The sequence below is a fragment of the Mustela nivalis genome (genome assembly GCF_964662115.1).
Source record: "Mustela nivalis genome assembly, chromosome: 2".
In the NCBI taxonomy this organism is placed as follows: domain Eukaryota; kingdom Metazoa; phylum Chordata; class Mammalia; order Carnivora; family Mustelidae; genus Mustela; species Mustela nivalis.
In genome coordinates this window covers 156830642-157109383 of record NC_139021.1, presented here as the reverse complement: position 1 = coordinate 157109383, position 278742 = coordinate 156830642, and the positions used below count along the sequence as shown (strand labels likewise).

Here is a 278742-nt window from a genome sequence, read left to right as displayed (position 1 = left end):
CTCCCTGACACGGGGACAGGACCTGGGGCTGGCAGAGGGCTGGGCTGTCCCATGAGCGTCACCCAGAAGCCTTCCCTGGCACTTTGGGCCCCCAGCTCTCCCCAAGTCCACATTCAAGGCAACCTGAGTACAGACTTCAAAGAGAATGGAGACATGCCGAGAAAGGATACCCCACATTCTTGCCTGCCAAGACTGGGACCAGCCCCCTCGTTCGTTGGACCCAATTTCCTTCTCATCACAGAGGTGGTCTAGATGAGGGCGATGTGCAGATCTACTTGGCTGGGGGAAGCAACCAGCTTCCTCTAAAACTGCTTGGACTCTCTCATAGCCCAGGTGGGAAGCTTTACCAACAGGTCTGTATAGAGAGGTCTTCGGAGAGCTAAACACACCTGGGTCCCCTCTGGCCTCCGGAAGCCCTGCTGCTCCTGTAATCTGGGCGCAGGCACTGTCGCCACCACGGTCCCCAAGGCCAGATTCCAGGTCGGCCAAATGAGATTGTCAGGGCTAAGAGCTATGTCTTTATCCACAGGGCATGCATAGCCAACTCCCAGAAACTCTTCCTGATAGCTGGAGGGAACCCCACCAGAAACTGGCTCCTGGGGGCTGGGAGGCAAAGGGACCGACTTAGCCCCGCTGACAAAAGGACTGCACATCTCTGCTCTGCCTCCTGGGCAGCGGGAGCTGGGCAAGCAGAGGGCACAGAGCTATAGTCCTCGCTCCCTTTCTTTGGTTGTTTTTCAAACCGTCAAGATAGTTTCTTTCCAAGGCTGATTGACCAATCGCAGGGTGCCAGAATCTTGAAGTGTCCAGTAGTGCAGAACTGTCCCTTAGCCACAGATGGCACCCTCTTTGCTGCCTCCGGAGGCCATTCTTTGCTTTGGTGTGGAAAGGGCTTAGACACCTGGCAAGGGGGCCAGCTGAGGGAAGAGACATGGAAGGATGAAGATGCACACTGAGCTTGTCAGGCGCTGGGGGACAGTCTGAAGGCCCTTCTCCTCTGGGCCCTGCCCCTCCCAAGAAGCCAAGGAAACACTGGCCAGTAACAAGAAGTCGGGAGCAAAGGGAAGCTGCCCACTAGGAAGAGAATGAGTCCCGTTACTCCCACCAGGCAGCAGTGGTAACATAAAAAGAAATCCAGGGACCTAATATCCTATTCTCTTATGAGCTGAGATGCAACTCACTGAGACCCAGAACTGAACCCCTAAGTCAAAGTGTTGAGAAAAAAAATACCCAACAACAGAACAAATTAGAGGACCTGGGGGAGTTTATCACCCCGACTCAGAAAGCAAGGCTGGGATGAGTTTACCTATAGGCCAATTATAGCTCCCAGCATGCACTTAGGCCAAGTGGATTGCTTCTGCATGCTGGGAGGGCCACTTCCTCCCTCTTGCCTTTGCCTGAATGACGGGTAAAATGCAAGCCTGGACTAGGGAGGGCAGAGAGCAGAGCCGATCTCTATGATTATATGCAGAACCACTGAGAGCTCTGGAGCAAAAGTGTCCTGGCCAGGAGAACTGGATTGGGAGGCTTTTAGTCAGCCTATTGCACTGGTGGGAGAAGGGGAAGAAAACCTGGCAAAAAAAACAAAGGAAAGGTGTGGCTTCTGTCTGTCCCAACTGGTGAGTCACCCAGTGGCTCTCTGAATCACCCAGCCGATATGGTCCATGGGAGTAAGGAACTGTGAGGCACCTGAGTGTCTGGGCCCATGCAAATTTAGGTCTGGATCACAGGTTTCTGACCTGAGAGGATCTGGGATTCTGCCTGGGTTTTGCTACTAATATTTAAATTCGTATTTGTGTGTTCGTTTTCTGATGCAGAATATAATGAGAATTGCCACAGAGCAGGGTGTCAGGGAGGGAAGGGGATTTCCCAGCTTGCCCCCAAGGGATGCTGGGAGATGCTCCTTCCGGGGCTTCTGGATTACTCACTCGAATGGAGGCTCCAGCCCTCCCTAGCAATCAGAAGGGCCCAACAGCACACACTGTCCCTCCGACTGTGCTTCTCCCTGTGCTTGGGAAAGCCCTGAGGGGCTGGCGAGCAGAGAAGAAGGGTTCTTAAGGGCACTGCTCTCCACCAGCATCTCTGGTTTTCCTGCAACCCAATCCCCAGGCTTCCTCCTAGCCCAAGTCTCAAACATGTCTTTGTCTGCCTCTCGGGCTACCACCACGAGAAGAAGGGCTTCCGACTCTGAAAGCTCTGTGTGTAGGACTCGCTAGAAGATCGCTGGTGGGAACGGGCCGTCTCGACAATCACAGGTGGCATCTGGACAAGGTGCAGGGGACTCTTGTTGTCTTTCAGGGCCTGGGTCAGATTTAGGATCTGCAGCAGGAAAAATAAGATCAGTGAGAGAAAGACCAAGGCATCCTGGTCTACCTCTGAAGGATGACCTGCTGATAGAGTGCTCCCATAAATCAATACAAAACTAAACACATTAATGGAAAATTATACAAATAGGGTGTTTCCAAAAGTAGAATATAAGGGGCAAAATATAGAAAATGGAAATCTCTCTGGTCATTTAAAAAATGCAAATTTTTTTTTTTTAAATCAAAACCTCCCACTTTTTGCCCTTCTTATTAGTAAGGATACAGAAGAAGAAGAAGATGAGGCCTCAGATTTGAGGAGAGTTCAGAGCCAGGCTATGGGGCTGGACCCTGGGCCAGTTCTTCAGCAAGGTAAGTGGATGATAAAGGCTTAAAAGTGAACAGGCCCTCTGAGTGTGCAATTCCATTTATAGGAACTAAAGCAGTAATCTTATATATGCATAGTTTCCACGAATAGAGTGCAGTACTGTTTATAACAGTGAAAATGGTATAAACGCCCAAGAGTATGGGATCAGTTAACGATCTAAGGGATAAGAAACAGCAATTAAAAGATCTATTTTATTGGCATGGAAAGCTGATCCTGATGTCAACAGACAGAAAAGGAAGGAGACAGGAGCCAGTATTATAATGTGACTCTACTTTCATTTTCTGAAATTCTATCTTCCAATCTACCTATCTGCAGAGAAGAAAAATTCTGCAAGTTGGCAGTGATTATCTCTGGGTCAAGAAATTATAGGTGATTTTTATTTGCTCACTGTTGTTTATCCTATATTCTCTGATTTTCCTGCAAAGACTATGTATTTTGAAAAAAGCCAGCATTTCACTTGGCTTGTCTCTCAAATGCTGTCTCTTTATCAGTTTTTTAAACTTAAGGAAAAGTTAAAAGATAGTATAGAGAGTTCCTGTACACAATTTACTCAGTTTCCCCTAATTTTAAATTTTCACGTAACTACAGTCCATTTACCAAAATTAAGAAATTAACACTGAAACATTACTATTAACCAAACTTCAGACTTAATTTAGATTTCATTAGATTTTCCAAGACTGTTCTTCTTCTATTTCAGGAGCCCATTCGGGAAGCCACATTGCATTTAGCTCTTTACCAACTTTTGTCCATATTTTACAGATATTTAAGAAATGTGTTCATGGGAGGGGTGCTTGGCTGGTTCAGTGGGTTAAGGGTTAAGTGTCTACCTGGGCTCAGGTCATGACCCCAGGATCCTGGGATTGAGTCCTGCATTGGGCTGCCTGCTCCAGCAGGATATCTGCTTCTCCCTCTCCCCAGCTGTGCTCTCTCACTCTCTCTCTCTCAAATAAATAAATAAATAAATAAAATATTTTAAAAATATATGTATATATTTTTACAGGAATGTTTGTCAAAATTAGAATCACCACCATTTATCTTCTCTGATAGGACAGTACAAAAATGGAAGTTGTCCTATGATAGCCTATACGCTTGCTTGCTTTTTAAAAGTTCCCTCCTTTCTTTCTTCCTTCCTTCCTTCCTTCCTTCCTTTCTTTCTTTTTAAGATTTTATTTTTAAATAATCTCTACACCCAACATGAGGCTCAAACTCACAACCCCAAGATCAAGAGTCACATGCTCTACCAACTGAGCCAGCCAGGTGCCCTGATGAGCGCCTTCTTTAAACTACTGAAGATTTTCCCAGCCAGGCCACTGACACAGGGGAGGGTAAGCAAGGCTGCACCCCCAAATCACACAGACACATAGCCCTCAAGCCACAAATATCCTTGTTCTGCAAATGCTGCCCATAAAGAGGCAGAGATACACCTGAAACAGAAGGGGGAGGTCTGAAGTGGAAGCTACCAGTAATTATTTTTTTACTTAATTGTTTTGGTATCTAATAGAATCCTCCACTGCTTCAAAACCTTTGAACACAAAACTCAGGGTAGAGAATGAAAAGGAGGTTCAAATGGAATTGGAGTGAATTGTGCAGGAGACTACCCAACTTAAGAGGATGTTAAACCTGTCCTGGCTGGTTCTTCCTGTGCTTCCTTTTGTTCTTTGGGTTACAAGCTGCCTCTCATGCATGCTCTAGCGGTAGGGGTAAAATGTCAAATTATCTACAACTTACTTTCTAAAGATTTGGTCAAAAAAAATATATCGATCAGGGGCGCCTGGGTGGCTCAATGGGTTAAAGCCTCTGCCTTCAGCTCAGGTCATGATCACAGGGTCCTGAGATCGAATCCCGCATTGGGCGCTCTGCTCAGCAGGAAGCCTGCTTCCCTTCCTTTCTCTCTGCCTGCCTCTGCCTACTTCTGATCCCTGTCAAATAAAATAAATAAAGTCTTTAAAAATATATTTATATATATATATATATATATATATATATATATATATATATATATATATATATAAATCTACCTAGGAGGAGACAAGTTACACAGGTATATTAAAGAGAGAAATTACAGGGATATATAGAGATAGATATTATTCCGATAGATAATTGGCAGATAAACAAGCAAATAGAGGTAAAGCAGGCATGGCTGACTAAGTATAACAACTGGTGAATCCAGGGAAAGAGTCTACTCTTTACTGAAGCTTTGAAATCTTTCAAATTAAAAAGCTGACGAAAGATTGATAGCAGGCATATAATGCTAAAGGATAAACATTGTCTTCAAATATGCCATTTAAAGAGGCTTTACCTCAGTCTTGGCACTCTTTCTAACACCTGGTGTGACATCTTTACAGTTAGTAACAAATTCTGTCATCCAACTCCATCTCTCTGGGAGTTCGGACTCTTCCCCTCTGGCTCAGGGCCCTCATACAGGCACTCCGTGGTTAGGCTTGGATAGGTAAAGGGTTGTGACCTCCTTTCCCTGTGGCAGGTCAGGCGTCTGGAAGGCAAAGGCTTGTTCTGCCTAGGCGTGTGACTGGTAAGCTAAAAAGGAGCTGGATGCTCATGAAGCTTCCGGTGTTTCAGAGGTAGGCACTCCAGGTTAAGAGACCAAAAGGCCCTCAAAGGACATTAAGGACATAAAACAGAGAGAAAGAAAATTACACTCTCCCACCCCTCTTTTGCCACTCTAGATAACATCCTTAACTGGATATAAGAGAGGAGGGGTGCTATGGTTTTGACAAGGGAATAAGATGGAAAGGGATTAGGGAAGATAGTACAACAGGGACAGAGGCACAGCCTGCATAAACTTGAGAAGAAGTTCATTCCTTTATGCTGAGTTCCATAATATCACAGTACATTATGTGGTTTTTAAGGTTTCCAAATATCCTGCCAGCTTAACTGCGCCCTTACATGACTTGAGAAATGTAGGAAGGCCACGTTACTGATATGCAGTCAGCTGTAACAATTGCAGCTCTTAAAACCTTTGTATGTCCCATTTCCAAGGAAACATGGACTCAGTAAGTCCAAGAGTTGCTCTCACCAGAACCCTTTACCAAAACGGTAGGCAGAGGTAAATGCCTAATTACAACTAGAAGGACCTTCCTATCCTTTAAGGAGGTGAAAGCTGCTTTATCTATACACCAAATCATAAAACAGCTAATGCACACTGAGAACTTCATCATGCACTACTCCAAATCATTTATTTCATAATAACCCTATGATGTAGGTGCTATTATTAACCCTAGGTCACAAATGGAGAAGTTAAAGGAAGGAGAGATAAAGCAACTTCTCCAAGACCTCACAGCCAATAAATGACAGAACCAGAATCCAAACACAGGCACCAAGATCAGTGTGTGCCCCTTAACCACTAGGCCATCCCAGATCTCTTTAAAGTGATAAGAATGTCAGTGCCCTACTGAGTTTTAAAACAATTTTTCAGGCATAGTCTTTACTATATTTTGGAAGATCAACAGTGCCCTAGGAGTTTCTCTAGCTCTTTTTGAAGGTGAAGTGGTGAGAGAAGAAATAATATGACTTGTAGGGGTGCCTGGGTGGCTCAGTCATTAAGCATCTGCCTTCAGCTCAGATCATGATCCCAGGGTCCTGGGACTGAGCCCTGCAATAGGCTCCCTGTTCGGTAGGAAGCTGGCTTCTACCTGTCCCACTACCCCTGCTTATGTTCCCTCTCTTGCTGTGTCTCTCTCTGTCAAATAAATAAAATCTCCAAAAAAAGAAATAATATAACTTGTAACCATGATAACAAAAATTATAACCACAGCCAATATATGAGTACTAACCATGTGCTAGGTAATTGTCTTTACTAAACACTTAATATGCATTATCTTATGTAATCTGCTGCCCAGCTCTGCAAGGTGTTATTATTGTCACATTTTATAAACAAGGCAGCAGAGGCTCTTGCTCAAGGACACAGAGCTTGTAAGTAGTGAACAAGTCTGACTCCAGAGGCTAGCTCTTAACTACCAAAGCATATGGCCTTCCTTGAGCAACTTGAGGACAGGGGCCACTGGGTAAATTTACCAATGAACCACCCAGCAACTGGCACAGAGCTGAGCACATAGTGCCTCACCAAGCACTGGATACCATGGAAAAGGTGGGAGATTTGCAAGAGCTCCCTTTCCTCTCCCACATGCTACGACAGAGTCATAAGTAAGTAAGGCATAGACTCCAAGGGTGTAAAACACAAGCTTTACACATTTACTCAACATGAGCACATGACCCTCCCAGAGAGATCCCAGGGATGACGCCAGGAGGAAGTCCCAGGCTTACCTGTCCCCGCATGACAGCAATCTGCTTATGGAACTGGCCCCTGTCGAAACCAGGATCTTTCTGCAAAAGGGCAGAGATAGAGCCTTCATGAATCCCTCAGAAGAACCCATTTTCTTCCCCTAAACAGAAACTTTCTAATAAAGAAAAGTTACATGGAGCTTATGAGGCTTAGTGAAATTAACTACCACCCCAAGAACTTTGTTTCACAGATGGGGAAAGGGAACAAGTAAATATCTTGTCCTGAGTCTCATTATTATCTGATTCTACAGAACTCCAGGCTCTAGTGCTCATTTGCCAAGGAGAGCTCTGTAGACAGGGTGCAGCCCATGACACACAGGATAAACCCACGGTGATTCACCACAGCTGTCAATTTTTTTTTTTTTTTTTTGTCCAAATTGTCCCAAACCAGGTCTTGCTGTCCACATGCGGGAATCTTGCTTACTCTTCATTGGCTACCACAGGTCAGAGGAGTGTTAGCCATTTTCTCTTCCTTGTATCAGGAGCCATTAGAAAAGCCATTAGAAATTCCTTCTTCCATATAGTTATAAGGCTGAGGCTCCCAGGGCTAACCTTGAAGAGTTCATACAGGTCCTCCTCCAAGTCCTTGACGAAGTTAGGGTCCGATATCTTTGGAAGAATCAGATCTTTGATCTCCTGAGAGAATGGGACTTTTGCCTGGGGCAACCATGCCCAGTAAAAGGGATCTGAAAAAAAGAAAAGCACAAAGCAAAGCTGCCCATCTATGTCCTCCACCTATCACAGCACTGCAGAAGGCAGAATGCCCCTCTCACATGATATACAACAGGAAAGAAAATTACAAGGGATGTAAATCCTAAAGGCTATAGAGTAGAGGAATTAGGATTCAAGGCCAGGACCGCAGAATCCCAGAGGTGGTGCTCTTTCTCAGACATTACGTGACCTTCCAGTGACTTGCCAATGAAGACATTCAGATGCTCCTTCTGAGAAGACAGACTGTACTGCAAAGGGGCTAATGACTTCCTACTTGTATCTCTCTCTCTTTCCAAGAGTTTCTCCATTATTAACAGTACAGGGGCTGACTTCCAGGATATCAACAAGGAAGACAGAACACTGACAATAGCTTATATTTAGAAACACAAATGGGATAAATAAGATAGTCCTCAGAAAGAATGAGAAAAACAAAAACGAAGATGAGAAAACTCAGCTGTGTGCTTTTTTTTTTTTTAGATTTTATGTATTTATTTATTTGACAGGCAGAGATCACAAGGAGGCAGAGAGGCAGGCAGAGAGAGAGAGGGAAGCAGGCTCCCTGCCGAGCAGAGAACCTGACGTGGGACTCGATTCCAGGACCCCGAGATCATGACCCGAGCCGAAGGCAGTGGCTTAACCCACTGAGCCACCCAGGCGCCCCAGCTGTGTGCTTTTAATAGGAATAATGTAAGGTAAAAATGACAATAATACTTTGCATTTTGCAGTACTTGCCATATGTCAGCTACTGTGCTAAATGCATGAGCTGCATTATTCCATCAATTCTTAAAGCAATCCTGTCATAGAAGTATTATTATCTTCACTGCATAGATGAGAAACTAAGACTGAGCAGGAAAAGAGCCAGACCACAGTGGTCTTAGACTTACATGCCCTCCAGGAATCAGGATGCTTCAGGGGGAAAGCCAGCCCATTGTCTATGGCAGCCACCTTGATAACAGGCTCCTTCACCACCACCCAGTCTGTGTCCTAAAGAGCAAGGAAAGAGTAAATACTTGGGGTCCCACCTACCTCAAGCCCTTTATAGTAGTAGCAGAGAACCCTACCTCAACCCCCACAGGCACCAATCCTTGGTCGACCTCTGACTAGTTTCCACAGCTCCTAGTCTTAGGACATTTATGGCACCTCTGATTTGGCCTATTCAAGGGTCTCAGAGTCCCTTATCTTAGGAAAGGTGCACTTCCCCAGGAGCTGCCACAGCCCTTGGTAAGAAGGAAACTGACAATAACAAAGATAACTCTGCACCTTTCCTCCTAGTGAAAGGCAGTGAGAGTCCTGAGACTATGAAAAGAAAAAGGAAAAAGCAAATCATCAGCCAGCCAAGGTCCTTTTGTGTAGACTTTGACCAGATGCCACTTCACTGGTGACCACATTTTCCTGTGACACAACAGAACCATGGAAGATAACAGCTGGCCGCTCTTGCACAAGAGTCTCTTGCCATTTCAGTGATAAGGGAAAAGGACAAGGCTGATTGCAGAGTAGGGCAGTCTACCTATGAGAGCCCATCAGACACTCTCGTGACTGTTTGGCTCCCTACTTCAGGTTCACAAGTGCCATCACAGAAACAGGATATGTGGGTTGAGGATACCTGCATCAGAATCCCCTAGGATATCTTATTAAAAGAATGAAATCTTGAGTTTTACCCAAGGCCTAGTGGGGAAAGGCCCAAAGAGTTTGTACTATTTTTAGTCAACTCTTCAGATGATTCTCATGTACCAAATATGAGAACCACCATTAGAGAAGGAAGTAAAAACACTATGAGAATGTGTTAACCCATCTATTGTGGTAAACATTTTGCAAAATATACATGCATTAAATCACCACGTTGCACATTTAAAATCTGCACAATGTTATATGTCAGTTCTATTTAAATAAAGCTGGACAAAAAAAAACACTTATTATAAAGGATGAAAGTCAACCTTACTCTCCTATTCTAGGTAGCATTCCTACTAATTCTTTAAAATGTGCAGACTGAGCAGGAATAGAAAAGCATGATAGAGGATGAAAGCAATGAGAAAGTAAGGAAAGTTGCAGGAAGCAGCTTTTTCTAAACTGATGTTCTATGGAATTGTCTATTATGAGAAAAGTATTCTAAAAAAGATTAGAAATTACTGGCCAAACAAAATTAAATAGATTCATTTAATGGACTACTTCTCAGACCAAATATATTTGGTCTCAGACCAAATATATCCAAATATATTTGAACCCTTCTTCATTCGGTATCTATGAACATCATTCAATAAGATACCACTTAAAAAACAGATGGAGGGAAAACTCTATCAAATATTAACCCATCAATTTTAAATACATGTGCTATCTAGATTCTTCTGAATCTATGTGACTTAATCTCTGATTGTTATGTGTTTCTGTATTATGCATACACACTACCATAGATCAACCTCTTACCCGAGAGCTAGAACTATCCATTGGACAGTCATATTTAATCAGCCAGTTGTCATTGCCTCGATCTGTGAACAGAAACATGGAGTTAGAAAAAACTGGGGTGACTTTCACGTTCAGTCATGATGGACTACATATTTTGGGCACTTGGTCCAATCACTCTACTGAGAAAACTATAAAAAACTGATAAATTTTTTTTAAAGATTTTATTTATTTATTTGACAGAGAGAGACACAGTAAGAGAAGGAACACAAGCAGAGGAAGTGGAAGAGGGAGAAGCAGGCTTCCCTCTGAAAAGGGAGCCCAATGCGTGGCTCAGATTCCAGAACCCCGGGATCATGACCTGAGCCAAAGGCAGCTTAACGACTGAGCCATCCAGGTGCCCTAAAATATTTTTAAATCTCTTGAAGGTATTGGAGCCTTTAACAAGACCATTAAGAGTTAAAGTGTTGAGACTTGGGGGAGAAAGGCAATTCAGACAGGAAGTCCATTATTTGTGGCTTCTTTTCTCCTAGAGCACCTGCTGATAAAGAGGATGAGAGGTGCAACAGTGTTCTAACAGCCTTGTGGAGCTGGGAAGACAAAATCCTAGTTCAGTGACTGATAAGGGAAGGAGACCATGGTAAATAACCCATGCTTTGGGTTGAAACCTGACCCACTACACCTTGGAACTAAGCAGAGTTTCCCTTCAATACCTGGAACTAAAGTGACTCTGGATTGCTGGTACCCCTCGCTGCTTGCCACATGCAAACAACTTCTACACAGGACTCTTATCAGCATCCTAGGCTTCCAAATAATTCTACGATTTTTGATATATAACATCTGACAATCAAAAATAACCAGGTATATAAAGAGATATAGTGACACGACTAAAAATAAGAAGACAGAAAATTTTTAAAAACCTACAGGGATTCCAAACAATGAAGATTTAGACGCTAAAATATTCAAGATAAAATCCTTGATATGTCTAAGAAGATAAAAAGCAAGATTAAGAATAGTACCAGAGGGCACCTGGGTGGCTCAGTGGGTTGGGCCTCTGCCTTCGGCTCGGGTCATGGTCTCGGGGTCCTGGGATCAGGCCCCAAGTCAGGCTCTCTGCTCAGCAGGGAGCCTGCCTCCCCCCCCCTCCCCGCTTGCCTCTCTGCCTATTTGTGATGTCTCTCTCTCTGTCAAAAAAAAAAAAAAAAAAAAAAGAATAGTAGCAGAGAACAAAAGAATCAATAAAAAAGAATCATACAGAAATTCAACAACTGAAAAATTTAGTTACAAAGTTGAGAAATCTGACAGATGAGCTTAACAGTAGATTTTGCCAAAGACAGAAATAATAATCTGAAAGGTCACACAAAAAAAGAGAAGAACAAAGCACCCAGGAAAAAAAGTGTTTCTAACAACATGTGATTGGATTCTCTTCTGAGAATGGAGAAAAATTTGGGCAGAAGTAATCATTTAAAGAGAGAACAGGGGCTCCTGGATGGCTCAGTCAGAAGGGCAGGTGACTCTTGATCTTGGGGTCATGAGCTCAAGCCCCATGCTGGGTATAGAGGTGCATGTTAAGTGTTTTTAAACTTAAATAAATAAATAAATAAATAAATAAAAGAGAATAGCTGAGAATCTTCCAAAAGTGACAAAGGGTATCGAACTACTGATTCAAGGGAAATTGTGAATCCTTAACAGGATAAATACAAAGCAAACTACACCAAGCATATTGCAGTAAAAATTCTGAAAATCAACTACAGGGAAAATCTCAAAGGAGCTGGAGAAAAAGAGATTACCTTCAAAGAAACCACAATAATACAGGGACAACTGACTTCACAGAAATCATGGGAACAAGAAGACAACGGAATGGATTTATTTAACTAAACTGCCAGTTCCAAATTCTATACCCAGCATACATAGCCTTCAAAAATGAAGGTGAAATAAAGACGTTTTCAGACAAACAAAACTAAAATTCGTCATCAGCAGACTAGTATTAAACTTTAAGTCAGGGTTGGGTGCCTGGGTGGCTCAGTGGGTTAAAGCCTCTGCCTTTGGCTCAGGTCATGGTCCCAGGGTCCTGGGATCGAGCCCCGCATCAGGCTTTCTGCTCAGCGGGGAGTCTGCTTCCCTCTCTCTCTGTCTGCCTCTCTGCCTACTTGTGCTCTCTGACAAATAAGTAAATAAAATCTTTAAAAAAAAACAAAAAAAAAACTTTAAATCAGGGCACTTGGGTGGCTCAGTTGATTAAACACCTGACTTTGACTTGGGTCATGATCCCAGGATTCTTGGATCTGGCCCTGCCTCAGGCTCGCCACTCAGTAAAAAGTCTGCTTTTCCCTCTCCCTCTGCCTCTTCCCCTGCTTGTGCTCTCTTTCTCTCTCTCAAGTAAATAAATAACATCTTAATAAAATATGTATATATGTTCTCTAAGTCAAAGGAAAATTATCCCCAACAGAAGCTTGGACATATAGGAAAAATTTAAAGAGCAATAAAATGGGTAAATATGTTAGTAAATCTAGATAAATATTAACTTTGTTGTGGTATGATAATTTTTTTAAGTTATCTTGTAGGGACACACACTAAATAATTATGAATAAAATTAGATCTGGGGGCGCCTGGGTGGCTCAGTGGGTTAAAAGCCTCTGCCTTCGGCTCGGATCATGATCCCAGGGTCCTGGGATCAAGCCCCACATCGGGCTTTCTGTTCAGCGGGGAGCCTGCTTCCTCCTCTCTCTCTGCCTGCTTCTCTGCCTGCTTGTGATCTCTGTCTGTCAAATAAATAAATAAAATCTTTAAAATTAGATCTGTAATTTACTTTAAAATAATAAAAGAAGAGGGTGCCTGGGTGGCACACGTTGTTAAGCGTCTGCTTTCGGCTCAGGTCATGACCCCAGGATCCTGGGACCAAGTCCCACCTTGGGCCTACTCAGGGAGAGGCCTGCTTCTCCCTCTCTTATTCCCCTGCTTCTGTTCCCTCTCTTGATGTCTCTCTGTCAAATAAATAAAAATATTTAAAAAGATAAATAATAATAAGATAAGTAAACAGAAATGTGAATGGGATAGGATTAGTCATGGACTGATAGTTGTTATGGCTGGAATGACCAGTGCCTACAGGTTTCATATATGCTCAAACGTCTCCATAATTATTATTAATAACAGTAATACTAATGACAATATCACCTTATGGTTTTACAAAAAAGTGGTTAAACATATGTACAAACATACAGACACATATATATACATACATGCATATATAACTAAAATGTATGATGCTAACAGTACAAAAGCCTGGAGAAGCTAAGGGTTTCTACCAATTAGGTTTTGGGAAATCAAAAAGTCACATGATAATCTTTAGACTAACCATCAAGAGAAAAGACAAAGCATTTAAACTCCTGAGCTAGAAAAGGGGAGAAATGAAATATTTACAAAATAATTCAAGATTTTTATTTATTTATTTATTTATTTAGAGAGCATGTTTGAGCAGGGGGAGGGGCAGAGGGAGAGGAAGAAAGAATCTCAAGCAGACTCTGTGCTGAGGACGGAGTCTGACATGGGGCTCATTCTCAAGACCTTGAGATTATGACCTGAGACGAAATCAAGAGGTAGACACTTAATCAGATGAGCCACCCAGGTGCTCCTAATTAGAAAACAAGGAAGAAAAGAGATCATAGGAAGGAGGGGCGGGGGAAAAAAGACAAGAACACAAAATAGAAAGGAAATAATAAGATCGTGGATGAAAATCCAAATATATCTGTATGTACATTATAGATAAATAAACTAAATGCTCTAAAACTAAACTACAAGAGTTGTCTCACTGGATGAATAGAACCGATAACCATTTAGCTATTTAGTTTAATTGAAAAAAAAAGACTGAAATTGCTAAAATCAGAAATGAAAGTAGATCATTATTATCAATTATATCAAAATTTTTTAAAAAGGATTATAAGCGGGGTGCCTGGGTGGCTCAGTGGGTTAAGCCTCTGCCTTTGGCTCAGGTCATGATCTCAAGGTCCTGGGATCGAGCCCCGCATCGGGCTCTCTGCTCAGCAGGGAGCCTGCTTTCCTTCCTCTCTCTTTGCCTGCCTCTCTGCCTACTTGTGATCTCTGTCAAATAAATAAATAAAATCTTAAAAAAAAAAAAAGGATTATAAGGAAGTACTATAGGCAACTGTATGGCAAAAAACTGGATAACCTAGATGAAATGGCCAAATTCCTAGAAACACAAAATCTAAAGACTACACCATGCAGGGGCGCCTAGGTGGCTCAGTCTGCTGATGTCCAACTCTTGGTTTCAGCTCAGGTTGTAATCTTGGGGTTATAAGATGGAGCCTGTTTTGGGCTTCGTGCTGGGCATGGAGCCTGCTTAGGATTCTCTCTCCCTCTTCCTCTCTTCCCCAACTTGTGTACACATGAGCACGCCCCCTCTCTCTCTTAAAAAAAAACAAAAAAACAAGGGGTGCCTGGGTGGCTCAGTGGGTTAAAGCCTCTGCCTTCAGGTCAGGTCATGATCCCAGGGTCCTGGGTGAAGCCTCACATAGGGCTCTCCTCTCAGCGGGGAGCCTGCTTCCCTTCCTCTCTCTTCCTGCCTCTCTGCCTACTTGTGATCTCGCTCAGTCAAATAAATAAATAAAATCTTTAAAACAAACAAACAAAACTAAACTCTCACAATAAAACCTAATACAAAACTATAGAAATCAAAATAATGTGGTACTGGTATAAAGACAGACAGAAACAAATGAAATACCATACAGACATAAACCTTTGCATATATGATCAAATGGTTTTTGACAAGGGTGAAAAGAACCTTCAACGATGAAAAGATAATCTTTTCAACAGATGATGCTGGGAAAACTGAATATCCACATACAGAAAATGAAGCTGGGCCCTTACCTCACACCATATACAAAAACTGACTCAAAATGGATCCATGACCTAACTCTAAGACCAAAAATTATAAGACAAAAACACAGGGCAAAAGCTTCATGGCATTAGATTTGGCAATAATTTCTTACATATGACACCAAAGGCACAGATGATAAATTAAAAAAATAGACAAACTGGACTTCATGAAAATTTAAAATTGCATCAAAAGATACTATAAACAAAATAAAAAGGTACCCAACAATATGGGAGGAAATATTTGCAAATCACGTATTTGATAAGGAATTAATATCCAGAGTATATAAAAAACTCCTATAACTCAACAATAAAACAACCTGATTCAAAGATAGGAAAGAAGTTGAACGGACTACAATGAGAGACCACAGTACACCTATCAGGTTGGCTATGAGTGAAAAACAAAACAAAACCCAGAAAACAACAAGGGTGATGAAAAGGTAGAGAAACTGGAACCCCTGTGCGCCACCAGTGGGAATGTAAAACAGTGCAGCCATTGTGGAAAGCAGGATGGCAGTTCCTCTAAAAATTAAACATAGGTTAACCATATTTCACTTTAAAAAAATTAAACAGAACTACCAGCAATTCCACTTCTGGGTATATACTTAAAAGACATGAAAGTAGTGTCTCAAATATATTTGTACACCCGTGTTAAGCAGCATTAGTCACAAAAGCTAAAACATGGAAGCAATCCAACTGTCCACTGACGGATGGATAAGCAAAATACAGTATATACATACAATGTACATCCAGCCTTAAAAAGGAAAGAATTCTGGATGCCTGGGTGGCTCAGTTGGTTGGACGACTGCCTTCGGCTCAGGTCATGATCCTGGAGTCCCGGGATCGAGACCCGCATCAGGCTCCCAGCTCCATGGGGAATCTGCTTCTCTCTCTGACCTTCTCCTCATTAATGCTCTCTCTCACTGTCTCTCTCTCAAGTAAATAAATAAAAAATCTTTAAAAAAAAAAAAAAAAAAAAAGGAAAGAATTCTGATATATGCTGCAATATGAATGAAGCTTAGGGTCATATGCTAAGTAAAATAAGCCAGTCACAAAGTGACAAATACCAAATGAGTGCATGGATATGAGGTACTTAAAGATAAAGCTGTCCTGGGATAGTCTTGCTACTATGAGTGACTAGGGATCAAGAACAAAAGTACTCTTGATGTCGCTTGGGGAGAGCCAATGTGTCTTCCGTCTGAGATGGGGAAAGAGGCTAAGATAAAACGTTAGTAACTGCTGGCTCCAGGACTCACCACCTCTGGTAACTACACAGAGTGTGCCTGAACAAAGTTTGTCTTGGAAAAGTATTTTCAAGGCCCTTCTGACTTAGGAAAGCTTCATCCCAAGAAGGCACTCCGGTGTGGAGCTTGGCAAGCCCCCAGGCCTCTGCGCACCTCCCGGTGGTCCAGCACGGGCCCGGGGCTGCCCAGCGCTGCTCACCAGTGTTGCGGATGATATAGTCCAGCACCACCAGCCGCTCGAACTGCAGCAGTAGCTGCCGGTTAGTGTTCTCCGGGAGAGGTTCTGCTTCGAAACGCCGGAGCCAATAGTCTGCATCTTTGTAGCCTTCAACAAAGAGCTGGAATGAACCAACCTGCAGCCAAAGAGGAGGAAAAAGGTATCTCCCCACTGTTCAAGTCCAGAGAGCCCACAAGTAAGCCAGGTGGCCCATAATGCCCTGTGGCGTTTATATCAGAAAAAGGTCATGGGATTCCCCATACAAATTCAAGAAGCCCATCGAAATGGGCCGGAGGAGTAAAGTGAGAAAGTGAGGGGCTCTGTTCTCTGGAGAATTATTCCCCAAACCTTAGGGCCTCAGAAATGAGGGAGACAGGAGCCTCAGACATATTCATACCTATAGACAAGTCTCTAGGTGCCTTGTTTCACCACTGGGATAGTCACACCACACACATCATCACCTTGCCCAAGCCACACAGGTGCTGGGTATACCTTTGGTGGTAGCCCGATGCGATTAAACCGCTGCCCAACTTTTGGCACTTTCTCTAGCGCAAGCCGCTTGCCCCTGGACTTCACTCGGTCAATGGCACTATAGTTGAAGGTATCGCTGGCCAGGTACACTACCTAGAGTGGAAAGAGAACAGATACCTAGGTTACAGTTGAGTATGAGGAACCATACCACTACTGCACAGACTAGCTGGATACTCACCAACACTGTTCCTCTTCCAGTGGATGCATAAGGAATGCACTCCTCGGCCTTCCTAATATGAATAGTTTAGGCCAATGCAATGTTGACAAAGCGATGTATGTCTATCAGTTCCAGGGCTGGCCCCTAAAATCTCCCATTATCCTTAGTTCACACTCCCCAATCTGTGTAGCTGGAAATGAAGGGCTCTGAGATGGCAAAACCACATCACAGAAAGATCTTACATTTCTTGTCACTACACAGAGGGAGTGACACGGGATCAGGGAGAGCTGCCTGACTGGCACGAATCTAGGATGTGAGCAAAATCCATTAAACCACCGAGATTCAGGAGTTGTTACAGCAGCTAGCATGAGTTCTCCTGACTAATAAAGCCATCTCCTAGGTTGGGAGAAGAGGACCCAATGCCTATTTTCTCTCCAGATAAAAACAAATTGCAATTTACTCTATATCCTTTTATTTCTTTTGAATTCTGCACTATGTGCAATTTGTTCACATTTTTAAAAATATTTATTTATTTGACAGAGAGAGACAGCGATAGCAGGAACACAAGCAGGGGGAGTGGAAGATCGTGAAGCAGGCTTCCCACTGAGCAGGCTGCCTGATGCGGGTCTTGATCCCAAGATCATGACCCGAGCCAAAGACAGACACTTAATGAATAAGTCACCCAGGTACCCCAATTTATTCACATTTTAAAAATAAACATTAAACATTAAAAGATAAACATTAAAATGGGCTTTAATCTTTACTGAATTGCTATATATATATATATATATTTACTGAATATGCTATATATATACTGAATTGCTATATATATAAAATATATATTGTCTGCAAAGATTATATATGTATATAGCAATATATAATATATATATTTAGATATAATATTTTATATATTATATACATTATATACAATATATAGTCTGCATAGATTATATATATGTATATAGCAATATACATATAGATTATATATATATATAAAATATCTGTGCAGACTATATCTGTAATATTACACAAGAAACTAGTACTGGAAGCTGCCTCTGAGGAAGGAAATGGAGTGGCTGGAAGGCAGAGGTGGGAGAGACGCTGAATTGCTCTTCTCCGTTTACCCTATTGTGCCTTCTGATCTCCACACCAGATGCATGCATTGCCTACTCAAAAAAACATTTTTTTAAAAGATTTTTTTTTTTTTAAAGATTTTATTTATTTATTTGACAGACAGAGATCACAAGTAGGCAGAGAGGCAGGCAGAGAGAGAGGAGGAAGCAGACTTCCTACTGAGCAGAGAGCCCGATGCGGGACTCGATCCCAGGACCCTGAGATCATGACCTGAGCCGAAGGCAGAGGCTTAACCCTCTGAGCCACCCAGGCGCCCTAAAAGATTTATTTTTTTGAGAGAAAGAGTGAGCATGAGCAGGTTAGAGAGGCAGAGGGAGAAGCAGAAGAAGTGGAAACAGGCTCCCAGCTCCCTGCCCAGGACCCCAGGATCACAACCTGAGCCAAAGGCAGATGGCTTTTGGGTGGCTCAGTTGTTAAGCATCTGCCTTCAGCAGTCCCGGTTTGGGCTCCCTGCTTGGAGAGAAGCCTGCTTCTCCCTCTCCCACTCCCCCTGCTTATGTTCTCTCTTGCGCTGTGTCTCTCTCTGTCAAATAAATAAATCTTAAAAAAAAAAAATCATTACACTTGATTGTCAAATTGTAGTGATATCACTGTAATCCGTAGATATATCCATTATCATCCATAGATATATCCATTATCACCCTTATCACACCGTCTTGTGATTATCCACTTGTACATCTAACCCCTCTCTCTCTCTCTCTTTTTCTTAAGATTTTATCTATTTATTTGACATATAGAGATCACAAGTAGGCAGAAAGAGAGAAGGAAGGAAGCAGGCTCCCCGCTGAGCAAAGAGCCTGATGCGGGGCTTGATCCCAGGACCCTGGGAACACAACCCAAGCAGAAGGCAGAGGCTTTAACCCACTGAGCCACCCAGGCACCCCTCTAACCTCTCTCTTAAGACTAAAGAGATCTGGGGAAAAAGAGAACATCTTACTTTATGCATATTAGCAGCCTCAGTATCTACCATAGTGCCTGGCACATGCTCATTAAATATTTATTAAGTGAATGCATGAATGAGTTATAAGCTTCTTTCAGAGAGAGCAACATGAGTCTCAGCATATAAAAACTAAAATCAGATTTAAAAGAAAATTCTTTTTTAAGCCTTGCAAAGTTCATTACAAATAACTAATTATTGTGCCTATGACTCAGAAAGAGGGATAGAATCATTCCCTCCCTCCTCTCCGTTCATCTGTCCATCCAAAGTTAATGCAAGTGTCTACAATGGATGTGCTAGGTATAGTAGGTTGGCACTCTGTGCCCAGGAAACACATGCACAGGAATTAAGGAGAAAAAAGCCTTTCCTAAGAATATCTTGCCAGTTTCCACAGTGAAAACCCTCACTCTCTCAAGCAATAAACCACCCATTCCCCCCCACCCAGATTTATTTTCGATCACTCTCTGTAACAACTCGCTTTTTTCTCTATGACTAATGAAACTATCATACCCCGAAATCTCACAGGAACAGAGAGCAGAAAACAAGCTATCGAGTGAGACCTGAAGCCTTACTATTTGAAGCTCCATCATAACATGAGCCCGGTTCCCACAGTGACAGCTGCTCTCATCAACTGGATAGACTCCTGTCACAAAGGTGGGGAGGCTGGGAGGGGAGATACGTCCTTTCACTATTCTCCAGCAGCTATAGGTTAAACTTGCAAGATTCTGTCTCATCTCAGTCTCATGGAAGATGAATATTTTGTTGCTTTGATGCAAAAGATCATCAAGCCACATTAAGATTCTCTAACAGGGAAAAAGGAAGAGCAGAGATGGGGAAGAACAGGATCCTGGCAGGTGACATTCTGTTATGGTAAGAATGGTCATAAAAGTACCACAAGCTAAGACATATGGAGCATTTACATTGTGCAAAGGCACCAGGCAACGTGTTTTACATGGATTATCCTGTGTAATCTTAATAGCCACCCCATAAAGTAGGAACTATTTATAACCCTATTTTTATAGTGAGGAACCGAGCAGGCAAAGCGTGTGAGACTGTCTTAAGTGATTTGCCAAGGGTCACTCAATAAAGAGCTGCAGAGCCAGAATTTGGACTCCAGCCCTCATTCCTAGGTACTACACTCCAAAAGCACAGGCAGGACAGGCACAAGGCCCTGTGCAGACTGCTACTTACCGTAAAGAAAGGCAATTACAGCAATGAGCACAAGTATTTAAAAGAATGTTTAGAGTCTAGGAAGGGCCTAGTAGGAGGAATTCAGGTTAGGCAGGAGATCTTTGGAGCGTTAATTATCATGCAAGACATTCAAGTGTGCTATTTAACTCTGTGTACAGACAGAACAAAAGCGTAAAGGTAAGAATGAACTGTATAAGGCCAGATGCCAGTGGGAGCTATAAGTCAACACTCTCCCAATAGATTTGAGTTGGGGGATCTCTAGGATTGTCCCTCATGGTTTGACATTCACTCAGTCATTCGGCTGGCACTTCCGGAATAGTTACTATAAAAACAGTACTCTGCTTGGGGCACCTGGGTGGCTCAGTCAGTTTAGTGTCCGACTCTTGATTTTGGCTCAGGTCATGATCTCAGGATTGTGGGATTGCACTGAGCATGGAACCTGCCTGTGATTTGCTTCGCAAATCAACCCCACCCTCTGTCTCACATGCATACTCTTTCTCTCAAAACAAAGAAACAAACAAACAAAAAACCACAGTACTTTGCTAGGGGCTGAGAATAAAAGGAAATTTCAAGAAGTGGTCCCTGACTTCTACAAACTTACAAACCAGCTGGCTTATTGTTTGGAGTTTGGCGGTAAAAGAGCAGTTAAACAACCAAAACAATCATAATTTCTCTAAAATACCCTGGGAAAACAGAAAAAAGAGGTTTGAAGGGAAGCTCCTGTCTGCTGACCCATCTCTTTGGCCAGAGTCTACTACCTAAACCTGCAAAGAAAACCTCAAGCGGGGGTCTTTAGTCTATTGGCATGGTCTCTACAAGGCCAAGGAATGGACTCCAAGCAATCCATGAACCATCTCCGTGAAATTATATGCAAAACAACAATTGCAAATATATGAATTTTTTCTGGGAGTGAGATCTCCAGCCTTCATCAAATTCTCAGAGGATTAAAGCCCATAGCTACAAAGATGCCCCTGCAGCCTTAGGGCAGCAGATCAGAGCTTCACCTTAAGTTGTTACTAAATCTCAGGTAGCCACACATACTAAATGGGTGATGATGTGTCCTTGAATGTTCATATGCTGACCAGCAGGCATTCCTTCCCCTCAAAACCTTTGGAAAGTTCCACTGACACCCTGTAGTATAGGGGCTCTTCACCTGGCATCAGTAAACTTCCTAAAATGTATGCAATCAATTCTGTTATTTCAGCATACTGGGGGGGTGGTAGGGATTAGAACCTAAGCTAAGTCTATCATACATATAAGGTGTGTGCAAATTCATTCTAAGTGTGGATTTACCTAGATCTGGGACCCCAATTTTGTTATGTTCAGTTAAGTACCAGTCTCCCATAGCATAAAGATTGATGAGAATTCCAGGTCAGTTCTCTGTACATGTCCAAGCCTTTACTTTACTTTACTTTAACCCTCAGCCCACCCTAGACTCCTTCCTGCCAGACTTTACTTTAGTGACTAGCTAACATCAGTTAGTCCGTTTTAGAACATATCTAAATCAAGGAATAGCTTGGAAATTTAAGACAACAAGCTACAAAAGTAGCCAGATTTCTAACCAGCTTGCAGTTTACCTGGGACCAAAAGACCTGGAAAACCCATAAATATGCACCAGAGGGTCAGTGAATTTCCGGAAATTGTATGCAAAACTTTTACGTGTATCCTTCTCAGGATAGCTTCCATCAAATCATGAGCCTAAACCTACCACCTTCCCTCCAAAAAGGCTGAGAGCCCTAGATTCAGGGCATACATAGTCCTCCTTAGACCTAATAGCTCGGTTAACATGTAGCAGGACTTAGGCCCAGGAAAACTCTGGATAGGGATCAAGGCTCCCTGGTGACAGGTCACTGACCTTTGTACGGGGTACAATGTTGAGTTCCAGTTTTTGGTCCACCAGACTGGCCCCTGCCTCTGAGAGATAGCCCTGGTTGAGGACAAGGCAGTCACGGCCAAAGCAGCAGGGACAGCATAGCTTCTGCAGCCATTTGGTCCACTTAGGATTAAGGTGCCCATATGGCTCTTCATTCTTGGGTTTGAAGACAGCAATGATCTTCTACAGAGAGAAAAGAAAAATAGGATGTTAAAGGCAAATTAATTAAAGTGGGTCACAGACCAGGTCAGCAGGACTCTAGAAAGAAACGAGAAGGCATAGGAAGACAATCCTTAAAGACAGACACTGGCTTCTCCCCAGCTTGTAAGGGAAAGACACGGCTCATGTGTGCAGCTAACTGTCCCACTGCCAGAAAGGGCTGTGGCCAAAGAAGATGCCATGCCTAGTATACATGGTAAAACAGACTTTAACACCATCAAACCCCAACTTCCAAGGTGAATTCATACAAACTTGTTCTGCAACAATTAGGTAAAGGCTCAAAAAAGTATCAACTGAAAGGAAATTAGTAAGGTATTATGGAATGAGGTTAACTCCATCAGTGTTTGACTTCCTCTATCAGCCTTACTATCCCACTCCCCGGGTGTTAACAAAATCTTAAAAATAAAAAGTTTAGGAATGACAAACTAAGAAAGCAATGGAAGGGAAAACTCACAGCAGGAAAAAGAATCTGCCACCTGATTAGAATTGGGTTCTTTTAAGTAACTCTGATAGACAAGAAATCAGGACATGAGAGGCCTCAAAGACTAAAACCCATCTTCTCTTGCAGGTGAAAACTTAACCCTCAGAGGTTCTTAGAAATCCGGGATGCTGCTGTAACCCTGAAACAATGGGCCTCCCTTCTGGAGTCTTCTTCCCCAGGCCAGGCAGGCCTCGATGGTTATTTCACATTTGTCTCATTCCCTCTAGTCCCCAAACTGGTACTTTCAAAGGAAGAAAAGCAAATATGCTATCCAAGTGATTCATCTTTGTATCATATGACTCTCCCTCTCTCTCACTCCACAGCCAACTCAAGCTAGTCTGGGTCATAAGACATTTTCCTGTGGGTGTCACTTCCTGACAGGCAGGTCACAGCAGAAAACATACGCCCATCTGCCTGCATTAAGTATATGCTCATATTAGGAATTGGCTAGATGCATGTCTCCAAAAATAATTGGTCCTTCTTGAGGCTAGTTCAAGTCTTACAAGAATCTGAGCGGACTAGAAAAATACAGAACTCTCCTCCCTCCAAAGGAATAATTTTATTTTAAACACAAACAACCTTACTGATTCACTGGGAAAAGTCAAGTGCTTAAATTCATAACCTAAGTCTTCAGAATTACCTTTTTATCCAAAATGTCTAGCAATCTTTCTGTCTCTGCCCCAGGAACCCTGAGCTCCAAATCACACAGCAGCAGTAACAAGGAGTTCCTGTCACTCAGAGAATGACCAATGAGTCCATGATAATGCTCTAGAACTAGACAATAAAACCACGGACAGCTTGAGTCCCATGCCACAACCTGAGTCAGTTCAACTGAGGTACAAAGTGGAGTTCGGCAGGCCGGTTCCCAGTGGGAGGAAGACCAAGACAACCCTATTATGGAGGCTGAAAGACACTAGGACTGAGGCTTAAATACCTCCATTAAAGAAAGCAGAACCTGAAGGCCAAGATCACAGCCAAAGTCTCATTTACAGACTCACCTCTCAAACTTCGCCATTTCCCTCTGACAGGAGAATTGAAAAGCATCCTGAGGACTGTGAAAGCATTAGTGATCATCACTACCTCAGTATCACACAGGGTTCATTAAATAATAACGTCTGGACTGGACAAATGGAGCTACTGTAGTGTGAGAAGGATGGAGGAACAGAAAGGTATTAGGCAGAAAGGGAGACAAGTGCCCTTTGGGACTAAGCATGGCCTTCAGTTCAATTCAGTTCTGCTAACGTGCTCAGTATGTCATTTGTATAAGACAGTATGTGAGCACTGCAGGTTTGCTAGCTGATACAAGACACAGCCTCAGGCCTAATTTCCAAAGCTAATATGAACTTCACATTTTCAGCTGTATACTTAAGACTATTCTAGAACCAGTTGAATCAGAAAGGCACCCCACCATTATTTGGTTGAGAAAGAAAATGTCTACTGCCTGATTTTTCTCTCTCCTCTCTCTTTACTCTACTTTCAATTCCTTTCTTACATTTAGTTTGCAGTAAGCTTCTATTTGATGCCGATGTTTTTCAAACACCTTTCCTTACCACCCACTGACTAACCTTCCTTTAATGAAGGGGCTGAGGTACAGGGAGCTTAAGCAGCAGCAGCAATGGTGCTTGGGATCCAAAGAGAACTGCACAGGAATCAAGAGGCCACTTACTCACTGGCAGGGGTCAAAACCCACAACCAAATTCTGGGACCGGAAAGAAAAAGGGTTTCTCTATCTAGCAGCCCCAAGGAGGAGGGCATTATGCAAGGCTAAAATTTAAGATAGTTCAAGCACATCACTCATATTGTACAGTGAAATACCCAGAAATAACTTCTAATAAAAGTTTTTTCTTTTTAATTTGGTAAACGTGAAGCTGATGATTCTCTAACATTTTGGTCTGAAGATTCCTTTAAACTCTTAATTATTAAAGATCTACAAAACTTTTGTTTATGTGGGTAAAACCTACATCTGCTGTATTACAAATTAAAACTGAAATGTTAAGACTGTTAATTCACTTAATAAAAATAAACCTAATATATGTTAATATAGATGTTATGTCTTTATGAAAAATAACCATTTTCGGCACGGGTGTGTGCTATGATGAGTGCTGTGAAGTGTGTAAACCTGGTGATTCACAGACCTGTACCCGTGGGGCTAATAATACATTATATGTTTATAAAAAATTATAAAAAAAAGAAATATAACCATTTTCAAAAACAATTTTTAATGAAAAGGGAGGCACTCTATTCTAATTTTGCAAATCTCTCTAGTGTCTGGCTTAATAAAAGGCAACTGCATTTTCACATCTTCCTTAATATTCAATCTGTTTCAATATCACATATCAAGTAGCCTCTGGAAATCTCTACTACGCACTCATAAGGAAGTGAGAATGAAAATGGCACAGTCTTAAAACGGCTAGAAAAATAATTTTCACTGTGCACCCCTAAAAAGATGCCTACAGGTCTTACGGCCTCACTCTGAGAACCCCTATATTCTGTATTAACAGCTAGATAGAAATAGCACTCCTATTTAGGCAAAGAAGCCTTACTTACATATTAACTCTTAGAAAAGAGAGGGATGGGTTACTCCAAATCTATTAGGCCCTGAAAGAAGATGGGATCCAAATAAAATGCAACAGAAGAGATTTAGCCTGTATTTATTTTCCTATCCACTGTCAATAACCCAACCTGTCTCAACCATTACAACTGGTGGCCTAGGAAAGGTCCCTAAAATAGGCGGTAATGATGTTTAAAAACCTCAAGAAGTACATCTAAATATGACATACAAACTTGACTACCTCTTAACATTCTAGTTAAAAAAAAAAAAAGTTATTCTTGGGGTGCCTGGGTGACTCAGTCAGTGAAGCATCTGCCTTCAGCTAAGGTCGTGATCTCAGGGTCCCAGTAATTGAGCCCCAAGTTCGGCTCTCTGCTCCATGGGGAGTATGCATATCCCTTTCCCTCTGTGCTTGCACGCGTTCTCTCACTCTCTCTCTCAAATAAATTAATAAGAATTAAGAGAATTATTCTCTTTGCGATCTTTATTCTTTATTGGGCTATCAGTGTTGCTCTCAAGCATGTGTAAGGACATCAGAATTTCTTTGGAGGGCACAGGTAGTTGAAAGAAGTACACTCAGTATTACATACTAACACAATTTTATATTTGAAAAATGAAAAAAAAAACCTGTACAATATTCATGACAAGGTCTTGATGGATAAGTATTTTTAAAAGACTGCAAATTACTGATATAAGTCCTAGTTCCTAAAACATATAAGCAGTATCTGTAAAATTATGAAGCAGACACCAATTAGCATTATCTATTAAATTACTATTCTCAGCGTTCATAAAATCATCATCTCAAAATTATACTACTTTTGCTTTATTCAGTGCCATGTATCCAAGAAAGGCTAATCCAGAGGTCGGTGGACATTAACCTAACAAAAACCAAAATACTCTGAGCTCCTGCTAAGCACCAGGAACTATGCCAAGGGGCTCTCATGTGTGCTACTGCATTTAATCTTCTTAACCAATTAATGAATCACATGCTATTCTATGATTCTTGGCAATATGAACATATAGTATTACTAGCCTCACAAAACAGAAAATGCTCAAAAAATATTTTCATAGGTGACTGAGCATAAGACCAGAAAGCACAAGAATGCAAGTGAGGAGGGTAATATGAGCACTCTCTACCATGCTTTCTGATCTAGCATTTTCCATCTTACTTGTCTCTAGGTCCCCACTTGCTTGCCCTGAGGGAGAAACCATCCTAAATTGGAAAATGAAATCAGGGCTATTATCTTCAAGAACCTTCCATCCTCTTTAGCTCCAAAAGCAGCTCTGGCAGAATCTGCTGGTTCCTCCAATCTCTGTTCCCTCTTCTTCCTTGGACGTGGGACTTCGCATTTTTAGTGAGGCAAAATAAAGACTACAGTTCCCAACCACTACTGCCATTAGATTCTGGACAACAGAATATAAAAACAGTCTGGTGAGACTTCCAGGAAATATCTTCAAGGAAGAGGGCATACTCTTCCTCTCTTTTCCTTCATCCAACTGGCTGAAAAACAGACAAGATGTCTGCAGTCTGAGCAGCCATCTTGGATCATGAAGTGGAACCCACATGCTAGGGATGGCTCACCAGCTGGATGGAAGGATGCACACTGTTCATATTGTCATGCCAGCCCTAGGCAGCCTAGAGAGCTCATCTATGAGAGTTCATCTACGAAGAGTTCAATGTACCTTTATTCGAGTCATTATTATTTTAAACTTTCTGCCAAATAGCCAAATATAATCTTAACCAATATGGAAGATGAAAAGGGGAAGCAGAAATTCAGATGACTAACTTTAAGGCAGCACTGCATAGTGCTTAGGAGCATGAATTCTGGAGCCAGTTGGTCTGGGTCTGAATCCTGCCTCCCACTTACTAGCTGTTAAGACCCTAAGCATATTAGTTACACTATGTGCCCTGGTATCATCATTGTCATCATCTGTGGGGATAATAACAGTACCTACCTCCAAGGGTATTGCTCTAAGTGCTAAGTGAATTATTATTCGTAAAGCACTTAAAACATTACATAGCATATAGTAAGTGCTATCTATGCATTTATTAAATAAAATAAACAAACACATTTGGAGCAGGGTCAAAGATGACACGACCAACCACAGGGGGTCTGTGGTTCATTGAAACTCACCACAGCATTTAGGAAGTGGTCCTCTGCTCTGAACCACATTTTCTTCAATGTGAGCAAGATGGTTATATCAGTAAGTTTTGTCAGGGCATATGTGTTTCGACTTCCTCTCTAAGAAAGGGCAGTGGCCAGGAAATTTTAGACCCTGGGGTCCTACAAATCACCAAGAAACATACCCGTAATCTGTCATTCTCTGTAGCCTATGCACAGAGGTGGTAGTGCTTTACCTGCCAGGTAGAAGTGAGAGATCTTATTACTCCCACCTGCCAGAGCACCAGATCACTTCTCAGCTGACCTGACACACTTCCAACAAAGCTGTAATAGTGTCATGAAAGAAAAATAAAAACCTTCCTCCTGTTCCTATACCTATTAAAGATAATTAGCCCCTTCTTAACATCAGCCAACAAGATAAAAAAAAAAGGAAAATAAAATAAAAAATAAAAAACACTTACATAAAAAACAAAAGTATATTGCTAACATTTAGGCTTCAGGATACCCACTCTCCTTTTCTTCTAGAAGTAATGGTTCCCCTTTGAGCTTTCAATTTAACTCACTGCTCCCTTACTTGACAGACTTGGAAAGACCTCTTATTCTCAAAGTTTTCCCCAACTTCCCCAATTCAGTTTATGTTAACTGCATTGATGGCAGAATTGCCTTCTGGTTCTTGATAATTCAGGAACAACATCTGGGAGAATGACCAGATCATTCAATGAACCCAACCAAGGGCTACAAGTCAGAGTCCATCCTGGCCACTCAGCACTCCTACAAGAACAGCACACCAGGGGCACCTGGGTGGCTTAGTGGGTTAAAACCTCTGCCTTCGGTTCAGGTCAGACCTGATCCCAGGGTCCTGGGATCGAGTCCCGCCTCAGGCTCTCTGCTCAGCGAGGAGCCTGGGGAGCCTGGGGAGCCTGCTTCAATCTCTCTCTCTCTCTGCCTCCCTCTCTGCCTACTTGCGATCTCTGTCTGTCAAATAAATAAAATCTTTAAAAAAAAAAAAAAGAAGAAGAAGAACAGCACACCACCCAGCTAAAGAGTTCACACGGGAGAAATGCAATGAAAATTCGCAGGATTTGACAACCATTATTTTAATAAGTATAACAATAGTGTATTTTTCCAATAAACCATTCTGGCCCATCTGAGAACTCTGACAGGAAAAACATGGTTTGACCCACTGATATTCCAATGATACCTCTGGTTTGATATAAATGCCTTAAATTCTTCTGCAGCTATCAAAAGAATAAAGTCACCTCTCAGCTGCCCTGGTCACCCCATGTCCATTCCCAACCCAATCATCCCCATCCCCCTTTAAACACATACAAGGGACAAAATAAAGGTCAGCTTTGCCTTAGCTAAAAAGCAAACTGCTGATAGTCCTGGGAGAGAAATAAAAGTAAAATGTAGCAGGCAGTCCTGTGTTTCTAAAACTCCGCATTCTTTACTGAAGAACGATAAAAAAGAATTTGAACAATTTCCCAGAAGTGAGCAATAACCAGGACAGATGAAACTGGTTTAAGTCCACCCACTCCATCACTGACGTCTGCCAGTAAGAGCCCTGGGACGGTGGTAGATCCCCACAACACAGAAGGCTGGAACTGAACCCTCAGATCCCTTGATCGATCACCCGTCCTCCAGTGAACAGCGACAACGCTGGTTCGGTCCAAAAAGAGAAAATGGGCCCAAAGCTCAAATCTGTAGGACAATGGCCGAATAGCAGTCTCCGTAGTTTAAAGCTAAGGAACCTACTAGAAGGCAGCATCTCCCCGCGCGTCTCTGTCGACAGGCCGATTGCCCCACCACACCGCCGGGCCCCTCGCCTGTATCTGGTCAATTTCCTCTTTTCATTCTCCGCTCACTCCTCCCCCACCAAATAGGTTCTGATTTATTTCTTCAGTCCGCAGAGCTTCTCCATCTCCAGTCCTCAGGGGCATTCCAAAATCTTGCCAAGGGGCTCTGCACTGTGAAGTTTCTCCCTTTCGCAGCCTTTCAACCCCCCTTCTCCCTCTCGCTGTGCGAAGCGGCTAACTCCCCGGGACAGGCCCACCCTCCCCGAAGGCGGGGGCGGCGGCGGCCCCCACCCCGCTCTCACCCCCTGAGGGTCCTTGACGAAGTAGCTTCCGCTGGAGCCTTGGTAGATGCGCTCGGGGAAGATGCAGCGTTCGATGGCCAGCTCGGCCTGCCGCACTACCGCCTCGAACTCGGGGTCCTCCGGGAACTCGTTCCGCTCGCGGTGGGCCTGCGCGGCGTGGGCCGCCGCCGCCGCCTGGGCGGCCAGGGCTTGGGCCTGCGCCGCCACGGTTTGGGTCTGGCCTTGGGCCGCCGCGCCCCGAGCCCGGTCCAGCAGCGGCTGCCGCTCGCGGTCGTGGCCTGGCGAGCCCGGCGGAGAGGGGGCCGGGCCGGCAGCCGCCGCCACTCGGACCGCGCCCCCCGGCACCTGCGGAAAGTGAGCGCCCGAGCCGGACGGGAAGGTGTAGTCCGGGGGTTGGGCCCGCTCGGGGGACACCAGTGGGCTCGTTTCGTCCATCCCTCAGGCCGCCGGCTCCGAGTCCCGGTGCGCTCCACACAGCTGAGCTCCCGGCCGGGACCAATCCGCGAAACCCCCAACCCACGCCTGGCCAACCAGGTCGCGGCGCCTCGTTGGCCCCGCCCTCACCTAGCCTGTTTACTTGGCGACGAGTAGGCACGACCCCTCGCGCGCGAACGGTAGCCAATCAGAACTAGCGTCTACGTAATCGCGCCCTCCGCATTTTTCGCCCGTCACCGTCTGTGGAGATTGCGCATGCTCCAGGAGCCAAACCCGGGTCAGACACGCCCCCTGCTCTTACCAGCCCAGCCCCTCCCCTAGCTTCAATTGCTGACCTGTCTTTAGGAGCTTTTGAGTTTGTACTATGAACCAACCTGCTATGAAAGTAGAGAAAACTAATCTTTGTATCTGCATTCATTCAATCATGCATTCATTAAACACTTATCAAGCACTTACTATGTCCTAAATTCTAGAGAGACAAAACTGAAGCAAAGAAACAAAAATCCCTAATCTGGGGGCTTGGGTGGCTCAGTGGGTTAAAGCCTCGGCCTTCTGCTCAGGTCATGAGGAATCCAGCAGGCATAGGGCTCTCTGCTCGGCAGGGAGCCTGCTTCCTCCTCTCTCTCTCTGCCTGCCTTTCTGCCTACTAGTGATCTCTGTCAAATAAATAAACAAAATCTTTTAAAAAATCCCTAATCTACCTAAATAAAAAGGTTTTTAAAGAGGTCATTGTATGAGATAGGTTTTAAAGAAAGAATGTAATTAGATAAGGGGAGAGGGAGAAAAGAGGGAATCAAAGTCATTTGAGTTTGAAGGCCACCTGTGCTAAGTGTTTTACTATCCCTTCCTCAAATAAGAATGACGATAATGTATATAAAACACTGAGCATAGTGCTTAGTACCTAAAAAGTGCACTAAAAATGATCATCCCTCCCTCAAATAAGAATCAAGATAGTAAAACACTTAGCACAGTGATTAGTATACTCAACAAATGGTACCACATTTTTATCATTGATGTTGTTTTTGTTTTTGTGCTTAGAATCACCAGCAGACTAGAAACATGGGTTTTCACAGGAGATAATCAGCCATATTGTAACCAATATTTCATAGTCATTCTTTCTTGAATCAAATTATTGTCACAGTACTAGAAATACTAGAAGTACTGAACTGCATTGAATTGCACTGAAAAAACTATTGTTTAATTGTAAGTGTGAGAATGCCTTAAACTTTTTTTGGCATGTAAACCATTTTAGGCAAAGGTTCATACAGTTTTCCATACAGTTTCCTCTTTTAGTTAGAAGACATGTATTTTCCTTTCCATCCAGACACCAAATAATTCAGTAATACTTGCCTCTTGCACCCCAGGGGTCACATCCACAAAGATGATCTCTTGGTATTATTCATCTCATTTAGCCCATAAGCTTCAAATTATTGTCAAGGAAAGCTGCAAGATTTAGAGTTCTCCCTTGAGAACTCTAAGGGAAATTCTCAAAATCTATTTTTGATTCTACCACTTAGAACTTGTTCTACTGGACCAAAAAAAAAAAAAAAAAAGGTCAATATATTAATATATTCTCTATTACCTATGAAGAGCTAGCACTCACCAAATGCCAGATATTGTTTCTTGTAAATTACATGAATATAACTGAATTACACATAAACGGCATTACAGATCTTATGATTTTGGAAAATGAGTAAAGTGACTTGCATGTGGTCATGCAGCTAGGCAGACTAGCTCAATGCTTTTAACACTATATTGTCTCTTGTTAAATATCTCTATGAGATGTGTTTCATATGTGTTGTGGGAAGCAAAGGCAAAAGAAGAATTAAATTTCCCTGCTACTTAAAGCCCACTCACAAGAACTTAAAACAAGCAGAGTGACATTTCTCTAGGAACTCAGCTGTCCTGACATTAATACTTTGCTAAGGGAAAATGCTTAGCTTAACATTATCCCAACGATCCCCACACCCCATCCTGTAAGTCTACTTCAACATATAAAAATTTCTTTGGAAATTTCCTTTATCTCTACCCCCAAGATATCTGTTGGCCATCAGCCCAATCCTATGACCCACCAATACACATTGAAGGGTCTCATGACTAAGGTTTTATTAGAAAGTAATAAATGACCTTTTCCTAACAAGAGCTAGTCCCCTCAAGGTCTTGGAAACCTTATTTCCAAAATTCCTTAGAGATTTACACTATGTCTAACCCCCTCACAACTTGAAAGTATATAACCAGTCACTCTTCATTACCCTAGTATAGCTCTTTCTGCCCACAGGTCCTCTCCCTGTGCTCTGCCCCTATGCTTTAATAAAACCACCTTTTTACACTGAAGATGTCTCAAAAATTCTTTCTAGGCCATTGGCTCTGAACCCCAACATCTTTCCTACATCATTACGTACTCCCTTTCTTTCCATATTCTCTGATGCCACATTACTTTTGAGACTCTCAAGACGTCTTTTCTACATTATTTTTTTTAAAGATTTTATTTGTTTATTTGACAGACAAAGACCACAAGTAGGCAGAGAGGCAGGCAGAGAGAGAGGAGGAAGCAGGCTCCCCACGGAGCAGAGAGCCAGATGTGGGGCTTGATCCCAGGACCCTGGTATCATGACCGGAGGCAAAGGCAGAGGCTTTAACCCACTGAGCCACCCAGGCACCCCTCTTTTCTACATTATTAAAATAGCTTGAGTTTGCTTTTCTACTTCCAATCTCTCTGGTTATCTCTGAACATCACTACCAGATTAATTTTCTTTTCCTTTTTTTTTTTTTTTAAAGATTTTACATATTTGACAGACAGAGATCACAAGTAGGCAGAGAGATAGGCAGAGAGAGGAGGAAGCAGGCTCCTCGCTGAGCAGAGAGCCTGATGCGGGGCTTGATCCCAGGACCCTGAGATCATGACCTGAGCAGAACCCACTGAGCCACCCAGGCACCCCCCAGATTAATTATCTTAGAACACTGATTTCCTTGTGTCACTGCTCTGATTAAGAAACTACATTTTTATTGCAGTAAAATAATGTATTTTTTATCATTTTAACCATTCACAAGTATACAGTTCAGTAACATTAAATACATTCACAATGTTGCATAACCATCACCACTGCCTATACCCAAAACTTTTTCATCAACCCAACAAAACTCTGTATCCATTAAACAATAACTCCCTCTTTCTCTAGCTCCTGCTTTCTGTGTTTATGAATTTGCCCATTCAAAACACTGTATTTTGCAAACCATATTTTCCCCAAATTTTTCAGGTTTCTCCATAACTTAACCACACAATCTACCTAACCTTATTTCATCAAATTCCCTAATATACATTCTCTAATCTAATAAGGTCTTCTTATTAGGTTAGATTAGATTTCCTTTTTAATCTAATAGGATTTTCTTGACATGCCATTCTCTCAAAGACTGTGTTTTTATTTATAGTAGCTACCACACAGTTTAGCATGCTTAACCATTGAGTGTTAGAGCTGGTCTTATAGGTCTGCTAGTCCAACTCATTTTACAGACTGGAGAGCTTAATAACTGGCTTGAGTCACACACACACTTGGTGGCAGACATGGAATTTGAACAAAGAATCCTACCTTGTCAAACAATGTGAAACTGGTGTTTATGGAGCATAATGTCACAGATACAGTATTGAGAATTTTACACTATATTCTCATGTAAGTGCTAGGGAGTCTTTATTATTATTATTATTATTATTATTATTATTTTCATTTTCTATCTCACAGATGAAGAAACACCCAAATTGGAGCAGTTTGTTTACTGTCTTCATGCACTTGCCTTCTTTTAATAATTAAATATAGTCTTGATGTTTTTCCCTGTGCATGAATCTTTTCTTCTCCACATCTAGGCTGTAAGACCCATGAGGGCAGCGATCCTCTTTTCTAGCTGCATTCACATTGATAAGTAAATAAATGGATAAAAGGATCGGCATACGTAATATTTGGAGAATTCGCTCCAATCTCGATAATACATTTTAAACACAAAGATCTGAGTAATGACAACACAACTCCTTACAACGAGTGAATGCATAAGTGTCCTGGTATCACGGTGCTGGCACAGGGCTGACACTCATTAAACCTCAGCTGCCTGGTCCAGCATGTTACAATTCACAAAGGTGAAACTCAAAATCCAGGTTTGGGTTCTGCGCTTAAACTCCAGCGGAGTCATTTACAGCTCTGAAGGTCCGCGTAGGACCCGAAGCGCTCGAGTTGGTGGTCCGTTTTTTTTTTTTGTTTGTTTGGTTTTTTTTTTTACCCAGGTTTGGTTTTGTTTTGCTTTTGTCCACATTTCGGTTAGAATGTCTCTGAGCAGACGAGACCTGAGGTCTCCCTCAAGTGGCCGAGGTAGGACCACGGGTTCAGCCCCACCCTCTTTCGGCTGTTTAACCCGAGCTCTTGAGACCCTCCGCCCCGCACAAAGATGGCGCAGAGTCCGCGCTGAGCCAATGAGAGTGGCGTTGCTCCTGGTTGCCTAGGTAACAGCCAATGGACAGCCGGAATTGCGCCCAGTGCGGCCGCCCGGGATGGCGGCGTCAAGTGGGGCAGGCGCTGGTGGAGGTGGTGGAGAGGCTGGTGGCAGGGGCGAGCCCGGCGGAGCCGCCGTCCCGGCCGCTGGAGCCCAGCGTCTGGGCGTGATTGTCATCCCGAAAGGCGGAGCTCAGGTTGGCCCGTAGCGCAGGAGGGAGGGGGCCACGAGCTTGTGGTCGGTGAGAAAGGAGGAGTCCATCCCGAGATGACCGGCTGGGGATCGGGATTCCATCCAGAAGGCGCTGACTAGAGGGCGGGGCCGGTGGGATACCGAACCCGTGAGACCAGAGAGAACCTCTGGTCTCTACCCGTGGGGCCGAGTCCAGGGAGAGCCCACGGTACCTGGCTTGGAGAGTGGGTTGGGGCGGGGGGATGCTGCGTCCGGAGGGGATGGTGGACCAGTGTGAGCAGAGACCTGGCGCCAGCGGTAGAGCAGAGCTCGGGTGGAGGGAAGGATCAGTGGTGGGATCCAAGAACGGGGTGGGAGATCGACTAGGAAATGTTCTTAGTTGGGTCTAGGGCTTTGTTTGGCCTGGGCCAGCCTGTCACACTCTGCTGGAGAGACGTCCCACACAACAAGGCTTGTGGATGGTGGCACGCCGGCTAGGTAGCATCTGCAAACTGCTTAGGTATCCGCAGGAGTAACTCGGATTTATTAGAATCCGCTCCACGCATTTCCTTTTTCATGAAATAGGATAGTATCATGGCAGTCCTCATCGTCCCCAAGCCTTTTTTTTTTTTTTTTAATCTTCTTTCTGGTATCAGGATTTTCTTCCCACTTTCTTCAATCTAACTGTCCCACAGTCTTCCTAAATAAGACCTTTGTCTAGTAGCAAAACATTTTTTTTCTTTTTGAGTTCAAGGAAGACTTGTAGTAAAAAGACTTGTAAATTTATAAGAAAAACAGTTATTTCAAACTCATTTAAAACACTTTAAAAGGAATGTGTGACTTTTTGTTCTAGGTTTCTTACAAGCCAGAATTTTTGTTCACCAGAGTCTTCCTTTCTTCTCTTTAGTATTCTAAAAGCCAAAGACTGCTTTCTTTATAATTAAGAGAACTTTGGCAAGGTATTCATACTCTGGGGAGGCTTTGGAGGAACAATGTAAAGGTATATGTGTGGAAAGCAGGCTGCCTCAAAGCAATACTTTTTAAGTGAAAAATCTGTTCCTCTTTTTTATTTTTTTTTTAAGATTTTATTTATGTATTTGACAGACAGAGATCACAAGTAGGCAGAGAGGCAGACAGAGAGATTGGAGGAAGCAGGCTCCCTGCCAAGCAGAGAGCCCCATGCGGGGCTCAATTCCAGGACCCAGGATCATGACCCCGGCCGAAGGCAGAGGCTTTAACCCACTGAGCCACCCAGGTGCCCCAAATCTGTTCCTCCTCGTGGTAGCTTTGTGTGTGTGTGTGTGTGTGTGTGTGTGTGTGTGTGTGTGATTTTTAATCCTCCGAAATTGAATGCAAGATAGTGTGAATGCATAATATTTTTTTTAGCAAGTTTGATTCCTAAACTCTAAAAAAAGACAAATGGAATGGAAACAAAAGTTAACATTCCTGTCTCCAAGTTCTATCTGGAAATATCTGGATCAGGAGAAAATAAAGATAGCAGGGGTATCATCTTTTGTGCAGAGCAACAGTGTATTTGTTTCACGGACAAAAGTCAATTTCTTTTAAGTAAATGTTTGGATTGATCCTTTGCAACCCATTTATCAAAAGAGCAGAAAGGGTGGGTATCTGTTTAGAAGCCTGAATCTTCTTGGTTTGAGACTACATTTCATATGTATAGCTGAAGCCTAAACTCCGAGCCCACCTGTTGTTGTTGTTTTAAGATTTTATTTATTTATTTATTTGACAGAGATCACAGAGAGGCAGGCAGAAAAAGAGCTCTGGGGAAGCAGGCTCCCTGCTGAGCAGAGACCCCAATGTGGGGCCCGACCCCAGGACCCTGGGATCAAAACCTGAGCCAGAGGTTTTAACCCAGGCACCCCAACCTGTTCTCTAAGAAGATTTTTTTGGGTCACTGATATAAACACTGATTTGGATCCTTATTAAAGTGTTGGGTTTTCAGTCATTTTCATCAGTACTGGCTATTCTGTATTAAACTAGATTTGTTTCAATGACCACGATTTCTTTCTGGGTCAGTGACTGTACAGCTGATGATAACTTAGCCTGGCTAATTTTAGAAGTCATAAATGAACATCACTGTCCCTGGCGGTGACAGTATCAATTATTTGGACATAGGTAGAAGTTTCTAGTCAAATGGGTTCAACCATGGCCTGAGACCCATAGTGTCCATGTGTGTCCTTTAGTTAGCACTTCCAGTTGTGCTCTTGGGAATGGACATCATGTTGACCAGCAACTATTGAAGGGAATTTGCTCTGTCTCCCTAGATAAAGAAAGGAATGGAAATTTACTTTTGGAAAAACAAGTGAGAGAGGAGGTCGCAGGGTTAGGTGGAGAGATGATGATCCAGTTACTACAGCTGTGTAACATTATACCCCAACCATAGCTGCTTAAAACCACCGTATGATGCTCACAGATTCTATAAGTAAGGAGTTCGTAGATGGCATCGTGGGGATGACCTCGCTTTGCTCCATGATACCTCAGATGGGATGCCAACTCAGTGGCTGGGAGCTAGAATCATCTGAAGGCTCCTTGGCTTACAGCTGGTCCCTGGGCTAGGCTGATTCAAAGATGAGCATTGCCAACCGGAGCACCAACACATGTGGCTTTTTGTGGCTCATCTTCCTCGCAGCACAGTGGCCCCAGGGTAGTCAGACCTCCGTGGGCAAGCAGACCAGTGAGCAAGAGGGAAGATGCGTCACCTTTTCTGATCTGACCTCGGAACACACCATCTCTTCCATCGTGTCCTATTGGTTGAAGCAATCGCAAGCCTACCCTGATTCGAAGAAGAGTTAGACTCTACCTTTTGATGGGGCAGTGGCAAGGTCAAATTATAGAACGCGTAATACAGGAGATACGACCACAAATGTCTTTGGAAGTTACAATCTGCCATGTTTGGTAATTAGAGGATGATCTTTTCCATTTCATTGGCCTCTTTAAAAACTTTAGAATATTCTCCTTTAGAGCCATAGCATACCAGAAGAGGGGCTAGGTTTACAATTTGAGGGGCTGACTAGTACCGTGTCCAAAGCTAGTCTTCAAACTGGAGAAACACTGTTCCCTTCCTTTCAGCGACCTTCTCCTGGTCCCTGTGAAACAAGCAGGATGCCATTATGTGGAAGTTTCATGTGGCCTTGAGAAAAAGTAAACAAATGTTGGAGTCTGCTCCCCCAAGCCCCTGGACAGTCAGACCAACTCCTCACACGCCACCACAGTAACTCCTTCCAGACCTCTGAGTGAGGACAAGTTTACAGCTGCCAGACATCAAAAGGAATAGCCCTTGTCTTACCATCTCCCTGCATAAATCATGATTTTGTGTTTATGTTTCGGAATGGTTGTTTAGTGATAAGATTTATTATAAGATACGGCCTTTTAAGATTCTGACTTGTTTTGAAGGAATGAAATATTTCAGATTTGTTCCATAAGCTGACTCTTAGTACGCTGACTTCATTAGTTTTGGGAAGCGCTGAAGACGGCCTGTAGTTCTCAAAGCCTGCCTGGACTGGAAAGAGTTTTCCTCTGCAGTTTCGATGGAAAACTGCTTCTCTTCCTCTCATTAATGTTGTATTTGCAGTGGAGTCGTGCTGACCTCTACCCCAGGCACACTGATGCTGGGCTGACAACAAGAGGGTTGAGCCTGAAATTGGATGCCGACCTTGTGGAACATTGGTGGAACAGAGATGGCACACCAGGTATAAGCGTCACCAGTCAAAGAAATAGCCCCAGAGCGTTCAAGGAGCTTTAAGACAAGAAGAAAATGATCCCTACCTCGGGGCATCTTCTGCTGTGTCAGAGAGCCTGGGCATGGAGCTCCCGAGTAGCAATAGAGAGAAAATCCCTGGTGGAGCTGTGGGAGGGGCTCACAGACACCACTGGAAGAGCTTCCCAAGCTGGCCTCATTATGGGGGTAGAAACAAATGTTGCTTCCCGTTTGGGCGAGAGCCAGAGATTCTCAGAAGTCATCTGTTCTCATAGCTAGAAGGAAATGAGAGCTGTGAGACAGGGCCGGGGCCCAGAAGATGTGACTGAGCCCTTCTCTGTTGAGGCCCAACTGTTTGCACGTCAGAATGTTTCTGGGCTTACGGCATCTGTATCCAAAAACATCATGGCGTAGGTCAAAATTAAAATATCCCATAGTGTGGCAATAAAAAAAAACAGGCAAGTGGCAATTGTAGTTTACTTTCTCTCAGCTTAGAATTTACCTCAGGCAAAATTGCTGGTTTTTCTTTTCCAAATGTTATTTGAATTATATTGGTAGCATTTTTATACGGAGACTTTGGGGAAATTTTTATTATAGTAAGTGAATGTGTGAGTTGAGACATCTGTTTTTGAAGGAGGAAAAGAATAACATTTAGTGGACAGGGCCCAGTGGTGGTGTAGGTACTTTCATGTATCTTATTTAATTTTTTTAAAAGATTTTATTTATCTGACAGAGAGAGAGAACAAGTAGGGGGAGCAGCAGAGGGAAAGGGAGAGGGAGAAGCAGGCTCCCTGCTGAGCAGAGAGCCTAAAATGGGGCTCGATCCCAGGACCCTGAAATCATGACCCGAGCCAAGGCAGATATTTAACCAGCTGAGCCATCCAGGCGCCCCAGTGTATCTTATTTAATTCAATCCATAACAATTCTCTGAAGTAGGTATACTTTCTCCACTTTACAGGGGAGGAGACCAAGGTTTAGAGGCATGTAAGTAACCTTCTCGAGGTTACAGAGTACACAGGGATGTGGCCGCAGTGCTGGTGCTCCTGGGCCCACACACCACTTTATTACACTGGGAGACATGTGGGATATGAAGACAGGATGGCATTTAGGAGCATGGGCCCCAGAGGCTGACCCCTAAGTTTCTGCTTCTAACTTGCGCATGTTAGCGGGGGGACCTTGGTGAATTTACTTACCCTCTCTGCCCCTCAATTCCCTAATCTGTAAAATGGAAGTGATAGTACTACCCACCTCATAAAGCTGTGAGCTGAAATTAGATTATGGCTTTTTAAAAAGGATTTTATTTGTTTATTTGACAGAGAGAGACACAGCAAGAGAGGGAACACAAGCAGGGAGAGTGGGGGAGGGAGAAGCAGGGAGCCTGACGCGGGGCTCAATCCCAGTACCCTGGGATCATGACCTGAGCTAAAGGCAGATCTTAACCCACTGAGCCACCCAGGCACCCACCTCTAGGTTCCTTATTAAGAGGGGACCATTCAATAGAGTGATTTATAGATCAGAGAACATTCACGCCTAGTGTATCTGTTTGTAGGAGTAGTAGTCCTCATGCTTTCAAGTGTGTAGCAATCTAATGATGTGCTTGTTAAAACTACAGGTTCCCAGGCTCTAACTTACAGAATCTGATTCAGTAGATCTGGGGGTGGGTCTAGGACTCTGCATTGTTACTGTCACTTGTAAAACTGTTGTATTGCTTAGATCTGGAAAAGATGAAGAGGTGAGTAAACAGACCTAGGGAATTAAAAAAGAACTAGGGATCACACTTTTTAAGATGTGTCAAATACTTCTGTTTGTATTTAATGCTAGTCAGGTATCTTAATCCCCTTCTTATAGGATATCTTTGAATGCAAGCATTCTTTTAGTGCATATGTGAACCCATACCTGGCAGTCTCCAAATGTTGCTGGGTTGTTTATTTTTCTCTAATATCTCTGTAATAGCCATTTCTTCCTTCTGCTCCCATTATACTGTTATCCCCCTAGTTCAGGCCTTATGATCACGTACCTGGGTATATTGGTTATCTTTTGCTGGGTAATAATAACACACCACCCCAAAACATAGTGGTTTCAAACAACCACCATATATTTAGTCCATCATTCTGTGACTCAGTAAATTGGGCCTGGGTTCAGGAGCAGCTCTGTTGGTCATGTCCAAGCTCATCCAGGCATCTGTTGGCAGCTGGGACAGTAGCTCCACATGACCTCTCATCACCAGCCAACTAGCTCGGGCTCATCCACATGGGGGCAGGACAGTTCCAAGTGCGGTGGACGAGCACTTCCCAGACCTCTGCTGTATCCCTTCTGCTAACGTTCCATTAGTCCAAGCTGAGTCCCATAACCCACCCAGACCCAGTGGGCGGAGGAATAAAGTGCCCGTGAATGGACACATGGTGCTGCCATGTCACATCCCAAGGGCGCAAGCACAGGAGAGTCATTGGTGCTCATTTGCACAGTCTCCTGAAGGATTACATCTCCTGTCTTGCAGGCTTTTCTGGCTGTGGGCTCTTGATGCTCCAAAGCCTTCCGTTTCCCGCTGCCATGTTCATTTTCTGTAAGCACTGCTTTCGAATTATGTGCCTGTTCATAAACCCCCCAGGGCCTCCGTCTTTTCCCCTCCCCATTAACTGGAAACTCTCCTGCCTAGCTTTCTGAGGTCTCCTTAGAGTAGCCTGACCAGAAAAACAGAGCGAGCAAGACAAGAGAGAAAGAACTAGCAGCAGTCAGGGGAGGCCGGGACACTAGTCCAGCCCAGCCACAGCCTAGCTTTTCACTTCTCTCTCTCCACCTATGAAATAACAGAGTTTAGGTTTAAATCTGAAAGGTCCTCAGATTTCAGATTTCGGCTGAGTACCTAGACAAATTTATTTCCTCTTACTCTGTAAATAAACCTTCCATTGCAGTTAAGACCCAGCTTATTATTTTCCCACTGAACATCCGGGTTATGTGGCTCTTTGTGCTTTCATTCCCCAGGTTTTCTCCATGGGTGACTGCCCTTTGCATGCCTGCTTGCTTGCTTGCTTGCTTTTTAAATATTTTTTAAAAAGATTTTATTTAGGGCGCCTGGGTGGCTCAGTGGGTTAAGCCACTGCCTTCAGCTCAGGTCATGATCTCGGGGTCCTGGGATCGAGGCCCGCATCAGGCTCTCTGCTCAGCGGGGAGCCTGCTTCCCTCTCTCTCTCTCTGCCTGCCTCTCTGTCTACTTGTGATCTCTGTCAAATAAATAAAATCTTAAAAAAAAAAAAAAAAGATTTTATTTATTTGACAGACGGAGATCACAAATAGGCAGAGAGGCAGGCAGAGACAGAGCATGGGGGCCGGGGGGAGGGAAGCGGGGGCGGAAGCAGGCTCCCTGCTGAACACAGAGCCCAATGTGGGGCTCAATCCCAGGACCCTGGGATCCTGACCTGAGCCAAAGGCAGAGGTTTTAACCCACTGAGACACCCAGGTGCCCCAAGGCTGATAACTTTTAAAACCAGCAGGAAAATAAGAGTGCTTGAGCAGAGGTGGTGATGATGGGATTGGGAGTGGGGGGTTGGAAAGGTGGATGTGTTTGTTAAATGTATCCAAGATAACATATACTTAGCTGGTTAGTTGATAGAATATATCTGTAAAATTGCTTTGCAGACCTTTCTTCCAGCCATCCTGTGACTCTGGTTCTCGCCTCTGTTTCCTGCAGTGTTTATCCTTTTCTTCCGTAAGCTGTCACCATGACCCTGACAAAAGGTTCCTTCACCTACTCCAGTGGCGAGGAATATCGCGGCGAGTGGAAGGAAGGTGAGAGGACCCCGGGGAATCAAGTGATGAACACTTCCTTTGGCTGAGAAGCCAACTGGATGAGTCTTCATAGTCTAATTCCAGGATTTAATCTGAATAATGCCTTTCCTTTCTTTGATTTTAGGACTAAATAAAGGCATTAGAAAATGCCATTGTTTGCCCAATCTCCAGCAATGAGTTAAACCTTTCCACGTCAGAATATAAAGTGTTTTAACCTCTTTTTATTCTTTAGTGGTATTATTTGGGAATTGTTTTTATTCATTTTTTTTTTAAGATTTTATTTATTTATGTGACAGACAGAGATCACAAGTAGGCAGAGAGGCAGGCAGGGGGGGGGGGAGCAGGCTCCCTGCTGAGCAGAGAGCCTGATACTGGGCTCGATCCCAGGACCCTGGGATCATGACCTGAGCAAAAGGCAGAGGCTTTAACCCACTGAGCCACCCAGGCGCCCCAGGGAATTCTTTTTATAAATACTTATATACCAGGCAGAGTAAAATGAATTATTTTGAGTGCCTATAAAGTAGAAAATGCAGAATTCATTGCAATGACTTGGCTCCAGTGAATTTTAAAAGTTCAGGAAGATCTGGAAATTAGGACAGAGAGATACTCAAGAGTAAGTGACAGTCATTGCCTTGAATTTCCTGTGACAGCTCACTGCATTCGGAAGCATCTAGTCACAGGATTGGTGAAATTCTTCAGAGCCTGAGAAACATAGTCTGACCACTTCAAAGCCTCGTGGGGCCAGTCCTAGCAAGCCACGAGCTGCCCCGAGAAGCCTTGACTTCCTACAGTGGTGCCAGTGAAGAGAAGTTCTGGCGGTTTCGACATGCACCCCATTCTTCTCACGTTAGATCCCTACAGCTCATGAATTTTTGAGCCCTGAGAGGAGCAAGTGGGCAGATGGGATGTGCTCTTGCTCGGTACATCTCCCACCTTTCTCCTACCTCCCCAACACCTGCCGTCCCCTGAAATCTGGCCGTTTAGAGGCACCATTCTGCCAGGCGGTCTCTGTCCCAGCTGCCGGAAGGACATGATTGCTCCTCCAGCATCTTGCTGTGTTCTGGTCAGTTCAGTGGGTAAGCACAGCCCTCCTGACGTAACAAAACCCGAATCAGTATTGCCAGTCAGCCCGTGAGGTGTGCCCCCTAGCTTCACGGTGCCCTGTGGCACTGTCTCCTCTCCGAGAGGCAGCAGAAGTCAGTGGTGAGTGCTCTCCAGCCAGGATGTCTGTGGCATTTGCTTTCTTGCTCTGCCACTCAGCAGCTCTCTGGTCTCGAGCAAGTGATAGCGTCTCCTAGCCTTGCTTTCTGCATCTGTGAAATGGGAATAATAATAGTACTGTGCTCTCTGTGTCTGTGAATGGGAATAATAATAGTACCTCTTAACATCGCGAGAATGAGATAGGTTGATAAATTCAAAGTGCTCAGAAGAGTGTCTGACACATAGTCAAGGCACTATGGTAGTTAGTTTTATTTTCCAGCGCTCTCACTCATACCGAGAGAGACCTGCTCCACATCTGATGTTCGTGACAAGATGGGAAGGTCCCAGGAGCCGGATTTTCCTGGTGTCTGACTCTGGGTAGCAGTTCTCTGCCCTGCTAACATCACTGCCTGTCTTCATTCCCTTGTGGGTCGGGTGACGAGCGACAAGGGATGTTAGGCAGCGAGGGGGTCCCTGAAGCTGCCTTATCCCAACCTGACAACTGTCTCTGTCTTTGCTCAGGCCGCAGACATGGTTTTGGTCAACTGATGTTTGCAGATGGTGGCACCTACCTGGGTCATTTTGAGAACGGGCTCTTTAATGGCTTCGGGGTACTGACCTTCTCCGATGGCTCAAGGTAAGTCCTGGTCATTCCTTTATGAGCTTTCCTAGTGGTAAATAGCTGCTCAGATCTGAGCTTGGCCCAGGCCCTCTGAAAACAGGCAAGAAGTAAGCAGTTCTTTTATGAGTTACTTTATAAATAGATCTAAAATTTGAAATGGCGAGGAGCCAAGTGACCTTCCACCGGACTGCCATTCTCTTGCGTTATCTCCTTGAGATTAGAGCCGCATATCACACATGCCCTCTGGCCCTCCTCTGGGAGTGGGGCGGTGGGGGCAGGGATTCTGAGGCAAGCAGAATCCACTCCGCTCCTTGGCATTAATAGGTAACACCCACTGGTAGCTGCTTCACACAGTTAACCTGACAACTCACTACCTCCATCTCCTGTTCCTGCAGGTATGAGGGGGAGTTCGCCCAGGGCAAGTTTAACGGCGTCGGAGTCTTCATCCGACATGACAACATGACATTTGAAGGGGAATTTAAAAATGGCAGAGTAGACGGTTTTGGTAAGTCCCAGCCCCGCAGGATGGGAGCCCAGGGGTGGGAGCATGCCAGGGGTGGAGGTACACCTGGTTAGCTTGGATGTTTCCAGGACGTCTGCCCATCCATAGGATCAGGCCCGATGCCCGCCTGTGGAACTTGCTGGTTCAGGGTTCGGGAGTGAGGGCGGCAGGTTTTCCTTCTCCACTGCTCCACGATACCGAGCTGCTCTCTGAGTCACACTCGCCCTTATCAGTCCCACATTTGCTCTGTTCCCCTCAAAGGCCTGCTGACCTTCCCTGACGGTTCTCACGGAATACCCCGCAACGAAGGTCTGTTTGAGAACAACAAGCTGCTGCGGCGGGAGAAGTGCTCCGCGGTCGTGCAGCGGGCCCAGAGCGCCTCCAAGTCAGCCAGAAATCTCGCTGCCTGACGGGCGTTGTGCACCCGTGCCTGGGCTCGGGCCACAGCGCAGGCCCCCACGATGCACTCAAGGTGAATACGTGAACCGGATGTGAGAGGAGATGAGAATGCCCATGGAGCGGAGGCCTGGAGACGAGCCCCCTCACCTGCCAGGTGGGGATTCCATTACAAAAGTCATGAGGACTCTGGCCCCACCCCGGCCTGCAGCAGGGTCACCAGTTCTGTCTCTGCCTCTCTCCCTGATTGGTATTCTCTGTCCCTAATGCCTCAGGTCGCCCAGCACAGACCTGCTTCTACTTGATTTCTTGCCCATGGAGGCAGAATTTCTTCATTCTGCCTGTACTGGGGGCAGTTGATCCTCGCCCCAGATTAGGGTGAGTGCTTTGTGCTACCCTGGAGAAACAGGGAGAAACATGGGGGTGACTTAGACAGCTCCTCAGTCCTATGGAAGTCAAAGAGTGTTTCTGTGTGTCGCCCCTTCTTTGGCTGCTGGTTGGCTTCATAACTCTGGGCCTACCACTTTGTCTCCCCAGGCTGGTATCTGTGTCTGCTTGTCCCCCTGTGAAGGGTTCGGTAAAAATACGATTTCCCTCTCCCTTGATTGTACAGGCTGTCTTCCTTACCTGAGTTCCAGCAGCTAATTTGTGCCCCATTGTGCCTCTCTCCTTCCTTAGACACGGGACAGGATCCCTCTGGGGGACAGTCAAGAAACTGATACGAGGAGTCATCTCATAACGTGTATTTGTTACTTACCCCGGGGCAGAGGACAGACATCTCTGGGCCACTTCAGGCCCTACCATGGAGTAACTGAATCCTTAGGGATGGCTTGGGCTGACACAGCCCCTTCCCAGTGGACCCATAGGTCAGACCCACCTCAACCCCTTGGAGCTTGGGGAGAATTGGATGGGTTCTAGGACTGCAGTGAACCAAAAGAGAATTTGGCTCCTTGCATTTGGTTCATGGTTAACTCTTCCATCACAAGCTTGGTTGTCAGCCCTGGGGGTCAGATCTGGATGGATGGGACCCCTGCGTAGTTTATGACGGACACCTCCAGTTACCCAGAGCCCAGACATGCCCACTCCACTCCCAGCCCCTTACCCTAATAGCAGATTGTGGTGGAAATTATAGCCCTGTGCCTCTATTTATTCTCCGAGTTGTACTGTAGAAACAAGTGTTTATGAGGAATAAACAATCAGCAGAACTGCCTATACTTAGTTTCTCGACTCTGGCTCTGCCTCCTCATGAATCAGCCCATTTGCCGTTTCTAAAAGTTCATCACAGATGGGGTCTTGGGACCGACACTGCAGACTCTACTGCACAGTACTTAATTCTCCATACCTCCGAGTATGCTTTTTTTTCTTTTTTAAATCAGATGGGTTCAGGTTGCCCAAACTAGAAAGTGGCAGAGCTGGGTGGGATTTGTATCCCGGTTTTTCTGATTCCAAATCACTTTCCACTGTACTTCTCTTGCCCTGAGCATCATGAGATGGGGGCACTCATATCTGCTGGATTACCTTGGGCAAGTCAGTTCCTGCCTGGATTTCCCCTCTTCCTGCAGCAATACCTCCCCAACTGAGCTAATGTGCAGTGTTCACCTACTGTGCTAACCCCTTTACATGTGTGATCTTGTGGATCCCTGGGAGAAAGGAACTGTTATAATCCCCAAGTTACAGATCAGATCAGGCACTTAAGTTGTTGCCCAAGGTCCCACCAACCCTAAGGGGCAGGTCTAAGAACTTAAACCCAGGCCTGTTTAATGTAAGCCCAGAGGCTGAGTGCTTTACCAGTACACCAGCCAGCCTCCCGAGCCCTCAATTTTTGCCCCATCCCTAGGCTGCATTCTCGCCTGAGCCCAGATCTTCTGGATGTTGCCTGTGAGAAGAGCACAGGTGCTAAGCCCCAAGCTTCATTACCATCCTGATGGCCAGTATCAGTTGAAGATCGATACCTTTTATATTCTCTCCTCTAGCCTTTGTCCTAAACAAGGACCTGTTTACCTTTCTTTTTAGCCAGAGTAATTTTAAAAACATTCATCTCTGGTTTATGCCACTAGTTAAGTATCACTGAATAAGGTTAAACATTTCTAGAGAAAGCAGCCTTTTTGGCTAATGTGCTAAGGTGTTTCTAAATATCTTGGTTGAACATTTTTGCCTCCTACCTCCCACCCAGAACTTCATCAAGCCTTTTCCCTAGGCCACCACTGATCTAATACCTTCTTTGCTGTAGACTGCTAGGGCCTCCCTCAGAGCTGGGAGAAAGCAGACCTTGAAAGTTAAATTGCTTCTAGGCAATTATTGACATCCAGGCAAGAAACCTAAGACCTATTTGTACAAGGCCACACTGTTTTCAGTTATTCAACTTTATTGTAAGAACAAAGTATTATTTTTAACAAAGAAAGCACAGTGCCTAAGGCAAGAGGATGGCCCAGTTTCAGACCAAGTCTCTTTCCCTAATGTTTCAGACCAAGTTGGCTAGAAGTCCAAAATGTAACATTTATCCACCAGGTGTCATTATTTACCAACTCTGGCAAGGCCCTGGGCCAGCTCCACGCTCTCTATAGTTGAGATCAAGGGTAGAGATGAGACTATGAGATGATCAAAATGGATTTAGGAAAGGCACTGTGTCTGGAATGTAACTTGGGGGCCTTTCAAAGGCCAGAGACGCTTTTCTGATTAGGTTTCCGAACTGTCCCTCCACCCCCCAGTTCCTCTGGAGGAGTCAGGTTCTTAGGAAGAGCCCTGGCTCCCTGCTGCACTGTGCTGGGTTTAGGTGTGTACCCCCAAGTCTAAGTGGCCGTCCCATCTGTAAAATACATGACCTTACTTTTGCCCCAGTTGCCCCCTGCTCTTGCCGGCTGGTTCCTGGTCATGTGTCACGGGGCACAGGAAGGCACAGGAGAGGGACAAGCAATTGCTCCTCCCCAGACGGAAGGTCTCTAGAGAGCCAGAGTTGAAGCTACAAATGTCAATGGTCATGGGGCTGCGAGCATAGGAAATGGGTGTGCATGGCAGAGCCTGGGAGAGGCTCCCTAGAGGACTGAAGTAGGAAAACAGGCTTTGAAATCTCATACCCCCATGTGCCTCTTCAGCTGCAGGTACAGGGCAGGAAGCTGAGATGGGCTCAGGCCAGGCACCTGCCCTCAGAGCCAGCCATTACTGCTGAAGTCCATATGCAGCGCCTCCTCATCCTTGGGGCTCAGCTCCTGCAAGGGGGCACGGCAGGGGCCTCCGTAGTAGCCAAACCAGTCCATGGTCTTCTTCAGCCCGGGGATCCCAAAGCGCCGGGTCACCTGTGGAGCAGGGCCTGTTAGAACATACTGGGGAGTCCCTGCCTGCACATGTCTAGACACACGTGTCACTTTAGAAAGTTAAGGTTCCTCCCCACCTCCCCAGGTAAAGTAACTTTACCAAATTGGTGATACATTGGTTAACTGGAAATTCAGACTGAGAGACCAGAAGGCAGGGCAGCAGTAGAGAACACAATGCTAACAACTCAGATTAAGGAAGTCCCCTCTTTGGGTTTTAGGAGAAAAATCCACCCCACTGAGGAGAAACGTGGCATTCACTCATCAACCTGGGAACAGAGACGATTGTAAGGCCGTGGGTCTGCAGCCTGGATCCCAGGGACCTAGGGCCAGGGCACAGGCCTGGGAGGCCAAGAAAGGGAAGGGTCTGTGAGAGCGTCGGCCATAGCCCAGACCTCCACTGGCCCTGCAGGAGGGACACTGATCCACGCATAGCTCCCTCCTGACCCCAAATCTGAAAAACAATGCGTCAGCTGTCCTGAGAAATTCCATTATGTAGCCATATATCACAAACTTACTACATCCAAGCAAGTTTTCTTGCCTAAAAAAATGAGGGGCTGGACGACATGATATCTGGAGGGTTTTCCATTGTGAGGGGGACCAGAAGCTATTGTCATAACTTAAAATCATGCATGGGGTCTTCTAGAAAATGAAGCGTCAAGTTTCTTCGCCTTTGGCATAATAACCAGCAACTGGTTATTTCATGCTGATCAGAAGTGTTGGGTGAATCTCTGACTATCTAAAAGCTAGGAATGTAATCATTACTTACTAAAGTTTTATTTTGGAGGGAAGGTAAAAACCTTAGAAGTATGGGTTTCACAAAGGGTAAAATAATAAAAGAGGTTGGCTGGGGTAAAGTTGAGAGCTGCTGATGAATGACTGATGACCATTTACCACTGGTGACCAGGGAATTTTTTCTTGAAATGAGTAATACACCATCCTCCTCCTAGCCTGGCCCCAGCCATAATGTTCTAATAACCTCAGCTTTTCACCCAAAACACCCAAAACATGAGATGCAAAAGACCTAAGGGAGAGGATGGGAACAAGAAGTACCTAGAGAAAAGCTTTCTTCCACTGTAGGTGTGTGACGTCTCTGAGTTGCCCCCTCCTCAGACCCACAGAAATAACTGAATGCTTTGGTGGTAAAGAACACAGAAAGTCCTAAATATAGCCAGGGCAGGAGGTTGGCTGGGTGGGAAGGCAGAGGAAGGACATTGTGTTCAAGCAAGGCAGGGCAACAGGGTGACATCAAGCTGCTCCTGGGGTGACTGAGCCGACAGCCCAGGCAGCAGAAAGGTGTTCCAGGCATTCCTGAGTGTGTGCCCAGAGCTGGCACAGGAGGAGGCCCCGAGGGAAGAGTAAGGCAGGATGGCATGCGGAGAGCTAGCGGGGCAGCGAGCATCCTCTCCCCCCAAGGGGCAGCCCACGGCTTCATCTGTCAAACGAGGAGATGACAACACCTACCCCATGTCACAAGAATCAAATGGGGAAAATACCACTACAAAACCACACCCCCAAGGGACCTAAAAGCTCCTCCTTTTCCTGTCCTGATGGTATGCTGGTTCTGGAACCTTCTCTCTGCAGGTGGGTGGGCATAGAGAGCAGAGGTCCCACCCCACTGGAGTGTCCAGTACATACCAGAGAGTCTGTGCCCTGATGGGGCTTGGCTGAATGGCCCTCATTTCTGTAGTTCTTGTGTCCTATTAATAGGGCATCCTATCCCAGAAGAACCTTCATACCCAAGGAGACTTGTGCTTTCCTCCTCAGCTGTCCTTTCTCTAAAGCTGAGTTCACCTGCTCCTTGGCAGTAAAGATCAAAGCTGGGAGAGAGATCTAGAGCCCACCACTTTACCCAAACAAAGCATTACTGCTTAGCCTGGAACTATCACCTCACATGCAAAGCTTAAGGGGGTGCCAACAAAATCAGTCATCAAGTTTAGTGCCATATTTTCTTAAAAAATCAAAATCAATGCAAAAAAAAACCCACAATGAACAGTGTCAATGTGTGTGTTTTTTTTTTAAGATTTTATTTATTTATTTGACAGACAGAGATCACAAGCAGGCAGAGAGGCAGGCAGAGAGAGAGGAGGAAGCAGGCTCCCTGCTGAGCAGAGAGCCCAATTCGGGGCTCGATTCTAGGACTCTGAGATCATGACCCGAGCTGAAGGCATCAGCTTAACCCACTGAGCCACCCAGGCACCCCAGTGTCAATGTTTTGAATTAAAACATTGGATCCGGGCGCCTGGGTGGCTCAGTGGATTAAGCCGCTGCCTTCGGCTCAGGTCATGATCTCAGGATCCTGGGATCGAGTCCCATATCGGGCTCTCTGCTCAGCAAGGAGCCTGCTTCCTCCTCTCTCTCTCTGCCTGCCGCTCTGCCTACTTGTGATCTCTCTCTCTGTCAAATAAATAAATAAAATCTTTAAAAATAAATAAATAAATAAAACATTGGATCCGAGGGGCGCCTGCGTGGCTCAGTGGGTTGAGCCTCTGCCTTCAGCTCAGATCGTGGTTTCGGGGTCCTGGGATCGAGCCCTGCATCCAGCTCTCTGCTTAGCGGGAAGCCTGCTTCTCCCTCTCTCTCTGCCTGCCTTTCTGTCTACTTGTGATATCTCTCTCTGTGTATCAAATAAATAAATAAAATCTTTAAAAAAAAAAAAAAGGATCCAACAGAACCATGCCCTGCCATATCGTGGCCCGAGGCAAACGTAAATGTGTGCCCCTAGATCCGTGTTCTGTATGGTTTTTTTGGTTCATTTTTTTTTTCTAGGAATAGATGCATTCAAGCCAGGAAAGTTAAATTATAATAAATTATGTTTTTTAATATAGATAAAATATTTAAAACTGAAAGAATGCTGTTTTAATGCACCTACTTTTAAGTTTTCCAATATATTTTTTTGAAACAGTTTGATGTTCTATGGGGGGCAAAAATCACCATTCAGAAAAATACTTAGAGGGGCACCTGGCTGTCTCAGTTGGTAGAGCCTGCAACTCTCTCTATTGTCTTTTTAAAGATTTTATTTATTTATTTATTTGACAGAGAGAGAGAGAGAGACAGCACAAGCAGGTGGAGTGGCAGGCAGAGGAAAAGGGAGAAGCAGACTCCCCACTGACCAGGGAACCCAAAGCAGGCGGGGCTGGATCCCAGAACCCTGGGGATCATGACCTAAGCTGAAGGCAGATGCTTAACTGCTTCACTGCCTAACTGACTGAGCCACCCAGGTGCCTGCAGCCTGCAACTCTTGATCTTGAGGTTGGAAAAAGAAAAAGGAAGGGAGGGAGGAAGGAAGGGAAAATACTTAGAGTTTCCACTTCCAGAAAGATGGAATAGATGTATTTTTCCATATTCCTCCCAACAAATACAGCTAAAAAATCTTGGACATTATATAAAAACAAATGTAAGACTCTGAAAGGTAGAGAGAAGGAAGACAAGCTAAGGACTTCAGGACCCAAGGAACACAGAGATGAGTTCCTTGGCCTCGGCTGGAAGCTTAAGAAGGCAGCAACCCTAAAATGCCAATGGGTACAGATAATACGAGCCCCCAACAAAAGCCTATTCACTCAAGCCAAGGACCAGGAAGGAGCAGCCTGGTAAAATGGAAAACTTTAAGACAATCACCACTCTACTCCAGCCAGGCGCCCCTGCAAAAACCATGGCCCCATCCCTACCATCCCCATCCAGGCCAGCAAAGGTTGAATTGGGAGCCAGAACTTCTACCCGACTCTGGCAGGAAAGAGTGCCCTTGTCCACCTCCCCAACAATGGATGGTCTTAGCAGAGAGGAAAGTTAGGGCTTACACAGCACTGCCCACACCGAAGGAGGCCACCCCCACCCCAGGCATATTTGTAATGTCAGTGGAGGCCACATGGGAAGCATTAAGGAGGCATTCCTACCCCTTCTGTCAGGGAAGTATCAGTGGAAGTCAGGGGCAGAGCTATAATTTTTTAAAACCCTCCCCAAAAGAAATCTTCAGGCCCAAATGATCTCATTGGAGAATTCTAGAAAATGTTTAGAGAATATTTAACACCAATTCTACACAGTCTTTTCCAGAAAATAGAAGAGGAGAGACTACTTCCCAGTGAATTGATGAACCTATTACTATCCGGAGACCAAAAATCAAACAAACGCAGTGCTAAAAAAGGGGAAAGCTACATACCAATATCTCCTATGAATATAGACAGAAAAATCTTCAACTAAGTGTTAGCAAATGGAACTGAGCAATATTTGAAGAGAGTTACACAGCATGACTAGGTGGGATTTATTCCAGGGATGCAAGTCTAGTTCAATATTAGAAAACCATCCATGTAACTCACCACATTAGCCAGCTACAGAGGAAAAAAAAAAAAAATCACACAATCATATCAAGGCAGAAAAGCAATTGACAAAATGCCTCCTGTAGTCCCACACAGACTTGATTACTGTAGGTACGTAATAAATCTTCTTCTTCTTTTTTTTTTTTTTTTAAGATTTTATTTATTGGGCGCCTGAGTGGCTCGGTGGGTTAAGCCGCTGCCTTTGGCTCAGGTCATGATCTCAGGGTCCTGGGATAGAGTCCCACATCGGGCTCTCTGCTCAGCAGGGAGCCTGCTTCCCTTTCTCTCTCTCTTTCTGCCTACCTCTCTGCCTACTTGTGATCTCTCTCTGTCAAATAAAAAAATAAAAATATTTTTTAAAAAGATTTTATTTATTTATTTGACAGACAGATCACAAGTAGGTAGAGAGTCAGGTAGGAAGAGATATGAGGAAGCAGGCTCTCCGTGGAGCAGAGAGCCTGATGCAGGGCTCAATCCCAGGACCCTGGGATCATGACCCGAGCCGAAAGCAGAGGTTTTAACCCACTGAGCCACCCAGGTGCCCCATAATAAATCTTAAAACCAGGTAAACTAATTCCTCCCACTTTGTTATTTTTTTTTTCCAAAATTGCTTTAGCTAGTTTAATTCTTTTGCCTTTCCATATAAACTTTAGAATAATCCGGTGTGGTCTTGCAGAGGGATACACACCAATGATGGGAGCAACAGATACCCAAAAATCAACTGGCACAAATATGCCTGACCGATTTTTTTTTAAAGATTTTATTTACTTATTTGACAGACAGAAATCACAAGTAGGCAGAGAGGCAGGCAGAGAGTGGGAGAAGCAGGCTCCCCGCTAAGCAGAGAGCCGGACACGGGGCTCAATCCCAGGACTCTGGGAACACGACCTGAGCCAAAGGCAAAGGCTTAACCCACTGAGCCACCCAAGTGCCCCAGCCCAGCTGATTTTTGACAAAGGTGCAAAAATAACTCAATGAAGACAGATGATCTTTTTGACAATGATAATGGAGCAAATGGATATCCAGAAGCAAAAAGACAAAACAAAACAAAAAAAGGAACCTCCACCTAAGTCCACACTCCATACAAAAATGCTCTCAATACAAATGAAAATATTGATGAGTTGGACATCATCAAAACTATTAAAAACTTTTGTTCTGTAAAAGACCTGTTCAGAGAATGACAAGACAAGCTACAGATGGGGAGAAAATATTTGCATGGTATCTAAAATATTTGCTGGTATCTAAAAGATATAAAGAACTTCCAAAACTCAATGGTAAAAAGAAAAAAATCCAGGGTGCCTGGGTGGCTCAGTCAGCTAAGCATCTACCTTTGGCTTAGGTTATGATCCCAGGGTTCTGAGATCAAGTCTTGCTTCAGGTTCCCTGCTCAGTGGAGAGCCTAGTTCTCCTTCTGCTGCTCCCCCAGCTTGTGTGTTCTCTTTCACTCTGACAAATAAATAAAATCTTTTTAAAAATCCAATTATAGGGCGCCTGGGTGGCTCAGTGGGTTAAGCCGCTGCCTTCGGCTCAGGTCATGATCTCAGGGTCCTGGGATCGAGCCCCGCATCGGGCTCTCTACTCAGCAGGGAGCCTGCTTCCCTCTCTCTCTCTGCCTGCCTCTCCGACTACTTGTGATTTCTCTCTGTCAAATAAATAAATTAAATCTTAAAAAAAATCCAATTATAAAATAGGCAAGAAACATACGACATTTAAGAAGATATACAGATGGCAAATAAATACATAAAAGATGTCCAATAGCATTAGTCATCAGAGAAATGCAAGCTAAAACCACAACGAAATGTTACTACACACCTATCAGAATGGCTAAAATAAAAAGTAGTCACGATGCTTAAAGCTGGTGATGATACAGAGAGAATGGGTCAATCATACATTTATACTGATGTAAATACGAAATGCCATAGGCACTCTGGAAAACAGTTTGGCAGTTTCTTAAAAAACTAGACATGCAACCATCATATGATCCACTAATTATTGATTTATCCCAGAAAAATGAAAACTTACAGTCATGCAAAACCCTGTGCATGAATGTTCAAGCAGCTTTTCATAGCCCCAAACTGGCAACACCCCAGCTGTCCTTCCACCGGTGAACAGTTCCACGAGCCGTGGCCTGGCCACACAGTGAACCACCGTTCATTAATAAAAAGAAATGGGCTGTTGCTGCGTGCAACAACTTGGATGGATCTGCAGGGAATTCTGCAGAATGAAAGCCAGCCAATTTCAAAGGTTGCAGACTCTATGATCCCATTCATAGGGGCGTCTCGAACTGACAAAAGTATAAAAATGGTGAACGTATGGGTGGTTGCCGCAGTTAAGGAGGGGCTGGGGGAAGGAGGGGAGCAGGTGTACCCATGAATGCATAATATGAAGGATCCTTCTGGTGATTAAAGACTCTGTGTCTGGACCATATCAATGTCCAAATACTGGTTGGGATATTGTACTTTAATTTTGTAAGATATTTTGGGGGAAACTGGGGGATGGATGGGTACATTTACTCTCCCTGTATTCTTTCTCTCTCTTTTAAAGATTTTTATTTATTTATTAGAGAGAGAAAGAGAGAGCGAGAGAGCACATGCAGGGAAATGGCAGAAGCAGTCTCTCTGGGATCATGACCTGAGCCAAAGGCAGATGCTTAACTGGTTGCGCCACCCAGGTGCCCCTGTATTATTTTTTACAACTCCATCTGAATCTACGGTTATCTCAAAATTAAAAGTTTAATTTAAAATATGCATACAGGGGCACCTGGGTGGCTCAGTGGGTTAAAGTCTCTGCCTTCAGCTCAGGTCATGATCTCAGGGTCCTGGGATTGAGGCCCGCATTGGGCTCTCTGCTTGGCGGAGAGCCTTCTTCCCCCTCTCTCTGTCTCTGCCTACCTCTCTGCCTACTTGTGATCTATCTCTGTGTCACATAAATAAATAAAATCTTTAAAAAAAAAAATAAAATAAAATATGCATACAGGGGGGCCTGGGTGGCTCAGTGAGTTAAGCTGCTGCCTTTGGCTCAGGTCATGATCTCTGATCTCGGGGTCCTGGGATCTAGTCCTGCATCGGGCTCTCTGCTCAGCAAGGAGCCTGCTTCCCCCCACCCCCACCCCGTCTGCCTCTTTGCCTACTTGTGATCTCTCTCTATCAAATAAATAAATAAAATATGCATACAAACGTGTCCATAAGAAAACACATTGTCCTCCCTGCATCAGACGCCAATACGGCTCAGCACCGCATGGCCAGGCTCTTGACAGGCATTCCATCTCGGCTCGTCTCCTTGACTTGCCCAATACAGAATCAGGGTACACCTCTGACTGCAGAATAGATTACTCAAAGACAAAACTCTCCTGGGAAATCTGGGCTCTGAATACACCCAGCCTCCTAACACCTCCTTTACCCCTAATCATTCTGTTTTCCAGGATCTGAGCCCTTCTAAAGCTGAAGGAGAGGCCCATGGTTCACCCTCTCCAGGTAGCGTGTCTCTAAGGAAGGTCCCTGGATTTACTTAATGTCACCATGATCAGCCAGGATATTTGTCTTAATGCTTACTCCAGGTCTAGAGGGCTGGAATTTTAAGTGTCTCCCTAAATGAGTTCCAGTGCAACCAACAGGGCTCAACTTTGTCTGAAGTTGTGATTTTCTGGAGAGGCACAAGGAGTTCCCATGCTGGGACATACTCTAAAAGGACTTTCTGAAAGGGAAGACACTTCCCATTGAGGGCACAGACACACTCTCCCCCCACCCCATGCTCTGGGGCCATCGTCCGGGAGCTCACCGCAGTGTTTGGCTCAATGAGGCGGTGCTGCAGTTTCCGGGCATCTTCCCATTGCCCCGTGAGGCACAGTCGCTCCAGCTGGCACACCTGAGCCCCCAGGACGTTGGCCAGGGCACACACGCCCCCCACAGCTCCTGCCCCACAGTAAGATTGCAAAACATCAGCCAGAGCTGCTTCTCATGGGCGATTCCAAACCCTGAGCCCCTGCCCCTCTTATTCTGGGGAAAGAGGATGTGGATTTCCATGCCGCTGGCTAGCCATGTCCAAGGCACGCTCTGTGAGTCCAGAGTCCAAATTTCCAGAGTGAAAAGCTGCCAGCATATTTGAAGTAGGAACCCACAGGCTGAAGGTCAGGGAACAGAGCCTGAGGCTAACTTAAGGACAGTTCCTCCCCTGCACCCCCCAACATACCTCCCAGACTGAAGTCCCACCGGCCAGTTGACAACACCTCCACTAGCCTCTGACTCATCAGTGTGGGAAGGGGGTGGAGTGGACAGGAAGCCTTCGCTCTTCTGAAATCTTATTCTTCCCCCTCCCCTGTGAATTCAGCCTGGGATGATGCTGGGCGTGGGGGCCAGTGGAAGGAGCCCTGGACACAGTCAGGAGACCACGTATTTCCTCCCACTGGCAGCATGAATTTGCATGAGTCACAGACCTCCCAGTCCTCTGTTCTCATCTGGGCAGTGAAAACGGGCTGGCTGTGATCTCGGGAGGCCTTGCCACTCTGCCAACCTGTGATGTGACTCTAAGGCTAGTTAGGGGTGACCCTAAGCATGGTGGCCTCAAGACCGGAGAGTGGGAAATTTGGAATGAGCTAAGATAGCTACCATTTAGTGATCCCCACTCTATGCCAGTCACTATGCAGACACACCACCGAGGCTCTCACATTCTCACAACACCTCCCTGCTTTACAGAGTAGAGGCGAGGTTGTACACCCCGCCCGGCAGGACTCAGTAAGTGGCCGAGCTGAGATTCCAACTCACTTCCCCCTGCCTGCAGGGCCCGGGCTCTTTCCATCTACTCCGCCCTCAGGAACAAGGCTTCAGTGGGTCCCCTCTTCTGGCCTTGCACTTTGGAGACTGCAACGTGGCAGAGGAGAGATGTGCAAGGACCCAGGCTGCAAGCCACAGTCTGTGCAGACCAGAGGAGAGGATCCACAATGACCCCCTCAGCGCCGGGCAAGTAACGCAGATATGGACTTCCTGGGGCTTCAGCCCAAGGGAGCCGATGGGTCCTCTCTTCCCGGCTCTGGGGCTCAAATCCAACCTGAACCCAAGGAGCCTGACCCACAGCAGACCAGCACAGCTGCTTTAGTGGTGACATTCCTCGGATCCTGGACTGGAACAGGAAGATCCCAGGCCTTGCCTCTGAAGATCCCAGGCCCTGCCCTCTAGGTCTGACAGTTCCTTCCGGCCTGGCTGCTGGGGGAGGGGAAAACAGACTCCTGGACCAGAGGAAAGGCCCCAAGTCCTCTGTCCTCAGAGGGCGACTTACAAGGTGAGATTAGATGAGATAAATTTGTTATAAGCAGAGAGCCTGGGACTAAGAACAAACTTCAAGCATCCCTGCTACAGCCCAAGGACTACACATGGCCACTGTCTTCTGCCCAGAAAGGTCACTCGTAAGCCTCCAACAGTCAGACAAGTGAGGCAAAAGGACCCTGCAGACCCAGACCCAGCCTTCATGCGGGGCCTGGCTGTACCACCCACCGTGACAGTGTGAGAGCAGCAGGGGACCTACCCACGGCATAGCTGGCCAGAAGGAAGCCAGCCGATCCAGCCAACACCTGGAAGTCCTGCCTCCTGGTCTTGTGAACCAGCAGCCCCATCTTGGTCACCTGCAACAGCAAACCTGTGTGAGTGCTAAGCCTCGAGCTTCCACGCCACGCGAGACGGGGCCTGGTCAAGGGTGGGGGAATGAGCGCCTCGGCCCCAGAGAGCTCCCCTCAAACTTGGACAGAGCTTCAGAGAGCCCACATGGTGGGAAGAACCCCAACAGGAGCCCAGGACTGAAGTGGGTCCCAGAGCCTCCCTGAAGCTGAGAGCCCGGGAGAAGAGGAAAGACCCCGGCGGGAGCCGCTACCACTCACGTCACCACCACTGTCCTTGATGCCCACGATGTTTGGGTGCTGGGAGAGCGTGACCACCGCATCCACGGGCAGGTCCAGCCCCGTGTTGGCTGGGACGCTGTAGAGCACCACAGGAATGGGGGAGAGGTCAGCGACCTGAGGGAGGCAGAGAAGAGGGAGAGGCAGAAGGCAGCTGCCCCAGGCCTGAGGAGCCCCAGGCACAGCCCACCACCAGCAGCTCCGGGCCTGGGTCCCCACAGGGCCTCCTGGACAGGCCAACCTCCTGGACTAGGAGTCACAGTGCTGTGTTCCTTGCTTATAAATGGTAATAATAACATTTTGTGAGTGCTTTCTATATGCCAGGCTCAGTTCTCAGTCCTCTGTATTTCGATGGAGTTAGGTCCTTGCAATGACCCCATGAGGAAGCCACCATCACTTCTCCCCTGTGAGAGGTGAGGAAACAGCCATACAATGTGGCTGGTCGGTCGCCCAGCAGCATCTCTCCCCGTTCCCCCAGAGGCCATTCATGGGAAACGGGCTCTCCTCTCGGGCCCCAGCTTCACTGTCTCGTCTCCTCCTCCAGCCTCCTCTTGGTCACAGGCCCCAAACCCATGCCCACGCCTCACACCCACCTTGGTGTAGTGGTGAATGAGGGCCGCGCTGCTCATACGGCCACGATAGTAGCAAGGGGTCACCACGATGGCAGCATCAGCCCCAACCTGGGCCATGCTCACAGTCATCTCCACGGTGGCTTGAGTGGCTATAGGAAGAAAGCGGCGTCTTCCCTCTGTGGCCTATAGGCCACAGCAGGCAACATGACAGGGGACAGCAGGAAGCAGAAGGGCAGGGCTAGGATCCCAGGGCAAGCAAGGGGTTCAGAAGAGACAGAACCAGTAGCCTGGACCAGCCCCAGGGCCAAGGAATCTGGCTCCCCACCAGCCCCAGGCACCCCACCAACCCCCTGAGCCCAGAGCACCGTGGTCTCACACTCGCAGCCGGAGCCGGCTAGCAGGAGTTTGTCCTTGGGCATGGCCTGGCGGACTCGGCTCACCACCTCCAGCCGCTCGCTGCTGGTCAGGAAGGGAAACTCGCCATTGGAGCCCTGGACCACGAAGCCTGCAAGAGAAGTCCCATCACAGTCAATGCCTCCCCATCCTCTGCAAGCAACCGGGACATTGGTGGTACATGCACCCGTGTGACTACCTCCCCAACACCATAGCTTCTCACACATTTCCTTCCCATCTTTGTCCTGATGCAGGCAGAATGTTTTACCCAGTTCTGACGGCCGTGTCCGCACCATTTTCTTTGTGTTAATGAACTATCTTAGTTATACCCCAAAGAATTGATAATAATAAAATCCACAGGTGTGTACCCAGCACCCATGGCAACCCTCCTTGGATCACCTTTTTCTTCCTCTTCTAGCTGTCCTGACTTGGGTGTCATTGTTCCCCTTCATGTCTTTATCCCCTTAAGATGTACACATTGACCCATAAACAAGACACAAGACATTTTTTGCCATGTAAGTTTTACAGAAACAGAATCAAGCTCGTAACAACGTTCTGCAGTTTGCTATTTGTGCTCAAGATCATGTTGTGACCTTTGTCCACAGCAGTACACAGTTCTGGTTCATTCATTTTAACTGCCATTATAATCTATGGTGAGGTTCGACAATACTTTTCATTCTCCCGTTGTGAACATTTAGAATGTTTCCTTAGTTTTGCCATCACAAATAATGCTAAAACAAACACGTCCACTAAAGTCTTCTGTGCCCATGTCTGAGCTGCTCTACAGTTCACTTGGGTGTGTGACTGCTGAGTCACGCCTCCATGTATCTTCACTTGCCAAATGTCTGCCTCATTAGCTGGTTCGCACCCCGTTGGCTCATGGAAGGGTCTGTTAGTGTTCCTCCTTGCCAACACTGGGCAGAATTCATTTTTGCCAATTTTCTGGATGAAAGTGAGAATTAATTTTTTTCAATTTTCTGGGTGAAAAGTGACATCTCATGATCTTATTTTGCATTTTCCTCTTTGATCGATCACCTGAGCGGTTTCTAATGCCACCCGGAAGGTGTCAACCCTTTGACATCACAGAATTGATGCTCTTTGGCTGAATCCGAAGGGAATGTTAGTATAAAAACATTTTCCTCTCTGCTTCCTTCTTTCACTTTCTCTTTCCCCTTCTTCCTCCTCTCTACTCCCTTCCCCTCCAAAAACAGTGTTCTGAAATAGCTGACAAATGCAGCCTGTGAGACAACAAGATTATTAATAAATAGGAGACCGCTTGGGAGAAAGGAAAGAGAAGAAAGCTGGGGGGCGATACTGATCCACAAAATCCCTGCCAGGCAGTTGAGAGACGGGGCCCGTCGCTTTGATTTGGAGCTTCCTGATAGTCAAAGCTAAAAGGGAAATGTGGTCAGCTGACAGATCGCGGACCGCAAGATAAAAGCAAAGCAGCTGCCCCAGAGACACACAGTTTCCTGGCATCGGGACCAAGAGAGACTGTTCCCGTGAGTCATCCTTAGGGGACACGGTGTGATGGAGAGTCAACTTTTCACCACGAACCTTTTTCCATGCTGCTCATGACAGCACCAGATCCCACGGGGTGGATTGCCACAACGGCTCCCTGAATAAGTAGCATTTTGGTGGCATTGCAGGGAGCATCTTGAGGCAAATAGTTTTTGGCTTCTGTTGTGCTACCTCCTCGGGGTCCATTTCTCCATGTCAGGCCAGGAGCCTCCTCCTGTCTTGTTACAAAAGGTGCTAGTGGTTTCCCAGTGGGTCCCCCTGTCCCCAGCTGTGGGGTCGCTAGCCCCAGAGAGGAATGGATCAGCATCCTCTACTTCGAGGTCGAGGATTCTGAGACTGAACTTTTGCCCCTCCCTCAATAGAAATGGCTCCAAAGACACCTCCCTCCCTCCCTCCCTCCGAAACCCTGTGGGCCACTGGGCCGGGCCAGTTCCTGCTCCAGTCACTTCTTCAGCAGTGCTCACTCTTCCCCAAGCCCCCCTCCATTCTGGTGGCCAGTTCCAGGGACTCCTGGACCCAGCTGTTTTGCACTCTCAGAGGGGAAGCAGGACCCTGGGCTCAAGACTCGACCGGTGGCCTTTCCCTTGTCTCAAGTAAAGGAGCATGTGACCCAGTCCTGACTCCTAAGGAGGAAATCAGGCCTGGCTGGGGAGGAGGGAGTATCACAGAGTCGGGGAAGGCTTGGACCCAACTCCCCTTTTGAGCAAGTTACATCATGTCTCTGAGTCCCCATTTCCTTTTCTATGGGATGACAATAAAAACATTTCAATGTTTGGTGCGCCTGGGTGGCTCAGTGGGTTAAGCCTCTGCCTTCGGCTCAGGTCATGATTCCAGGGTCCTGGGATCGAGCCCCCCCATCGGGCTCTCTGCTCAGCGGGGAGCCTGCTTCTCCCTCTCTCTCTGTCTGCTTCTCTGCCTACTTGTGATCTCTGTCTGTCAAAGAAATAAAATCTTTAAAAATTTTTTCAATATTTTTAAAGGCCCAGACAAGAAAATGTATAAGAAAGCACTTTGAAATCTTTACATTGATGCTGCCAAGAGCCCCCTCTCTCTTCTGGGTGGGATATCCAGTGTTAGGCCTGCTGTACCTTCCCTGGTGTAGAGAGGAGACTAGAGGAGGGGGAGAGCCAGGGTCCCAGATGGGTCAGGAGTGAAGACAGTGGGTGTTGGAGCAGCAGTGTGGTGGAGTGGCTCAGATGCATAGACTGAACTCACGAGAGCCTGAATGTAATTTTCAGCACAGGAACTCATCAGCTATGAGATTTTTCTTGGGGGTGGGAGGGGGGGTAAGATGGCTTCACCAAATTTCAGCTTCCTCACATGAAAAATGGGGACCATACAGTGCCCTCCTTAAAGAGTTGTGAGGCTTAAATGAGATACTATTTGTAAAGTGCTTAGATTAGAACCTAGCACTGTTCGCTGAGAATTAACACTGGTACAATACCAATGGCAGTCTTTGAATTTGAATGGCACCCTACCACCCTTGCTTTTTGTCTACTTTGGGAGCCGCCCGCCAACATCTTCTAGAGTGACTGAATATTTTTTTTCCATTGACATTTTTGTTACAAAACATTTTTCTACGTTTTTTATTTGCTAAATTATTTTTAATGTAGGCCTCATACACAATGTGGGGCTTGAACTCATGACCCTGAGATTAAGAGTTCCACCAACTGAGGCAGCCAGGTGCCCCTGTTACGAAGTATTTTAAATTTAAAGTGTATATATATACATATGCACACACACATATATATTAACATTTATATAAAGTCACTTATTAGTAATTTTAAAAATATTCAAATACTGGGACATCTGGCTGGCTTAGTCCGTGGAGCATATAACTTTTAATCTCAGGTTTGTGAGTTCAAGCCTCATGCTGGATGTAGAGATTACTTAAAATCTTTAAAATAGATAGATAGATGGATATATAGAGGAAATCAAATACTTCCAATTATGCCCCATAAAATCAATCAACAACGTTTAGGGTGTTTGTCGATTTATCCATCTTTTGGAAGGATCTTTCTGGGTGCCTTCTCCTGGGAGTGTGAGGCCCACAGGCTGGGAAACACTGGTAAGCTTATTAACAGATGCCAATGGTACATTTCTGTGTAAAGGAGCCACTGGGGATTAGACAGTGCTGTGTAGCTGACTTCTCCCCACTTTCATGGGAGAGGCAGCTGCCTCCCTTGAACCCCCTTACTGGAGGTCACCCCTTACCCCAGAAACAGCTTCTTGGGACCCAGGAAGAGGAGGCAGGGGGAGTCCCAGGCTTGAGGGAGGGTACAGAGAGTCAGGACATGTGGTAAGAAGACAGGGGTAAGCATGAGAGAGGGAACCCTCTCTGTAGGGCCAAGGGGCACTGGACTGAGGGGCAACACACAGCAGGACTCAGGGTCTGAGCCTTGGAGTCGGGCAGAGCTGGGCTCTAACTCCAGCAACACCACTGTCTATGCCCTGTCAGGCGAATCACGTCTCTAAGCCTCAGGGGTCTCATCTGCAAGACGGAGATAATGCAATACTGTCTCCACGGGACCAGGCTGTACGCTTCACACAGAACGTGGCATATGCTAAAAACTGGAAAGAAAAAAAAAAAGAGGGAGCTGCTGGTAGTACTAGTAATACTCCCAGTTAGTGCTAGCAGCCGCCACAGCCACAGCCCTAGTACGATAGAGAGTATACGAAGAGAGAGTATAGGGCACAACAGCTCGGAAGGTAGGAAGGGGGAGGCACTCATGGGGATCTCAGTGGCCCCGGAAAGCAGGGAGAGAGCCCTCCAGTGCAGGACTTGAGCAGCAGTAGACAAGGTGAAGATGACACCAAGAAGACAAGAGACCCACACCCCACCTTGCTTACTAGCTCCTGAAAGCCTGTCTCTCTCCCCACCTCCTAACACCCGCTGCTCCCTCCTTCCCCGGCCACCAGTGGGTTGGTGGGTGCTGAGCTCCTGGGAGACGTCTCATCCCCAGAACCTGAGACCCGGGGAAGCTGATTTATGGAGTCTTGAATCAGCTTGGCAAAAAGCCCAGGCCAAGGGCCCCTTGAAGACGACTGTGGGAGTAGGAAGCCTCTCCCCGTATCCCCGTCCAGTCCTGAGGCTGGCCACAGAGCCCCCCCGACTCAGAATGAGGGTATACAAGGCTTTATTGGCTCAGTTCCAGGCATCTGGTGTCGGTCTGGGGCTCTCAGCTTCTCCTGGGATCTGCCTCGCCTATCTTCTCTCAGTGGGTCTTCAGGGGCCTGCTGAGTGTGTCTCAGCTGCTTCCCTTCCTTCCATCTTCCTCTCCATCAGGAGCCATTCTCTGCAGCAGACCCTCCTCAGAGACTTGAAGGGGTCCAGGAGCTGTGGGGGGCTGCGGAGGAAGGGGTTCGGCTGGCAGCCTCTCACCCTGGGCCACACAGGGTGCCCCACAGGAGAGAAAACAGGACTGCAGTCATGTGCCAGCCCTGTTGGGGGAAGGGGATCTCCATCTGTGGTTAGTTGGCTTCAAAGGGGTGGTAGGTCTGCTGGCTACGGTTGGGCAGACTATGGCTCTGGTGGCTCTGATAACCCTGGTGACCGTGGGGACCATGGCTGTGGAAGGTGTGCGTGTGGTTCAGGCCAGCTACCGCGGTGTCTCGCTGCATGAGGAAGTTCCCCTTCAGCTTCAACTCCACCTCCTCAAGGGCCTTCAGCTCCTCCTGGTTGATGTCTTTGGACTCCAGGTGGCCTGAGTTCTGGTACATCATGGCGCGCTGCAACATGGAGTTAGCCAGCTGCTGTCCCAGGTTGTCAATCTCCTTGGTGCAGGCAGCCACAGCAGCCCACGTGGCCGCGTCGGTGGACGAGGATTTTCCTGACTCCCTGTGTGTCTCTTTGGTCACCGAGGAACCAGACAACCTCTGCTTGGTGGTGAAGGCCTCCCGGTGCACGGCTGTGCCCACCTCGCCTTGCCTGGTGGTGACGGTCTCCACGTGCACCGTGGTGCTGGCCTTCCCACTGCCGCTCTCAGGGGGAGGCGCGGTGCTGCTGCTGCAGGAGGCCAGCTTCTCCTCAGAAAGGCGGCTAAAGTGCGATTTAATCCAGTTCTCATTCTTTGCTCTGTGACCTTCTGGTGGCTCCTGCTCCTCCTGTGAGGGCACAAGGAATATCTTCCGTCTCTTCTTCCTCTGCTTCCACAGCATGAGGCCTCCACCTCCGAGTAAGAGGGCAGCCCCCAGCACCACCTTGCATGATGGTTGCTGGATGAGCTCCAAGATGGCCTCCAGGACCCTAAGCCAGGCAGGCAGAGCTAAGAGCACACTGGGAGGGAGGGAGCCCGGATGGTCTGGTTCATGCTTGAAAGGGCAGGTTTCCTGAAGCTGTCTGACAAGCAGGCCACCAGTGGGACCCTTCCTAGGATGCCCCTCCCACCTCAGCAATGAAGCCCATTGTGAGGAAGGTGGCTAGGGGGCAGGGTGGGGAGAGGCCACAGCATCCCTCCTATCCAACCTGGCAGGCCTTCCCTGAGGCCCAAGTCCGGTCTCCCACACTGACAGCTGTCCCCAAGGTCAGTGGGAAACTAGCTTCCCCAATTTTGAGTCCCTTCTGCCTTCTGCTTGTGATCCATTCTGTGACTCAATCCTTGTTCTTTTCCAATCTTTGGTTTCTCTCCCTCTCCATCTGGTGGCCCCCCCCAGGGGGCAGGAGCCACTGACCACGACTGAAGGACCCCCTTGGTTGGGCTGGCCTCCATTCCTGGCAGTCTGACGTTGGTGTCTCCTTTCATTTAGGGCCACCCCTGCTGCCAGCTGAGCTCATTCCATCCCCATTTGCAGCCCCAACCCCTTTACAGAGCAGGGCCCAGATGGAAAGGGGCCCAGGAAGGAGCTCATTCTAGAATAACATGAGGTCACAACTGAGAGGAGACAAGCAGTGAGCTGAGAAGGCAGAGTGGGTAGGATAAGGGTCTTGACCAGATCCCAGATCCCAGGGGCCATTCCAGAATGGCGGCTGCTATGTATTGCCTTAGTGATGCACCTGCAAACCCAGAATTTGCCCCCCTCCCCCTGTGCCTTGGTTAAATAGGCACAGTTTAGATGCTGAGCAGGTGGGCCACCTGACCAGGCTCTCTGTAGGTACAAACAGTGGAGAGTCTGGCCTATAATCCCAAATTATATCCAGAGCCTCTCAGGATAGAAACAGGCCTGGGCTCCTCTGTTTTTCTCCCAGAGGCATCTAACACATTAAAAAAAATAAAAAATAAAAAAACATTTCACTTTGGGGCGCCTGGGTGGCTCAGTGGGTTAAGCCGCTGCCTTCGGCTCAGGTCATGATCTCAGGATCCTGGGATCGAGTCCCGCATCGGGCTCTCTGCTCAGCGGGGAGCCTGCTTCCCTCTCTCTCTCTCTGCCTGCCTCTCCGACTACTTGTGATTTCTCTCTGTCAAATAAATAAATAAAATCTTTAAAAAAAAAAAAATTTCACTTTTAAAAAGCAAATGCCAGGGTACCTATGTGGTTCAGTCAGTTAAGTGTCTGCCTTCAACTCAGGTCATGATCCCAGGGTCCTGGGATCACACCCCACATCAGGCTCCCTGCTCAGTGGGGAGTCTGCCTCTCCTTCTGCTGCTCCCCCTGCTTGTGCTCTCGCTCTGTCAAATAAATAAAATCTTACAAAAAAAAAAGAAGAAGTAAATGCCAAAGCAGGGTTGTGAAAATTGTGATTTCTTAAAAGAGATTTTATTTATTTATTTGACAGAGACACAGTGAGTGAGGGAACACAAGCAGAGGGAGTGGGAGAGGGAGAAGCAGGTTCCCGGGGAGCCCAGTGTGGGGCTCAATCCCAGGACCCTGGGATCATGACCTGAGCTGAAGGCAGATGTTTAACAACTGAGCCACCCAGGCTCCCCATAAAATTGTAACTTTTCTTTTTTTTAAGATTCTATTTATTTATTTGACAGAGATCACAAGTAGGCAGAAAGGCAGGCAGAGAGAGAGGAGGAAGCAGGCTCCCCCCGAAGCAGAGAACCCGATGGGGGGTGGGATCCCAGGACCCTGGGATCATGACCGGAGCCAAAGGCAGAGGCTTTAACTCCCTTGAGCCACCCAGGCGCCCCATAAAATTGTGACTTTTTAAAGCAAAATACTTCTATTTAATTAGAAGTGTACATACTAAAGGAATAAGACATATGCTCAAAGTTTTATGGGAAACATCATCTCCCTAGTCCTGCTGAAGTAGATCTATGTTGTCTGCTGACCTCATTTGGAAATAACAATTCAAAGTTCATCTCTGAGGTTGTTTGTGGGAGTGAGTTCAGGGCCAAATGGCCCCTCTACAACAGTTTTACCCTCCAGTCTCCAGTTATAACTTTCATTTAAAAATGATACTCTTTATACAAATCGTCAGTAAAAATTAACAATGAAAAAATTAGAAATAAAGAGAACTACACAGTTTCAGGCAATACCTTCCAGAAGAATCTCTAACTGTTCACTGATTCATCAAGGGCAGTTTCCCACCTCCCCTTTAGATGACCTTTAACTTACTGCAGGAGGCCCTGGCAATGTGGTATGTGATGGCTTCCTCCTCTGCCCCTGAGTCTTGGGCAGCACAACCAAAGCGGGAGACCAGAATAGGACCAGAGAAACACTGTCTATAGAGCAAAACTTGTTCACGGCTCCTTTCCCAGGCATTCTGGCTGTGTCCTGGGAGCAGGGACAGGACCCTATGGGCTCTATTCTTTGTGCCAGGACCTCACACTTGAGCTCCTGGGGAGGAATGCATTAACCCTGTGGCTCAGTTCCATTCTAAAATGAAGAAATCAGATTAGAGAGGTTCAGTGATTTCTCCAAGGTCGCCATAACTGACAGATCCAGGATTCTTACCCAGGCCTTCTAACTGCAGATGCTGAGCTCTTTCTACCCAGCCCAATGCTTCCCTGGTGTGTGGGTAAAAGAGAGATGGGGCAGGAGCAGGCACCTGTGTGGGTTGCATGAGAAACAGGCTAGTGGGCACCCATGAGAACAGGAAGTAGATGTACCCTTCGCCCATGCCTGTGCTCCTGGACAAGCCTATGCCCTCGGCAGGAGTGGATGATCAGGTAGGAGGGAAGGAAGGATCCAGAGAGGAGCCTGGGGGTGTCAGTGGATTATCTTGGTCGCAGGCAGACACTGGACACAAAGTTCACCCCACCCCCAGCACCAGGATGTCCTTGAACCTGGAGTGTGAAGCAGAGTCTTCCTGCCTCTTAAGATTCAAGAAGTGAGGGGTGCCAGTCAGTGAAGCATGTGACTCTTGATCTTGGGGTCATGAGTTCAAACCCCACAATGGGCGTAGAGATTACTTAAAAAAAAATTTTTTTTTAAATAAAAGATTCAAGGAGCTTCTCCCTTTGCTTCAAAAAACCCTGGCCTCTGTGCAGACTTTCAGGCCCCAGCGAGCTGAGCCCGAGCAGAAATTTACTTCAAGTTTGTGTCACTGCTCACCGTGGGCATTCACAGGGCATTCACCGTGCCCTAGGGAAGGCTCGCCTGCACCTCCGCCCTGAGATGTGGATGGGGTTTGAGTCAGGCCAGCAGTCACTGTCACAAAGCGGCTCTGCCCACAGTGCCAACAGCACTGTGGTCCTAGAGACTGTGACCACTGGATCTGTAACTTCTAAGGTACATAACCCTTCCCTATTGACTGCGTGCTTTCGTTTGTCCTCTCTCGGATTTTTCTCCCAGCCAGCCGGCGATGTGGGCATTACTACTCCCAGGTGTCAGATGGGGAGACTGAGGTTTAAAGAGATGATCTCACAGCTAACTCAGCGGCGGAGTTGTGATTTGAATCTAGAGTCCACCGCTCCGCCGCAGTCAGAACCTCTCCCATTTCCAGAGCTGGTGCCAACCGGACTTTATTCGTTGAAACAGTGCTCGCTTCGGCAGCACATATACTAAAATATTCGTTGAAACAGTGTGGTCTAGCAACTCAGCGGTTGGTGTAGGTGGAGTAAAACACCCCAGTGTAGTCCTTCAGTCAGACTTGGGTTCAAATCCCAGCTCCGCCGTGTGTTAGCAATGACCTTGGGTGAGCGACTATGTCACTCTGAGCCCTAGCTTCCCATCTGTGAAATGGGGCTAGTGAGATTACCGCCTCAGGGACTTGTCATGGGTGACAGACGAGGGTGGGCAGGATGGGGGGAATTGACCCCTTCTTCTTCCCTTCACTTACTGTGCCTGTGGCTGTGTCGCACATGGAGTGTTACAAGTGTCTGGTCCCTGACCTCGGCGAGGGGAGACCCGTGTGTAAAGAGAGAAATGAGTCTGAGGATCCAGAACAGGAATTAGTTGTGCTAAGGAAGGCTTGGCTCAGAAGAGAGTGTGCAAACAAGGCTTTTAGGGAGAGGAGCCCACTGGCTGCGTTACCACGTGACACCCCTCGCTGCCTTCACAGCCGCATAGTGGTCGGTTGACAAGGACTTTCGTCCCCATTATCTAGTCTGACCCCCACAATAATGCTGGGCTAGGAAGGCACCCTGGTAGTTTACAACCGGGGAAACTGAGGCAGACGAGACTCAGTCAAGGTTGCAAGCTAGCAAGGAGCTTCCTGCCTCTTAACTCCAGAACGGTCCCCTCTGCTCCTCTCCCATAATAAAATGACCCCTGGACACCTAACTGTCTCTGAGCAGCTCCCTGGCTGAGGAGCCTGGGCTCATTCCCATCTTCCCCCACTCTCCCAGAGGACAGATCCCACTTACCTCGGAAGGGTAAGGTACCCAATTTGTGCAGATTCTCCTCCAGTTTCTCATAGTCCACCTCTGCCGTGGCAGTGAAGGGGGTGGTCACAGGGGGGTAGATGCCTGCAATGTCCACCTTCCTCCCCTCCCCCGACGCCCAGGCCCCCACCTTCCTAGACAAGCCCCTGCTCAGCCCCTGCCTCACAGAGGACCAGATTCCACGGCCCAGCATCTCTGCGAGAGGCCCGAGGCCCAGCTGGTCTCTGCCCCTGCGTGACACAGAGTTTACACTCCTTCCTACCCTTGTTAATGATCAGTGTGTCTAGTTAAAAATTTGCTGCCCCTTGACTGTTGGCGCTGGGGCAGGCCTGGGCTGAGCGTCCCCAGGGTCAGAGGCTAAGCCTGTAGGCCCCATGGCTATTCTTCCCTTAGGGAGCGGCTGGACAAATGCCACAGCCCAGTGTCCCTCTGGCCAGGCGCGGGGGCGGGTTCCTGGAGTACGACTCCTCCGGACCCCGGAGAGCTTCTCTAGTGGGGGCCCAGCCGGGCCCTCCTCCTCCAGTTGCCAGCCCCGCCCGGAAGGCCGACTTCCGCTTGTAGGGCCGCGGCTGGCGGAGCCCGAGCCGATTGGCTGAGCCGCCCCTGCCCTGCGGGGTGGAAGCGTGGTTGCTGAGCTGCCGCCTGGGAACCGTGACTCCCCGCCGGCGCTCCAAGGCCCCTGTTCCCTGCCAGGCTCCTCCTGCGCGGGCGGGCTGCCACGTGACGAGCCTGCGCTGGCCACACACGGCCCTGCGGGACAGCGGTCACCAGGACGGGGGTGGGGGAGGCGCAGCGGAGGTGCCGGGAGCAGGTGACCCACGCTGGGATTTGGGAAGAGCGCTGGCAGGAAAGAAGCAAGAAGACGCCCCGGTAGGAAAAGCCATAGAGCTGGGTCCAAAGGGCTCCAACCCCCCTCTTCCCTGAACCTATCCTTGTTCCATTTTCCCTCATTCCTGAATGTTGCAGACACAAATGGAAACAAACATAACCAATTGCAAAAACTTTTTATTTTTTTATTGCGGTAGTTTGTGGGTGTCCCGAATCGCACGCAGAGGAATGGCAGGATCCTCGGCTCTGTGGGCCGTTCTTAATGACCCTCTGGCTGCACGCAGGCCAGAGGGGTGCCCAGCTGGCCTGGGCCAGGTGTTTACTGGACTGGCACAGGCTGTGGGGGCTCCTGCTGGGTCTCCGAGGGACCCTGCAGTCCATTCTGCTCTGACCCTGGCTCTGGCTCCGGGGGCTCCAGAGCCTGCCGGGTGTCAGCTTGCCACAGCTGCACCAGGTCCGTCGGGGTCTTTCCTGCCTGGGAGAACCAAGCGGAGATCTTGTCACTGCTCAGAAGTTTGTACCAGGAGGTTCCCTCATCTATACCAGGGGTTCCAATCAGGGGCAAGCGGCAATATTTAGAATGTTTCTGATTGTCACAGTGAGGGGTGTGGGGACTACTGGCATTTGGTGACTAGAGGCCAGGGATGCTGCTTAAAGATCCTGTAATACACAGGAGAGTTCTCTCATAACAAATAAATTTCCAGCCCCAAATGTCAGTAATGTCCTGGTTGAGAAATCCCCACCCACCACCTCCGCACAGCTTCCTGACTTTCCCACTATCCCTTTAGTCTTTCTTGAGTCAGGGGGACCTTCCCATTCCCCTCTTTCGTGATTGCTCTGGGCTCCAAAGAAGAGCGTGGACTAAGCAACGTAGGACCCCAAGAGAACTCAGTGTGCTAGGGGTGGTCGTGCCAACCAAACGCTTAGGTTCCCTTCAGTTGGGTTCCTCCATGATTTTGGCCTCCTTAGGCCTGGACATTAGGACCCCCTCGGATCTATTTGGAGACCTTTGGGAAGTCCTCTTACTGTCCTTTCTGGCTGTTTCTCTGCACTTGCCCTCTGGACAGAGATAAGCATACAGAGATCTGGGAAGGTGGGTGGGCCCCAAATTCCCAGGATACCCCGAGAGACCCTCCACTGTGAGTGTGCTCCAAGGGCAGGCAGAGTCTTTCTTGGTTCTGTGTTTCCTCTGAGTGCCCAGCGCAGAGCCTGTGTGAGCGGTGCACACTCGTTACCGAATCAGGGAAGGAATGGACTTACTAGGTTCTTGGTCAACATGTCGGCCCCGTGCAGGAGCAGCAGTTTGATGATTTTGTAGCGGTTGAGCCTCACAGCATCATGCAGGGCACTGTCCCCTTCCTAGAGCCAATGTGACAGTCAGTATGGCCCACAGGGGCATGTGGATGCCCTCGGGCTTCCTGCACTCCTGGGATGTGGCTGAGCAGAAGGGGAGCTGGACACTTACTCTGTCCTTGGCATTGATGTCCAGGCCCAGGGATAGAAAGTGCTGCACAATCTCCATGTGCCCCGTCCGGACTGCCACATGCAGGGGGGTACTCAGCAGCTGTGTGGGAAGGAAGCAGGAACCGCTGGCTCAAGGCCATCTGGACTGTGGTGCTTCTGGGAGGGCGGTTGTCCAAGCTCCAGCCTAATCCTCTCCCCAAGTCCCTGTGCCAGGGCCTGAGCCCCATAAGGACTGGGAGTTCTACCATTTCCACCGTCCTATTCAGTGGTCTACCTCGGAAGCATTTGATGCCTCGTCCTCTGCGAGGCCTTCTATGGTTCCCCTCTCACCCAGCTGGAAACAGCTGTGAGCTCTGCTGCCCTTGCCTTAATAATTATAATAGGTGCTATTAACTGAGAGGTAACTATGGGACGGGCATGGCAGAAGCTTATAAAACATCAGCCTTATGCTCAATAAATAATTTACATACACTTCCCCATCTAGTTATATAAGAATTCTGTAAGACATGTGATAGATGCGCCACAGAGGCTCAGCGGCAGTCCCTAGTTCAAGGCTGCACACAAAGGAATGAATGAAGAAACAAGCGAACAGATGAATAAGTGAATGGAGGGATGAACGGACAGATAGACAAAGGATGATGAAGGATGAACAAATCCCACCTCTTTGGGGTGATCCCAAAGCCCCCTAAATAGTGGATTTCTTCTCATCCTCTCTCCTCTGTCCTTCCTGCTCCTATCCCCAGACGGCGTCTCCAAGGACCTACAGGTGATGGCAAAGACCCCTTCCTGGACTCTGCAGCCCCTCTGAAATCAGACTAGCTCACTATCCTGCTTCCTGGGCTTTTCTGGTCTCTGCCCCTTGCCTTCCCTTCCCACCCATCTTAACACCTGTGAGCATTATTGCCTCACCTTGTCCCTCTTGTTCGTGTCTGCTCCTCGGCTTTGCAGGAGTTTTACGACCTCCAAGTGGCCCCCACGACAGGCCCAGTGCATGGCTGTGCAGTCCAGCTAGAAGGGAAAGATGAGGCTGTAGGGGAGGAAGTGCCCTAGGGGAAAGGACCTCAGCTAAGAGGGCTGGAGGAATCCAGGGAAAGAGGACAGAGAAGGGGCAAGGCACGTCTGTGCCTGGGCAGTGGACCGAGCGGAGCAGGAGAAGCCTCGGGTCCAAGCCAGGTTTATGGAGGATGGCCCCAGGCCATACAACTCACTGGAGGTGGGGGCTGGCCCCAGAGGAAACCTGTTTGTGTCCCAGGTTGGCCAGAGGGAGGGTCCACTGGTGTTGGGCCCACCTCCTACCTCCCACCCAATAGGCATCTCTTACTCACCCGATCCTGGAAGTCTACAGTGGCCCCATGCTCCAGAAGCTTCTCCAGGATCTCCATGTGACCTTCCAGGGAAGCTCGATGAAGTGCTGTCCGGCGGAACTGTCCCCAGAGAGACCGTCAGGGCCTGATTTCTGGCCTCAGGCTGAGGATAGACCTTACCAACCATTTTGAATCTGATCCCTGTATTTGGTCCCCATCATATCCATGTTCTGGCAGTCCCTTCATCTTCTATCCAGACCATCCTTGGAACCCTCTTGTATCCTGGGAACTCTGACCTTCTCACCATCCCCCACCCCCAAGCACATCAAGCTAGGCCTTGACACAGGCTGTTCCCTCTGCTGGGAATGCCCATTTTGCCCTTACTTCCTATGAGTGCTTGATGAATTCTTGCTACTCCTTCAAGAGGCGGGACAGCTCAAGTGCCATTATCTTAAAACCTCTAGGCCCGAGCTGGCCCCAGAGGTCCCAGAGAACCTTTCAGAGAGGGTATTGGAAGGGCAGGCCAAGACTTACTAGACTGTTTCCCCTGGGTGCCTAGCCCAGGGCCAGAAGGGGCAGGAGCACACCCATGCCTGATTCAAGGAAGGAATGAACTTCAGCATTTTGCTTAGGTCTCTTGAAACCCTCAGGCCATGAGGCATATCTTCCCATAGTGAAGATATGGTTATGTGTGGATGTCCCCCTTCTCTCAACGCTGGTCTTTCCTTTTTTGTACTCCCAGCACCCGGCACAGGGCTTGAAGGTGGAAGGTGTTTGGATGGATCAAGAGGACTGAGACTCCTGAGTCTCAGGGAAGGGAAAGGCCATGTAGTCTAAGCCCACAGTAATGCAGGCTGCAGGGGAGGACCATCAAATTTCTCAGTCCCAGGAGATGCATGTGAAATGTGAAAGAGGCAGTTTCAGGGAAAACAGAAGTGTGAGGGGCGGTGGAAACATTTGGAACATCATGGTGATGGTTGCACAGCATGGGAAATAAAATGAATGGCACTGAACTGTACACTTAAAATGACTAAAGTGGCGTGTTTCAGGTTATATGTATTTCGCCACTATCCAACAATCAATACGTTTTAAAAGGAAGTGTAATATACAATGCAACACAAAAACAATACCATATCCTGCATGTGCTATCGTTTTTTTCTCCATTCACTAAATACTAACTGAGGCATTAATATTCCATTTGGTCCCTGTGACATGCTCCGAGGGAAGCAGGCCGTTTTACAGAGGAGGAAACTGAGGCCCAGAGCTAGCCGAAGGTCACATAGTTAGGGAGTCATAGAGATGGGATTTGAGCCCCAAATTCTTGGTTTGGGCTCTTATTATTTAATTCCATTCCCCTTTCTTCCCTAGAAGACGACATGACATTTGTTACTCTGGAGGTAGTTCAAGGTGAAAAGGGCCTAAGGACTTAGATAAATTCCTGCGTGGGCAAGGGGTCACCCAAACCCCCTGCCCAAGGACCCCCAACACCTGTTCTCAGGCCCACAAGTGGGTGGGCGGAGTGGGGAGGCAACTCTGAAAGGGAGGCAGACAGAAGGTACATGTAGAACTTCACCTGATCACAGGTGTCCGGGGAACCCCCGTCGGCCAGGAACTTCTCAATGACCTTCATTTTCCCTTCCACTGCCGCTTTCAGGAATGTCTCTTCGTCCACAGGGCAAGTCTGGAAGGAACGAATGCAGTCATGGAGGGCTGCCCTGCAGTGATCAGAGGCCCTCCTGGGCTCCCCCCGCCGACACAGGGGTCCTCCCCAAGACCCTTACGATCTCCTCAGGCTCTGGAGGTGGCTCCTGGGAGGCTGCCAGGGCTTCCCGCTTCTTCTGCTTGCGTTTTTTCCGCAGCTCGATGAGGTTCTGGATCCCCCCCACGTCAATGATCTCCCGGCGAAGATCTAGGGACGTCTTGCGCACACGCTCTTGGCCCTGCATGGAGGTGGCTCATCAAACCCCATGCTGGGATCTTGGGGACCCCTGAGTCAAGCTTGGGGAGATGGATAGGGAGAGCTTTTCAGGAGAGGGAAAATCCAGATGAGACCGGGACACAGGCGGCTCCAATCAGGGGACAAGGGGAGACTTGAGGTGACAGCGTAGGAGCTGCCAGCTTTGAGCCTTCATGTAGGTGAAGGGCAAGAGGAGGGACTCTCAGAGGTAGCCCAGCCCTTGAGAATGGAATCTGAATCCTCAGCTTTCCATGCAGTTTCATGTGTGTGTGAGATCATAAACAATACAGAAACAGGGGCGTCTGGGTGGCTCCGTCAGTTAAAAGTCTGCCTTCGGCTCAGGTCATGATCTCAGGGTCCTGGGATCCCTGCTGAGTGGGCAGCCTGCTTCTCCCGCTCCCTCTGCCCCTCCCTCTGCTCGTGCTCTCTCAAATAATTTTTTTAAAAATCTAAAAAACAAATACACAAACAAACAAATATACAAACATAAAAGGGTTGAAGAGAAAGCCCTTCTCTCCCAGAGGTAACTTCCATTATGGCCTGGTTGGTGCCCTTCAGACAAGCATCCTTTGGGATCACCCTCCACACTAGTGTTCTGGAAATTCTGGTTTTCCTCTCAGTAGCACAGAGGTCTCTCTGGTCAGCACACACAACCTCCCGAGCCCCTTAACACGGGCATAGTGCCCAGCTGTATTGCTATTCCATCAGCAGGGGCTTCCAAAATGAGTCCATCCCCTGGGATCTTGTACATACACAGATTGTGACTCAGCAGATCTGGGGTGGGGCCAAGATTCTGTGTCATTAGCATGCTCCTGGGGTAGGGGGTGCTGAGATAATGGGTTTGCATACTAGCTAGGGGGAGCAAAGCCATAGCTTGCCTGTCCTGTCCCCTGAGTGCAGAGGTTGGACTCTTCTCACGTTTACCTTAACCTTCTGTAAGGCCAGACTCTGAGCCCCGTGGTGCTTCTCATCCTCCAACACCAGCATGTCCATGGGCAGCTTCTGCTGTGTGGTTCCTCGGAGTTTCTGGTGAGCCAAGGAGAGGATGTTCTCCAGCACCTGCCCATAGTACCCAGGGCGGCAGGTAGCCTCTCCCCCAACCCACTCCAAGGAAACCCCAAGTACTTCCTACTGTGTGACATCCGAGCACTTCAGAGCCCCACTCCTGACTGGTCCTGGAGAGCCAGCTCCCATAGTTCTCCAGCTCAACCCTACCCCAACCTCAGCTCAAACACCTGTCCACTGGTGGTCATGTGTCCTCAGCAAGACAAGTTTAAGGGCTACTGGAATGAGTTTTCGTGAAATTAAATATATTCACTTTCAAAGCACCGAGATGACGATGATGGTGGTGGTGGTGGTGGTGGTGGTGGTGGTGATTTCTTTGCCGCCATTAAAGATTCACATAGATGAAATGATTATGGTAAGAATTGATAGTTATTTTTTAAATAGATTCATGTGTCAATACAAAAATGTGGCAACTCTCAGATACCAACTTTTTTCCCTCAGATTTTACTGCTCCATGAGATCCTGGAGCTGGAAACTTGTCAGGGAAACTGAGGGACAAGAGCCACAGCGACCTAAGGCTTCAGTTTGAAGGGGCTCTCATTGTAATTGGATGGGTGAAACTCCTTCCAAGTCCCCCTTTGTAGTTTTGACTTGCCTGGACCGCTTTCTCAGGACCCCCTCCTCTGTTTTAAAGGAAGCCACTTTTTGTGACAGGCTGACACCCATCTCTGTGTGCCGGGAAATTCACCCCGGGTAGAGGACAGAGTCCGGATGGCGGCTAGGAGGAACGGCCCACCCTTACAGAGCTCTCAGCTGCCTTGTGCCTTTTCCACTGAGCTCTGGTGGGATACTCTTCTAGGGCTGTTTTGAGGGCCAATTTCCCCAGTCTTCATTCGGGAGGTCCTGGTGCCCACTGGCTGTTCCCTTCTGTGTTGGGCTTACATGGTTTGAGGTATCCCCAGTATTGGCCTCACCTGAAACACTGCATCTTCCTACAGGAACAACAGATGACCTTGGGCTGCAGCCTGGGGGATCCTGGCTGGGTTCCTCATGGAGCATCCCAAGGGTAGGCTTGGGTTGCCATTAGCTTGGTAGCCCTAGCACCTATGATGGGCTCTAGCATACAGCAGGTGCTCAGTGAATGTTGGAGAATAAATGAGTGAGTGAGTGAATGGATCACGACAGGAGGCGCTCAGCATCTTTGCCCACCCGTAAGTCCTCAGTGATGACCTGACCTAGTATGCTCCCATGACAGAGCCCAAGCCCTGGGCTTCGGGATTCTCCTTCGCCTCCCACACCAAGAAGGAGGAGGCTGGACAGAGGCTCCCCTCTGAGAATTTTGCTGGGCTGGGACTTAGTGGGAACAACTAGAGACTCTCGTGCTCACACAGGCCTTACCCAGACTCTCTAGTCCTTAACTTCAGATTTGTCTTTGGGGGCTGACACACAGTCAGTACTCAGTGTTTATTGAACTGGGTGCTAGTGGGTGAAACACAATGAAACAAAGGCCCACCTTACTCTGCAGATCATTGTACAGATTAAATGAAAGTATGCCTGGGGGTGCCTGGGTGGCTCAGTGGATTAAAGCCTCTGATTTCAGCTCAGGTCATGATCCCAGGGTCCTGGGATGGAACCCCGCATCAGGCTCTCTGTTCAACAGGGAGCCTGCTTCCTCCTCTCTTTCTCTCTCTCTGCCTGCCTCTCTGCCTGCTTGTGATCTCTGTCAAATAAATAAAATCTTTAAAAAAAAAAAAAAAAGTATGCCTGTACAGAGCTTAGCACAGTGCCTGGCATGTGGCAGGCATTGGTGGGAAGGGTGGCTCTGTGGGCACCCGGTGTCCCGACAGCCGTGCTGCTATATTTGTTGGGTGAATGGATGGATGAGGACAGCTCCGTGTCCCCCTGCTGAAGGTCTCTGTCCAACGCCAGCACTCCAGAAATGGCACAGCGGCATGACTCACCTACCTGGCCCCAGGGGAGAAGTAAGTGGCATTCCTGGAGATCCAAGGATGCCCCAGCCTGGGACTCATTGGGCTCAGCCCAAACTCTTCCCCCACAAGCCTGTCCCCCTACCCCTACCCCCGCCTCTGGTTTACATCTCTTCTTCCACCAGAGTCCTGGTCCTTCCCTCTTCCTCACCCCTATTCAGCCACTCTTTTGGTGAACAGAGCCTACTTCCAAATTGATTTGTCTCCTTCCTCCCATTCCTGTTAGGGCCCGTCTTTTGCCGACGTGTCCTCCTCAGGCTGTCAGAGCTGCCTTCCTAAAAATAGGTCAGATGGCACCACTCACCCTCACTCAGCAACACTTAGTGGCTCCCCATTGCCCAAAGAATAAATATCCTTCCCATGGCCCTTGAGGGTCTGTACCCAGCCTTAGGCCCTACCAGACTTTCTCACAACGGCCCCACCATCACTCACCTAAACTTTTTAGTGCCTGTCTTTTCCTTAGCCTGGAATTCCCTCCCTCTCTGATCTCCACTCACCAGCCTTGAAGGTCCTGCTCAAATGTCATCTTGTTCCCAGGAGTCCTTGAGCACCCACAGTCAGAGTGACACACCTACCTTTTGTGCCCCTTCCCTGCTGACTTAACAGCTCTAGTTCACCATTGCCTCACTCTGCCTGTTTCTCTGGAGACTATGTCCCTGACAGATGCTGACTAGAATGAATGTAGGGCTGGTAAGGAGGAGGCAGGGGCTGGCCCTACTGAGCCTCTTACTCCTCACAGCCCCTGGCACTTGGCAGAGCAGACTCTAAGTCAAATAGTAGTTTAAACAGAATGAAGAGTAGACAAGCCTGCACCTTCGTCCCCTCTCCCCACTCCTTTTTCCCAGAGCAAATGCCAGTTGCCCAGAGCTGCAGTGCTCCAGTGGTCTCCCAGAGCGCAGATGGTCGTCCTGGGAAAACCCATGCTTCCTTTCCCGGCACCGCTTCCTTGCTCTGCTCCCAGTCTCTATTCTTCAGGGACCAAATGCAGGAGTTTCTCCTGTCTCAGCCTCCCGCCCAGCAGCTGGGATCTCTCAGGGCCCCAGACTCCCCTATTCTCAGGCAGCATCCCAGCTGTCCTGCTCTAGCGCAGCCTGGCCCACCTCCTTGAGGTCCAGGTGGGTGACAGGATATCAGGAGCCCAGCTTGGCTCGCCCACCCCACCGTCTCTCAGTTCTTGGGGGTTGAAGCCTCAGTCTCCCACTGGCAGCAAACCCCTCCACCAGGAGCACCCTGGGGCTGGAATGAAGCCATTGGGCCCCTTCCTACCACAGATGCGGCAGCCAGGCTCTTACCTCCCTTGACAGTAGAGCTGGATCTCCTTAGAATCCCCACACCCATGCCTGTACCTCATTCTCTTCCTCCTGTGCCAGCCGCTCCTCGATAAGCGCCGTGGCCCTCTGCACTGCCTCGGAGCCCTCCATGGTGTTCTCTATCGCCGGCCTCTGCAGGCCCCAGGGCCTCGGGGGCTTTATAAGGCAGGGCACCCCCCACCCCCACCCCGCTGGGCGCCTTTGCCATGAGCTCACTGGCCCAATTCTCCACCTGCCTCCCCCACCTGTCACCTTCACCCCGGGCAGCCCCGGGGAGCTGAGGGAAGCAGGGGCAGTTTGCCCCACCCACCCCCGACCTGCTGGAGCTGAAGGGCCCAGCACCCCAAAAGAGCAGGGCTGCAGGAAGGAGCCCGCCTAGCCTCTGTCCTGAATGCTTGGGTCGGGCTGTGCCTTAGTGGTGGCAACTGGGCTGCACAAAGGACCCACTGGCTGCCCCTAACCCTGATGACAGTGCCACCTGCTGGACGCCTGGCAACTGCCCACCATTGTCAGTGAGGGGAACTGAAAGACAACTGTAAGGACCCAATGGAGGCCTGTGTCCCCAGCTGTCCTGTGAACAGACTCTGCTTGCTCTGTGGCGGGGCCGACTCTGCTATGTCGGGGCTGGAGTGTCAAGGTGGTGGGCAGGAGTAAGAGCAGGTGCCTCCCTCTTCGCTCACAGCTCAGGCCGGCTTTTGTGTCTCCGGAGTCCCACAGCGCCCCCTAGTGAGGCGTTGCTGTATGTGCCTGCCGGTCCATTAGCCTCCGACAAAACCTTGACCCTCTGTCTCACCAGGCCTTGCAAAACTTAAAAGGTCTTGCTTCAGGCAGGGTGTCAGGAAGCCACCCTAAAAGGGCCAGAGTGCAGTCCCGAGCCTTGGTGACAACCAGCCCCTTCTGACCATCCTGCCTTGTCAGGCCACCCTGACCGGGGTCTGGCCATGCTCGCTGAGAAGGAAAATACTCTCAATGGAGAAAAAGCAGACCTGAATTTGCTCCATACCTAGAACTCCGGGAGTGAGCCCTGGGCCATCGTGCACACAGACGCCACAGTGCGACAATTCTGTACTGCTCATGCAGCTCGCCCTTAGCTAAAAGAGGTCCCCTTTGGGTGATGTGCACACTTTCCCCGCAGGAAGGGTAGGCACTGGCTCCTTTTCCTCTCTGGTCCCCTCGCTGCTAAGGGACACATGCTCGCAATCTAAATGTGTCCAAGATTTTGCTTTCACATCCCTGAGGGTGCAGGGTGGCATCTCCAGGATCGGGGTGCATACATCAGTCCTGAGGGCCCGGGCAGGACCCTCTCGCTTCCAGGAACAGACCTGGCAGGTTATTAAATACCACCTTCCTGATATGTTGCCTCTGCTTTCAGAGTGCGCTCACATCTGTTACCCCATGTAATCCTCCCGGCAACTGAGGAAGAGGCAGGGCAAATGGCATTGTCTCCACATTAAGGAAAACCAAGTGGGCTCAGAGATTAAGTGTTTTTCCTGAGAACCAACACAGGGCCTGGAACACTAGGAATTCAAGGATCTCTCCTCTCGGCTGCGACCCACTCCCACACCAGAACTGGTTCTGGGGCTCCACAGAGCAGCCAGGGAGCCCAAAGTCAAAGCTAGGCAAGAGAGAAGGTAGGAGCAAAAGGCTTTATTGATAAATATGCAGATATGTCTGTACACAGGGACCTGTTGTGGGCCATGGCCAGGCTGCAGACCCCCCACCGCTTGGGTTACAGCCAGGAGATGGCCCCATGTAGACCCCTGCCACAATAGCACAGCCATCTGGCCGCCCGCCCCCTCCACCTCTGCCAATTGTGCTGGGGGCAGGGAGAGGCAGAGGCCGGCCTCAGGCTCCCTGCCCCTGGGGCTCACAAGCCATCTCCTCCCCTCCAGAGGACTGGCACTGGGCCCAGGGCAGAGTCAGGGAGTAGGGGCAGGGGAAGGGGACAGCAGCTGCTTCAGACCCTGAGCAGAAAACCGGAGTGAGCACAGCCGGCAGCACCAGACAACAGATCTGGGCTCTAGGGGCCTCCGGGCTGGCCCCTCGTGGCTCGAACCTGCTGCGGGAGAGAGGCAGGGTGGAGTGCCCCTGTCTGCCTTTTCTCCAACAAGGCTGGCAAAGCCTGTGTGTGGCAGCACTGCTTCCTGGGTGCGGGGCCCTCGTGGCTCCCAGGCCCCCCGGGAGGCAGGGTCCCTTCATGGCTTGCCCAGCAGCCACATGGCAGGCGGCGCCCCTGAAGAAAGTGACAGGCCTCGGAGGCAGCAGCAGGGTGGGGGGACCCAGCGCTCCGCTGGGAGGCCTCTTAGCCCCGCAGAGGCCTCCATGGCCTCTCTTCCCAGGGGTCCGCGGGCTCCTCAGTCCTGGGGCGGCGGGGGCTGGTTGATGATGACCTGGATGACAAAATCTTTCTGGATCTTGGTTTCCTGGAGTCGCGTGCGGTCTGTGAGCAGCTTCCCGGAGAAGAACCACCGCTGCCAGGATGGCTCGATGCCCTCCAGGCTGTGCAGCTGCCTCTTCAGCTGCCCCACCGTGTCCGGCAGGCTGGCGTTGAGCCTCACGTCCTTGCCCGTGGAGAGGCGCACCTTCAGCGGGAACTCGCGGCGCACCCCGGGCGTGGGCTCGGGCGGCTCCAGGCTCTCCTCCTCAGTGTGCTCCAGCAGCAGGTTCACGGGCGGCGACAGGCAGTAGACGGGCAGCTGGTAGCGATTGCCCAGCTCGTCGTAGCATTCACAGAGGGTGCCTGCGCGAGAAGCGGGGCAGTCAGGGTCTGCTCGGAGAGCCTCACAGTTTCTGTCTTGGCCATGGGAAGAGAGGGGCGCATACGCGAGTCAGGGCGGGTAAGGAGGTCATCTGGGTGGGGCACCAATCCAACAAGATTAGTGTCTTTCTAAGAGACATTGGGCCATGCTTTCCCAGTATGTATGGGAGGACGCAGCAAGCAGGCGGCCATTGATAAGCCACGAAGATAGCCCTCACCGAAAACCAAATCAGCTGGCACCTAGATCCTGGGCTTCCCGGCCTCCAGAACTATGAGAAAGAAATCTCAGTTGGGTAATAAGGTACCCTATCTGTGGTATTTTGTTAGAGCAGCCTGAGCAACCCAACACACCTGTTATGGCCATCCCACAGTCCCCGAAACCAACCTACAGTCAGGGCTCTCTGGGACAGACAGCTGGGAGGAGTTCAAGGTGGAATCAGGAACACATGGGGCCGGCATCTTGGCTCTGCCAGGTACTGCAGGTACTGTTCAATGCTGGTGAATGATGTAACTTTCCATTTTTTCATTCGACAACTCTTTCCTGAGCTACATGCTGGGTGCTGGGGTTACCAGGGTGAGTGAGAAGGCACGGGCCCTACTGTCCATAGCTTCTACTCCGGTGGGCCCCAGGGGACTTCCTATACTAGGTATTGCACACAGTAATATATTTGTTGTGTCCGAAGCACCTACTAAGTTCCAGGACTGGACTAAAGGTGGTTCTGCATATCTTGCTGAGTCCTAACAACCATCCTGTGAGGTGCATATCTCCGCTTTACAGCTGCAAGTTCCTGAGACTAAAATCGAGAAGCTCCCTGTCAGGGGCGCACTACCAAGAGCAGAGACATTTGTTAAAACCCAGGTCTGTGACTCTACAGTTCCACTGTGACCCTCTACTTCCCATACCTGACTGCATAAGGCCGTTATAAACTTAAATGAGATACTACAGCAGAAGCTTCTAGCTCAGTGCCCAGCCCGTAGTAACCCTCAACAGAAGGGTTCTCAGATGCTCTGTGATCCCAGAGTACCCCGGGCAACTCTAGCTTGCTCTCCTCACGCTGCTTTGAGGTTGGCTGGTGCCTTTCTATGCCTTCAGTAGACAAGCGGGGACTGCGTCTCCCTTTGGTTTGAGTCCCCGCTCCTGGCACATACTCAGTGAGAGTTGCGTGAATTAGCAAGCAAAGGGCCACCCTGGCCACCGAGCAGCTTGGATTGAAAACTCCCAGTGTGGGGCCGGCTGCCGGCTCCCTTCCACCCAAAGCGGCCCGGCGGTCCCCAGCCTGGTGGGGACAAAGCCCGGCCCCGCCCGCTCACCGTGAGGCAGGGTGATGCTGGCTCCGTCCAGGATGGCCTGGGCCAACTCATGGTCGTTGGCCTCGGCTGCATAGGCGGCGGCCTTGAGGGCGTCCCAGATCTCCTTGCGGCCCTCGAAGGCGGGTGCCGTGTCCCAGAACTCATCCCGTTTGCTCCGCAGCTGCCCGTCGGTCATGGGGTAGTCGCTCTTCCACTTCAGCCGCTCCTTCTTCAGGGGCTCGTTGCGCCCTGCGCCGGACGGAAGGGACAGGCTGAGCACCTCTGAGGCCAGGCTGCACCTGCAGTCTCTCCCCCCCACTGCCCTGCCAGCACCCTCCCACCTCTGCCCTCCCCAGCAGTGGCTCCCAAGTATTCTTCGGGCCTCAAGACCCTTTCCGGCAGCATCAGGGGATTAGTCTGGAAACTCCACACTCCCAACCAGGAGATGTAAACAGTTTTTGTCAGCAGAGCATGTATCGCCTCCTTCTTTGATTATAAAGGAGTACATGTGCCGTATCCTTAAAGACCCGGCAAGAATGTCCCTGTGGGAGAATAAGGGTGGCCGTTGGTGGGGCAGGCCGGGGGCGCTTCAAACCCACTGCTCCTCTTGTCCACAAAGCCCGGCAGATGGGCCGGCTGTGACCATGAGAGCCTGTCATGTGCCTGAGGCCACATGAGTACGGATTTCGCACAAGACTTTGAGTGCTGAGGCCACCCTCTCACTGCTGTCTGTGCCATGCTGCCACCGGGGAAGAAATGACTCCAGAATCCCACTATTCAGAAATAACCACCGCTGACACCTGAACATATTTCCTTTTCCCCATTTCTCTCAATATAGTTGAGTTCATATTAAGTTTTTTTAAAAAGACTTATTTATTTGGGGGCGCCTGGGTGGCTCAGTCGGTTAAGCGACTGCCTTGAGCTCAGGTCATGATCCCAGGGGCCTGGCATTGAGACCCACATCAGGCTCCCTGCTCAGCGGGAAGCCTGCTTCTCCCTCTCCCGCTCCCCCTGCCTGTGTTTTTTCTCTCGCTGTGTCTGTCAAATAAATAAAATAATAAAATCTTAAAAAAAAAAAAAAAACAGACTTATATATTTGAGAGAGAGAGGTCAGAGAGTGAGTGCGCGTGCCTGAAGAGGGTTGGGGGGTTGAGGGGGAAAGAGGGAGAGAGACTCCCAGGCAGACGCCCAGCTGAGCTCGAAGCCCAAAGCAGGGCTCCTCTCAGGACCCTGAGATGAGGACCTGGGCCAGAATCATGGGTTCGATGCTTCACTGACTGAACCACCCAGGTGCCCCAGTGGAGCTGATACTGTTACATTTATTTATTTATTTATTTTAGTCCTTGTTACAGAAAGGATTTCACATTTTTTTCATGCCAATATACAACTTTATTTTACACTTATGTCAATGTACATTCCAATGATGAACAATGATTATTTTTGTACCTACCATGTAGTTACAAAACACATTTTTTGAAAAAAACCATAACCAACCGACCAAAACATCCTGCAGCATCTGAAGCGGAAAACAATTCTGTTAAATGTCATTTTTCTTGTTACCTGGCCCCAAGTGACTTCCAAGACAAGTGGAGACTGAGGGCAGAAGCATCTCTCAAAGGCTCCAGGAGGCTCAGACCTCTCAGAGCTGAAGGCAGAATAATCCACAGGAGGAAGGTTTAAAGCCGGTGGCTCCCACTCAGACTCCGATCCTCCGGGCAAGGGGCAGGACCCAAGCTGGACCAGGACCAGTCGCCTGGTCCAGCTGGGGCAGGAGAAGATGCTCCTCAGGGGAACACAACAACACCCACTGCCTACCAGCCTACCCACCGTGTGGAAGAACCCCCAGCAAGCCCTGTATTTCTGTATACGACCCAATCTCCCCTACTTCAGCTTTGCAACAGCCTAAGGCACTAGACCCAATCTCCCCTACTTCAGCTTTGCAACAGCCTAAGGCACTAGGTGTTTATAGCTTTTTCACAGATGCTGGGACAGGCAGAGAGATCAAATGACTTGCCCGAGGTCACACAGTAAGTGACAGCATGAAGATTCCACCTCAGCTCAGACTGAATCCACAGACGGCCCTCCTACAGGTCTGCGTGAGCAGGCCAGAAAACTCTCAAAGCCAGACATCTAATTTAAAGAGCTGGTGGGTTAGCAGAAAGAAATGCAAATCCTCTTTGTGGGAAAACAACTTTAAACCAGGCCTCAAAGAATTCCCAGGATAAAGTTCCAAGGAAAATAAATGATAAGGTCATAGTTTTTGGTTTCTCCTTTTTTTTAAAAAAAAAAAATCACAACATACAAGGCAACAAGGCAGTAGGAGCCAGAGCCAGCAAAAACAGCAGTCGGAAGGATCAGACTGACAAAGATTTCAGAGAGGGGATTTATCGGACCAGATTATGAAATACCAAGTTTAAGAAATAAGTGAGTCCTGGGGTGCCTGGGTGGCTCGGTCATTAAGCCTCTGTCTTCAGCTCAGGTCATGATCCCAGGGTTCCGAGATCGAGCCCTACATCGGGCTCCCTGCTCAACGGGAAGCCTGCTTTTCCCTCTTCACACCCACCCCGCCCGGCTTGTGTTCCCTCTCTCGCTGTCTCTCTCTCTCTGTCAAATAAATAAATAAAATCTTAAAAAAAAAAAAAAAGTAAAGAAAAGAAAAGAAAGAAACAAATCTTAACGATATGAACAGGGAAAAAGAGATTATAGAGAATGACCAAGCAGAGGTTAAAAGAACCATATGGGACTTCTAGAAATGAAAAACATAATAACTGACATTTAAAGGGTTTGAAGTTTTAAGTCAGAATCTCCAGAAGATACAACAGGAAGAATGAGGATGAAACAATATTCAAAGAGATCATAGAAATGTCCATTTTCTAAACTGTCCTATAAATTTAATGCAATTCCACTAAGATTCCTAACTAGGAAGCTTCCCCCTGCCCCTAGCAGGAACCTGAGAAGCCGATTCTAAAGCTTATGCGGAAGGACAAAGCCACTCCTCGAGTAGAATGAGGTGGGAGAATCTGCACTACCATTACCTACACAAACTATAAAGCTCTGGTGAGTGTGGTACTGGAACAGGGACAGACAAATGGGCCAATGGGACAGAACAGAGAGCCCAGAAATAGACCAAGCATATACGGAAATGTAATTAAAATGAGAAGGAACATTGCAGAAGGTGGATGTGAGATATATATATATATGTGTGTGTGTGTGTCTGCCCCTGGTTTCTGGTAAAACCCTTATAATTTCCTGAGTGATAGGAATGTCTGATACAGAGCTCCTAAATCCGTTGGAATTTCCTGGGTGATACAAGTGTCTTTTGTTCTAATGAAGTGGCTCTTGGTGGGCTCTATGCTAGCTTGGAACTTCTAGCCCTGTCCCCCATTCTCTGGTGAGGGGAGAGGGGATGTAAACTGAGTTAATAGCAGGTCAGAGCTATGTGATGAAGCCTCTGCAAAAATCCGAAAAGTATGGGTTTAGAGAGCTTCCAGGTTGGTAAACATATGCATGTGTCAGAAGGGTGGTGCACCCCCAAGTCCAGGATGAAAGCTCTTGCACTCAGGACTCTTCCAGACCTCCCCCCCCATGTATCTCTACATCTGGCTATTCATTTGTATCCTTTAATAAATAAATCCGCGGTAATAAAATAAATCAGCGGTAGTAAGTAAACTGTTTTCCTGGGCTCTATTGAGCTGCTTTACCAAACTATTGAACCCAAGGAGAGGGTCATGGGAACCTCTGATTTGAAGCCAACTCGGACAGAAGTTGTGGGTAACCTGGGGACCCACTCACTACTTGAAACTGGAAGCTGGGGGCAGTCTTGGTGGGTGAGCCCTTAACATGTAGGGGTCTGCACTCACTCCAGGTAGTGTCAGAATTGAACAGGATTGTAGGATACCAGTTGGTGTCCGGAGAAAATTGGAGAATTGCTTGGTGTGGGAAAAACACCCATCCAACTGGCACCAGAAGTATTCTGTGTGATCAGTAAATAAGAAACACAGAAGATTTTTCTTAATGGACTACTGATACATGGTGTTAGGGCTATAGTTTCTCCTATAAGGAAAACATGTAACAGAATCCCTATCTCACACCAGCCACAAACATCAAAACGAGATCAACTGATCAATCAAGGGCTTAAAAGTGTAGAAGAATAAGGATACGTTGGAGAGACAGAAGATTATAGTTTTGTCCAAATGTTTTTTGTGAAAGTTTGTGTTTTTGCATGGATCAAAAAAATAGCTCTGCTTCATGATTTCTCTGGTCCTTCAGCAAGAACTCTGATCAACCGGGGTTCACAGACATGCAGTGACACCCTCAAGGACCTCTGGGTGATATGGGGTTTTTGCCCCTCCACTCAGTGACCTGATCGTCTTTTTAACTTCTTGAGCTGATTTCTGTAGTTTTCCTGTCTCCTTCCTCTTGCCCACATGTCACTTCTTACTGGTTCCGGTCTACCTGTGGCTCCTATGGGCAGAGGTCAGGCCCCCTAACGGGCTTGTAACCCGCTAGGAATTGAGAAAGCTGGTCAGTACTTTTGAAATCGAGAGCATCCGGATTTAAGAAAGAGGCTTCCTAAAGAAGAAAGAGACTAGGCTTCAGGATATCTGGATGTCTGCTGTTCCTGCTCAGATCCCCCCAACCCCCCACCCATCAGATTGGGTTTGGCTCTGTTCCTGACCACTGAGGATACGTGACGTATAACCAGGTACACGTGGCTCTCACTGTCTCCATAAGATAAAAATAGCCCCATCACCTGAAGGGTGCTTTGCTCACATACCTGGCTTTCAGAGTCCCCTCCCCTGCATGTGCACCGCAGAATGCTTTCCAACTATCAGAGACCCACCCACAGATGGGACACAATGCAAGTGTGCATCTTTAAGTATTAACAGCATCTGCAGTCACCCAGGATACAATGGTGTAAAAATTCCTTTTCCTGTATGCTGGTCCTCTCAGACGGCAAACACTAGAAAATATTAGAATGGAGTTGGGGGGTGTGGTGGGAACAGAAGTAAGGAAAAGGCTGCAGGAGCCAGTAGTTGCCTTTGCAGACGTCATGGCACCTCGCAGCCAGCAGGGGGCAGCCGCAGCACCTCCGGGCCAGGTGCTGGCTCCCTCCAGCTGAAAGATACCCAGCAAAATTCTCCCCGCCCAGGACAAGCCTGTGTAAGAGACATGCCAAAATATCTGGATCCCTACACTCTGAGGCGAATAATTTAGGCAAAGGTACAGATGAAAACAGAAAAGGAAGGTTTTAATCCAAACATAAAAGGAAATTGATGAATATTTTAAATTTCAGTTACTTTAAAAAAAAAAAAACACGATGTTTTATAGTTAGTTGAGTCAAAAACACTGGGCAGTAGAAAGGGTGTGAACACTCTCATATGTTACACAAATTGGTACAAACTTCCGGGAGGGCATTCGGTATGGTACCAAAAAACCCAAAAATGTGCATCTTTTTGGCTCAGACATTTGGTTTCTAAGAATGTATGTGAAGAAAATAATCGCAAGTATATGGCGAGGGTTCATCTATGAAGCTGTTTAACTCGACACGGTTTTAAACAGGGAAAGCCAGAAACAAACTAAATGTACGCCAGCAGGAGAAAGGCTAAATAAAATCTGTGCGTCCGTGGCAGCCTCTATAAGCTGACTAATGTGGAGAAACGGCCCCAAAACAGTGAAAAAAGGTTACAGAACAGCAAGTGCTCTGTGCTTCAGCTTCTGTTTCTAAAAAAGTATGTGAAATTACATATATTAAAAAGAATGGAAGGATTTACACCAAAATGGTAACAGTGGTTATAGCCGATTGGCAGTTACTGGCGGAAAAAAAAAATTTTTTTTTTTTTTTGGATTATATTTTCCAAGTTTTCTACAACACGCATTTATGACTTCAGCAAGAAGACTAATACAACGGGAGTTGTTAACAAAGAAAAAGGGTACATAAAGTTCAGTTCTACAGCAGCCACAGGAAAGTAGGGAAGAGTTTGGGGAGCTGAGTAAGGGGCTTTGTGGGAGGCTGGTGAGCCACAAAGCCCAAGGGTCACAGCCTCTGGGATTTCAGTTGCTGGGAGCTCTGGGCAGCTCTGCAGGCACTGCTGGTTTCTGCAGCAGGAGCATCTAGTAGCTTCTACTTATGTCTCTACCTGTCCTAAATATGCTCTAGGTCAAAAAGTAAAACAAATGGTCCTTATCCTTAAGGAAGTTGACAGAAGATAGACTTAAAACACAACAAGACGGGCGCCTGGGTGGCTCAGTCATTAAGCACCTGCCTTCAGCTCAGGTCATGATCCCAGAGTCCTGGGATCAAGCCCCACGTTGGGCTCCCTGCTTAAGCCAGCTTCTCCCTCTCCCATTCCCCCTGCTTGTGTTCCCTCTCTCGTTGTGTCCCTCTCTGTCAAATAAATAAATAAAAATCTTTAAAAACAAACAAACAAAAACACAGCAAGAGATCATTCTGTAGTCAAGGTCCACACTTGCCTGGGGAAGTACAAAAGGCCCATGAAAACAGCAGGTTTCTGTGATTACGGTAGACGGGAAACAGCAAGAGAGATCTGTGAGCAGAGAATGTAGGTTTCTGAGTACAGCGGCAAAGCTGGAGTCTCAAAGGGTTGTCTAACATACCACCTGTGCTAGGATCTCCTGAGCTGCAGGTTAGAAAGGCAGACGCCAGCGCCCACCCACTCCAGCGGACCCACTGAACCAGAATCACAGGGAACAGGCTGGGCTATGTACTTGATTCTGACAGAAGAACTCCACTTGTAAACACAGCCAACAGATGTGGAATGGCTCATCCACACCTTAACATAGGTGAGTTCAATGGCTCCCCCCTGAAGTTGCTGCTGAGAGCTGACCTGGAGAGGAAAGAGGGAGAAGAGCAGGAGGCCGCAGTGTCTGGGTTGGGGGAGGAGAAGGGTGGTGGACGCTGTGGATTGGTCTCCATAATGAAAGGTGTCTGGCGATCCCACGCGCAAGGGAGGGCACTGCAATGAGTGGGAGTGAACAGCAGAAGTCCTTCGCAGTTTACTTGAAGCTAGTGTGCCTCTCTGAGCCCGTGCATGTGTGCACACTACTACCACCTGCCTCCCCTGCTTAATTCAGAATGACGATGTCCAAGACGTGATTCTCAAGAACCTACAGAAGAACAACCGGCCCTGATTGCATTCTGCTGAACACCCCATGGCCTCATAGCATGCTGGCCTGGTGCAGGTTTTCAGCAAGTGTCTGCTGAGTTGAAGATGGAGCTGATGAACGCCCAGTGAACGGGGTGGGAATCCGCTGGAGGAATCACGGCTGAGAGCAGCTGTGGGCAGGCGGGGGACGCAGGGGAAAGGTCTGCATGAGAGAGAAGCCGGGCAGTCCCTTTGTCTCTTGATATCATACCTCAAGAGGTCCTTATTGCGGCTCTGGGGACTGGTACAACTGAGTCACTGGGAAGTGACACCAAGTCTGAGGCCAGCCAAGGGAACCAGAGATTTCCCAGGACAGTAGGTCCACCCAAGCCAGGAGACGGCCCTATTTATACCTTCGACAGTCCCCAAGCTCTCTTTCCACACTCGGTTACCAAGCTCCATCCCCAGGCCCCTACTCCAGGGATAGAGGCGACAGTGTCCTCCTCCGAGTACTGATTATGTGACAAGTCTGGGCTTGCTCCAGCTGGTGGGAGAGATGAGGCTCCGGGAAGGAGGAGGAGGCAGGGAGACAAGGGTCTCCCTGTCCTAACATCTGGGGCCGCAGGGGCCCTTCAGTCAGACTGCGGACTTGATGAGCTCTTCCCCTCCCACCGCGGTAGTCGCCGCCGGCGCGAAGGGAGCTGGTGAGATGGGGTCAAGGATGGCATCTGCTGGAGCCACAGCAGGTCAGAAAGAACATGGGGCTCCAAAGGAAGGATCAGCCCCGCTGGGGAAGGGAGCAGGCAGGCGAAGGGGGGCCCAGGTAATCCCTTCAGGAAGCGTGGTATTTTTAGTTAGACTTAGCCCAGGATGACCCTCCGAGCCGGTAACCTTCCAAGGGAAAGTGCTGGCCCAGCTCTGCTAGTTGGGGCCTCCCCAGCCCGGGCCCTTCCTCCCCATTCATTCCCTCAGGCCCTGCTCCAGGGTTCAGAGAGGGAAGAGGGTGGAGCCAGTTGCTAAGTGACGTGCCAGGCTTCCTAAACTGTACTGCCACTTGGGTCATGCAGGTCCCAGGTGGTCCCCGGCAGGGCTGAAGGAACCAAGGCTCCTCTGGGAGCCCTGTACCAGGCTCTGTGGCGACGCCCGGCCCTGCAGTTCTCTGTGATGATCCTGTCTGGTCTCCCCCCCACCCCGCCCCGCCCAACTGGGACCACCTCCAGTTCATCCCTGGAGTCCTGGGGCAGGCCCAGGGTCTGGCATGCAGCCAGTCTCAAGAACTGTTTGCCCAGTGAGCAAGCAGGCAGTTTAGGAAAAGCTGGGGGAGGGGGGAGCTGGAGAGCAGAGAGGCAGGATCTGAGTTGGGGGAGCAGATGGAGCGGTCTGGAAGAAATTCCCGTAAGCAAGAGAGTTAGTTAGGAAGAAAGGGGGTGGCAGACGGGGGAGTCCAGGAGGGAAGAAACCAGTTCCTGAGGTGCACAGAGAGGAAACCGTTGGAGGAAGAAGGGCTGGATGTCAGAAACCATGACCAGTGAGGGCCTGGAACCTTCCTGGCGACTGGAGAGACGAAAGTGCGGCCAAGAAAAATAAACCTGCCTGGAGGCCCCCCGCTTGGACAGGCGGTGTGGACAAGGGGGGCACACATAACCGCAGGGAGTGTACATGTTTGCACACAATGGACACATTTACTGGGGTGAGCTTAGGGGGAGCAGGACCCTTATCTACACTGTCTTGTGCCTCCAGCCCAGGGTCCCCATTGCATGTGGCCAGGCAGGGTGAACGGTAGCCGCCCAGGGCCGGGCACTGACCAACTCTTCCCCTGGCCCAACCATCCCTCCCCAACCCCATCCCGTTCCATTCCCTCCTGAGAAACTCCTGGGTTGTCTGATCTCAACTACAAACAGAACTCCCAAACCCTCAGGGTCTACCCTCGGATCGAACACGCCACCCAACCAACAGCTCCTTTTCTGAGGCTGGCTGGGATTCACAAGTACAGTTAAACATTTGAGCATTTGGGAAATCACTGTACTTCTCCTTGTTTTAGATTCATATGAATTTGAAACAACAACGACCATTCCCCCTCTCCCACCACGCTCCCAGCCAGTGCCCTTCCTGTAGTGAATATATTCCCACCTTCATCACGTACTGATGCTTGTTTCTGGTGCACCAGAGTCCTGGCCTGAACTTGAATGGTTCCACTGCTACCAGCTCTAGGAGCAACCCTGATTGCATGTGTTTTCTGGAAACTGAGTTCACAGAGAATTATGAGGTAAGAGACACATTCACAAAGCTTTTCTCTACAGTGTGGCTACTCACTTACATCCGGGCTTCAGATATGGGGCTGGGGTGTTGCTTCAGCGACTGGCTGCCTGTGCGAGCACAGGAGGACAACCTCACCATTCTAACCTCGGCGTTCCCATCTGGAAAGAGGATGTAACCTCTGTCTCGCAGGGTTGCTGTAAGGATCACAGACACCACTCTGTCCCATGCTTAAAAGGCAGGACTGTTGTAATTAGCAACCATGCCAAGTCAATAATGCTTATTACCACTATGCAATTAAGAGAATGAAAGGTTACTATCCTTTTTTCCCCCCTTTTCAAGCTGCTGTGATTTGGAACACTTGGAAAACTCTTGTTGTCTTTCGTAAACTCCTGGTCTCTCCCTCACGGTGCAGGAAGATGGGGGATGGTTAAATGAGGTCACGTCTGACAGGGACAGAGAGTGGGCTCCATGTTTACCTGTTTCCCTGGGCGGCTGCAGAGCCAAGGGTCAGCACTTTCCTTGGGGCAGGAGAGGGAGGATAGTGGCTAATAAATAAAATCAAAACTCTCCAGAGGTTGCTAGAAAGGTCTCTGGTATCTGGCCAGGTCCCCTGGCTACCTTGGGGACCCCAGGGAAGAGACAGGTCAACTCTGCCACTATGCTTTCCACAGGCCTGCTGGCAAGGAGGGTCCACACGGGCTTGGCAGCCAGATGCCTGGAGGCCAAATGGCACAGCCCAACTTCTGACACTGGAGACTCGCTCTCACTGGGTGTCAGGTGCCACAAGCCCTTTACTCAGACATGTGCCGCTCTATCAGGACAGGTGCCCCAGAGTGGGGCAGAATCCTGAAGCCAGGAGTGACTTTAAAGTCAGTCAGCCTAGCCCCTTCATTTTATAGACCAAGAAACAGGCTCTGAGAGGTGAGGTGAACAGTTGCACGTCACACAGCTCTTGTCCTGTGTGTGTGTGTGCGTGCGCGCACGCACGTGTGCATGCGTGTGTGCGCACACAGTGGGAGTGGGAAGCAAATTCTGCCTGTCAAACCACTCCATTGCCAGTGGAAGCAGAGTTATAACTAGACTACTGAAATGTCAGGAGTTTGAGAGCAACCAATACACCAGTGGGAAAGCAGCAAGCAGAACACACATTGGCAGGTGGGGAGGAGTCAGAGTCTGCCCGGCCCTCTAGTTCCCACTAGAGATGAATGGAATCTCAGGGCTGGGCCCTCCCGGGACACGGTGGCCTAACTGTGCACCCAGGTCTCTAGGAACACAGCTAATTCTGCATGGCTGGTTGGGGGCTCAGTAATGGAGACCCTCCACCTCCTATTCCACACAACACCCCTGCCGGTGGCAATTCAGTCTCTGTGTGCACTTCTAGAGACGAGGCGGTCACGGTACCAAGAGGAAACCTGTTCCATCATGAGACAGGGTGAATGGTGAGAAAGTTAATGATCTTACAGTCACCCTTCACTGAGCACTAGTTATGCAGCAGGCAGAAGAGAGAAACACAGAGGCTGAAGGTCCAAAGTTTGGAGTCAGACAGACCTGGGTCTGAACATCAGCTCCATCATAAATGAGCACAGGGACTCTGGGTAAATGACTTCAGCTTTCTAGTCTCCTCTCCTCAGAAGTAGGGAGCGGAGACATCCTAATTCTCAGGAAATTGGGAGGCTTAAAGATATATGTGTACATATTAAATTAACTAATAGAGCCAAGAAGATTATATGTAATAAATCCACTACTGAACACTTCTGCTGTGGTCACCCTAGCACCCAGGGCCACCAGGCTCTTGTCTCCTCGCCTGAAGACACACACACACACACACACGTGTGCCGGCACCACACCTGCCACAGAGCAGACACTCACTATGGTCACGGAAATTGTTTTTGCCATTATTATTATTAACGCTATTCTTTTGACCCCAAATCCATTGGCTCTGTTCTCCGGAACAACACAGAATAAGTCACAACCTCCTTCACGGGGCTGGTGGTTTTCTCCTCTCCGGACTGAAGATCCCTTTTTCGTCTTTTGTGGTTTCTCTCTCTGTGGGTTCTCTGCCATCCCGTTCACCATCCCCTCAACCAACCTAACCTACCGGCCTGAGTGAGGTCTGCCCAGTGCCAAGGCCCTCTGGGGTCCTGCTTTCCTTGATCTGAGCAGCGACCCCTCTGCTTCCACAGCACGCACAGTAACAAGTTCGCCCAGGACTGTTGAAGCTGGAGCTAGAAAAGACCCCCCTCTCAATCCCAGTGTTCACTCACAGTCCAGTTTACCTCGGCGAGCTGGGCCTTGGTCTGTGTCTTAAGTGGGGTGAACCTGGAGTCATGATCCTTCTCTATCATGACCCATGCTGTGTGACCCAGGACATGGCACTTAACCTCTCTGAGCACACCTGCCAAATTCAAATGCCTCTCCTCTTAGCGCCTTACAGAGCCACTGAGAAGCTCTGGCGAGTTTCTGTGCAAAGTGCTAAGGTCCAGTGTGATACACACACAGATGCCTGACATCCCTCAGATCTGGAAGCCCTTTTTTTGAAGATTTTATTTATTTATTTGATAGGGATCACAAGTAGGCAGAGCAGCAGGCAGAGAGAGAGGAGGAAGCAGGCTCCCTGCTGAGCAGAGAGTCCGACGTGGGGCTCGATCCCAGGACCCTGGGATCATGACCCGAGCCGAAGGCAGAGGCTTTAACCCACTGAGACACCCAGGCGCCCCGGAAGCCCATCTTTTTAAGGCTCACTCACTTCTTCATGTGGCTCAGCTCAAGACCCACAACCCCACAGCGTTCAGTCTGTGGATCAACAGAGGACTCGTCTGAGCACGTTCACTCTCCCAAGCCAGGCTCAGGCCTTGCATGCAGCTGTGCCTGACTCACTCTTCCCCCTTCCTCCCCTACAGCCCGTGAATCACCAGCCCTGTCAGGCCAGTGTCCTCCCTGGTTTCCTTCCCGAGCACTGCCTGGTCGCGACCTCTATCCCCCAGGATGCAGGAGGCCAGCCCTCTTCCCAACCAAGCCCCACGGACTCCTCTCCGCTGACCCCGTGGCACGTGAGCATCCCACAGCACCTCTGAGTCACATGCCGCCTCCCATGCACATTCCCCATGCACAGCGTGGCCCCTGAAAATCGACTGTCCGTTGCTGGAAGGCAGGCTCTCGAGGGCAATGCAGCACAGTATATGGAAAACATGGTGCCTGGGGCACTGATTTGACTGTACTGGGGCATGGCTTGAGCATCAGGGGGGTTTTAGCGCTCTCCCAGTGATTCTGATATATGGCCGGGCTGAAAAGCACTGATCTGGAACCAGGTTGCCCAGCCTGGCTGGCTGCTCCGATTGTTTAATTAGGCCTCTGAGAGGGCCTGGCAGGAGGGTGCTCAGGGAGAACCCCAGGCCTGCCTGAGGCCGACCATCTGGACAGTCCTTTCAAGGCTTGGAGCCAGACTGGTCATAAGGCAAAAAGTGGATAGCTCAGGGGACCCTGTGCCTGGGGAAACCCAGCTTCACTGTCCAGAGGATATGGCCTAAGCCCTTGCATGCAGAAGGGACAGGGAAAGCCAAAACAAGAGGCTTGGGAGCCAGACAGCTTGGACTAGCTATCTCACTCTCCTTATTAACAAGGAGCCCCCCCCCCCTCCTGACTCTACTCAGCCCGAAGCCTGGTCTCTCATGCCTGCATAGCCAGCACCCAGACACCTCTTCTGTAGACACAGGACTCTTTCCCCAGGGCTGAGCCACAGACTTCTGGATAGAAAATGTGCAGCTCCAAGGCAAGGGGGACAGTGGGAGAGCAGAGGGAGGGAGGTCCTATTTCCTAAGAAAATCTCCCACCCCCTCCCCAGCTGCTCTGGGCAAGAAGAAAGGAAAAATCTGACTCATCAGTGCTGTGTGACTCACAGGCCGACAAAACTTACTTGCCAGACTGGCAGGGAGGAGAGCCTGCTGCTCCCACCACAACCGGGGGCCACGGGCAGGTAAAGCCCTTCCCTCCATCCCTGCTCACCACCAGCTCCAGGCCTGGGTGGCTGGCCTGGCAGGAGTGCCTTGCTCAGCTTGGTGCCCCGACAGCCACGCCCTCCCGTGGTTGGTTTAGTGGCTTACTACCCCAAGGGGCAGGGCTGAGAAAAGTAGAGAACTCAGGTTTGGAACATCTCTGTGTTCCAAACAAAGTGACTTTGTTTTGTTTTTGTTTTTTAAGATTTTTTATATTTATTTAACAGAGAGAAAGAGAGAGCACAAGTAGGGGGAGCAGCAGGCAGAGGGAAAGGGAGAAGTAGGCTCCCTGCTGAGCACGGAGCCTGATCGAGCACAGGGCTTGATCCCAGCACCCCGAAATCAGGGCCTGAGCTGAAGGTGGATACATAATGTCTAAGCCACCCAGGCACCCTGAGAGGTAACTTTGGAATCAGAAGACCTGGTTCTGACTCTTAACTCTATGCCCTCATAGATGGAGCCTCTTGATCTCAGTTTCCACATCCATAAAATGGGAGCAACAAGTCTTGAAGGACTATGGAGGACTAAACAAGACATTATCTATAACCTCCTAGTGCTGTGTGAGGCCAAAGTAGGAGCTCAAAAGTGGCCATGACTATTACTCGGTATTAAGCACCAGATTTAGGATTAGAAAAAGATTTTTTTTTTTTTTCACATCCTTTCACTTAATCTTTACAACAACCTTGTATGGCAAATATTACTACTCTCATATCCAGAAGAGACACTGAGTTCCAGGGACCCTGGGGCCATGGCAAGGATCCAGAAAGTGGTTTCAGATCCTCGTTCCCAGCCCAGTGCTTGTCTCGGACCCCACTCCATGCGCCATCTCCCCTGGGTGCAACACACACACACAGCTCGCAGGCACAGAGGTGGCTCTGCCTCTGGCCCAGGTGGGAGGACCTAGCTGGTGACACTCCTGACCAGTTCTGCACCAGAATGGCATTGCTGCCAGTCCTGCTGCGCCTCTCACCCAGCCTGGCCTGACTTGAGCCCACGTGGTGCGTCCGGAAATTCACTCACTGCCGCCTGTGTGCATGTCAGCCTCCACCCCAGGCTGTGAGCTCCTCAAGGCAGCACCTGGTCCCGCCAGTGTTGGCACCCGAATGCCAGGCCCCTAGCCTAGAGCTGGAGAAGCAGTGCAGTCGGGCTGCCAAAAGCCTCAGATTCCAGACCTGAGATGCGAGGCCACTTATTCGCAGAAGGACTCGGGCATGTTATTTACCTCTGAGAACCTCAGTCTTCTCCTCTGAAAAATGGGGATAATAACAGTCACTGCCTTACAGTTACGATGAGAACTATGGTAATAACTATGGTAATAAGCAGTTACATCTATGGTAATAACAATCCTGGCTAATATTTATTAAATTCTTATGCCAGACACTGTTTCTAAGCTCCACCAAGAATCAAATCGCCTAGCCTGAAGCTCACACAGCTAGGCTGGTTCCGAAGCCCCCACAAGCTACCACCTCTCCTGAATGTCAAGGGCCTGGTATGTCCTAAGTGCTCAGAACTTAGAAGCTAGTCTAGCGGATGCTCAGGAAGCATTTCTAAGATGAATCAATGAATGAACCGCTTTTGGTCTAATTTCATTTCCATGAGTCCTAATGTGTACACAGACTGAGTTATTTGAAGTTCTATAAAGTATAAAGAACAAATTTAGGAAGAAGAACAAGAACAAGAACAACAACAACAACAACAAAGCAGCAAGGTTTCCTCACCCCTCTACAGGAGGGTAACAGTATCCAGATTGCTGGAGCAAGAGCCAGTGATCCCAACCCTGGAAGTTCCATGCCCCTCCCCTTTCCTCAGAGAAGGTTCCAGATGGGCGGCCCTAGGCCCCTCAGGAGAAGAGGGGGAGGAAATGGGCAACGGTGCTGGCTATGCCTGGCCTTCTGGGGTGCCACTGGGGGGTAGCTGTGTGGAAGAGCCTTGGAGCCATCCAGGTACCTCACCCACAGCTGTCAATGTTGGCAAAGCCTGAGAGGCACTGGCCCCGGGGGAAGGTGGCTGAGAAGCCTCTAAGAGCTGGCCCTGGTGTCTGTATGGGGAGCAGCAAGAGGCAGGGCCCCCACGTCCTCCCACACAGCACCACCCTCCATCCAGGCCACAAGGACAGGCCCCCAAACTAGACAAGGAGAGGATCTCCTCAGCCAGCTGCAGGGAAGCTCTTTCCTAAGCAGCAAAACGCCTGTTTCAAAAAAAATAGGGAATGGCTTTCAGAGAAGCCCACTTACCACCTGAGCCCAGTAAAGTGGATCTGTTGTGGGGGGTAGGGGTAACACCCACGTGCCCTCCCCTGCCAGCATCTCCCTGCCAGCTCCACCACACCCCAGGCTCCCCGCTGCACTGCCCCCGAGGCCTCTCAGGGACAGGCGCCCTTCACCTCCAGGGCAGCTCTTTCCATGCGGCTAGGAAAGTTGTGTAGCTCAGCCCCTTGACCTGGGACAGCCCCTCACCTGGGAAACCTGTCTATGAAACGAGCAGACTGGACTAAGGGATTCAGGATGCCTTCTAGCCCTCGGACTCAATTCAGATCCACCCTGTGGAAAGGCCAGTGTGGGGCTCCTGAGGGGCACAAAGACAGCTAAGGCAAGACTCCTGCCCTCCAGAACCTCACAGCCCCTGCAGAGGACTGCAAGGCAAACCACATGTGTGATAAAGTAAGCACGTGAGCATGCGCACACACACACACGTGTACACATGAGAGACCTACAGGATTCTTTGTACAAAAAGCTGCCAGAGTTGGAGGGGAGACTCTGACAAACCCATGGGGAACCCACGGGAACCGCTTGGTCTCTCCCAGTCGTGTACCAGTACGAGGCACGGTGGACACGCAGATGAGCCTTGGCAAGTCCCTGACCAGACGGGCTCAAATGTGGCACAGCGGTCCAGTTTGGTTTTATGACACATTATGTTTGTGCTCACTATTTTGAAAACACTTGAATGTGTAATTTAGGAAACCCTTGTAACCTGTCACTCTGTGGCACATTTAAAAAAATAAACATGCATAATAAATAAGTGATAAATGCAAATTCTGTTCAAAGAACCCTCCTACCCACACCCAGCGCCAAGCAGGGAAACTGCTGCACGCTGGAGCAGAGGTATGTGGAAAGCATATTGGGAACCGACACCCCAACCAACGGGGCCTCTTGTGTATCTGCCAAAGGGGTGGGCGGGAGCCGGGCTACATCCTCTCTGCTGCTTCCAGCTCTGACCATGTGCGACAAGGACTCTGGAAATAAGCAGGCTCCAGCTGGCTGAGGGCAGGCCTGGGGCAAGCCTCACCCTCACTGCCGCATTTCTGACTTCCCACCTCCACCCCCTACCCCCCCGCAGACAGAGAACTGCCCCCACTTTGGCCTCTGCTGCTGCTAGAGGAGGCACTTCCCAGCTCCGGGCCTCAGTTTCCCCCTGGGATAATGGCGGTGGCAGGGGACATGAAGCGTCCTGGATGGAGGGTCCAGATTCAAGAGGAGGAGCAGACACCGAGCCTCCAGGCTGTCTGTGGAGTCTTCAGCCCCAGTTCTCTCTCTCTCTCCCCAGCCCCTGATGCTGATGGGTTTGGCCCGGAAGCGGCCCTCCCTGGCCCGCACCCAAGCACACAGAACCCTGCCACCCCACCCCCAAGGTAACCCAATTCTTCCCGGTCAAATGACAGCTGGAGGTGGGAGGGAGGGAGCCCAAGGTGGGAAGGACAACGATGACTGGCTCACAGGGTGGTGAGGCCCAGACAAAAGGGTCACGGCCCAGATCCATTTCAACACAATTCCTGAGCACCCACTGTGTTCAAGATCCTGCTCCAAATTCAAGGAAGCTGAGGAAATGAGGAGGACACTGTAATTACCTCAAGCACGTCTCGAGGTTTAAACAGCACCTCCTCAGAGAGGCCCTCCCTGATAATCTAATGGAAGTGGGCTCCGCTATGCCCCATCGCAGCCTCCTCTCTCCTCAGTGGTCTCTATCCCGGTTCTGCCACGGTTTGTCTACTCATCGCCCCGTCTCCTTGGTAGTACATCAGCTGCTCAAAGGCAGAGCCCTTGTCTCTCCCCCACCGTGGCACCCAGTGCCTCACACACAGTAGGTCCCTCTGTTAGGTGAGTGAAGGAATGCATGCATGAACGGATGAAGGACTAGGCCACCAGACATGCAGGGAGGGACAGAAAACACGACTCAGAAGTCTGTGGAGACGCAGAGGAGGGAACGGGCGTATCTCCAGGGCTCCGTGGAGGAGATCTAACAAACACCGTGAGCGTGGCTTGCAAAGAGGGTGAGGAAAGAGGAGTCCTGGGTGGAGTCAGAGAAGCCTCACAGATCTGGAGCCACGGGGCAGCAAGACGGGCTGAGGCCCAGAAAATCCCCTGGACCCTGATGGGAGTCCCGCTCCCTGCCCCACCGGCCTCTGAGCCATCACTGGTGTCCACTCTTGATCGACAAAGCCAGGACTCCATAAATGCCTGACAGCTCTGTGGTGTGGTAAGCAGTGGTCACTTCTAGAATAAACGCAGTCTGTGGCACCCATCGGACTACCTGCCTTCTTCTTTTTTAGCTTTCTTCTTCCCTGGCTGACTGGCTCTGGTTCTGAACATCTGTGCCACCACTAGGTGCCATCCCCCACTAGGGGAATGGAGAGCGACTCCTGACCTTGTCATGACAGAGACGTTTTATTATCCCTCCCCTGCATCCAGGGTCTCAAAAGAACTTCTAATGGCATTTAGATTATATATATATATATATATATATATATATTTAAAAGGAATGGCTAAGACAGTCAATTGAAAAGACTGGTCAGTGTATAAAAACCAGAGGTCCACAGCGAGCTGACAGAATGCCAGAGAAGGTATTCTCCTCAACCTGGAAGGTGATGATGTCTCTGTGACTTGGTTTCTCAAGGCCAAGGGATGCAGCAAGAGCAAAGGTAAGAAAAACGGCCAGAAGGAGGAAGAACGAGTGGGAAAACCCAGAGTTCCCCAATCCGTAGATCCAGGAGAGATTTCCCACACTGTACAGGCCTCCTCCCCTCAAGGGAACAGTGGTGGAGGAGGGGGCAGCACCATCCTGGCCAACTGAGGCTTTCCATACAGTGTTTTAAATGCTGACTTGGTGGCAGTGGTGGGGAAGGGGGTAGCTGTCAAGGAGGACTAGGAGCTTAACACCACTTCTGCTCTGGGCAGAAATCTAGGTCTAGAAAACCTGCCAGGGGTCAGATGGTGGCCCTTAGACCTAGAGGCTGTGTGCTTCCCAGGAAAACCTGCAGCTGGAAATGAGCCCAAATTTATACAGACAGGATTAGCATCTGCAAAGGGAAAGTCTGGGGGAATGTACATGGGTCTTTCCACTGGAGGGGTGGGGTGATGGGTGTTTTGCTTGCAAGGGTATGTACCTGTGTGTCCAGCATTCTCGCCGAGCACCCCTGCCATACACATCTTTGCAGTGTTTTTGCCACAAACATTTCCACAGTGTAACTAACCGGCTGTAAGGCCATTTGGCCGTACAAGATTAAATAATGAAAAATAAAAGAGGGGCATTAAAAAAGACATAATGGAACACCAAAAAACTTAATCAAATTGCCATCAGGCAATTTTGCTGTAAAAGATAAAGTCATGAAAAATTTAAAAAGGGACATTCATTAAAAAGGACATCACAGAACACGAAAAACGAGTAACAAAATTAAAAAGACTATACTGTGAAATACAAAATATTTTCATACATTCAAAATGTGTGTGGAGAGGTGCCTGGCGGGGCTCACTCCATTAAGCGTCTGCCTTCAGCTCAGGTCATGATCCAGGGCCGTGGGATCCAGCCCGGCACCAGGCTCACTGCTCAACGGGGAGCCTGCTTCTCCCTCCCCCTTTGCCTGCCGCTCTATTTGTGCTCTTTAACTCTCTATCAAAAAAATAAAATCTTTTGGGCACCTGGGTGGCTCAGTGGGTTAAGCCGCTGCCTTCGGCTCAGGTCACGATCTCAGGGTCCTGGGATCGAGTCCCGCATCGGGCTCTCTGCTCAGCAGGGAGCCTGCTTCCTTCTCTCTCTCTCTCTCTGCCTGCCTCTCAGTGTACTTGTAATTTCTCTCTGTCAAATAAATAAATAAAAAATCTTAAAAAAAAAAATAATAAATAAAATCTTTTTTTTTTAAATGTGTAGATTCATGGCAATACTATGCAAATAACTGATGTCATATTATGGATTACACCTAAGCACTTGTATTCAAAGTCTTTTGTTCATAGCATTATGCTTTTTTTTTTAACTGAAGTTTCTTCCTTAAGAGAGGTATCAAGGTCCAAATACAGTTGACCCTTGAACAACATGGGTTTGAATTGCACAGGTCCACTCATACGCGGGGTTTATGCGTGTGTGTGTGTGGTGCAGTACTGTAAACAGATTTTCTCTTTCTTATGATTTTTTTTTTAAGTTCTTATTTTTTTTTTTTTACAAAGATTTTATTTATTTGAGAGAGACAGAGAGAGAGCAGGAACTGGGCAGAGAGGCAGAGGGAGAGGGAGAGGCAGACTTCCCACTGTGCAGGGAGCCTGATGCAGGGCTCGATCCCAGGACCCCAAGATCATGACCAGAGCTGAAGGCAGATGCTTAACTAACTGAGCCACCCAGGTGTCCTTAAGTTCTTATTTTAATTCCAGTTAGTTAACACAGAGTGTGACATAGTTTCAGGTATGCAATATAATGATTCAACACTTCCACATATCACACTATGTTCTTCCTTACGACTTTCTTAACGTTGTCTTTTCTCTAACTTATCACAAGAACACAGTATATACATATAATAGAGTATAGTATACAGTATATACATATAATATATATACAATATATATACAATACAGTATATACATATAATAGAGAAAATGTATTAATCGACTATGTTTTCAGTAAAGCTTCTGATGAACAGCAGTTATGATCCGTAGCTTTTGGGGAGTCAAGAGTTATGTGTGGATTACTGACTATGCAGGGGTTCAGCACCCTAAACCCCCACGTTGTTCCAGGGTCAACTGTACTAGGGTGCATAGTTTTAACAGAGCTTCGTGTTGTGTTGTGAAAGCCTTCCACACCATTGTTTGTTCTTGGCAGACTGTCCCACGTGTGCTGATAGATGTTCCAAAGTTCTACGGGAAACGTGGAAGAAACGCAAAGGCTGTAACGCTAACATGTTTGTAACCGAACTTGGGTCACTGTAACTACTGTGCTCCCGTTTCCTGGGGTTGGCTTGTGTGCAGTCTGGCTCTACACTCTGGTCCACACTTCCAGCGAGTTTATCACTGAACCGTCTTGCAGGTTTGTATATGGAGCTGTCATCATCCACTATTTAAGTCCCCACCTCATCTACTCGTCACCACATAGGCCACTAGGAGGGCCAGCTGAGGTTTACATGATATAAAAATGAGACTTTTATCAATGGAGAAATGAAACCAAACTTACAACTAGCTTCAACAGATTAACTCTGCTGAAGGCAGCTGATTCATCAACGAAGAGACTGTCAACCAGTTATTTTATTTTTTTTATGGCAAAACTGCCTTACAGTCAATTAATTACATGATGAGAATGTTTGCTCTGAAAAATGCTGAAAACAAAGAGGTCTATGGCAAAACTATCTGGAACCATGTATCTGTGCATGTACTGACTTAAAAAAAAATTGTGTGTGTGCGCATGTGTGTGTGTTCCTTAAATGTGGTTTGGTGGCAAACTTTATGAACCTTATGGGGAAAGGCAATAAAAATCCTTGTCATGATAAGGCTGAGCCAGGACTGGGGGTGCCTTCTACCCACACGGCACCTCTAGAGAAAGACTCGAGCCATCCTGGATCCAGTAAAGCTCCCAGGTAAGCCACTCTGAAGGAGTTGTCCTGCATATAAGCTGTAAGGGAGGGCAGGGCTGGGCCTTACCCATCTCAGGAGCCCCAGGGCTCCACCAGCCAGAGCCTGGTACACAACAGGTGTGCAATAAAGGCTGAGACACCGACCAGGGAATGGATTACATGGGGGAATGGATCACACGTGGGGTGCCCAGAGCTCGGGTGTCCTGGGAAGAGGTGAGGGTGAGAATGGAAAAGGGACGCAACGGCAGGAACCTGCCAGGCAGAAAACAGCAGACTTCCTCGTGGAGCCGTCCTCAGGCCCTTGTCTCAGGAAGGCAAGCAGCTGGGTGGCCCGGAAAGGTTGCAGCTGGCCCTGCCTGCAGGGTTTGCCAGAGAAGAAGGCTGCAGGCCTGCCCGCTCCGGGACAGCTGAGCCACGGCCCAGCCCGCACCACCTGCCCTCCCTGAGACCAGTCTGACCAGGGCTTAAGATCTGTGTCAAGCAGGAGCTGAGTCAGGCTTGGGGAGGGAGAAGGGGGACTGGCAGGGGGCAGGGAAGACAGGTCAGGCCTCATTTTCTCAGGTGTGCTCCATCAGAGAGGCCAGGCAGAAGCAGCCTCCTCATCCTCCACCCCTCCTCCCAGGGCTGGAGAGACAGGCAAGTTCCCATGGCGCCAAAACCCAGGAGAAGGCAAGGCCCTGGGAAGGCTACCTTGCAGACAGGAGACAGCTGATAAATGTGTTAGGAGGAGACCACCTGTTTCGCCCCAAACTCCCCACCCCCCGCCCCTGCCACGGATCCAGGCAGCTGGGCTCAGGCTAGGGTGGGGCAGCAGGGTGATCTGTTTTCAGCATAGCCACCAAACAGACAGGGAGGGAGCCCCTGCTGCTGGAAAAGGCATCCTCACAGTTTCAACTCAGCCGGAGGTCAAGAACTGCTGAGGCTGGCAGCAGAGCATGGATGTGAGTGAGTGAGCATCTCGTCGCCGTGGCGACCCAGAGCAGCATCAGCCGGGAGCCTGCCCCAAGGCCAGGAGCAGAGCCCTCCCGGCTCTAGCACTGGCCTTGACCTTTCCAGCTGGGAAAACTGATGCAAAACAGTCTACTGTCTTCCCGGACCGACCATGGCCCATGTAGACTGCAAAGATGCACACGATGCTGTCCCATCCTTGGGAGGACCCAGGACATGCCCAGAAAGAAGAGGAGCAAGTCAAAAAGTGATGAAGGCCACAAGAGGCATGAACAAGGAATCACAGGGCTTTAGAGGAGAAAGAGCTCACCTTGATGGGGAACATAAAGAGGGAAAAGACTCATAAAAGCTTCTGGGGAAAAGATAGCATTTGACAAAGAGGCAAACACATATTCTCCTGTGGACAACTCCGGCCCCACAAACGGAGAGCACCTTGGTTTGGGGTGCTCCCTCAGGCTAGCTGCTTCCCCTGACCTGGTCAGTCCCCTGCTACCTCGCTCCCCAACCCTCAGTGTCCCACTTGGCTGTCCCCCCCACCTCCTGCCCGCCATCACTGACAACCCAGCCACCACTGCCACAATGCCCCTTCTGGCCTTGTCCCCACCTCAGCTCAGCTTTTCTGTCCTAGACCCATCTGGATACTACCTTGTGATGGCAAATCCTCACCAAAATCCCATCACATTCCCCACCTGGGGGCCTGGAAACCATAAGGCAGTCTGCTTCACACCTAGCAATAGTCCTCAGTGGTTTCTAAGGTCCCCGGGAACCAGCTTCTTGGAACACCGGAATGCTGGGTGTGCAGAAAGGGCCAAAAAGGGTCAGGTTCTGGACCTGGTGCCAAATCAGCCCCAGGAGCCAGCTGAAGGCTGTGGCCCAGAGACTGGCCCCAGGACCCACAGCATCGCACAGTCAAGGCTCCCTATCCAACTGCCCTTCTTGTCATTTTTTATATGGTTTAAAAGGTGACGGATGCTAAGTGGGGAGAAAAGTAAAAAATAGAAACATAAAAAGAGGGGCACCTGGGTGGTTCAGTTGTTAAGCGTCTGCTTTCAGCTCAGGTCATGATCCCAGGGTCCTGGGATGGAGCCCGGCATCAGGCTCCCTGCTCAGCAGGAAGCCTGCTTCTCCCTCTCCCACTCCCCCTGCTTGTGCTCCCTCTCTAGCTGTGCCTCTCTGTCTGTCAAATAAATAGATAAAATCTTAAAAGAAAAAGAAAAAGAAACATAAAAGAAAGATTTAAGTCTCCCCAAACCTGGCTACAACACGTCAGGAGATTTTAGTTATTTTTCTCAATGCACAAACACACTGCTGGGACCACAGAGGGTATACACGCCACCACCATTAGTGTGTCTCTAATCCTATTTTTTATTTTCATCAGATGCCAGCTGCCATTCCAGTGGTTTGCAACCCTTTCTGTTCATCAGATTTACCTGTGGAAGTTCCATGAAAATGCAGATGCCCAGGTTCCACCCCTGGAGATCAACTCAGGAAATAGAGGAAAGCCAGAACAAACAAGACACTTCAAAACACTCCACTGACATGTAGAAACATTCAACAGAGGCGCCTGGGGGGCTCAGTTGTTAAGAGTCTACCTTTGGCTCAGGTCATAATCCCAAGGTCCTAGGATTGAGCCCCACATCGGGGTCCGCTCAGCGGTTAGCCTGCTTCTCCCTCTCCCACTCCCCCTGCTTGTGTTCCCTCTCTCTCTCTCTGTGTCTCTCTCTGTCAAATAAACAAAATCTTTGGGAAAAAAAAGTTCAATAAATATTCATTGAGCACTCACTATTTGCTGGGCACTGTACAGGATACATTTCTTTCTAACAGAAAACTGCATCACTCATTCACTAATTCATTCATTCATTCAAGAAACATGAGTGGAGCTTCTCCTATGCACAGACCCCAACATGGGGAACAGGGAAACAAAGTCAGTGAGACAGGTCTCAAAGTAAGAGCTACTAAGAGAGAGAGATGTAAGGAGATAAGAGAAACCAATGCATGAATGTAAGGGCCGTACTCTACAGAGGCTCAAGGGGACACAGGAGATGGGTCTCACCCAGCAGGTAAGACCTGCGGCAGGTCCTAAAGTCTGCTCTGAATCGAAAGCATGAGCAGTGGTGAGTCAGGTGGAGGAAACAATATTAGCAAGACATCAGAGGTAAGCAGGGTCTGGAAACCACGAACAGTGACGGCAGAATGTACTGTTCCCACCATGCAAGGTGGGAAGTGAGCAGGTCACGGAGGACCGTTAGGCCAGTGAGACAGTGTGGATATTAGCCCCTGAGAGATGGCAGGCCCATGAAAATGTGAAGCAGAAGTTGTAACAGCTCTTTCTGGAACATTTGCATAGGGTGGGTCTCGGGGGCTAGACTGGAGGCAGGAGGGCCACTTAGGGGGGTGCTACGTTAACAGAGGGAAGAAAATAAGGACCTGCACTTGGGCTTGGTTGAGTGTCTCTTACGTAGCAGGCAGTTTTAGCGGGGATGGAGACGAGAGGAGTGAATTTGAGAGGTACTTGAGTTATACACATTTAGATTACTTCTATTTTTTCACACTAGGATGAAAGTCTGCATACATACAGCTTTGCACACACTTCGACTCATTTCCCTATGATGAAGTCCTCGTGGTAGAATTTCTAGGTCAAAGGTAGGGATATTTTTAAGGTTCTTGGTGTCTATTGCCAAATTGCTTTCCAGAAAGACCATATCAATTTTCACTTCCTCCAGCAGTGCACAATAGTGCTTGTTAGACCCTCTCTGGCCCCCAAAAAGGCAGGCAGCGGTCAGCTCCCATGCACCCCATTGCTAAGGACTATATCTTCTGCATGGCCCAAACAAAATGACTATGTCCAGGAACAGGCTTTAAGACTGCACAAACAGGGCATCAGGCTGATGGCTATGTTGCTCTGGAGCTGAACTAGGCCGGGCAAGAGGCACTCTCTCCCTGCTCCAACCCAACTTTCTGCTGGTGCCACCAACTTTCTCAGCAGAGATCACGTTATTCCCCTGCTCAAGAACTTTCCATAGTTCCTCATTACCTACAAAATAAAAGTCAATCTCCTTAGTGTGGAAATCAAGGTTTCCAAAATTGGATTCACAGTACACGTTTCTGTGTACTGATTTATTCATTCAACAAATGCCCGAGTACCTGCTATTTACCAGGCACTCTCTGAAAAGTCCTTGCTCTCATGGAGCTTACCCTCCAGTGGGAGAGACAAACGATGCACAGGTCCGTAAAGATATAGCACGTGCTTCTTTATTTATTTGAGAGAGTGCAAGCGAGCAAGTGCTCTCAAGTGGGGAAAGGGCAGAGGGAGAGAAAGAGTCCTGAAGCAGACCTGCTGAGCATGGAGCCCACCCTGGGACTTGATCCCAGGACCCAAGACCATGACCTGAGTTGAAATCAAGAGCCTCTCCTCCACCGACTGAGCCACCCAAGTGCCCCTATACCAAGTATTTCTATGTGTTATACTAAGTAAAGCAAGAAAATAAAGTGCTGAGGAACAGACAATGGTAGGAAGGGTGGCCAGGGAAGGCAGGTGCCAGGAGGCAGGTGCAGAGGCCAGGAGGGAGTGAGGGGTGAGCCATGTAGATCTCTCCCAGCATACTTCAGGTCTTTGCTCTTGGTCTCCTCTCCTGAAGACTCCCCTCTCGCTGAAGGGGGAAACCCCTCTGTGCCCAGCTCAAACGCCACCTCTTCTGTAAAGCCCTCCTGACTCCACAAACCAAACCTGCTCCCAGCACGCCACTTCTGTCTTCCAGGCTGCACAGCGGCATCTTAGCCCTTTACCTGCTGTGCCTCACATGCCAGAGCGAGGACTCTCTGTGCTGGCGCTTAAAGATGGTCTGGTCTCCCCAACAGCCCCGTCCAGACCACACAGAGCTGCTCAAAGGCAGGAAATGCCTCATGTGGCATCGGGTGCTCCTGTTTGTATAGCCCACAGCCTGCTGGACAGATGTTTGCCAGAGAGGGCGCGGTTACCGAAGAGAGTGCGCACGTTACTGGCAGAGAAACATTCTTCTCTCAGTGCATGCAAATGAAAATAGTCTCACCTTTGTGGTGAGATTTTGAGTTGCCTACCCAAACCCATTCTCCCCCAACCCTGGCGAGTGGCAGCCAGCCGGACTACGTTTCCCAGCCTCCCTTGCAGTCAGGATGGCCATGTGATTATATTCCTGCCAATAGAATGTGAGCTATAGGGACAGAAGCCAAACTGTAGAGGACCTGGGCCCAAGGACGGTGGGCATGCCTCCTCCACCTTTTCTTTTCTCTTCCACTGGTCGGAACCCAAGTGTTCCGGCAACCCAGCTTCAACTCTGCAGACAATGTCCTGTGATGGTGGACAACCCAAAGGGACTGGGCCCCAGAATGACCACAAGCAGCAGAGCTGCCCCTCACCTAGCCTGTTCAGGTCAGGGATGTCAGGGCCATCACATGAGCCAGAAAAATCAATTTCTCATTCTTTAAGCCACAGGCTCATTAGGTCCCTTGTCACAGCAATACACAGTCTTACTTTAATGAATGCACTCCCGCACAGCAATGGGACCTAAGTCTGTGTCACCCTCAAACATTTTTCTCAGTGCTGACCAGGGAATGGGGAGTTCTGACCCCCAGCCAGCCCAATAAGACCCAGCAACGTCAGGAGAAGAGGCGAGATGAAGCCATTGTACAAATCAGGACAAAAGTTCCGTAAGAAACGTGTAAGAACCCACTAACGGGTAGAAGAGCACTGTGATGAGAGCAGGAAAAGGCAATAGCAGAGTCCGTGGGAGGGACATGAAAGACAAAACTGGTCCTGGAGGTTTGAAAGCCTGACTCCTCAGGCTCCCTGCTTCTCCCTCTCCCTCTGCCCTTCCCCCTGCTGTGCTCTCCCTGTCTCTGTAGCAAGTAAACAAATAAAATCTTAAAAAAAAAAAAAAAAAGCTGACTCCTGTGGGTAAAAAATGGTTTAAGGGATACAAACCCAAGTGTATTCGTGTGTGTTCTAGCCCCTCTGTGAATTTCCTCACACTCATCCTGCCGGCTATCGGGCGGAAGGGGAGAATGAGTGAGAGAAATGTGGAAGGACCTGGCTCAGGTGGTCGGGGTGTCGGGGGGATCATCTTGCCAACACCACCTCCCATGAAGGAACCAGGGAACCAGGGAAGTTGTGTCTTCGTCAGCCTCGAGGGCCGCTACAGATCAACAGTCCTGCTGTCATTTCTGAGGCTGCTTCACCCAGCACCACCTAGGCTTTATTCCTCTTGTGGACATCCACCAAGTCACACCCGACCAGAAGGTACAGCCACCACCTTCCTCCAGCGCCCCTGGTTCCTGGAATGGTCTGCCCAGCCATCCCAGCTCTGCTGGGCCTGACAAGCCCCTGACAGCTTGACTTCAATTCCTACAACCAACGCCAGTGAAGAAACAGTGAAGAAGACAGAGACCCAGTGGAGGGCCAGCACAGACCAGGGGGAGGAGCTTGGGCTCTGAGCCACGCAGAACAAGATTCAAATGCTGACCCCGCCCGTGGAGCCGCCCTGGGATTCTAAGCAAGCTTTGGTTCTCAAATCTGCACAACAGACGATGCCAGCTCCCAGGGCCGCTGCAAGCAGAAACGACAGGATGCACACGTTAGGTACTCCACAAACGCCAATTTCCTGCTATTACCCCTGGACATCCTCCTTGCTGGCCGGCCACGATAAAATTCCTACTGTTGGACTTGTCCTTCAGGATTAAGGCACTGTCGTGAAATGTCCCCGTGTAGTAACATGTCCCCTACTGCAAGGGCCAATGACATGTTTTGGGCAGGCCGGCCGGCAGGCATCCTGAGTGTCTGGTTGGGGCTCTGATGTCATAGCTCCCAGGTGCAGGCAGGCATCGCTCTGAAGTGGCAGGTACGGTTGCGGAGCCCTGAAGGAGAAGACGTTCTAGAGAAAGATGACGTGTCAAGGACGCTAAAGATTCAGAGCTGGGAATCTCCAGGTGAGCAGAGCTGGAAGGCAGAGCAACTCGAGGGGCCTCGCAAGAAGAAAAACAGGAAAGGCAGAAAAAGGAAAGAGGACGGGTAGGTGAAAGTCCTCCAAAGGAGAATTAGGAAGGAGTCACCGGGGTGGCCCCAGCCCCTGGCAGCCAAGGCACTAAGCCATCAGCCCCTGGCCCTCCTCCAGATCCCTCCTCCGAGCTGCTCTGTCCCGTTCCTGGCACCATATGACTCCTGCGTGTCCATCCCCACCCTCACCCCACCAGCCAGGTATGCTTTCAAGAGGAAGGGAGCCAGAAGCTTTGACCTTGCTGTTAGGAAAGTGCTCGCAGAATCTTGCTGTAAAACATGGTTGAGGTCCGAAGAGAGGCAGAAGGCACCGAAGCAGTGAGGGACAAGGTTGAGCATCTGGGGCTGTGTTTCCTGCCACATATCTGGGATGACTCGGAGCAGGCCCACGCACCTCTCTTTGACCTTCACCACACTGTAAGAAGGGTCACCAGTGCTCATCGCTGACTCAGATCCCAGGAACAGAAACAGGAAAGCTCCACCAAGGGGCAGCAGACCTGCTCCTGCAGAACTAGCGGGTGGGGGACCCAGGGGAGGTCCGGCTGGCCTCATCTGAGCTCACTGAAAGAAGACGTCCCTCAGAGGCCACCGTGATGGGCAGTGAGGCAGCGCCTAGGAATGTGCTCTGTAGAGGGCCAGGCCTACTCAAGGAAGGACTGTCTTCTTGTGAGCACCATCAGAAGCTAGGCTTGCTCAAGGAAACTCGGCCTGAGCCCCTGTGGGTACCGAGTGGAGGGACCCCACACTGCATGAGCAGCCAGACCCCACCGCCTCTCTGGCTCTCCCAGTGCTCATGTCCTGCCACGTGCTCTGGCATTGACAGGGGCATCCCATCGATGTCCTCCAGGGCTCAACGCCAGACAGCGATCCGGCCTGCTCTGACCGCTGACAGCCTTTCTGCAGTTTACAAAAGGGCTCCCACCCACATCAACTCACTTGATGTTGTGACGGGGCTCTTGAACCCTGCGGCACCCCACTGCACCCCAGAGCCAGCTGTGTGACCACGGGAAGTCAGTGAGGCAAAGCAAAATTCAAAGGACAATCAGCATGGTTTTGCAAACTTCTGTAGCCCCAAGTAGCCCAGAGGAAGCACACGCACCCCATCCTGAAGCCCATCTGAGCACCAGTCTCCAGGCCAGGCTCCCGAGACCTGGTCGGGTAGTTTATGTGGCCCGATCTAAAGAGGGCCGGATAATGCTGCTGCCCAACTCCTCATGGAGGAAAGCTGGATTCAGCCCTGTTGCTGGGGCTTCAGGGAGAACAAGGAAATGGGACGCAAAAGATGTGGCTGCTGCTGCCAGTGCTCGGCTGAGGGTGGGCCTCACAGCTCAGTTCGGAAGCCCTCACCAGGCAAGGGCAGGGGAGCTCCAACTTCTGTATCCTCCACCGGATCCCACTGGGGCCAGGGGGTCCTGCAGTAGAAGCTGGGCTCTCCAAAGGCAGCCCCTTCTAATTTCAGACTGCTTTTCTTTAGGAAGAGAAATCGCCCTTACAGGGAACAGAAAAACCAGCTCCCTGAAACTTCTGCCCATGAGTGCCAGCTCTATGTTCTGAATTACATGACAAAAGCTCCAGGCAACACTGCGTGGTAGTTAAAACCTCTCCACAGTTATGAGTTTGGGAGCCAGAGGGACCCATTCCAAATCCCAGGTAGGTGATCTTGGGTGGATCATCTGATCTAAACCCCAGTTCCCTCCTTTATTAAGTAGAAATGCTAACGTCCTCCCCCTTTGGATTATCATGCGGACTAAATGAGATCATGTATGTGAGGTCCCCCAGCGCACACTTGGCACATAGCAGAAGCTCAGTAAACGGTAATAATATCATGACCACGGCTCTTTGGGTATTTAAAGACCACCTTCCTGATCTTCTTATGCTCTGTGTTTTCTTGCTAAGGAGTCCCAGTTCTTCAAGACAAGATTTCAAGTTTCCCAAACACCCTTTAGCTGCTCTGTCATTAGGCCACTGTGGCACAATGGCAGGGCCTGCGCAACAGGACAGAAAACCTGGGTTAGAATCCAGAACTGGAACTCTCTAGGACTAGCCCTCAACTCTACATATCACCTTCATCTGGTCTACTGCAGGCAGCGAGTGGTGAGGCCACTGGGTAGGCCACCCAGAGCCCTAAGAGGGTTTGGTTCAACTAAGACAAGACAGGCAGGACCCACCCAAATAGTGCAAACTGTCCCGAGTGCCCTCTAGTAAATACCAAGAGGACCACAAGACCCAGGAAGACAGGATACTACAGTCCCCTGTGGACGACCTTGTTTCTCAGCCTTTTTAAGCACACTCCCCCTTCTGATAAATACCCAGACTTCATATATATACCCCTACCCAAAACGGTGCCATTGCCCACTTGGGAATTACTATCGCATCGGGCAAGAGCTTTATCAAACTCCAATTTCAATATCTTACACTTTAAAAACAGTATATTCCTGCTGAACCTACAATGTGATTATGATACTGAATATGCATTTTCAACTTCATATATACCCCAATTCCCCAGAGACTGTGATTCTTTATCTCTCTCCCTTTCCCATTGACAATGGCCACTCATGGACAAGAATAGAACACAAAGGGCCTACCGCCAAGAGTAGAAATGTTCTAAGTCAATAAAAGACTGGGTAGAAGAGGAACTGTGGGGCATATTCCTAGCGCTCTCAGAATAGAAGGGCAACAGGACCGAAGTGGGAAGAGCATCAGTGGGAAAGTCGAGAGCTTAGGCTATTATTTACTTCTAGTTTTGAAGCTCCTTTATTAGGATAATGTCCAATTAGGACGAGGAAGATATTTTCCCAGCTGTAAAATGGGACGCTGGTCTGGGGGAGTCTACAGTGAAGAGAAATACTGGGACCCCTACCATCTAAAGGTCTTTTCATTGTTTGGGGTATGGAGAAAAGGAAAACAAAGCACAGTTCTAAAAAAGACACCACAAGGGTCGTTCTGTGGACTAGTTACCATTGCAACAGGCAGCTGGAGGAAAGAAGAACCTGAAGCAGACTGTGGGGGTCCCTGTCCCCTGTCACCCTCCAATCAGAGGCAGACATGTCGCCACAGTAAAGAGATGGGCATGGGCATCAGAGGCATATCAATTCTAGTCTTGTTCTGCCACTGACTCGCTGGTAATGTCAGATTTTCCTGAACTGTGAGAGGCTGACAATTCAATTTACCTCACCGGGTGAGTATGAAGATTAAATGAGATAATAAGTGTAAAATGCTTGGCACAGCATCTGGAAAATGGTAAGTGAACACAAAACATATTTATAAATGTTAGCTTTATTATTTGGATTACTATTATTGGTTCCCAGCAGGAATGCAGGCAGCTGGAAGGGCAGCCCAGAGGCACCTGGCAATCCTCTCATTCTCGTTTCCTATTTATTGTCACAAATGACATGACCTCTGTGGTCAAGGACAAGAACAGCTGGGTAGGCCAGCAACATGCACAGCTGCTGCGTTTTAGGAAAAGTAATACTCCAAGGGGCCTGGGTTGGAACAGAGCTGGCAGTGGAATACAGAGTCTGCCTTGGGGTGGGGAGGGGAGGCAAGTCCCGCAGGAAACAGCCAAAGGGGCTGGAGGGGGAGGAGGAGAAAGCAGGAGTGAAAGACCCAACCAAAGACAGGTGGGCACAGGAAGCCCCCTTCCCAGAGACTGGAAGCTGCAGGTGAGCCAGAAGAAAGCCAGGAAGATGACAGGATGTGGGCAGTATGGGGAAGCTGGGCCAGTCGGGAGGGAGGGGCGGATGCAAAGAAAGGACTAGGCTGCTGGGCGCTACTGGGTGAAGAAAGGTTGGGACAGAACAGGAAGGCCACGCAGGCGCTCTCCCGGGTTGACCTTGGGTCCCCTCCTCAAGCTCTCTCTGGTCCCCCAACTCCGCAGGCCCTAGGATTTCAACCAGTGTTAGGTTACTGCCACCACCGACCTTCGCCATCTGGGTCCTCTTCCCTAGGCTGGCGGCAAAACAGGATGCAGGTTTCATTTCCCCTTTTCCTGGGAACTCTGAAACAAGTGCTCTGTGGATTTCCCTACAGGGAAGAGGCCCAGAAGCCCCCCCTCCCCAGGACAGAAATCCCCTGGCAGTTCCACTCTGAAGTATGCAGGGGTTCCGCCTGCCCAGAGCCACCCCCTTCTCCAGCTGCCTCCTCTCCCTCGCTCTCTTGCTCTCTGAAGGAGGGTTCAGCCTCAAGCCTGCCCGTTGGGCTCAGGTTGTACACACACAGCACCCATCAGGGGAATGCTGGGAAGTCAGTGGGGGTGAACTCATCCTAGCCCTTATGAGTCATTCATACCCCCAGACTCAAGTTCCAGAAAGGCAGTGTTCTCGACACTACCCCAGGTGATCTGGAGTCAGGGAGTCTGGGCTGGTTGTGGGGAGCTCGCATCAGGTCACGTCGTCCCAGGGCCAGGAAGGAAGGCTCCCTGACCCCCCGGGGGGGTCACCATGCAGGCTGTCACACAAGCAGCAATCGTCACAAGTCTGTCTGCATCTTCGTGAGCCTTTCCTGAGCACAAAGCAAGGTCATGTACATAACCTCTGACCTTCCCTACAATACTAGGAGGGGACTAGGAAGATATTGTTCCCATTTTGAAGATGAGGAAGCTGAGGGAACGTGGGCAGGGTCTTAGCTCCTGAGAAGCAGAGCTGGTGGGCCTGGGACCCATTCTCCAGAAGTCTCCTCATTTACCCTGCGACTTCCCTTTCTGCTGTAAATATCCTCACTTCTCCCAACCTAACAATAAGCACTCCAGCAGGGCTGCTGTGTCAGGCTAACAATCTCTCCTTCACAGAGAACTTCACAGACCCCAAGCTGTCCCCAAGCCCCGGTGTGGCTGGGCCCTCCCCAGTGCTCCCACCCCCGCTTGCTGCCCGGGCGCTCCCTCTGGTTCAGCCAACCTGTCACCCATAAACTCTCTCTTCAAAGGGGCTTCCGTACCCTTGGCACTTCCACTGCTGACATGCCAGTGCCAACCCTTCCCCTTCTGCCTGAGCACTACCAGCCTCCCAGTGGGATTCTGTCTTCTGTCCTGCCCCATCCCTTCCCTAGCCATTCTCTTCATCCTTTGAGTCCAGAGTAGAGTGCCCTCTCGAGACCCCAACATCCCTCTGGTCATGCATTCTCAGTGGCTCCCCATCACCTCCACACCCCTGCCCCACGGCTCAGCTTTGAAGGGATCTTACCTCTTACTGCCCCCTCCCCGGAGCACACACCTGCCCCCAGTCCCTCCCTGCATCTTTGCTGGAGCTTAGGCTGGTCTGCTTTCCCAAGCCCCTCCTCTCTTCCACCTTGGAGGCTCCACCCTCCAAGGTCCATAAGTGTCCCCTGCCTGCAGGAGACTGTTTCTTAACACCCAAAGCCCTGACAGGGTCAGCCTCAAATCCTGTGTGATCCGGCCCTGCACCTGCGACCTATACCTGGGTGGCCCCGCAGCCTAGAGAACCCAATCCACAGGCTGCCAGAACTCGGCACTGGTGTGCTCAGTCATGCAACAAGCAGATGAGTAAGAGGAGAAGGCTGGGTCTACAGAGAGGGAAGCCAAGAGCAGATGCTCAGATGAAAGCAGAGAGGCCACCAGCCCCCGAAAGACAGAGCCGCCTCCATTCCTGACTGCTCTCCAGCCCCAGCTCCCATGAGGCCAGCTGCCTCGTTGTGATCCTGCCAGCAAACCATTTTTTCCTGAGCTAACCTGGAGGATCCTCTGCTCTGTGTGTCTGTCCAAACCAGCTTGGGGAGCCCTGTCTCCTCCCAACAGCCCCCACTGGAGAAGCCGTACAATTGGCAACAGCAGGCTCTGCCAAGGGTCACCTCTCTGCTTGTCTCCTGGATGGCCAGTAGATGCTCCACATATGCCTGCTTCCCTTCCGGGGACCAGAGCTCCTCACTAAGGCCTGGAAGAACCGACAGCCTCAGAACTCCCTTGAATTGACAAGGAGTCAGGAATGGCCCCTCCCAGACAGGTCTTGTCACATGTGACCCCCACCCCCTGGCTGGAGCTCAGTGGCCCAAGCAGGAACGACTAGACACAATCCCAAGTCCTGGGAATGTGGACTTGGGGCTGGGAAAGCTGAGTCCCTCTGAGTATGGCTGGGACTGTACAGGAGCACTTGAGACTGTATGGGCTGTGGAGGCAGGAAGATGACTGAGACATGGAGTTGAGGGGAAAAGATCCTAATGAAGTTTTTCCAATTCCTGCTTAAGGCCTGGCAGCGATCTTGCTGTGGGGTCCTGAACAGCCCCCCGCTGAAACCCTATAATAAATCACCTTTTTTGTTTAAGCTAGATTCCGCTGGTTTCTGTTACTTGCAGTCAAGGGGTCCTAACACAGCTGGGATCTCCCTTATGCTTCTCTAGGAATACCAAGTAGGTGCTCGACAAACAAACTTGCTGAATAAAGAAGGAAAACTGGCCCCAGATCCTGGCTTTCTGATTTCTGCCAAAGGCACCTCCGTGCTCTACAAATTCTCCACATATATAATGTGAAACTCAGCCCCAGGCAACTTAAATTAAATGCACTTTCCTTGCCCGAAGTGCATTATAACCTCATTTTCATCTCTTCTTTGGGACAAATCAGCACTGAAAGGAAGGACAGGCGGGAGCAGGCCAGAGAAAACAGCCTATGGCAAGTCAGACTGGGTCTGTGCTTTCCCCATCTGCCCCACCGGAAACAACTCTCCCCGAGATTTCTGTCCCTATTCCACGGCCCCAGTCTATCCAGGATAACCATCAAAATCTCCAAGAGGTCACAACATTTGCACCCCTACCAACGAGTCATTCATGCCAGAGGCCATCACAAGGCCAGACCCGTGAATCCTAAGGCTGGAAGAAACCCCAGAGGGTGGTCCTGCCTAGTGGTTTTCAAACTGTGTGTTCTGTAGGACTCCACGACTTCAGTGGAACCTCTTGGGGTCCCCAGTCTCTCTGGCATCAACCAGGGCAGTGCCTATTTGTTACATGTACCAAGCTGAGCGCCATATGACGGAGTTGGGAGGGAACTCTGGCCCCTGGACTCTTCCCACTGCCCCTCTCTCAAGGCTGCTCCCTTAAAGGCTCTTGGGCTTGGGTAGGGCCAGAACTCGGTCCTATGTGGGTGAGCACAGGAAACACGGAGGGAGCACTGCAGACACAACGTGGTGCCCATTAGCCAGTGTGGAGTCTGAGGCCACTCTGGCTACATGGGCGGAAGGGCAATGCTAAGCAGCCCGGACAGTATGGGGCTGTCCTGATGCCTGTCCTCTGCTATATATAGTTTCTCCCCTGAAATGACCTCACGTAGCAGCAAGGCTTTGTGGTGTGTCAAAACTGGCTATGCATCCCCAACTCCAGGGAAGAGAGCTCTGCTGAAGAAACTGGTGGTAACTAGGAAAGAGAGTGGTCTGTGGCCTAGGGGGATGGTGGGGAGCAAGCCTTCCAGACGACTCAGGAGAAATTCTTTCCCTTGACCCCCATGAGCAAACGGGAGGCTCCTGTGCAGTGGGTGATGAAACGGAGTCCCAAGTCTGGGGTGAGGGGAGCCCCTGCTTCATCGGAGGCTCACAGATGGTGGGGACCCAAAGCCTGTCATTCATCTGCACCACACAGGCAGGACCAGCAGAGGCCTTCTTTGATCGCAACGTCCCGTTCACTATTTGAGACCTCCCCTAACCTTGGGGTCACAGCCCATTTGATTCTACTGCCTAAAAAAAACCACAAAAGCAAGCAAGGACAAACACCAAATGGGGATGGGGACTCTCCCAGGGTGGTGGGAGTGTGCAGATTTTCTTCTGCGGGCTCTCTGGTGTTGTTCACACTTTTTACATAAACCCAACTTCTATAATAAGGCAAATCACATTACCTGCTTCTCTCCAACCTGCACTCCTTGCTCAAATCACTAACCCTTCTGCAACTCACCTCAGTTACCCTTCATAACTGCCCTATCCCATCTCAACTCTTTCTAAAGTGTCTACACATTGCCTTTGTCTCTGCTCGTCTACACTGTATGTCTTACTTAAAATGGTACCATATCTTAATATGTCCTTGCTCCTGCCTGAGCCTGCCAGAAGCCATCGTAGATGATAAGACATATGTGTATAATGTGGACATGGGTATGAAGCAAGATGGAAAGAAAAAAACAAGAGAAATGGAATCTGATTTCCTGGGTATGATACCAGCTCCACCTCTGACTGAGCAGGTCAGACCACAGACCTGTGGCTTGACCTCCCTGAACCAGTTCTTCCAGCTGAATTCCTTATTAGTGCCAATTCTCTTCTAAAAGGAAGGAAAGATCCTGATCATGCCTACCAACCCCACAGCTTTTTGAAAAATAGATCATTTCGTCTCTAAACCTGAGAGGCCCCAGGCCCAGCCTATAAAACAGGTCCCCATCCATCCATACCTAAACTAGCATTGGATGATGGAGAATAGGACCAGTAGGCTGAAATCTCTCCTTGGACACTTCCTGTGGGCCAGGGCCCTTGGCGTAAATGCCCAAGGGGTGGTCAAATGTGGCAGGCGACTTACACACCTCTGTGTAAGGCTGCAGTACGAGGACTTGATGGTCAGCAGTACACAAGACATCCAGGCCCTGGATCTTCCATGGGACACATGTCACAGCAGGACAGAGCTAGGCTCAGCTTCAAAGAGGAGGGGTCAGCTGCAGATGAAAGGGCCCAGTGTAGCTCTCTTTTTACCCACTGACTCCAAAGACTGCCCATCCTGTTCCTCAGGGAGAGGGCCCAGATAACAACGCAGGCACCATGTGGATGTTTTTCAAAAAATTATTTGGGGCCTTATAAAAAGCCATAGTAGCAGTAAGTTCCCAGCCAAGTAAGGCCTCCCTTCTCCTCAGCAGCCAGTACAGTACATGCCACAAACAGGAGTACAATGGTGGGCGAGACCAGGTGAGCTTGTTCAATGAACCTGCTGTGACAGCAGAGAGGGAAGAAGGACAAAGAGCAAACAGAGACACCAGGGACATAAACCCCGCAGTGCAGAGCATCACCAGCTCCCCATGGACCTTCGGCACTGTGTGCCATGGATCTGCCCACTAGGATGCGGCCAGATGGAAACAGGTTTCGAAAAAAGGAAACCCAATCACAAAAGCTCCAGTATTACTGGGTTCATCATTCCGTGAGCTCATGGAGGAGAGGAACCAACTCTGCTCTGCCTGGTACCTAACCCTGTGCCCAGGACATGTACTGAACATTTGGAGGCAATTTCCCATAGTGCTTAAGATATAAGTCCCTGGGATAAAACTAAGAGGATTCAAACAGCAGTTCCTCCACTTTTGTCAGCAAGGGTCTTAACCTCCCTGAGCCTCAGTTTTTTCCTCTGGAAAAATGCAAGTGATTATACCTACCTTATAGGACTGATGTGAAAATGGAAGATGCCGGTGTCAAAGATCTTATAGGGTGTTGAATGCATGCATGGTAGGTTAATAAATGGTACTGATTTCAATGATGATAACAAATGGTACTGATTCGGTGATGTGAGGTCTTGAGAAATGAAAACACCCCTGTCACATGACAGTCTATTTTGGGGGAACAAAGTGCATTCACTAAGTAAAAAAATCAATGCCATGAGTGATATCCCACATTAGAGAGGACAGTGTGGTATGTTTCGGAGATACTGCATGGGGCAAGGGAAAGGAGGCAGGGGGTCAAACGCATAAAGGTTTGGTGGTCCAAAGAAGTGCACTTTCTGGCACATTCAGGGTGTGTAGTGCAGAAACTGGCAGCAGCAGACTATTTGCTACTCGTGGGTGGCAATGACATCAATAAACCAGCCACACCTGTTTAGGGCCCAGAGAGCCCTCGGCTGAAATTGACAATGAGGTAGGCATTGCATGGAAGGCACGCGGAGCTGGGAATCTACAACAGTGGTCCGGAATCCCAAATCTTCCATTTCTCACTGTGTGACCCTGCACACAGTAGTTAGTATCACTAAGCCTCTCCCCTAAATTGAGGACAACCTCTCAGTGATTTATCAGGGACACTGGATGAGATGTGTGTAAAAGTACCTACAGCAGTGCCTGCCCCACAATTGGTGCTTAATAAAGTATAGTGTATCATAACTATAAAACACCTGGTTTTTTTTAACCAAGTTGCAGGGCACTGTATATCAAGTGCAGAAAAGGGCTCTGCTGTGGATGTTGATCACTTTCCAAGAAAGTTCACGAAGGAGGTGTCTGCAGTTGACAACGCATATTAGAGAAATGTGCCAGGCTCCAGAAAGGACGCCCCAGCAGACCCAGAGATGTTCTGCCAAGCTGAAGATGAGCCACAGCACACTGAGGGCACTCCCCAGCCTTCACCTACAGAGCAAGGAATGTTTGTATCTGTTTTGAGACAGCCCAGAAAAGTAGGCACTGAGTGTTGCTGGAATCAGCCAGAGTATGTCAGAGGGTGGGTGGAGGGGTGGAGGAAAGAGATTTGTAACTAACAAGAGTTCTCAAGTTTTTGTGAAAGGTTCACATTTTTTAAAAAATGAAGCTAGATTCAAGGCTATCTCTATAATAATATCACTCTTGTGCAACTTGCTTTCAATTTGCTTTCCTGAATAAATGAGTGGAATTACAAGAATGGTAGATAACCCCGGTATACAGCGGAAGCTAGGTCCTGTGTAGGAACGTCACTGGCCTTGCATCTCAACTTGTGGGGGAAGAGGAAGGTTGGGGACAGTGGCTTACAGGGCCAGGCATGGTGATAATAGTAACTGCCATTTACTGAGTATTTTAATATGTCCCAGGCACCATTCTAAGGATGTTTTGTGCATTAACTCATTTAATCCTCATGACAACTCCACAGAGTAGGTACTGTTATCTTCATTTTACAGATGAGGAAAGTGAGGTCAAAAAACCTGAAATAACTTGCCCAAGGTCACATAATTAATGAGCTGGAGGAGCTGGAATAATGAAATGCAAACAAATATTAAATGAACAAAATACTCGTCATATTGTCCTAATTATCCACTACGAAATGAAAAATGGTATCTTGTAAATGCCCTGTTTAGAAGATCCTAGGTTTTGCAAATCAAAAGAAATTCACGGTCAGGGGGCACCTGGGTGGTTCAGTTAGTTCAGGAGCCAACTCTCAGTTTTCAGCTCAGGTCACAGGCTCAGGGTTGTGAGATGGCTCCCTGCTTAGTGGGGAGTCTGCTTGGGTTTCTCACTCTCTGCCCTTCCCCCACCCGCCTACATAAATCTATGCATGCATGCACACACTCTCTCTCTGTAAAGTAAAATAAATTAAACTTTTTTTTAAAAAACCTCATGGTCAGCCTTTGCTATACACTCCAATTTCAGGGGAAGGGCCACAGAGTGGCCCGAAGCAGATTTCCAAGGTGGGGCAAGGGGAGGCTACATTCTGCTCTTCCCAACACTCTGGGCTGACCAAGAGTCAACAGAATACACGTCCCCAAAGTAACCATGAACTTGGCTTTGGTTATTGTCATTAACAACCCACTGCCATTTGCTGGGTGTGGACACAGTGCTCATCACCTCACATACATCACCATTTGCATGATGGAGCCCTTGACTACCCTGAATGACCCTGCTCTTGTCCCCATCTTACAGATGTGGAAGCTGAGGCTTTGAATTGAGGCTTTCTCACCACAGGGAGAAAGCAGTGGAGCCATCACCTCTTGTGGCTTCTACTTCTCAACCACTTACCTGTTAATAACCTTGGGCAGCTCGGCAACCTCACTAAATCTCAGTATCCTCACCCACAAAATGAGAAAAATGATTCCCGCCCTGCCTACCTAAGAGGATGTTTGCGGGGGGAAAAATCATGTATAATACTTGTGAAAGCACTTTAAAAACTACAAAATGCTGAACAAAGCAAGAAACCACTAGTCTTATTAATTACAAAGAATGACACCTGATCCAGCAAGCACTTTGCTAACAGGGCTCTGGTTTCTCTTTTCCCTTGGGAATCTTGGAATAATTCAAAGTCTGCAGAGCCAGGGCATTCTTTTCTTCAAGTCCCTGGCATCTGGGAGTTGGAAAGTAGAAGTTCATTCTGGGAGAAGGAGGAGGAAACAATGGTATTTGCATTCTACTTGTATTTCTCTTTAGGAATGCAATCTTGGCTGAGATTCTACCCCTTCCAGCACACTCAACCCTCAAACAACATTCAACAAAAATTTATTGAGCATCTACTAAGTGCCAAGTGCTTGATCCAGAATAATGGACTCATGTGGCTCTGGGGTAGAGAGGCTGTAGTTTGGGGGATGGGACATTAAAGGAGGAGGGAACAGCAAGGAGAGGGGAGCAGAGTGGCTGCAGTTCTTGGAGCTTTGCAGGCTTTATAGCGGATTTCTGGCTCCTTTTCACAGAGGTGGGTGAAGGCACCACAATAGAATGAGCTCTGAGCACCAGAATTTGAGTCAAACCACTTAATCTGAGTTCTAGCACTGCCTCTCCTCAGCCTCAGGAACCACCGGAACTGATTTACTTTCCTGAACATCAGCTTTCTCATATGTAAAATGGGTAGAAATATTCCCATAGGTAAAATGGGGACAATCAAATGAGATGCTTGCCTGACAGGGCCGATAATAAACTCACTTTAAATACGAAAAACATGTGTTCTCTTTCTCTTGCCCAGAGTAGATAAACTACACAAGAGCCAAAAGCTTGTTCCAAGATCAAACCACTTGGGTTCCAGTCCTGGCTCTGCTGTTTTCAACCTGTATGGCCTCAGGCAGGAGACATTACTTTTCTAGGGCTCAATTTCTTCATCTGTAAAAAGGTGATAATAGTGTCCACCCATAGGACGGTGGTGAGGATTAGCCAAGATACTGCAAGTGATGCTCCTGGCACATGGTAAACACCAAGGAAAAGTGAGCTGCTGCCAAGTGTGTCTCTTCTAGCCCTAAAACAACAAAACTCTGAGTCCTCTAAGATCTGGGCCACTTGGTCACCGGCTGGCTGCCTCGGTTGGACTCTGGTGCCAGCCTCCCTGAAAAGACAGGTACAAATGGGAAGCCCTCTTCGTCCCCTCACCCCAAACCCTGCAGAAGATGCTACAGCCCCTTTCCTGACAATAAGGGACATGGGTTGAGGGGCTGGAGATGGTCAGAGGTATGCATGCATACTGAGCTCGGCACCTCTTCCCCCTGGGCTCAGTAAGCAGGGAGATCTTGACCCCAACAGAGAGTTCATGGCTTTGAGCAGCAGACAAACTCCCCATGTTACCATGTGACTGCCAACCCTACGAGCTCCCATCTGAACCACAGTCCTACATCTCTCACATGCAAAATGGGGTTAAAAAAAATTGGTGTGCACCCCAAGTAAGACAGTGTCAATATTCTCTGGGAGCCTGATGAATTATAACATAGATCTGCTTCGGTAAACTGGAAGCCCCATCCACCCATCCATCCATCCATCCATCCATCTATCCATGCCATCGACCATCTAATTAGAAACCCAGAAGTAAGCCAAATTCTGACTGACCAAAAAAAAGATGTCAAAGAACCCACCAATCCAAGCTCCTGGACTTCCCTTCCTCTAGGGCCCCTCAGGCTTCACTATGAGCTCATCTACTCCTTCTCTAGGTACAATTCTAACAATCCCAACTGTCTATTTCCCCAGGAAATGGGAGGGGCTGCTATCTGAGCCCCGTAGATGGAATCTTATGAAGTGACCACTATGATCAGGTGTCACTTCACACCCAATACGATGGCAGGGGCACCTGGGTGGCTCAGTCAAATGTCTGCCTTCAGCTCAGGTCATGATCTGGGGGTCTTGGGATCAAGCCTTGTGTTGGGCTTCCCACTCAGTGGGAAGTCTGTTTCTCCTTCTCTCTCTGCCCCTTCCATTGCTTGTGTTCTCCCTCTCTCAAATAAATAAGTAAAATATATTAAAAAAAAAAAAATCAAGCAAGAAAAAAAAAAAAAGCAAATGAAACAAAACAAAAACCAGAAAGTAAAAAGCATTTTTGGTGAGGATGTGAAGAGACTGGAACTCTTGTCCACTGCTGGGGGGAATGTATAATGGTACAGCCGCTGAGGAAAACAGAAGGGCAATTCCTCAAAAAATTATACCTAGAGTGAACATGTGATCCAGCAATTCCACTTCTGGATATATACACAACAGAACCGAAAGCAGGCACTCAACCAGATTTGTACACCCATGTTCACAGGAGCACTACTCACAACAGCCAAAAGGTGGAAGCAGCCCAAGTGTCCACTGACAGATGAACGAACAAGATATGGTGGAGACATACAATGGAAAGCTATTCAGCCTTAAAAAGGAAGAGAATTCTGACATGTGCTACATCACGGACAAACCTTGAAGATACCACGCTAGGTGAAATAAGCCCAATGCAGAAGTTCAAATATTGCTTCACTCCACTTACTTGAGGTGCTGAGAGTGGTCAAAGTCATAGAGACAGGAAGCAGACTGGTGGACACTGGGGGCTGGGGGAGGGAAGAATGAGGAGCCTGTGTTTAATGGGGACAGAGTTTCCGCTGGGAAGGAGGAAAAACTTGTCGAGATGGATGGTGGGGATGGCTGCACGGCAGTGTGAAGGCACGAAGTGTGCACAGCGATATACCTGAGTTATGTCACGTGGATCCAAGCACGTGCTCTTTAAATGGGGAAATGAAAAAAAGAGGTGACTGCTACTAGAGAGAAGACCGATTATAGGTGGAAATGGGAAGCCCGAAAGCACAGCAGCCAGACACCATCTAGTGCAGGGCCCACTGCCCTACAGGTTCAGAAGCCCAGAGGCCTCACCCTGTTGTGAGCACAATTGTGGACCAAGCAGGATGCTGTTCTCATTCAGAGCCCAGAGCGGAATCAAGAACTTCCCCACCCCAGTGCTGCCTGAGACCCTGAGCCGGGCCACGATGGAATGGGTTCTCCCTCAGCAATTTTCTTCCGTTCACCCTCGCTTCGTTCAGAAATAAAGGCTTTTACAGAAAGAAGCTTTTGTGGTCCCCACCTCCGCCAAGCAGGTGCTTTGTACATACAGGTCTGAACTCCACACCCCTGAGTTGCAAAGAGGAGGTTATTCATGCTCAGTACACTTTGCTTAGAAGCTTATCATCCGTTTCAGAAAGATTCCCATCCAAAAATAGTTTTTAAACATTTCTTTTATAGTTTTGCTCTTTAAAAAAAAGAGTAAGCTTCAATGATCTGGTGGGGGAAAATCACTGGCTATGGTTTTTGTGTGTAAAAATCCTGTGGCTAGGATAATAGAAACTTTAGGAGTTCACAAAATCTCCTTTCATCAGAGCTCACTTGCTTCTTAAACCCTCTCTGGGAGGTGGGCAGGGTAGCAGTCATCCCATTGTATGAACCGGGAAACTGAGGCTCAGATAGATCAAAGTCACACACACAGTTAGGAAGAAGCAGAGAACCAAGGCCTTATTTCCCACCAATGGCAGATGAGGATCTGGGCTGGGGATCTGACATTTGAGCAGACCACACAGTCACGAAAGTAATTTCAAAAACAGCCTTAGTTTATTTTATCCCCATAACATCTTCCTGAAGTAAACTGGAAATACTAACATTTTTTAAAATAGAGAATCAACCGAGCAAAAAACGAGTGACTTGCCCAAGATCACCATTCAGGAAAGGGGCAGAAAGGGGCAGAGAGAATAGACCTCTTCCCTCTTAAAAACACTTGACCTTGAGCCCTTCCCTACAATGTCTTGACCCCAACACACTCAAAACTTGAAGAAGCCCATACAGTTCCTATATAGGTTGCACCACATTTCTGTGAACTCGGCAGGGAGTAGATATACCTTTATTCTCTTTTTAATAGCTGGAAAAGAAAAAGAGGTTAAAGAAAACTTTAAGTTCCTTTCAGTTCTAAAATGCTATGATTCTAAAAATTCCTCAGCAAGTTGCTCGGTAGAGAGAGGCCTGGAATCCACAGCACCCACCTTCCTGCTTCCCAGTCTGTTAGACAACCCCATCCCCACAACTAGGAATACCATGTGTGTCTGGGAGAGGGGTCACTCTCAGATGCATGCAAAGACATAAAACATCAAGAAAGTGCTATTGCCTGGTTAGAGGACTTGACTCTGCTCTGCTGCTCTAGCCCGGGTGTCTCCTAGCAAGAGGTTCCCAAACCAGAGGGAATTCTGTCCCAGGTATCTGAGACCTTAGCCAGGCTTGGGGTAAGAGCGAAGCCAGTGTCAGGAACAGAACACAGCACTGTGAAGTTGCACCGAAGTGCCCTTAATTAGATGTGTGCCCTAACACCCACCGCACAGGAGAGCAATCAGGGCTGCTCTTTCCTGCCTTTCTGTAGACCTTCCCAACTCTGCTAGACACAGTAGCTTCATCCAACAAAGACTTATTAAGCACCTATTGTATGTGAGGCACTGCTCTATGTAACAGGGAGCAAATAAATAAAAATCTCTGACCCCTCGGCAGTAGGGAAGGTGGCCAATACCAGAAGATGGTAACAGCCATGGAGAAAAATAAAATGGGGGAGGAGGGACAGATAATGCTGACAGCAAGTACTACAGGGAATGGGACCCATTTTTCAAAGGATGGCCTGGGAGGGCCTCACTGTGGAGAAAGGCTTGAAGGGATGTGGAGGAGGCAGACCAAGGGAGGGGCCCATTCAGGTATCGGGGGTTGGGGGGGTGGAACGGGCCATGAAGAGCACAAGGCAGCTTAAAGGTAAGCTGGTGAAATCATATCGTGTCTTGTAGGCCAACACAAGGACTCTGAATGAGATCAGGGACAAAGGAGTAACAAAATCTGACTTACAGTTCGCAGCCTCACTCTGGCTGCTGTGATGAGAACAGTCTGTCGGGAGACAAGAGAGGAAGCAGGAAGGTCAGTTAAGAGGCCGATGGCAGCTTAGGCCAGGGCTAAAGTGGTGAAGATGAAGAGACTCAGGTTCTGGATATATTTAGGGCAAAGCCGATAGGATCTATTGATTAAATGGATGTGGGACTGAGAGAAAGGGGAGGTGTCAGGGATGACTCAAGGTTTTGGGGGCCAGGGTAACTGGAAGGACAAAATCACATTGACAGATGGGAAGACTCAGGGAGGAGCGGGGTGGGGGGTGGGGAGTTGCAGGTTCCTTTTGTTCTGGACATGCTAAACTGAGAAGCCCTTTATACATCAAATGTGGTGAGTACCAGCAGAACATACAAGGCTAGAGCTGAAGAGGATGGGTTGAAATTATGAATGTGGGAATCACCAGCTGTATAGCAATACATTGTTGTATGTGTTACCATATAGGATTTCCATGTATGATCACGTGTAACGTGCATGAGTATGGTTATTATCTCCCCCACCCCTAAATTGTAAGCTCCATGTGGCCAAGGACCATGTCCGTTCACAGCCAGCAAGGTGCCTGGCACTCAGTAAATATTTACTGGGCAAATGGAGAAGTTGCTCAATTACTCCCTCAAGAATAGCCACAGCAGCCCACACAATGAGAAGCGACTCTCTTGCAACTACAACGCCAAGCCCAACCAGCTCAAAACAGGGCCCTGGGTCTGTCCGCACCGGGCTTGAGATTCCAGAACGTAAGTGGATACTCCTGGCACATCGCAGAGTCAGATAGTTGGGTTTCAGCCCTGCCACATTCTCAAAGGGTGGAGCTGGGCAAGAGACTTGCCTGTTCTACCACCTCGCTTTCTCCCTGGGGTGACTGGGGGAGGGCCTGCCTTACCCATGGCAGGGGTAAAGATAGATCTACTCAGGGTATATGTGCCGGCGGGTGGGGAGCCCCCTAAATGAGTAAATCCCCAAGTATTCTTTGAAGCGTGTAAGAGCCACCCAGCACCTGAAGGGGGAACATAGTCCTTCTGGGGATACACTAAGAATAACAGTTAAAAAATAAAAAAGAGGAGTGCCTGGGTGGCTCAATGGGTTAAAGCCTCTGCCTTCAGCTCAGGTCATGATCTCAGGGTCCTGGGATCAAGCCCCGAATTGGGCTCTCTGCTCAGCAAGGAGCCTGCTCCTCCTCCCCCCGCCTACTTGTGATCTCTGTCAAATAAATAAATAAAATCTTTAAAAAAGAAAAAAGAATGATAATCACAAACTTTCTAGCTAGGCTAGATGCCCTAACTAATGGACATCATGTCTCCAATATACCTGCCAAGTGACTAGGAAGACATAACTAAGGCCAAAGGGTGACATAACAGGGCACAGGATTTCAACTCAATAACTTCGCAGTTTTGAACAGTTGTCTTTGTGAAGATGATGAAACAGCTCTGATGATCTAGTACAAGTCCACCCCTTTCTGAGATACTGAAAGTGTGACCCGAGAGAGGTTTGCGGACTTGCCCAGGGTCACCCAACCACAGACCCGGGACTAGAACTCAAGTTCTAGGTCTCTATTGGTGGTTTCTTCCCATTACACCAGCGGCAAAGGAAAGGTAAGAGTTACCAGGGGAGCTGGGGATTTTTAGGCATTAGTGTTACAACATCAAACTATGTCTTTGTCAAAGGGTAAGCTGCAGATGTTATAGGAATGCCAGGTGCATGCTGTGAAGTTAAGAAGGATTCCTTCCCTCATACCAAACTTGTCATCCTACAGAGTTCCCCTTGGCTTTGGACTTTATGAATAAAGCTATTCATAGGGGGACCTATGGAACTGAAAAAATGATACACTAGCAGGAAAAAAAAATGCAGATATATACTTCAGTAAAATATTTACATGAAAAATTCAGATGCTAAGATATAGTCGGGTTAACGTTCAACAAATATTGAGTGCTTCCTCTGTATAAGTCATTGTGCTAAGTACTGAGTGTGTGTGTATGCATGAGCATTTGTGTACATGTACGGCTAGATGAGCGAGTGTGAGAGACAGACACCTAAGGATAAGACAGAACCCAGGTCCTCAAGGCTTGCAGGGTAGTTGCTGATACAAGACTGTAAACATCAAAGAAATGACTAATAATATGGAGAAGATAATTGTTAAGTAAGTGGCATAATGTGTCTGCAGGAGTTCTCAGAAAGTGGGGAGTTGGAATTGTAAGGCAATGTGCTTCTGGAAAGATACGGGATTTGAGACGAACCTTGAAAGGAAGAAAGGTTCTTGATAAGAAGGGGGGGGGATGGCAAAGTGCAAACACTGGTGGCCTTAATTCAGGGAACAGAAAGAAATCACCCCTTAAAAAAGGACTGACCAAACTGAACAGCCTTGAAAGTTAAAGTTCTTACAGAACTGGAGAGGTGTGAAAAGATTTCTACACAGGGGCACGTGGCTGGCTCAGTCAGTAGAACACACAACTCTTGATCTTGCGATTATGAGTTCAAGCCCCATGCTGGGTGTAGAATTTACTTTAAAAAAAAAAAGACTGTTAAAAAAAATTCCTAAACATAGAATTATAGGGCTCGAAACAGGTTAATTTAACAAACATCTTCGGGGAGGGAGGGAACAGTGTGCAGGCATTAGGTGAATGACTGAAGATGAACTTGCCTTTGGTGGGAAACTAAGTTCAGCTTGGGAGGTGAGTTGAACTTGAGATGACAAGGGAGTGAAGCAGAGTGGAAGGGGCGGGTTTGTACGACTTTCCAAGGAAGAACCAGCAGGTCCTAGTGGCTGATGGGCTGGGAGGCAGAGAAAGTCAGCAGAAAGACATCTCCAAAGTATCAAGTTAGGCAGCTGCAAGAATGGAAGAGTAAAGGGAAGTTGGCTGAGGGGAGAGATGCAGAGCTTGCTTTTAGAAGTTTTGAATCTGAGAATAACTACATCAGCGTGTCCAGTGGGCATTTACTGATACGAGTCTGGAGTTTGATAGATAATAGTTGAAGATACAGCATACAGGTCTTCCCAGTGGATATAGTTGTGGGACTGAATATAATTTCTCTGGGAGGCAGTAAGAGAGGGGGGAAAAAAAAAGAATGTCAAACTGAACCATGGGTGTGTACACAGCTAGGAGGTGATGTGATAGTGAGCTGCAGTGATCAGAGAAAACAAAACAAAACCAAACCAGGATAATCAAACATGGAGAAAGGAAGGGGGGGGGCAGTTTCAAATATGAGAGAGTTGTCACCAGTGAAAAATGCTACAAAATCAATCATGTGGACTGAGCACATAAATAATAAATAGTCATTGAATAAATGAATGAATGAAAGAAAGAAAGCCCTTGGGTCTAAGAATCAACTTTCCTCAGAATGGCCAGGGCTGCCAAAAGGTTTTCCAGTGTTAAATTTACCTCCTCCCTCCACCCCCAGAAAAACATGTTTCTTCTTCCACAAGTCATCCTGTCCACCACACAGACATCCTTCTCTGCTTCGCCCATTTTTCCCCTCATCTTCCTTCCCAGTGTCCACAACCCAAGCAACACACCTTCGGTGTCAAAGGACACAGGAAATTCCAACTAGAGTTTCCACTTCATTAACAACTATGCCTGTGGCTCCTCTTACATAAAGGGATATGTAGCAACTGAGTGGAAGAGGAGACTGCGATCTAGCCCCAGCTACACTACTAACTAGCTGTGTGTCTTTGGGCAAGTTGTTCAACCTCTCTGTATCAGGGCTTCTACAAAGAGAGGAGGAGTTAGGTCTATCTGGACTCCTGATCTATCTGGACAAGTTTTGAAGGTCCCTTTCAACTCTAAAGTATACGATTTTTATCGTTCTCAGAAGCTCCTTGCAACACCCTCAGAGAAGGAAGTGAGTACAAGACCGGGGGAAACAAATGCCAGACCTCTTCCCAGGGCGAAGCGCCAGTATCGGAGGAGTGTACCAAGAAAGTGAGAAGACGCTGCCCGGCCCTCGCGGATCACCAAGGAGCAGATCCCATCCCCAAGGCTGGGAAGGATCCCAACAAACCCAAGCGCGATTCCCACCCCACACCCCACCTTTTCTAGACTCTAGACAGCCGGGAGGCTCTAAAAAGCCCTGCGGGAAAAATAAAGATTTCTTTCCCAGAGTCCTGCGCTGCTTTTGCCAGTTGGATTCCGGCAGACACGATCTGCAGCCCGATAATGACACAGACAGTCTCTGGAAGAGCGACAGTTCTCGCTCGCTCCGAGTTCTGGGGACGACTGGCCGCCCGCGCCGTGCCCCGACCGGCCAGCCTCCGACCCCGACCCGGCTGCCAGACCAGCGGCGCCCCCGTCCCGGGCCCCCCTCCCCTCCGCCGGCCCCGCTGCGGTCTGCAAACATTTCCTGCCCCCACCCCCACCCCCACTCGGAGCTTCCCAGTTGGAGCGAGTTGGGCTCGCAGCCGGGTCAGCTCTCGCAGTTGCCCCAACTCGGCTCCCCCGGCCACCAGGGCTGGGGAGCGGGCCCCCGTCTGGCTCCAGAACAGCCATCTGGGAAACCCAGGCGCCAGGAGCCGTGGGAGGTCGCTTGGGAAGCCCAGCGCTCGGGCGAGGAGGGGGACAACTGGCGAGGCGCCCGTGGCCCTGCTCCCTTCCTCGTCGTTACCTGCTCGCTTGCGGGGGTGTCCCGGGGCGGCCGGCCTCTCCCGGCGCTGTCTCCCCACGCAGTTGCCCATGCTGGCTCTTTAGTCGGGCCCCATGCACCGGAGGCGGCGGGCTGGTCGGCTGCTCCGCGCTTCTGCCCCGGACGGCGACGTCCCGGGTCAACGGCTCCTGCCTCCCCGCATCGGGCGCTCCTCGATCTTCCCCCCGGGGGCGCGCTCTGCCCGGGCGCCGGCTTTGCCACAAACTTTGCGGGCGAGGGGAGTTAGGGAGGGGGCCGATTCCCCAGCACAGTCCCAGGTGGCCGGGCCAGGGGGGCCCGCGACGGTGCCCGGCCGGAGACCAGCTCCGCTGGAGGGGCGGAGAGAGGGGGCGGGCACCTCCGCAGCTACTCCCTGCTCGCTCGGGGCTCCCAGCTGGGGCCGGCCCCCCGGAGCCTGTCACTCACCTGCCTAACCCCGCCCCAGCCCGGCCCCGCTCCCGGCCGCCTGCTCGCTGTGCCCGCGCCTCCGCCGCCACCCGCCCCAGGTGCGCATGTGACCGACAGCACCGCCCCCTCGGGCCGGGCCTGATTTTCTCATTGGCTTCCCCCAGGGTATGTACCGCCCCTTGGCCCCACCCAGCCAGGTACCCGCCCCGCCATCCGTCTCCCGGGTAGCCCGGCCGGGAATTATTCGCCCTCAATGGCCCCCGGCTGCGTGCCCAGCAGCCGCCTTCCCTGCCCGCGCCACCGCCCCGCCTCCAATCCCCGCCCCTCGGGGAGGGACCGTTCCATCCCTCCCTGAAACTGCCTGGCCAGGAGCCGGCAGGCACGTGATCCAGGGAAGCGCCCCGCCTCTTTAACCTTAGCCAGGCGATTGGCTCAGGAGGCGCGTGCGCTCAGAGGCCCGTCCCGTGCCACCGCCCACTTCCCCTCCCACGGTCTCTGGTTCGCGTCATGGCCGCCGCCGCCGCTCTGGAGGCGGTGGCGCCTACGGGCGCACTGTGGGGCCTCGTGCACGACTTCGTCATGGGTCAGCAGGAGGGCCCCGCTGACCAAGTGGCTGCAGGTATGGCAGACGGCGCCGCGCGGCTTCCGCATGGGGCCGACAAGAGGGGGCGGCCTCAGTACAGCCGCGGGGCGGGAAGGGAGTGAGGAACAGCGGTGACTTTGAGAGATGGGTCTGGGGCTGGTTGTGAGCACCGCATGCTTAAGAGCCGCAACAAATGGAGAGTCGCTTGCATCTTCCTTAAAGTGCCTTTACGCCACTCATCTTAGTAGACAGTCACTCTGTGCTCCAGCTGGGGTTAGAGAGTCATTACCGAGTCACAGATGAGGAAACTGAAGCCCGGAGAGGGCAAGAGACTCGCACATCAGGCAGGGGGTGCAGCTGGGACTCAGCTCCAGGTTCTCCGGTCCAGAACCTGGTACTCCCGCCGCTAAACCACATTGTTTGGCGGAGGTTGACGTGAGAAGCAGCGTCTTCCGCGGCATCAGCTCTAGTCGCGTGGCATGTTGGGGGTGGCCGCGCGGCGCGATCTCTGACTGGCTGTCAGAGGAAAGAGGAGGGGAGAAGCCAGTCTTGGGCGGGGGGGAGTTTGAGATGTCTAGTGTATGCTCCTTAAGACTTTCCCTCCGTTTCTTGGTAAAGTTCTTGATTAATTTGCTTCGTGACTTTTTTATGTGGTGTTTGTTTTTATCTTTTCCCCGATCTCCAGTTTCCTGCTTTTGACCAGTTCAGGGATCTCTCAGTTCTCACAGCTTAATCTAGGATTTGAGTAAAACAAATTCCAGATTTCCTTGGGAGTCAGAGACTTAACTCTTTTAGGGGGAAAAAAAAATCTAAAAAGTTGAGTGTTGGGAGGCCTTCAGGCTTGTTTACGTAATAGAATACGAAATTATCTCGTGAATACAAATGCGTTTTGTCTGTTTTTGGAAATTTTGCGTGCTTGGGAAAAAGTAAGACATTTCTCTTGAAAATTGAACATCTTAACTTTTAGAAATGAATAAAGTGAATCTGTGAGAAAATATAGTACTATGGTCCTTAGCAGTTCCACTTTCATTCAGTCATCCCACCATTATTGAACACATATTTTTCTCCAAACACGATACAAAGCAATAGGAATATAAATACAGATCAGACTTGATCTGTGCCCACCAAGAACTTTTACTGTGGTGGGAAAGTCAACCATGCAAACAAATAGTATTATCACATCTAAAAAGGGGTTGTATGGGATATGTGCAAGGTGGCAAGGAAGCATCAAAGAGCAAAAGCCTGATGCTGTCATTCTACCAAATTTTAACTTCTTACAGCTTTATATAGTACGTTATCAATGCCATTTTCCCCAGTGTTTTATTTTGAAAATTTTCAAACATACAGCAGAGAATTTCATAACAGGCACACCTACACATACCACCTAAACTACCATGAACATTTTAATATAACTTGCTTTGTCGGATATCTTTCTGTCTATTTAGATTGCGAATATCAGTACACTTCCTCCTAAATGCTTTGGTAGGCATATTATTAACTAGAGCTTGTTTATAGTTTATTTTGGTGTACAATTTATATTCAGTGAAGTGTACAATCTTAAGTGTAACGTTCACTGATTTTGAAAAATGCACCCGCCTACCCCCTACTGGTATAGCAATGCCATTTGTAACTATTCTTTCACATTTATACATTATGAACAATAATTTTGGAATTTTCAAATTCAAAACACACTTGACAGCATGGATAAGGACTGCCAAGTACTAAAAATACCTTTGTAAAATTTATATTTTTTTATGCCTGAAAAAATGACCTAAACTGTTGTCTAGTTTAAATTTAACTCAGCTCAACTAAGACTGTAACATTAGCCCTATTGTAATTTAGCCCTCTTGACTAGGAAAGGAGGTTGGTAGTAACATAAAGTTGAAAAGGTTTGGTGGAGTTGGATTATGCATAACCTTGGATTCCAGGCAGAGGGATTTGAATGAGCTATTGTAGGTAATAAAAATCATTGTAGATCCTTGCGCAAGGGAGTCATATAATGAAAGCAAATTTGAGAAGGATTAAATTGATTTTCTCAATCTGAGATCACAGCCCTAGTTAAGGTTTTGAAGGCTGACAGAGTTTTGAAGCATTCCCAGAATAAGATGTGCTTTCTAATCCAGCATGAGTCTAGTTTTGTTAGCACTAAAGCGACCAGCTTTCTCTTCAGCCTCTCAAAGCAGCAGCGTGTCCTACAAATTGTAAATGCAGAAGGAACACCCTGTAATCACAGGCAGCTATGACCAACTTTGTTTTGCACCTTTGCTGTGGAATTCCTGAAGAAAGTAGGTGTCAGGTGTAAAGGTACAAATGATGGAAGAGAAATGACCCAGTAGGCTAAGGGTTAAAGACATAAGAAAAAAATTTTTTTTATTTATTTGACAGAGCATAAGCAGGTGGAGTGGCAGTCAGAGGGAGAAGAGAAGCAGACTCTCCACTGAGCAGGGAGCCCAATGCCAGGCTTGATGCTGGGCCCAATCCCAGCACCCTGGGATCATGACCTGAATCTAAGGCAGATGCTTAACCAACTGAGCTACCCAGGGGTCTCAGGGTTTAAGACTTTTCATTCTAGAATTCAAAGGTTGCAACTACCTGGCCCCAGCCCTTATTCTCACCAGTGCCCTCCTGGACCTTCAGTGCCAGGCAGCTGCCTGGATTTGCTATTCCCTGAGTGTTTTCCTTCCCACTTCCTTTTGCTAACTCCATCTTACTAAAGTTAGACCTCAGATTCAAGACCCAGCTTGAGAGCTTACTGCCTGCCTCCCAAGTGTTTCCGGATTACTCTAGCCAGACATCATCTCACACTTCAAAATCTTTGTATTTATTTCTCAACCACTCATTTATTAGCACTTATTAGCAGACTTGTTCATAAGCCCTCATTTATTAGAAGACTTGTTTAGTAGCTTTTCTGTATCTCTCTCCATATCCTATCCTATGCCTACCACCCAAGTCTCCTGGAGACTAACATAAGTAAGTATGCAGTAAAAAGCTGTGTAAGTGAATGGAATGAGAGATGTTGAAGGAAAAATCTGTGGAATTTGAGGCCTAAGTAGTTACAGGGCTTGAAGGAGGAGGAGGACTCCAAGATGACCCCAAGCTTTTGAGCCTAAGGATGAGCAAATGGAGGTTGGGAAGGAAGCTGATTTTGAAGAGTGTGAGGTTTGGACATCTTGATGGATATAAATTTTCTTCCTTTCCTTTTCCTTATTTGGATTTTCTTTCGTTTTGGTCTTTATTGTATTTTCCCACTTTCATGGGAGACCACTATTCCTGAAACCAAAAGACTGTTAAGCAACAATAAAACAGTTCTGAGAAATGTCTGTGGCATCCTCAGCAGAAAACGCATTTTTGAGAGCTTGATTAGAACTGATTGGGATTTTTCTGTCTCCTGCTCCTTCACATCCTTCCCCCTTCCTCCTTTGGCTGCTCCAGATTCTCAAGAGGCTGCAACTCCATCAGACAGAGGTCTGATTGTGCATTCGTCAGTCTCATATAAATACTACTTTGATGACTCCTCAGTGTTCCACATGAACTAGTGCCCTGCTGAGGGAAGTGTGGGTAGTTAGGAGGTGCTGGTAGCTCCATTTTTAGAGTAAATCTTGGACACGCTGGAAAAACTTAGGTGTACTTATGTAGGGAAAGGAACTTACGCTTGTTTTTCCTTAATGCCAGTGAGACTACCTTTAGGAAAATTAACTCCTTATTAGCTTCTTTTATCCCAGGAGTCCAAGTGCATAATTAATGATATTTCCAGATATTCAGGTATTTTTTTATTTGGGAGAACTTACAGTGTTAAGAGAATGAATCACTTAAAGTTAGTGATGGATGGTTCATAAACCCAGGAATTTTATTCCTTTTTTATGCTAACTAAGTCTCTGTTTATATCACTATGGTAACACCGAGCTTGTTAATGCTATGATTGTTTTAAAGGTCTTTCTGCTGGGTTCCTTATGAGCTCTCTGTCTGTATTTCTGTCTCCCGGCCTAACCCAGTACCTGATTTATAATAGGTGCTTAATAAATGTTGAATGAATAAATGAAAACAAATACACATGACAGTTTTGTTAAAGTTAAGGAGAAACACAGTAGGGTATTATTTGATTTTTGAGAACCAAGGAGGGCTTCACAAAAGAGTTAACATTTTAGCTGGGTCTTGAAAAATTGAATTTTGACAAAGGCCGGAAAGAGGCATTTCAAACCATGCGAACATTTACAGGATTAAGGATATGGAAGAGCTTGATATGTTGGGACATGTGACTGAATGATAGAAGTCATGACAAAAAGTGAAGCTAGAGGTGATTTGCGGGCTAAATTGTGAAGGACATCAAGCCAGGGATTCAGGTCTTAGGCAGTAAGGAGCAAAAGGAGATTGGTGGGCAGAGAAGTAATTGTGCATTTTAGGGAGGTAATTCTAGGTAGAATATGGATGAATTAAAAGGCCTTTTTAAAAAATTGAGGTAATGGGGCACCTGGGTGGCTCAGTGGGTTGGGCCTCTGCCTTCGGCCCAGGTCATGATCCCAGGTACTGGCATCGAGCCCTGCATGGGGCTCTCTGCTCAGCAGGGAGCCTGCTTCTCCCTCTCTCTCTACCTGCCTCTTTGCCTACTTGTGATCTCTCTCTCTCTGTGAAATTAAAAAAAAAAATTAAAAATTGAGGTAAAATTCGCTTTAACCATAAGACTACAGTTAATTGGCTTTTAACATTCATGATGTTCCACAACCATCACTGGTATCTATAAATTCCAGGACATTTTTTAGTACTCCAAAAAGCAGAGGATTGTTGAAATATAGTCTGGTTATAAGGATGAAAGGGAAGGGTCATATTTTTTTTTTTTTTTAAAGATTTTATTTATTTACTTGACAGAGAGAGATCACAAGTAGGTGGAGAGGCAGGCAGAGAGAGAGGAGGAAGCAGGCTCCCTGCTGAGCAGAGAGCCCGATGAGGGGCTCAATCCCAGGACCCTGAGATCATGACCTGAGCCGAAGGCAGAGGCTTAACCCACTGAGCCACCCAGGCGCCCCGGGAAGGGTCATATTTAAAAGACATTTCTGAGGCACCTGGGTGGTGCAGTAGTTGAGTGCCTGACTCTTTGTGGCTCAGGTCCTGATCTCCGGGTCATTAGACTAAGTCCCACATCTAGCCCTACGCTTAGCACAGAGTTCACTTGAGACTCTCTCTCCCTTTCTCTTTGCCCCTCCTCCCTGCATGCACACGTGCATAATAAATAAATTCTTCAAATAAATAAATCTTAAAAAAAAAAAAGACATTTCTGAGGTAGAGTCAACAGAACTAGAATAAAGTGTTATATTTAGTTACCTTTGTGAAAACATCTTCAGAATACTGATTGTAGTTTTTTGCCACCATATTCACCATTTTCCTTTCTCTCATTTATTATTCTGTAACAGCTATACAGCTAATACAATAGCTCTTCATTTTTTCCTAATTTTATATTACTTTTATACTTCATTTGTCTTTTATGTTTGTTCTGCATTAATTCAAGACAGGATCCTTATAAAAAGTGCAGACCAAAGGTTCTGCCAGGGGGGTTCACCCATGTACTGGGATTCAAGAAATCATATACAGATGGGGGTTTATTTGTAATTAAAAGCAGCCTGTTGGGGCGCCTGGGTGGCTCATTGGGTTGGGCCTCTGCCTTCAGCTCCGGTCATGGTGTCGGGGTCCTGGGATCGAGCCCCACATCGGGCTCTCTGCTGGGTGGGGAGCCTGCTTCCCCCTTTCTCTCTGCCTACCTCGCTGCCTACTTGTGATCTCTCTCTCTCTCTCTCTCTCTGTCAAATAAATAAATAAATTTTTTTTTTTTTTTAAAAAGCAGCCTGTTTCATAGTACTGTATACTTCATGATGAAGAAGTCTTTTATATATCAAATTTGAGGTAATCTTGACTAGTAAGGGATGTGGGGGAACTTTGTCCAGTAGTGAAAATAGTTCACATCTTGATTGGGGTATTGATTACTCAGAGTGTATGTTTGCTAAAACTCATCAAGTTATACTGTTAATATCTGTGCATTTCACTATATGTAAATTATACCTCATTTTTAATGAAAAAATTAGGGGCAACTGAGTGGGGCTTATTAGTCAGGTCCTTGTTTTATAGCACTTAGGTATTTCCAACAGTGGACACTCGACCAGCATCCACAAAAGACTTTGCTGGAGAACAATGATGATTTAGTGATGTTCTTTGCTAGTAACAGTTGTCAGTCCTCTATAGCTTCCTATGCACAATTGCTACCTCTGTGGCCACTACTGAAATTTAGTGTTTAGATAGCGTTTTCAGTAGAGTTTCTTGCACTTTGTTTGGCCAAGACATTCCAAAAGATACCCTTTTCCACCTTCCTAAATTGTGCAAAACTTTTTTATAGTGTATAACCCAGAAATGAGTATCTCCATTCACTTCAGTGTTGCCATTAAGGAATTGCGTACAGAGCTCAACTGTCAGTTCCTTGGTTTATCCTGTTAGTCTGGCTATTTTCCCTTCCCCCACCCTAAAGCCTGCACATTTTTTCCCTTGGCTCTTTCTCAGGAGCAGGGGCAGCAGCTGGGCCTTCCACACCCTGGCACGAGCAGGGCTAAGAGTGCCTGATGTCTAAATTGGTGCCAGTCACGAGCTATGAATCCTGACTAGACAGCACTCCTTCTCTCAGTCGGTTTGGACTTACTCTAGTACTAGAGTGAGCCTCTACCCAGTTCTGCTCGCAGCTTTGTTCTGAGACCACAGACTTAAGGAGTTTTCTCAAGCCTCTTGACTCTAGCTAAAGTCTGGTGTTGGTGAGAGGTAACTTATTAAGTCCAGCATTTGGAGTTAGGTGGGCCCTGGACCCAGCAAAGGCTGCTGGAAGTAATTCCCTGATTGCCACACCTTATTGAGCTAGAACTCCTCTATTTTAGTCAAACCCTTAGGAAGATTGATAACCTTTTATTCTTTGTTTCTTTCTTGAGAATATATCCTAAGATGGTCCTGGTGGATCTATGTGAATTATTGTTGTATTGTTAAAATGTATTTATTTATTTATTTGACAGAGAAAGAGAGATCACAAGTAGGCAGAGAGGCAGGCAGAGAGAGAGGGACAAGCAGGCTCCCTGCTGAGCAGTGAGCCCGACATGGGGCTTGATCCCAGCACCCTGAGATCATGACCGAGCTGAAGGCAGAGGCATAACCGACTGAGCCACCCAGGTACCCCTAAAAATGTATTTTAAAGGGATGCCTGGATAGCTCAGTCTGTTAAGCATCTGACTCTTGATCTCAGCTCAGGTCTTGATCTCAGGGTCGTGAGCTCAAGCCCCATACTGGGCTCCACACTGGGCACGGAGCCTACTTTTTAAAAAAATGTATTTAAAAAAATAAATAATATGGGACACCTGGGTGGCTCAGTCAGTTAAGCATCTGCCTTCGGCTCAGGCTATGATCCTGGGGTTCTGGGATCAGGCCTGTATCAGCCTCACTGCTCAGTGGGGAGTCTGCTTCTCCCTCTGTCCCTCCCCGCTGCTCATGCTCTCTCTCACTCTCTTGCTCAGGTGTACTCTTTCTCAAATAAATAAATAAAATCTTAAAAAAAATAAGTAATATATTCACATGGTGCAACATTTAAAAGGTACAAAAGGATACACAGAAAAGTCTCCCTTCTGTCTCAACGGGGAATGCAGACTGTGACAAATGAATCTACTGTATTACTAATATCTAATGTATCCTCACTAAAGGCAGGAAACTGTAAGGCTAAAGACAAATGCTGCACTCTACTTCTAAATCTGTTTCTCACAGAGGTTGACAATTCTGAAAATAATTTATAGCTATACTAGGTTGGAAAACGAATAAAAGGTAGATAATAGGAACCAGATTTCTCACTGTCAGAGAAAAAAATTACAAATAAGATAGGGAGGCTAGAATGGACCCTGTGGTCCTGAATTAGAGCTGGAGACTTTAATATGATTTTATGTTTACTTTAATATATATGGGTAGGGGCACCTCGGTGGCTCAGTGGGTTAAAGCCTCTGCCTTCGGCTCAGGTCATGCATGATCCCAGGGTCCTGGGATCGAGTCCTGCATCGGGCTCTCTGCTCAGTGGGGAGCCTACTTCCTCCTCTCTCTCTGACTGCCTACTTGTGATCGGTCAAATAAATAAATAAAAATCTTTAAAAAAAAAACTGATCTCGCTCTTCCCACATATTAAAAAAAAAACATATATATATATATATATATATATATATGGATAGAAAAATAATGAAAGATACTTATGTAAACATAGGTTAATATGTATATATATTTCCCAGCTCTCTCTAAGGAGGGCCTAGGAGCAGTGGTATCCCAAGCACACCCAGATCTTGGTTTGTAATACTATTTCCCAATAAAAGGAACTAAGACTTCTTGAAGAAAAGTGAATTCTACAGCTGAATCAAAGAAATTACAGGATGAGCCAGTAGTATTTTGTAGTGCTAAAAAATAAGAAAGTACTTAAAAAATAAAATGATAAGGCATCTGGCTGACTTAGTTGGTAGAGCATGTGACTCCAGATCTCGGGGTCATGAATTAAATAAAGCCCCATGCTAGGTGCAGAGATTACTTTAAAGAAAAAGAAAGAAAGATAGATAGATAGATAGATAGATAGATAATGGGCTGGCTGCATTTCAATAAAACTTTATAAAAATAAACAAATAAAAGGATGGGACAAGAGACAACCTAAAAAACTACCCATTAAATATCGAATGATTTTGGACAGTAAAATAACCTCGTATTGGATTATAACCTGAAGTGTAAATATACATTAGTCTATGCTGATGTAAAATAAATGAGTGAATAAATAAATGGGGAAAAGAAATGAATCTTCCTTACGGAATAACTCCACATAATGTAGGTAGGTATATAGATACTTTTAGGAAGTGGAGCTTAACTTCTGCTTCCCCTGTGAGTGTTAAGTGGGGCTAAGTGACTCCCTTCCAAAGAAGAGAGCCTGAGAGGGGCACCTGGGTGGCTCAGTGGGTTAAGACTCATATCATGATCTCAGGGTTTGGGGATCAAGCCCCACATCGGGCTCTCTGTCCAGCAGGGAGCCTGCTTTCTCCTCTTTCTCTGCCTACTTGTGATCTTTCTCCCTCTCTCTGTCAAATAAATACATAAAATCTTTTTTTAAAAAAAGCATGAGAAAGGAATAATAACTATAATAAAATAATAACTATGTAGTGCAGAGACGTGGCTGACACTACCTTGACCAAACGATCAGAGTTAAAATTACCAGTAAGTCTTACTGATATTTTGTACTCCTGGTATGGTATGATATAAGATGAGAAGGGCACTTCACCTCTTTGCTATACACCCAAATTCAGGGTCATTCCGTAAAGTACTTCTTTGGGATATCAAGGTCATAAAGAAAAAGACTGAGCAACTTTCACAGACCAGAGGAGACCAAAAATTTACGATGGCTAATTGCAATGTGGTATCCTTAACTGGATCCTGAGACAGAAAAATGACATAAGTGGAAAAACTGGTAAAATCTAAATACAGCCTAGAGTTTAATAGTCATATACCAATGTTAATCTCTAATTCTAAAATTATTCCATAATCAAACATCTGTTTTTTAAAAAAAATACCTCTCAGCCCACTAGCTATTCAATGTCCCTCCTTAGAGACAACCAATATTACTAGTTCCTTTTATCTTCTAAGTGAATGAATGAATGAATGAATGCAAATAGAAACAACCCTCCCTCCCATTAAAAACAATGCTGCACACTTAGTAATACATATATACTATTAATGTACACTGCCCTACTTTAGACATGTCCCATTATCAGTGTGTGTGCACACACACATTCAGTCGTTCATAGGTTATTTTTCTATCTGGCTGCAAAGAATTCCATTGTATTGATATACTATAATTTATCTAACCCTTCCTTCCTTCCAAGATTACCTACTTATTCATTTATTTATTTGAGAGAGAGAGACAGAGTGAACGAGAACACAAGCAGGGTGAGGGGCAGAGGGAGAAGCAGACTCCTTGCTAAGCAGGGAGCCGGATGTGGTGCTCCATTCTGAGATTCTGGGATCATGACTGGAGCAAAAGGCAGATGCTCAACCAAGTGAGCCACCCAAGCACCCCTATTTACTGATGGCCATTTGTTGTTTGAAGTTATTTGCAATTATAAGTAACTCTGTAATGAATAACCTTGTACATGCATTATTTTGCACTTTTACAAGTATATGGGATAAATTTTTAGAAGATTCCCTGGATTAAAGCATATGTACACTTGTAATTTTTATTAAAGACATTGTCAAATTGCCCTCCATAAAGGGTTTGTGCCAGTTTATACTCTACCTGCAATATAGAAGACTGCCTATTTCTGCATACCTTCACAAAACATGGGTGTGTTACAAAGTTTTTTTTTAATCTCTGCCAATCTAGTATGTTAAATACAAAGTTTTTATATAGTTTAATTTGCATTTCTGGGGTGAATATGGGTATCTTCTGTAGAAAGCAGGTTCATTTTTTTTTTGTCCACTTTTAAATTCCTTTTAAAATATATAGTATGTTCTTAGTTTCAGAGGTAGAGTTCAGTAATTCATATTCGCTGGGTTTATAATACCCAGTGCTCATTATATCACATGCCCTCCCTACTGCCTATCACCAAAGTCACCCCATCCCCCCACCCTTTTCCTCTCCAGCAACCCTCACGTGGTTCCTTTTCTTTTCTTTTCTTTTCTTTTCTTTTCTTTTCTTTTCTTTTTTTAAGATTTTATTTATTTATTTGAGACAGAACACGAGGGGCAAAGGGAGAGGGAGAAGCACACTCCCCACTGAGCAGGGAACCTGAAGACGAGCTCAATTCCAGGACCTTGGGATCATGACCTAAGTGGAAGGCAGATGCTTAACTGAGCAACCCAGGCGCCCCTCTCTATTTCCTATAATTAAGAGTCTCTTAGGGTTTATCTCCCTCTCTGATTTTTTGTTTTATTTTTCTCTCCCTTCCCCTGCTCTTTCTTAAATTCCACAAGTGAGTGAAATCATGTAATTGTCTTTCTCTGGTTGACTTATGTTGCTTAGCACAATACCCTCTAGTTGCATCCATGTCATTGCAAATGGCAAGATTTCATTTTTTGATGGCTGAGTAATATTCCTGTGTGTGTGTGTGTGTGTGAGAGAGAGAGAGAGAGAGAGAGAGACATCTTTATTCATTCATCTCCTTGTTGATCTTTTTCTCATTGATTTGTAGAAGCTCTTTATATGTTGTCAAAAAAGCCCTTTGTTACAAGAATTGCAAATACGTTTTCCCAGTTGGTCTTATGATGTATTTTTGTTTGTTTGTTTTTGCCCTGCAGAAAGTCCACTTTGTTTTTAATGTAGCTGATTTTAACTAGTCTTTTTTTTTTTCCCCCTTAATTAAGGCTTCTGAGTTCTATGTTATACTTGGGAATTTTCTCATTTTTTTTTAATCCATTTGAAAAGTTTACTTTGATGAATGATTTTTTTTTTTTTTAAGATTTTATTTCTTTATTTATTTGACAGAGAGAGATTGCAAGTAGGCAGAGAGGCAGGCAGAGAGAGGAGAGGAAGCAGGCTCCCTGCGGAGTAGAGAGCCTCATGCGGGGCTCTATCCCAGGACCCTGGGATCATGACCTGAGCCGAAGGCAGAGGCTTTAACCCACTGAGCCACCCAAGTGCCCTGATAAGTTATTTTTAGCCAAGATTTTTTTTCCCAAATATTTACCCAATCATTCCAGCACCATTTGTTGAATAGTCTGTTTTTTCTATTAATTGAAGTAGGATTGAATAGAACTGAAATAGGAAAAATATACATTTGTATCTCTTTCTGGACTTTATTTCTGTACCATTGATTTCTTTGTTTAAATATGAACTCATACTATACTGGTTGTCTTTTGTTTTTTTACTTTTGCTCTAGAAATCTTCAAGTATATTCAAAAGTACCCACACAAAAAAGTACACACTAATTTAGTTATTGTGACTTTATAACAATTTTTTAGTATCTGGAGGCTCCACCTTCCTTCCTGCCCCCATCACTCTTTCAGAATTTGCCTAATTATGTTATTTTTTGCACTTTAACTTTAGAATAAGCCTATCTAGTCCCTCCCAAAATAAAACTTCTACCAGTATTTTTACAGGGATTATCTTAAAATTATTTTGGGAGGTATATCATCTTGGAGTCTTTCATGAATATGACATGCTTTCGATTTGTTCAAATTTTCTTTTGTTAATCTTCACTGGTGCTTTACGGGGCGCCTGGGTGGCTCAGTGGGTTAAGCCACTGCCTTCAGCTCAGGTCATGATCCCAGGGTCCTGGGATCGAGCCCCACATTGGGCTCTCTGCTCAGCGGGGAGCCTGCTTCCTCCTCTCTCTCTGCCTGCCTCTCTGCCTACTTGTGATCTCTCTCTATCAAATAAATAAATAAAATCTTTTTTTAAAAAAAATCTTAACTGGTGCTTTAAAGTTTTCACTATTCAGATCTTTTTTTTTTTTTTTTTTTAAGTTTATATCTAGGTGTTTTTCTCCCTGCTCCCCTCCTTTTTTTTTTTTTTTTTTTTTTGCTATGGTATATAAGGTTTTTTTTTTTTTTCTTGAGACCATTTTACAGGGTATTGTGTGTATATATGTATATGTGAGGGTTCTTAATTTCAGAATATTAATTTTGTACCCAGCTACCCTTTTGAATTATTTTACTTGTTTCAATTATTTCTCCTGGATTTTCAAGGTATACAATCATATCTACAAATGATATATTTATTTCCTTTTTAGTTTTTACAGTTGAAGTGGCATGTTTGAAGTGTTTTAGTAATACCTCTCATGTAGAAGGGGCTCTTGGCAAGCAAGAATAGTTGGCCCCAAGGTACAAACCCTAGGGTGGGTGGAAACATTGGTAATTAGAGCCTTTGAACCCTAAGACTGCCTTTTGTTTTTTCATGTTTTTTCTTTTGTTTCCTCTAGATGTGAAATCTGGAAGCTATACAGTGTTGCAAGTGGTGGAAGCCCTTGGGTAAGAGCCTCTGTTGTTGAGCGCCCTTCTCTAACCCTGCCTGTGCACTCTGAAAGGTTATTTTGTACACTCCTGCTTTCCTGGGGCTGACTGGTCCTGAATTTCTCCTCTGTAGGCCAACACCCCCCTTTCTTATCAGTACTTCAATCTAAGCTTGTGTTTGTCCTGAAATAAGTTTTATGCCACCTGACTAAAGTTCCTGAGGAAGTGTTGGAAGTTTCTGGATCAGCCCACAGGTGTGGGGTGAGATGGGTGGTTGAAGGCCATCAACTGTTAAGTAGAGCTGGGATTCCTCCTGTGCTTCTCAGAAGACCCACCTGCCCCATGGGATTCTAGTCAGCATGGCTCTGACTCAGAGCTGCTCCTTGGCTCTGCCTGGGGAGTTGCCAGGAAGCTGACTTTGCCCCAGATCCTCACTGTAGGAAAAGCATTGGGGAAACAGCTGGAAAATCAGGATTAAAACCAGATATCCAAATACCAGAGGAAGTATGTTCTTGTAGTCTGATGTCTGCTTTTCTCCTATTTTATACTTGGTAGATCATCTAAATTGACAAGTCTTGTTTGCAAACGTTGTTAACTGTCACAACCAGCTTGTCTTCTGAAGCAGAAAACTAGAAAATTGGGAGGGTGGGGTGGAATGTAGGTCACTATTATGCATCTTTCCCACATAAGAGACCACTTGGCCTTTCTGCACACGTGTTCTTGGTCCATTAAAAAAAAAAAAACAGCTTTATATATATGATATATATAATTTAAATATGTAATTCATATCAATTTTTATATATGATATATAGAATTCATATATTATAATTCATTTTTTATGTATTGACAGATTTGTGCAACCCTTACTTCAATCAATTTTAGAACATTTTCATTGCCTCAGAAAGAAACTCCATGCCCATTAGCAGTCAGTATTCCCTCCTTAGCTCAGCCCCTGGCAACCACTAATTTACTTTCTACCTCTGTGGATTTGCCAGTTTTCAAAATTTCATATAAACAGAAACATACAACATGTTATCTTTGTGACTGGTTACTTTAACTTAGCATAATGTTTTCAGAGTTTATCCCTGTTGTATCTCTTGTGAGTACTTCATTTCTTGCTGAAAAATAATCTGTTAGATGAATATACCACATTTTGTTCAACAGTTCATCCACTGCTAGTTATGGGTTGTTTCCAAATTTGGGGTATTCTGAATAATGCTGCTATTAGCATTTGTGTACCTTGGTCTTTTTTTTTTTTTTCTTAATTTTTTAAAAAGATTTTATTTATTTATTTGAGAGAGAATGAGTGAGACAGAGTACGAGAGAGGAGAAGTTCAGAGGGAGAAGCAGACTCCCCAAGGAGCTGGGAGCCCGATGCGGGACTCGATCCTGGAAGTCTGGGATCATGACCTGAGCCAAAGGCAGTCGCTCAACCAACTGAGCCACCCAGGCGCCCCTTGGTCCATTTTCAAATGCACAGTTTTCTACTTCTGAACAGGGTCCTTTCGACAAGATCCTATTCTAGGCATCCTGTCAAGGGTGATTTAATTTTTGCCCCTTTATCTCTAGTTACAGATATCCTTATCCTTGAGATTTCAGTCAAATGTCCTGGTCTGCTCTCTTTCAGAGATCTTCTACTACATACAATTACAGTTAGATTTCTTCTAGTATGTTTAAATGTAATCTATATAAGAGCTATTTTAAAATAAATCACCTTATTGACTCAGTCCAGGTTTTCCCATTCAACAATCTTAAATAGTTAAAACCTTTATTCTGAGCATCTTACTTTATAAACTAACAGTTATAAAGAATTTTTTTTCCCCTAAGACCTTGGTTGCTGTCAGCGTTTTTCCCTTAGCAGTAATGTATTTATTCTCTGTTTTGGTATAAGTTGCAGCTGCCCATCATCTGTTGAGCTCTGTGGGTAGCTGCTAAGCTCTGTCTCAGAGGAATGTCACTCTCGTGTAAGAGTAAGCCCAATGCCCAGTCAGTGCCTAGAGATGGATCCTTCTGTTGGCTGTGGTGTCAGATGAGCCTCTAATGAATGCCAGCTCAATCTGAGGATTGGCTCTTTAGGCTCTGGCTTTACCATTTTCTGTAACACTAGGCACCTACAGAATACATTCCTGGGCTGGCTTCTATGCCCAAAGGATCAGTGTGACTAATTTCAAAATACTTACTCCTTCAAAAGTTTGGTGGGGCCCTGGGTAGCTCAATTGAGTATCCGACTCTTGATCTCAGCTCAGGTTGTGATCTCAGTGTTTTGAGTTCAGGCGCTGTGTTGGGCTCCACCTACTTAAAAAACAAACAAACATGGGGCTCCTCTATGGCTCTGTCAATTGAACGTCTGACTCTTGATTTCAGTTGAGGTCATGATCTCAGGGTGGTGAGGCTGAGCTCTATGTCAGACTCCATGCTTAGCAGGGAGTTAGCTTAAGATTCTCCTCTCATTTGCCCTCTCCCCCCACTCGTATGTGTGCATACTCTCTCTCTCCCCTAAATAAATAAAATATATATTTTTTTAAAGGTATAAACAGGATTATGTCAGGCTCTCTCTACCCTTACTTTCCCCCAGGTCTTCTCTAGAAAATCCAGAACCCCGAACTCGGGCACGAGGAATCCAGCTTCTGTCACAGGTGCTACTCCAGTGTCAGTCCTTGCTCCTGGAGAAGGAAGGTACTGGTATCACTAGTAGGAGTGTCTTCCTGGATTGCTGAGCCAAGGCCTTCCTTGTCTATTCAAGCCAACTTTACAGGGAGGGAGGAAAGAAGGGAGGACACAAGGAATCTGTGGACTACTAATTCAGCATCTTCATTCCTCACTGGTATATGTGGCAGAAATGATAAGAATTGGGACTGAAGACACTGGGATTTCAAATGTAGCCTTGGACATATTTTCAGTGTATTTTTCCCTCTCTGTAAAATGGACAAAATAGTGCTTCTTAGATGGAGTGGAAAAATATGTAATGCTTTGAAGTCTCAAGGAAAAAAGCCAACGACTTAGTTTTCTATAGCATATTAGGCAAACCACAACCTGTTTTTATAAATAAAGTTTTATTAGCCTATAGCTGCACCCATTTATTTACCTCCTGTTTATGTTGCTTTTATGTTACAGCAAATTGAGTGGTTGTGACTGATATTTACTCTCTGACCCTTTGAGAAGGTTTGCCAACTCCAGTTCTGTAGAAAGGAAGTTCTGGGGTAAAAGTGGGTTCAACTGTGGACTTACATGAGAATGGATAATAAAAGATGTTCACATATTTTCCTAACCAAGCCACCTTCTAATGGGAGGGCAGGGACCTATCTGTTAGTGAAGGAGAAAATTTGTAGTGAAGCCCAAACAGGAACAGCCTTTACAGACTTTAGAAAGGAGTCTGTGTAAAATAATGGCTACATTTCTGGTCTGTGCAGTGGTACACCTGATCCTGTTTTATGAGAACCGGCTGAAGGACCATCATCTTGTGATCCCATCTGTCCTGCAAGGTTTGAGGGCACTTGTGAGTTCTTCTTTTTCATTACATACTTTGTTTGCAGAATCCCTTTTCCAGTGAATTCTGTCCTTGTCCTTTTGGGGGTGAGACTCCCAAGTGCTGAGGAGCAAATGCCCAAATGTGGGACTAAACTAGTGTCAGCTAACTTTACTTCTGTTTATAGTCTAGAGAGTAAAAATATTCTGGGGGGACTGGAATTCAGAACCAGAGTGGAAGGAGCTGCAGAGAACTAATCAGATTGAGAAAAGGGACCACATTTCACATTCTTAGCACAGTCTCCTAAACCTGGATGTTGTGTTTCCCACTGTAGCTAATTAGACCTCTTTTGGGATTGTCTTCAAGGCTAGAATTCCCTCCATGCTCACACATCTCTTCTCCCCCCAGAGCCTGTGTGTGGCCCTGCCTCCAGGGCTGGCTGTCTCTGTGCTTAAAGCTATCTTCCAGGAAGTCCACGTCCAGGTGAGTGAAGACAGTCACTTTTATATTCTCTGTCTTCCAGCTCTGACATATATGATAAGGATTAGGTGGCAAAAAACTGCCTTCTAAGTTCTGAACTTTTTAAGGTCTTTGACCTGGTTTACATGCTAGTCCTTGTTAATCTATGTAGAGGAGCCAGGCCATTATGTCTGACCTGTGTCCTCTCACACATGAAGAAAGTAAAGCAGACAGATTTTGGTTATTGGCCCCACTGCTGTAACTGCTAGGCCAATAGCCATACCCTTTCTCTGCATTTCTTCTTAGGTTCATCTTCTGTTTGTATAAAGAACACTGTCCACTTAGAGATTGTGAAGCAGGAAGTAGTTTTGTCCGCTTAGATATTCTTTGAGCACTTTCTTTACTTAGTTCCGGTCTCTTCCACCCCCAAGTCTCTGCTGCAGGTGGACCGACACACAGTCTACAGTATCATCACCAACTTCATGCAAACCCGTGAAGAAGGTAAGAGGCAGGGCTCTTTGGCAAGTCGTAAAAACAAGCACATCCTTTTTCACCCCATTACCAGGACTCATGTTTAGCCTGGAAGTCATATAGGAGACCTAACACTCTGAAAAGAATGAAGGGAAACTGAGAGGTCCACTCATTCCCAAGTAAAGGAATGGTAGAGTTTGGGCTAATATTTTAAATTCTTACTTCTAACAGTTATATACTGATACAGATCTCTTCTTTACTGTGTGCTCTTGGAATAGGAAAACAGAAAATGTCTGCTCTGGGAGGCAGCAAACGTGGGATAGCGATAGTAGAGGGAGAACACAAGCCAGAAGAAAGCCCAGCTTTCTATCTCAAGGGAGGGTAGTGACCTGTTCTTTCCTCCCCAGAGCTGAAGGGCCTTGGAGCTGACTTCACCTTTGGCTTCATCCAGGTAATGGATGGGGAAAAGGATCCTCGAAATCTTCTGGTGGCTTTCCGCATCGTCCATGACCTCATCTCCAGGGACTATAGCCTGGGTACGTCCATATAGCCTTGAATTAGCTGGTTAGGACATGTCAGATGAGTGAAAATTATAAGTTGATCTCATTGTTTCTCTGTTACCTTAGGGCCCTTTGTGGAGGAGTTGTTTGAAGTGACGTCGTGTTACTTCCCTATTGATTTTACCCCTGTAAGTAGCCCCTTTTATTCGTTCATTCATTTGTTCATTGATTCATTTGAGTATCTTTGAGTCCTCCTGTGAGTTAGGTCCAGTTATCTAGGCACTGAGGAACAGCAATGAACAAAGGAGACAATCCCTGCCCTCATGAGGTTACGTTTTAGTAAACTGGGCACTGGAGAAGCATTTGCCATCGGAGGAAGGATTCAATTCAGTGGGTATCTGGGGGCTCCTTAAACTCCTTAACAGTGTGCTTAGTGGTGAGGGCTACAGGATTGTAAAATGTGGCTCCTGCCCTTAAAGACTGAAACATTTAAGTAAAAATACAGGATTTGGGACCAAAACGAGTGGTGGTATAGCTGTTTAGAGAAGACTGAGTTCAGTGTGAGCTAGAGTAGTCAGGAAGGACTTCACAGATAAGAAGGGATTTCATTTGGTTTCCGAGGAATGGTAGGATATAATCCTGGAGTCTGAGGGATGATCTCAGGCAGAAGAAACAAATTGACAAAACAAATAAGACCCAGTTGAGCGCAGCATATACAGCATGCTCTGACCCCCTTGGGTCTTCCTCCCACTCTGCATCTTGATATCCCTTCTGCTTTCAAAAACTCAAGAGTCTCACCACTGTATGGATAGGCATGGGTATGTATACTGCAAGCGTTAGTGGTTTCAAAGAAATGAAAGGAGTTAAATCACAGGACACCAAATAACATCTGAGTATTGACTTTTAGTGTTTTTAAAGTTACACAGCCATCTTTGCCGCAGGGAATTGCTTCCCAGCTTATTCCAGGTGACACCATGGTTGTTGGGGCCACCTGTCTTCTAAAATTCTCTTCATCTCTTCTGTCTTGGTCTTCACTACTTCTAACTCAGAAGAACTTATGTCTTTTGAAATCTTGAAAGCTCTTTATCAGGGCACCAGGTTTCTCTGTTCTTGCTTTTTTGTTTGTTTTGAAAAGATAATACGTTTATAGAATCCAAAATCTAAATGGTGTAAAAAGGTGAAAAATATGTCTACCGTCATTTCATTCTCTGTTGTCAACCAGTTTTTATCAATTATGTCTGTATTTTATAGAGCTTTTCATCCATATAAAAGCAAATGCTTCCCTACCCTTCCCAGTGGTAGCATATGAATACACGTCTGTACTTGGCCTTTTTCACTTTAGTATACCTTGAGAGAGTACTCTGTATCAGTAAATAAATTAGTTCTTTATTCGTTATGACTGCATAGTATTCCTTTCAGTGGGAATACCTAATTAATTTCACTAGTCCTCTGTGGAATAAATGTTACTAATCTTGTGTTACAGGCAATGCAATTTACATATCCTATGCATGTATCATTTCACATATATATGCGGTGTATATATGAAGGACAGATTCCTAAAGTGGAGTTGCTGGTTTAGGGCAGGAAAGAGTATGTCATTCACTTTTTTGAAAGGTAATAGAGTGAGCATGATTCAACAGGTAAAGGATAGGGACGTGAAGCCTTTTTATACCCCTTTTCTGCCGCCACCCATTTTCCTTTTAGAGCTCATCACTGCACCCAACTGCTTATGCATTTTCTCAGATATTCCAGGCAAAAAAAAGAAGTTAGATAGTGATAGGACAATTTCTCTTATTCAAGCAGATTATTTTTTTTAGCTCACTGTTCCGAGATCAAGCATCGCATGCTCTACCTGAGCCAGCCAGGTGCATCTCAAGCAGATTTTTGTATGTTCTTCTGCACTTCAGACTATATGGGAAGCAGAAAGCTCTTACCAACCAAAATGACACACCTGGCTTTAGTGTAACTCTTTGTTACACTGAGAAAGTATTCTTTATGGTCCTATCAATCCCTTTTAGCCACATGCCATCATCATAGTGGGTCGTATCAGTATAAGTGATGGTTCCTTTGATTTTCACTATGCATATGTGCTCACTGTAGCAGGGGCGGGCATATTTTCTGTAAAGGACCAGATAGTGACTATTTTAGACTTTGCAATTTGTATCTTTTCCGTCTCAACTCTTCAACTCTGCTGTTCTAACACAAACGGCCATAGACGCTGGAATATCGTAGTGTCTGTATTGCCAATAAAACTCTATAGGCATGAAAATTTATTGTTTTATTTGACAGAGATCACAAGTAGGCAGAGGCAGGCAGAGAGAGGGGGGAAAGCGGGCTCCCTGCTGAGCAGAGAGCCTGATGCAGGGCTTGATCCCAGGACCCTGAGATCATGACCTGAGCTGAAGGCAGAGGCTTAACCCACTGAGCCACCCAGGCACCCCTAGGCATGGAAATTTAAATGTCATATAATTTTTATGTGTCACAAGGTAGTATTCTTTTGGGGGCGCCTGGGTGGCTTAGTTGTTTAAGCATCTGCCTCCAGCTTGGGTTGTGATCTCAGGGTCCTGGGATTGAGCACCATGTCAGGCTCTGCATTCAACAGGGAGTCTGCTTCTCTCTCTCTCCCTCGGCCCCTCCCCCCCTCCACTCATATTCTCTCTCTCAAATAAAATCTTACCCAAAAAAAAAAAGTGCTTTTGATTTTTTTTCCCCAAAACCATTTAAAAATGTAAAAATCAGAGGACTGAGAGAACACTGATCTTGATGAGCACCAAGTAATATATAGAATCACTGAATCACTATATTGTACACCTGAAACTAATTTAACACTGCAAGCTACACTGGAATTAAAAAAATGTAAAAACCATGCTTAACCATACATATAGTCTCAACTGGTTGCTTCCTACTCCTAGTGCAAAGGAGATACTGAATCTTCCTTCTTCATCATCCTTGGGATTCCTTTATCCTTTCTTTCGGATCAGGAACCCTATTTCCTCAGGCCCTCTACTGTACTTTTATCTCTAAGATTAGAGATGTTTGTCATACCTTCCCCCAAAAATTAAACCTCCAGATTCTGCCAGAGAAAAGGAGGAGCTGGGAAGCAATCTAGGTGGTCAGATTTGCTTCTCTAACCCCAATCCCAACTCCAAAGGCGCCTGTTACTGCCAATTGCAAAGCTTTTTTTTTTTTTTTTAAGATTTCATGTATTTATTTGACAGAGAGAAATCACAAGTAGATGGAGAGGTGGGCAGAGAGAGGGAGAGGGAAGCAGGCTCCCTGCTGAGCAGAGAGCCCCATGTGGGACTCGATCCCAGGACCCTGAGATCATGACCTGAGCCGAAGGCAGTGGCTTAACCCACTGAGCCACCCAGGCGCCCCAATTACAAAGCTTTTTGACATCTAAAGTGTATACGGGTAGTTACTCAGCTTTATCCAAGCCTACTGAGGATTTTGTTGTCTTGGCTCTGTTGAGTCATTTTCTTACCCATCTGCTTTTCAGCTTCTAAAATTTTATTGCCAGGACCTCTTAACCTATTTTCTTCAACCTATAGCTTTGTCTTTTCTTTTTAACTTTTAATTATTTTTTTTTTAAAGTAATCTCTGTACCCAGTGTGGGGCTTGCACTCACAACACCAAGATCAAGAGTTGCATGCTTTACCAACTGACCCAGACAGGTGTCCCTAACTTTATGTTTTGTTTTAGTAATATATTTTTTAGATTTTATTTATTTATTTGAGAGAGAGCACAAGCCAGGGGGAGGGGGAGAGGGAAAAGCAGCCTCCATGCTAAGCAAGGAGCCCAGTGCAGGACTCGATCCCAGGACCCTGGGATCAGGTCATGACTTGAGCTTTACAGACTGAGCCACCCAGGTACCCTGGCTTTATGTCTTAAAAGAAAATCCCTTTGCTGTATTTTTGGTGTTGCTTCTAAAGAAGAAAAGGAAAATGTGATACATGTTTTTAGTCTGGCTTTTTGACACAGAAACCGTCAATGCTTTTTTATGTTTCCAGAATTATACCTTTTTTTTATAAGGGTGAAAAAATAGAAATGTCCATCAAAGGGGAATTATTTAAGTAAATTTTGGCTCAACTATACAATGAAATAGTATCAGCCACTAAACCTAAAGTTGTGAAAGAATAGTTTAATACCATAGAAAAATTGACCTAATATATTAAGTAGGTAAAAAGATCATAAATCATGTGTTCAAAACCATCCAGGCACTGGGTGTTGTACATAAACAATGAATCTTGGAACATTGTATCAAAAACTAATGATATATTTTATGGGGACTAACGTAACACAAGAAAAATAAGTAAATAATAAAAAAAAAGATGTATATATATATTTTTTTAAGATTTTATTTATTTATTTATTTGACAGAGGGAAATCACAAGTAGGCAGAGAGAGAGGAAGGGAAGCAGGCCCCACGCTGAGCAGAGAGCCCGATGTGGGACTCGATCCCAGGACCCTGGAATTATGACCCGAGCCGAAGGCAGCGGCTTAACCCATTGAGCCACCCAGGCGTCCCAAGATGTATATATATTTTAAAGAGAAAATAGTGTCTATTAACATATAATCACAATATTATAGAGAGAAGAAAGTAATGTACCAGAAAGTCAGGGTGCTTCTCTCTTGAGTGGCAAGATGATAGATCGGATAGAAAATAAATGCCCAACAGACAGAAATTCCCAAGGAGTGTGTAAGCATGTCTTCCTGCTAGGGCCTCCTGTCACGCTGTTCTGTCGATTGAGTGTAAATATCACCTATTCTTCAGGATTGCTGGGTTGAATCCTGTGTTCAAGGGTGGTCTGAAGAGTTGTACAGACCCTTGGCCCTCCTTTCTTTTCCAGCCACCTAATGATCCCCATGGTATCCAGAGAGAAGATCTCATCCTGAGTCTTCGAGCTGTGCTGGCTTCTACACCACGATTTGCCGAGGTGGGTCTAGCCAAGGTTAGGTATGTAGCCTCTATCCAGAGAAGGTTCTGAAGAAAGAACAGTAAGAACATGGGGAAAAAAGAAAGATCCAGAATACATTTTTAGGGTATGGTATCCTGCAAGTGTCTTCAGGCTTATGTGGCACGTATTTTCAGATCTTCAAAGTTGAAACCTGTACCATTATTTGTTTAAAATAATAATCCAATCCCTATATGGCACTACATTCTAAAGTCCTGTAGTGTTGCCAACTAGCTCATTTTTCAGGCTAACTGGGAATCTTGCCACAGCTTGGCAGGAGGGTTGGTTTATAGTCACAACTCCTGACTCAACTCTTTGTAGCTCTTTCATGTAGCCCCTAGCTCCTGGGGACTGGTGGTAGTAAAGATGTAGTTGACCTTGGTTCCTTGGAGTGGCTAAGATACACCTGCCTCAAGCTTCAGTTCTTCCTTCTCTCCCACAGTTCCTGCTGCCCCTGCTGATTGAGAAGGTGGATTCTGAGATTCTGAGTGCCAAGCTGGATTCTCTACAGACTCTGGTGAGGGATTTCTCTTTTTCCAGGGTCCAGCTGCCTTTAGACAACATAGAGGTACTAAACAAGTGTAGACACGGTCAGGGAGTAGTTCAGTGGCCCTCATGAGAGGGATCCCCAGCATCTAGGGCTAAATGTTGACCCAGTGCCCTCCCAGCTACTTACTGTCTGGTCCAATAGTAACTGAGTGGCAGCTGAGGAAAGGCTGATGAGTGCTCCTTTAAAAAAAAAAAAAAAAAAAAAAAAAGATTATATTTATTCCATTTGAGGGAGAGAGAGAATGAGTGAGGGAGAGAGAGAAGCAGACCCCCACTAAGCAGGAATCCCGATGTGGGGCTCAATCCCAGGACCCTGAGATCATGACTGGAGCCGAAGGCTGACATTTAACCATCTGAGCCACCAGGTGCCCCAGGGCTCCTTCTTTATGCTTGTTTTCCATCAGTCAGGTGATGTGGGTGATGAATTCCCATTTTTCTGTGAACTGATTGGAGTCTTAGGAAATTCTGCTGGTTCTGCTGAGAGCCATGCTCCTTCAGGTGCCATTATGCTGAGGTAACCGCATGTCCTTGAAGTCTGATGGTGTAGCTAGCTGATACCTACACTTTCCTTGGCAGAATGCTTGTTGTGCTGTGTACGGACAGAAGGAGCTAAAGGACTTCCTCCCTAGCCTTTGGGCTTCTATCCGCAGAGAGGTGAGTGTTAATTAGATTAACTCACTTCTATTAACTCCTAGTTGTCAGGCATGAGGGGAACTAACACCCTGTCCTTTTCCCTGTTGCAGGCCAGTAAGGGGGCATACTTCTAGTTGAATGACAGGGGAGAAAGTCACTACAGAGGGTCAGCTGTTTGGTGATGGCACACAGTCACTTTTTTTTTTTTTTTTAAGATTTTATTTATTTATTTGACAGACAGAAATCACAAGTAGGCAGAGAGGCAGGCACAGAGAGAGGGGGAGGCAGGCTCCCTGCCGATCAGAGAGCCTGATGCGGGGCTCGATCCCAGGATCCTGGGATCATGACCTAAGCCGAAGGCAGAGGCTTTAACCCACTGAGCCACCCAGGCGCCCCCACACAGTCACTTTTGCGTAGTGCCCACTTCCTGTCCTTCCATGGTAAGGAGCATAGGTCATGGTGCCTCTGGTACCATGCTTAATAAGGGGGAGGGCAGAGGAAGAGACTTAGGAAAGGGGATTCCAGCAGCCACTGCTCCATGTTGCTATCCTGTTTCTTAAAAAATACATGTATCAATTCTAGTGGGACTAAGGACTTGGTGAAAATACACCCTTTGAGAAGAAACTCACTGTAGGTGTTAATTTCCATTGCTCTGCCCTAAAGGCTTTCAAAGCCCATGTCCCAAAGGAAATAGGCAGTGGGTGGGTGGGCTCTCACCTGGTGCAGGCTCACCTCAGTAGCCATGGGATCCCTCCCTGACAGGTGTTCCAGACGGCAAGTGAGCGGGTGGAGGCCGATGGCCTGGCGGCCCTCCACTCTCTGACTGCGTGTTTGTCTCGCTCTGTGCTGAGAGCAGATGCTGAGGACCTCCTTGACTCCTTCCTTAGCAACATTCTACAGGGTAATGGGGCCATGGCAGCCAGAAAGGGGGTTGAGCACAACAGAAAGAAGTTCTTTAAGGCCAATGACCTTTTATGAGTAGCCCTCCATGTTCAGTGACTTGGGTGCTAGAGCCCTACTTTGAAGTGAAAACACTTTGAGTGGTAACTGCTAGCAAACTGTCCCAGATCTCAGTCTTCAATGTATGTGGTCTGCCGGGGAGTCAGGCAGCATTCAGCCTGCTCCCCAGGTCTGTGACCTGCTGCCTCTCTAGACTGCAGGCACCATCTGTGTGAACCGGACATGAAACTGGTGTGGCCTAGTGCCAAACTATTGCAGGCAGCTGCAGGTGCATCTGCCCGGGCCTGTGACCACATCACCAGCAATGTGTTGCCTTTACTGCTGGAACAGTTCCACAAGCATGGTCAGGTAAGGAAACAGAATCTTTTGAAGGAATGATGGGACCTCTGCTAGGATCCCTTTCACAGGAAGAGCTAATTGTTGAGCTTGTCCCAGATAGTGGATATTGGGTTTTGCTCTGATCAGTTGTTGCTGGTACCCTTGTTCACTCTCTTTCTGACACACTTACATAAAAGGGTAATTCTCCCTGCTTCGAGAGGAGCAGGACTGAAATCCTTTAAAATATTCTTTGACCCCCACACACTTTAAAACATTACAGAGCAACCAGCGACGGACAATCCTTGAAATGATCCTGGGTTTCTTGAAGCTGCACCAGAAATGGAGCTATGAAGACAAGGGTGAGATACCTTCCAGGTGTGGTGTCCTGCGCTGAGCACTGTATTCCTGTAAAGGATGGTAGGCAAAGAATGCTCCAGAAAAGTACTCTAGGACCTGAGGTTGTAGCACAAGAGAACACTCACCAGATGAGGCCTGTTTATTTTTTCCCAGTGTACCTCCTGGAGACACCCAGTGGATTAAGTTCTTTGAATCTTGCCCCAAGTTGTCTTTGTATCACTGCTGAGTCAGGGCTCCCCTCTAACCTGGACTCTTGTCTGTCCCTAGATGAAAGGCCGCTGAATGGCTTCAAGGACCAGCTGTGCTCATTGGTGTTCATGGCTCTGACAGACCCCAGCACCCAGCTTCAGCTTGTTGGCATCCGTACATTCACAGTCTTGGGTGCCCAGCCAGGTACACTTAAGAGAAAGAGAAAAGGAAGGGTATTGGTTGTTCCTTGCAATTTTCTGTCTTCAGTGAAGAGCAACCTTAATTCCCTGGTTCTCAATGTAACTGTGGGTGATTTGAAAATTTTTTTTTTCTTTTTTAAGATTTGAGAGTGCATAAGCAGGGGGAGGGGCAGAGAGACCAGCAGATATCCTGCTGAGCGGTGAGCCCCACAACACAGGGCTCCATCCCAGGACCCTGAGATCATCACCTAAGCCAAAGCCCACAGCTAAACCTACTGAACCATCCAGGCGCCTCATAGTTTCGGATTTCTTATAGGACTTTGGGAAGGGTTGTGGTGGCTACAGAGGAAGAATGATGAGGTTTGTGTTTCTTTCTAACACAGATCTCCTCTCTTCCGGAGACTTGGAGCTGGCAGTGGGTCACTTGTACAGACTGAGCTTCCTGGAGGAGGACTCCCAGAGTTGGTGAGAATCAAACGCAGTGAGAAGAGCAAGCTGTTCCAGGGCTCTGTGCTTCTGACCCTTGAGTGTCCCTAGGGGAGGTGGGCCCTCTGTTTGACTCTGGCTACCAACTGATTGGAGATATGCCAGACTTCTTTCTTTTGAGGCCATTAAAAAGTCCTGTCCAACTTGGTGTAGGTGCTTGAGTCCTGCTCTTTAGCAAGGCAGGCTTGGGAGCCCGCACCCCTGAATTTGTCTAGTGGCAGGCTGAGGCAAGAAACTATAGGCCAGGCCTCAGCTTTTGCCCATTTGCCCTGTGCCCCAGCAGGGTGGCAGCACTGGAAGCATCTGGAGCCCTGGCCGCTGTCTATCCCATAGCCTTCAGTAGCCACCTGGTGCCCAAGCTTGCGGAGGAACTGCACAAAGGTATGTGTCTTGGACCCTCTGTGGCTTACCCCTTCCCAGGGATGTTTGGGGCCTTCATGCGTGCCATCACACAATGAAATCATGTCTCCTGGGTTGCTTTTAGGGGAATTAGATTTGTCTAGAGGGGATGAGCCCACCAAACAGTCCCGGCATCTACGCTGTTTGCAAGCCTTGTCGGCTATATCAACACATCCCAATATTGTCAAGGAGACCCTGCCTCTGCTGCTACAGCATCTCTGCCGGATGAACAAAGGTAACAACCGGGAATAATCATCGAGGGGCTGGGCTGAATGGGGAACCATAGGCAGCTTTGGAGTTGATTCCTCTAAGCCAGTGGTCCCATTGGTGGCTATATTAAAAATGTTGATGCCTGGGCTCTCAGTTCAACTGAGTCAGTCTTTGAGGAAGGATGGGGCTTGAACAACAGGAATTGTTGAGAGTTCAGGTGATTTCAGCGTGAAGTCAGAATTGAAAAGCACCACTCTAGGGCCATGCTACTCAAAATGTGTTCCATCAACCAGCAGCCTGGGCACCATCTGGGAACTTGGTAGAAGTGCAGAATCTCAGGCCCTACTGATGAAAATTTGAGCAGGGTCTCCAACTAACTCCTGTGCACCACTGCTCCAGGCGTAAGTGACAGCAGCTGTTGCTGCTGTGAACCTATGCAAGCCCACCATGGACCCTCACTAATTTGCTAAGCTGCCGCCTTTGCACTGGCCAGCTTTTTGTGGCAGAGCCAGTGGGTGTTCCAGCAGCCATTATGTAGCAGAAGGAGTATGGCCAGGGTTTGACTCCTAACTTTGCACTTACTGTGACCCTGGGAAACCACTGGTAGTTTCATTTAGCCTCCACGTCCTCCTCTGTGAAATGGGGGAAATGATATTCTCCGGGAGTTATGAAAACTAAAGGAGAAAATGTATGCGTGCTTCTCCTGCAGAGTTGACTTCCAGTTCTGCTCCAAAATCAGAGTAGGTGAAAAGAGCAGGCAAGAGAATACGGTTACTTGGCTCTTCAGAAGATGCTCTTGGACTCTTTAGTCACTCATCTTTGGTTATTTTTCCCATAGTCTGTATCTGAAACACCTGGAAGTGCTTTTAAGAAAACTTGACAGGGGCGCCTGGGTGGCTCAGTGGTTTGGGCTGCTGCCTTCGGCTCAGGTCATGATCTCAGTGTCCTGGGATCAAGCCCCGCATCAGGCTCCCTGCTCAGCCGGGAGCCTGCTTCCTCCTCTCTCTCTGCCTGACTCTCTGCCTACTTGTGATCTCTGTCTGTCAAATAAATAAATAAAATCTTTAAAAAAAAAAAAAAAAGAAAGAAAAGAAAACTTGACAGAATATTTTCTCATCACACAGGGACTGTGGTTGCAGAAACCAGTGAAGTTATTGCCGTCTGTCAGAGCCTCCAGCAGGTGGCAGAAAAATGCCAACAGGACCCTGAGAGCTGCTGGTATTTCCATCAGACAGCTGTACCTTGCCTGCTTGCCTTGGCTGTGCAGGCTTCCATGCCAGGTGACTTTTCTGCAGCCCAGACTTGGAGCTAGCCCGCCTCTAGACCTCAGCTTTCCACTAGTGTTGAGCAGCACTGTCACCCTGAGGCTATCGCTGGTATTACATTCTGTACCAGCAGAGGCTTCTTTTGAATGCTTTGTCCCCAAAGTGAGATTTCACTTCAAGCAAAGGGTGCCAACCTGACCGGTGTTAGCAACACCAGAACGATGCATATACCTTTTTTCTCTGTAATTGCTATGTGATTAGTTTAGTTCAAAATTAGGCCTTGGAGTTAAGCTGACCTGGTTGGCCAGCTTTAACTCCACCTCTTGTTAACTTAAGTGAAGATACTTAGTCTTTGTATGCCTCTGTTCCCTTGCTTATAAGGGGAAGGTAAAGAGTAGTATCTGCGTCACAGGGTAGTTAGGATTAAATAAAAATGTGTGGTGCCTGGCAATGTAGTACGTAGTATATACCTATGGGGGCTCCCTATAGGTAGCTGCTGTGATAATGAGGACCCGTGATGATAAATACGTGGACCTTTAAGTTTGGGAAAAACTAAAATATTCCTGAAGTTAAGAAGATTGTGATAGTTAACTCTAGTTAATTCTCCACATTGCCAGCCTAAGGATAGCACAGAATATTCAAGAACTTGTGGCCCACGTTAGCCACTCCGGCTTCTGGGGTTGTGCTGGTGCTCAGGGCTGCTGGGGACCTTAGCACTACTAGAGGACAGGGTAGAAACTGCTGCCATTTTGACTAGAACTGTGGTGATGACAGGGCCTAATCTAAACCACAGTCATGGCATGGTGATGGTGATGGTGATGGTGTGTGTGTGTGTGTGTGTGTGTGTGTGTTGATTTTTCAGAGAAGGAACACTCAGTTCTGAGAAAAGTACTGTTGGAAGATGAGGTCTTGGCTGCCATGGTGTCTGTCATTGGCACTGCCACTACCCACTTGAGCCCTGAGTGAGTATAATCATTGATGTGGCTTGATCCTAGGCAGGAGGATAACAGTCTTGAAGAGAAGCCGCAGATAGCTGCCTTCGGAACTGTCCTTTTACCCAGAATCAAATGTGGAGGGAGTTGTTTTGCTGGCAAAGTAAAAGGAAGGGGCTTTTTTAGCACCATGGGTTATGAGGGTGGGGGAAGCATGGGCTAATGTTTCTTAGCTACAGATGTGCATAAGAATCACCTGTGGAGCATTTTTGTTTATTTTTTAATTTATGTATTTATTTATTTTGGAAATATACACTGAGTTCTCTGACTAGATTATAAGCTTCAGGAGAACGGGGATTTAATCTACCTGGTTCACTGCTAAATCACCAGGGCCTAAAATGGGAATGGTTCTTAGCACATAATATATGCTAAATTAATACTTGTTGAATGCGTGAAAGATCATGATTTGGCCCATTGACCCAGTGACGCTCATATGAACTGAGGGTACTTCAGAACCCTGGCTCCTTGGTGATACGTAGTCTTCTCTCCCCAGCTTAGCTGCCCAGAGTGTCGCCCACATTGTGCCCCTTTTCTTGGATGGCAACATTTCCTTTCTGCCTGAAAACAGCTTTCCTTGTAGATTCCAGCCATTCCAGGTAAGAATCTAATGGACCAGAAGGGAAAGAGTCTTGGACTTCTTTTTTTTAAGATTGTATTTATTTGGGAGAGAGTGTGCACAAGACAGCATAAGCGGTGGAGGAGAAGCAAACTCTGCTGAGCAGGGAGCCCGATGTGGGGCTTGATCCCAGGACCCTGGGTCATAACCTAAGCCGAAGGCAGATGTTTAACCAACTGAGCCACCCAGGCGTCCCAGGACTCCTTTCCTTCAAATTTTTAGGGCTAATATGGGATGGGTTTGGGGACAGACAAGCCTAGTGCTGCAAGACAGGCTTGCTAGAGCTCTTCTTCTTTTATAGGATGGTTCCTCAGGGCAGAGGCGGCTGGTTGCACTGCTTATGGCCTTTGTGTGCTCCTTACCTCGAAATGTGAGTACATTCGGGGAGTGCCCTAGTTTAACCCTGACAAGGGGAGGCAGCTCCCAAGTGACTTCCGGTCAGAAACTTGCCGTAGGCTAAGCTGATCTATTTTCCTCATTGGAGAATTTAGTTCTCATCCATTCTGGCTCCTGCTGCCACTTTCTACTGGGTATCTCTTGGAGTGCAAGTGTTCTCTTCGTGCATCACATGGTCAGGTTTTGTGTAGGTGGAAATCCCTCAGCTGAACCAACTCATGCGGGAGCTTGTGGAGCTGAGCTGCTGCCCCAGCTGCCCGTTCTCCTCCACCGCCGCTGCCAAGTGCTTTGCAGGACTCCTCAACAAGCTCCCTGCAGGTACTGAGATGAGGCTGGGGGCGGGAGCCTCCTGGAAGCAATTACTGATGAAATCTTGGAAGTTAAGCCTTTACAAAAAGGAGCTGCTAATAATATAATAGGGCCTCCCAAGGGACAGTGCTTGGGACAAGAGTCAAGACCACAGTTGGGCAAAACTTACGGGACATAAGAAGATAAGAGGGTTCAAGCAGAGTGCTCTGTCTAGGTCTGTCATCCTACTCCCCACAGGGTGCTATTAGAGATCATTTTTTTCTAGAAGTAGACCGCTCTTTCAGAATACTAGTACCCCTGTGTTAATGAGATACCAGGCTCTCACGCTGGTGTCCTAGAGCTGAGTGGGCCAAGTCAGCCAGATTGATAATATTCTCTTCTAAAGTCTTCTCAGGGAGCCCTGCATTTAAACGATTTATATCCTTTGTTGTTAAAGGAGAAATATGTAGCCTCTGCATCAGTATTCCTTATTTTTAGGGCAACAGGTGGATGAATTCCTGCAGCTAGCTGTGGACAAAGTAGAGGCTGGCCTGAGCCCTGGGCCCTGTCGAAGTCAGGCCTTCACACTGCTTCTCTGGGTAAGGAGCCAGAATGGATTCTGATTAGACAGACAATTCTGTCTGGTTAAATGAAATTTCTCCATTTGACCTTGAACCATAAGCATGCTTCTTGGGGTTCTGGGGTTCGAGTGTCGTGCTCTGTTCTCTTTCTGATTATAGGTAACAAAGGCCCTGGTACTCAGATATCACCCTCTCAGCTCCTGCCTTACAGACCGGGTAAGTCTGTTCTGGAGACAGGAGAGCCGAGGACCTAAACGGGAGTTTCCTTGTTTATCATCCTAGAAATGACAGTCATCCTCCTCTTGAGTATTTAAGATTCATTCTTCTCTTCTCGTGTACCTCTTTTCTGCAGCTCACGGGCCTTCTGAGTGATCCAGAGCTAGGCCCAGCAGCAGCCGACGGCTTCTCTCTGCTCATGTCTGACTGCACAGATGTGCTAACACGCGCTGGCCACGCTGAGGTGCGGCTCATGTTCCGCCAGCGCTTCTTCACAGATAATGTGCCTGCTTTGGTGCAGGGCTTCCATGCTGCTTCCCAAGGTGAGAGGGGTCTAAAAGAAAGGCCTCGAATATATAGACCTTTCCTTTGCTCAGGGCACATTCTCTCAAATAATTTGGGACCTGAGTGCTGCTTTAGAGCTGTAGTGTCGCCTGTACCTGAAAGGCTAAAATTTCCAAATGCTTGTTCCACTTTTTTTCCTTTAATGAGTCTCTCTGCCTTTTCTGAGCTTGAAGGTTTGGGGGTGGGGGGCGGTTTCCCAACCTTTTGCTCGGCTGATGTCCCAGCTTCATCAGAGATTCAAGTTGAATTCCCAAGCCCTGTGTCTGAGACCAGTTTCTGCCTAAGCTTTTCCATGTTTTTACAGATGTGAAGCCAAATTACCTGAAGGGCCTGTCTCATGTACTTAATAGGCTGCCTAAGCCTGTGCTCTTGCCAGAGTTGCCCACGGTAAGCCCTGCAGTCAGAGCCTCAGACGGGGGCACTAAGGCAGTGTCCCCAGCCGGGGCATGATGAGGTGGAGGAAAAGCGGGCTTATCACATACATGATCGTGCCTGCCTTCTCTGTGGCCCTTTAGCTGCTTTCCTTGCTGCTGGAGGCCCTGTCCTGCTCTGACTGTGTAGTACAGCTCTCCACCCTCAGCTGCCTTCAGCCTCTTCTGTTGGAAGCACCCCAGGTCATGAGTCTTCATGTGGACACCCTCGTCACCAAGTTTCTGAACCTCAGCTCTAGCCCTTCCATGGTGCGTTAAGCCCCCACAACTCTTTGGCATCTGTGTGTCTCCTTCATGGGTCTCCTCTCACCCTCGGATTGTGTTCCAGGCGGTCCGGATTGCTGCGCTGCGGTGTATGCACGCTCTTACTCGTCTGCCCACCCCTGTGGTAAGTATCTCTTTGGCCTGGACCCTTCTTAGAAGAGCCAGAGAAGTACCTTTTTGCCTTAACAAGCAGGACTGGCCACCCTGCTGTGTGACCGCTGTGTGAGGTACGCACAGGCAGGCATTTACCTGACCACCCTGTGATGGAATGGCCATCCTGCCACAGAGCATCCTCTGGAATCGCTAAAGAAGAGGAAGACATTAGTTGTAGAGTCAGAGAAGCAGCCCTTTCAGTTGCTTTGGTTGAGCGAAGCTGTGGCTCTTCTAACTCCACAGCTGCTGCCATACAAACCACAGGTGATCCGAGCTTTAGCCAAGCCCCTGGATGACAAGAAGAGACTGGTGCGCAAGGAGGCAGTATCAGCCAGGGGAGAATGGTGAGTTTCTAGGTCATGGGCAAGATGGAATTGAAATGAGCCTCATTGCTGACGCTGCCAACATTCTTTCTGCCTACAGGTTTCTGCTGGGGAGCCCTGGCAGCTGAGCCCTCAGTCCCAGCCTAGGCTGTTCCAACAGACTATCTAACTTGGAATTACTAACTAGCAAGCCATCTTGCCCAAGGCAGGGAGACCACTGGCCTCTGATTGCCTCTCCGTGGGCCACTGTTGCTGGCTGTTTAACATAGGAATCCTGACTTCTAAGGCTTTGTGAAGTAACTGAGTGTGAGACCACTTGTGTTTGAAGAAAATTTTGGTCTTAGGGCTCTTCCATTTACCTGTCAGAAGAAGGAAGATATGCTGCTGTGGGGCGAATGCAGATGAATGTGGCTTTGAGGACCAGGATGATGGATGTGTGTGTACCTACTGGAGAATAAAGGTTTCTTTTGGTAATGGGGCTGTCAGATATTTTCCCCCTCCCCACGTATGTCTCTGTGGCACCTACCTAGAGCACCACTGCGTAAGCTACAGGAACACTAACAACAGGAACTCGCCAGTAATTCTTGGGGGCATCCGCCTCTCGAAGTAGAGCACGGGAAGCATGACCCCAAAACACATACTCACCAGGCCCTGACTCTGACTTCTCCCTTCCTCACCCTCTAGTAAAAGCAAAAGGAAGCTACGTATCTTTAAAAATCAAATACCTTTATTTTTCACCTTCAGCAGCATGTGAGAAGTGGCAGTGACCTCAGCAGTAGGCATGGTGTCTTGCCCTGTTGAGAAGCCAGAATCTCCGCTCTACTGTTCAGGTGTTTCCTCAGACAGCAAGTGGAAGAGGAGGTGGCCAACCCCAGTGCTGGAACCTGGAGGAGGTTGGGGTCAGCACCTGGCAAGGTTGCTAGCTGCCTAATCTCCAGTCTGGGGCTGGAAGTTCAGTTTGCCTGAGCTGAGTAAAGGAACATCAGTCCTAGGATTTTTCCACATCGTGCCTTGTTTCTGCAGTAGCCAGGAGATTGGTCCTTGAGTTGTCCCTGCACAGTACTCTAAGGCAGGGCCACTGACTTTTTTGCCCAAGGATCCCAAGAAGCTATCCTTGGAGGCCCTTGAGACAACGTAGGAAGCAGGGTGGTGCTCAAGCTGTGACTGACACAATCCAGCTCACACTGCCATCACAGAGGCCGAGTGAGCAGTCACCCAGGGAGGGGGGTCCCAGCTCATTCCATTCCCATGGGGCAGATGACTGGAAGGTAACAGCACCCGAGTAAGCCAGTGTCTGTAAGAGAAGACAGAATGTCTGAGTTCCAAGAGTTCCTGGTCTTCCTTCCTGATCCTCAGTCCTCAGCAAGGATTCAAGGTATCCTCAAGCTACGTTGGCATTAATCCCAAAGGTAACAAAAGTTCTAATTTGTCCCATGTGCCCTTTGGTGTCTTGAGGGCCTTTAGAGGTTTCAAGCGAAACTTCTAACGGGCCACTCCAAGCAGTGACAGGCAGGACTGCAATGAGGGCAGGTACTTCTGGTCTCCTGGTTACTACTGTCTTGGGAGTGGCAATTTGAAAAGTGGTTTACCCTTGTCTCTTGGGCTCAGGGAGGGAACTTCATTTTTTTGTCCTAGGACTTGTGTTACAAACAGATGACTACTATCTCACATGTTGCTGGCCTGAACTCCAGGCACTGGCATACAAATGGGAGGAGGCTCGTGGTCACTGTGTCCTACCTAGAGGTCCCTTCTTGACAGTAGCTCTCTCAGGGCTCTGCTGTGGTCATCTGTAAGCCACATATGCATGTACACCACACAGCTTTGGCCTGAAGCCCCTTTGGCTCAATTGAACAGTGATCTCTACTCCGACTCTAGATCTGCAGTGGTCCAGTATGGGAGCCACTAGCCACATGTGCCTATTTAAATTAGTGATAATTAAATTGAAAATATAACTTGTGGGTGCATTAGCCACATTTCAAGTGTTCAGCAACCATATGTGGCTAGTGGCTAATATCTTACACGACATAGGTACAGAAAATTTTTCTTATCACAGTGAATTCTACTGGATGGCACTGGACTAGCTGTTATACTTTACCTTCCTGTATCCACACCCAGGAAAACCTTCCAGTTGTCCAGGCAGCCATAGTTGTAATGATTCCTAAAAACCTAGAGCCAAGAAAAACAGGTTTTTACAAACCCTTTTTTACTTAATTCCCTCCTAATTTTAAAGTCTAAATTGGCTAAGCTAAGGCTCAGCTAGGCAAGTTCTGACCTATGAGGCCTGTCCTTATTGGCCCTGGCCATGGCTTCTGTTTCCAGGACAGCAGGTTCAGTTACCCTCCACCCCAAGCCCTCGCCCTACTCACTCTGCCCTTGGCCTGCAGCCGACGTCTCTCCTTCTTGTTGATGTGCCTTTCGATACTAGTCTCACCTCGACTGATGAGAACGGCATGCCATATAGTTAGGGCACCCAAGGCAAGTGCTACGGAACTAAGAAAAGAGGGGCTGAGATTGGTGGGGAGCTTTGAGGAGGGAGAGGCTACAAGTAGGTCTGAATTTGAAACTAAGCTGAGCATTGATCCCCTGGAAACCTCTCTTAAGTCTTGTCTCCCAGCCTATGTCGTAGGTCAGTTGTTGCTTCGCTATATCAATGAAGAAGCATCAACATGGGCAAAGAATAAATTATGTGGAAAGAAGGATGGGGAAACAAGTGTGCGTGGCAAATAAAAATGGTCCATATTTCCTAAAATACCCACGCTTAGGAAACAGCAGCAGGTACTGAAAGCACCAGGTTTAGAACAGGCAGCACACATTTCTGATTCCGGCTCTCCCATTCCCAGCTGTGATCACACAGCAACTCACTTCACCCTCTCATCTTCAGTTCTCCTCATCTGGAAATTGTACTGTCCTACCCCGAGGTAGAAGCTTAACTTACCTTGGCACGTAACACTCAGTGCTAGCATCCTTAATGTTCCCTGCCCCAAAACACTGAAGAAAATGAAGCACTGACTCTTTGCCAAGCTAAGTCACACTAAGAATAGCAGCACATGACAGGTGGGTCCCTGCCCACACATGGGCACTGGAACGGTTTTCCTCTACCTGCCCCCCACTTAAACTGTCAAAAATGAGTGTTTGATACCTGCACAGGAACCAGAGGTAGACAAGACTCTTGTGAGTCACCCTTTCTCGGAAGGAGAAGGTGGGTGGTGGGGTCTGGTGATACGTCTAGAAAAAGAAGAGCAGGATGGTTCATTTGCTCTGTTGGTCTCTACTACAGCCCCCAGGACCTGCAGGCAGGGAAGTGACCAAAGCCCAGGGTGAGAAAGTAGGGAGTCAAGCCACAGAGAACTCAGGGCAGCAGCCAGATGGGTGGGCCAAGCCCGGCGGCGGCATCATGTGGACACATTCTGGGCAGAGCGGGTCTGGACAGGATGGCAAAGCACAGGAGGAGCCGACCCTGAGCCTTCAGATTTGACAACACAAATGGGGCTCCAGGGGAAGCCACTCCACTTCCCAGCGAGAACACCCTCACTATGTAGCTGCAATCCTCAAGAGAGGAGGCCAGGCCCACACCCAGAATATAAGCACAAGCAGGGAGAACTGAGCTCCGCTGAGGCCTGAAAGGGCAGCAGAGGTTAAGTGGTACAGTCATGACCCAAGACCTCTCAGAATTAGGGGTCCTAAAAGGCCCAGGAGAAGCAATGATCCTGACAACGGATGCAGAAGGACCAGGAACAAAGGGTGATCAGACTGGCCCAGCCTGATCTCTGTCCCCTGGAACCCCATTACACAGACTAACACAGACTCCTTGCTGCTCAGGCCATCACCAAGGCAGAGTCCTTGCTCGGCCCAAAGAAGGTGATAATGGGATAGAGAGCCCAAAACTGTCACAAACCAGGGATTTTAGTTTACCCCAGGCCACAGAGCCTGCCCATGGCAGACAGCCTTCCAGAATACCCCTGATCCAGTCTTGAGAGGCCCCTCAGCCAGCCTCTACAACTGCACTAGCAGGTGGGCCCCCGCTGCCTCAGCAACTCTATACCCCCTGGCCTGAGCAGCAGGAGGCAGTGGGGTGGGGACAGCCCACCTGGTTGGCAACCGCCTGGAGTTTGTTCTTGTCGAGCTGTTTCATTTTCTAAGGGGATGGAAAACAGTGCTGGTTATACTCTTAGGCCTCTAGGATGGAGGTGCTACCAGCCCCACTGCTTAGGGACAAATTCCATGCCCCCAAATTCTACTGAGCTATCCTGCTCCTAACCATGGACTCACCTCGATGGCAGCATAAGCTTCCCGGAAAAGGTCCCAACTTCCGTAGCTGCAGTAGACACAGCCCAGAGTCATGAAAAAGCAGAAAGAGAAGAAGTACCGATGGTTATAGTGGCCCACACAGTTGTTTAGCCAGGCTGGTGGGGGAAGGATTAAGGATAAGACCAAACGCAGCTTCTGGTCTCTGGTTCATCCCTGCTTCATAAAGGCATCATCCAAACACAGGGCTTCCAGTTACCAAGAACTATATCCCAAAGGCAGGAAAACATAGGACTGTTCCTAGAGGTTAAAGTTTTTCAGAGCCTTCACCAGTCCCACTGGGAAATTGAAAACTGAAATCCTTCAGCAAAATGAATCTGCCAATACTTCAACCTAGCTTAGGTTAACCAGTCACCTGTAAGGGACAGTACCAAGATACCAGTGGTTCCATCTGGCACACCCAGTGGACACCATGAAGCCCAAACAACTCCTAACATCCTACAAATGATAGCACGACAGTCTACAAAAGAAAACTATTAGAATAGATCCTCTGCTCCACAAAGATCTGTCCCAGAGCTGGTAAGCCTCCTGCTTCTCCCCCGCCAGCCCTGGCCCCAGAGATGGCCAGTCCCCACCACTCCTCTTCTACTAACTTTCATGAGCCCAGTGTTCTTGGGAGGGATGATGCCTTGGTTGTGGCCCATAACCCAGTGCGGGGCTCTGGAGCTAAAGGAACAGGCCTCAGGCAGAAGAGACCATAAAAGGATACGGCAGTGGTGATCCATCTTCAGCACACACCTGTGAGGGAGGGACACAGGCTCTGTTACGGTGGCCAAGGTTCTTGAGAGGTCAGTGCCCATCCTTTCCTACAAGGCCCAGCATCCTGCTGAGGTGGAAAGGGCACAGACTTTGAAGAGAGCCAGGCCTCGCTTCCAAACCCTGCTTCACTGGCTACATGATCCTGGACAAGGTTAACTCCTCTCTGAAGCTCAGTGTCCACAGTGGTGACAATGCCTAACCCAGGACCATCCTGAGGACCAGGTGTCACGATGTGAGGGCACACTGCCTGGTATATGACGGGCGCTTCGTGAACGTCTTCTCAAACTTTAGGTCTAAATTTTGCCCTAGGGTTTCAGCAGAAGGGCCAAAGCCGGGGTTCACAGCAAGCAAAGCCAAGACCCACCTATTGCAGATGCTGCAGTGGTGTGTTCGGGCTGGCTTGGGGTAAATGCACTTCTTACAAATGGAGACTGTTGCAATGTCATTCCTGCCCTGTGCAGAGGGAGAAAAGCATCATGACAACGGCGGCAGCACAGCTGACCTCAGAAGGTACCAAGACACTCTCCCTCCCCACTCCTGGGGCTGGCTCCCACAGCCTGCAGCTCTATCCCTCCCACATGGCCCTGTGGGGACCGACCTGCGGTGGGTATCCAGGTGGAGTGGTGATGGCCTGGTAGTAATGGAAGACGATAAGGATCAGATTCCAGTGGCTGTAGAAGAAGTGCCAGCAGAGCCGTGGCACTGAGTACGTTCGGAGGATGAGAGGCAGGACGCACAGGTAGGCAATGGCCACGATGGAGCTGGTCAGCACAATCACCAACACCACAAACACCTGCCCACACCAGTGAGGTTGTGGAGACACAGTCAGAGTTTGCCAACACCAAGGGCAGACTCAGAAATTTCCCTGGGGTAGGGGTTGGTGTGGGTCCCAAACCCAATGTGGGTCCACCAGACACATGTCCTTCTACTACCCCAAAACAGCCCTTTTCCTGCTCCCTGGGCATCACTCACCACCCCACACCAGCGGATCACGTTGTCCACCAGCCAGTAGATAGGCTCAAAGGCAGCATCGACAGCGGTGTCACTGCCCCCAAAGGAGTTGTAGAGCAGGGAGCGCAGGCAGACCTTGCCATAGCGCCAGCGCTGTACCAGGCCCCGGAGCAGAGGTGGGCAGCGGCGCCTGTAGCCCAGGAGCAGAAGCAGGCGCAGGCAGAGGCGGGCGGGCCCCAGCAGCAGGCTCCGCTGGCCCCGCATGGCTCCTAGGAGAGCATACCATTGTGAGGAGCTGGTCAGGTCCTGTCCCTCCCTATCCCGCCAGGGAGGAGGGGGCAAAGACCTCAAAATGAGGCCCACCTGTGCCAGTCACCAGCTGTGGCAAGTAGGAAGGTCACTTCACTTCTCTGCAGAATAGGTGGCACCAGTGTCCCAACCAGATTACATTGGGTAGGGTCTGGAGGTTCTGAACCTGCAGAAATCCTACTTCTATTATACCACATGAGTACAGAGCAAATCCAAGATGAGGCACACCTAGATTAAAGAGCCACAGTAAAGGGCTCGGGGAGAGGCAGGCAGCTCCAAGCAATGCAGGGTCTTCGGAGTTGTCTGTGTAGACAGAGCACTGGGTGGAGCACAGCGGACAAGCACCACACCTCTGTCGGCAGGGCCATCACAGGGGAGGATTCCCAGGGTCTCCTGCCTGCTCTAGCCCACCCACCCACCTCCAAACAATTGTTCTTCACCATGGAATGGCCACTGGGGGAGTAAGCGCGTAGCATGTGGGACCTACATCTAGATCTGCCCTGGTGCTGAATCTCTGCAGAAGATACTCATCTTTCCTCCTTCCTCTGGGCTAATGTTACAAGCCACCAGACCCAGCCTGGTAGCCTGAGAGTTCCTGTCTCCTGTCAGGACACCTCAGCTACCCTACATGACATCAGATGCTTTGTCTCCAATTCCAGTCCCAGCCCCACCCCAAGGATACAAAAGCCAAGACAACTTCAGGTGTTCACAGCAGAACACCACCACAGGCAGGAGACCGTGGCAGTGGGTGGGGGGCCTTCATGCTGTGGCTCATGAAGACCACAGAGCCTGTCCTCTGTGATGAGTCCCCACTGGCCAGTTCTAGCTGGACACTCATGAGTCTTCTCTGCAACTGCTGCCCTTGCCCCCAAGCTTCCCAACCAGACTTCCCACCTCTGAAAGTACCTTCATTCCTCTATGTGAGTTCAACCTCACTCAACAGCCATGGGAGGTCAGCTGCCCAGGCAATGTCCAGAACAGAAGTCATGGGCTCCTTCAATGCTAGTCTCATCAATTCTGCAGATCAAAGCCCTTACCAGAAGAGAAATTATCTGATTTTCCCCTAGGGCTACTATGTCCTCAGCAACTTCACTGACTTATTTAACAGGCAGCTCAAAACCCAACAGAAACTGGAGGAGGCTGCTCCACTGTAGTGACGGTTTCAGTTCAGTAACTGGAGCAAGGTGCTCTCCTTGCACACTGGCTTATCACTAGACGCCTTTCAAAACAAAAACAAAAACATTTCATTACCTTCTTCCACATGCCCTGTACTGACTTACGGCAAAAAAGAATCCAGCAGACAAGGCCAGCAAAAGAGTAGACAATTCAGTAAGGATCTACTCTGCATCAGGATAAAGAAACTGGCCATTCCCATCACTCCTAGGAGCTAAGAGACTTAAGAAGTAGTGTAGAAATGAGAGAAAGAAAAAATCAGCCTTCCTCCTTCCTCTTGAGTTGGAGTCCTATTGCTCAGAACCATGATTTGGCTTGAAGTATGAATTTTCAAAATAGTATATGGCCATAGTTAAATGTAAGAGACAAACGTTTTACCCCACAACAAATCCAAGTGACTCAGATTGTCCACATCACTGTTCATTCCCTTACTGTGGCTAATGGAGAGTTTCCTATTTGCTAAAATACTCTTTATAGCAACAGCTCACAAATAAGATACATTCCTCGCCTGTTAATAAACAGGAGTTATACGCCATCTCTCCAGTCTACAAAAAAACCCAGAAATATTCTTTTTCAGATTCTCCACCTTTCAAACTGTCCTCAACCACCTCTGGTATTCCAGAGCTCTACAGGAAATGCCTGCCTCCAGGACTAGACTTACTCTCATCTGCCCCATAACTTGACTAGGGTTCCATTCTGCACTTAAGTAGTTCTGTGACCTTGGGTAAATCACCCAATCTCCTTGTGTTCTCATTCAGTGACAGGGTAGGGTTAAATGCTAAGTTCTCTTCCAGCTCTAACCCTCTATCGTTCTATATATACACTTGGTTAAGATATAAATGAAATATTTACAAAATGCTTAACATGATACCTGGCTCACAGAAGGACTCAATAAAAGCTTGTTAAAGAACAGAGGACACAGAAGTGGTGAGGCTGGTCCAACGTCTATCTGTGCTACAAATAATAGCGAGTGCACTCCTGCCAAAGTAATAACATTTAAAAAAAAAAAAAAAAAGTGTCGGGCACCTGGGTGGCTCAGTGGGTTAAGCCGCTGCCTTCGGCTCAGGTCATGATCTTGGGGTCCTGGGATCGAGTCCCGCATTGGGCTCTCTGCTCAGCAGGGAGTCTGCTTCTCTCTCTCTCTCTACCTGCCTCTCTGTCTACTTGTGATCTCTCTGTCCAATAAATAAATAAATAAAAATCTTTAAAAAAAAAAGTGTCTGATGCTATCATTCTTTATGGTCAGTGAAGAGAAAAGGAAACCATGGTTAGAATCATAGTACTTAAGAGCAAGAAAGGATTTTGGAAAACATGTCCAACCAGAAATCAACCCAAACATGTAAGCTGAAAGCTTGTAGATGCAGAGCTACACATCAGATTTGAGCAACTCATTTTAGCTACTGGGGTTTAGGGGGTACAGGGATGGCAGGGAAGTGAGACTGTGGTCCATGGGATCACACCTGAACATACGGAGTTCCTTCCTTCTCAGGAAATTGAGGTAAAACAGATTTGGAAAAAACTGTGTGTGTGTACATTGTGGTGGGGTGCAAAGAATGAGAGTGAACACAGGAGGAAACAGCAAAGCTGAGCTTCACTATCACCCCAAGCACAAGCCTTTAGCACTCTGATCCCTCCGTAGCAACCACGGGCCATAGTGACGTCTGCCACCAGATTAGAGAGGATTGAAGTCAGCCACAGCACTCCCCTCTTTCCAAGGCTCTAAGTCACCATCTGTTTTCCAAGGGGAAACTGGAGTGGTGGGGGCTGGAGGATTTGAACGGGGAGGGATATATTCCAAAGCCACCAGAAGGCAAGGGAAACTGAGATGAAAGTTGTAGCAAATCTCATCTGGACAAAGATGCTGCTCTCAGGACGTTTGCTGTGTTAGGCAGTAGTTGTCAGTCATCAGTAAGAACAGCATTCTGCTCAAGTGCAGACTTCTCTTCCGGACTAACAGGCCTTGAAAGAGAAAAAGTTAAGCATGGGCCCACACGACCTGAGATCCGCTTGAGAGGATCCAACTGCAAGATCTGAAGTTGCAGTCACAAAAACCCGGAGAAGATTTTACTTCTGAATGGGGTGGCGTGGTCACTGTGGGATAGACTGGAAGTCGGGGGGGGGGGGGCGGACAAAAAACTTGGGTTCCGGTTTGGGCTCTACCTTAAACTATCTTTGAGCCACCCGACAAGTCAAATCCTGTCTCTGGATCTGAGTTTCCAAATCTGTAAAATGGGCAACTTGAGTTGGCTGACCTCCTTCCAGCTCCGCGCATTACAGCTCCCCAAGGGTGCACTCCGCCAGTCTTGTGCTGGTCAAGGCCGTGCAGGGCGGAGCAAGGAGAGAACAGGAACCCGGGCTCAGGAAAAGGCCCCGAACAGGGCCCGACCCTAGAAAAAAGGGCAGCACTGGGGAGCAAAGGCCGCGGCTCCGCTCTTACCTGCCGCCCGCCGACTCCCCAGTCAGCCAAATGGAACCCCCGCAGCCTCCGCCGCCGTTCACTGCCACCCCCTCCAGCTCTGCAACCCGGCCGGGCCCGGCTCAGTCCAACCAACCATCGCCCGCCACTCGCAGCACCAGCCCGCAGCCTGGGACCCGCCGCCAGCCCATCCTGGACCACAGGCGCACGCGCAAGCGTGCCGGAGCCCCGCCCCCAGACTGGTTCTGGGGCAACCTGGGAAATAAAGTTTCCCGGAGGAGAGGCTCCTGACGAACACGTGATAAATCACACCAATTGGCGCGTTTCTTACTCTAGCACCGCTCCTGAATTTTGGCCAATGAGAAGTCGACGTCGCTTCCCTCCACTAGCAGTCATGGCGCCACCCGTGAGGTACTGCATTCCCGGTAAGTGTGAGGGGTCTATAGCGAATTCTGGATAGGATAGAGCAGGAAGCCTGGATGGCCGGCACCTCATGGGGACCCGTGACTGATGCAGCGTTTTTCTTCAGGCGAACGTCTGTGTAACTTGGAGGAGGGCAGCCCGGGCAGCGGCACTTACACCCGACACGGCTACATCTTTTCTTCGCTGGCTGGCTGCCTGACGAAGAGCAGCGAGAACGGCGCGGTAAAGGGGCAGCTTCCCGTTCCCCCTTCTCTTCCTTTCTTTTAGGCAGCTTTTGGTTTCGCGATCGTTAGGCAGGGGCACTACGGACGCGTCTTTAGTGCCTCAGCAGTAGAACAGCTGGTCTCCACCGCTGGGCATTTTAGCCACCACAGACCGGATGTCTTGCTCTCGCTTGATTAAATTGCTGACACTCGGGGAAGGAAGTTAGGGAACGAGCAGAGGCAGACTCAGCCCTGCAGTGAGCTTCATCTTGTCCGAATGTCTCCTGTCTCCGGTTTCATCTTGCTTCGCTCTTCCCACCTCACTCTGCAGTCTTGTCACACAGGCTTCTTTCACTGTCGCTGGTAGGGTAAGCTCTCTCTTCCCACAGAGCCTTTGTACACAAACAGTTTGTTTGGAACACGGTCATCTCCTTAGCATGTTTAATTCTTTAATGTCTTTCAGATAGCTTCTCTAGTATCACTTTATCTGAGAAGCCATGCTAGACCTACTAGTCAAGGAAAGGAGTTTTATGAGCTTTTATTTTTTGTTTTGTTAAACTCTCACAAGGAACTACATTTCTTTCCTTCCCTGTGCTCAGCTTTGCAAATAATTAAACATTCAGTTACATGTTCCCCCTTGACTCTTCCCTTACTAAACTCTTTAAGTTCCACGAAAGCAAACCTTGCCACCATACCTTTCGTGCCAAGCACAAGGGCCTGTGCTCAGTAAATTTTGTTGAGGGCCTAACACTGTCCTCTCTAGTTCCAGAGGCTGATCCAGGAGTAGCCCAGGATCAGATAAGCAGTCTTTGAAGGAGCAGCTTAAAGATAGAGGACATAGTAGAAAGAGAATTCAGAATTAAAACTTTTAGGTACTGGCTAACTAGGCTGTGTTTCTGCTTCATGTTAGAAACCTGATCTCTGGTTTTAGGTTTTTCCTCATATGTTAAATGAGAGGCTTTCCATTCAGTCAATTTTGGGAATGTCTTTAACATATCTAAGCTTATTCATTTCATATATTTATTGAGCATTTCCATGAGCCAGGCACAATGCTGATCTCTAGAGATATGGTAGTAAGCCAAATACACATGGTCCCTGCTGTCGAGGGACAAACAAATTGTAAACAAGTAAGTGCTCAAATTAGCATATTGCTACAAATGTGATGACTATTTTGAAAAAATATTACAGGTTACTGTGAGAACATGTAAAAGACAAACCCACTGTGGTCAGCAGAAATGACACTGAACCTGAATCTAAAGGATAAATAAGAATTGGGTTGAGAGCACAGTCCTGGCAGAAAGAACAGGTTGAACACAAATTTTGAGATGGAAAGATGTTTAATGAGTTAGTGAAACTGAAAGGCAGCCAGGGAACTGAAGCACAGTAAACAAGGAAGAGATAAATCAAAGATGAGTTTCAAAATATCTGTCTTGGGGTGCCTGAGTGGCTTGGTCAGTTGAGTAGCTGACTCAATTTTAGCTCCGGTCATGATCTCAGATTCCTGGGATTGAGCCTCATGTCAGGACCCCCCAACAAGTGGGGAATCTGCTTGGGATTCTCTCCCTCTCTCTCCCACTGTCCCTCTCCCTATTTGCGCATGCACGCACTCTCTAAAATAAATAAATCTTTTAGGGGCGTCTGGGTGGCTCAGTGGGTTAAAGCCTCTGCCTTCCGATCAGGTCATGATCCCAGGGTCCTGGTATCGAGTCCCGCATCGGGCTCTCTGCTTGGCAGGGAGCCTGCTTCCCTCTCTCTCTGTCTGCCTCTCTGCCTACTTGTGATCTCTGTCTGTCAAATAAATAAATAAAAATCTTTTAAAAACAAACAAACAAATAAATAAATACAAAAAAATAAATAATTTTAAAAATGTATCTGTCTTACACCAACAGCCAATACCTTGCTCAAAGAGAAAACTACAAGTATTCCCTTAAAATAGAAGAAATCAAGTATGGCCATTATTATATAATGTTTATTTGGAAATTCTAGCCGGTACAATAAAGTGAGAAACAGAGGGAAGTAGTATAACTTCGAAGGAGTCAAGTTATGCATGATGATAGACGATGGTTATACACCAAGAAATCCAAGAAAATCACCAAAAACTTTCATAGGACTCATCTGAAATGATTAGATTATGTGTTCTAGTAGCATTCTTCCCTTGAAGAATGGTCCCTTGACCTTCCTATTGTCTAGAATTTCTAAGGCTGTCTCCTCTGGGCACTTATGTCTGTAAGTCCTTGTGATCTCAGCTATGGACCAAAGAATTACTACATTACTCTTAAACCACAGATACCTTTATGCGAGGCTTAGTCAGGATCTTACATTTTATTGTTTTCTCTATAGCTTCCAGTCATTTCTGTAATGAGAGAAACAGAGTCCCAACTACTGCCGGATGTGGGGGCTATTGTAACCTGTAAGGTAAGTTGGTTTTAACCTCCCTGCTTAAGACACTTGTTCAATGGCGAAATCATGATCATTGTGGAACTGCACTGTCAAATACCATAGCCACTAGCCATATTGGCCATTTAATTGAAATGAATTAAAATTAAAAAAAATTAAAAGTTCATTTCAGGGATGCCTAGGTGGCTCAGTTGGTTAAGCGGCTGCCTTCGGCTCAGGTCATGATCCCAGCGTCCTGGGATCGAGTCCCACATCGGGATTCTTGCTCAGCAGGAAGCCTGCTTCTCCCTCTGCCTGCCACTCTGTCTGCCTGTGCTCACTCTCTCTGACCAAAAAAAAAAGCTCATTTCATCAGTCCACCAGCAACATTTCAAGTGCTGCCCTGTTGGCCAGCACAGAACATTTCTATCAGCACAGGGTTACGGGACTGTGCTGGCTTGGAAAGTTCTGGGTTAGTGATCAAGGCAGCCTGCTTCAGCAGTTATAGTTCTTTCACTGAGCTGAGTCTCTAAGTATGCAGTTTGCGAAACAGGGGTGTCAAAGGGTAATAAGGAGACCTATTTTTTAATATCTAGAAGCTAGATCTTATTCTGCAGGGAAGCAAAAGAGCTTATATTCTAGCATTCCTTTTAAATCTTGTCTTTTAGGGTATTCCAGGGGGAAGTACAAATTAAGGTTGCCATGATCAATTAATGTAATATATCCTTACTCCCTGCCCATCCCTACCTTCTTTTTTTTTTTTTTTAAGATTTTATTTATTTATTTGAGAGAGAATGAGTGAGAGAGAGCATGAGAGAGGAGAAGGTCATAGGGAGAAGCAGACTTACCAAGTTGCTGGGAGCCCGACGCGGGACTCGATCCTGGAAGTCCGGGATCATGACCTGAGCTGAAGGCAGTCAGTCACTCAACCAACTGAGCCACCCAGGTACCCCATCGCTACCTTCTGCCAGGTTAAATTAACTTGTAGCTTTTAGTTTCTCTCTTTATAAATTGTTCCAACAGAAAATCTGTGTGTTTTTCTCAAAACAACTGAAGACGCAGTGATCCAAATATTATACAGTACCTCAAATGTAAACTTAAATTCTGTTCACTCTACGGGGCTTTTAGCAAGATGTGCTGAAGGTCTAGATTTGCTGTAATATCCTGTGTCTATTTATGTTAGGTTTCTGTATTTTTCAAGATCTCCTCCATATTATTTCATTGGATGCCTACAGTAACTTTATTAGTTGGCCAGAGTTACTCTCATTCCACTTGACATGTATCGTTTATGCAAAGTTAAGTAGGAGTTAACTTGGCTTAAATTCTATAATTAATGGGGTTGCTTGGACTAAAATCCTGGAAATTCCTACTTTCTTGCTGCCTCCTTGAGCTCACAACTGCTACTATTCTAATGCTGATCTTTTCTCTGTTTCACAGGTCTCTAGCATCAATTCACGCTTTGCCAAAGTGCACATCCTGTATGTAGGGTCCACACCACTTAAGAACTCTTTTCGAGGAACTATCCGGTAAGAAGTGTTCATGTCTTTGCCTTGGCCTCCACACCTGAGGATAGAAGAGGGGACTGGAATTTTTAGGAACAATTACAGTTCCTATACCTGCCTCTCTGGCTCCCATCTTTGTGTTCTGATTCTGTCCAGATGGTGTCCAAAGGAAAGGTTATAATGTATGAGCTAAGACAAAAGGAAAATAGTGACAAGATTGGGCTTTAAAGTAAAATGAAAAGAACTGAGCTAAGCTGGAGACTAGTGATGCATAATGACTCATATGAAACAAAGTAGAAGACATTTTAGGAAATACCTTCCTTTCTTTTATTTAATATAGTTTACTTTTTTTTTTTTAAAGATTTTATTTATTTATTTGACAGAGAGAGATCACAAGTAGGCAGAGAGGCAGGCAGAGAGAGAGAGAGGAGGAAACAGGCTCCCTGCTGAGCAGAGAGCCCAATGTGGGACTCGATCCCAGGACCCTGAGATCATGACCTGAGCCGAAGGCAGCGGCTTAACCCACTGAGCCACCCAGGCGCCCAATATAGTTTACTTTTTAAAAAATATTTTTTTTATTTATTTATTTGACAGAGAGAGAGAGAGATCACAAGTAGGCAGAGAGGCAGGCAGGGGGGTGGGGGGAAGCAGGCTCCCCGCCAAGCAGAGAGCCCGATGTGGGGCTCGATCCCAGGACCCTGAGATCATGACCTGAGCCGAAGGCAGCGGCTTAACCCACTGAGCCACCCAGGCGCCCAATATAGTTTACTTTTTAAAAAATATTTTATTTATTTATTTATTTGACAGAGAGAGAGAGATCACAAGTAGGCAGAGAGGCAGGCAGGGGGGTGGGGGGAAGCAGGCTCCCCGCCAAGCAGAGAGCCCGATGTGGGGCTCGATCCCAGGAACCTGAGATCATGACCTGAGCCGAAGGCAGAGGCTTAACCCACTGAGCCACCCAAGCGCCCCTATTTAATATAGTTTAAACCCAAGGATTTGAGACATTAAAAAGGTTAGTGTGGGAGGGGCACCTGGCTCAACCGGTAAAGCATGGATAAGTCTTGACCTTGGGGTTGTGAGTTCAAGCCCCATGTTAGGTATAGAGATTGCTTAAAAATAAAACCTTAGGGGCACCTGGGTGGCTCAGTGGGTTAAACCTCTGCCTTCAGCTTAGGTCTTGATCTCAGGGTCCTGGGAAGGAGCCACACATCGGGCTCTCTGCTCGGCAGGGAGCTTTCTTATCCGCCGCCCCCCCCCTCCCCCAGCCAAGCCACCTACTTGTGATCTCTCTCTGTGTGTCAAATAAACAAAATCTTTTTAAAAATAAATAAAATCTTAGGAGCACCTGGACGTCTCAGTTGGTTGAGCAGCTGATTTGCCATTTCAGCTCGGGTCATGATCTCATGGGTCATGAGATTGAGCCTGTGTTGGGCTCTGCGCTCAGTGGGAAGACTACTAGAGACTCTCTCCCTCTGTGAAATAGAGCGCATACTCCCTCCACTCATATGCACCTGTGCTGTCTCTCTCTAAGATAGATAAATAAATAAATCTTAAAAAAATAAAATACTTCTAAAAAATGGTTAGTAGGTGAAATGGTAGTTGGGTGTGTTTTGTTTTTTGGTTTTTGTTTTTTTTGTTTCCCTGTGGGTTCTTTGAGAAGGGATCAACAGTTCTTGTGAGCCAGATAATTTAACTTCTGGGTCCCATTCCACTCTCAGGATGCTGTGTTGTTCTATAATGCTTCTCTTCAAGCTCTACTAAGGCAGCAAAGTTCCTTAATTTTTCTGCCCAATCTGTTCTGCTTTTCTGTACTCAGAGGTATTGATACTGCTGCTCTGTGTGATCCAAGAATGGGAATCTGGTTTTCTCCTCCGGCTGAGGACTTGGAATGCTTCTCTACCCCACTTCTCTCATGGCATCTAGGTCCCCATTATGACTCGTTCTCTCTACTCTTGTAGCTCTTTGTCTATGATTCTGCAGAATAATTCTTTCTCACCGATAATTAATCTTTCTGTTAATTCTTTTTTATAGCAAGGAAGATGTCCGAGCTACTGAAAAAGACAAGGTTGTTGGTTGGTCCTTTTTCTTTTTTTCCTTATGACTTTAGGAATCTCAATCCTTTTAAATTATTCCAGTGAATTTCAAACATCTATAGAAATGTAGATCCAAAGATCCAAGGAATTTTAAGGTGTTTCCTACTAGAAAGTGTGGAATTCACCTCCCTGTCCTATTCCTCTCCCGTAGGATTTTTGACGGGGATTAGTTTACTCCTTGCCTTTGAAGCCAGGTGTTTATTCTTTGCTGTTCCAATTTACTCTGGATCCTTTCAGAGCCAGCTATAGTAACTTTTGTCCAAGTCAGATTCCTGATCAGGTTACTGAATTAAAAATCTTTGCTTTATATAATGATACTGTAGAAGCAATAGAAGTTGTTGATTGGCTTGACTAATGATGACTTTTCACTTTTCACCCTATGGGGTTAAAAAGTAGATTGGGTCTACAGAGGGGTAATAGTTTCATGTAGATCTGATTTAGAGCTTTCACTTAACAATCCTGTTCTTTTCTTACAGGTAGAGATTTATAAGAGTTTCCGCCCAGGTGACATTGTCTTGGCCAAAGTGGTATCCTTTATTCCCAGGAGTGTTGTGGTCCTTTGTCAAAACAAAAAATAGAAGTAGAAAACAACTCAAGTGGTTATAGGAGGGAAGACTTATCACCCATCATTTTCCTTTACCAGTGTTGTGTGACTAGATCTCCCTGGGTGACGCACAATCCAACTACCTCCTGACCACTGCCGAGAACGAGCTCGGGGTGGTGGTGGCCCACAGTGAATCGGGTAAGTCCATGCATCCATGTGCTCACCTTTCCCTGAGAGCTATGGTTTGGGATTAATCCACTGTTTGCTCTTGTTACCCTTGTTTTTTTAATTATCTAGGAAGCAATCTGAGTGTCAGTACTTACTACTGAGATTAGAATGATTCTCCTTATATAATTGTAATGGGGGACTCACTGTGTTAAGTCAGTGGCATATGAGGTGAGGTTCACTAGGCTGTTTGGTGATACTTCAGTTCATAACCAGCCTTGAAAGGGAAGGGTCTTTGGTAAACATTTGGGGTTTCCAGCTCCAACACCAGCTCTTTCCTTTCAGGTGTCCAGATGGTTCCCATTAGTTGGTGTGAGATGCAGTGCCCTAAGACCCACACTAAAGAATTCCGGAAAGTGGCCCGAGTGCAGCCTGAATTCCTGCAGACCTAAGAAGCCACATTTTACCCCATGGAGAGGGGTAAGCCGTTTATCTAAGAGTACGTGTATGAATCCAACATCAAGATGCCATTGTCTTTATTCAGACGCCTGGGGTTGGCCAATAACCACCTTTAGAAAAATCTGCCAGCAACTTATACTTTAGGTGGAATATTTTTCTTATGAACCTTTCAGTGGATTTCATTTTTTGGAGTGATCAATTTTTCTTTTTTTGGAGGTGCCAACAAACTGTACAATGTTGGAAGTAACCTGTTCCCTCTAACAGTCTTAAAAATACACATTTTTTGCTGAGACAAAACATTTTTTATTAAAAAGATTTTATGGCTTTCGTTGTCTTGAGTAGGGAAGCATCTAAAAAGCATCATGACATTCAGAGGAGGGATTTGCCTGGTTGCTGACACCCATTACAGACATGTGTGAAGTGCTTGCTTACTCTGGAAAAGCCTAATCTCCAATCTTTCTTGTATTTTCTATGTTCTAAGCACTTCCACTTACTGAGTACTTGCTATATGCCAGGCACTGAGTCAAGCACTTTATATACATCTCATTGAGAGACAGTACAGTTTAGTGAAAATTAAAGAACACATGGTGATTCAGGGTACATGTGAGTAGTTCTGAAAGTAATTAGATGAAATTAGTATTACTAATTTAGTGGGTACCCCAGCATACGTTTGTTAAACCTGAACTGAAAAGAGGGAAAGAGCACGGTCATGGGAGACCAGGGAAGGATGTGGGAAATAAAAGGAACTGAAGAACTTGACTAAGTGGAATAAAAATATTCAAGGCAGACAAAGGATCCTGAACAAAGCGCAGAAGGAATGGACATCCGAGTTTGGGGATGAGGAAGGGATAAGGGTTAAGCGTGGAGAAGCTGCTGAGGGACTGGAAGGAAAGAATTCGAGATGTCAATTCTTGAGATGTTCTTCAAGGAGCCTGTATCTTTTAGGTGTACCGACAGTGGTTACCTGTGAACTCCGGAGTCAGCCCACCTGGGTTTATATCCTCTAGCTACTAGCCTTGAATAGGTTAGGTTGGTTTTTTAATAGAAAACAGAATCGAGGGCACCTGGGTGGCTCAGTGGGTTAAAGCCTCTGCCTTCTGCTCAGGTCATGATCTCAGGGTCCTGGGATCAAGTCCCGCATCGGGCTTTCTGCTCAGCGGGGAGCCTGCTTCCTCCTCTCTCTCTCTGCCTGCCTCTCTGCCTACTTGTTATCTGTCAAATAAATAAATATCTTTATATAAAAAAAAGTGTTTAAAAAAAGGGGGGGGGCACCTGGGTGGCTCGGTGGGTTAAGCTGCTGCCTTCGGCTCAGGTCATGATCTCAGGGTCCTGGGATCGAGGCCTGCTTCCCTCTCTCTCTCTGCCTGCCTCTCTGTCTACTTGTGATCTCTCTCTGTCAAATAAATAAATAAAATCTTAAAAAAAAAAAAAAAGAAAACAGAATTGAGATCAATAGCTCCCCATGCAGTTTTAAGAAATAATAAGAGATTCCTGGTACACTTTGCCCATTTTTCCCCCAATGGTAACACTGTACAAATTATAGTATACTAAAATAATCAGATGTTGAACATTGATAGTAGTGCAAGTTATTTTTGTTTAAGTCTCTTTCCTCGTCTGGCATAGTATGATCTCATGGGTTATTGTGAGGAAGAAATACCTAAGTTCCAGTACATACCAGTATTATGTTATTGTTATTACAGATCTGGTTGCCTTCTATCAAGGATCTGTCAAATTCCAGGCCTTACGTTACAATGTAGTTTAAGTAGTCCCCTTACTGATAGAGGTTTTAAAACTTTACAGATTTTCCTTTTTTATAGGTAATGCTACCAAGAAAACCCCTATCCTACATATCCTTGTGCATGCCTAAGTTCTGTGGCAAAACAGAGTCCTAGAAGTGGAACACTGGGTCAAAGAATGTGTATTTTTAAAATGTTGGTTAGGTGTTCCCATATTGCCTTGCAAGAAGATGCTACCATTTGATTCTCTCTACAGCATTAACCACTTTAGCCACTTTACTTACCTCTGAACTTCCCAGTAGCCCTGGAATGTTCTGTTCATTTCTACATTTTACAGAGAAGTAAACTGAGGCTTAGGAAAATCAGTTAACTTGCCCTAAGTCACAAAGACATCAAGTGGCAGAGCATTAGAGCATTATTCAAACTTAGGTCTGTCTTAAAAAGCCAAAATTTTTTCTTCTATACCATGGTGCCTTTTTCTAAATATTGATTGAACCTTGGGCATGAAATTAAAGGCTCTCCTAATTAGCAGTGGTTCATTAAATGAGTGCGTGTTGGGACTTCATTCAGTAAACATATACTGAGCAGCTAGGAGTTAAAACAGTGAACGATAGAATCCCTTCTTTGTAGAGCTTACATTCTAATGAGGAAAGACAGGTGATACGTAAACAAACATTCTAATAAAGTGTCAGAAAGAACATTTGAAGCAGCTAATAACAGTGCTCTCAGATCTGCAGAGCAGGATGGATTTTCTCCATTAACCATCCAGTATTATATTACATATTAAGTTTGTGCCTGTCTCCCCTAATAGCCTGAGCTTTTAGGGCAGGAATCTTTTTGAATCTTCAGTGCCTGATACTGTGACTAAACATAGCAAAAGTGCAATAAAAATTTTTTTGAGTGTTCTCATAGCTGACTCAACAGCTATGCCCAAATAGTGATGTTTAGTGATGATATCTGCTAATCTACAACTGGTTCTAAGGGATGAGGAGGATATTGGTTTCTGTGCCTTGGAATAGTGATTCTCAGCCTGGGTGAGGTGAATTTCAAAACTGCCTACAAATCACAACAACCCCCCCCCCTCCATGATGATGCTTAGGTAGCTACCCTAGCTAAGCAGGGTCTTGGAAGGATGCTAGTTGTTAGCCTCCTGGTGGTGTTGGTAGATAATGCAGGCTTTCTGTTACTTTCCTGCCTGTAAGAGTTCTAGTCAGTGAGTGAAGACTGCCATAAATTCAGATGTCAGGACACAGAGTAAGAGTAATCTAAGCTGATCCAGTCTGACTTGGGTGAAGAGCCTTGATCAAAGGATTATCAACTTTCAGTCTAAGATTCAGTACAGGCTAAGTAAATTTAACATTCCACCAGACTGTTGGGAGACTTAAATTACTAAAGCTCATCCTAGAGTTACTGTACAGATCAAGTGAAAAACTCGAGAAGATGATTCAAGTATTTAAACTGAGAATAAGGACTTTAGTTGAACATCTTTTCTCTGGGTTCCAGTATTTGGTAGCATATATTTGACCAGTTTCTCCATCTTTTTCAGCCTGTTTCTTCTGTAAACTGGGGATAGCAGCCCTTTCAGAGGTGATTAAGATTAGAGACTGTGTATGTTAACATGCCTCAGCCAATGGCCGGCACAGAGGAGCTTCGTGAGAGCTTCCCAGACAGAGGCCCCTATTACCTCCTGCTAGAAGAAAGGCATTAAGAGCTTTTTCTTGCCTTTTCAAAGACCTTAGAGAGAAGGTAAATGTGAGCCATGCCCCTTCCTAATTATTTATATAATGTAATCAACTTCTTTTCTCCTGCATCATTTTATAAAGTTGTATGTAATTTCTGAGGATGAAAAGTGAATCAAGTTTATAGATTTCTAATAGAAAAATATTAGCTTTTTAATGTAAACAAGTCTTTACCTTACTCAAAAGGTATAATGGGGTTTCAGAATTTCATTTTCCACTCAAGTAACCAGCATCACTGAACAAGAGCTGTAGAGGCAATAGGAATGGAGAGTTCAGCTAAGATGACCTGCTCCCCCACACCTCAGCTCCCCAACCGAAGATGGAAAACCTAGTAAGATATACTATATGTGGACCGGGCTGTGTAAACTGACTGGTTGTCCTAAAGTTCTAGAGGGATCACTATATCACACAGAAGATATTGCACATCACTCCTTTATTATACTGATCTGGAAAAAAGATTTAGTACGGTTACACTCAAAATGAGTACTGAGCCCATGGTGGGGCCAAGCAACTGGAACATAATCAGAAACAGATACAGTGAAAGACACACTTGGACATGATCAAGAGGCATCTCACTGCCATAAAACATTAAGGCAGGGGAGGGATTCTAAAACACACAGCAGAATGAACTCCTAGGCCTCAGAAGTCAAGGAGTTTATCCCACACTGGTGTGAGGAATGGCTTATTTTTGGATGATCACATGTGGGAATATTTCAACCGCCACTAGAAACCCCAGAAGGGTTTTCGTTTTGTATTTTTATATATATATATATATATGTACTTTTTTTTCTTGTAAAAGTAAATGCAACATGTAAAACATTCAGATTGATCCCAATCTTCTGGAGCCAGCTCTTCTAGGGTCAGAGGGGAAATGACTGTTTTCATCACCATGCAGGTTACGTTCATCTTCCACTGGAATGACTAGAGCACCCCCTGCTCCACCTGTACAGAACAGTACAGGACTTGCTCGTGGGAACACACACAGGCTCTTTTGCTTCTCATTGGTCACACCTAGCATGGTTCCTCCCTATCCCTATTGCAAGCAGGTCCTCAATAATAAAACAGTAGCAAAACCCCCAGCATTACTAGTTCCCTACTCTTGGGTAAGCGTCTTCTCTCAGCTTGGACTGAGAACCCATGCCCCAGAAGTGCCATTCTGACTAGAATATATGAAGAGAGTGGGTGCAAGAAACAAAATGGCTAAATGAAATTAGGAGCCACTGGTCCTCATCTGCAGCTAAAACTTAAGATGCCTACAGATACGGTCAGTGTGACATGTGCAGGGAAGAAGTGCAGAGGAGTGGGATGGACAGGGAGGGGAGGTATCCTTGGGGAAGTAGTCTGCCTGCTTCCCTTCACTTTTTGGCCTTGCCCTGGGCAGCCACAGCTTCCATGGCTTTACGCACGGTCTCTTCATCCCCCAGGAACTGCATGGGCTTGATGGGCTTCAAGTTCTTGTCCAATTCATAGACTATGGGAATGCCTGTTGGAAGGTTCAGTTCCATGATAGCCTCTTCGGAAAGACCTGAAAATACACACTGTGATTAGCCATGCAAGACATAAATCCATGTCACCCCTGCAGGTGACAAAGGACTTCAGTAGGAATTAAATAAAATAAGACACTTTCTGGTATTTGTAGTAACAGTAATGATCTGTATTACAGATCAGTCACCCAAAGAATACACTCAATACTTATCTTTCAGCCAGTGAAAAACAAAAAGAATGTATGAAAGGTGTGTATCACAGATCTCTCTCCCAAAGTAGGGTCAAGACCATCCACATCACAAATGTCCTATGTGATCCATCCAGCCTGCCAAAAATCAGCAAATCTGTCCCTCTAGGCCTTCAGATAAAGCAATTTAGAATGCAAATCGCAATTCAAGTGTGAAGTTGTACCAGGTTATGATTAAGGAGGATTTTACCAGTTTGAACTGGCAATCAAAATCTAAAGGTGAAGAAAAAAAAAAAATCTAAAGGTGAGCATCTCAAATTATAAAGTGTATGTGAGTAACAGATGGCAGCTTCTGCATCAGGTCTGAAGGGGAACCTAAAGTTCTGCTTATACAGTAAGCACCCAGTGAGTCTGTTTACGATGCTTTGAGGAAACAAGGGTAGAGGGTGACCAGGAGTCAATCTAGACTATCTCCAAGGCTCTCAATGTCTAACCTTTTCCCGAAGGTCTCCTTTGCATGAAATAAGTCCCTGATTAGTGGCAATTTTGCTGTATGCCTCCTTGAGGGTTCCCCTGAAAAATACACATACCCTCCAGATGCTTGACAATGCCCCGAAGGCTGTTGCCATGGGCTGCAATCAGTACTCGTTTCCCCTCCTTAATCTGGGGAACTATTTCTTCATTCCAAAAGGGCAGAGCTCTGGCAATTGTGTCCTTCAGACTCTCACAGGAGGGTAGCTGATCTTCAGTGAGGTCTGCATACCTTCGATCCTAAACAACAACAACAAAATCCAAATTCACCAATTAGTAGTAGCTGCATCTGTTCTGCCCACTCCTCATCCCCTAATTAAAGTGATGAATCAAAATCTCTCACCAGCGCACAGAATAGAGCTGAGAGCTTGGCAAAGGGGCTAATTATTACCTTGCAGCTCTTCCTACCACCACTGCCCGCTACTGGAAGATTAATTTTTCAAAGAAACTTAGAAAAGAAGGGGGGGAAAGTAAGTATAAGGCTCTTCCCAATTCACTTAATCTTCCACTTGTCTTAGAAGGGCCCTACAACTATGGATAGGTTTTATGAAGTATGTCGAAGAAAGAAAAAAAGGAGATATATTGGGCGCCTGGGTGGCTCAGTGGGTTAAAAAAAGGAGATATATTGGGCGCCTGGGTGGCTCAGTGGGTTAAGCCGCTGCCTTCGGCTCAGGTCATGATCTCAGGGTCCTGGGATCGAGGCCCGCATCGGGCTCTCTGCTCAGCAGGGAGCCTGCTTCCCTCTCTCTCTCTCTGCCTGCCTCTCTGTCTACTTGTGATCTCTCTCTGTCAAATAAATAAATAAAATCTTAAAAAAAAAAAAAAAGATATTTTTAGAGAAGTAACTACCAACTAAATCTTTTAACAAGTGAAGGTCATTCCTTAGAGAAGGATAATTGAAAGAATTAACTATTTATTATAAATTATAAACTCAATGGGACTAGGCAGACACTAATAAAAAGCTAAGAAAGAGTGAGGCCAGAAACCATAACCTGTGGTCCTCCTAAGTGGGGTTGAGCCAAACCCCGTTTTACCATACCTTACTGATGTTGCTGTAGAAGGGATGGTCAGGTTCCATTGGAGGTGGTGGGACATCATAGGAACGCCTCCAGATCTTCACCTGGGCCTCGCCATGCTTGGCAGCAGTTTCTGCTTTGTTCAGACCAGTCAGACCCCCATAGTGCCGCTCATTGAGGCGCCAAGTCCTCACTACTGGCAGCCACATTTGGTCAATGGCATCCAGCACTGTCCAGAGAGTCCGAATTGCTCTCTTCTGCACTGAGGTGAAGCAGATGTCAAACTCATAGCCAGCATCTGGGAATCAGAAATTCAAAGTGATAAGCTAATCAGATCCACTCTGGAACCAGAATTTTCTTACATATAAATTTAGCTAGTTTGTATACTCTAGCAGGAAAGACAATCTTCTGCCTTCACAAAAGATAAAATTTGTTATTTTATAGTTGACAACATGATTCCCCAATAATTCATCTAACCCAAGACCTAAACATATTGTCAAGTAGCTACTGTGTACTATCTGTGTGGCTAATCCTAAACCACATAGTGCTGTAATTAAGCCATTTTAAGAACTTATTTCTCCAATTCTTTCAAGAAAAAGATGCTTAAAAACTTGGAATCTCTTAATATATAATAATAGCCAATACGTATAGAGGGCTTGCCATCTGTCAAGCACTGGACTGTTCTGTATATGTTTGTCTTCATAACCATCCTTCTAACCCATGCTAGAGGAGTTGAGCAAATTATTCAAGGTCACAGCTTATTCGTGAGAGATTAAAATCCAGGCTGTGTGACTCCAAAATCCAATTCATAACCACCATCTCTAGCTCCCTCTATATTTTCCTAACTCCTAAGGATCTGGATGTTTGTATTTTAGTTAAAACAGTCACTTTTGACCAATGATTACTAATGTATTTCAGTTCTAACTTCTTATCTAGGGTTTTAAACCCCGAACAATCAGGACACAGCAAGAGCTCTTAGAGGATGCTGATTAAAACTTAAATTTGTTGCTTGAAATTTTATGTCCACTATGGAATGGAAATCGCATCACAATTTCTTTATCCAGTTTCTTTTTACAGTTATGTGCCAGCCTGTACCTCCTTAGGTCGATGGCTAGACCAAGGTTTAGGAGAAGCCACTCCCTGGAGAAAGAGCAAAAAGAGCAAATGCTATGCACTGATTCATTTATAAATTAATCTCTCCTCCACACTCGTTAGTTCTTAAGGGGTGGTAATCAAGAGTTATGCTGCCCCAACCAAGAGGCTACAATCATATTTCATGAAAGATTATCCCCCCTCCCACTTTAATAAGGAGATGGCCCTTTCTTCATATAGTGTTTTCCTCCATGAGGCTACAAGGCCCTCCTTGAAATTCAGCACAAACTTTCCTGGATATTGCCTCATATGGAGGTTGCCAACAGTAATTAATTCAATGTGAAGTGAATTCTCCCGCCAGTCATTCAGCAGAGAATGAGGCCAGTAAGAACTATACTGATGGAGGAAGGAAGGATTAATCACCAGGAAACCCACTACTACACTACCTGCAAGGGAAAAGATGATGAATCTCATCAGTAAGCCTCAGGACAAGTCCTAGTAGACTTCATTACCATCTCCTCCCTAACTCTAAGGAAGGGATGGCTCCCCAGTAAAAGGCTGAGTCACCAGGAAGCAACCATCCATAGTGTAAACGTCATCTCCCATGCTGCAAAGCTACTGGCTGTTTCACAGCAATTATTTCCATTCTCAATGGAGTGCCTACCTTTGGATATCCAAATAGGCCCCCAAGAAGAAAAGTAGTTCCCCTGAGGGCTCTTAACAGAACTCTAGGGCCTCTTTCTTTAACTTTCCCATTAGCATAGCCCAGGGGCGGGGTAAATGGTATGGTGTGGACCTCATCCTCCCCCAGAAGTAAGACTGCATGGGGGAACTCAGTTCTCACTGGCTTTCTCCTGAAACAATTCAAGAGTTTATAAACCTTGGGGTCCCCGGGTGGCTCAGTCATTAAGCATCTTCCTTTGGCTCAGGTCGTGATCCCAGAGTGCTGGAATCAAGCCCCACATCCGACTCTCTGCTCAGCGGGAAGCCTGCTTCTCCCTCTCCCACTCTCCCTGCTTGTGTTCCCTCTCTCGCTGTGCCTCTGTCAAATAAGTAAAATATTAAAAAAGAAAAAAATTGTTTATTAACCCTACTATGATTGAAAGCTCTGAAGAACTTAAGATTTACTCATGTGCTGGGGCGCCTGGGTGGCTCAGTGGGTTAGGCCGCTGCCTTCGGCTCGGGTCATGATCTCAGGGTCCTGGGATCGAGTCCCATATCGGGCTCTCTGCTCAGCGGGGAGCCTGCTTCCTTCTCTCTCTCTGCCTGCCTCTCTGCCTACTTGTGATCTCTCTCTATCAAATAAATAAATAAAATCTTTAAAAAAAAAAAAAAAGATTTACTCATGTATTTACTTTAGGTTTCTTGCAATATTCATAATGGTCTTCACCATTCAAATTTCTGCTTTCAGTCTTTTTTAATATAATCATGAGTGATGCCCACAACAGATATTAAGATCTTAAATGAAATTTTTCTAACTAATGCTACCAACATTTATTTACAAACTGAAATAGGGGGGTGCCTGGCTGACTTAGTCACAAGTGGATGTGACTCTTGCTTGATCTTGGGGTCATGAGTTTGAGCCCCACATTGAGTGCAGAGATTACTGAAATTAAGCAAGTTAAAAAAATAATAATAATCAACAACTGAAACAGGATCTGTTAAAGAGAAATTCCAAGTTTGACCATTTGATCAGTCTTTTAGGGTACAGCTGCAATTATCTTTGTCCTGGGTTAGTCTAAGCAAACCACCACAGACCCATACAGGTCTTCATGCCAGACAGGAGAGAAAATGGCCTCCTTTACCAGCACTTTCCCTTTCCCATCCTCTCCTAATGTAAGTCACACCAGACCATCCCAAAGCGTTCACACACACAGCCAGCAGGATTACATTTCCCACTTTCCAAACCTGTGCTTCATTTCAAAGAATCTACAGTGAAGGCAAGACGCTAGAATAACCTGAGGCCAAATACCTCTTCCACATCAGGCATCAATGACCCTTTTAAATGGCTGCTTCTACGTCCAAAGTAGAAAGGAGCAAGGCAGGATCTGCCCTAATCATCAAAGGAACACCTTCTCAGACCAGAGTGTGTCTCTGAGTTGCTGACAGCTGGGAATGGTTCCTTTTAAAAAGCATTCCAAAACCACGGAGAGCTACCCCCCCCCCGGGGTGGGGCAAGCCTGGGTAGATGAGTTTATCTCACTGCCACTTCCACCTTTGCCCACCTGTTGTTACTCAACCCAAACTGGAGCAAGTGAGATGGACTAGGAATAGAAAGATACGACCTTGAACAAGTCATCTATGCAATCTTCACTTTTCCCAACTATGAAAGAGGGCCAGGAAAGGATAGAAAAGAGGGGGTTAAAATCTGTCTATGGAATCCGCACAGGATCAACTCAAATCCTTCATTCATTCATTCGCTCAATTACATTTGAAGATGGGATTTTGGACACAGAATTTGTGGGATGCCGCTGAACAGCAAAGGCCTACGTAAGCACGTGGGTTTCTGAGGCCCGCTGCCTACCCGCGCCCCCCCCCCCCCGGGCCGCGTTACTCCCCCACAGCCAGGGACCCGCGTGTGGCCTGACGTTTCATTAGAATCGCAGCGACCTCCTGAAAAGGCGTGGTTACGGCTGCTGGAAGGCTCCGGGCATCCCATGTAATAACCCGTCCCGGACTTAATAAATGCTCAGACTAGAAAATGGGAGAATTTCGCAAGGTGGTGTAGTGGAGAACGCAATGGGTTACGGGGCGACCGCCCTCGGCCCTCTTCCTGGCGCTGCCCCTCACTCCACTGGATGACCTTGAGCAAGTCGACCCCCCCCAACCTGCGCCCATTTCGTCAGTTGCAAAATAAATTGCTGGAAAGCTGAAGCTCAAGGTCAGCCCTCTCTGGGAGGGCACGGGGGCCAGCCAGGCGGCGGCCCTTACCGTGAGGCGCCCGCCCGGGCCTCCGCAGCCCCCACCCACAGCCCAGCCCGGCCCGCTCCGCACCTCGCAGCGCCTGCCCGCCGCGCTTCGCCTCCTCGTGCCCGGCCGGGCTCAGATCGGCGTCGTACCAGCCGCTGAAGCGGTTTTCCAGGTTCCAAGCGCTCTCGCCGTGCCGGATCAGCACCAGCTTATAGGCAGCCATGGCGGCGGCTCCGGGTGCGACAGACACTGGGACTAGCAGAGATTCCGGAGTTGCTGCCTGGCCCCAGTCGCGCCTGCGCGCTCACACGCCACCACCGGGATCCCGCGCACTAGGTCGTCCAAAATCTTTCCACTGGCTGGGGGCCGCCCTCCACCCGCCCGGTGTGCGCATGCGCCCCGTGCCCGCGCTGCGGCCGTCGTGGGGGAGGGGCGCGCTCGAGGGCGCCAGAGCGCATGCGGTCTGGGCCGCCGGCCCCTCGTCTGCCGCGGCGGTCACGGAGCGCACGTAAGCGCCGAACGGCGGCGGGACTTTTGGGCACCGCAGGGGTGTGGGTGCCCGAGGGGGCGTTCGAGAGCCACCCTGCAGTCCTAGCATTGCTGTTATTCATAAGCCTTTGTTCTAATAAAGTGGCCGTTATCATTTGAACGGGGCTTAGCTGCGCCAGGTCACTTTTCCATCCTTAAGCAGAGTTTGAGTTCACACACCTGCGTTCGAATCTTCACTCTTCCTTTTTATTGCTTTGTATCTTTGGGCAGGTGGCTTAACCTCGCCCAACCTCATTCGTGAATGGTCATAATAAATACTTAGCTGGTGCCAGTCTATCTGGAAGGTGTTCAGTCAATAGCCCTTACGAGGGCTTTCTCATTTTAGTGGCTATTCATATCCTATTTTACATGTAAGAGAACTGGCCCTGACTGCTGGTTCCAAAGTCCTGCGCTTCCCAGAAACACTGAGCCGTTTATCCCACCTCTTCGGGTGCCTCCCACTCTCTCGAGTCGGTGCCTCCTGGTCCTCCAACAGTGAGGCAAACTCAGGACCCCTTCAAACATCCCAGAAAAAGGAGAGTCACTGCCTGTTCTTCTGCCTACACCCAATCAGCAGTTTAATATCTGCTTGTCTGGACAGCTCTCCGCTACCCTTGCCACCGACTCCTGGTTTATTTCAAACTAGCCACTTCATTGAGCACCAAACCAGGAGTCAGTGGGCTAGGGCCAAAGATGGGTTGAATGTGTTTGCCCTTCACAGCAAGTGGAGTGCCAATAAGACCCACAGGTAAATAGTTAACAATGAAACTGTGCTGTGTGCTATATTTAACAGATTCTAGAAAAGTTTTTAACATGCTCTCAAAAAAAACAAAACAAAACAAAACAAAAAAACCCTCTGTACCAAACAGTGTTATAAGTGCTTTACAAACATTAACTCATTTAATCCTCATATACTCATAATGGTCCTATGAGGCAGGTATTCTATTTCCTTATTTACTGATGAGGAAAATGAGGGATGAAGTAAACTGCCTAAGGTTACAGGGCTCGGGATTCAAGCTGAGGCTGGTTCCGGAATCCCTGTATGCCCAGACTCAGAGAACTAAGTTGTCGGAATTCACAGCCCTGCCCTGAGTGTCAGGGCTGGGAGAGGTCTAGAAAATTCTCCACTGCAACTCCCCACCTCCTCCTACCCCCGGTTCACATGTAACAGAAGAGGAAAGTGACCTGAACCATTCAAAAAGAGCAGACTAGTGGAGGACTCAGGTGATCCCACAGGGAAGGGCCCCAAAGTTGGGACTTGTAGTGTCAGTAAGGGAGGCAGCAGCCTGGAGAGATCCAGAGAGGGGGAGAGTTTGGGGGATGGGAAGCACTGTGGGAAGACCTTGATGGCTTGCTTTTGCAGCTGGAAGCCAGAATTCCTGGGCAGAGATGGGGATTCACTCAGCTTCAATCACAAATCTGGGAAGAAGCGTAGAGCCTATCAAACCAAGGCGATTTCTCAAATGGCAGTCAAAAGTAAGGATAAATCAGTGGGGTTTGTCCTCAACTACTTTTTTTTTTTTTTAAACTTAAGTGTTATCTCTACTGAACACACAGCACAGAGTCATTTGTCAGGGTTGATTCCCTGCTCAAAGTGGGGCACCACGTGGATACGGAAAAGAATTCACACATCCTGAGAACAAAGGATGAGTGAGGGGGACTGATTTCAGCTGGATTCCAGCTCTAGGAGCAACCTGAGGGACTGACTTCACAGCTCCTAACCGGGTCACAGCAGGGGGCAACTGCAGGCCCATTAAGTCCCTCTTCCTGCCTGGAGTGTGGGGTGGGGATCTAAGCTCTGAGCCCTCATCTCTCCCTGAGGCCTCCAGCCAGCCTCAAAACCCCAAACTCTTAGAGCAGACAGCTTCTCTTCCAGCAGAATGCTTTAATTCATTCCCCAGACCCAGGGAAAATCTCAGGACTCTAACAACTTTCAACCAACCAGCTTATCGGTTAAGCTGTTACAAAAACTCAGATAAGGATAATCAGGAGGCACAGCCCTATTACCCTCCACTGTTCATTAAAACAGTAAAGCCCTCTCTCAGCCTTCCCTCTCCGTTTATGTTTTCCACAGAAGCACAACTCCGTTATCAAGCACTGAACATTCAGTGCAGGACCCGAATTGAAATGAGGCAAGCCAAGTTCTCTGCAGGGTTGAAGGAGGGGCAGCTGCCATTTGGCCCACAGGGATCCCCGCCAGGACACCCCAGGTCCTTACTTGGGGAACATCTTGTGAATCCACAGCCTGCTGTTCACAAGAGCCAGCTATCGGTGCTGCTATCTGAGGAAGACAGGATTTCTGTCTGGAAGAGAGAGTGAGCCCAAGTGATTGTAGCTAATGCCTCAGGACTCTGGGCTTGTAGAGGAAGAGTGCTTTAAAGAGGCCTGAAAGTCCCGCTCCAGCCCTCTACGGTCGGTCGCCATCTGAGGATAAACAGCGGGAATGAGTGTCACTGGAAAAGAGAAAGGACAACACTGCTGTGTACTGGTAGCTTCCTACAACTCCCCTGGCAACATCCTTCTCTGTCCTCAGAACCCAGCCTGGGACTTGAGTGTCTGGCCCAGCGATAGTACAAGCCCTTCTCTCTGGATCCTGGAGCTCTTCCAGTCTCTAAAAAGAAACCACCCTCTGCCTCTATGCCCGGCATGTCATAACTACGATGATAAAACTGCTCAAAGTGGGGCAATAAGCAAACCTTTTTGACTCCTCTACTTTCCTTCACATAAAACTGTTTTCTGGGGCACCTGGGTGGCTCAGTGGGTTAAGCCTCTGCCTTTGGCTCAGGTCATGATCTCGGGGTCCTGGGATCGAGCCCTGCATCGGGCTCTCTGCTCAGCAGGGAGTCCCCCTCTCTCTGCCTACTTGTGATTTCTGTCTGTCAAGTAAATAAATACAATCTTTAAAAAAAAAAAAGTTTCCCTACACTATTTCTTTAGATGAAATTCTAAGTACAAAACAGGCAGACACTTTTGTTATTTGGGAACGGTTCACGTTAAGTGTAGTGAGGGACTGAGAGATTAGTGGTATGAATTAATACAGGATTTCTGAGAAGCCATTGCCTAGCAGGATTTGCATTAGGGGAAATGCCTGAGACAGGAAATGGGAGGGTGACAGGCTGACAGAGTACGTGTGACCCAAGTGAAAGAAGGATTAAAGGAAGGTTGAGCAGGTGGAACATTTCTGAGGAAATTCAGGAAGAACGTTGAGGAATCCTCAAGCCAAGATCACTCTTCAGAGCAGGCCTTGCCTTCGCCTCCTTGGCACAGGGATACTAAGTCAGCGGTGAGCAGCCTGTGGGCAGCACAGCCTTTGACTGAATGCTTTGAGGGATTTCAGAGTGACACAGTGGGAGCCCCGGGTCAACCAGCTGTGTGAGATTTGGGGGATGGATTCTCATGGCTGTGCACGTACATTCAATAGATTAGTCAGAAATGTTTTTATGTCTGTTTTATGTCAGTGACTACTTACTGACTGACGGAGGGAGGTTATCCAAGTTGCCTGTCAGCCAACGGCAAGGTGGTCAACCAGGTTTCTAACAGGCCGGCTAAGGATTTTGTGGAGGGCAGAGCAGGGGAGCTGGTGGCTGTCCTATATCTGAACGCAGTGGAGGAAATGCCTGTCTCCCAGAGGTGATAACAGGAGCCCGTTCAGGGTTGTCCAGCCTAAGACATGTGCACAAGAAAGAACAACAATCAGAAACCCTCATGAGGGGCGCCTGGGTGGCTCAGTGGTTAAGCCGCTGCCTTCGGCTCAGGTCATGATCTCAGGGTCCTGGGATCGAGTCCCGCGTCGGGCTCTCTGCTCAGCAGGGAGCCTGCTTCCTCCTCTCTCTCTCTCTCTCTGCCTGCCTCTCTGCCTACTTGTCATTTCTCTCTGTCAAATAAATAAATAAATAAAATCTTTAAAAAAAAAAAAAAAAAAAAAAAAAAAAAAAAAAAAGAAACCCTCATGAGTTTCTCAAATGGCTAAACATAGAGTTACCCTGTGATGCAGTGATTTCGTTCCTGGGTGTATACGCAAGAGAAATAAAAGCAAATATCCACACCAAAATTCATACACAAATGTTTAAAAAAAAAAAAAAGGCATTATTCACCAAAGCCAAGATCTGGAAACAACCAGAGTGTCTGTTGGCTGATGAATGGATAAATAATGTGCAGTACAGACATACCATGGAATAGTTAACCATGAAAAGGAATGGAACACTGATACGCACTGCCTGAATGAACCTTGAAAACAGTAGGCTGAGGAGAGACGTCAGACGCAAAAGGCCTCGTGCTGGAGGGTTGGGGGCTTCTAAAGAAGGGACATGGAGTTTCTCTGTGAGGTGATGAAATGTTCTAAAATGGGCTGTGGTCTGGTTACACATAACGGTGAAGTGAACTAAAAACATTAAATTGTGCAATTGAAATGGGTGAAGTCGACGGTATGAGAGCTGTATCTCAGTAAAGCTGTTTAAAAAAAATCTGTGAGAGCCTCGTCACTAAGAGCCATCGCTCAAGGGCATGGAGGGGGTGTGTGGGGAGAGCTTGGGAACCCGGACTCAGCTGCTGAGCTGCAGGGAGCAACAGTCTTCTTTTCCTGCCAGTCCTGACACGCTTCCCGATCTCCTCAGGCAGCTCCAGGGGTGCTCCCCAGGGTGTGGCTGGGCCAGCACCAGTGGTTCTTGCTGAACCAACTGAGAGAGTAAAGGAGGGACGGAGGCAAGGTCTTAGTGGCAACAAGGACAAAAACTTGGCGGTCTAGCCTCAGGCCCCAAACTCTGCCTCTAGGCACCTCACATCTCCTTCCAGACAGGTGACTGGAAGTCAGGTGCCTAGGTCCCATTTCTTTTTTTTTTTTTTTTAATATTTTATTTATTTATTTGACAGAGAGAGATCACAAGTAGAGAGAGAGGCAGGCAGAGAGAGAGAGGAGGAAGCAGGCTCCCTGCTGAGCAGAGAGCCCGATGCGGGACTCGATCCCAGGACCCTGAGATCACGACCTGAGCTGAAGGCAGCGGCTTAACCCACTGAGCCACCCAGGTGCCCTAGGTCCCATTTCTGACTTCATATGCCACCCCAGGCCAGGCCCTTCCTGGCTATGCAACTAATTTTTCTCCCAGATCCCCATCTGGGGGAACACCCACCCCCAGGATTTTGGAGGGAGGTGACAGACATCAGACCTTTCTGCCACAGCCTTGACCTCACCCCAAATAGCCTCTAAAACCTCTGGAGATCTAACCCCTTGATCATTCGTGGTCCACTGTTAATGTGAAATGCCCTTGGGAGGATGAATGGTCTGAGTTAGCTGTCACTTGAGGAAAAGAAAGAAGTTCTCATTTTCCTGGACAAGTTTCTCATTGTCCTGTAGCCATGCCAACGAGGAACCACCACAAAGGGCTTTAAACCATTTAATCAATGATAGTTCATCTCCCTTTTACTGAACAATGACGTTTGCCTCAGTGACCACACTTCTGTAACCCAGCCAGTCAGCACCAGCCACGCTCTGCATCATCCACCAATCCCCTAACTCTGCCTCCTCTCAGTGTGTCCATCACTAAACTTCACACCTCCCAGCACCTTATAGAAGACTCTTGCTGCCCTCAAAGGGATCACACCCTGTAGGCATTGCTCTGCTCTCAAGTAATAGATCCAGCTTTTTGTTTCAGATATTGAGACGGGCTATCTTCCATAGACACACTCATATTCTGGAATATCCCCTTCCTGGGAGTAATTTATCCTCACTTCTAAAGCCATTGCTCCAGTATTGTTGGTGAATTAGAAAAAGGCCAACTCTGGGGCACTCCGGGGGCTCAGTGGGTTAAAGCTTCTGCCTTCAGTTCAGGGCATGATCCCAGGGTACTGGATGGAGCCTCACATCGGACTCTCTGCTCAGCAGGGAGGCTGCTTCCCTTCCTCTCTCTCTGCCTGCCTCTCTACCTACTTGTGGTCTCTGTCTGTCAAATAAATAAATAAAATCTTTAAAAAAAAGGAAAAAGAAAAAGGCCAACTCTTTTAGACAAGCCCCAGTGAAGACTAGATTTCAACTCCCCCAGCTGGGAAATGAAGCAGTCCACAGTTTGCACAACCGTATACAGCAACCCTGCTCACCCCTCATACTTGGTCAACCAGTGAGTGCTGCCCGTTCTACCTCCTAAACACAGTTTCCAATCACAGTCTCAGTGTCAGACCTCAGCATTTCTCATCTGAACTGGTACAGTAGTAGTCTGTAACTGGCATCCACAACTCCAGTCTGGGAATCAGGAAGTGACCCTCACCGGACCCTGAATCTGCCTGCACCTTGGTCCTGGGCATCTCAGCCTCCAGAACTGTGAAGAGCAAATCTCTGTTGTTTATAAACAGCCCAAACAGACCAAGACAGTCCCCTTACCCAAAGCTCTCCCTGATTCTCCTACTAGGTCTGACCACTCCCTGCCAAGCTGGGTCCTCCCACAGCACCTCCCAACCCTCCACAGGGGCATAGCTGGATGATTGCACAGCTCCTCTCTCCTTCCCCCTGCCTTTGCTTCCTCTCCAGCCAGCCAGTGAGCCCTGCACGGGAGAGCAAGAGCGAGGTGACTTTCATCTCTTTGTAACTGGTCATTGTGAAGAATAGGACTTCGGGACAAAGAGTGATAATTCCAACTCCACCACTCAATGCTGTTGAAAACTAAAGCAAGTTACGTGACTTTTCCCAGCTTTGGTTTCCCGGTCTGTAAAGCCTGTAAAGCGTGGAGAACGATAGCACCTGCTTGGCACCTTCCAGGAACAGGAGGGCAGGGATGGAAGCCTCAGGAGTTTGGGTTCTCAGCTGAGGTAGAGGGAGATGACAGGGACTATCCACAAAGGCCAGAGTGGGGTGTAATTACCTCCAGGACTCGAAGCCCTTAATCCAGTCTTGGCTTCACGACAATCACAGCAATGGATTCCTTAACAATAAAAATAATAATATAACTTAAAAAAAAAAATTACCCTGATTTTGCATGGCGTGGTTGTGAGGCCGTGGCAGGAAGCTGCCAGTGAAGCCCGGCTCTGGGAACGCTCATCCATGGTGGATCTCCATGCTATGACCATGAAGAGTCCCTGGCACAGAGACGACCGCTAAATGTCCCCTTCCTCTCTTCCTCTCTTCCACAATGCCCAATATACTCAGCAGAAGTGTGTATCAGCTGACTAAATGGAGGACCAATACTCCTACTAAAGTACAAGTTCCTTCAGTTATTTTCCCAGATTGCAATGTGCAAAAACTCCCTATGAAGATCCACTCTTTATTCTGACCCTCAAGCCCTTCAGGATCTGCTCCCAAGGTAGCCTTCTGACAGCCACCCTGACCCTCTCCTGCACCTCCTGGTGAGCTCTGCTCATGTCACGTATCCATTTGACAAATAGGAGTACTGCACACCTACTAAGTGCAGACACTGACGAAGGCTCTGAGGACACAAGAGTGGACCAGACATGGTCCCTGTCCTCAGGGGATCCAGCAGTCAAGGAGGAGACAGGGATTGGCGCCTGGGTGGCTCAGTCAGTTAAGCACCTGCCTTCAGCTCAGGTCATGATCTCAGGGTCCTGGAATCGAGCCCCACATTGGGCTCTGAGGTCCTGGAGAGAATGAGATACATCTTCGATTTACAGATGAGAAGACTGAGAAGTTTTGTGCTTGTCTCAGCAGCAGTAACCCGTAAGTTTCTTTTGCTGTTGTTGTTTTAAGATTTTTAAAATTTATTTGTTTTTTGAGAGAGGGTGCACACATACACACGCACCCACACAAGTGGTGGAGGGGCAGTGGTGGAGAAGGAGCAGAGGGAGAGGGAAAGAATCCCAGGCAGACTCCCCGCAGAGCACGGAGCCTTACCTGGTGCCATTCCACGACCCTGAGACCATGACTTGAGTGGAAGCCAAGAGTCAGATGCTCAGCCAACTGAGCCACCCAGGAGCCCATAACCTGTAGGTCTCTTAAGAGCAGGAGAGCCTTCAAGCATCTTTATGTACCTCCATATGCTAACTTAGCACAGTGTCTTGCATATAATTAGTGCTCAAGAAATAACTTTTGGGGTCGCCTGGCTGGCTCAGTCAGTTAAGTGACTGCCTTTGGCTCAGGTCATGATCCCAGAGTCCTGGGACTGAGTCCCACATCAGGCTCCTTGCTCAGGAGGGAGCCTGGTTCTTCCTCTCCCTCTGCAGCTCCCCCTGTTTGTGTTTTCTCTGTTCATCTCTCTCAAATAAATAAATAAAATCTTTATTAAAAGAAAGAAAGAAAGAAAGAACTTTTGGGAATGTAACTGAGTTAAATTGATCAGAACCAGTCCTCTCCACACCAAAGATTCAGGGGCAGCTCACTGCCTACCCCGTATCAGTTCTTCCGTTCTAACTTAGCAATAGAACTCCCATTGGGAGGAAGGGGGTGGGCTGCAATGTTCCCGACTAAAAGGCTATAGTTCTCAGCCCCTCTGCAGTTAAGTTTGGCCAAATTACTAAATTCTAGCCAATCAGATGTGAGTAGAACTGGCTTAAAGGGAGCTGACTTGGCTGGGAGTGCCCCCTTGGCTCCATCTTACTGAGTCTGGGCCTTGGCCTAGACTGAATGTGATGGTTGGAGCTCCTGCAGCCCATCTTTGGAGCATGAGGTGACACCGAAGATGGAAGTCATATACCAGGGAGGGTAGAGCAGAAAAAGAGAACGCTTAGGGCCCTGAGGACTCTATGGAGCCACCATATTAGCCCACCTACCTCCTGACTTGCCGAATGTGAAGAATTAATCCTGTGTGTTTGAGCTACTATCTTGAGGTCTCCATGTTAGCAGCTGTACACAATTCATTCCTGATACAGAGGCCCCTGACAGGAATGGGAGGTTGGAAGTAGTAGGTGGGGAAATGCGTGATTTTGCAATAAGAATGAATTTGGGGGCATCAGGATGCCAGGTTAGAGTGGCGATCACATGGTCTCTGCTCACCCACACTCCCTCCTGCCTGTCACGGTCACATCCTGTCAGATGACAAATGAAGGTGGACTCTGCTTTGGGCGCAGTCCCCTCTTTGAGTAAGAGCACACCTGCCATGCCCAGATTTCAGTCCTCTTCACAGTTTTGGGTCCTGGTTAGCACACCAGGCCATCATTCAGTTGGTCAATGGACAAAAGCCAAGAGATCCCATCCTTACCCTAGGAACTCCCTCTGCAACCAGGCCATCCGTTTGTCCCCTCCGGACTTAGTCTAGGGAGCAAGCTCTTCTTCGGCCAAATGGAATGTTAAAGCCGCAGAGGCTGAGGGACATGCAGCCTTCTGTGACAGTGATGTGCCAGGCATGGGGCTCGGTGTTCTACATGCACAATCTCATTTTAGCCTTGGAACAGCAGCCCTATTTTCAGGTGAGGAGACTGTGGCTCACCAAGTTCAGCTACTTGTCCCTGGTCACACCTGGGATATGGCTCCAAACACGGGCTTGCGTGAATCCATGGCCTGGGCTTTGACACAGCTCCACAGTGAGGGCAACCCTCCGAGCAGCCATAACTCCACCACCTGGGTCATGATGGGCTGCCTAGAGTGACAAAGCCTATCTCCCTCTTTTAGAACTTGAGCACTAAGTTAAACACCCAAGCCATCTGCTTCCTCTTTGTGTGGGGCAAGAGGCTAAGCCTCAACTTCCCTTTCCTCCTGCCCAGTGTCGCAACAGACAACAGCTCCATTGGTGGAAAATGGCCTTCCTGTTGGCCGTGGGCTCAATGCTTTGGGTGCAGCAGCTCTGTTCCCTGCATGTGATCTTCACAGACAATATTGAGAGCAGTGGTTGCAGAGGGAGTTCCTAGGGTAAGGATGGGATCTCTTGGCTTTTGTCCATTGACCAACTGAATGACCTTGGGGATGTCATGGAAGCCCTTGGAATCACAGTTCCCCGTCTGTGAAATGAGGACACTGTTCTGTTCTCTTCAGTTAGATAATAGGTTAGAAGGGGTTTTGGAACTTGAGAAGAGCTTTTCTTTCTTTTTTCTTTTTTTAAAAAAAAGATTTTATTTTTTTTTTTTAAGATTTATTTATTTATTTGACAGAGAAAGAGATCACAAGTAGGCAGGGAGGCAGGCAGAGAGAGGGAGGGTGAAGCAGGCTACCTGCTGAGCAGAGACCCCGATGCGGGGCTTGATTCCAGGACCCTGTGATCATTACCTGAGCTGAAGGCAGACCTGATCTGAGCCACCCAGGTGCCCCAAGATTTTATTTCTTTTTGAGTAATCAGAGGGCTTGAACTCACAACTCCAAGATCAAGAGTCACATGCTCTACTGACTGAGCCAGCCAGGCACCCTGAGAGCTTTTTGAATAATAATAAGTTCACATTTATTGCCTTCTCACTACATGCCAGGCAGTGTGCTAAGCACTTTACAAGTATTGTCTTATTTAGTTCTCATAAACCCTATGGGTAGGCATTCTTATCCCCATTTTATAGCTGAGGAAAACTGAGACCTAGAGTGTAAGGTGACTTGCTGAAGGTCAGACACTTGGATTCTACCCCAGAGGGTCTAATTGCAGGACCCATCCTACAAATGTGAGTGGTCCTTATTAGCCATAAATTGTATGGATTATCATAGAGAAGGCTAATTCCTCTAGTAGAAGACGATGCTGGAATTCAAAGACAGTGAAGTCGGCCCTTCACCGGAAAGGTGAACCCTAGCTGTGCAGAGTGGGAGAAAGTGTGCTCAAGCCATCTGGATGCCTCGCGTCCCTTCTCCTGACACCAGCTTCTGGAGGAGGCTCTGCATGGAGGGTGTTTCCAGGTGGAAGGCCAGCCCACTCCCAGACAGGTGGTTCATTGAGAGGCTGTACCTGGTTCTGATTTAGCAGACTCAGTTTGGAGGCAGGTATCTGTGCCCAAGAAAAGGATGGGAAGACTGCCACTAGCCAGGGCCTCTTCATCTCCCATCTGATTTGCAAAAGCCCAGCCTGCTCACCCGACATTGCTGCCTCCCTCTAAGGGTTTCAGCTTTAATTGGCTGTTTGCAGAGCTCCCTCTGCTGGCAGAGGTGCACCACCACACTCTTCGCAAGATAACGGTTTTGGAGATGTACGAATTTTGACATATACATTTTCATGTTGAATCCTCAGGGTAGCCCAGTGGGTTCAGTATTACTATTATTTTTTTTAAAGATTTTATTTATTTATTTGACAGACAGAGATCAAAAGTAGGAAGAGAGGCAGGCAGAGACAGAGAGAGGGAGAAGCAGGCTCTCTGTTGAGCAGAGAGCACAATGCGTGAGGCTTGATCCCAGAACCCTGGGATCATGACCTGAGTTGAAGGCAGAGGCTTTAACCCACTGAGCCACCCAGGCGCCCTTGGGTTCAATATTATTATCAATACTTTTCGGGATATGAAACGGACACTCAAGAGAGGTTAAATCCCTGCCCAGTGTTGTGCGGTAAAGTCCAGACTCTAACCAACACTTTCTAGGTCTTCTCTCAGTGACTGTTCCCACATCTAGACCTCTGAGCACCAGGTTACTTACAACAGTTTCCAGACTCGACTTCCTCTTCCTCCTCAGGCCACCAGTTCTCTTCTCTCAGCCTTACCGCCCAGACCGCAGCCGGTGTCCCGGGAGCGGGCTCTGCAGGCAGGTGGTGTGTTGACCCTCGTGGCTGGAGGTACAGAGCCCAGAGTCAGCACTGAGTTACCTTCTCTGCAGTGACACCTTCTCACACTAACAGTCTCTCTCCTCTCTCTGCTCTGCATGCCGGGAGCACTTTCTATTTTTAGTAAATCAACGAAGAGTAACACGTATACAGAAAGCGCACAAATTATAAGCACACAACTAATGAATTATACCGCAGTGAAGATTCCGTGTAAACTCCCTTCCGCCAAAAACTTAGAATATTACCACACACTGGTGCCCACTGTCATTACTACCAGCATGGGAAATGCTATACTGACTTCTAATACTTCTGGACTTGGCAAAGTGAAGAGTTGGCTCAGATATTCCAATGAAAAATATGTTTCATTTTACACAGCAGTAAACTTGTTTTTAAAAGGAGAATACCTAGGGCCTCTCTGGGTGGCTCAGTTTAAGTGTCCAACTTTTGATTTGGGCCCAGGTTGTGATCTCAGGGTTGTGAGATCACGCCCCGTGTCAGGCTCTGCACTGGGCGTGGAGCCTGCTTAAGAGTCTCTCTCTCCCTTTCCCTCTACCCCTTCTCCTTGGTCTAAAAAATAAATAACTAAAAAACAAAAGAAGACCCAACCAAAGGTTGCCAACTCCTTATTTTGGCAAATAATGATTGTGGGGGGGGAACCTTTCATTTAGTCTCACTGTTGCTTTGTAAGAGAAAAGGCATCTGAGTATCAGCATCACTAGTGTGTACTTCTTTTACTACAGACCACTACAGTACTGACCTTGACTGGCGTGTGACCTGTGATCTGGATGACCCCCGTGACTGCTTCCAGCACCAACACTATTGTTGCATGAATTTCATCCCAGCCTTCTCTTTATTCCCCATCTATAGCTACTTGGTTCTTGGACCAAAATTTATTTTTTGATACTTCTTAACTCCCTCAGAAATGTATGTTTTGGGCTTTGTGTGTGTGTCTGTGGAGACAAACACCATCTCAGTTTGGCTAAGTTATTGGCATTTACATATATCCTTGAATTTTTATAATTTGTGCCCCTATTTTAGTCCCTCTTCTTTCCTCCACAACACACATATACTCATTCATTCATTCATTCAACAGTTAATTTGTTGAGTTCCTACACTCTTTGCCAGGCACTCCTCCAGATCTTGCGAATGGAAGTGACAAAGACAAAATTCCTGTCTTCATGAAATTTATATGGCAGATCTATGTTTTTCCCAAGCTCCCCAGAGCTCAGTAGCAACAGTTTATGAGAATCATCTTTGCAAAAGGATATTTAAGAACAAAGGGTGTCTTTAGTCTGTTCAGGGTGCTATACCAACGTAACATAGGCTTAGTAGTTTGTAAACAACAGAAATTTATTTCTCACAGTTATGGAGGCTGGAAGTTCAAAACCAGGGTGCCAGCATGCTTTGGGTGAGGACCCATTTTTTGAGTCATAGCCAGCTCCTTCTTGCTGGGTCTTCACATGATGGAAGGGACTAGGGATCTCTCTTGAATCTTTTTTATAAGACCAATTCCATTCATGATGGTTTCACTCTAAGGACTTAAATCAAAGGCCCCACCTCCAACACCATCGTCTTTGGGAGTTAGGATTTCAACATAGGGACTTTGCAGGGATATAACATTCAGACAACAGGAATGTGTGGGTGGATCAGTCAGTTAAGCATCTGCCTTTGGCTCAGGTCATGATCCCAGCGTCCTGAGATCAAGTCCTGCATTCGGCTCCTTCCTCCGTGGGGAGCCTGCCTCTCCCTCTGTTACTCCCCCTACTTGTACTCTCTCTGGAAATAAATAAAATATTAAAAAACACATTCAGACCATAGCAAGGGGAAAAATTCACACTTTATCAAGTGAAAGAAGCGGTATACAGAAATTTTGTCCACTTCTGGTTCATTTGGAAGTCTGACTTATTGAAATGTCTTGTTCAGTGGCAGCTAAAAAATGTTTGTAAAATGAATGCATTAAAGCCTAATCAGCCAAGACTCACTAGGGGGACTGACTGGCTCAGTCGGTATAGCATATGACTCTTAATCTCAGGGTTGTGAATTCAAGCCCCATGTTTTAAGTAGGGGAGCCTACTTAAAAACAAAGCAAAACAACTCACCAGGATCCAGCCATAGTTTGATGAAATCAGGTTTTTTGATTTGAAGTGGGAGAGGGAATTCTAGAGGAATCTTGGAATACTGCACCCCAAGACAGGGAAGGAAAGAATCTTTTTAAGGTTTGGGCTCCATCTAAACGACTTTGGGGAGGGTGGAAGTGGAAATCAATTCAGGATTGATTGCTGATTCTAATGTGGGATTAGAAGACATTAGTGAGACGAACTGGCGTGGGGGCGGTTTAGCAATTAGGTATCCCCCCTACTAAATGAAAGTAACTAAGCAGGTTTAGAGCATCACTGGCAGCTTTTTTCTCGTTTCGGAGCAAAAACCTTGCCCAGGTTTTGACTCTTTCAAATAAACTTGCTTCCAAGCTTTACTTTCGAAATCAGATCTTTAAAAAAATTACAAATATGCTTTTTTTTTTTTTTTTTTTTTAAAGATTTTATTTACTTGTCAGACAGAGAGCGCGAGCGCACAAGCAGGCAGAGGCGGAGAGAGAAGCAGGCTCTCCGCCGAGCAAGAAGCCCCATTCGGGACTCGATTCCAGGCCCCTGGGATCATTACCTGAGCGGAAGGCAGCGGTTTAACCGGCTGAGCCACCCAGGTATCCCACGTTTGGTTGTTTTTTAACCTGCAAAGTAATTCTAGTTTTATAAGGCCCACTCCTGTAGCCAAGAACCGATGCCCTGGAGATAAGTCCGAGGGACTCCTCAGCAATCAGCCTCATCCGCGCTGCTCGGGGACCCCGAGCACGGAGGAAATGTAAAACCGGATGTTGACTATTTTGCCATAGAAACAGACGCGAATCCGGAAGTTACGTCAGAGAAAGCGGAAGTGAAGCCGTCTACTTATCCACGTGGGTTCCGCGCGTGTTTCCCGGTCCCTGGTAGCCGGAGCTTTAAGCTCTGTCCCCGGCATAGTCGCCATGGGTCGCTCGGGGAAGTTGCCCTCCGGTGTCTCGGCCAAGTTGAAACGCTGGAAGAAAGGCCATAGTAGCGACAGCAACCCTGCCATCTGCCGCCACCGCCAGGCCGCCCGCAGCCGCTTCTTCAGCCGGCCCTCAGGTAGCGGGGTCGAGACTCCAACGCGCTGGCGGCGGGGTTCTGGCGGATCTGGTCTGATGGTCGGGGCCTCTCTGGAGGCCCTGGGGCCCAGGCGCTGAACGTTTCTTCTCCTAGAACGTCGCACGTGGAGCCTGCTGTAAAGACCCACCCTCTGCATTTGACAGATGGGGAAATGGAGTCCGCAGTAGGGAAATGACTAGCCCTGGGTACCACAGGTGTCAGAGTTGGGACTTGGCTATAATTAACTTTGGGGGAGACTTACCAAAGTGTTTTCACCTGCATTTATTTCCCAAGCCCCTGCGTGCAGTCCCCGCGCCGTCTCCCCCCGGCACTTAATCCGTCGGGGCACAGAAGCAGAAACTTTAACCCGGCGGGTTTGCTAAGTTCTAGGGGTATGGTGGGCCGATGAGGCAGGCCATGTCTCGAATTCAGCGTCTCGAGCTGGGGGCCTGGACTCTGCTAGTTTTTGTCGTATGGGTGGATCCCGGCCAAAAGGAGGTTCGGGTAGAAGTGAGGGCTTCACCTGTGCCTCCGGTTTTCAGGAAAAAGCGACCTGACTGTTGATGCGGTGAAGTTGCATAATGAGCTGCAGTCCGGGTCCATGCGTGTGGGCAAAAGCGAAGCCCCTGAGACGGCCATGGAAGAGGAGGAGGGGCCCCCTCTCACGGAGAAGTCCTCGGGCACCTTCCTGAGCGGTCTCTCGGACTGCACAAATGTCACCTTCAGCAAAGTGCAGCGCTTCTGGGAGTCCAACTCAGCCGCGCACAAGGAGGTAGGGGGGAGGGTCAGGAGGACTTGGGGTGGTGAGCAGGAGCCAGACTCGGGCTTCTTTTTATTTTCTCCCAGTGCTGGCTCACTGCTGTGGGAGACAGCTGGTATTTTTGGATGATGTGTCATCTCTTCTATCTTTTGTGTTCCCTACTCACTAGCTCTCCTAGGGCGGGTTCCACTTTCTGCTTTTTTCTAGCAGCATCTCCCCTACTCAAGTGTAAAGTCCCTCGGGTTAGAAATATTTTCCAAATACTTACCTCTCATATCACAGGACTTTTTACATAGAATATTTTCAAGACACATTTGTTGAATAAATTAATACTGAGTAACAATAGATAGAAAATGTTTTATCTAACAAGAACCAGATTTTATTTGTATTTTTTTAGTTAATACTTTTAAGTTATACATATTTATATTCATTGTTTAGCATCACGCTCTAACCAACTGAGCTAACCGGCCACTTATATTCATTGTTTAAATGAAAAATGTCAAAATTATGAATGGTACCAAAGTGATGGGAGTAGAATAAAACGTCAGAGTTGTTCTCCCAACTTAATTTCTTCATGGCAGTTATTGTTGATGGCTTATCATGCGTCTACCTAGCCCAGCACTGTCCAAAACGTGGTGCGAGCCACACAGGTAACTGTAAAGTTTTAGTACCCATATTTTAAAAAAGTAAATGAAATTGATCTTCTTTTTTTTTTTTTAAGATTTTATTTATTTATTTGACAGAGATGACAAGCAGGCAGAGAGGCAGGCAGAGAGAGGAGGAAGCAGGCTCCCTGCTGAGCAGAGAGCCTGATTTGGGGCTCGATCCCAGGACCCTGGGATCATGACCTGAGCCGAAGGCAGCGGCTTAACCCACTGAGCCACCCAGGCGTCCCTGATCTTCTTTTTTTAAAAGATTTTATTTATTTATTTATTTGACAGGGTGAGAGAGAGCACAAGTAGGCAGAGAGGCAGGCAGGGGGGGGGGGAAGCAGGCTCCCTGCTGAGCAGAGAGCCTGATTTGGGGCTCAATCCCAGGACCCTGCCTGAGACTATGACCTGAGCTGAAGGCAGAGGCTTAACCCACTGAGCCACTCAGGTGCCCCCTGAAATTAATCTTAATAATAAGCTTACTATAGTTAATTATTGGCATTTCAACCAATAATCGATATAAAATGAGATGATTTGTATTATTTTTATCATATTAAGTCTTCAGAATCTGGAGAGTATGTTAGCTTTACATGTCTATTTGGATGCTAACTCTTCTTTGAAAGGACTTGATTTGGTCGTAAAATTTACAAAGGCAAAAGGTTCATATTTCCAAGTTGTTCTAAATCTGTTTTCTTAAAACTTACAGCCATATATCTAAGCTGTTTTATATCTGTTTTCAGGGCGCCTGGGTGGCTCAGTCAGTTAAGCATCCAACTCTTTTTTTTTTTTTTTTTAATAAATGATTTTGGTTTTTTGTTTATTTTATTTTTTATTTTTTATTTTTTTTAAAGATTTTATTTATTTATTTGACAGAGAGATCACAAGTCGATGGAGAGGCAGGCAGAGAGAGAGAGAGAGAGAGGGAACCAGGCTCCCTGCCGAGCAGAGAGCCCGATGTGGGACTCCATCCCAGGACCCTGAGATCATGATCTGAGCCGAAGGCAGCGGCTTAACCCACTGAGCCACCCAGGCGCCCCAAGCATCCAACTCTTGATTTCAGCTCAGCTCATGATTTCAGGGTGGTGGGATCAAGCCCCGAGTTGGACTCTGCTTGGGATTCTCTCTCTCTCCCTTTTCCCTCTGTCCCTCCCCACACTTGCACACATGCAAGTGCTCTCTCTCAAATAAATAAATCTTAAAGATATATATATTTGTTTTCCCATAACTAGATTTTTTAAAAAGTTTATTTGAGAGCCTGTGTGCTGGTGTGCACAAGAAGGGCAGGAGGGGCAGAGGGAGAAGGAGAAGCAGGCTCCCCAGGCAGGGCTTGATCCCAGGACCCTGGGATCATGACCTGCGCAGGTGCCCCTCAAGTGTTCATTTTTAAATTTACGAATTAAGGATTCAGTTCTTCAGTCACACTAGCCATGTTCCATGTGCTCCTGTGAACGTTATTGTTTTAGACTTTCTTGTCTGTTTTTTTTTTTTTTTAAAGATTTTATTTATTTGAGAGAGAGACAGTGAGAGAGAGCATGAGAGGCGAGAAGGTCAGAGGGAGAAGCAGACTCCCCATGGAGCTGGGAGCCTGATGTGGGACTCAATCCTGGGACTCCAGGACCGTGACCTGAGCTGAAGGCAGTTGCCCAACCAACTGAGCCACCCAGGCGCCCTCTTGTCTATTTTTTAATTTATGTTTATAGATTATATTTTATATGCAGTGTTCTGCAATTTTGCCCCACTGAACAGTAGTTCTAAATTAATATGGTATTGTTTCCCATTATTTTCAATAGTCCTGTAGTATTTGAGTCCATCATTACTTATGTAGTAATAATACTTTATTGGGGCACCTGGGTGGCTTGGTTAAAGTGTGGTTTAAGCGTCTGCCTTTGACCCAGGTCATGATTCCAGGGTCCTGGGATCGAGCCCTACATCCAACTCCCTGCTCAGTGGAAACCCTACTTTTCTCCCTCTGCCTGCTGCTCTGCCTGCTTGTGCTGTCTCTCTTTCAAATAAATAAGTAAAATCTTGAAAAATAGTAATAGTAATACTTCATTAGTCCTCTGTTGATGGCTGCTGTGTTGTTTCAGTTTGTTGCTGCAGTGAACACACTTGTACCTAAATGTTTGCAGTTTCATGCGGGTATTCCTGTAAGAGATGGGTCTTAGAGGTGGAATCTCGGCAAACGTGTCTGCCCACTCGCTTGGTCTTACCGTGTGTGTACACCTGGCTCTGAGTGCAGTTCATCTTCTCTATCTCTAGGCCTTGTCAGGAGAATAATTTGTGATGGAGTAAGGAAAAGAAGCAGCGCAGGGATGGGATTCAATATAAAATAAATGTCCTAGGTGCCTTCTCCTTTACGTGCAGATCTGTGCTGTTCTGGCTGCTGTCACTGAGGTGATTCGCTCCCAGGGTGGGAAGGAGACAGAGACTGAGTACTTCGCTGCACTGGTGAGTTGGTATGACTTGAGAGTGGGTGTCCAGAACAGCAGGTATTCCCGTTGGAGAGAGAAGATGCCCCTGGCATGAGGAGATAGAGCAGGACATTCCTGGGTAGGGGAGAGTGCTTCAGGGGTGCCTGGCTGGCCCAGTCGGAAGAGCATATGATATCTTGATATCTTGGGTCTGTGAGTTCAAGCCCCATGTTGGGTGTAAAGATTACTAAAAAAGGAAAGAAAAAGAGTGCTTTAGTTATTCTCAGGTGGTAGCTTCGTAAGGCTGGTGGTATTTTGCTATACTATCCTTACAGAACAAAACCCCACCACTCTGGTTGTTGCTGTTGTGTTTTCTTCCCTGATCCATGAAGCTGAGTTTGGCCCAGGGAATCCTCTAGAAAAATGGTTGGGAAAGTGTGGCCAGGGGTGGGGCAGGTTGGAGGCTGGTCCTGAGACCCTTTTCTGGGGTTCGTGGGCTATTAAAATTATTTTTATAATAATACTACAACATCATTTGCCCTTTTACTCCCATTCGCTCATGAGTGTACTATGGAGTTTTCCAGAAGTTATCTCATGTCTGCTGATGTTATTTCAACAGCTAATTGTATTTATGTATGCTTGTATTTTATTTTTTTTATTTTTATTTTTTTTAAGATTTTATTTATTTGACAGAGGGTTGGCAGAGCAGCAGGCAGAGAAAGGGGGAAGCAGGCTCCCCGCTGAGCAGAGAGCCTGATGTGGGGCTGGATCCCAGGACCCTGAGATCATGACCTGGGCTGAAGGCAGAGGCTTCAGTGGAGTCCCCTGAGTCTCTGGCTCCCACTGAGCCACCCAGGCGCCCCGTGTATGCTTGTATTTTAAAAATTTCTCAGTTTTAATTTTTAATGTGGTAAGTATCAGTAGATATCACCTATGTAAACAAAACCTCTCAGGGACTCTGCAAGAAATTCTATGGTGTAAAAGTTTGAGAACCGCTGCTCTGGAACAGGGTTTGGCAGACTACGGCCCATGGGAATAATCTGATCCAAGGCCTGTTTTTGTACAGCCTGAGAGCTAAGAATGTTTTTTATATTTTTAAAGGATTGTTCAAAACACACTCAAAAGAATATGCAACTGAGACCATCTGTGGCCTGCAAACCCTAAAATATTTATGATCCGGCCCTTTATGGAAGAAGCCTTCTGTATAATGAATAAGTTAGCCAGTAATACATAGTTTTTATTATGGGCCAGGCAGTGTTGGGATTGACACATACGAATTTAGTGAAATGTTAGAACAACTTATCTTTGTTTTACAAGTGAGGAAGCTGAATCACAGAAGGTTCATTGCTAGCCCAGAGTCACACAGTGTCAGAGCCAGAATTTGAACCTCTGACACCAGTGTTCTTGTTCATCACCATCCTGCTGGGCACAGGGTGGCCCTAGCACCCCACCTGCCTAGCTTACACAACTCCCCACTCACCCGCTGTGGTCTGGCCCTCAGATGACAACAGTGGAGGCAGTGGAGTCCCCTGAGTCTCTGGCTGCTGTTGCTTACCTGCTGAACCTTGTCCTGAAGCGGTGAGTCCTGTCCTAGGTCTGAGCACAGAGTCTCTTGGGGCAAAGGGAACTATATCAGCTGACCTGATATCATCATGGCTTTATCAGCGTGAGGCTCCCGGGGCAGCTTGGGGTGTTGTACAGGGTGTGAGCCCTGGGTCTTGCGGTTGGGGGAGGTAGGAAGAGGACTGAGGAGAACAGTGGGGGCCCATCTCATGAGAATGGAATGGGTAGTGGAGAAGGCAAGAGGCGCAGAGCTCAGGTGCCACAGAAAGCACATGGAGGTGGTGTCCAGAAGGGAGGGCTCCTGTCCTGACTCCTGCCCGCTTGCTGAGTGCTTGGGCTAGTGCTGCCTCCCTCTGTCTAGCTCCCGCCTTCAGACCAGGGCTAAGCTTATTCCTGCTGCTGTAGGACGCCCCTTGGGGTTCCGCCATCTCTCTTCTTCCCCCACAGTGTGCCCAGTCCTGTACTCATTAAGAAGTTTTCCGACACCTCCAAGGCCTTCATGGACATCATGGCAGCCCAGACCAACAGTGGCTCCACCTCTGCCCTCCGATGGGTTAGTTTCTGGGTCTGGTTCCCCTCTGCCATCTTCCAGAGCCCCGCAGATCTGGCTGGAGCTCGGATACTCCCCAGGAGGGGTATAGGCACCACGTGGGCTTCCGACGGATCCCCGTGTGATTTTTTGGAGTTGGTGAGAACCTGGGCTCTTCTCCCAGCTGGCTGGAGCAGGTGAAGCTGAGAGACTCCGAATCTCTCTTGAAGGTCCTCTCCTGCCTGGCCACCCTTCTGCGGAAGCAGGACCTGGAGGCCTGGAGCTACCCTGTGACCCTGCAAGTGTACCAGGGGCTGCTGAGCTTCACAGTGCACCCAAAGCCCAAGGTGAGGCTGCTGGGCCCCCAGAATATGGGGGCGGGGGGCAGCCATTCTAGTAAGTGGGCTCGTCTGTCTGAGTAGGGGGAATAGGGGAGGTTGCCCTGAGGGCTGGGCTCTTGCCCTGAGGCTCTACTTTTTGTCCCTGACGCCTTCTTTGTTTAATCCTAGAAGGTGAGAGGCAGCTCCTCATCCTTCAGAAGGGATATTCACTGTCAGGCCATCCTGAGTCCCTGCTGCCTCACTGGTCAGTGACAGGTTTAGCTACATGGCAGGAAGGGGCAGCATGGGGCTTTGGAGTCTCACACTCCTCAATTGGCTGCTGGGTTCACCACTCCTGTGTGACCTTGGGCGAGTTACTTAAGCTCTCTGAGCCTCGGCTTCCTAATGGGAATGTAGGGCTGGTAATACCAAGCTCGCTGCAAGGGTATGGGGCAACTCCATTGTCTCTCACAGTTCCTGGCTCAGAGCAGGCGCTCGGCAGTGGTGGCCAGCCACCGCATTTGCTTCTGAAATTGAGGGCAGGGCCCTCGTCCTAGCACAGCAGCAGTGGTCCGCAGTCATTTGGGGGCTCTGCACGCTTCCCAAGTCAGGTCACGCCTCCTTCCCTGTGTATTCCCGAGGCCGCTCTGCGCTTTCTTCAGGTCTCTGCTGCAGTGTCACTTCACTGGAGTGACATTTGCCTGACCACTGTGTAAAAAGTAACAACCCTTGCCATATGGTCTGCAAAGTACTTTTACCTCCTAGTGTATGCGTGTGTGTGTTCTGCCTGCCAAAGAGAGAGCAAGTTTTTAGCTCTGGTCACTGCCAGACTGTCAGTCCTGAGAACAGTGCCAGGCTTGGTCACACTTGGTATTGTGGGGTGACTGATGGAACCCCTGGAGTAATGGGGACGCTGCAGCTCAGAGATGAAATGGTTAGCTCGTTCAAGGGCGTTTGGGGTGCTAGTGGGAGAGCGGGGATCGGAGCCGAGCTTCGTCTCACTGCCCCGCTGAGGAGTCTGCACACAGGCGGGTCTGGGTATAGCGTCGGTCGTGGAGGAGGCGTGCCATCCGCGCTGCTAGGTATATGCTAACCTGGGCCTGGCCCCTCTCTCTCTGGCTCACAGATCCGGAAGGCTGCCCAGCATGGCGTGTGCTCCGTCCTCAAGGGCAGTGAGTTCATGTTCGGTGAAAAAGCCCCTGCCCATCATCCTGCTGCCGTTTCCACCGCCAAATTCTGCATCCAGGAGATTGAGAAGTCTGGAGGTGGGGAACTGGGTCTCCGGCAGGGTGGGTGGGGGCTGAGGCCAGCCTGGGAGGAGTGGGCTGGAGGCTCAGCTCCCTCTCCTGCCAGGCTCTAAGGAGGCCACCACCACATTGCACATGCTGACGCTGCTGAAGGACGTGCTGCCCTGCTTCCCAGAAGGCCTGGTCAAGAGCTGCAGTGAGACCCTCCTCAGGGTCATGACCTTGAGCCATGTGGTAAGCTCAGCCGGGGAGCCAGAGGAGTGTGCTGGGGCAGGGGGCTAAACTTCAGACCCTAGGCCCTCAATGCTGATGCCTAAGAACTTGCCTGTCTGGCCAGAAGCAGGAGCTGGGGCCTCCCCACCCCAACCCTGCTCTTGTCCATGACCAAGGACACCAGCCATTCTTGGTGTCGGATAGACCAGGCTATCTTTAGGGTCCCGGTCCCTTTGGGAGCTGGTCTCAGGGATTGGGTCAGGGGAAGGGAGCCGAGGTGGGACTGGTAAGGCAGCAGCCCTCTCCCTGCTTGAGCTGTTTCAGCCACAGTCATGGATCTGTTTTCTTTTTTTAGTTTTTGCTTATTTACTAACATATTTGTACAGTAGCTTTAATACATAATAATTTATTTAATACATAAAATGATCTACATTTTTGTCATGCTAGCACAATTCTGTTAATTTTTATATGTCTTCTCATAGGAGGATACATTCTTCGTTAAATATCTATTATGTAAATAACACAATCATTGTTTAGAAGGAGAAACCCATTCAGAATAACTTGCTGTATATCCTTTCAGATATTTTTTTTGGATAAACAAACATAGATAAAAACCTGTGAAAATATAGCCATAATCATAGCCTGCCCACCACATATAGCCTGCTTTATAACCCATTCTGTTAGAAACTATTTGGTCATGTTCCTCTATTATCTTTGTTTAAATCTCTTAAAAATTTCTCAGTAGCTGCTGAGCCTTCGTAAAGTGTCAGTCCTCTGAGTGTATCGGTGTGGGGGGCATGCTTGAGGTCCGTGGCGTGGGTCTCTCCCAGCCCACTGGCTGGAGTTGGAGGTTGAGGAGCCCAGGGCAGCCATGGGCTTTGCAGTCCCCCACTAAGTGTATTTGTCCTCTCCAGCTGGTGACAGCCTGTGCCATGCAGGCCTTCCACAGCCTCTTCCTTGCCAAGCCCAGCCTGGGCACCCTGTCAGCGGAGCTCAACGCCCAGATCATCACGGTGAGGCCTGATATGGAGGAGTGTGGTGGTGGTAGAGGGGTGAGGGGGGCCTGTTACTTGTCTACAGAGTGAGCTTGAGTGGGCTGATTCAAGCTCAGCGGAGGAGGCCAGTAGTCAAGCAGAGAGGAAGCAGGCAGCTAGGAGACTGACCACCGAAGCCACATCAGTGTCCACAGGACATGGGGACTTCGACTCTTACTTAACTTAATAAACAATTTCAGCATGGTCTCATGTCGTAACCCATATCTTGAGCAGAGGCTCTCAAATTTAGGGATCCCTGGATGGATTTGGGGAAGGGAGCATAAACATCCCCTTCTTGTTTGCAAAGTGTGCATATGTATGCCCGTGTACATTTCTCCTGAGAGAGTCTCTGTGGCTTTTGTGAGATCCAAAGTGTTGTGTGACCCAGGTTTTACTCAGCTGATTCTAGAAACACTGACCCCATAAGAGCAGAACTGGGAGGGTTTCATGGAATAGGGAAATACAGGACTTGGAAAAACCAAGGGGCCTGGGAGCTCCGGGGCCACCTGTGCAGGCCTGTCATTAGGACATGCTGGGAAGGGGTCATTGTCATTAGGCCACAGCAGACACACTCACTCAGCGCCCTGCTTATTCCCTGTCCCACCTCTAGGCCTTATATGATTATGTTCCCAGCGAGAATGACTTACAACCCCTGCTGGCCTGGCTTAAGGTCATGGAGAAAGCCCACATCAACCTGGTCAGGTAGGTTTGGTGGAGGGGTGTCCCAAGGCCTCCAGCCAGGCTACCTGCTCCACAGTGCAGATGGGAGGGACAGAAGCCGGAAGCTGGAGAGGGAGGGCAGTGTTTCCTTGTCAGGTGTGCTGTAAACCAGCTCTGGTTCTGAGGTGCAGGGCAGGATGGTGTGGCCTGTGGGGCTGGTACTGTCCTGCCAGAGCAGTTACCAGTGAGCTCTAAGGAGCAGCAGGGTGGGCTAAGCACACCGCCCCAGAGGTGGGGCCCCAGTTCCATCCTCAGTCTTGTCATCCCCTGACTGAATCCTCTGCGGTTGGTTTCCTTCTCAGACGACCTCGGGCATTTTCTGTGGCTTCACCCCTCCCCCCACCTAGGTTAACAGTCCCCTCCTCTGGGGTTCGCAGTTCTGCACACCCAGTGTCTGCTCTGTGTCTGTCAGAACACGCATGTTGTGAGCTTGGCCACTTCACAGTAGCCACCTGATAATTTTGCTTTTCCAGAATAAGGCTGAGAAGAATAAGTGTATCAGTTGGCAACTTGGGTTTCGCCTGGAGTGAGGATCTCTGAGGACCCTGGGGCCCCAGCATGCTGTGTCTTCTCTCCCCTGTGCTGAAGGGCTCCCATCGGCCTGCTCTCTCAGGCCCCCCGCTGAGTGCTTTCCCTCATTGTCCACCTCACTCATCACAGCCACCCAGGAGGAACGTGCTAGCCTTTTCTTTTCTTTTTTTTTCTAAGATTTTATTTATTTATTTGACAGAGAGAGATCACAAGTAGGCAGAGAGGCAGGTAGAGACAGAGGAAAGGAAGCAGGCTCCCCGCTGAGCAGAGAGCCCAACACGGGGCTCGATCCCAGGATCCCGAGATCATGACCTGAGCCGAAGGCAGAGGCTTTAACCCACTGAGCCACTCAGGTGCCCCTGCTAGCCTTTTTCTTGAGCCAGAAACAGAAGCAGTGCGAGGTAGCTGGTCATGCTGCCGCAAAGGAGCGAAGACAGGTCTCCAGCCCACATCTGCTGGGCCCACATTCTCTATCCACACCATCCAGCTTTTATCTGGAGATGCCAAAAAATGGCAAAATAGCCTTATTCTCCACTTCTCAGGATTTTTTTTTTTTTTTAAGATTTTTTTTTCTTTGAGAGAGAGCGAAGTGGGGAGGACCAGAGGGAGAGGGAGAAGCAGACTCCTTGCTGAGGGCAGAGCTAGACTTGAGATTCCATCCTGGGACCCTGAGACCATGGCTTGAGCTGAGATCAGACTCTCAACTGACAGAACCACCCAGGTGTCCCCTCTGCTTCTCAGGATTAGTCCTGAGATTGTAAGCCTTCCACAATTGTGCCACAACATACCTCTCAAGCTGTTGTAATGCTGTAGCTAACAGCAGAAAAACCTAGAAGCCAAACACAACCATACACAAATGTATCCAAGGAGAGGACTGGTCAGTATACTGTGAGATACTCTGTAGCCATTAGAAGTTACTGAAGTAGGGCGCCAGGGTGGCTCAGTGGGTTAAAGCTTAAAGGGTCCTGGGATCGAGCCCCACATCGGGCTCTCTGCTCTGCGGGGAGCCTGCTTCCTCCTCTCTCTCTGCCTGCCTCTCTGCCTACTTGTGATCTCTGTAAAATAAATAAACAAGATCTTTAAAAAAAAAAAAAAAGTTGCTGAAGTAGAGAGGTACATGCTCACCTGGAAAGATCCCAAAATGTATTGAGAAGACTCACAGCATACTCTGGAGCGAAACTGTCAGGGTATGAGCCTGACTCTTGCCTCCTACTCGCGACGTGACCTTGGGCAAGTAACTTGACTTTTCGTGCCTCACGTTCCCCACTTACAATGAATTTTTAAGTCATAGGACTTAATCTTGTTGCAAACCTTGTTGAAAGGTTTAAGTGAATGAATGTATGTTATAACAGTGCTTGGAGAATGAAAATTGTTAAGTAAATGTTAGCATATGTTACTTCCTATGTTTGTACATGTGTAAGACCTTCTGGAAGAGTATTTGAGAAACTTAACCTTGATTTTCCTCTGGAAAGTTCATCTGAAGGTCAGTCTGGGAGAAAAGTATGATAAAAAAAAGTATACTCTTTATTTTATATTTTGAAGACCTATTTGAATTTTTTTTACCACATGTGGCTATTAACTTGAATAACAGTACTTTTTAAAACTGCCCACTAGAAGGGCCCTGTACAACCTTCCAAATCGGTGACTGTCATTGGACCTGGGCCATGTGGGTTCCTGAGGCCCAGGACCAGACCCCACAGAAGCCTTTTGTCTTCACAGACTGCAGCGGGACCTGGGGCTGGGCCACCTCCCTCGCTTTTTTGGAACCGCGACCACTTGCCTTCTCTCCCCACACTCACAGGTGGTGACAGCTGCCACTCAGAGCCTTCAGGTACCTCAGCCCCTGCTTTAGCGGGGGAAGCAGAGAGTACAGGGGGTTCTACTGGCTGCCCTGTCTCTCCTGGAACTCGCCCTAGACCTCCAGCAGGATCTGGGGAGGAGGTTCTTGGGGTGGGGATCGGCTTCCTGGAAGTGTCCAAAAGCGATCACTTTTGCTAGGAGGGCTGAGTGGTGCTGGGAGGGTGCTTTAGGCCCAGAGAGCTGGGGCCTCTTTTTGCAGGAGATCCTGAAGGAATGTGTCGCTCCCCACATGGCCAGCATTGGCTCCGTGACCTCTTCAGCCTCTGGCCCTGCCCAGCATGTCTTCAAGATGTTCAGGTGAGAACACAGCATCTGTGTTAGGAAGGAATAGGTGTACCTTCTAGAAAGTTCCTTGTAGTGACAGGTGTTCCACTTGTCACTGGGGGCACGTGCACAGTGCCAGAACAGCTGCTGTTGATGGAGCACTGGCCACGTTCCAGGTGCCATCATGTGCTCATGAGTATGGATCTGAACTGGTCATTTGGGGCAAGTTCCCCCATGTCCTCCACATCTAAATACCTCAGGGTCCTCATCAGTCGAAGGTTAGTGACAGATGTGAGGGTTCAATGCATGTGTATGTGTAAAGTTCTCAGAACCGTATCTGGCACGCAGTTAAGCACTTAGCGAATAAAAGCCACTAGTGGTTTTCGTGGTTCTAGGAGATATGTACTGACCCCCACTTTACAGACAGACAGGCTGAGGTCACCCAACTAGGAGGGGGCCGCCTGACAGCAGAGCCCACTCTTGTTCACGTGCTGTGCTGCCCTCCACGCCTGCAAGAGGAGCCATTCCCAGGCGTGGCCACTGACCATCCTCGTCCTTTCTGCAGCTGGTGAGGGGCCTCCAAGCACTGCAGACATTGGAGGGGCCCTGGGGAAGGAGTGAGGATCCCTGGTGTCTGCCCCGGGTCTGTGTGCTCACCTCCAGGCTGTGGTGCTTTGGGTCCTGCCCCTTGTGAGGAAACGGGCCTGTTGCCTCTGGATGCATCTGTGATGGAGTTTCAGGAAAACTCAGAGCCACCCGCACCTCCAGCTCTCCTGTTTCCCGACTCTAACCCCTGTTGGCCGTTCTTGCCTCGGATCTGCAGGAGGCTGGGAGGCAGAGCCAGCCTCGTGCCACTCTCCCCTCGACCCAGACCACCTGCTCTACCGTGGCAGCCCATCCTGGGTCGGACCAGGAGAGCATGAGACAGGGACAGCATGGGCTTTGGAGGCCCAGGGTGGCCACTAGCAGAGTGACCCTGGCAGGTTATTTCCTCTCTCTGAGCCTCAGTTTCCCAATCTGAAGGTGGAAGAAACCACATACCTCAGTTTTCTTTAGGCAGTAGGATTTCAGATGAAACTCAGCACAGGGGCTGCATTGTAATTGCTAGTTCTCCCCCTTGGCCTTTCCTGGGGCTCCAGGCTTACTGGCCAGCTGGTGGTCTGAAGCTCATGGGCCAGCCATTGACTTCCTGATTGGGGCCCAGGTGAGCAGGAACTTGACTCTAACTGTTCCCCTGGCAGGGCCGTGGAGGAAGGCCTGACATACAAATTCCACGCAGCATGGAGCTCCGTGTTACAGCTGCTGTGTGTCTTCTTCCAGGCCTGCGGGAGGCAGGCCCATCCTGTGATGAAGAAGGTGAGCTGGGGAGCTGCCAGGGCCAAGGCAGGAGGTGGTGATTGGGCTGTCGGACTGTGGGCTCCTAGAGTGGTCATGTGTCTGCTACTTGTGCACTTTACCCCCTGTTATATCCCTGATGGCACTCACAGCAGGTGCCCAGCACAGTGTCTCCAGGAAAGTGTCTGAACCAACACATGAGAAACAAAAAGAGGGATGGGACCTCCCCTGGCCCCTTGGCCAGTAACTGCTCGCTAGTTCTGGCTGAGGTTGATGGCTTTGAACAGGGAACCATCGTGACTCTCCCTCACCCCTACTCCTATCTTCTGTTTTTAATTCTCTGAACTTCCTAAAATAAGGGATTATGGTGTTTTAAGCAGCCTTAGGTCCCAGACAGATTACTGCAGCCCAGAGTAAACTGTATAAGAATCAGGGATCCCTTGGGGCGCCTGGGTGGCTCGGTTGTTAAACGTCAGCCTTTGGCTTGGGTCATGATCCCAGGGTCCTGAGATCAAGCCCTGCATCAGGCTCCCTGCTCAGCAGGAAGCCTGCTTCTCCCTTTTCCACTCCCCCTGCTTGTGTTTCCTCTCTCTCTCCCTCTGTCAAATATATAAATAAAAAATCTTAAAAAAAAAGGGGGGGGGGTGTCTGGGATCCTCCCCAACTAGGGAGGCAGGCCCCAGACCGCTCATCAGCTCCTGGCCTCTTCGGGCTTTCACTGACTCTCACCATTGCTGGTTGGAAGAAAGGAGCCACTCTGGGACAGCAAGGGCTTCCTCAAGAAGCCTGGCCCCTAATAGGTTAGATTGATGAACTTGGCTGCCTACAGGCAAGGCCCTGGTGGCTTCTGTGGGTGGGCCAGAGGTCACAGCCTTGTCTTGAGGGACATCCACTCCTCAGCATCTGGTAATTTGCTAATTGTCACACGTGGGTGTGTCTTTTCCCTTGGCCAGAGTTTCCCATTTTTTCAAGACAAACTGGAAATGTATGTTTGTATGTGAACACTGATTTTTACGTGTTACTAATAAATACAGAATCTTTTAAATTTTTGGGACATTGGGGAGAGGTGAGACTCTTCAACAGGTTAAATGTGGTTATTGGTTTGTGATCTCTGACCTAGAGCTTAACATGGGCCCATGTTCCTGAGCTCTCATCCTCTTCTTCTTTTTTTTTTTCAAAGATTTTGTTAATTTATTTGACAGAGATCATAAGTAGGCAGAGAGGCAGGCAGAGAAAGAGAGGAAGGGAAGCAGACTCCCTGCTGAGCAGAGAGCCCGATGGGGGGCTCGATCCCAGGACCCTGAGATCATGACCTGAGCCGAAGGCAGAGGCTTTAACCCACTGAGCCACCCAGGTGCCCCTCTCATCCTCTTCTTTGAGAATTTGGCCCTGACTCAGCCGTGGGCTCCTGCTCTGTGAGCAGGCCTTGGTGTATCCTCTCATGTCTTTTTGCTCCAGTGCCTCCAGTCCCTGTGTGACCTGCGTCTCTCCCCGCACTTCCCTCACACGGCAGCTCTGGATCAGGCCGTGGGGGCAGCGGTGGCCAGCATGGGACCCGAGGTGGTTTTAGAGGCTGTGCCTTTGGAAATTGACGGCTCTGAGTAAGTGTGGTTCTGGCTGGCTTCCTTACGAGCCCTGGGGCAGTTGGTGGCTTGTTCTCCTTCAGTAGGATGTTCACTTTTTTGGGGTGAGGTCTCTGTGTGTCACGTGGGGGTCAGCGGGAAAGGCCACAGCAGGGTTCGAGCTCCTCGGCTTGGTGGGCCATGGCTGCTGGGTCTGTTGCCCTCACTGGGCCTTCCCTGCCTCCTCCCAGGGAGACTCTGGATTTCCCACGGAGCTGGCTGCTGCCTGTCATCCGGGACCACGTCCGGGAAACACGGCTCGGTTTCTTCACCACCTATTTCTTACCCCTGGCTACCACCCTGAAGAACAAAGGTATGAGCCCCACCTTAGTCCTGGAGCCTTGGCTGGAAGTGGTCAGGAAGGGCTCCTAGGACACTGGGCAGCATCCCTCTGCTAGGCAGGTGGCCAGCCAGTGCTTGAGGGCCCTCCTCCTCCCTTAGAGGCACAGCCAGGCAGCCCCCCCTCACAGGGCCCTGCCCTGTGGCAGGCCAACAGTGGCCTCCTGTCCTACTGAGGTAATTAAACAAGAACACACCAGTTTGTATATATGCAGAGCCGTTCCTCATAAAAATCTGACACAACCTCCACGTTCCTCAGGGGGGTTCTGGTGAACTTAGTTATGATAAGTCCCACCGTGGGCCATGGTGTGGTCTTTGTGAAGAGAGGAAGACCTCACACGGGAACAGGCATATTTAGGAGACAGTGAGTTGAGCAGGTCAGATTCAGATCTCAGCAGAGCCGCACCGCAGCGGGGTGACTGTGGGCAGTTGATGCAGCTCCTCCGGGTCTGCTCCTCAGTAGACTCTGGGTGAAAGCTGCCGTGTGAGCGGGAAGTGCAGCCGTCACGGATGTGCCCAGCAGACAGCCTCCCACTGAGAAACCTTACCGTCAAGTAAAACCAGGTTTCGGAACAGTATGTGCATCGTACAGGCCTGTTTATATTTTTAAAGAAACGTGAAGGAGTCAGTAGAGGTCGTAGCTATCCCTGGAAGGATAAGATGATGAGGAGACACCCATTGCCTGTTTTATGTAGATCTTTTAAATTTTTTTTGAATGAGCCAGTATCATGTTTCAGTCTTTGGGGAGAGAGGACTCACCCACATTCCTGTTCTCATTACTGGGCTTTTGGTTTGGTAAAAATGAGGCTCCTGGCATGAAGGGTGCCCAGGGTCCCACTCTCTCCTTATGTCACACACAGCAACGGATCTGGCCCAGGCGGGCAGGACAGTGGAGTCCAAGATCTACGATACGCTCCAATGGCAGGTAAGGGATCAGCTGGGGGGACATGAGTTGGATGGTGCGGGGGCCTGAGTGGCGGGACATCATTGTCCTTGACCATCCCTCCCCAACCCCCCAGATCTGGACCCTCCTGCCTGGGTTCTGCACGAAGCCCACAGACGTGGCCGCCTCCTTCAAAGGGCTGGCGCGGACACTGGGCACGGCCATCAGTGAGCGCCCAGACCTGAGGGTCACTGTGTGCCAAGCCCTGCGCACCCTCGTCACCAAGGGCTGTGAGTCGGGTATGTATGGGCCCTAAGGCTGGGGGTGGGGAGGGGAGCAGTGGCAGTGGCCCGGGTCTCCTGGCCTGCTGTGCCTCACTGCCAGAGCCATAGCTGAGCCTTTGCAAGGACCCGGGGCTTTTGCTAGAGACCCAAGGAGTTAGTAGGACACTGAAAGCTGCCCCTTTCCTCTTTACTCCCACTGTGCTGACAGCTGCTGGGTGTTATCCAGTCGGTGTAAGGGCTTTATCACGTGTCCGGCTCTTGGGTGACCCATAGGACAGAGCCACGGAGGAGTGTAGAGTATGGGGGCACCTCTTGTCCCAGAGAAGCCCCAAATCTGTGGGCTCCAGGTCCTGTCATGAGTCCTCCAAAAGGTTGCCTCTGGGCTGCAGCCCTAACAGCCTGTGAGGCGGGGCTGACTCCTGCCCCTCTTACACAAACTCTGGTCCTCCTGCCAGAGGCTGACCGTGTGGAGGTGAGCCGTTTTGCCAAGAACTTTCTGCCAATCCTCTTCAACCTATACGGGCAACCTGTTGCAGCCGGGGACACCCCAGCCCCCCGCCGGGCTGTGCTGGAAACGGTCAAAACTTACTTGACCATTACAGACCCTCAGGTGAGCATGCTGGTGGAGGGGAGGGAGGAACAGTCAGGTGGGTGACTGGGTGACTGTTGGGTTGGGTGTGTGAGAAAGGGCCCACCTACCAGGGTTTGCCTGGGCTCTACCACCTGGGGGACAGGGCACTGGATACTAGCGACACCTGGGTCAAGGCTGTGTGGGGTGAGGTGTGGGGAGGGGTGCAGTTCTCTGTGTTTCTCTCTTCAACAACCCCCTCTTTTTCATCCCTTTGCGGCTGCCAGTTAGTGAACAGCTTCCTGGAAAAGGCCAGCGAGAAGGTGCTGGACTCTGCTAGCTCTGACTTCACCAGGTAAAATGCTCCACTTGAGCTGGGACAGCCCAGGTGGCTAGAGCTTGTGTCGAGCAGAAGCCCTGTGGCTTCTCTCTGCTCTTATTTGGGAAGGTTTTGAGATACTGAATGTCCCAGCTCAATGATGAAGCCTGATTGGCTTCTCCTTCTCAGAGAAGCATTACAGCCTGTTGGGGAAGGATGCAGACCCTGGCGATACACGGCCCAGGTTCAAATCCCAGCTCCACTAATGACAAGCTCTGTGACCTTGGACAGGTTACTTACCTGCTCTGTGTGCTCTTTGTCCTTATCTGTGAAGATGGGCTTGATAATAGACCTGCACCAGGGTTGTTGTGAGGACTGAAGGCTTAAATGCACATGAAGACCTTGGAACCACAGCTGGTTTCTTATGGCTAAACTGGCTGCGAGCTGTGATTGTTGTTTCCAGGCTCCTCTGGGGCCCCTGGTCCTCCTCACCCTGACTTCTCCCACTTCTGTACCCAGTAGATAAAAGGCACTGATAGTCTGTGCCCTTCTCCAGCCCACCCTAAGCCTGTCCTTGGTCTTCTGTCCTGAGCAGATTGTCTGTGTTGGATCTGGTTGTGGCCTTGGCTCCCCATGCAGATGAAGCTGCCATCGGCAAGCTGTACTCCACCATCCGGCCCTACCTGGAGGTGAGCCATGTGGGCTGGACTCACACAGGACCACCCCTGGGGGAAGAGGGGCCTCCTTGGAAAGCTGGGACCTGTCTTCTTGTCTGGACGACCATTTGGGCGGGCACAGAAGGCCAGGGCAGGGCCACCTAACTTCTGGAGAGCTGTTTTAACGGGAGTAACAGAGCTCCTTTATGATGCCAAAGAGTTAGGCAAAGAAGGGGAGAGCAGAGTGCTCCAGCCAGAAAGGGGAGCAGGCACACAGGCCTCAGTGCAGGCGAGGCACTGCAGGGGCCCGCTGCTGGATGAGCATCACAGTGAGACTTGTGAGTGGAGTGGAGGCTGGCGGGCCTTCTCCCCCTGCAGCATCCCCCCCTGCCTGGCATAGAGTTAGCCTCCCCCGTTCTGCCAGCCCTCCAGAGGCAGGCCGCGGTCCCGAATCCCCCCAGTGCTGGTCACAGTTAATGGTGGCTGTACTGTGACTGTCCTTGAACAGTGCAGGTGGGGGTGGATGGATGGATGGGGGACCCCAGAGTCCCCTCCCTCACCTATCCCTGACCACCATGTCCCTACCCAGAGCAAGGCCCACGGAGTACAGAAGAAGGCCTACCGGGTGCTGGAGGAGGTGTGCGCCAGTTCCCAGGGCCCTGGGGCCCGCTTCGTGCAGAGCCACCTGGACGACCTGAAGGCGACCCTGTTGGACTCGCTGCGGGGCACCTCCTCACCTGCCAAGAGGGTGAGGCTTCCGAGGCACCCATGCTCTGCTCATGGGAGGAGGGGCGACACTGGGGGAGAAGCATCCTAGAGACAGGGGACTTGAGGGGCATAGGTGGCATTGAGACGTCCTAACTCTCCTCGCCCTTCCCTGCAGCCCCGTTTGAAGTGCCTCATACATATCGTGAAAAAGCTGTCTGCTGAACACGAGGAGTTCATCACTGCCCTCGTCCCGGAGGTGAGGGGTGCGGGCGGGGGTGTACGTGTGTTCTGAGGGGCTCCTTGGAGTGTGGCTTCTGACGACCTGTCAGAATTGGGGGAGAGCAATACGGAGGTGAGGGGTGCCTCAGTTCTCTGCTTGGGAGCGTCGGCACCCCTGCTGCCCCCTTCTGCCTCAGGCCACCACCTGGTCCCTTCACTAGCAGCTCCGGAGCTTATGTTTAAGGAATTGTCTGGGCAGGTGATCTTGTGCACCAAGGAGGTGTCGGTGGGGGCTCGGAAGAACGCTTTTGCCCTGCTGCTGGAGATGGGCCATGCTTTCCTTCGGTTTGGCCCAAACCAAGAAGGTGAGGGGCTGGGGTACATGCTCCGCTCACAAGTCTCGGGGAGGTATCCCTCCAAACCACTAGCTAAAGACAAAAGGTGGGAAGAGCCACCTGGCTCTGGAGCAGGCAGGCTGCTCCTCTCTGGGTGGAGTCCCATTCCCTGGGGGGCCCAAGGTGCAGCGTGTGGAGTGGCTCTGCCTTTGTGTGACTGCCCTTGTCTTGCCCTCCCAGAAGCCCTGCAGCGCTACCTCGTCCTGATCTACCCTGGCCTCGTGGGCGCTGTGACCATGGTCAGCTGCAGCATCCTGGCCCTGACCCACCTCCTGTTTGAGTTTAAAGGTGAAAGCTGCTTCCTTGAAAGCCTGGGGAGCCCTCAGGATAGGAAAATGCCCAGAAGGTCAGGGCAAGGTCATTATCAGAATAAGGTAGCTATCACCTTCCTTCTTCGAGGGAGGAGAAGGAACCAAAACCAGGCCTAGCTGCCTCTTGTCCCTGCTGCTGCCTGTGTCATCTTTCCTGTGTACCTGCAGTTGCCCTGTGTCCCACTGTCAGAGGGGATCAAAGGCGGTCAGGCCCCTGCCCAGGTGTTAGTCCCGGTTCTGCCTCTTACCAACCATGGGAGACCTTGAGCAAGTTTATGGACCTCGTAGGACCTCAATTTCTTACCTCTAACATGGGAGAGAAAAACACGACTTGATCACAGATTGCCTGTACTCTATGCGGAGTGACTAGGACCGTACCGGGTACACAGAAGTCCCCCAGATGTTAGTTTCCAACTCATGTGACCTGACAGGGATCTTGGGTCTGGATGGGTTCCTGGGCATCTCTGACGGTGGCCCTCTGGAACCCCCACCCCCGCCGCCCCGCCAGGTCTCATGGGGACCAGCACAATCGAGCAGCTGCTGGAGAACGTGTGCTTGCTCTTGGCTTCCCGCACCCGTGATGTGGTCAAGTCAGCACTGGGCTTCATCAAGGTGGCAGTAGCGGTCATGGATGTGGCGTGCCTGGCCAAACATGTGCCGCTGGTGGTAAGAGCCCCCTTCCCCTCAGTGGGTGGCAGCCTGGCCTCTGGCCTGCTGGCACGGACCCAGCAAGCCTTGAGGCCAGCAAGTTCCAGACATGTGTTTAGCTATGAACCATCTCATGGAACAGGTCATGCAGGAGCCCTGGAAAGGACCAGTAGGGTAACGCATACCGGTGGGAGTGAAGGAGGTGCATGGTGCCGGGCTGCCTCCTATGGCCCACCCCCTCCCCCTTCATAGAAACAAGGGCTCTGCAGGTGCAAATCAGGAGGCATGGCTACCCTTTGTCTTACAGATGGAGAGACTGAGGCCAGAGATTTCCCCAGATCACATTGCTAATGAGAGTGGCCCTGGGACCAGAATGCAAAGCTCAGAACTGACCCTCATGGGTCTCCCCACCGGGGGGCCCATTATCTTGTTTTCTCTTTTTTGTGTTTGCTTTCTGACCTTCTGGGTTCAAGGAAGCTCCTCTGGACAGTCTGGCTGACTGCAGAAGGGCCTGCAGAGCCCCCCGGGATTGGGTTCCAGCCCCTCAGCTAGGCCCAGGGTGTGCCACCGGCTGGGTCTCTCTGGCCCCTATGTCTACCGCCTCAGTGTTTCCCTTCCAGCTGGGTGGAGTCGCACCTCCAGGTCTCTCTTGCCTCTCTTCTTCGTATCTGGCCTTGGGTAAAGGAAAGAAAGGGGAGGTGGGGGTCAAGGTAGCCTGCCCCTGCTCTCCTGAGCCTGCTGCCTTACTGGGGACCAGAGATGAGAAGGGCAAGAGCAGTGATCTGTCATGGGGTGCCGACGGTTTATAAAAGCCTTTCAGAGGGTCATTGGGGCTCTGTGTCCCCAGCTCTGTTTGGGGACACTGCAGAGATCTGCCACCCATTCATGGGTTCCAGCCAAGCCCGACGAAGGTGTGTGAATTGTCCCCACGAGATGAATGCAGGATGGTAGAAGGGTTGTGTGGGATCTGGAGAAGCCTGGCAGTGTTGGGGCCCAGTATGGGCCATGGCATCAGAGATGCCTGGGCTGACTGCTGTCCTTGGCCGTGGAGCAGCCACTTAACTCTCTGTGCCTCCATTTCCTCATCTGTAAACTGGGGTCATGATCGATCTGCCTCATGGGGTTCTAAGGATTCAGTGAGGTAATAAAGGAGAGATGCCAGACTATTCGGAAGACTCGGAAGCTATAATCTCGGAAGGGTAGTCCTGGATTGTCACAGAGGAGGCTTAGGGTGAAGGTGGACGGCCGCCAGGTTGCGGAAATGCAGTTGGATCAAGGGGTGGGCCAGGAATGGGGTTGCTGCGACCCTCACCCCTTTGCTGTGTGCCTGGTCTGCACCGCAGTGAGAGGGCAAACAGGGTGGAGGGTGCCCCTGACCCTCGCTGCTCTGCCCGGCAGATGGAGGCCATTGGGAAGCTTTCAGATGACATGCGGCGGCACTTCCGCATGAAGCTTCGGAACCTGTTCATCAAGTTCATCCGCAAGTTTGGGTCTGTGTGCGGGACCCGCAGGGAGGGCCAGGGAGGAGATGAGGGGCTTCCAGTCCCCGCAGGGAGCCTGCAGAGAGCGGACTGGGCGGGAGGGCTTGGGTCTGAGTCCCGCCCCTGTGGCTAGCAGGGCTCTGGCGGAGCCCTTCTACTTCCAAAGAGCGCTCTGTGGCCCGTGCACCTTGCCAGCCTCTCATTGCCCCGCAGGTTTGAACTGGTGAAGGGGCTGCTGCCTGAGGAGTACCACAAGGTCCTGGTGAACATTCGGAAGGCAGAGGCCCGCGCCAAGAGGCACCGTGCTCTGAGCCAGGCTGCTGAGGAAGAGGAGCAGGAGGAGGAAGAGGAGTCTGCCCAGGGCAAAGGCGACAGGTAAGACCCATAATGGGGTCCTGCGGACCGGGTCTTTCTTAGCCCACAGCCTGCCCAGCCCATGCTCAGCTGCCCCCGCCTTTCTTGGGAACACCCTGACTTGCCACTTCTCTGTCCTTAGCATCGAGGAGATTCTGGCCGACTCAGAGGAGGAGGAGGAGGAAGAAGAGGAAAGGAGCCAGGCCAAGGAGCGCCGGAGGCTGGCCCGACAGAGGAGCCGGGCGTGGCTGAAGGAGGGTGGTGGGGATGAGCCCCTCAACTTCCTGGACCCTAAGGTGGCCCAGCGAGTCCTCGGTAAGCAAGAAGTGACTGGCACATGAGTCCAGAAAAGAGGCTCGCCTTGGTGCCCTATTCAGGGGCCAGGGGTGACATCCCCAGAGGCCGGTGGGCACCTCTCGCCACCATAGGCACACACCGTGTGCTGCAGGCACCTGTGTCGTTGGTTTGGAGGGGGCTGTGGGTAGCTTAGGACTGACCTGCCACCTCTTCACTGTCCAACTCTGCCACGCCAGCCACACAGCCTGGGCCTGGCCGGGCCAAAAAGAAGGACCACGGCTTCAAGGTGAGCGCCGATGGCCGCCTCATCATCCGGGAGGAGGACGAGGACGATGCTGCCACGGCCAGGACGGAGGAGGAGGAAGGCACGAAAGGTGGGACTGTCGTCCATTCCAGGGACACAGTGCTGGCCTGGGCAGGGCTGCACTCTCTTGTTCATTCATTCCCTGCCTGTTCATTCGCTCACTCGTTCAGCACCCACTTGCTGGGGGAGTGTAGGTAACAGCAGAGATAAGGAGCTTGGAGTTAAGGCAACTTCCTCAAACTTTGAGTTTCTCAAACTATTTTGACCACATTAAGAAATCTTTCTGTTGCAAGCTAGTCATTTATACAATACATACATCATCCAGGCAGAACTTTCAAAACACTGTACATCCTCTTAAGCATGCGTGACGCACTGTTTTGGCCTCTATTTATTTTGTTCTGCTGCTTTCCTTCCCCTCTTCTCCCATTTTTTTCCTTTTCTCCTTTTTTTTTTAAATGTGAATTTGGCTGAGATCCGGAAGCTCATTTAGAGGTAGAGGATCCAGGCTTGGAGCCTGCCTCCTTCCTTACTGCACAGTCTCCTGCTGTCTGGAAGCGGCCCCAGTGAGAAGTCTCTGTCCTGTGGAGTCTTTCCTGCTCTCCCTCCCCCGTGTCATCCGTTGGATCAGAAAGCCTGTCTTCAGACATTTATCTGCCTTCTTTTTTTTTGTTCCCACTGTCCTGATCCCTGGGTGCTTGACTGACTGCAGCCTCCGAACCAGTGCTCTCATGGCAGCCCCTACATCCGGCTTACCTGCTGTGTGACCGGGGACAATCGCTACCTTCTCTGTGCTTTAATATCCTTATCCCAAAATGAGCATCATACCAGTACCTACTTCAGATGGTTATAGATAAAGTGGGTAGCCAGAACAGCCATGTCTGCGTTTGGTGGAAGGGTGACCACACTGGTTCCTGATCCGGTCCTGCCGCTGCCGCCTCTCACCGCTCTCAGGTTCCAGTCTCCTTGCTCCCTTCTTGCCCAGATGTCCTTGGTGCTAAGAACACCCTTCCCTTCTCCTCCTGCCTCCCCGCTCTTTAAGATCCAATCCGAGTGCTTTTCTGCGGCCTGACCATGGTCGTCAGTCTTCAGCCTCATCCCCCAGCGCTCCTGGCAAGCCTGGGCACCGCCCAGCATGGGGCATGTCGTCCCGGGTTGTCTTGTGGTGTTATTTGCTTGTTGACTGACTTTGCTTAACTGTGTGTCCCCCGCTGGTCAGAATTTCATAGGAGAAAGTACAGGTAATCTGAAACTTACCCGATGAACCATTTTTGAGCATGTAGACTGGTGCATAGTACAGTCACGTTGTCTGACAACCAATCTCCACGACCCCTTTCAGCTATAAAACTGGCACTCTGTGCCCGTTAAACAGCCTCTGCCTGCTCCTGGCCCCCTCCCCAGCCCCTGACAGTCCCCATTCCAGAATCTGTCTGTAGTCATTTGAATTTGAGTTGGAGTCTAGGTGCCTCATGTAAGTGGAACGATGCACTGTCTGTCTGTGACCCGTGTCTTTCTCCCAGCCTGGTGTCTGCAAGGCTCATCGGGCTGCAGCGTGTGCCAGAATTCCCTTTGCGCAAACCCTTGGCTCATTTTAATTGAGATGTTCGTTTTGTGTTGTTGAGTTGTGGGAGGCCTTCACACAGTGTGCACGTTAACCCTTTGTCACCTGTGTGATTTGAAAATACATCCTCCCCTTTACTCTGTAGAGTGCTTTTTCAGTCTGTTGTGTCCCCTGAGACACTGAAGTTCTAAAATTTTGTGATAGTCCATTTTATCTATTTTTACTTTGGTTGCCTGTGTATTTTCTTGGTTCATACTTCTTTGGCTCATTCCCTCACAGCGCTCAGCTCATAGAGAGCAAAAAAAAGAAAAAGAAAGAAAGGTTTCTCAAGTAGGAGAATGAGGCTATCCTCCAAGCAGAGCGGGATGTCTGTGGAGCTGGGGCGTGTCTGACTCCCCAGGAAACCCAGGGTTTCCTTAGGGTCTCAGAATAAGCTGTGTTTATCTCAGAAGTGGGATCACCACTTCCCTGAGGGGCTGTCATCCCTGGGGCCTAGGATGGGAAAGATAAAGGGGTAGCCGGTGTTCAGGGGTCTTGTCTTGCCCAGAAGGACGTGGGTTTTCTTGGGCTGGAGTTGCCAGCTCCGTCAGCCAGTTGAGACAGGAGAAGGCAGGACGAGATGTGTGTGGGTTTGGGGCAAATGGGTGCTCTCTGCATGCTCACAGGCCTTTCTTCCTTTTGGTTCCAGGGGAGGACGAAGAGATGGCTGACGTGATGGAAGACATGGGTGTCAGGAGTGTGAGTACTTCCTCTGGTGGGCGGCTGTGCCCTCAAGGCGAAGCCTTGGGCTGACAGGTCCTCTGCCTGTCTTTCCGTAACTCCCCTCCCCCACACACTGCACACACACCCACCTGCCCTGTTTCCTGAATCCACGGCAGAGCCTTGCGGTGGTGTGTAGGGGACAGTCTAGAGGGTATGGTGTGTATTACAGGGCACACTGTAGTGGGTGACCAGCTGAAGGAGACAGGCAGAGCCCTTTTTCTCTCCCCTGAGGGCACAAGCAACATCTGGCCTGTGTGTTCCAAGGGGCAGGTTCCTGTGTGGGGCAGGGGCAGCCACCACTGGGGAGTGCACAGGGCCCCATGCGTCACCTCAGCTAATCCTCACAGGTGACGGGGACCCTTATCATCCCCGTTTGCAGAGGGGGCTTGCAGAAAGTAAGTAGGTTACAGGGGTTGTTAGGTGCAGAGCAGGGATTCGAACCCTGGCCTTCCCATCTCCTGAGCCCCAGAATTTAACCCCCTTGGTAACTCCCAGGATGGAGTGCAGCCTCTCACCTGCCCCACCCGAACTAGCGAGGGTGATGTGGGCCCAGCCCCTCACTGTCCTTCCCACGCCCAGCAGACAGCACTTCCGGGGGCACTCTGGAGCAGTGTCTTACCTCTTTGTCCTCTCAGACTGTGGCCAGCCCATTTAGCCTTCCTGGGTATCCCCCTTGGGACAGGGGAGAGGCAGGGGATACAGTGTTAGTAGTAAAGGCAGGTCCTAGGACCCTGCTCCGACTGCAGCCTGACTTTTCACTCAGTTTGTCACCTGTGGGTCTTGAAGAATTATCGGGCTGGCTTGATGAGATTGGACGTGTCAAGCACATGAGTATAGCATTTGGTGATCTTCTCCCCAAATAACTGCTTTTGTTAATATCATTCACCACTGCCCTGTCCCTGGCCAGATGTCCGTCTTCCCACCAGGGCCCAACGAACTGCCTTGTTACAGCTTTGCACCCATGCAGAATTCTGTTTGGAGACCTTTTATGTCTGAAAACCAGACATAAAAGATCAGAGTTACAGGGTCAGAGTGTAGCTGAGGGTTTGAGAGACCCCTGATGCAGGAGTCCCCTCTGAACAGGAGCGTAAACTTAGGTTAGGATACCCAGATGGGCACTTGGAGCCCTGGGACAGGAGTTCTGTGTGAAGCAGTCAGGGCCTGGGCTGGAACCTTGCTTCTGTGCTCTTTAGCTGTGTGATCTTAGTTCCTTACCCTCTCTGAGCCTCAGAGGCTTGGCAGGGAACCTTTTCTGCTAACACAGGTTGCTTGCTCTTACTGGGAACATTAATGAGATGATCATATATCCTTGTTAATGAATGTTGCTCACCACTTTATAGAAGAAACACCAGAAGCTCAAGCATCAGAACGAGGCTGATGATGAGGAGCTAGAGATGCCACCTCGTTACCAAGGTGAGGCCTCCACGCTTCCCTTTTGGGATACTGTGTTCCTTGTCCCCCGCGTTAGACAGGGAGTTGCAGGCAGAGCCACGAGTTTGCATGGCCACGTTGCAGTCAGCACTGACAAAGATTGGCCAATATGTCACCCAGGACTGGGGTAGGGCCTGAGAGTGTCAGGGCCTGGGGGTCAGGAGGTCTATGTGTGGAACCCCCAGCTCTTCTGGGAGCCCCTGAGCCCCATCTCTGTCCCACCCACCTAGGCCTTCTGTGAGGCTTGCAGCACACCCCTTTTTCTGGGGGGTGTCTGCATCTCTTGTCCAGCCCTGAGCTGGGCTGGGTTTGGGGAGACCACCTTAGCCTGGAAGGATGGAAGGTGGCAGCTGGGAGTGTCAGCTCAGGGTGTTCCCCTACTTGTTTGTCTCTGGTCCCCTGAGCTGTTCGTTTCCCCGGAGCAGCTGCTAGAGATACCCGCATGGCTGCCCACGGCCAGGGGAGGTCTCTGTTACTCATCTCTGGCCCCCTCCCCTGTGGGCAGCCCCTGGCCTTGAGTGCCCCCAGCAGAGCCCCTGCGGTGCATCTGGAGGGACAGGGGCTTCTGTGGCAAGTTCCCAGCGGCAGGAGCAGATATGTCCTCAGAGTCTTCCGGCATTCTGACCCAGCTAGAGAGCCTCCTGGCTTCTCCCTCCGTGGCCTCCCAGGCCAGTGCCCAGTTTGTCACCTCTGCTCTGAGGTGCTGTGATGTGGAACCAGCCAGTGTGGCACAGGCCCCAGGGGCAGGACAGCTGGTGCTCTGCTGTGAGGCTGACTTGGCCCAGTCCTGCCACCTCTCTGAGCTTCCAGTTTCTCACCTGTGAAAGAAAAAGCGGGCTTTATCCGGAGTATCTCAGAGAGTCCTCCTGAGTCATCGTTGTAGAATTCCACTCATGAGTTTGTTCAGATCCAGACTGGAAATGCCAGGTGACCTTGGAAGCACCTGGGTGTCTGTACCTGCAGTTCGCAAGTCTGTACAATGGGACGAGAGCTGCCTTTCTCTGTCAGTGTCGGTGTGCAGCCCGAACGAGCTGAAGCCCGAAGTGCCTTGTTCTACAGATGAGGTTCAAAGCTCCAGAAACTCAGAGACTTGCTGAGGTTTCAGCCGGTCATTGTTCAACAGGGAGCTGGGTTTGGTCTGACTTCAGAGCCTATGTTCTTTCTCTAGAGCAGACAGAGCGGATTTGGCTTTGGAGACTGTGGGGTGGCTTATGTTAGCGGAGAAGGTGTGTGTTCTCAGACGTCTCTGGTTGGTCTCTGCAGCTTCAGGGCCACTGACGAGCCCACTGGTTTAAACTGTCAAACCACTGGACAGTCCCTTCTCGAGGAAGGTCTTTGTCCTTGCTGGGTAGGGGACAGAGCCGGCTGCGAGCCTTGATTTGTCTGCTCCCTGGCAGCTCTGCAGAGAGAAGGTACCCATTCCCTTCTCATGGGAGGATGCTGCCCTGGCTTTGCCTGATTTGCCTCTGTGTTCTCCTTTTAGCTGGAGGCTCTGGCATCCACCGCCCTGTGGCCAAGAAGGCAATGCCTGGGGCCGAGTACAAAGCCAAGGTAAGAGCCATGGGTAGAGACAGAACCCCTGGGAAAGGGCGAGGGCAGAGGTGTGGGCCAGACTCAGGCCACGGCAACGGGCGCACTGAGGATCTGTTAGCATCTCAAGTCCATGCCCTTGTTGGGCACCACTGCAGGGATGTGAGTGCCCTTGGTGCCACCAAGGCACAGAGTGAAGGGGAGGACACGGGCCCTGTTAAGTCAGGAGCAGGGAGGAAGGGCAACCTTATGCTCCTGGCTGATTCTGTGTCTTTGGCTGAGCAGAAAGCAAAGGGTGATGTGAAGAAGAAAGGTCGGCTCGACCCCTACGCCTACATCCCCCTCAACAGAACCAAGCTCAACCGCAGGTACGTGCTGGGTGGTGCAGGGTTGGCTGGGATGGTGGCTGCGAGGCTGGGAGCTCCGAGCTCCAAAGAGGGGAGGGCCTCATTCTCAGTCAACTCTTCAGCTTAATGGCTAGGTGTTTCCCAGTTTTTTAATTTGGACTTTTTAACATGCACACACGTGTGCTGCTGACTTGAACTGTTCTTTCAGGCAGGGGAATGCCTGGTCTGTCCAGATCACGTGCGGTCCACTGCCAGGCAGCACACTTTCCCCCTGTTCCTCCTAATGCTGGGGGGGCCACCTTTCAGCATTACAGTGAGGGGGACGGCCTGTCTTCAGGGAGATGTGACCTTTCTGTTCCTTTCCCTGCAGGAAGAAGGTGAAGCTGCAGGGACAGTTCAAAGGCCTGGTGAGAGCTGCCCAGCGGGGATCCCAGGTGGGACACAAACTCCGCAGGAAGGATCGTCGGCCCTGAAGCCCCGGGGCCCCCAGAGCTGCTCTGTGACCCTGCCGAAGGTCCCTCTGCAGCTCCCGAGCTGCTTTAACATCAGCTCCAGATGCTCGAGGTTCTGGCACAGCCTGGACTCAGAATGACTTATTGGACAGGGCTTGACTTCCAGAGAGGCACCCAGGATTTTGGGAGCTCCAAACTGGAGTCGCCCTTCAGAGCACTCTTCAGAGCGACATTCCCATCCCTAAGGCCTAGGGATGGGAATGTGGCCTCACTGCCTCCAAGGAGGCTGGTGAGGCCGCTGTGCTTACTGTGCAGGTGGCCGTGCACCAGAGCAGAGCTTCCGTTTATTCCAGCCGTTTATAGCCATGTAGCGCTTAGCCTGGCTGTGATCTGGGTGTGCAAGATTTGCTGTGACCAGGTGTAGAATAAACAAGCACCACCATGCATTATCCTTGGAAGCACTGTGCTTTATCACCTGCACCTCCGGGGCCAAGAACCGTGTCCAGCTATTGGCAACAGTAGTTTGACTGCTTCTTGGCCGGTCCCGGCATCCGGTTTTAGGCACTGCAGGTAGCCCTGGGTCAGGCCTTAGGACTTGCCCAGGGACACCCACCTGTGTCAGGAGGTCTCCCCAGCTTCACAGTACAGCTCCAGTCAGAAGGTGACATTTGGAGGTGCGGGAGGTACAGGAGTGCTCTGGAGCTGGTCTGTGGAGCAGCCAAGAGTTGCTTAAAGCCATGGCACTGGCTGCCCCAGGCCGCCCCGCACACAGCTTTCTCCCGGCAGCTTTGTTTCCTGATTCACTGAAGTGTTTACCGAGCCCCTGCAAGTGCCGAGCACAGCAGGATCTCCTGCCTCCCTGATCATCATGTCCTGATTTCCCAGGCAGGTAGACAAGTTGGGAAAAGAGCAGCATGCTTTGTTGGTCTGGAGTCAAGGGAATAGTAGTGCTGACCTCCCATTGCCCCTGAGGTCACTTTATCAGCCAGGGGACCCCTGTGTGTGTTTTCCTAACAGGCATCAAGAAGCAAGGAACCCTGGGGCTTTTCCCAACAGGAGGAATGTTCCCCTAGCATTTGATTCTCATTTGATTCTCAAATTCTTTGTTTGCGATGAGACTACCCTCCACCCCAGCCTCCACACACACATACTCAATAGTTTCCGTTCTAGTTTCATGCCCTTTGCTCAGTTTATGCTCCCAGGAGGCCCTGTGCGCAGGAGCTCCAGTCTTGATTTGATCCATCCACCCCCAAATGAGGGCATCTCTTCCTAGTTATTTGGGGGCTAGGAAGTGGAGAGGAACCACACTTCACCCAGAGGTGGCGCTCTTTCCATGCCTTGTTCACAGAAAGTCCGTGCTTAGAGAGCCACGGCGGTGGTCACAAGAGATGGCTATTAGAAATTTGCCAACGTGTGATCTGTGACCCCTGTGGTTACACTTAGGTACAAACTAGGCCTATCGTAGCCCTCTGCTGTTTCCTTTGTCAGGAAATCAGCCACGTGCCGAAAGACACTCCGTGAGAGTAGGAATGGGGATAAGCCAGTTGCCCAATGTTGATATTTTTAACAAAAAGTCTGAAACCAACTTGCTTACTATAGTGTGCTTTCCAGGGACCTTCATTTTCTTTCAAATGTGGGGCTGGAACAAGTGTCTAGAAAGGTTGGTGTTGGGGCACCTGGGTGCCTCAGGTGGTTAAGTGCCTTCGGCTCAAGTCATGATTCCAGCGTCCTGGGATGGAGTCCCCACATTGGGCTCCTTGCTCAGTGGTCCTTGCTCAGTGGGGAGTCTGCTTCTCCCTCTCCCCCTACTTATGCTCACTCTCTGTATCTCTTTGTCTCAAATAAATAAAATCCTTAGAAAAATCGCTTAGGGGGGGGCGCCTGGGTGGCTCAGTCGGTTAAAGCCTCTGCCTTCAGGTCAGGTCACGATCCCAGGGTCCTGGAATCAAGCCCCGCATTGGGCTCTGTCCTCTGCGAGGAGCCTGCTTCCTACTTCTCTCTGCCTGCTTCTCTGCCTACTTGTGATCACTGTCAAATAAATGAATAAAATATTTTTTAAAAAATAATAAAAAATTGTTTAGGGACACTTGGGTGGCTCAGTTGGTTGGGTGCCTGCCTGTGGCTTGGGTCGTGGTCACGGGGTCCTAGGATGGAGCCCCACATCGCGCTCTTTGATCAGTAGGGAGCCTGCTGCTCTCTCTGCCTGCAGCTCCCCCTGCTTGTGCCGTGTGTGTGTGTGTGTGTGTGTGTGTGTGTGTGTGTGTGTGACAAATAAATGGATAAAATCCTTTAAAAGAAATAACTTCTTTATGAAGAAAAATGGTTTTAAAAAAAGGTTGGTATTGTTGATGCGCTGAATTCCATATTCTTATGGAAGTAGACTTCAAATGCAAATTATCTTAAAGCAGAGGCACGAATTAATCTGCCCAGAAACTTAAGGTGCTTGAAACACTTGTTATGAAAATCAGTGCTGCTTTTGTTCCGGCAGTGCGGGTGAAGGGAAGTTGGGAATATTTATCAACGCAAGGCTCATTCAGTTTCTGGACAGCTAGGAAAGCAGAGGGCCTCCACCGAGATCCAGATCTACTACTTTTAATTTTGTTATACTTTAGGTGAAATCCGAGTCAGATTTCCTCTGGCTTTTCTGGGGTTCATCCTCTCTTCTCAGAAATGGAAGGCAGAACACGGCCTGCCTGACTGCACGGAAACGGCCCCCCTTGTGTCAGCTGAGGCAGCATTCAGCATCGGGGGTTTACAAAGGCCGTCCGTTTGCGTCCCCCCATCCTGACGCCTGTGGACACCGGCGGGTCTGGTTAAACCAACCTCAACTCTTTCTGGGAAATGCAGCTTCTCGTGACTGGCTGCGGACCTGGCTCCTGACATGAGCCCATGCCAGGGGCTGCCACCTTAGGTCCGCTGTGTCTCTGCATCCCTGCCGCTGTCCACCTGCTTCATCGTGTTTCCTGCACTGGGTGCAAGAGGGGGGAAAATAACATACAATATTCAAGTGGTCTCTGTTCTCTCTTCTTCATGCTTATGTTTCATCACAGGGTAACTTAGGAAATTAGTACGTATTTTCTGTTTTGCTATAAGAGTAATAAAGATTCACAGGACATTAGGAAAAAAGCAGGAGCTGGAATCCTTCCACCAAATTCTGACTGTGAATCTTAGAATAGATGACCCTGGAGCAACAAGGATTTGATATGCACAGGTTCGCTTACGCATGCTTTTTTTTTTTTTTTTTGAGATTTTATTTATTCATTTGACAGCCATCACAAGTAGGCAGAGAGGCAGGCAGAGGGGGAGAAGGAAGCAGGCTCCCCGCTGAGCAGAGAGCCCGATGTGGGGCTCAATCCCTGGACCTTGAGATCGTGACTGGAGCTGAAGGCAGAGGCCCAACTCCCTGAGCCACCCAGGTGCCCCACACATGGATTTAAAAAAAAAAAAAAAATTATTTATTTGAAAGAGATAGAGAACCTGGGGAGGGGGAGGGGCAGAGGGAGGCAAAATCTTCACACCAACTCCCTGCCAAGTGCAGAGCTCAATCTCACAACCCATGAGATCCTGACCAGAGTCGAAACCAAGAGTCGGATGCTTAACGGACTGCCACCCAGGCGCCCGAATTATTTTGATAAATACCACACAGAACTGTATCTGTGCTATCTCTTCATTATGATGTTCTTTTTTTTTTTTTTAAGACTTTATTATTTATTGGACAGAGAGATCACAAGTAGGCAGAGAGGCAGGCGGGGGCGGGGGGAAGCAGACTAACACTGAGCAGAGAGCCCCACGCGGGGCTCCATCCCAGGACCCTGGGATCATGACCTGAGCCGAAGGCAGAGGCTTTAACCCACTGAGCCACCCAGGGGCCCCCTTATTATGCTCTTAATAGCGTTTTCTTTAACTTGCTTTGTATAAGAATACAGTATATAATACATACTCAACTATGTTATCAGTAAGGGTCCTGGTCAATGGTAGGCTATTAGTACTTAAGTTTTGAGTGAGTCAAAAACTGTGTGTGGATTTTGGACTGAACAGGGATTAGTACCCCTAACCCCTACATTGTTCAAGGGTCAGCTGTATCAACTGTATATTTCATTCCTGTTTTATAATACATGAGGGGTTTTTGATACAAAAATAGTTATAAAACACAAGTTATATATTCTAAGTTTGTGCTTGGCTATCCCAAACTTTACTCTGCCAACATAAACATCTGATAAACATTGTTTTCAATGGCCCGGTTTAAATGGCGGTCCACGTTCCCAGGGGACGTAGATCGGTTCATTTACAAAGAATCTTTGAGCCCAGAAGTGTGTTGCTACTTGAGGTACACAGGAGTGTAAGGCCATTGCTCGATGCTGGATCATGTGCAAAGCAATACGTAGAAAGCGACACGATGACTGTTCTTTGTTCTATTGCTGTACATTATTACGAATAGATAAATGAACATACTTCAGAAAAATAACCCTGATTTGGGGCATTCTAAGCTGGCTTGCCATTTCCTGAAATCATGCTTACTGTAACTTCTGCCATGAGAACCATTTACCACACTGTCAAAGACGGGGGCCAAGTTGTCCTGGGCCAGGACTGCAGGGGTGAAAGGTGTTCTCCCATTCCTGGTCCCACCAATCAGTCATGGAAGTGCCTAGGACAGGATTTTGAGGCTGTGGTCAGTAATGGGCAACTACTGATTAAGAATGTGGGAGGGGTGCCTGGGTGGCTCAGTGGGTTAAAGCCTCTGCCTTCTGCTCAGGTGGAGATCCTACAGTCCTCTTTGCTCAGCAGGGAGCCTACAGCCCCCTCTCTTTGTCTCTGCCTGCCTTTCTGCCCACTTGTGATCTCTGTCTGTCAAGTAAATAAATAAAATCTTAAAAAAAAAAACAAAAAGAATATTGGAGTGCGGAGGGCTCCTGGGTAGCTCTCTCAGTTAAGCCTGTGACTCGATTTTTGGCTAAAGTCATGATGTCTGGTGTGGTGAGATTGCATCTCAGGCTGCCCTGAGCATGGAGCCTGCTTAAGATTCCCCCTCTTCCTGTGCCCCCCGCCTCCCCGCTTGCAGGCATGCATGTACTCTCAAAAACAAAAAAAAAAAACTTAAAATGTGAGTGGGGAGTATGGCGGCACACTCAGGCTGGGCTGAGGCCCGGATATCAGCTGTACAAGTCTAAAATCAGAGTTGATCGTGTTCAGAGAAGAAAAAAGGGACTCTCAAGAGGCTTATCAAAATGATGATTTATTAATTTATAATAAATAAAATTGCCAAGGGGCCTGAGACCGGTGTCATGGCAACCGCTCAGCAACACTCCCCTGCGCAGGAAGTCAGAGTCAGAGGCTTCAGTGAGCACGGACCAGGGCACGGGGAGTCATGTTTGTTAACATGGGTCGTGTTGCTGAGGTAGGACAGTGTGCTCTCTGTGGGATATACCTGCCCACCGGGTCCCCTTCTATTCTGGTGAGTGCCAGATCCTTCCTGTCTCCTGTCTTCCAGACCCTTCAGAGCCCCTCACCTGCTGTTTGGAAGCTTTTCTGAGCTTTTGTTCTGCCCCTGCTTCCTTCACATGCAGGCATGCCTGGATTGAATTTCCAAGGCCAACTCTTCCGGCTTTCACCGGGGAGACATCCTGTTCTCTCTAGGGCCTGGTGCACGTTAACTAATCCTATCTGTCATGTGGGGACTTGAAGGGTTTAACTTCTAGAGGGTAGCTTGATTTCCAGATTCCAGGGATGTTACCCTGTACACCCAAAGGTAGCAATTACAGAGCTGATGGGATTTTAGGGCAGGATTTCAGAGGGCCCGAGGCACTGATGACAGGCGGACGGATTTGTGAATGGTGCCAGGAGTAGCTGGCATCCTTATGGCTCCTCTGTTGGTTTTACAAGCTCTTGAAGAGCCTTGCTTTGAACCAGAACTGTTGTTTTGCCAGAGATCTTGGACTTGAGCCTGAAATACATACACAGACGGTAACTTGGGACCAGCCCTCTGTTGTAAATGAGCTCATAAAAATGATAAAGGGCGGGGCACCTGGGTGGCTCAGTGGGTTAAAGCCTCTGCCTTCAGCTCAGGTCATCATCCCAGGGTCCTGGAATAGAGCCCTGCATCGGGCTTTCTGCTCATCAGGAAGCCTGCTTCCCTCTCTCTCTGCCTGCCTCTCTGCCTACTTGTGATCTCTCTCTCTCAAATAAATAAATAAAATCTTAAAAAAAAAAAAATGATAAAGGGCAGCATTACCTGAGAAGATTTTACACAGTTGCGCCTCTCAACTGGGCCCCGTGTGGTACCCCTTACCTAAAAATGCCTTCCTTAACCGTTCCAGCAGCTGGTTCAACTCCTCGCAAGTAGGAGTTTACCCAGAACAAATAACCAGGTTGGCAAAGCCGATGTCTAGTATCTATTCTGAAGAAAACCCTTCCCTGCCCACATGAGGACTCTCAAGGGGGGGTCACGTGGACCCTGTCCCTCCAGACTTCACGCAGGGACACACAGCTGCACGCAGGCGTAGAGCCCTCCAGTTTATCACCAAATGTGTTCACAGGCACCATCTCCTGATCCCCATGATGGTGGCCTGGGCATTCCTTCCTCTCCGTCCTCTTCCCCTTTCGGAGGGTGATGGAGGTGGTCTGCAGGTCTTTCCCTTCTTCCTGCCATTCTTTTCTATCACATTCCTTGTCCTCTTCCTCACCTCTCCCTCCCTGTCTGCCTCTGTCACTGTGTATCTCACATATGCAAACACACACACACACACACACACGCACGCACACAATTTGCATCGTGCCTTTATTCTGAGCAAAGTTCTTTTTTTCCAAAAAAGCATTTTGTGAGACAGAAGATATAGTAGTAAGCCAGATAGACAGGATCTTTACCTTCACGAAGTTTATGAGGAAGGGACAGGTCAAGAAAGAATAAAAACATGTGATTGGAATAGTGCCATGTGCATGCCTTGAATGGATCCGATTTGGATGAGGAAGTCGTGGGGGGCAGGGGGGACCTCTTAGAGAAAATACTGTTTGGGGCGCCTGGGTGGCTCAGTGGGTTAAGCTGCTGCCTTCGGCTCAGGTCATGATCTCGGGGTCCTGGGATCGAGTCCCGCATCGGGCTCTCTGCTTGGCAGGGAGCCTGCTTCCCTCTCTCTCTCTCTCTGTCTGCCTCTCCATCTACTTGTGATTTCTCTCTGTCAAATAAATAAATTAAATAAATAAATAAATAAATAAAAGAAAATACTGTTTGTATAAGACCTGAAGGGTGAGCAGGGTTTAGGTTAAGTCATTTGCCTCAATGACCAAGGTTCCAAAATTTCCAGATCATGGGGCCTATGGGCAGCAATATGATTGGAAGGTGGGCCTGGGCAGGACCTGTCTTGATGCTCTGCTCCCTACCAGGCTCACTGTTGCAGTGAGTGAGTGTGTGTGTGTGTGTGTATGTGGTGAGGGATGGGGGACTGCAGTTAAAGCTCCTCTCACCCACTTTTGGCTCCTGTTCCATACAAAGGAATAGCATGTGCAGAGGCCCTGAAGCCAAGAAGAGTTTGGCCCCTTCAAACAACTGAAAAGAAGCCCAGGTTGCTGGAACAAGAGACTGGGGGAGGGGGATAGCATGGGACAGTCACCTGGAGAAGCTGCTGCTGGGGCTTCACAGGGTCTTTGATTAACCTAACTCCAATGTGTGGCCATGGCCGTGGCAACGCCAGCGGGTGACCTGATCTGACTTGCTTTTTTTTTTTTTTTTGGTAAGATGACTGGCTGCTGTGTGAGTCGAAGATTGGAACAGGGCAAGAGGAAACAAGGCAGCCTGTTAGGAAGCTTCTGTCAGAATCCGGACCAGAGGGGATGGTGCATGTGGCTGGGGGGGGTGGTGCCAGTGGTGGAGATGGCGGGAAGTGGCTGTAGTTGCAAGCTGAAGTTCAGTGCTCTTAGCAGAGGGGCCTTCGGCTTCAGGTGAGGACAGCCAGGCCCCTTGTTTACTAGACCACAAGGGCTGAACGAACTTCATTCAGTCATTCAAGCCCTTTTTAGTTGTTGCCCACCATATGTCAGGCACCGTCCTAGGAACTGCAGATACACCAGAGAACAAAACAACTCCAGCTTTCATGGGAAGATCAAACAAAATAAATACGAAATTTTAGGGGCACCTGGATAGCTCAGTTGGTTAAGTGTCTGTCCTTGGCTCAGGTTGTGATCTGAAGGTCCTGCTCAGCAGGGAGTCTGCTTCTCCCCCTCTCTCTGCCTGTCCCCCAGCTCATGCGCTTGCTCTCTCTCTCAAGTAAATAAATAAAATCTTAAAAAAAAATTTTTTTTTAGCATGTTAGTGGTAAGTGTCCTGGAGAATTATAAAGCAGAAAAGGAGATAGGGAATACTGGATGGAAGGGAAGGGTGGTGTCAACTTTAAATTGGCCAGTAAGAGAAGGTGGTTAAAGACTCAAGGAATTGAGCCTTTAGATAACTCCTCAAAATGGAGGAAACAGCAAGTGCAAAGGTCCTGAGGTAGGCACATGCTTGTGGTGTTCAAAGAAAAACAAACAGCTGGAGCTGAGACAGTGAGAGGGAGATGAGATCAGAATGTGAATTGGGACCAGATGGCACAGTATCTTATAGGTCATTGTGAGGAATTTGACTTTTCTTCCCAGTGGAAAGAGGAACCATTGGACGATTGTGAATGTAGGGGTCATATGACCCAAAGAGGTCATCATCTGAGATGAGAACAACTGCAGGAGGAATATTTGGGGGAAGGAAAGACAGGAGTTCAGTTTTAGACATACTGAGTTTGAGATGGCATTAGACATTCAAATGGAGATGGGGCAGCTAGAGATAGGAATCTGGAACTCAGGAGTGTTCCAGTGTGGCTATATACACTTGAGAGTGGTGTGTGTACGTGTGTGTGTGTTTCAAGCAAATAGACTGGGATGTCAACAAGTAGGTGAATGCAGATAGAGAAGAGAACATGTCTAAGGTCTGAACTTGGGATTCCTTATAAAAGCAGATAAGGAAGAACAGCCAGGGAGGTAGAAAAAACAAACCAACAAGATAAAAGAAAACATGTATTCTGGAAACTAAGTAAAGGTAATATTTCAAGGAAAAGGAGGTTATCAGCTGCATCAGATCTTCTGAGAGGTCCCGTAAGATGAGGATTGCTGGATTTGGTAACATGAAGGTCATTGGTGAGGCATTCTGGGAATCGGCATTTCCACCCAAATTGCTCTCAAGTTCAACTAAAAAGTAGGATGGAACATTTATTTTTTAAAAAATATTTTATTCATTTATTTGAAAGAGAGCGAGCACAAGCAGGGGAGGGGCAGAAGCAGACTCCTTGCTCATCAGGGAGCCCGACGATGTGGAGCTCCCTCCCACAACCCCAAGATCATGATCGGAGCTGAAATGAAGAGTTGGATGCTTAACTGACTGAGCCACCCAGGCGCCCCAAAATAAACTTCCTTTTTTTTTTTTTTAAAGATTTTATTTATTTATGGGGCGCCTGGGTGGCTCAGTGGGTTAAGCCGCTGCCTTCGGCTCAGGTCATGATCCCAGGGTCCTGGGATCGAGCCCCGCATCAGGCTCTCTGCTCAGGGGGGAGCCTGCTTCCCTTCCTCTCTCTCTGCCTGCCTCTCTGCCTACTTGTGATCTCTCTCTGTCAAATAAATAAATAAAATCTTTAAAAAAGAAAAAAGATTTTATTTATTTATTTGACAGACAAAGATTACAAGTAGGCAGAGAGGCGGCGGGGGTGGGGGGGGGGCAGGCTTCCTGCTGTGCAGAGAGCCCGATGTAGGGCTTGATCCCAGGAGCCTGGGATCATGACCTGAGCCAAAGGCAGAGGCTTTAACCCACTGAGCCACCCAGGCACTTTCCAAAATAAACTTCTTAAAAGCAACAAGGAGCTAGCTGGAGAGTAAAGAATCACCTAACCAAGCCCCAGGAATGGACAGGAGCTGGCAAGGAAAAGCCCCCGCAGGAGGGGAACTTAAGCTTGGGGGCGGATGGGTGGTGGGGCAGGGTAGGGCAGAGTAGGAAGAGTCTCTTATAAAGCTGAAGTGCACTTTCAGAGGCCTCATGGGGTCAAGGGGACAGAACTTGGAGTTTGGGAACCACCAAGGGCAGAAACTGAAATAAATGACACACGCACACCTTGCACACCTTAGTCTGGGACCCTAATGGGCCACCGCCTAGGCAGAAGGGTAAATCTAGAGCTCGTTGCGCGTGCTTGCCAACTACCATCATGCTGTCGGGATGGTCTGGGAATCTTGAGGCTAGGACTTGGATTTAGATAGTTCTGAAAGGCTAGTGTCCCCAGGAATTTTGCAGAAACAAACATAGCGACATCATCCTAGGTTCCAACTTATTTCTACAAGTAAGTCTTCAATACAATATATGGTATTCAATCAAAAGTAACCAGGCATACTAGGAGACAGTAAAGTGTGAGTGAGAAAAAGCAGAAATAATAAACAACAAGAATATACCCCAGGACATCTCTTCACACCTCTATGATCTCACTGGTCACATTGTGTTATTATTATTTGTGAACTTTTTTCAATGGGGAACATTTCTTGGTTGCTTCTCCAGCACCCATTCCATCCTTTTCCCTTCTCAACACTCTTAATTTCAGTTCTAGTAAGAATATGGTTCGGGGGAGGCTGACCCATGACCAGCTCTAAGAGTGAGGCATTTAAGCCATCCACTGAGTCTATCTCTCTCTCTCTCTCTTTTTTTTTTTTTTTTGTTGAAGATTTTATTTATTTATTTGACAGAGAGAGACACAGCAAGAGAGGGAAGAGAAGTGGGGGAGTAGGAGAGGGAGAAGCAGGCTTCCTGTTGAGCAGAGAGCCTAATGCAAGCCTCGATCCCAGAACCCCCGGACCATGACCCAAGCCAGAGGCAGACCCTTAACGACTGAGCCACCCAGGCACCCTGTGAGTCTATCTTCTTTTTTTTTTTTTAAAGATTTTATTTATTTATTTGACACAGAGAGAGATCACAAGTAGGCAGAAAGTCAGGCAGAGAGAGAGAGAGAAGCAAGCTCCCCACTGAGCAAAGAGCCTGATGCGGGGCTTGATCCCAGGACACTGAGATCATGACCTGAGCTGAAGGCAGCGGCTTAATCCACTGAGCCAGCCGGGCACCCCGAGTCTATCTTCTTGTCCTCAGGATTGATTCAGGGGTGAGCACGTCAGCTAAACCAATGGGTGAATCCTAGCCCTTTTGAAAAAGCTGATATGCAGACTCTGCTCTTGGATAAGGAAGACTGTCCTTCTAAGAGCTGCTGGCTATAGGATGAAACCCATCCCACAGAAGACCGAATAGAGAACTGGAAAGAAATCAGGTCTTGGGTGACACCATCAAGCTGCTAGATCAAGGTCCATCTGAAGTTCCATCTGCCTCTGGCGCAGCACCATCCAACAGAAATATAACGTAAGTCATCTGGGTAAATCATCTAGCGGCCTCATTAAAAAGAAGCTGAGCAGAGAGCCTGCTGAGCAGAGAGCCCTATGCGGGGCTCTATCCCAGGACCCTGGGATCATGACCTGAGCCGAAGGCAGAGGCTTTAACCCACTGAGCCACCCAGGTGCCCCAAAAAGAAGTAAAATAGTTTTAGTAATAGTAATATATTTAGTAATATATTACTAAAATAGAAACATTTTAACATATAATAATGTAAAATATGATTAATGAAACATCTTACATTCTGTTATTCGTGCTAAGTATCACATCTAGTGTCTCTATTTGGACTACCTGTATTTCAAGGGTTCAGTAGACCTGGGTGGCTGGCGATACCAAGTTGCCACAGCTCTAGAATTTTCTTTTATTGAGCCAATAAATTCCCTTGCAACCATTTTTAACAGTTTTATTGAGATATAATTTCTTTATTTTCTTTTTTTTTTTAAGATTTTATTTATTTATTTGATAGAGAGAGAGAGAGAGAGAGATCACAAGTAGGCAGAGAGGAGGGAGAGAGAGAGGGGGAAGCGGGCTCCCTGCTGAGCAGAGAGCCTGATGCAGGGCTCAATCCCACGACCCTGAGATCATGACCAGAGCTGACTCAGGTTGGCAGAGGCTTAACCCACTGAGCCACCCAGGCGTCCCAATTTCTGTTCGTTGTTTTTTTTAAAGATGTTATTTATTTATTTGACAGAGAGAACATTTTACTGACTGAGCTACCCAAGCACCCCTGATAGAGAGAAGGGACACAAGCAGGGGGAGCGGCAGGCAGAGGAAGGAGCAGGGGCCCGATGTGAGACATGATCCTGGGCTCATGACCAGAGCCAAAGGCCGATGTTTAACTGACTGAGCCACCCAAGCACCTCTGAGATATAATTTCTTTACCATAAAATTTACTCATTGCAAGTGTACAGTTCTATTGTTTTTAGTAAATTTACAGATTGTGCAACCATTACCCACCTCTAATTTTGGAACATTTCCATCACTCCAGAAAGTTCCCTCATGGCCCCTTTGGTGTTACTCTCTGTTCTCATGCACAGCCCCGGGCAATCCCTGGTCTTCTTTCCTTTTCTGGCTGTTTCATGTAAATGACATCGTATAATGTGTCATCTTTGGCTTCTGACTTTCTTCACTTAACATAGCGTTTTCCAGATTCTTGCTTGTTTTGGCGCTTGTCGGTACTTCATTTCTTTTTATTGCTGACTATTGTTCCAGTGGACGGCTATGCCCACGTTTGTTTATCTGCTCACGGGTTGATAGACATGTGGATTGTTTCCAATTTAGAGCTATGACTAATGCTGCTATGAACATTGACGTCCAAGTCTTTGTGTGGACATATGTTTCCATTTCTCTTGAGTAGAGTCTTAGAAGTGGAATTCCTTGGTCATGTGCTATGTTTATGTTTAATCTTTTAAGAAACTGCTGAACAGGGTCTCCTGGCTGGTTCAGTTGGTAGAGCATGTGACTCTTGGTCTCGGGGTCATGAGTTCGAGCTCCATGTTGGGTGTAGAGATTACTTAAAAAAAAAAAAAAAAAAAAAAGCTAACAAACTGCCAGACTGCTTTCCAAAGTAGCTGACTATTTTGTGTTCCCACCAGCATGTCTGAGGACTCCTGTCTTTCCACATCCCGGTCAACAGTTGGCATTGTCTGTCCCTCTAGTGGCTGTACACTGGAATCTCATTTTGGTTTTAAGTTGCATTTTCATAATGACTAACGACATCAAGCATCTTTTTGTGCACTTACTTTGGCCATTTGTGTTTCTTTAATGAAATGTCTATTCAATTCTTTTGTCCAATTTTCTTTTCTTTTCTTTTTTTTTTTGAAAATTTTATTTATTTGAAAGACAGAGATCCCAAGTAGGCAGAGAGACAGGCAGAAAGAGAGAGGAGGAAGCAGGTTCCGGGCTGAGCAGAGAGCCGGACGCGGGGCTCAATCCCAGGACCCTGAGATCATAACCCGAGCCGAAGGCAGAGGCTTAACCCACTGAGCCACCCAGGCGCCCCTACCCAATTTTCACTTGGTTAATGGTAATTTATTTTCTTAGTGATAGCTTTTTTTTATAACAGCTATATTGAAATATAACTCACATACCCTAAAACTCACCCTTTAAAAATTTTTTTTTTTAAGATTTTTATTTATTTATTTGACAGAGAGAGATCACAGGCAGGTAGAGAGGCTGGCAGAGAGAGAGAGACAGAGAGAGAGAGAGAGAAGCAGGCTCCCCGCTGAGCAGAGAGCCCCATGCGGGACTCGATCCCAGGACCCTGAGATCATGACCTGAGCTGAAGGCAGCGGCCTAACCCACTGAGCCACCCAGGCACCCCTATTTGTTTGTTTTTAAAGGATTTTATTTATTTGAGAGCGAAAGAGCACAAGCAGGGGGAGGGGCAGAGAGAGAAGCAGGGTCTCCACTGAGCAGGGAGCCCGATAAGGGACTCAATCCAAGGACTCTGGGATCATGACTTGAGCCAAAGGCAGGTGCTTAATCCACTGAGCCACCCAGATGCCCCCAAACGTACCCTTTTACAGTGTGGAACTCAGTGTTTGTTTGTTTGTTTGTTTGTTTTTTTAGTATATTCGCAGTGTTGCACAACCATCCCCACTATCTAATTCCACAAATTTCTATCACCTTAAAAAGAAAACCTATACTGGGCACCTGATGACTCAGTCCGCTAAGCGGCTGACTTGATTTCGGCTCAGGTCCTGATCTCAGAGTCCTGGGATGGACCCCAAGTCAGGCCACACACTCAGCAGGGAGTCTGCTTGAGATTCATTGTCTCCCTCTCCCTCTGCCCCTCCCTGCCTCAAATAAATAAACCTCAAAAAAAAAAAAATAGGAAACTTGTACCGATTAAGCAGTCATTCCCCATGCCCTGCAATTGACTTTGTCTCTCTAGATCTGCCTATCTGGACATTTCATATAAACTGAGTCACAGATATAGCCTTTTTTTCTTGCTCTTTCACTGAGCATAATATTTTCTAGTTTCGTCCATGGTATAGCACGCATCAGTTCTTAGACCCTTTCTTTTTTTTTTTTTTAAAGATTTTATTTATTTGACAGACAGAGATCACAAGCAGGCAGAGAGGGAGGCAGAGAGAGAGGAGCAAACAGGCTCCCTGCTGAACAGAGAGCCTGACAGGGGGCTCAATCCCAGGCCCCTGAGACCATGATCTGAGCTGAAGGCAGAGGCTTTAACCCACTGAGCCACCCAGGCACCCCAGTTCTTAGACCCTTTTTGTGGCCAAATAGCACTCCGTGTGTGGATAATCAGTGCATTTTGTTTATTCATTCGTCAGGTGATAGACATCTGGGCTGTTTCCACTTTGGGGCTCCAGTCAATAATGCTGATTACATGTATGAATGCATGCTGTCAGCTCTGGCCGGTGTACATCCAGGAGCAGAAGTGCTGGGTTCTCTGCTACCTTCATGTTTAACTTTCTGAGGAACTGGCAGACTGACTCCCAAAGCAGTTACACTGTTTTACATTCCCACCAGCAAGGTATGGGAAGGCCTCCAGTCTCTCCACATCCCTGCCAGCACCATCACAGCTGCTGCTGCTACTTCTCCTCCTCTCTCTTCTTTGCAACTGGCCCTCCTTTTCTCTTTTTTACTGTGGTCAAATATGCAGAACCTAAAATTCACCATCTTAACCGTATTGAATGTACAGTTCAGGGGCATGAAGTACATTCACCTTGTTGTGCAACCGTCACCACTGCCCAGCTCCAGAACTTCTTATGGTCCCAAACTGAAACCCCATACCCACTATATCCTAACTCCTTGTTACCCTCCCCCAGCCTCTGGAGGCCACCATCGCAATGCTTCTCTCTGAATGTGACTCCTCGACACCCCTCCTGTAAACGGCATCATGATGCATCTGTCCTTTTGTGTCTGGCTTATTTTACTGAGCATACTGTCCTCAAATTCCATCCACATTGTAGCATGTGTCAGAATTTTTGTCCTTTTTAAGGCTGCATAATATTTCGTGATATGTACACATATTTTTTTCTCCATTTCTCTGTTGGTGGACATTTGGGTCGCCTCCGGAGTGGAAGCTATTGAGAATAAGGCTGTTATGAACATGGGTGTCTCAAGTATCTACTTGGGTCCCTGCTTTCCACTTTCCCGATTTGGTGTATGTGCCCAGAATTGGAATTGCGGGATCATAGGGCAAATTCCGTGGACTTTTTTTTGAGGCTTAGAACTACTTCTATGGGGGGGGGGCTATTTCTATGGGGCAGTGGCCACCACTTTAGGACACAGGGCTCCCAAAGTTACTATCTTATTCTCATGTTGGGCTGGTTAGCTTTTAGAGGATTTTTTCTTTGTATGGAAACCACTAATCAACCACGTTTCAAAATGGCTTGATTTGCAATGTACTTTCATTGCTCAGAAAGGAAAAAGGTACTGTCCCCTTTAAGGATCCAGGTTTAGGGGACACCACTAATGAGCTCAGGGGTTACTCATTGATTTGTTCCTTGCCTTCACTCTTCCCATGTAGCTGGTGTTCTCGCTGAAGGCTGCTTGGGATCCAGCAGGCCCTGATCTCTTAGGAACCGTGAGTAACAAACTCTCATTTCGGTGGTTGGAGTTTACTGATCTGTTGACTTCACTGCACCAGTATAAAACCAGTATCCCAGGTAACATTTTAAAACTCCTAGCCAGGTCCTCAGAACCCAGAGAAATGGCCCAGTTGATTTATTCTTTCTCCCTTCCTTCCAAGATTTTATTTATTTGAGAGAGAGAGAGAGCAAGAGGGAGCGAGTATACAAGCAGGGGAAGGGGCAGAGGGAGAGGGAGCAGCAGACTTCCAGCTGAGCAAGGAGCCTGATGCAGGGCTCGATCCCAGGACCCTGAGATCATGACCTGAGCTGAAGGAGACACTTAACTGACTGAGCTAGCCACCCAAGGGCCCCCGAGTCAGTTGATTTTCAAAGCAGGAGGTTCCAAGGAGCTGTGTCTTGCCAGAAAAGTCAGTTCTGGTTAAAGGTAAGATGTAGGCACCCTTCACCCTGGGTACTCTTAAACAAACTCCTTTCCTCCTCCTGTAAGCACGGGAAGTGGTTTGACAGAGCTAATAATACTTTCTTAGGGATATTATGGTGGAAAGGAGAGTAAGAGGTGAAAAAGTTATACCTGGTAAAAATTGTAATACAAAAAATAATGACCCCCATTTTCATAAGAACTTGCAGAATATCTCCTGAGACAATACGCTGAGAACCCGAGTTGTGACCAACTGTCCTGGCTTGCCTGGGACTCGGGGGGTTTCCCAGGACACTGGACTTCCGATGCTAGAACCAAGAGAAACCCAACCACAATCTCCCACTTGTGAGCTGTGCGACCCACTTCTTTGGGGTTGGCTGCTTCTCCTACTTCTCTATTCTCCAGAGATAATATTCTCAGAGATAATATATGACTTGTACATTTATTTTTATTTTTATTTTTTTTAAAGATTTTATTTATTTATTTGACAGAGAGAAATTACAAGTACACTGAGAGGCAGGCAGAGAGAGAGAGAGAAGGAAGCAGGCTCCCTGCTGAGCAGAGAGCCCGACGCGGGACTCGATCCCAGGACCCTGAGATCATGACCTGAGCCGAAGGCAGCGGCTTAACCGACTGAGCCACCCAGGCGCCCCGACTTGTACATTTATTTTAAGTATAAAATAAAACATATGTAAAGCATTAAGCTCAGTACATGGCATATGTTAACTACAAATAAGTGTTAGATATCATTACCTAAGCTCTGGTCCAATTAAACCTTGCAGGTTTTGTTTGTTCTTTTGGGAACACAACAGTTTTTATTTATTTAAATGTATAGCCCATCTACATCCACAAATTTATATATATTTAAAAAAACAAGCCTAAAATACAGCAAGACTGCTAGAAAAGAAAATATTGAAACCACATACTAGGGACTCCTGGGTGGCTCAGTCGGTTAAGCGTCTGCCTTTGGCTCAGGTCATGATCCCAGGGTCCTGAGACTGAGTCCTGTGTCTGGCTCCCTGCTCAGCGGGGAGTCTGCTTCTTGCTTTGCCTGTTACCCCCCCCCCCCCCACTTGTGCTCTTTCTCTCTCCGGCAAATAAATAAGTAAAATCTTAAAAAAAAATTCCATTTAAAAAATCCATTTGAAAAAATAAAATAAAATAAAATAAAACCACATGTAGAAGAGAGAAGAATGAACCCCAAATCCAGCTAACAGGTATCTAGAAGTGTGCATTTGATGGGCCTGGGTGATAAGCAAAGGGCCGTCATTTACTTGGGGGCTGGGAAGCTGGTCACTAGATGAAGTTGACTCTTCCTTCCCTGCTTTAAACAGGTCCTGAGTTAGATGTTTTTATTATGTCTATTTTACAAAGTTTGAAACAGAGTAAATAACACAGAGAAACCTGTTTGTCCCCTCATCATCTTTTTTGAAACTAGCTTCTAGCCATCCTAATTTTGTAAGAAGAATATGAGGAAGTCTCAAGAAATTATGAGCCTGTGTAATCAACCAAGCTGCCCACCCACGCTCCCAGAGTCAGGGAAGCCTCCAGCAATAGAGTCCAAACCCCTTGCTTTGCAAATAGGGACACTGAAGCCCAGAACAAGGACTGCCCTTCTCGGCATCCGGGCACTGGAAGAACCAGGACTAGAACCCAGGTCACCAACTCCCAACCCGGTGTCCTCCGCTGAAGGTGGTCAGGACTACACAGGGAAGCCGGAGGCCATGCACAGCTCGCTAGACCTAGGGATGGAGGCTAGAAATAGCTAAGAATGAATTTAGACAGTGCCCTCAAGTCTGCATTTCCAAATGGGCAGGTAGCGGGGCAGGATTTATGTTTTTCCAAATGAGGTCATGTAGTTCTGTGGATAAGACCAGCAATGTCTCCAGGGAGGCCCTGAGATCTGCAGGCAGGAATCTGAAATGGGAAAGAGAAGGCCATAAGCATTCTTTCAGATTGGGGTCTACAGATGCATAGACTGACCTGTGTCCCCCCCGCCCCCCAAAACCAGAAACAAAGCTACTTGGGGGAGGAAAACTCAGAACGGCAGAATGGCCTACTTGAAGCAACCTGCCCTTTCTAGGACAAACTTAACCAAGATTCTGTGAAACACAGGGCCTGTGAGACTTGGGAAATGGAACTTGTGTTCCTGGGAGGAAGACCAGGGTGACACAAGCTGTGGCATGGGAGAAGGGAAGGGTTGGGCTGCAGCCATCCATATGGTGGAGACCTTCCTAACACCGGGAGGCCTCTACTTGCCATGAGTCTAAACAGTCATCTGGCCTTCGAGTTCACTTCTTTGGGGTTTACCTTCTTGGGGGGGGTACTACCCTCTTCAAAATGCAGATCAGGTCCCCTCATGCACCAGTGCCCACAAGTGGACCCTGTGCCCTGCAGTGCAGCACCCCCATCCCTCACAGGTCCCCTTTCTCACCTCTGATGCTCGCTTCCAACCACTCTGAGTTTTTCCAAGTTGCTTTGGTGTCCTACTCTCCCCACTTCTCTCTCCCCTCTTAGCGGTTCCCCATCTCTACTGGTTAGGGTGATGCCATTTGCTGTAGCAAATTTCAAAACTTCCGTGTTGAACACAAAGTTGTTTTCAGGTTCTTCTAACGATCTGGATTGATATTTCTGGATGTCGCGTGGTGGCGGTGAGGGTGGGGGCTGCCATCTTCCCCCACGAGGCCTCTAAGACTGCCCCAGGCATTGACAGACCGTCTGCCCAACAGGAGGGAATGCTGGACGATCCTACGAGGGAGGTTGTGACGGGTCAGCACACTGTTTTTGCTCCATCATTTAGCCACACTTCACTGCAAGGGGGTCTGGGCAACATTCTAGCTATGTTCCTTGAGAAGAAGGAATGGGATTTTGTCAACAAATGCCACACCATCCTTGAGTGTCAGCCCGAGTCACTTTCACAGAAACTATTTCCTAACTCATTTTGACTGGGTTGAGCTGCTCCTTTTGGGGTTGAAACACTATACTTGGAAGCCAGTTCTTTTAGAACCCATTTTGAAGGCAGAGTACAATAATCATTTATTTACACAGATTTTGTATTAGAATGTGTATTAGTTTCCTACTGTTTCTGTAACAGATTATAATCTGTTTCTGTAACAGATTATACCATACACTCTAGTGGCTTAAAACAACATAAATTCATTTTCTTACAGATCTAGGGTCAGATGCCTAAAGTGGGCCTTACTGGGTTAAAATCAAGATGTCAATAGTGTTGTGCTCTTTTCTGGAGGTCCAGGGTGGGGGTGGAGGGCTTCTGTTTCCTTGCCTTTTCCAGTGTGAGGGGCTTCTTGCACTCCTTGGCTCACAAACCCTTCCAAGCCAGCCATCACAGTCCTCCAACCTCTATGTCTCCTTCTCTGCCTCTGACCCTTCTTCTTCCCTCTTATAAGGACCCCTGTGATTACATTGGGCCCACCTGGATAATTCTGGAATAAACTTCCCATCTCAAGATGTTTGACTTAACCACATGTGCACAGTTCTGAGTTTTAGGACCTATGTATAGCTGTATGTATCCATCATTACAATCAGGACCCTGAACGTTCCCAACACCCTCCAAAATTCCCCAGAGCTCTCCTCTCTTAACCCTTGGCAACCACTGTTCTGTTATCTGAACTTACAAAACTTTGTCCAAGGCAATTTTTAAAAAAATTTATTTATGTATTTTAGAGAGAGAGAGCATGTGGGTACAATTCAGTGACATTTAGGACACCCACGGTGTTGTGTAGCTACCATCTCTGTCAAGTTCCCAAACACCTTCAGCTTCCCCAAAGAAAACCTTGTACCCATTAGCAGCCATCTCTATGCACCCTCTCACATTCCCACCCCCCAGACCTACGCAACCACCAATCTGCTTTCTGGCTCTATGAATGACCTCTTCTGGATGTTTCATATAGCTGGGTCATATGTGACCTTCTGGGTCTGGCTTCTTTCCCTTCAGCGGAATGTAGCAGATGAGCAGTTCTTTCTTTCTTCATGGCTGAGTAATATTCCATTGTATGGCTATGCCACAGTTGGCTGGTAGCCCACAGAATTTGCCTTCTTTTTAATTTCAACATCACTAAAATTATTTGTACTGCCCAGAGCCTAACTCCAGTGTCACCCCAAGGGCCCATGTGCTCAGCCTTTCCATACATGTTCTCATAGCCATATAACATTTTTGTAAAGAAAGGATCATCCCCGATTTTACACATTCAGAATCTGAGGCATAGAAGGATGAAGTTTCTGGATCCAAATGGCATTATAAGCCTAGAGTCCATTCCACTGTACCCCTGCTGGTATCTCTGAGTGCAGGTAACTGAAAACAAAGTCCATGTGGAAAGCAAATCCTTGGGGAAGAATTCAATGCAGCGTAGACTAATGCAGAAAACCCTTAAATTCTGTGTCCTTCCACGAGGGGTTCTGAATACGCACCCTGAGCATCTCTCTCGGGGCAGGCAGGCCCCATGCCCAGCGCACAGCTCTCATTGAGTCCTTTCTTGATAACCTCTCATTACTTTAAATTGCATCTGAGCCTCTCGAGCATTTTGATTCCTAATCCAAGGCGTTTCTCCGCCTCCCACTGGTCCAGCACAGCACTGCCTTTTCTCAGAGCTCCCCAGAGAAGCGCCCCCAGAAAATGGAGTTGGTCTTCTCTAATGAATTCGCCTCTATAATGAAGAGTATAATAACGAAGCCCCCCACCCGGCATATTTACTTAGCAATCTCCACACAAAAGCAACATTACAAAGGGAAGATTTTTAAAAGAATGTCATCTCAAAGCTCCATTTCCTATAGTACTAAGAACACTCTGGGAATTACCCTGACAAGAAGACAGAACCGACTCCCAGAGATGCTGGCTTAGAGACAATAGCTACACCAACCCCATTAATGTTTAAAGTCAATGGAGCATAAAACTGCTTTTCTCTACTTACAGGCAGGCATCATCTTACAGAGAGGAGGGGGGAAAATTGCCATTTAACTTTAGTGAAATCCTTAAGCCCTCCCCTAATTTTTATTCCCACTGAAATTCTCCAGTAAGTACCATCAGAATGAAAATGAGAATCGCTCTCTCTGGGGGGAATGGCTTCCGGTCCTCATCAGTAAGTGAGTGAAGAGCCCTCCACGGAGCCGGGGTGGGGCTGGGGGCTGGGTGGGGAGGAAGGCTCCCAGCTGGGAAAGGATCTGTCGCCAAACCTGCGAAACCACGGCTGTGGTGACATTCCTCAGGACTTGGGAGACTCTGGGCTGATTTCAGAAGGCCTCAAAGAAGCACAGGTCAGGGTAGACAGGAGGCAGAATTCAAGCGTAAACGCGAGGAAGTAATGCCCTCCGGGTTCATTTTACTTAGTGGGCTGCAAGGGGGAACATTTATCATTAATATATTAGCCGTTTCCCTGGGGGCAATCGCTGGAACTGAGCCAGGTCTCTGTTAGTAAATCATTGGACCTAATCCCACATTACATTTGTGTAATGCCTGACAAAGCCTGTTCCCATTATCTCATTTGATCCTGAAAACAATCCTCAGAGGGAGGCAGGGCAGGGATTATTTTTCCATTTTACAAGTGAAAACACTTGTAAACTGATTTGCCAGGAGCCGCACACCCAGGATGTGGCAGGAATGAGAGACTTCAATCCAGGTCTTTGTACAACCTGTTCAGGGTTTTCTTTTGACTTCACACAGCACAGACCCATCCAAATATTCCCAGCCCCACCCAGTTCTCACAACCATCACTTAACCAGCAACTAGGAGCTCACAAGGATGGGGCTTGTGTTTACGCCGCCCACACACCTCTGTTCTAATGAAGATGTACAGCCCAGACCCACAAACTCTCCAGGGAATTAAAAAAAAAAATCATATCATCTCCCTACACCAAAGACCAAAATTAATCCCAGATGAGTTTGAAAACAGAAACAAGGGCGCCTGGGTGGCTCAGTGGGTCAAAGCCTCTGCCTTCGGCTCAGGTCGGGATCGAGCCCTGCATCCGGCTCTCTGCTCGGCGGGGAGCCTGTTTCTCTTCCTCTCTCTCTGCCTGCCTCTCTGCCTACTTGTGATCTATCTCTGCCAAATAAATAAATAAAATCTTTAAAAAAAAATAATAAAAAAACCAGAAACAAAACAAACAAAAAAACAACCACAAGACACTTAAAAAAAAACTAAGGAAAATAGAACTGAATATTTAATAACTTTCTGGAGACAATAAGACTCTAAATTTAGCATTGTGTTAGAAGTCTCAAGGAAAGGGATTTTGTAGATTTGGCTTACGTTAAAATTCGTTAAGTTTTAGTAGAGGAAAAAATGACTGTGCAGGGCCAACTAAAACCTGAAGAGATAGAGCCAACTGTGAAAGAAAAGGGTTAACTTAACTTCTGGTGTGTAGAGGAGTCATGCAAATACAGCAAATGCATGCGTAAGAAAAGCTCAAGAGGAAAAACTTACTAGGAAACAGACAAATCGCCAAAAAAGGAAGTGCAGTTGGTTAACTTTTAGAAAACTGCTCTACCTGACTAAAAATCAGAGGTATGAAAACACGAAGGAGATGTCAGTTTCACCTATGAAATCACAAAAAAAAATTTTTTTTAACTGTAGTACTCAACACTAAGCAGTTTGGTACGTTCATCAGAAACCTTAAAATATCCATATCATTTGACCTAAAATTCCACTCCTGGGAATATGGTCTTAGCACAAGAATCATGAATATGGAAAAAGTTTTAGGGAAAGAAATGTTAGTCACACACTTAGAGTGGTGAAATTTGGTAAACAGCAAACGCCAAAGGAGTTGTTAAATAATTTATGGAACAGCAACTTGATGGAAACTTATGTAATCATTATAAGTTTTCAAAGGGCTTGCAATAACATAAACACCATTTATGGTGTAATGAGAACTGGAAAAGCGTGTAACATTGTGTGTGTGGTTGTTTGTATGATACACTTTGATAAGAGAAAGGCTGGAAAGAAAAAAAATTAAATATGAACATGTTTGAACCCTGTGATTATGAAAGTTTTTTTTTCCACCCTCCTATATGTCTATTTAACTTTTTTTTTCAATGAGCAAAATCAACTCTTCTTTAGCCCTGCGGTGGCGCGTCCTTCTCTCCCAGAGTCCCTGCGGACTGGAGGACAAGGCAGAGGGGAAGTCTCAGAGAGCCGACCCGTAACGAACCTGCCCTCCTTTGCAATGTCCCCGCTGCACCCCAAACCCCTCCTTCTTTCCCTGCCCCCACCGCGGCGAAGCCGGACCGCCGGCGGAGCCCTCCCCTCCCCCAACACGCCAGGTCCGGGTGACTGCGGGTGCGCGGGGGAGGAGCGGGAGGGGCCCAGGCGTTGCTGACACGTGGGGAGCGAGGAAGCGTCGGAGGAGGAGGGGTCGGGTGTGTGGGTGGGTGTGTCCGCGAGTGGGAGAAACCAACCAGACCACCTCAGAGTCGGCGTGTTTTCGTGCTGGTTACCGGGCGGAGGAAGGACGCAGCTCTCCCCGCTCCCGGGAACCCCTCCTGGGTAGGTAACTGGGAGCAAACGCCAGAAGGCTCCTCCCGCGGCCTTGCACCGCCCGCGACCACCCGCAGCCCAGCCCCTGCTCGCGCGTCACCCCACCCCGGCTCGGCGCGGTGGTAGGGCCCGGCGTCGACGTCACCCATTGTTTACAAATCACCCGGAGCCGGTAGGATTCCGGCTCCCGCGGCTGCAGGCGCGCGGCGTGAGTGCCTGGTGGACTCCCGCTTCCGCGTCCATCCCGGCCCCGGCCCGGGTCCCGCTTCGGCCTCACCCCCGCGCCCCGCTCCGCCGCGACCCACTGAGTCCTGCCGGCCGCCGAACTCCGGGTGCCCGGGCGGGGGGCCATGCCGTGCCGGAGGGAGGAGGAAGAGGAAGCCGGCGAGGAAGCGGAGGGGGAGGAGGAGGAGAAGGACAGCTTCCTCCTGCTGGAGCAGTCGGTGACGCTGGGCGGCTCGGGCGAGGTGGACCTGCTGGTGGCCCAGATCGGCGAGACGCTGCAGCTGGACGCGGCGCAGGACAGCCCGGCCTCCCCGTGCGCGCCCCCGGGGCCGCCGCTGCAGCCCCCGCGGCCCCCGGCGTCGGTGCGGGCGGACAAGGCCCGGCCGCCGGCGCTGCCGCTGCTTCTGCCGCCGGCGCCGGCCGAGCCGGTGGGCCCGGCGCCCCCGGGGGCCCTGCGCTGCGCCCTCGGGGACCGCGGCCGCGTGCGGGGCCGGGCTGCGCCTTACTTCGTGGCCGAGCTCGCCGCAGGCCCCAGCGCGCTGCCGGGGCCGTGCCGGAGAGGATGGCTGCGGGGCGCCGCCTCCTCCCGCCGCCTGCAGCAGCGACGATGGCCCCCAGCCGGGACGCGCGCCCGCGACGACGACCCGCACCACCTCCTGCAGCAGCTGGTGCTCTCGGGGAACCTCATCAAGGAGGCCGTGCGGAGGCTCCAGCGAGCCGTCGCTGCCGTGGCAGCCACGAGTCCCGCGGGCGCCTCTGGGCCAGGAGGCGGCCGCAGCGGACTGGACCCTGTCGCCCTCCAGCCTTCCGGCGCCTTACACTGACCCGGGGCCCTGGAGGAGGAAGAAGACGCCGCTGCGCAGATCCAACAGCGTCCTGCCCTCCCCAACACTGAGCTGAAGCCGCCGTCGCCTTCCTTGGGAGTAACCGCCCAGGCTGCGGGAGACGCGTGGGGAGAGACCTCAAAGCGAGAAGTTACCGGCCCCAGCGAGGCTGTCGGAGAACCAGAGCGTGGAGAAATGCACCGGCCAGGGCGCAGACGTGCCGCGTGAGAATTTCCCTGGCCACCTCGGCGCCAAGGACCTGGGATAAACTGGGAGAACTGTGGCAGCTACTTGCATCGACTTGTACCTGACTTAACCCTTGGGGCGTCGTGTACCGGATTGTTTAAAGATTGGGCTCCAAGGGGCGGGTATCGCCAGGGCTTTATAACAATACTTGAAAACTAATGATACGCATACATTTTCTTTATTTTCCGGTGGAAGAGCTTAGTGGAAACGGTGCTACAATTGCTGTGCAAAGAAATTCCGGGGGGAAGAAGAACGTCAAAGCCTGTTGGTGTGTGGGTTGCCATCACCCCCTTCTTCCCACCTAATTGGTGTTTGGTCGGGGTGGGAGATGGGAGCTCCTGTTGGGGGTTGGAGGGAGGTGGAGAATTTTAAAGGTGGGTAGAGTTGGGAGTTGAATGTGGACTTTTAACTGACTTGACCTTGCCACCTGTGGTTCAAGGTCACAGTTTGCTGTGTGCAAAAGGTTGTGGGGTTCCTGGGAGAGCTAAATTCACCCCTGTGACTTTTCTTTCTCTTGCTCCAAGAAGAGCCATGTGTGTGCTTTGCTACCTCTTGGAGTCCGTGGAGGACAAGCAGGCAGAGAGGGACAAATGGGAGAGAGTTATTTGTGTTTTGCTGTGCTTTCCTCTTTCCAGAACTCCTCCTCCTCCCGTGGGGCCACTCTTGGCCGTGCCATGAGATTTCTCAGAAACAGTCATAAACAGTCTCCCCTGTCCTCCCAGCCAGACTTTCTTATTCCACCCGTTCTGGGGTCTGCATGGGATAGATGAGACCCTGGCCGTTTTTCTGCTCCGTTCTGGCCGTCTCTGGAGCTGTGGGCCTGAGCCTTGGTGTGGGTCTTCACCCTTCACAGTTTCCTCCTGTCACCAGCTCTTCTTGTGAGTGACTGAAACCGTGTTCAAAAATGTGACTCTCCGAGAGGAGAACCCGCTGGCTTTACCCTTGTGAAACTTGACGGCACTTTAAGTATAAAGTGCCACCCCCACTCTTAAGGTAGCTAAACCAATTTTAAAAAACAGATTCAATGGCTTGTTCATCCTCCAGATGTAGCTGTTGACGTACACTTCGCACCGAAGTGTCAGAAATTGTGGTGGTCCTGATTTATAGGATTTCTTAATTAAAATGTCTGCTGAATAAATTTGGTTTTTGTTTTGGAGCGTGCTTTGGCTTTTTGGTGGAGGGTGGGGGGGGAGAAAAACACCTAGGGGCTATCTTCGTAATGGAGAGTGTCCTGGGGGGGGGGCACCTGGGCAAATGGTGGGAGCCACCTTTGCGCAGTGTAGATTATTGGTAGGGCTGCTGTCCCTCATTTTTTCCGGGTTGATGTTCCACAAGATCAGAGGATTGAGTCCAGGTTTTTGAAACCTGCTAGATGGGCTTTTGTACCTTTTGTGAAATAATATATTCCAGAATTGTTTTCCAAGCTGGAGGACAGAGGCCAAGTGACTTGCTCTGTCTGGAGAGGGTGGAAGAAGCTGATTTTCATCTGAATTTTTGTAAGTGAAGAATGGGGAGGACACAGGCAAAGCCACCCTGTTTCCTCTCTCTCACCACTGACCCAGTCTTGAGCTATGGGCCAGGAAAGGAAAAACGGTTTCATAGCCATGCATTTGGTCTTATAAATGGTTTTGGTTAGAGCAGGTGGGGGTTGGATTGAATTGAATAGAGCAGGTTGGGTTGAATTCCTGACCTCAGGCCCATCTTCCCAGGCGTGGAACTCTTGAGTTCCTACTTGCTCCAGCCCAGAGGTCTGCCAGCCAGCCGCATTAGGTGGTGGTCTGCTTAGCAGCTCTTCCTCCCTGGCCTGCCCACCACTCACCCACGCTCAGGCCGCCAGAGAAAGCTGGTGCTCTGTGACTGACTCAGCTCTGCGACTCATCAGCCATGTCACAACGAGCAAGTAAGTCCCTGCTCTGTGCTTTTTCCTTCTCGTTAATAAAACAATAATTACTTGTTAGGGTGGTTGGCAGGATTAAATGATGATCTGGGTGTCTGAGATAACTTACATGTTCAAAAAGTGATAGTGTTTATTCTTGGCACCACCACTGTCCCTTCCTCCCAGGGGGGGCCCTAATCTGTCTCCTAAATGTGTCCCAACTTGCCCTCACTAACTTCAGCTACCATGAGCACAAGCTGTCCCCAGCCTTTGCTACTGTACCCTACAAGTTCCTGTAACTTCCAGAAGGCTGTATCCACATGGCCTTCTAAACCAGAGTGTCCCCCTGCTTTCATCATTCTGGGAGTAGTGTTCACTGGGCACACGTGTGCCAAGTACTGTTCTGGGTAATCACTCTGTTATTTCATTAGGTCATGGATTGATGGGCCATGAGGTAGGCACTGTTTTCTCCTTTTTTTATATATATAAAGATTTATTTATTTGACAGAAATCACAAGTAGGCAGAGAGGCAGGCAGAGAGAGAGGGGGAAGCAGGCTCCCTGCTGAGCAGAGGGCCTGATGCAGGGCTGGATCCCAGGACCCTGGGATCATGACCTGAGCTGAAGGCAGAGGCTTTAACCTACTGAGCCACCTAGGCACCCCTGTTTTCTCCATTTTATAGATGAGGACCCATTTTATAGATGGGGCCCAGGAGACTGAGTGACTTGCTGAAAGTCACCACCTTTTAGGGGGATGAGCTGGGATTTGAACCCAGGCAGCCTGGTTCTGGGATCTCTTGTTCCTCAACCGGATTGTCCAGGATACTGTACCACGTGTATGAGACTTTCTTGACGCCATTTTCTCCCATGTTGGATTTATTAAGTTTTCTTAAGAGCATCCTACAGACCTTGACCCACTAAGTACCTTAACACAGTAGCATCTCTTTTCTCAAACTTATCTTAAATGCCAGCCACACATGTGCAAGGTCCTGAGCCTGGGGGATCTGGGATGGGGCAGGGTTTGAGACATCCTGGAAGGATTAACCAGCAGATTTAAAACCAAGGTAGTAGGAATCACATCAGAGAGGCACAGATAACAAATGGTATATGGCTGCTGTTTGCAGAACCTCAAGATTGTAGGATGAGGGCATAGGGCTGAGATGCTGCAGTCTCTACATTACAGCCGTAACAGCACTCGGGCATGAAGATAGGGTTGTGTCTGCAGACCAGGAGAGAGGATCTCTAGGACCTGAGAAGCAAGGGAGAGAGAGGGAAAAAGTGATACCTGTTAAGGGCAGGTACTGTGCGGGCACTTTTTATAAGACGTTACTTTGCTCTTTATAATGGGTAGAGGTAGGAATTATTGGTGGTAGAGCAGGATCTGTACTCATGGCTCTTGAGCTGATCCTCTTGCCTCCTGCCTGAACCTACCACACATCTCACGAGCAGCCCCTGCTACTGATTCAGCCATTTGCAAAGAATGTAGAGAGCCTGGGCCTGGGCAAGTGTGTCTGTGTTGAGGCAATGGCCATTTTCAAGGGGATGCACCGTGGGATCGCTCATTCCTAGCACCTGGCCCAGGAATGACTATGCCTGGGCTATCCCTAGCCCTTTGGAGTGGCTGGGCACAGAACTGGGGGTGTGGGAGCCGGCAGAATTGAGGCAGCTCTCATCTTCTGAAGGAGCTGGGGCCTAGGTTTCCCTGGTAACATTCTGCAAGTCTTGAGCCCAGAAGGTCCAGAACAATAGGGAAGTGGCAAGCAGAAGCTGGTTGTTGGAGTGGGGGGATGGGGCTCGATGAGGAGTTTCATGTGGGAAGCCATAGGGACAGCAGCCTTGTGGTTCAAAAATGACTAGAAGCTGGAGAGAGAGAGCAGGGCTGGGCTAAGGATCCGGGAGTTAGAACTAAGGGGGACAGAAGGAACCGGGGAGATGCTGGCCCTCGCGAAGCAGTACTAACACTGGCAAATGGACACAGTGCCTGCCAGGGGCCAGGCTCCGATCGAAGGACTTTACGAAGACCAACGCTTCCCAACTACGTGGCTGGAAGAAAAGTAACTAATAGAAAGGGACGGAAAGTAAAAGTAGAACTGAGGGAGGCTGAAGGGTGGACGGTAAGGGACGGTGGCTGTGTGAGTGGGTCTACGCAGGTGCATGGGCGTGCGCGCGTGCGCACACACACACACGGCTGTAGCTACGTTATGTCTGCATACATCCTCTGTGGTTAGGTCCAGAGTATATAGAATCAGAACGTGCTCAGTGACTTTCACTATCTTTTTTGCACCCTGAAGTTACGTTCCCTCCTTGGCACCATTAAGCCGTGTGTCTTGGATATGTGCACTGTGAGTTCTTTGCCTCCTTAGCCCCGCTGAAGCAAAGTCCTGTGCCTGGTGTGTCTGGAGAAAGGTGATTATGACTTCAGTCCGGGGAAGATTTTTGGAAAAACCTAGGAGATCAATTTTTAACCAAGTTAGGTTGTGGAATCTTATTTAGTAAAAAAAGAAAACAGGCAAAAGGCAGGTCAAAGGTAACAAGACGATAACCAGCCTGTGATTCTTTTTTTTTTTAACCCACTCAAATCAATAAGTCAAACAAACTGCCTGAGCAGCCTATCAGTTGGGGGTTGTGAATTTTACCTCCTATGAGTCAGTTAATTGATAAGGGGCAGCAGTTAATCAACTCCTTGAGAGCAAATTGAGCTTCCGTTCTATTGGAGCGTTAAGTTGCAAAGAAGGATTCCTTCACACAGAGACAGCACAAGCATATGCAGCTATCCTGGGCACGAAGGGTGATACACGGTGGTTCCAATGGCCAGCAGTCAGGTCCCTGGCCCACCGCAGCAGAACAGTTTGTGACATAAGGCACTGTCAAGTGGGACAGCCACCCCTCTGACCCCCCCAAAACCCTGCCGTTCAAGTTCAAGGCACGCTGTTCCTTCTTACCTCCTCAGGTGGCCTTGTCCCTTTGAGCGCCTTCCCTTCAGTTTCTCCCTCTGCACGTCCCTCCTGGAGACCATCAAGCACAGGTCCCTCTTGGTTGAGCAGATCCGTCCCTCTGTCCAGTTTTTCCCTTTTAGCTGCTGTCCTTCCTTTTCCCTCTTCTCGAACTTCTAGGAACCACAGCTCCTCACCCCAAGCACCCCACTCCCTAGGCTCTACAAGTGTGTTGAAATCTCCTTGTTTGTTTGCTCTGCAAATGTTTACTACATGCCAGTTCCCAGGCAGCATTACTCAATGCAGTTATGTTTTGGGCAGTGGTCTCAGCATTTTTACTAGCATTAGCTCGGCGAATCCTTAAACCCCATGAGGCGGGGGCTTCATTACTACCACAATTCGCAGACAAGGAACTGGAGGTGAGGTTAGGTGATGTGAAGTCACCAGAAGGAGCTTTAAAGGAAAGAGCCAGAAGTGGCCACCCAGGCAGTCTGGCTCCAGAACTAACTGACATTTGAGATGCCACAACGTACTACAGGAGGCCTATGGGTTTGCTCGTTTTTTTTTTTTGTTTGTTTTTGTTTTTTTCCTTTTCAAAGTGTGTCTTGTCTTTTCCTCTCTTCCCACCAAGCCCCTTATCACCTTGTGCCTGGATGTTATAACAGCCATTCAACCGATCTGACTGACCGTCAGACCTCAGACCGTCCCCCATGCCAAGTAGCCTGATAAGCTGCCCAACACCTCCTCCTCCTCTTGTCCTCTGCCATCAAAGACTATCTAATCTCTTTGGGGAAAGAAGACATTCACATATGAGCTCCTAAGATAACCCTCTAATGACAGTAAATAAAATGAAAAGTAAGGACAAAATGAACTATAAAGTCACTCCCTGTGACGAAATCGCATGATTTTCTCAGTACAAATTAGGAATGGGAATGGACAGGGTGGGCGCGCAGACCTTCAGCCGAGCACTGAATCTGAATTAGAAGGGGATGGTTTTTCTGATGGGGGCATTACGAGCCATGGTCCCAGGCTGTCCTCAGCACAGACCCTCCCCTTTGTTAATATTCTCTGCAGCTCCTACTCTACCAGTCCCAATCCTGATCTGCATTCAAGGTTTGGGCTCAAAGGGATTGCCACACTTTTGAGATTAAACCTCTACTATACTGAATATTCCCTTCCTCTGTACTTGCCTTAGCACTTACCTATACAACAGGGTTGTAAGCTCAAGCACCTGATCTTCAGAGGAAACAGGTTTATGCTTTTCTTTTTAAAAAAATTTTTATTGGGGCACCTGGGTGGCTCAGTGGGTTAGAGCCTCTGCCTTTGGCTCAGGTCATGGTCTTGGGATTCTGGGATCGAGCCCCGCATTGGGCTCTCTGCTCAGCGGGGAGCCTGCTTCCCTTCCTCTGTCTCTACCTGCCTCTCTGTCTCTACCTGCCTCTCTGCCTACTTGTGATCTCTGTCTGTCAAATAAATAAAAATCTTAAATTTTTTTTTTTTTTTTTTTAATTTGAGAGAGAGAGACTACAAGTAGGGGAGACCGGCAGGCAGAGGGAGAAGCAGAATCACTGCTAAGCAGGGAGCCGGATTCGAGGCTTAATCCCAGGACCCTGGGATCATGATCTGAGGGGAAAGCAGACGCTTAACTGACCAAGATACCCAGACACCCAGGTTTATGCCTTTTAAGAAACAGATTGAAGAAGTTTTTAATAAGCCGGGTTTTCCACAGAAAACAAAGTAGTGGCCTTCATGCAATAGCAGAATTGATGTTTTATTATTTGAGTATTTACTATTTGCTTCCCTTATATTATCTAGTTGAACACTCACATGATTTTTCCAGGTAGGCTCCATTCCTACCCCATGTTGCAGATGAGTTCATTGAACTCATGGAGATTAAGGACCCTGCCCCAAATCCCACAGCTGCCTGTGTGGAGGCAGAGGAGGGCCGCCTGCAGAGCCCACGCCTGTCTGTCTCCTGCTTCTGGGAAACTGTAAAGGGCAGGTCACTTGTTCTCCCTTTAGTTATGGATGGAAGACTAGAAGGACGTGCTGTGTGGGACAGGTCTTGACCCTTTGCCTGGACCAGTCTGCACGGTGTTCCGATGAGGGCATCTCTGAGTGGAAACCTCTCTGGGCTTCCATGCCTAAATGAGGCAATAGCACTAGACTGCCTAAGGCTTAGCTCTCCCTGGGCTGACATTCTGTGATTACTGAGCATTGGGGGAAGAGGGGGGAGCTAATTGAGTGAGTTAGTAATTTGGTTGCCAGGGTAACTCTTTCCTGATTGGAAGGAAGGGATCACAGGGTTCAACACAGACTTTGCTGGATAGGAAAGTGGTGTCTGATCTTCGTTCTATGTCTCTGCTTATGAGCTGAAAAAGGGTGAAAATTGAATCCAAACATTGTAGCATTTGCACCTAATTGAGAACGAAATTTTGGGGCAGCAGACTCTACAGTCCTCCGTAAGATGGGCCATTCTTTTCCTCATGGTGCTTGTTGTCATTTGCCGCTTTCTGTGTTTTAACTTATTTTGTATTTTTTTTTCATTCACTTTAGAGCTTGGTCTTTTAGTTCGTCCAGGCCATTTTCTGTGGCCAGCTAGCTGTCTTCATAGGATCCTGAACGTTTTGTAAGAAAATGACTGTGGCCCATACCTGGCTTTCCCTAGTTCAGCCTAGGAATCTGGGGTAGGGTTTTCTGGGTTCTGGGGGCAGAGTCGCCGTGTTGGACCACAGAGGGGTCATTCATGTGTGGAGTTGTGCAGTGGACAGTACTGGACTGTGTGTGATGGTATTAGGCTCCTGGAGATAGGCCCGAGCTGGGAGCCCAGAGACCTGGGTTCTAGACTCCCATAGGCCTTTGACTTCATAAGTGACTTCAGTAGGTCACTCTACCCTGTCCCTTTTGATACTATTTTTCCACTTATAAAATGGTCTAATAACTTAAAATCACTTGTGTGAACCTTGACTTATTCCAAAAGAGGATTTGGGGGTGGCTAGTAAGAGCTGCAGGATTTTTAAAAAGAGGGACACTTAGGGCTATAGGGTATTTATTTAATTTATTTATTTATTAAAGATTTTTTTTTTTTTTTAAAGATTTTATTTGAGAGAGAGAGACAGTGAGAGAGAGCATGAGCAAGGAGGTCAGAGGGAGAAGCAGACTCCCCATGGAGCTGGGAGCCTGATGCGGGACTCGATCCCGGGACTCCGGGATCATGACCTGAGCCTAAGGCAGTCGTCCAGCCAACTGAGCCACCCAGGCGTCCCAGGGCTATAGGGTATTTAAAGTGTGTGATAGTAGGCATTTGTTTTCTCCGGTCTTCCTTTTTTATGGAGTAGTGAACCCCATGGTTGAGTCGAGCCTTAACTGGTCATTACAAGCCAGCACGGTTTGTGCAAGGGGCATCAAATCATGGGCCAGTTCAGCTCTGGATTGCTCCTAACCCTTTGACGTCCATGAAATCCCATCCCCACTAAAGTAGTGGAGCCAAGGAGCTCAGGGCTACTGCAATGCCAGGGGCGGCCAGCACCTGACCACTTTCCTCCTGCTCAGTGCCCAGAGGTGGCAGCCTCCTGCAGGGCTGGAGCACCCCTCCCCACCATTTGTCTGAGAGCCTCTGTAATCAGCCTTCCCTTACTGAGCAGCACTGGACAAGCATCCCACACTTCCTGGACAGGTGGGAAACAGCTGGCTTGGGGTGCTCAGGAGGAACTTCTCACAGGCCATCGGGAACGGTGGGTGTATTTGAGAGAATGGGGATGTACGGACACCAGGCAGAGTCCGAAAGGGTGTTAGACAATTAAGATTGTATCATACAGCAGTCAATCCAGAAAGCATTGTTAGGACCATGGATGGCATGCTCCTCTTTCATGAGAAACTGAAGACCCAGTCGTCTGGTTGCCAAGAGGCAGTGCTGGGAAGGAAGGAGTAGGGACAAGGCTGTTCATCTCCAGCACCTGCCAGTTGCTGAGAACCTTTTCCTCATCTCATTTCACGGATGAGGAAACCAGAGACCACAGAAGTTGAGCAACTTGTCCAAGGACCCCATTTAATAAGTGGCTTCAAACCCTGGGTAATCTGTCGCCTAGTGTGGCTCCTTCCAGGAGGGAATAGACTGAAGTAACTCAGGGAGGGAGGGACAGAGACGGGTTGTTAGGTAGAGAATGGCAGCAAACATGCCAAGGGCAGAGAGAGGAGTCCTTTCAGACACTGCCAACCAGCCTTCCCACCATGGGTTTGTATCGTGATCGGCCCCTAACCAAGAGCTGCCCCAGCTTTAAGAACTGCCTTGTGAAACAAGTCTTCAATGACCACAGAAGGGAAAAAAAAGGTGATGAGCCTCCCAGTCTGCTGTGATGGCCTGATCTGATGTCCTCTGCTGATACAGTCAGAGGCCCCTTCATAAAACATCTCCATCATGGACTAGTAATCCAAAGACTCTAAGGTTTTAGTGAATGGGATTGGTCCCAAACCTGACCTCACTTTCATTTAATTTCCTGCCAGCACCAATACACACCCAGCCACAGACCCTGCTTAACTAGTGAGCTGCTCAGACACAAAGGCGCTCTAATTACCATCCCCAAGGCAGGCTGACAAGGATTCCAAGTGTTTTTAGGTTTATGGATTAGAGAAATGTGTTTTGTGCATCTTTCCCACCCGAGGCAAGAATAAGATAAAACCAACCAACCAAACAAAACAAAAGCCCTAACAAAAACCTCAATGCATTTATTAAAAACAAGTTATTTCAGTTAAGTTAAAATCCTATAATCAGGACAGCCACAATTCCTGACACTCCGGTGCGAAGTGTAGATACCTCAACAGCCACATCTGGACGATGAACAAGCCATTGAATTGTTTATAACTAAAACACCAACGACACGGTTTTCGATCCCTCAGAGTAAGCGAACGGTATGTCAAAAACACTTCACCACGCTTCACAATGGCAAAGCCTGCAGCTTCTCCGTTTGGAGGGTCACATTTTCTACTCGGTTTCCTTCACTTACAAAGGCGAGCTGGCATGGCTGGGGGAGGGGCAGAGGGAGGAAATCAACTCCGTCTATCCAGGGAATTGCAGCTGTTATTGCAAATGGCCCCGGAGAGTCCATTATAAGCTGCTGTGCGAGGCTGTGTCCCCGGAGTGCCCGTCACGTGGCGTCTCCCCAACCCCCAGCCCGGGCCCCCAGGAGCGCCAGCGCCACCCGCCTGGAGTAGGACAGCAGAGCCGAGGGGGCGGGGGAGTGCCGGGACCCGAGGTAAGACTGGGCCGTTTCTATGAAAGCCCAGGGCGCGGTCGCCGCGGAAGGCACCGGCGCCCAGCATGTCCCCTCCTCCCCACACCCGCGGTGGCCGCGGTGCGCGTGTCCTTAAGAGACTCCAGCACTTGCAGAACACCCAGCACTTCTTCCGAGTACAGGCACAACCCGGCAACTCTTGTGCACTACTGAAGCCCCGGAACCCTGCGCGCGCGGAGAAAACGGTGACCTTGAACCCGAGGAGGAGGGGGTCGGCTGCGCAAACACTTGAGAGGAAGGAAGGTTCTCTCCGAGCCTCACCTTACCCTTCCGCAGCACCGCCCGCCCCCGCCTCCCATTCCCACCGAGCGCGAGCCCTTCCCCCGCCGCTCTGAGAACAGCAGCCAGCTGCAAAGTGGAGGCAGAACACGCGTTACTCCTATCCAACTCCCCAAATGGTCCTTTCTTGGTACCGCGTGTTTTGTATTAAGAACCAGCACCCACAAGACGCGAGATGGGTTTTTTAAAGAGTCGTAAATTTTCAAGTCTGGCAGTTTGAGGTTCTCCCTGAAATCATGGTCTACTCCTGTTCCCCTCCCTCCCCCCAGTGGATCAGGAACCAGCCCTGAAAAGGTAAAGCAAGTAACTGGGATCGTCCTCGTCCTTTGGGCGCTCGGCGATCCTGAGGCGCGTGGAGTGTGGCCACATGGTCGCCGGGATGGAGGGCCCGAGAGGTTGCGTGGAATCGCACGCTACGCCGCTGGGACTCGTCACGCCAAATAAGGAGCACTACTGAATGTGAGCTTGGGGTGCGTTCTGTAATCCGCCTCAAAGAGGGCCAAGTCCTTCGGTTTTTCAAACGCATCGGGGTCCCCCATTAGTTCCCCCACGAAAATATTCGCGGTTTTTCCTTTCCCCGTCTGCATTAGCTTATTTTCCCGCTTCCAAAAACGCGAGTTCACCCGTCGGAGTAGGGATGCAGCCCTCAGGGGAATGCCTTGCCCTCCAGGCAGAGGCTGGCGCTGTGGCCACTCCCCGGGTGTTAGCTGCCAGGGACTAGAACGCCGTCGCCAGTTCTGAGCTGCGCCCTCCTCCCGCTCGCTCCGGGGTCGCTGCAAGCCGCGCGAGGGCTGCGGGGCGAAGGGGGCTCATGCACTGGGGCCGAGAGAGGCCCGGTGAGCGGGCGCTGGGGAAGCTTTGCGTGTAACTGCATCCGTCTCGAATGAAGCCTCCGCACCGCCTCCTTGATGAGGTTCCCCGAGAGCACCAGCTGCTGCAGGAGCCGGTGCGGGTCGTCGTCGCTGGTGCGGGATTCGGGCTGGGGCCCGCGTCGTTGCTGCAGGCGGCGAGAGGCGGCGGCGCCCCGCAGCCAACCTCGGCGGCACGGGCCCGACAGCGGCTGCGGGGCGCCCGGCTTGTCCGCTCCCGAAGGCCCGTCAAGGCCGGGCTGAGGGGCCAGTGCGGACAGCGCGCTGGGGCCTGCGGCGAGCTCGGCCACGAAGTAGGGCGCAGCCCGGCCCCGCACGCGGCCGCGGTCCCCGAGGGCGCAGCGCAGGGCTCCCGGGGGCGCCGGGCCCACCGACTCGGCCGGCGCCGGCGGCAGAAGCAGCGGCAGCGCCGGCGGCCGGGCCTTGTCCGCCCGCACCGACGCCGGGGGCCGCGGGGGCTGCAGCGGCGGCCCCGGGGGCGCGCACGGGGAGGCCGGGCTGTCCTGCGCCGCGTCCAGCTGCAGCGTCTCGCCGATCTGGGCCACCAGCAGGTCCACCTCGCCCGAGCCGCCCAGCGTCACCGACTGCTCCAGCAGGAGGAAGCTGTCCTCCTCCTCCTCCGCCGCCTCCCCCTCCGCTTCCTCGCCGGCTTCCTCTTCTTCCTCCCTCCCGCACGGCATGGCCCCCCGCCTGGGCACCCGGAGTTCGGCGGCGGGCAGGACTCGGTGGGTCGCGGCGGAGCGGGGCGCGGGGGTGAGGCCGAAGCGGGGACCGGGCCGGGGCCGGGGCCGGGGCGGACGCGGAAGCGGGAGCCCACCAGACACTCGCGCTGAGCGCCTGCAGCCGCGGGAGCCGGAATCCTACCGGCTCGGGTTGATTTGTAAACAATGGGTGACGTCGCCGCCGGGCCCTACCACCGCGCTGGGCCGGGGGTGCGCCGTTCCTTTGGGGGGCGGGGCGCCCACTGGGCCCGGGTGCAGGGGGAAGTCTAGCTGCTTCTGAGCTCGCCAACCTGGAATGGTGTGTGCGGGAGGCGCTGGGGTGCGGATGCTCGCTGTCAGCCGGGCGTGGGTGGCATTTCCCGGAAAGGAACACCGGCGTGGACTTAGTTGGTTTCTTCCACACACTAGCACCCACACACTTACACCCACACACGCCCCTCCTCTAGGCGCGTCAACTCGTCTGGTTTTGGCATTTGCGCGTTAGAGGTGCGGGTGCCAGCGTCTGGGAAGTGCTGACCCGGCGAGTGAGGCGAGGATGCAGCTCTCAGGCTCGGGATCTGCCTGGAGATTAGGGAAACGAGGCCGACAGGGATGAAAAGGAAGACCGGGCCCTAGCGGTTCGATGGGAGTTGGGGCGGGGACGGGGGAGCCGTGGCAGAGTTAGGATTGGGAAGAAAGGCCTCAGTGAGTGTTTCTTGACCGGGAGCAGGGGCACAAGCGGGCCTGGGCCAGGGCTGGCATTCCAGGAGAGAGGAGGTCGTCGGTCTTGGGCGGGGGTGTGAAGTGAGCTACAAAGTTCTTTTAAAATGCCTCAGATCAGCAGGGGAGTATCCTCTTGGGGGTCGGGGGGAAGCGGGAGGGCAAAATGAACTATTTGGATGATAATGGAGATGCGGATGAGTTTAACCCTTCAAGAGACTGTGGTTGGCTTAATGATTAACCAGAACTTCCTTTTTTTTTTTTAAAAAAAAGAAAGTAGGAGGGATGGAAAAATGATCCTTTGCTGTCTTGTTGCCCAGAGATGTTAGACCTTTATTCAAAATCCCAAATCCTCAGGCCTAACTTCCAAACTCTAAGCTTGTAGATAGACTTCTGGTGGTCCAGTCCTTAGGAGCCAACCAGGGGAGATAATATTATTAGGGTGAGAGGAATATTCAAAACCAGATTATGGTGATGGTTGAATAACTTAGTAAATGTACTAAAAATCATTGAACGTTCTCTTAAACTGAGTGAATTTCATATGTAAAGTATGTCAATAAAGCTGTTTTAAAAATTAGCCACAGTACATGGACACACAAATACAGAAGCCAGGCAGTAGGGAGCTGCTTAAAATACTGAGTAATCTAATTCAGAAACGGAGTACCAGGGGAACTCTGGGGTCCAGATGAAGAGAAACAAGGGTTTTGGTGGGCAGTTCCAAGATGTGTAATAACAGGAGCAAACCTTCATGGAGGAATGACATGGAGGGAATAGGTGGGTAGTTCTTTGTTTGTTTGTTTGTTTGTTTGTATAAGATTTTATTTATTTACTTGACAGGCAAAGATCACAAGTAGGCGGAGAGGCAGGGAGAGAGAGGAGGAAGCAGGCTCCCCCGCTGAGCAGAGAGCCTGATGCCAGGCTCTATGGAGGGCTCCATCCCGGGCTCCATCCCAGGATCATGACCTGAGCTGAAGGCAGAGGCTTTAACCCACTGAGCCACTCAGCCACCCCTGGGTAGTTGTTTAAAAAGAGTTGAGTTAGGGCGCCTGGGTGGCTCAGTGGGTTAAGCCTCTGCCTTCTGCTCGGGTCATGATCTCAGGTTCTTGGGATTGAGCCCCACATCAGGCTCTCTGCTCAGGAGCTTGCTTCCCCCTCTCTCTCTGCCTGCCTCTCTGCCTAGTTGTGGTCTC

At 48.4% G+C, this 278742-nt stretch overlaps 13 protein-coding genes and 2 long non-coding RNA genes across 36 annotated transcripts in view; 6 read left to right on the top strand and 9 right to left on the bottom strand.

Annotated features, from left to right (window-relative positions):
* PI4K2A (phosphatidylinositol 4-kinase type 2 alpha) overlaps nt 1-30302 on the bottom strand; it is a 30405-nt gene extending 103 nt beyond the window's left edge. Inside the window, exons 1-9 of the mRNA XM_082722172.1 lie at nt 29742-30302; nt 22252-22452; nt 16939-17070; nt 16429-16582; nt 10120-10181; nt 8583-8682; nt 7540-7673; nt 6970-7029; nt 1-2319 (exon numbers count right to left, since the gene is read on the bottom strand). The exon at nt 1-2319 is cut by the window's left edge and continues 103 nt beyond it. Coding sequence (XP_082578298.1) covers nt 2158-2319; nt 6970-7029; nt 7540-7673; nt 8583-8682; nt 10120-10181; nt 16429-16582; nt 16939-17070; nt 22252-22452; nt 29742-30176 — 1440 coding nt within the window. The 5' untranslated portion in view covers nt 30177-30302 and the 3' untranslated portion in view covers nt 1-2157. The remainder of the gene's footprint in view (nt 2320-6969; nt 7030-7539; nt 7674-8582; nt 8683-10119; nt 10182-16428; nt 16583-16938; nt 17071-22251; nt 22453-29741) is intronic.
* On the top strand, nt 2327-24819 carry LOC309860301. Its single transcript, XR_014309304.1, has 2 exons — nt 2327-2672; nt 23057-24819. It is a non-coding gene; the product is annotated as an uncharacterized lncRNA (long non-coding RNA).
* Nucleotides 30303-34685: 4383 nt separating the features above from the next.
* On the top strand, nt 34686-46254 carry MORN4 (MORN repeat containing 4). 5 transcript variants are annotated; one of them, XM_082722205.1, is made up of 6 exons: nt 34686-34848; nt 41036-41101; nt 42227-42324; nt 44047-44161; nt 44542-44651; nt 44910-46254. In XM_082722205.1, exons 3-6 carry the CDS (start codon nt 42258-42260, stop codon nt 45056-45058), a joined length of 441 nt encoding a protein of 146 aa, XP_082578331.1. In that variant the 5' UTR covers nt 34686-34848; nt 41036-41101; nt 42227-42257; the 3' UTR covers nt 45059-46254. The 5 variants fall into 5 exon arrangements, with proteins under 5 accessions (XP_082578331.1, XP_082578328.1, XP_082578329.1 ...); XM_082722202.1 differs by lacking the exon at nt 41036-41101 and adding an exon at nt 38413-38530; XM_082722203.1 differs by lacking the exon at nt 41036-41101 and adding an exon at nt 35928-36078.
* A 1137-nt stretch (nt 46255-47391) lies between these two features.
* On the bottom strand, nt 47392-70419 carry HOGA1 (4-hydroxy-2-oxoglutarate aldolase 1). Its single transcript, XM_082722186.1, has 7 exons — nt 69726-70419; nt 59498-59626; nt 59143-59270; nt 58532-58666; nt 58183-58279; nt 56443-56576; nt 47392-48337 (listed from the first exon to the last, which is right to left on the bottom strand). The coding sequence occupies exons 1-7, from the start codon at nt 69934-69936 to the stop codon at nt 48188-48190; spliced, it is 984 nt and encodes a 327-aa protein (XP_082578312.1). The 5' UTR covers nt 69937-70419; the 3' UTR covers nt 47392-48187.
* LOC309860293 (uncharacterized protein C10orf62) lies at nt 60070-65865 on the bottom strand. The gene has a single exon (XM_082722191.1). It carries the CDS (start codon nt 65191-65193, stop codon nt 64507-64509), a length of 687 nt encoding a protein of 228 aa, XP_082578317.1. The 5' UTR covers nt 65194-65865; the 3' UTR covers nt 60070-64506.
* A 311-nt stretch (nt 70420-70730) lies between the features above and the next one.
* Nucleotides 70731-79892, bottom strand: ANKRD2 (ankyrin repeat domain 2). Its single transcript, XM_082722190.1, is given in 10 exon segments — nt 70731-71046; nt 71832-71930; nt 72037-72135; nt 72945-73043; nt 73361-73459; nt 74913-75020; nt 75121-75279; nt 76221-76322; nt 79636-79725; nt 79727-79892. Coding segments are annotated over 10 exon segments (1092 nt in total). The 5' UTR covers nt 79808-79892; the 3' UTR covers nt 70731-70890.
* Nucleotides 79893-81231: 1339 nt separating this feature from the next.
* UBTD1 (ubiquitin domain containing 1) lies at nt 81232-133855 on the bottom strand. Its single transcript, XM_082722192.1, has 3 exons — nt 133134-133855; nt 83669-83896; nt 81232-82339 (listed from the first exon to the last, which is right to left on the bottom strand). Exons 1-3 carry the CDS (start codon nt 133201-133203, stop codon nt 81954-81956), a joined length of 684 nt encoding a protein of 227 aa, XP_082578318.1. The 5' UTR covers nt 133204-133855; the 3' UTR covers nt 81232-81953.
* A 132-nt stretch (nt 133856-133987) lies between these two features.
* MMS19 (MMS19 homolog, cytosolic iron-sulfur assembly component) lies at nt 133988-167613 on the top strand. Of its 4 annotated transcripts, none has more exons than XM_082722151.1 (31): nt 133988-134178; nt 147087-147135; nt 149693-149793; nt 150528-150613; nt 150992-151066; nt 151474-151543; nt 151921-152049; nt 152140-152201; nt 156864-156950; nt 157411-157485; nt 158094-158171; nt 158913-159051; nt 159304-159458; nt 159709-159787; nt 160053-160178; nt 160558-160639; nt 160941-161041; nt 161145-161294; nt 162394-162549; nt 163397-163496; nt 164020-164122; nt 164444-164512; nt 164730-164856; nt 165325-165425; nt 165567-165623; nt 165760-165946; nt 166273-166355; nt 166484-166648; nt 166728-166787; nt 167060-167160; nt 167240-167613. In XM_082722151.1, the coding sequence occupies exons 1-31, from the start codon at nt 134067-134069 to the stop codon at nt 167265-167267; spliced, it is 3093 nt and encodes a 1030-aa protein (XP_082578277.1). In that variant the 5' UTR covers nt 133988-134066; the 3' UTR covers nt 167268-167613. The 4 variants fall into 4 exon arrangements, with proteins under 4 accessions (XP_082578277.1, XP_082578278.1, XP_082578279.1 ...); XM_082722152.1 differs by having other exon boundaries at nt 134016-134178; nt 160944-161041; XM_082722153.1 differs by having other exon boundaries at nt 134035-134178; nt 149693-149753.
* Nucleotides 167614-167844: 231 nt separating this feature from the next.
* On the bottom strand, nt 167845-177281 carry ZDHHC16 (zDHHC palmitoyltransferase 16). Of its 14 annotated transcripts, none has more exons than XM_082722181.1 (13): nt 177189-177259; nt 176889-177023; nt 173518-173691; nt 173176-173423; nt 172802-172996; nt 172568-172656; nt 172154-172182; nt 171409-171542; nt 171227-171274; nt 170279-170364; nt 169506-169629; nt 169235-169305; nt 167845-168433 (listed from the first exon to the last, which is right to left on the bottom strand). In XM_082722181.1, the coding sequence occupies exons 4-13, from the start codon at nt 173416-173418 to the stop codon at nt 168319-168321; spliced, it is 1134 nt and encodes a 377-aa protein (XP_082578307.1). In that variant the 5' UTR covers nt 173419-173423; nt 173518-173691; nt 176889-177023; nt 177189-177259; the 3' UTR covers nt 167845-168318. The 14 variants fall into 14 exon arrangements, 13 of the variants coding, with proteins under 13 accessions (XP_082578307.1, XP_082578306.1, XP_082578305.1 ...); XM_082722180.1 differs by having other exon boundaries at nt 173518-173629; XM_082722179.1 differs by lacking the exon at nt 176889-177023 and having other exon boundaries at nt 177074-177251.
* Nucleotides 177282-177349: 68 nt separating this feature from the next.
* On the top strand, nt 177350-188402 carry EXOSC1 (exosome component 1). Of its 2 annotated transcripts, XM_082722194.1 has the most exons (9): nt 177369-177477; nt 177582-177697; nt 180019-180093; nt 181492-181580; nt 183588-183621; nt 184126-184176; nt 184307-184391; nt 184704-184838; nt 188100-188402. In XM_082722194.1, exons 1-8 carry the CDS (start codon nt 177411-177413, stop codon nt 184808-184810), a joined length of 624 nt encoding a protein of 207 aa, XP_082578320.1. In that variant the 5' UTR covers nt 177369-177410; the 3' UTR covers nt 184811-184838; nt 188100-188402. The 2 variants fall into 2 exon arrangements, with proteins under 2 accessions (XP_082578319.1, XP_082578320.1); XM_082722193.1 differs by lacking the exon at nt 188100-188402 and having other exon boundaries at nt 177350-177477; nt 184704-185141.
* Nucleotides 188403-188708: 306 nt separating this feature from the next.
* On the bottom strand, nt 188709-196421 carry PGAM1 (phosphoglycerate mutase 1). Its single transcript, XM_082722189.1, has 4 exons — nt 195598-196421; nt 191535-191809; nt 190555-190735; nt 188709-189817 (listed from the first exon to the last, which is right to left on the bottom strand). The coding sequence occupies exons 1-4, from the start codon at nt 195734-195736 to the stop codon at nt 189648-189650; spliced, it is 765 nt and encodes a 254-aa protein (XP_082578315.1). The 5' UTR covers nt 195737-196421; the 3' UTR covers nt 188709-189647.
* Nucleotides 196422-197906: 1485 nt separating this feature from the next.
* LOC309860278 lies at nt 197907-199745 on the bottom strand. Its single transcript, XR_014309295.1, has 2 exons — nt 199511-199745; nt 197907-198465 (listed from the first exon to the last, which is right to left on the bottom strand). It is a non-coding gene; the product is annotated as an uncharacterized lncRNA (long non-coding RNA).
* A 5936-nt stretch (nt 199746-205681) lies between these two features.
* On the top strand, nt 205682-240147 carry RRP12 (ribosomal RNA processing 12 homolog). Its single transcript, XM_082722142.1, has 35 exons — nt 205682-205822; nt 210169-210793; nt 211336-211565; nt 214568-214651; nt 216116-216192; nt 216625-216730; nt 216937-217053; nt 218153-218291; nt 218380-218507; nt 219401-219499; nt 220131-220222; nt 222491-222602; nt 222831-222928; nt 224137-224251; nt 225689-225831; nt 226044-226165; nt 227052-227116; nt 227211-227373; nt 227814-227968; nt 228214-228281; nt 228841-228934; nt 229491-229649; nt 229785-229865; nt 230088-230193; nt 230404-230511; nt 231043-231200; nt 232581-232672; nt 232877-233038; nt 233160-233332; nt 233551-233688; nt 235865-235914; nt 237279-237351; nt 238853-238920; nt 239185-239267; nt 239617-240147. Exons 2-35 carry the CDS (start codon nt 210655-210657, stop codon nt 239717-239719), a joined length of 3900 nt encoding a protein of 1299 aa, XP_082578268.1. The 5' UTR covers nt 205682-205822; nt 210169-210654; the 3' UTR covers nt 239720-240147.
* A 23242-nt stretch (nt 240148-263389) lies between these two features.
* Nucleotides 263390-266040, top strand: FRAT2 (FRAT regulator of WNT signaling pathway 2). Its single transcript, XM_082719185.1, has one exon. It carries the CDS (start codon nt 263940-263942, stop codon nt 264636-264638), a length of 699 nt encoding a protein of 232 aa, XP_082575311.1. The 5' UTR covers nt 263390-263939; the 3' UTR covers nt 264639-266040.
* An 8353-nt stretch (nt 266041-274393) lies between these two features.
* On the bottom strand, nt 274394-277229 carry FRAT1 (FRAT regulator of WNT signaling pathway 1). Its single transcript, XM_082722150.1, has one exon. The coding sequence runs from the start codon at nt 276809-276811 to the stop codon at nt 275966-275968; it is 846 nt and encodes a 281-aa protein (XP_082578276.1). The 5' UTR covers nt 276812-277229; the 3' UTR covers nt 274394-275965.
* Nucleotides 277230-278742: the final 1513 nt, after the last annotated feature.

Bases quoted from the DNA above. Each gene is read 5' to 3' on its own strand.
- FRAT1 (XM_082722150.1), bottom strand. From the start codon at position 276,811: ATGCCGTGCGGGAGGGAGGAAGAAGAGGAAGCCGGCGAGGAAGCGGAG.
- UBTD1 (XM_082722192.1), bottom strand. From the start codon at position 133,203: ATGGGCAACTGCGTGGGGAGACAGCGCCGGGAGAGGCCGGCCGCCCCG. The intron at 83,897-133,133 runs GTAACGACGAGG...CGTCCGGCGCAG, and splicing joins ACACCCCCGCAAGCGAGCAG to GGCGCAACGAGCCCCTGAAG. The intron at 82,340-83,668 runs GTGAGCGGGCGG...CTTCTCGCGCAG, and splicing joins CAGCATCACCCTGCCTCACG to GCACCCTCTGTGAATGCTAC.
- HOGA1 (XM_082722186.1), bottom strand. From the start codon at position 69,936: ATGCTGGGCCGTGGAATCTGGTCCTCTGTGAGGCAGGGGCTGAGCAGG. The intron at 56,577-58,182 runs GTAGGTCCCCTG...ACTGTGGGGCAG, and splicing joins TCTGGCCAGCTATGCCGTGG to GAGCTGTGGGGGGCGTGTGT. The intron at 48,338-56,442 runs GTGAGCTCCCGG...CCTGCTCCACAG, and splicing joins TCATTGAGCCAAACACTGCG to GTGACCCGGCGCTTTGGGAT.
- FRAT2 (XM_082719185.1), top strand. From the start codon at position 263,940: ATGCCGTGCCGGAGGGAGGAGGAAGAGGAAGCCGGCGAGGAAGCGGAG.
- MMS19 (XM_082722151.1), top strand. From the start codon at position 134,067: ATGGCCGCCGCCGCCGCTCTGGAGGCGGTGGCGCCTACGGGCGCACTG. The intron at 160,640-160,940 runs GTGAGAATCAAA...CCTGTGCCCCAG, and splicing joins GAGGAGGACTCCCAGAGTTG to CAGGGTGGCAGCACTGGAAG. The intron at 164,857-165,324 runs GTACTGAGATGA...CCTTATTTTTAG, and splicing joins CCTCAACAAGCTCCCTGCAG to GGCAACAGGTGGATGAATTC.
- LOC309860293 (XM_082722191.1), bottom strand. From the start codon at position 65,193: ATGCTGTGGAAGCAGAGGAAGAAGAGACGGAAGATATTCCTTGTGCCC.
- EXOSC1 (XM_082722194.1), top strand. From the start codon at position 177,411: ATGAGAAGTCGACGTCGCTTCCCTCCACTAGCAGTCATGGCGCCACCC. The intron at 184,177-184,306 runs GTATCCTTTATT...TTGTGTGACTAG, and splicing joins ACATTGTCTTGGCCAAAGTG to ATCTCCCTGGGTGACGCACA. The intron at 184,392-184,703 runs GTAAGTCCATGC...CTTTCCTTTCAG, and splicing joins GGTGGCCCACAGTGAATCGG to GTGTCCAGATGGTTCCCATT.
- MORN4 (XM_082722201.1), top strand. From the start codon at position 42,258: ATGACCCTGACAAAAGGTTCCTTCACCTACTCCAGTGGCGAGGAATAT. The intron at 42,325-44,046 runs GTGAGAGGACCC...GTCTTTGCTCAG, and splicing joins TCGCGGCGAGTGGAAGGAAG to GCCGCAGACATGGTTTTGGT. The intron at 44,652-44,909 runs GTAAGTCCCAGC...TTCCCCTCAAAG, and splicing joins TGGCAGAGTAGACGGTTTTG to GCCTGCTGACCTTCCCTGAC.
- ZDHHC16 (XM_082722181.1), bottom strand. From the start codon at position 173,418: ATGCGGGGCCAGCGGAGCCTGCTGCTGGGGCCCGCCCGCCTCTGCCTG. The intron at 171,543-172,153 runs GTATCCTTTTAT...TTCCCCCACCAG, and splicing joins GAAGATGGATCACCACTGCC to CCTGGCTAAACAACTGTGTG. The intron at 168,434-169,234 runs GTAAAGTATAAC...CTTCTCTTACAG, and splicing joins CTGGGTGTGGATACAGGAAG to ACACTGGCTTACTCGGGTGC.
- PGAM1 (XM_082722189.1), bottom strand. From the start codon at position 195,736: ATGGCTGCCTATAAGCTGGTGCTGATCCGGCACGGCGAGAGCGCTTGG. The intron at 191,810-195,597 runs GTGCGGAGCGGG...TCTGATTCCCAG, and splicing joins CGGCGGGCAGGCGCTGCGAG to ATGCTGGCTATGAGTTTGAC. The intron at 189,818-190,554 runs GTATGTGTATTT...GTGTATTTTCAG, and splicing joins CATTGTCAAGCATCTGGAGG to GTCTTTCCGAAGAGGCTATC.
- RRP12 (XM_082722142.1), top strand. From the start codon at position 210,655: ATGGGTCGCTCGGGGAAGTTGCCCTCCGGTGTCTCGGCCAAGTTGAAA. The intron at 216,193-216,624 runs GTGAGTCCTGTC...CTTCCCCCACAG, and splicing joins CTGAACCTTGTCCTGAAGCG to TGTGCCCAGTCCTGTACTCA. The intron at 216,731-216,936 runs GTTAGTTTCTGG...TCTCTCTTGAAG, and splicing joins CCACCTCTGCCCTCCGATGG to GTCCTCTCCTGCCTGGCCAC.